The sequence below is a fragment of the Mastigoproctus giganteus genome, chromosome 10 (assembly GCF_048544385.1).
Source record: "Mastigoproctus giganteus isolate SK-2022 chromosome 10, ASM4854438v1, whole genome shotgun sequence".
In the NCBI taxonomy this organism is placed as follows: domain Eukaryota; kingdom Metazoa; phylum Arthropoda; class Arachnida; order Uropygi; family Thelyphonidae; genus Mastigoproctus; species Mastigoproctus giganteus.
The window spans coordinates 18,972,208-19,260,565 of record NC_143584.1 but is presented as its reverse complement, the minus strand read 5'-3'; the positions used below and the strand labels follow the sequence as shown (position 1 = coordinate 19,260,565).

Genomic DNA, 288,358 nt, shown 5'->3' with positions numbered 1-288,358 from the left:
CTATCTATCTTGTGAACTCCTCTGACCGTTTGGTCGTCCCGGAGTATAAACAGAAAATTTATATTTTATTTATATAGTTAAGGAGTGTCTCAAGAGGTGGCGCTGCCAAACGATATCTACTGAAGCAAACAGTTTAGTTCTTCCTGTTTGTTTTCGAATGCCGTTTAATGATGAGGAAAGCTAATGGAGCATTTAATGATTGGAGTCATTCCGGTGACTAATCTTAGTTTTGTTTTTTATTAGAGCATTAAACTTGGTAGTTTGTATGATTTCGCTTAAAGTTGGAATCGTTTCTTTAGTGTTGTTCTGCTTAAAGAATTCCAATTGTTTAACGTCTATGGCTTTTAAAAGAAAAAAAAGGAAACTTCAAATGACATCTTTCAGTCAGATGCCTGACCTTCCCCCATCCATTCCTCCGACACTCGTCTGCTGTTTGGATGAAAGTGGTGATGGTTAATCGAACAGTTTGGATGAACCTCGGGATCCCCCTAAGTTCATCCGAACTGTTCGATTAACTCTCGCCACTTTCCGAATTTATACTTCGCTCGAAGGTGGCGCTATGCACGTTGGAAAACGAATTTTAATTACTGATTATTGGTATTGAGATCTGATATTAGACCAAAAGATGTCAAGTTATTGGGATCAAAAGCAGGGCTGAATCTTGCAGGAGGATGGGAGAAATCAAGTGACCGTTTCCTCTTCCTCGCATATTGCGTCATATTCACAAATTAATATTATTTAAACCTATTCTACCTGTTTTAAAACTAAATTTCCCTCCTCATCGAAGGAATTCGAACCCAGAACTTGAAAAGTGCGGATTCGAATCCAGTCGACGATGAAAGAAATGTATACAGAATTTTTGAAGCTGAAATGACCAACCGTTTATAATTGGAAGAGTGTTTTCCAGGATATTTAAATCTGCAAATAAACTAGGCTTAGAACAATCTCGAAATTTTCTTTGGACGTTGTTGGTAATGAGATTTGACCAGTAACAAGAGAATTAATAAGATTGTCCTCTGTACCTGTAATGGGTGGCAAGTTCTACTTACTAGTTACGTTCTTCCTGCTCTGTAATTCAAAGTTATGGACTGAGATGGACTCCTGTACTCAGGGCCGCTGCGACCCTATGAGCCGCCAGTAAGCGAAATCAAATTTGTCGCCCCAAAATATTTGGATTAAAAAATAAAATGAGGCGTAAATAATTATTATTAATTTATTAAAAAAGAAAAGAATTACAACATATCTCACATATAATATAATGAAACAACAAACAAAAATAACAAAATCATTCTGAAATTCTGAAAACAAACTTTAAATTCTAAATCATAATAATCGTACCCACAATAATAAAATAAAAGGAAAATTATAATGTTAAAAAAGTATACAAATTTATGTTTTCTTGCTTTAAGATGTGCGAATTTATTAATTATTTCATTTATGATTATTTGTTCCAAAAGATCATTTTCTATTGAAGTTATTGCCAAATTAGAGAGTCGTTATTGAGACATTGTCGATCGTAAATAATTTTTATTAATTTTAAAAAACTCCGTTCACCTGAGGCAACTGAAACTGGTAAAGTTAGAAAATTTTTTAATACGCTACATTTGGAAAAGTATCTGTAAAATAGATTTTAAAAATATATTGTAAAACTTCAAATGGAATATATATATATTGTCTTTAATATAAATTTGAAGTACTGTTAAGTTCTTCAGATAATGCTAAAACATCAATATCGGATTCATTTAGGATCAATGTTAATTAACTTAATATGTAAATGATTTATTAAATCGTCATCTGACCATTTTTTTAATTCAGAAATATAAAACATTTTAAATATTTCTACATGTTCTTTCATATTTGTAAACCTTTCCGTTAACGAGAAAATTGTGTCCATAATTTCAAATAAAAAAAATAATTTTGAAATTTTGTTACGGATCCTGAATGTCGAAGTTTGCAGATGATACAAAGGTTGGCAGGGTTGTTAATGACAGTATGCTACTGTCATTAACAACCCTGCCAGCCCTGCATAGTCTAAAAATATCAGAGAGGTTTTGTGGGGCACCATCCTAGACGTGGGAACAATATTTCATGGATCTAGAAAAGTTAGGCAGATGGGCTGAGAAGTGGCAACTGAAGTTTAACATTGACAAATGCAAAGTACTGCATATGGATAGAAGTAACCCCTGAGGTGCGTACCAATTGTGTGGTACTACATTCAGGGTGGTAGAGAATGAAAAACAGCTGGAGGTAATTGTGCAGTTAGATACGAAGTTTTCTGAACAGTGCAGACAGACTGCCAGAGCAGCTCATTGGGTTTTGTCAATGATATACAGGAATTTTGTTAGTAGGGAGAAGAAGCTGATTATTACTTTGTATAAGGCAACGGTCAGGCCATGCCTTGAGTACTGGGTAAAGGTCTGGAGGCCTCATTTTAGGAAGGATGTAGTGCTGCTAGAAGGAGTACAGAGAAGGGTAACAAGATTGGTGAGGAGAACGAAGGGGCGCTCTTTCCAAGAAAGGCTTAAATTCTGTAAATTGCAGTGTCTGGAGACTAGGCACCTGCTAAGTGATCTGATTGAGGTGTATAATGCCTTGAATGGGTTGAGCAGCTTCAATATTGCTGTTGGAATTCGTCCTGCTCTGATTACAAACCTGATTGGGCATAAATTCATATTGAGGAAGGACAGTTGTAGAATGGATACAGTACTCGGAAATTTGCTTTTAGCCCAGCGGGTGGTTGATTGCTGGAACAAATTTCCATCTGTCGTTGTGGAAGTTGATAGCTCAAATCAATTAAGCCATTGCTATATTACTGATTTGAGTAATTAATACGATACTTTAAGGTTTACTATAAATTTTGCATTGGAAGTTTATAGCTTAAATAAATTCAAGGAAGAACTGGACAAGCTTTTAGAGGACAAACATTTCGCACAACATGGTTATGCGAAATGTAATTTATTTTATTTTATTTTATTTTATTTATGTATTTATTATTATTATTATTTGGTTGATGCTGTATAAGCTTGCTTTCTTGCATTTCTCTACTAATGCAAATGCTTTATCTCTACTTTCACAATTGAAATGACGTTTTTGTCAATCTTTTCCTTACAGTGCTTAAAACGAAGCTTCAGTTCCAATGATAATAGCCATATTATTATCCGAATCGAGAATTTTTTGGACTGCTTTTTCTGTTCTCCTTTCTTTAACATATTTTGTAGACATTCAAGAGCTTCGTGTATATCAGAATCCTATTTTTTTTTTTGGAGCATTTTATTTAAAATATTAATTTTATTTTCGTCTTCAGTGATTATAGCAAAATATTTAGCTTCTTTAGTCATTTCTAGTATTTAATCTGTAATATTTTGTGAAATTATTTCAATAATTTCATTTGGATTTGATCACCCAAATAATGCACGATATTTTTCGATTCAGATTTCTGAATACAGCGAATGTGTTCTGCCATTTTTTTTCTGCCACAGCTGAATCAAATTTAGCAATTGTTTCAGTAAGTTTTAAAAAGTTAACATTTTTATTTTCATATAAATTTTTTGAAGATCCCCTGAACACTACATTGCCTTGCTAGAAATACAAATTTGTAGTATCGTATACTGTATATTATTCTGGCTGAATTTCAAGACATGGATATCTCTATTGCGAGCGCGGCCCGAAGATCGGAGTGATGGTTTGGTCGAGTTCTGGGATTGACTGATTATTGGGAATGCGTAAGTTATCTCATTTTGCGTTTCTGAATGTTTGATTGGATGCAAATTCGCTTCTAATATTAGCGGGAAATACGAAATTATCGTGTTGTTGTTTAGTCGTCGTCGTGCTGCTCTGCTGCCCTTTGTTATTGTTATTCCGTTTACAGAAGGATGGATTAATATAAGACTGCAATTGAATGATGTATGAGTGTGAATTTAATTAGCTTCGGAATACAAGTGTTTTCAGCGATGAATGTTTGATGAAGTGCACCAGCCGGCATGCGGGGACTGATGAGGTGATTTTTTTTTTCCAAATCGTTTCTTGACAATTTGATGTTTTTCGCATTAATTGTGTGAGTTTTTAGTATCAGGTTCTCTTTATATTAGCGGGGGTGTTGGAGCAGCAGCCCCCAGAACGAAAAAAAAAAGAAGCGTGTTGAGGCGCATGAGCAACTCTTATTGTTTATGCAAGTGAAATCGCCTAGTAATGTACGGGTGAGAAGAATCAGTGGTTGTATGTGGTGTTAATTTTTGTTAGCTATTTAAAAAAAAAAAAAAAAAAAAAAAATTGCCATTTTGCTGTTTTTACTTCATTTCAGCTCCGACATATTGTGGTGTCCCGTGACATTCACCAGTAATATGCAGGAGAGGGGAAAAACAGTGAGTGGGAGGTGCCTTCACGTCCTATCACTGCCTTCTTCCTCTCGTTCCAGCTGAAGTACGGCGTTGTACCCATTTTCTGGATATAATCCTGCGAAATATAAATATGAAACACAGATCCAGATAATAAGCAAATTAACGTAAGTCTTCATTTCGTGTACTGTATTTATTTAAAATGAATTATTTGCTTGCCGTGTTGAATACTGGTAAACCAATTAGATGACCAGCGCGACTTCTGGGTATGTGGGACAGGCGGTTGCATAGGTTTTACGAATACCACTAAGTTTCAGGATGGTAAAACCTTTGGCTCTTAATTCGTGCTTAGTAGCAGCACTAATTTCCTCAACTGCCTGAAGGCCAGAGGTGTGAAAAATGCATTCCCAATGAAGTCTCTCGTAATCCATTCGTTATATGGAAATTTTCTTCGATCTACGGAAACTATTTTAAATATAATTACCAAGGGGAATTCAAAATATATTGCTAAATAGAAAATTTCATTTCGCTATAAAAAAGTTTGTTAAACAGAGGTCCGACTTGTATATGTCAAAAAGTTTTTTGGCGCCCTCCTGAACTGCCGCCCGTAAGCGACGCTTACCTCGCCTACTTGCGGCAGCCCTGCCTGTACTTATTGGGCATTAACATAAAGGGCCATATTGTTCTGAAAAATGAAGGTATATGAAGCCCTCCCCGCCAAGAGTTAATCTGTACTATTACAGTATATTAAAATCTTTGAATCTCTTCGGACCAATTGCAACAAAGAAAATGGACACATTGTATACAACATCCAGGATTACTGCAACAAACGAAATAATAATGGAAACTCAATGTATCACTTCAAGCATATGGGTTCGTAATATTTCTGAGTGATTTGCCTCAGTCAAGTACAGTTTTCGTGTACTTACAAAACCTTAAATATTAACGTTATATGAATGTACTTGGTGTCAAAGCAACTACAACATTAGCATATTGTGCCTGTAATTGCGTGAATCTTTGGTCGATTTTTCGTCAGGCAAACCATGTTTCGTCAGTTGAAAACCACGGCTTTTTCGCCGTGGTTTTCAACTGAATGCAATTGAATGATGACTGTCAGTCGCCTGAGAACGACTGACAGTCATTTCGTGGAAAAGCCCATAAAAAAATCTTCGCGTCATCGACGGGATTCGTACTGAGGTCTTTTCCACGCAATGTGGGAGGTTGGCGTTTTTTTTTTTTTTTTTTTTAATTTAATGAAAGTCCCAAACATGAAAGGTATTAAAACCTATAGTACTTGGTACGATGCATGAGTTGAAGGCTGACAACACAGAAGATACTTGTTGACGTCACTTGAATTTCTGTAGATTATAATTTTCGGGAAATGCGTGAGGGTTGTTCCAGAAAACAGAAGTTGAAGGGATAAATGGAGAATAAGAAAAGTTGGTATCGCAAGCAGTCAACAGCGAATGGCTACTGATACTTTTTTTTTCTAAACAACTACTCACTCTGTATAAATCCCAAATCCGCCCTACCATGAAATATTGTTCCCACGTCTAGGGTGGTGCCCCACAAAACCTCTCTGATATTTTTAGACTATTCAATAGAGGGCAGCCAATAATCCACCAACGGCATATATCTTATGAATTCTCTCGAGTCTCTGTCCAGAGAGTATGGGAATTATAGATACCATTTCAGAAGATTAGTGCTCATGGAAGTATCTGTAGAAAAGGCATGAGGCAGAAACTGAACTTCTATGAGACAGAGACTGGAGAGAATTCGTAATGGATAGGACGTTGGTGGATTATTGGCTGCCCTCTCTTGAATAGTCTAAAAGTATCAGAGAGGTTTTGAGGGGCGCCACCCTAGATGTGGGAACAATATTTCATAGTAGGGGGGATTTGGGATTTATACAGAGTGAGTAGTTGTTTAGAAAAAAAAAATATATCGTCCAGTGAGAAAAATAAAACCCAGTTTTTTTTATGCAGAGGAGGCAATCTTAGAAGAAGCATTAGAAGTCACCATAATCCCTTATAGAAATATGCGATCTTGTGTCACTGATGATGAGCATGGAAGCAGTACACTGTTTTTTGCGAGAAATAAGACGGGACTGAGTTTTAGCAGCATTGAATTTCACTAAGTTTTTCGCTCCTTTGGAGAATTACGTGAAGATCGGCATTTATGAAATTGGTGGTGGATATTCCAGAACTTAAAGCTGTGCAGGGCAAGGTTTCTCAAACTAGAAGGTGAAATGCAAAGTGCTGTCATCAGCAAAACTATGGATGGAATTTTCCGTCTGTGGAAGAAGGAAAATTCCATCCTCACCTTGAGGAATACCAGCATATGGGGAGAAGTTAGAAGACAGAGCGCAGTATTTAGAAAGAAAACTGGATACTAATTGCAATAAACAGTAGGCAGGCCATAAGATAGGAGCTTGTTTAGATCTTTATGCCAAACACGTCATATGTTTTAGTATTGCTAAGGGCAACTGGTTGAGTTTCACCAAATTTTACCATCGAAATTGTCCAAGGACGAGTAACATAAGCCAGTATATCACCAATGGATCGACAATGACGAAATCCTTATTTGGCGATCATTGATCAAATGGGAGGTTTCGAGATAGCTTAAGAGTTGACGGTTGATATATTTCTCCATTACTCCTGGAAGGAGAGAAGTACAATGGAGGAGATAATTAGAAGGGAGAGATTTGTCACCCTTTTTAGGAACTGGCTGAATATGAGAAAATTTACAAGCTGAAGGAAAAACATCGATGGAATAAGAAAGTATGAAAGGGACTCGTAAAAGTAGCAAGCTCAGGAGCATAGATTTTGAGTACAAATGGAGAAATGTCATCGGCACTGGAACTTTCTTGGTATCAAGTTGCTTGGTGTTCTTCTAAAATCCTTTTGTCGGAAGACCTCGGGGGCATTGAGTGTAGTGCGTTGAGTATGACAAGAGGTGGTTTACCAAAATCGTCGATACAAGAGTTAGAAGTAAATTAGTATGCTAGTAAGTCAGTTTTGTCTTTAGCTGAGAATGAAAAACAACCATTAATTTGTTTAACCTGGTCAACTGACCAGGTTATGCATTTCTGACTATTCTAAATTACGGAAAGCGAAACAGAAAATCAAATGAACAAATATTCTTACACATCCTTATCAATAGCCTGGGTGGAAACCATTGTAATTTCGGCTAACTGCACAAATATATTAAATATAGAGGGTGGGATGGGGAGGAAAACAAATTTTGTTTCCGTATTTTAAGATAATAATCAGAAATTCATATCCTGGCCTGTCGATATACCTGTTTTACTGGACGAAAAACCCGAGTTTTCGGAGGAGAGTTACTTCTAGTAATATAGCATGAAACCAGACAATAAGGCGGTCTGCCGAACTTAACTTTAAATTTCAAACAATGAGTAAAAACGTATTAGGGTTACTTGGAAAGTTACTTCGTTTACCCATGCATATTGTGTCTGTAAATTGCGTGTGTTTTCTGGTCAATTTTCTCTCTTTGCTGGACGAAAAAAACCCCAGTTTCTGCGGGAGGAACCTTGCTATCTACGCTTGAGACCGACTAACTCAGCTACAGAGTGAAAAATTCCCATAAACGTTCCTCGCGTCATCGACGGGATTCGAACCCGGGCCTTTTCCACCCAGTGTGGGGAGGACGGTGGCGATACCACTCTGCTTTCTCTCAGACTCAAACAATGAGTAATCAAACAGCTCACCTCACCTACACTGCTGGACAAAATTAACAGAAAATGTTTTTCAGGAATATTTTATTGGGCTACGTCTACCGGAACAGACCGCTATCTGGCTCTAACAGCAAGACGGAACCCTACGACGTATTATCATCAACGGTCTCTTGAGATTGCTGCGGCAACAGCTGAAAACATTTCCAACCGGATTGTGCTAAGAAGGCTCAATTGGAGTGGACTCTACGCAAGGAAGCCAGTAACTCCGTCTGCGCGCGTAGGTAGCACAGTGGTATCGTCACTGTCCTCCCCACACCAGGTGGAAAAGCCCGGGGTTCGAATCCCGTCGATGACGCGAGGAATTTAATGGGCTTTTTTCACTCCGTGGCTGAGTTAGTCGGTCTCAGGCGTAGATAGCAAGGTTTCACCCCCAGAAACTGGGGTTTTTCGTCCAGCAAAACAGGCAAATCGACCAGAGAACACACGCAATTTACAGACAAAATACATATATGGGTATATATTAGAAATAATGGGTGGCCCTAATATAATAATTTGATTTTATTTGATCCCATTAACTCCAAACCACCGCAGAACTCGTCGAAACTGGTGCCATGTATATGTGACTTGGAGTTCTGACAAATGGGGTACAGTTCTGTTCCCTGATGTTAGCCTACAAACATATTCTGCACGTTATTTCATCTGGAGACAACGAAGAATGCGGTACCATCCCTCCAACATCAGAGAAAGGGACATTTACGTTGGAAGCAGTGTTCTCGTGGGATACTGAATAATTCTCAATGACCGCACTCCTCTTCCTGTTTTTAATAGGCATAACACAACTGACCAGAGGTATCGAGAGCAGGTGCTCGAACCTATGCGGTTGGCCCAGATTTTCTTTTCATGCACGACAACGTTACTGCATATAGAGCTCAAGTGGTGGAGGAATATCTTGAACTTGAAGATATCCAACGACTGTCTTGGCCAGCACGATCACAGACTAAAAAAACTAAACTATTATTTTTAGGCCACCTGAATAATGAAATTTATCTGCCGTGCTGTGTATCTTATGTCTGTTAATTGCGTGTGTTCTATGGTCGATTTGTCTGTTTTGCTGGAAAAAATTCCAGTTTCTGGAGGAAAAAACCTTGCTATCTACGCCTGAGACTGACTAACTCAGCCACAGAGTGAAAAAAAGCCCATTAAAGTTCTTCGCGTCATCGACGGGATTCGAACCTGGGCGTTTTTAACCCTGGATGGGGAGGACGATGACGATACCACTGTGCTACATACGCAGACACGATCACCAGACTTAAATCCTAAAGTTTGTGCTGGTGGAAGAATGGGATTTGCTGCCACAGATTCTTATAGACACCAGTATATCTAGCATGGTTCACCGCTGTCAGGCCTGTTAGCTGTTGGAGGGGATCATAAGCCGTACTGATGTCATGTGACCATACTTTCGAGCATCTTATATTGACTTCTGTAATGTGACCTTTTTGGTAAATGACATGTAGACATGTATAGTATTTTATGTAGGACAGCGCCTGAATGAAAGCCAACTCCGTCTTCTTACACTGTGATGGATACAGAACTCTGTAAAACGCCATGTTATGTTTGTGCAGTATGTGTGATGTTTCTGGCCATTTTGTCACCAAGAAGGCGATCACTTGGAAACCCTGCCCAGTGTCCGTCTACACCACGAGGAGGTAGGCCAAAACTGTGCATGTACCATGGCCAGCCTCAACAGTCATGCACTGAATGTCCAAAGACAGTTTGGAACAATTCAAAAGAACTCCATGCCGGCAACAACAACAACACGCACATGCGCGCACCCCATGCCATTATAAAAGATCAACAACACACACACACACACACCAGCAGAAGACGAAGAAATAAAAAAGAAAATAGTATATAAGGGAAAAAAATGTCATTATCCATGTCTTTATCCAGTGCTACCCAAAGTAGTACACAAAGAGAAAAGGTCTTCAGTCAATCGGCAGCAGTAAAGTAATTCAAAAACAAGATCAGCAAGGCAGGAACAAGTTCTACATGTAAATTCATTAATCTGAAGTGGTGTCAGAAGTCACTAGTTGATGACTGAAGTTTATGAAGTTCTGGCTGAACTGTTTTGCTCTTAACTGTATTGCTGAGTCACATTATGTTCTATAGTTATTTTTGAGGCAGTGCTTTTTATGTTTTCGGGCTAAGTTCCTTTTCAGTTTCTGGCGGTCTCTTTTACTCAGCTTCGATTTGCCACAATGTGGCCTATCAGATTTTGATTTTTCCATATTTGATGAATCTAGACATCACTTTGATACAGTTGCTCTGTCTGCGCAGGTAGCACAGTGGTATCGTCACCGTCCTCCCCACATCAGGTAGAAAAGGTCCGTGTTCAAATCCCGGCAATGACTCGAGCAACTTTAGTGGGTTTTTTTCACTCCGTGGCTGAGTTAGTCGGTCTCGGGCGTGGACAGCAAGGTTTTTTCCCTCCCAGAAACCGGGGTGGTTTTTTCTTTCAGCAAAACAGGCAAATCGACCAGAGAACACACGCAATTTACAGACAGAATACAAGTTTATGTAATGAATTACTGGTGACCCTAATATAATAATTTGATTTTTTTAAAAATTTGATACAGTTGCTCCGGATACATTAAACAAATTAGCAGTTTTAGTCACCGATGCCCCGCTGTACTTGTACTAATAGTTTGACCTCTTTAGAATCAGACAGGGCGGTCATTTTCTTCAAGTACATTTTTTATATCATTTCTAAATACACATAAGCTTTTACATCTTTCATTCACAGTACTACTTGCAAGAAACAAACAAACAAACAAACAAACAAACAAAAATAGATACTCATACAGTTCATAAATACTCATACAGCCATTACAAAATTACTACTTTCATATCTGGTGTTTCCATTATTTTGTCCACCATCTGTATGTTGAAGAAGTGAGATATCGCAGTGGAGAGAAATCATCCCTTTCTTATGGACATGAGTAATGTAGCCACTCATTTTCTGAAACTTATGGTCTGCTCTGGTCTATATCTTAATTTTGATTTTCTGTTTCAAATGTGACATCGGGTGTCATTTTTCTTTCTCCAAGGATTTATTGTGTTTAATATTTTATTCATATTATTCTTTGCCATCACATTGATATACTAAAAAGAAAATTTAACATTCTACCCATTCAATGTTTTATTGAAAAATGAACGCGAATAGCTGAGATTACTTAAGCTGAGGGATTAATAACTTACATAAATTAATAATGAAGACTTCTTGGAACATTCTGCTCCAAGTTTTCTTTGAAAACATCTATAAAAAGAATCGAAGGAACTATTGAAAAAAACGGGGGGGGGGGGAAGGTTATTCGGGTGCCTCACTTTACGTAACCAATCAACACTTCTTGTTGTTGTTTAGTATCGATTAGGTGCAATTTTTAATTGAGATGGTTGTTCTTGGTTTTCCTCCTTTCAAGGTTTCCTAGACAGCTCCTAGTCGATTGGTTGTATCTGAAATGCCCAGGTCATAAACTTGGTCGTCTCAAAAATTCTTAGACCCTGATTGCTGGCGCGCGGTCGTTGGCACTGCCTACTAGGTTTGATTTCGAAGAACAGGGTTTGATCAGTCAGTTTTATAATGCGCCCATAGGCCGACAGAATGAACCAGTGATTCGTTTCTTAGTACACGACTCGAACCCGAGACGTGTAGACTTCATATCTGCTTGCTTATTTTTGTCTAGCTCCGACCAGACTGATATTAGGCACAAGACTAGTGCCAAATGTTATCTCAATCTGAACTTTATAATTAAAAATTGTAAATTAAATAAATATGTATTATTAAAAGAGATGGATGGGCTACGCGACTTAAATTGAAGGACTGGGCAGATTTTTTTTTTTTTTTTTTTTTGTAGCAGGATCTACCTCCAATTTTGTCTGAACTTCGCGATCCATTTATTTATTTCCACTGAATGACTAATATTCATATTTACTTCTGATCCGTTTCTATAACAATGCTATGATTTGGAAATCCGTCCCAAATCGTTCCGCGGTCCACCTGGAGACGGGGATCGATGTCTTTCACTTCCCCTCAGGTTAGATCATAATTACTATATAAGTGTTGGAGGAACAGCAAAGCTTTTCTTAAAATGTCTTGCGTTAAGAATATTCACTAAGAATAGTTAATCATAATTAAGCTGTGAAAAACTAGTCCAGAAATCACATTCACCAAGAGATCATTAATTATTGATCACGCACTATCATAAATATTACATTCACACATAATGTGAAACCAATTTTCCTTGGCTCCACAAAAACACAATTCAATATTTGTTAATCCTAGAGCAAATAGTTTCTCATTCATTGAGCCATGGCCTGTTATTATATATAGCAACTCCAATCCAGGCATAAACCATTCAGCTACCCTTTTATCTAGGAGAAACATCAGCTTGGGATGTTTAGGTGGACATGTGTATATGCATAGGGCGGCTCCTAGAACGTCTGTTCAACTCCGCCTCGTATCTCTGTTAAGAACAGTATCACTACAAATGGCCCAGATATGTGTGTGACGTAGGTTTGTGTGTATTCTGTTGTTATGTTCTGACCACTTGGCTACCCAGAAGCATCACTCACCTGGACAGATGATTCTGGATACTCTGGGTCCACCACGGGAAGGTGGGCCAGTTCCGGTAGAGCACCTAATGTCTCAAAAGAGACTCTGACCCACCTAACGTTGCCAAAAGGTGAGCCAGATTCCTCTGGGGGCTCATTCAAGAGGAAAAGAAAGGAGAGAGAGCAGGAAAAGAAAAATAAATAAATAAATAAACACAACCCGTGGTGCTGGTTGCAATGAAATAAAATAAAATATAAAAAAAAGACACGTTGGAATAAAAAAAATAATAATAAATAAATAAAAAAATTAATAAAATAAAAAAGGAATAATAATAATAAGCAAATAGTAAAAAAAAGAAAAAGAAAAAATTCTGGTGCTGGTAAAAAAAAAAAAATTAAAAAAATAACAGACTGGTGCTGGTAAAAAAAATACCTCGGAGGTAAAGAAAAGCAAACACCTCGGAGGCAAAGTTCTGAAGAGATGAGAGATGGTTCTTATTCTGCAGAAGCATTTCCTCCCACCCTGGAAAGAGATCTGGAACGTCAGTTCGGAGCTTCACCGTTGATCGTCGTAGATTGCACAGTTAAAGAGCAGGTGACTCCAATCTTCATTCCCGCAGCTCTGCGCAGAGATCGGTGTGATGCAAGCGAAACTGATAAGAGTTTTTGATTGAGAGAGCCATGTCCAGTTGCCAGAAAGGAAGTTTCCATAGTTAAGCAGCACCAGGTTTTAATCGATTTAGAGAGTAAGCAGGTCACATCAGACAGGAATTTTCTTGTCGCTGCTCTAAGTGCGGTGGTGTTCCATCTGGTCTGCTAGATAATAATAATAATAAGATTCTTTATTAACATAAATTTTATACACTAGTGATTCCTTACACAGAAAGCCAGAGGAATCGTACAATTAGTTGTTTATGCAAGTGATTTTGATTTATAAAAAAAAAATAATAATAATAATAAAAAAATAAATAAAATAATAATAAAAAAATAAATAAAATAATAATAAAAAAATAAATAAAATAATAATAAAAAAATAAATAAAATAATAATAATAACTAAATAATAATTAATAGATCAAAGCAAAGATAATAGTCAAAATGTAAAAATGAATGAAGTAGTAATTACAGCGAAAAAGGAATACAAGTTGAGCAGAAACAAATTACATAAGTTAACTAAGATCGGCACTTACACAAATGTCCTTTACAAACAGCAAGATAGGACAAGGTGCCATCTCGGTATGCCTTGTCTATCGTCCACAGGTCGATGTCGATGTTGAGCGAGTTGAGAGTGTCCAGAGTCACATTAGGGAAGTGTCTCTTGAAATTCTGTAACCGCTGGAGCCTTGAGCATAAGGAGGGAGTACTACGGAGATGTCTGCCTGGCAAACGCCAAACAACCGTGTTCCAGATGTTGATGTGATCCAGCTTAGCTGAGCAAAGATGAAGGAATGACTTTATTTTTAGCACATGGGCTCTGTGGACTATGGGCGTATATTGCAGGTTGCAGCAGAGAGTAGATTTAGATGTTGTGTAGTTCTGGTGCGACCACAAGTTGGCCCACTTCACCACCCAGAATTCGAGGCCCCATAGTTTCCTGAGCCTGGTGGGTGGTGCCGCCGACCAAACTTCCACGGCATAGGAGAGTACACTACAGAAGTAAGTTGCAAGGTACTTCTTGATTATTTTCTTCTTGTGCGTTTTGCACAGATCAATTTTCATTCCCCAGAACGCTCTTAGGGCTTTGGAATACTGTGTTTGGATTTGTTTTTTATAGGTGAGGTTGGCATCCAGGATTACTCCTAGGAATTTGACACTGTCTGTGGGAATCAGAACATTTCCTGCCAATTCCGGAAGTAGAGAAGATGCAGTATCAGTAGAAGTGATCCGACTTGGCGTAAAGATGAGATAGTTTGACTTCTCTGGATTGACTGACAGGCCGAAAATAGCATACTTATAGAATGTATTTAGGTAGCTGTTTAATGATTCACAGGCGGTTTGTCTTTCTTGTGAAGGACCAACATTGCGTTTGCATGGCAAGTAGCAAACAATATCATCAGCATACGATAGGAACGCTGGAATTTGATCCATTAGTGGAACGAATATTGCTGCAAATAACAAGGCTGAGAGACAACCACCTTGTGGGATCCCTACTTCGACGCTTTTAGTGACTTTAACGCCATCGCCTTTGAAGTGAAGCATTCTCCTAGATAGCAAATTATTGAGGATCTCGAGCATATTTCCGGATATCCCGTAGAATCTCTCAAGTAAGGCAAGAAGGGGTGTTATTTGGACTGAGTCGAAAGCAGATTTCATGTCCAGAAAAATGGTGTGAAGATCTTCGTTGTCATTCCAGGCGTGAAGTATTTTCTGTGATAATGACTGTAGGCAGGTTACCGTAGATTTATTAGGCATGGCATAATGGGTGTGTTCTGGCCTATGCGCAAAGATTGCGAGTGCTACATCATTATAGATGCACTTCTCGAAGCATTTCAGGAAGGGAGAGGCAATTGATATTGGTCTGAAGTCAGCCGGTCTTTTCGCATGAGGCTTTTTCGGAACTGCCACAACTCTGTATGATAACCAGCTTGAAGGCACCTGTGCAAATTTGAGTACTTTGTTGTAGAGTTGAGTGAGCTCTTTGCTGATGAAATGAGAAGCAATTTTTAGACTAAACAGAGGTATTGCGTCAATTCCTATGGTGGACTTGTCAGGTAGTGAATTTATTATTTTTATTAGTTGTTCTTCGGAAATTTCTGTATTACTAGTAGGTGAAGAAATGTTAAGCGCTTCGTTCCAAGGATATGCTTCGGACACACGGTGATCTCGCTTAAAACGCAGCACATGCTCACACCATTCCAGGACATCTAAAGATAGAGGGGCGCAAGTATGGCTAGTGGACCACACACGTTTTCCCCTGGATAGCCGGCCGTTCATGAAATTGTCAATAGAAAATTGTTTCCTCTTCTGGAAATCCATCCTTGCCTTGGAAAATCTGGCGTATGACTCTTGTGAAGGCGACTTCTTGTAAGAGGCATGGGCTGCCTGTTTTTCCCTAAAGGCCTTGGTCAGGAGGTCATTCCACCATGGCTTTGAGTGGGGACTAAGGATGCAAGTTTTGGACATTGCAGACCTTGCAATGAATTCCATCCATCTCGAAAGCCAGTAGGCAGCCTCATCTATGTTAAGCTCAGCCAGTATGTTCCATGGGTAAAGTTGGAAAAGGGTAGTAACTTTTCCAGTGTTGATGTATTTTGGATTGTATAATCTCCTAACAGTGTTCGTAGTTTGTACTTGTGTACGTTCATCCTTAGGTGCCTGCAGAGATATCATCGCAGCAATCGGAACATGATCGGATGGGAGGAAGTTCTCAGTTATGGTCAGGGTTTCCTCTACTAAACAGTTTGAGAAGATGCGCTGCAGGGTGGCATCGCCGTGTGAGGGAGGAACATGAATAAGACCAATGCCCATTTCCGACATGTTCAATGACAGAGTATCTAGGATCTTCTTTGTGGCTGGCAGTGGAAGGTTAAAGATGCTAATTAGCTCATTAAAGCATCTGGATTTCTCTTTTTAGGACCTTCATTTAAATTTAGCTGGATGTTTAGGTAAGTGTAAAGTGTGAAGTAAAGTGTATTGGTGTCCAACGGCACCAGGGATTTCCCCCATCTCCGCATTGCTTTCATTGTTGGAGTACCAGTTCACTGGGAAGGCCAGAGATTTAAAAGTGTGTGGATTTTGTATATGTGTAGGGTTGTGTATCGTTGTTCATCTGGCCGTTTAGTTGATGGACCCCTACTGAGGCCCAACGTTGCCTACACTTGGCCTCGTGGAGGCAGACAACGTACACAGAATGAAATTTTATTCTGGCAGGCAGGCCTTGCCACCTAGTTTCCTGAGATTTCAATGACTAGGGCCTAAAAAAAAAAAAAAAAAAAAAAAAACCTCGGTAGGGTGAGCACTGGAATTAGAAAAGCCAATTGACGTTTATGCTGTTTAATTTGTACGAAGTTAAGTTTTTGCAGTTTGTGTGGGGTTATACGCTGACGGAAGTGGGTAATACTGACACGCGTTTATCTGATAATATTGGTCAATGTAACTCTTGCACATACCTTAAGAGTTCTTATCTATTACCCCAACTGGACGTATTATCTAGATGTTCTGGGGCCAAAGACGTTTCACGTGAGCGGGTAGCTAATATCAGGGAAGAGAGCCTAAAAAACTTCAAGGGTTGTGTTAGGGTTGTTAAATATACAAGAACAGTAAATCTTAATTGTTTATACAGTAACGTTAGAAGTGTCGTCAATAAAATGAGCGAATTCGAACTGCTGGTTAAAACAAGTAACGCGGACATAATAGGGCTTACAGAGACGTGGTGCCACCCGGAAATTGGGGATGATGAGTTTCAGTACGGCTTGTATAATGTATTTAGGAAGGATAGAGTAGATAGAAGGGGTGGTGGGGTAATGCTTCTTATCAGAAGCAGCCTGAGTGCGACGATAGCTTTCCCGGATTCAGACATTTCACATGCTAGTATAGAGTCTGTATGGTGTGAGATAGTTGGAAACAAAGGTACAATGCGAGTAGGAGTAATCTATAGACCAGGTGATTGTGAAGACTATGACAAAAGCCTCTACATGCAAATGGAATGGGCAAGTAAGCGTCAATGTCTTATTATGGGTGATTTCAATTTGCCTCTAATTGATTGGAGTAAATGGGAAGGAAATTCGACATGGGGAACAAAATTTTTAAATCAACTAGATGACTGTTATTTGTATCAACATGTCAGGGAAAGTACTAGAGAAAAGAATATCCTAGACCTCATCATCACACATGAATCAGATGACATAACACGGCTGACAGTAGAGGAACCAGTAGCAGGAAGTGATCATGGAGTTCTACGGTGGATGATGACGAGAGAGGTAGCAGAAGTAAAAGGCAAAGGAATGGGTTTTAATTTCAGAAAAGGAAATTATGATGCCTTAAGGTACTACATGGCCTCTATTAACTGGATAGATATCGCGCAGAGAATGAATACAATTGAACTGTGGTACGCTTTTAAAACATTAATCACAGATGCCTTGAATGCGTATATACCATTAAAAAAATACTCCACGAGAAGGGTTCCAAGTTGGATGAATAGTGAAGTTGCTACATTACTTGAGCAGAAAAAGGTGGCATGGAAAAGTTACAGAGCAATAAAAAGTACTGAAGCCTATAACAGCTACAAGGTGATGTGTAATAGAGCCACAGAAAAGGTTCGACAGGCAAAGGCAGTTTATGAGAAATCACTAGCAAACAGAGCAAAGATGGGGGGGATAAAGAATTCTTCACATATATAAATGCCAAGAAGAGCAGGACAAACCAGATCGGACCTTTACGTAAGGGAAAGGGGATAGTAATAAATACACCAGCTGCCGTTGCAGATGAACTCAACAGTTATTTTGCATCGATATTTACAAATGAAAAGCCTTTTGTGGCAATGGGAAATTGTGGGAGCGAAGTTAAAAAATATGTAATTAATGATATTGAAATTTCGCAAGATTATTTAATGAAAAAACTTTCAAGCCTACAGACCAGTAAGGCTCCTGGAGTTGATGGAATATACCCTATAATCTTGAGAGAGGCGGCAAGCGAGTGCATTGAACCACTGAGGCTGGTTATGCGAGCATCACTAGACTCTGGGGAGATTCCCTTGGATTTGAAAAGTGCAAATGTATCTCCCATACATAAGGGTGGCTCTAAAAGTGAAGTGGGAAATTATCGACCTGTCAGTCTGACTTCAGTAGTAGGGAAAATCATGGAGGCAATGATCAAGGGTGGAATTCAGGATCATTTGGATCGAATTGAAATTCTCAAGGATACTCAGCATGGTTTTGTAAAGGGAAAATCATGTTTAACAAATCTGGTTCGCTATTTCGAAAGGGTCACTCACGAGCTGGATTTAGGGAATAATTTCGACATTGTTTATTTAGATTTCAGCAAAGCTTTTGACTCAGTCCCACATGAGCGGTTGCTTTATAAGCTAGAACAGGTTGGAATCACTGGGAAAATCCTTAGATGGATAGAAGGATGGCTTCAGGGCAGGAGGCAGAGGGTTGTGATAAATGGCTATTCCTCAGATTGCGTTGATGTAAGAAGTGGGGTTCCCCAAGGATCAGTATTAGGACCACTGTTGTTTTTAATTTTCATAAACGACATTGATGAAGGGATAGAGGGCATGATGTCTAAATTTGCAGATGATGTTAAAATTGGTAGAGTAGTTAATGATCACTGTCAAGCTGAGCTTCTTCAGAGAGACCTAGATAGACTTCAAGAATGGTCAGAAAAATGGCAGCTGTGCTTTAATCCAACAAAGTGTAAGGTATTACACCTGGGAAACAGTAATCCCAAAATAACTTATTCACTTGGTGGAGTTCAACTAAACCCAGTACTGGAGGAAAGGGACTTGGGTGTTACGATACGGTTAGACATGAAATTCTCTGAGCATTGTAAACAGGTTGCAAGGAAGGCCCATGGTGTCCTATCGATAATCTATCGAACTTTTGTAAGTAGAGATAGCGACGTGATAATCCCATTATATAAGGCTTATGTTAGACCACACTTGGAATACTGTGTTCAAGTATGGAGACCGCACCTAAAGAAAGACATCGAGCTTCTTGAAAGGGTGCAAAGAAGGGTAACTCGCCTGGTGAGATCGGCAAAAGGGCGTCCTTATGAAGAAAGACTTCGAATATGTGGGTTGCAGAGTTTGGAAACTAGACACCTTAGAGGAGATTTGATTGAGGTGTTTAAGGCTCTGAGAGGCATCAGTAAAATGAATGAGGACAAACTTTTCAAGATTATAAATGATGCTAGAACTAGGGGACATAAATTCAAGTTACGGGGGGAAATGTTTAGATTGGACTGCAGGAAGTTTTATTTTAGACAGCGAGTTATAAATTATTGGAATAAGTTGCCTTCATGGGTGGTAGAGGCCGACAGTTTGGGGAAATTCAAAGGTCATCTGGATAGTACTTTCGGGTAAGGGAAGCGCATAGGATGATAGGATTAATTTCCTTTTTATTTATTTTTAATTTCATTTTATTATTTTTATTTATTTATTAATTATTATTATTTATTTATTTATTTAATTTTTGTTTATATCACTGTTTTGTTCGGATTTTTTTTTTTTTTTTTGCCTGGTGCAGCATAAGCCATAGGCTTTCTTGCACCATACGGCCGTTACTAATACTAATACTAATACTAGTATTAGGCAGAGTGGGGGGGGACTGAAGGCTGAGGGAAAAGACAGAAGTATGGGGACGATAGAGAAGGCGACTCCAGGATGTTCAGTTAGGCACGCCCGTGCCCCCCCAGGAGAAGAATAACGGTTGGCAGGGGAGGAGAGGTGACAAGACTGGCTCCTCCTCCTCCCCGCCAGAGGAAAGGGAGTAAAGGTACCAGGCAAGGGAGCACGGTTCAGATCGCCATCAGGCATTGGCAGTTGAGAGCAGGTGAAGAGTCCAAGCGATCTGAACCGGATCTTCTTTAGTGATCTTTTTCAATGTAGGAGTCAAATTCAGTCGCAAGGTCATACATGAGGCAGTCTCATCCTATGGTTGATCATGTAACCTGTTCAGGTCTTCCAATGTGCATGTTATGAGAATGCAGCCTAGGGTCCTGGTGATATCATTCTCTTAGTTCGTGCGTTGGTCATTTGGTTTAGTCATCCAGCTAGTGGTCCAGTGCGAATAATTTGTATCCAGTTCATGTCAAGTCCTGTGTCAGTTTGTCTCTGGTTCAGACGTAAGTGTTCCTGGTTGTCAGTTCCCTCGTGAACAAGGCTAAATGATGATCATGTTCGTGGTTGTAGGTTATTTGGTACAGTTTTCTTGTGTATTCCTGTTTTCTCCAGTCCTAGTTTTGAGGTTCATGATCAGCTTCCGGGTGCTGTGCATGGTAGTTTGCTATAAGTGCTCGCCTTATAGCAAAGAGTTTCTGTGCAAAGATGGTAAGGGCTTTGTATTCATGTTCCGAGTCGAGAAGATGCTGTTCCACGTTCTGCGGGAAGTAGGTGATAGCAGTGGTGAGCATAGATCGCAGGTCCTCATAGTGGTCACAGTCATATATGAGATGTTGCCATGTCTCCTTGCGGCCACAGAGGCAACGGGGATCCTTAATGATTCGGAAGCTAGATAGTTTTGCATTAAATGGCCCGTGCCCCTGTGAGCAGAAAGTGACGTGGAGCCCTGGTTGGAACCAACTCGGGGGTTTTGGAAAGACTCTGTTTACGCTCGGGAGGAACTTCTTGGTGATTTCCCCTTTAGTAGATTCTGTCTACCGATCCTGCCATTCCTGTTGGAGGTGGTCGAGCAGTCTGGTTTTTTCAAGCTTCCTGTTGTTGACGAGATCCAACGTGTAGTTCAGGATAGTACACGGTATTTCCTTTGCCATATTATATGTCAGGGCGCATCTAATGATTTCCAAGTCCAGCGGGAGGACTCCCGCCAGAACCTGGAGTGCGTGCGTTCTGACTGTGGAGACAGCTCGTGTAATTGTCAGAGTTATTTACCGCTGGATACTGTCCAAGGTTCTTCTATTTACCACTGTGGTTACCTTTTTGTACCAAACTGGTGAAGCATATGTGATGACCGGGATGAAGGTAGATTTGTAGTACAGGGACAGGGTCCGCTTGTTTAGCTCCCAGTCCCTCCTGGTCACTCTTGCGACAATGCAGAATATTTCTGTATCTTTTGTTTAATGTACTTTGATGGGGCTGGAAAGACAGATTTTTGTCAGTGATTCCGAGATATTTGAATTCTGTAGCAAGTTTTATTGTGGTGCCTTGGATTTTCACTTGCGGTGGTCTGGCAAGGTCGAGTCTGCCCTTCAGGAGTACCGAGCAGGTCTTACTTGGCGAAATCCGCAGGCAATGGATTGTAGCTCAGTTTTGCAAAATTCCTATCCCGTGGTTGGCTTTTTCTTCGATCTGCGCTCGTGAGTGAGCAACAACAGTTAGTATCAAATCATCGGCGAAGGCCTGGGCGCCGACTTCGCCAATATCAAGGGCCAGGAATTCATCTAAAATCATATTCCATAACCGGGGTCCTAGGACAGAGCCCTGCTGGTACCCACTGTGGATTTTTCTGGTTAGCTTCCTATACGGTGCATGTATGTCGAGTCGATCGTTCTCTGTGTTAGATAACTCCTGATTGTGTTATACAGGTTTAGAGGCACTCCAGCCCGCCTAAGTCTCGCGAGGACGCTCGGTCACCAGATGACGTCAAACGCCCCCGCGAAGTCAATACTGATAACAAGAAAATATTTGGTAGTTCAGGCTTCTACTTTATCCAGCATTGTCTTGAGAGCTTCGATCGTGGATAGGCCTGGTTTGAATCCAAATTGCATTGTGTTTGTTAGGTTTGCTCCTTCGTAATAGTGGAGGAGCCTCTTGTGCAGCATTCTCTCGAATTGTTTGCCTACAACTGGGAGTAAGGCGATCGGACGGTAAAACTCTGGTTTTTCTGGCTGCTTTGATGGATTTTTCAATTTAAGTTTGATGTTGGCAATTTTCTAGTTATTATGAAAGGTTCCTTCTTGAAGGCAGGTGTTATATAGCGTGAGAACAGATCCGGGGTATATTCCACCGTTTTCTTCACAATTTCCGGTTCAATTAGGTCTGGGCCAGGGCATTTTTTGCTTCTGATTTGCATGGCGGCCGCATGCAGCTCATCCACAGTGAAGGGTGTTTCTTGTTGGTCAGTGAAGTATGAGTCATTTTCTTGACAAATCCGCAGTTGTTCCGAGAGGATAGGAGTTACCTGTTTCAGGAAGATGGTGTTTAGGATATTGTTCACCGAGTCATCCCACGTAGTGGTTAGGGAACCCAGCGGGGTCATTGTTGCTTCTGCGACTTCTCTTCTGGAGTGTTTGTTAGTGGCTACTTTACAAACCACTCCCGAGGGGTCAGCGTTCTCTGCTGTGGAAACGAGATTTTCCCAAGTTTTGTGCTTGGTGTCCTTTATTAATTTGGTGTATCGATTCCTTGCGTCTTTATACCTGTCCCTCATGGCCGCGACCTCAGCGGCCGGCCAAGATCGTCGGGCCCGTTGGAAGTTCTTTCGTCGTCTCATTACTTCTCTTCTCAGGTTTTCAATGTTGGGGGGTCCACCAGGGCATGGCGCCTGGCTTTGGGATTTTCCTTTTCATTGCCCGTTCGCTAGCTTTTGTGATGATTTCAGTTACTTTTCTTTGCAGGTCATTTGCCTCTCTGGGTTGGCTCGCAGTCTGGTAGTGCTCCCCAACCTCAGCAGTCAGTTTTTCCTTGAAAGTTTCCCAATTTACCTTATTAACTGCGAAGCGGTTTAGTGATGTTTTTGTCATCGTGGTTCTACTGAGTTGGTTCTGTATCTGGTATGTAATCACTCTGTGGTCGGTCGTGGTCCAGGAGTCTTGGACCGTCCTGTGTTTACTATATCGGGCGACGTTCGCAGTTGCGAGTGATACATCTATTGTGGCCTCCCACAGAGTGTTACAGAAAGTTGGCAGTCGGTCTGGCAAGTTGAGGATCTCAAATGTAGTGTTGCCAAGTGATCTTCCAGGATCTGGCCATTTCTCGTGGCTCTCCTATCTGGGGTCATGCTGTGCCAGGCCGGGGAGCGGCAGTTTACATTTGTTCCTATGATGATTCTCTGATTAGGCAATGTGTCCAAGAAGGTCTGGAGATATCTAGTTGCGAAGGTTATATCCTCCCCTGGCCTGCAGTACAGGGACATCACAAAGAAAGCGCCCAATGGTAAGATAATATGGGCACAAGCAGCCCACGCCGTGCTTAGTTGAGATATTCGCGTTACTGTAATGGCTGGGTTTCGGATAATGATGGCCACCTAGGGGGTGTCTTCGTCAGTTTGGATGATCTTGTAATTGGCTGGATAACCTCGTACTTTTTTAACGTGCGTGTATGGTTCCTGAAGGATCAGTATGTCTGTGTTTTCCTCGTCGGCTTTCTTTCGAAGTTTCTCGACCACTGCTCGAGCTCGTTGTACCTTGACCTGCACGATTTTTAGCAGGGCTGTATTGTAGTGTTTAGGCCTAGTCCCCATAATTTATTTCTTGGAAAAGACTTTGTTTTGAGGTAGATAGGGCGTTTGGGGTCTCTGATTGAGTGGTTATGCTCCAGCTTGAGTGCTTTGCAGTTTACGCAAGTCGGTGGTTTAGCCCTGTTCGGACAGTGTTATGTTCATGCCCTTTTTCTGAGCAGTGGCCACAGGTGGCAGCAACCTGGGTGCATGTAGGGGAGGTGTGGCCATACCGACAGCACCTATAGCATTTGGGCACGGCCACGTGCTCCCGGCAGCTATGACTTCCCCATTCTATGTAGATCTTGGATTGATGATTCAGTGTCTGTCAGGCGCAATCTCGACAACCCACTTTTTGTTAGTCCCGGTCTTCGATTTTGTTGAGTATGTCGGCTGTACCACAGTCTGAGGTTTCTGGTCTGGCAATGCTCCTGACAGGTTCCTGGTATATATTTCCTGTATTAGGATTTGTGGGGTGACTTCTTTGTCTGCATTAAAGATAATAATTGATGGTCCTTTCCGCTTTGGTGGCTCTGCAGTCAGACCCATGGTAGTTATCTTGGTGTTGGTCAGGATATTCTCCATGTCTTTCTCTGTCTCCGTTTCTATGACAATACCTATGTTACTTGTCTTTCTTATTGCCCGTAATCTTGGTGGTTTTGAAGTCATCTCTGAGGTTCGACCTAACTTTGTTTTTCAGCTCTTCGCTGGTCTCTGTAGGTCTTATCACTACCACATTTGGGGTTTTTATCAGTGGGGGGGTTTCCTTGGTTGGGCACTCATGGTTGTGGTATTTGCAGTATTTAAATTCCTCAGCGCTTGTGCGTATGTGGGAGCACGCTGTAGCATTTGGTTTGCCCCACATTCTAGGTATGCCTCCAGTTTTGCCAAAGCTTTTTCCCTTGCCTTGTCAGTCTGGAGGAGCATAGTCTCCAGTTTTTTCCAGAGGGACACTATCAGCCCCCTGACGCCAGTTGTGACCCTGTTCGATTGGTCCTTGAAAATATCTTCCAGGGCAGTTTTAAGTATCAGGGTTTTTTCCAGGATAGTGCCCTCAGGGAGAGTCGGATCCAGGGGTTTGTTCTGTTGCTTTGGGTACTCGCTTTGGAGAGGTTGCACGCTGTTTCCACCCTGCATATCCCTGAGCTCAGTTTGGCTCCTAGTCTCTCTACTGAACTTCGGCACCGTTTTCTTGTTCTTTTTCTGGATAATTGGTGTATCTACCACGTTGTTCGTATCATTCTCCTGATCGGGCTCCCTTCGCTCATTCGGCTCGGCTGTGATTTCGATTTGTTTTCCACTCATTGTCAATATAGATGGTAGTTTCCACGAAGTTCGCAGAATTCCGGATTATCTAGGTGAAACGGTTAATCGATGCTTTCAACCCAGTGGGTTAGGACCGGTGATGCCGACCGGGCTAGCCAGGTGGGTAAAGTGCCTGCCTGGCAACCCACAGGTCGCGGGTTCGAATCCCGCCTCGGGCTTGGATCAGAGTAAAATGCAAAAAACTTTGGGAGTTGCATTATGAAGGTGCCACAGAAGCCGATGCACCAACAATTAACAAAAAAAAAAAAAAAAAAGGAGCGGTGAAATTTGGCGCTGAAAGACGCCAACCACAAGCTGTGGTGTAATTTGGTGCCTATCAGCAGGCTGGCAAAGTTTTGGGCTTAACCGCTTAGTCACGTCAGGGGGGACGGACGCCCAAGTGGAAAAATGCTCGTAGGAAGGTGGGGCTACTTCCCCTTAGGTTTTCAGGGGTGCTGGATTCGATGGTTAATTTGTAGTTGTTTAAGAAATTGCAGGAAGATGTATTGGAGAAAGGTTTGTATCTTAGCATGTAAAGTCTATGGTGGAGGGGGGGGAGAGCACGTGGAACATAGTTTATCACTAGATGCAGGAAAAATGTTACTCGTTTGAGAATAGTGGGACAATGGAATGCGGTGAGAAGCAGGTGGTCGCGAGAGGGGGCAGTTAGTACCTGAGGCGGTATATTGCGACAGAACAGCGTTCAATAAGGGAGGCTTAAGCGGCAAATGACCTTTAGCTATAATTGTACTCACACAAGGGGTTACCCTCCCCAGTCAATAGTGCAGTTCAGCCGTGGTAGCAACAGAAATACGTGTTTGCCACACTCTCCAATTCTAGAACAATGCTGCCAACGTAGGCCGATACATTGTAACTAGCGTTGAGTACAGACGAGTTGAAATGCACAAAAAAGGGCCCAGAAAAACAAGAAACTGATCTCACCACTGTGTTCTTCTTCCTTAAAAACCCTTGTATGGCAATAATCCGAAAGCTGGCACTATTTTAAACTGATGAAAACTATCGATATTCACGGAGCGATTTGGAGCACGTGTTATCAAGAAGGCAGCGATTACTAATCTCCAGATGTTTAGGTAAGTGTAAAGTGTGTTGATGTCTAGCGGCATAAGGGGTTTCCCCCATCTCCACGTTGCTTGCTTACATTGTGGGTGTTCCAGTTTGCTGGGAAAGCCAGAGATTCATCTGGTCATTTAGCCGTTAGACCCCCCTGCTGAGGCCCAACGTTGCCCCATTTACGCCCCGTGGAGGCAGACCAGGAACCTTGGAGACTATTTTTACTCTGGCAGGTCCTGCCACCTAATTTCCTGAGATTTCAGCGTCTAGGACCTAAAAAAAAAATTATATATATATAAAATATATACATATACACACGCACAAATAAAATATATATGCCTGTGTAATATGTACATATGTGCGTGTCTTCAATTGCGTGGAAAAATATCGCTTAGATGTAAAAAGGCCAAAAGTGGGCGTAATTAATTTGTAGTTGTTTAAGGTTTTGGTGTGGGGCATACGCTTGCGTAAAGATAGAGGGGGAGGAGACTGAAGACTGGGGGGAGTAAGGCTGAAGTATGGGGACAATAGAGTAGGCGACCCCAGTAGATCAGTGAGGCATGCACATGCCTCACCAGAAGAAAAGGAGGGGGTGGGGGCCCTCCCACCCCAGGATTTAAAGAGAGTTGGGCTAGGTTGCCCGGCTCAGATCGCTATATGGCATCGACAGCTGGGCTGCCTGTCACACACGACAACTCCGTCCGAGTTGTAGGTCCGGTATTTGTCCTGGAACAGGAGCAAGGATCCCTTTGTTCCAGCTATGTGGATGTCCTCAGGTTCTGCTTGTGGTTGTAGGCGACTAGTTGTGTACCTCGTGGGTGTTCATTATTAAGTTCACTTCTTATTCCTCCTTCGATGTCATCGATGTACCTATGGTTCAGTCCGGTTTGTTTTTAGTCGGGGTCTCATCCTTGCGGGCAATCCCCGAGTGTTTATCTCTTCTTTTGTTGTGTTTATAGTAGTAGGCTGTTCGCCTGCTTTTTTGAATTGACATTTGTCCTCAGTCGGGGTCTCGTCTGTAATAGGACACTGGGGTTTCCTTTTCATTTCACCTGATTAGTTCTTTTCTCGTTGGTTACTGTTCATATTTTTAAACAGTGCCTTGGGACTTTGATTTATCCTGATCCAGTTGCTTTAGTCAGGATTGAATTTATTCTGGGAGTGTTCTAAGTTGTGGGCGATTGCGTAGTTGGCTCATCGTCTTGTAAACAGTTTCTGGGCAAAATCAGTGAATGCTAGGTACTCGTCTTTGGTGTCCAGGAGGTGTTATTCAAATCCTCTTGGTAGGTATCTGATCTTGGTGATTAGGATGCTGCATAGATCGCCATAGAGCTGGCAATCATACATGAGGTGCTGCCAGCTCTCTAATCCTCGGCAAATACAGGTGGGGTCGTCTTGGATCCAAAGGAGTGATAACTTTGCATTAATGGCCCCATGGCCTGTGAATAGATATGTTGATTGTAAGCCAGGGGAGAACCAGTTGGGTGACGTGGGGTATACCCGAGTCACAGGTATGAATTTTCTCGTGATGTCCCCAGTACTGGAGTTTTGCCATCTCTCCTGCCACACCTGTATTAGGTGCGCATTAAGTCTCTTCTTCTCTGTTTTCTGATTAGCGTCCAGTTCTGTTGTGAAGTCCAGGCAGGTTTTTGAGATGCCCTTGGTATGGTGATATAGAAGTCCTTGTCTGACTATTTCCAGGTCCAGTGGGATTACTTCTGCAATGACTTGGAGAGTGTGGATACTGACAGTACAGCACGCACGGGTGATGGGCAGTAGTATTGTTCTTTGGGTGGAGTCTATTAGTCGCTTGTTGGAAGCGAGTGTGGCCTTTTGGAACCACACTCCTGCGGCATACATTATGATGGGCATATACACAGCCTTGTAGAAAAGATGGAGTGTGCGCTAGGTGAGGCCCCAATCCTTTCGGGTGACTCTCGCAATCATGGCTGAGTAGGATCTGATTTTTTTGCGGATGTATTTTATATGCTCCGTGAAGGTTAGTTTGGTGTCTACGATCACACCCAAATATTTGATCTAGGCAGAGAATTTAATGGTTGTATTGTTTATCTTTATTTGTGGGGGCCGTCTGATTTTTAAGGTGCCTTTGAGAAACATTGAGTTGGTCTTTGCTGGGGAGATGTGCAGCTGATTGTGTCGAGCCCATTGCTGCAGTTTGTCCAGGGAGGTAAAGTGTGTATTTAGGGTCATACGGCACCAGGGGTTTCCCCCATCTCCGCGTTGTTTACATTGTGATGGGTGTGCCAGTTTGCTGGAAATGCCAGAGATTTAAAAGTGTATGGATATTGTTCATATGTAGTGTCGTATACCGTTGTTCATCTGGTCATTTAGCCGCTGGACCCCTACTGAGGCCCAACGTTGCCCCACTTTTGCCCCGTGGAGGCAGACCAGGTACACCAGTATTATAATTAATTTACTCTGTCCAGGGAGGTGTTGGCCATGCTTTTCAGTTCTGCTCGTGAATTTGCCGTAACGGTAATAATGAGGTCATTGGCGAAAGCCTGAGTTTTGACCTCGCCATGATTCTGGGTAAGGAAGCCGGTCAGTACGATGTTCCACAGTAGGGGGGCCCAGGACCGAGCCCTGCGGGCAGCCGCTGTAAATGTTCCTAGTCAGTGTCTGGAAGGGGGAGTTTTCACTGTCATTTCTCTGTCTCAGAAGTAGCTTTTGACGAGATTGTAGAGGTTTCCCGGAATACTAGCGGTCCTGTTTACGTAAAGTGTATCTAGGGTCAAACGGCACCAGGGGTTTCCACCATCTCCGCGTAGTTTACTTTGTGTGGTGATACAGTTGACTGTGAAGGCCAGAGATTTAAAAGTGTATGGATCTTGAAATGTGTGGTGGCGTGTACCGTTGTTCTTCTGGCCATTTAGCCGCCAGGCCCCTGCTGAGGCCCGACGTTGCCCCACTTTTTCTCCGTGGAGGCAGACCAGGTACCTAGTAATTTGCATTTACTCTGGCAGGTCCTGCCACCTATTTTCCTAAGATTTCAGTGGCGAGAACCTAAAAAAGAAAAAAAGAAAAATAAATAAAATAGTTTTTGCACGTTGTATGTTGATCACATACATGTTTCCCGGTTTGAAAGGGTTGCGTTTGAGAATTTAATTGCCGAGGAGCGGGCGAAATAATTTAAAGAAGCTAGAATTTTGGTGTGGGTCTTGCGCTGGCCTACAGATAGAGAGGGGAGGAGACTGAAGACTGGGGAGGAAATAGCTAGAAAGACTGGGGTCAATAGAGTAGACGACCCCAGCATGTGCCAGTGGGGCATGCCCATGCCCCACCAGAGAGAAATATTTAGGTAAAGTGTATTGATGTCTAACGGCACCAGGGTTTCCCCCATCTCCGCGTTGCTTTCATTGTAAGTGTACCAGTTCACTGGGAAGGCCAGAGATTTAAAAGTGTGTGGATTTTGTATATGTGTAGTGTTGTGTATCGTTGTTCATTTGGCCGTTTAGTTGATGGACCCCTACTGAGGCCCAACGTTGCCCACACTTGGCCTCATGGAGGCAGGCCAGGTGCACAGAATGAAATTTTACTCTGGCAGGCCCTGCCACCTAGTTTCCTGAGATTTCAGTGACTAGGGCCTAAGACCTAGGACCCATGGTATCCCAGCAGAACATCGCCCAAAGCATAACACTGCTGCCGCCGGCTTGTTTTCGTCCTACGGTGCATCCAGGCGCCATCACTTCCCCAGGTAAACGACGCACGCGTACCCGACCATCCACATGGTGAAAAAAACAAACAAAAAACTATTATATTTAGGCCACACGAATAATTAAATTAATCTGCTGTGCTGTGTCTTATGTCTGTTAATTGCGTGTTTTCTATGGTCGATTTGTCTGCTTGCTGGACGAAAAACCCCAGTTTCTGGACAAAAAAACCTTGCTATCTATGCCTGAGACGGACTAACTTAGCCATGGAATGAAAAAAGCCCATTAAAGTTCCTCATATCATCGAATAATGCCACGAGGATTAGAAACCCGGGTTCGAACCCAGGTCTTTTCCACCCAGTGTGGGAAGGACCGTGACGATACCACTGTGCTACACGTGCAGACTGTCCACATGGTGCAACAGGAAACGAGATTCATCCGACCAGATGGCCTTCTTCCATTCAGTCAAGGTCCAGGTTTCGATGCTCGTGTGCCCATTGAAGGCACCGTCGCCGGTGAACGGCTGTTAGCATGGGCCTGCGGCTATGCAGCCCCATTTTCAGCAGAGTTCGAGGCACTGTGTGTTGTGACACATTACTCCATCACCAGCATTCCAATTACTGGCGAGTTGCGCCACAGTCGTCCTTCTGTTGCTGCGTACCAATTGGGAGAACCTTCGCTCACCCCGAGCGTCAATGAGCCGTGGTCGTCCAACACCTTGCAGGCGGTTCTTGGGTTTTCCCTCCTTGGACCACTTTCGGTAGGTACTAACCATGGCTGACTGTGAGCATCCCACCAGCCATGCCGTTTCGGATATGCTCTGACCCATTACAGTTTGTCCTTTGTCAAATTCGCCTAAGTTCTCCTCCTTTCCCATCTGAAGAACAAGAGTAACACTGATTAACGGATCTCTGTATCAGGTGTTTTTTATACCGTGTCCCGACCCGCGCACTCGCCGTACTTACCTGCAGTTGCTTCTATTTGCATGACGACTCGCGGGTCATAATGTTTTGGCTCATCGGTGTACACTCTATGAAATTGAAATTATAGCACCTGAAGGAACAGGAATAGAGTGGATACTTAAAGTATGAAAGCTAATGTTAAAGAATACAGGTTAAAAGTTGTAGAGGCTAATATGTGTTTGAACGCATTTATTGACACAAAATGATGCCTACGAGTACAATGGACATATTAATATGATGTAAACTACCGCGGTTGCGGATACAATGAGATAAGCTTCATTGAGTAGTATAGGTGTCGAATAGCCTTCTGTAGTATTTCCCCACTAAGCCTCTTGCACCTGGTTCTGCAGTACATCCATGGTCTGTGTTGGCTGTGGGTGACTCTGTAGATGGCGTCCACTCATGGCCCGCACGTAGTCGATGTGGAAGAAATCGCGGATCTGGCTGGCCAAGACAGTATGTTCAAACCGTCTGGGCGGGTAGCACAAGTGGTACCGTTACCGTCCTCCCCACACCGGGTGGAAAAGGTCCGGTTTCGAATCCTATCAATGACATGAGGAACTTAATGGACATTTTTCACTCCGTGGCTGCGTTTGTCGGTCTCAGGCATCGATAGGAAGGTTTTTTCTCACAGAAACTGGGGCTTGTTCGTCCCGCAAAACAGGAAACAGGATAATACATATAAGGGCTTATATAAGAAATTATGGGTGGCTCTAATATAATAGTTTGAGTTTTTTTGAGTATGTTCATACCATGAAGACATTCAGAGTATCTGTTCAGAGTATCCCCGCAGTATCTGTTCGGGGGTTTCCCGCTGAAAAATAGCATCAGGTACCCAAGTAAGAAAGGGGAGAGCGACAGGTTCAGAATCTTGACAACATAGCGATCAGCAGTCAAATTGCCGTTAACTTACACCAACGACGACCAATTATCAAAATGATCAATCCCCACAACATTACACCAGCAGGGTGCGCAGTATGGTGTTCATCAATAGTTCTAGGATCATTATTTCCATCACGTCTTCGCCACACGTGTATACGGCGATCATCAAGCCCCAATCAGAAGCGAGATTCATCGCTGAAGACTACTTGACGCCATTCACTGTCCCAGATAACCGGTGCGCTGCACCATTCCAGACGCTGCTGACGATGGACAGCGGTCAGGGGAAATCGACGCAATGGCCGGTATGCACGGCGAACCCCTTATTCCAGTCGGCGTGCAACGGTTCGACGGGTGATGGGGATATAGCCAACTGATGTTACATCTCGTTGGATGATAGCCAGCGTAGGTGGGTGTAAATCTGTCGATGGATAAGACGATCCTCTCGTTTTGAAGTCAGTCGTGCTCCACTACCTATTCGACCAATAGTCGTATCTTCTCGTATCCACTATTGCCAACATCTGTGCACTGGTATTTGCAAGGTCCACACGTTCTGTTACAAGGCGAAGCGACCATCGCTGTGTAACAGATGGAAGGCCGATAATCCACCCTCTGCCGAAGTCCCTGAATTGCTATCTGTGTCGAACGTGACGTCACGGCATTCTCTACAATCTCCTTGAACTCTGAAGTTGGTTTCTGCGAGATAGAAGCCTGTTAACAGCGTCACTTACGCGTTGCTTTGAACATTTCGTCCTCTACGTTTCTCTTTATATATCAGCTGAAGCTTCCGTCCAGTTGGTCCCATATCTCGGCGCAAGATCAGTCAATTGTAGATCTCAACTTCATTATTTATTCCATGATTATTTTACAGGCAAATAGATCTATGTTAAATGCAAGCATTATTCTATTCCAAGATCAGTATATAAAGGCTGTCCTCAAAGCTACATTTTGGGACATCTAGTTTAGAATTTAGTTCTAAACGAATGAAATAACATACACACCTATAAGTTATAAATCCAGTTTAATGAAAAAATACAAATATATACTAATACATTAAACTGGATTTATAACTTATAGGTGTATATTATTTCAACCATGGACCCCAGTACACCAGGCCCATTCGTTACTCTAAACGAATGGTTAAATAGGAATTTTCCAAACATATCATTGCTTATGCTGATGGTATTTCTATAATTATATGAGAAAAATTCAGGCCTGATTTAGAGTCTAATGCTAAAACTGTTTTACAGAATCTTTTTGAATGGATGATTCGGAACAAGTTGAAAATCAATCCTCTCAAATAAAATGCTGCTTTTAAAAGGAAAACTTGATCACAACAGATCTCCACAAATCAAGGTTAATAATCAGCAACTACCTCTTGTTAATGAAACCAACCAAATATTTAGGCGTTATTTTGTATGAAAAACGTAATTTCGATGCTTACTTAAATCACTTAGCGAATAACGTTAAAAACTTTTCTAGGGCCTTCATTAGAGTCTCCTGTGAGGAATGGGTCATTCAGTGAAGACCTTAGATATATACTACTCCGCTGTGTTTATTTCCATTATAACCTTCAGTGCCAGAGCATGGTTTCACAGAACTGAAAATAAAATATTCCAAAGTAAATTGATATACCTTCAAGGAAGTATGTTGCTGGTTCTTGTTTCGGACATGTCGCGCTTTTGCTAGAGGGTTTTTATAAGTTTTGGCTGAAACTGTCCCCTTAAACCTTCATGTAATTTATCGTGGATTTTGCTATTGTCTTCGTAAAAATATTCCCACTGTGAATTCCTGGACATTTTAAATAATCTTAACAACAACATCAAAAAAGCAAAACGTGTTATTAGGAACTTGTAAATATCTGGCAGACACTTTGGGATACATCCTCTACTGGATAAGTAACCAGGAAATTTTTTCCTGAAGTGTCATTCCTAATGAATAAACATAACCGAAACTAATGTTCTGTCTCCATTGGCGCCTCCGTAGCCAGGTGGGCAGGAGCAGCAGTGCGTAGCACACGCTTCTTGATTAGACCGGGGTTCCAGCCCGTGCCCACCAAATACGGAGGATGCGGAAAGGTCAGGGAATGACCACCGCATATCCCCGGAGCAATATGGCCTTAGTTGCTAATGCTCCTAAAAACCAAATAACAAACAAACAACTGTCTCCATTCAAACATCCTGTTTAATTACAGGCCAGGGTTCGTTAAACTTTAAATTGTTAACCTTAGGTCCTCATCACACAGACCTCTCTGTTCATGCGGATCGAGAAAGATTGGCAGCACATATACTATATGACTGTAATTTATACGAAGATCTTAGAATACATTTAAGGAACAGTGTTTTGGGCCTCCAACGTGGCCGTAAAGCATCACTTGTGAATAACCAGACTATCTGTTCCACGAGCGGGTCAAACCATGAACGTGAATTTACAGGGTTATATCATACAAAAAAAAAAAAAAAAAAAAACTGTCATTATAACGGTACTGGAGCTTGTCGCTCATATCAGTACTGTTTTATTATTTACAGAAGTGTATTCATAGGCCGATGCGCATTTTGCATGGTCTGAAAAACCTGGACTACTTCATACGGGTAACCCGTCTTCGGTCTGAGATCGAATAACTATAGCCTCGATTAAAGAAGACTTTTCCCGTCATCGACTGGAAGAATTTCCAGTCGATGACTAAATCGAATCCAGAACTCTCCAAATGAGTGACAGATGGTGATGTGCCTTGCCAACTAAGTTGCCACGGAGGCTAGATCATGCAGCTTACTCGCTAGATATTGCGCTATCATTTTTTCTTTCCCTTGTCTAGGGTGAAACAGTTGCTGAATGGTTGCCCTTTCAAAGCCATTGACGAATTGCAAGCTATTGTTAAGAGTACAATGATATAAAATTACAATTACAATTTTTTTTTTTAGTAGTTGTTGGCGCATCGGCTTCTGTGGCCATAATGCACCTCCCAAGGTTTTTGCAGTACTTTGATCCAAGCCCGAGGCGGGATTCGAACCCGCGACCTTTGGGTTGCCAGGTAGGCACTTTACTCACCTGGCTAGCCCGGTCGGCACAATTACAATTACAGTGTGCATTAGATACAATGGCTAATCGTATTGGTTCTGACAACTTTGCAGTCACCGATAAAATGTATTACTGCATTGTTCAAGGTTACTGCTTGAAAGGAAACGTTTTAAGGTATTCATCAATTTTCTGGAAGAAAAAATCATTTCAGGAACTTTTTGAATGTTTTCTATCTGGTATAGAAAATACCATCGCTAATATATTTTGGACTAATCTTTTGTTTTTCTAAATTCCTATACTGTTTGCCAAAAGTTGTGGGACACCCCTCTGATTGCTGTAAATTGTGTGTGAATACGAAATATGCAAATATTTGAGTCTGAAAAACGTGATTCGCTGTTATCCCGAAACTCATTTCAAATACGTATGGCACTAAACATACGAACAAAGCAGAGTTCAGTTTCAGAAGTTCTGATAGCCGGATGTCTCGTGTGTGGGTGGCTTAGGAATTAAACATTCCCAAGTCGATAGTCGCAATGTCCTGAAGAAACGGATATCCAAAGGTGACAGCGAGCTCAAGAAACGACCAGGTTTAATACAGTGACTGAGAGATACCGATGCGAGAATCTTTGGAGGTGCCAACATTTGTACATGTGTTATTTGTTAAGTGCGGCTCCTAGAACAAATCCACCTCGTATCATTGTAATTTTACAGACTAAAAATGGGCGAAACATGTAGTGGGAGGTGCGAACAGCCACAGCCAGGCCGGAGTGTTTCCGAGATAAGTAGCGAGAGCTGCCATAAATTTTTAAGAAAGAGCTGCAGGTCACAAGCCGCCGATAATAAAAACAAATGCATACCGCCAATTGGCATGGTGGAAGGCACACATAACCTGGACTTGAGATAAATTGAATTGGTGCTGTGGAGAAAACAAGTCACGCTCTTCCAGCTTGATGGACGCTTTTGGGTGTAAAAGATGCCAGGAGAATATTTGCCACCCGAGTGTGTTGTCCTAACTGCAAAGCTGGGAGGAAGAGATGTCATGGTTTGAGGATGTTTCTCGTGGAATGGACTAGGTCCACAGGTCACCGTAAATGGAACCATGAGTACCGTACCATTAGTATATCGTTGTTCTGGACAATTCTGTGCCCCTTACATTGTGGTGGTAATTTCGTGGAAGCGGCTTCTACACCTTCCAACAAGACAACGCTCTTTGTCACAAAAGTAATTGTCACCTCGTATTTTGAAGAGAGTAACATTGGAACATTGCAGTGGTCGGCTTAGATCGCCGACCTCAGCTCATTTGAACGTGTTTGTGATAAATTGGAAGTTATGGCTGGGGCAAAGGTGGTCGTCTTCTTTAATAGAGCACAAGAATTCTTTAAAAGGAGAAGTGAAACACAATAGCATTCGGTTCAAAATTTCTAGCAGAAATTTTGAACGTGGTATAGACGATGTGGTATAGTCAGGTTCAAAATTTCTAGCAGAAATTTTGAACCTGACTATACCACATCGTCTATACCACGTTCAAAATTTCTGGTTCAAAATTTCTAGCAGAAATTTTGGACCTGACTATACCACATCGTCTTCCACAACCTGATGAAGTAGTTGTTACGGTCTCAGGCAGGCCAACACGCTCCTAGTTTCTTTGAATAAATACGATTTGTTCATAGCTACAAGTGTTCCAGTGATGCTTGGTATAGCCTATGTGTGTAAATAAAAACTATCTCTCCTTTAGATTTTAATACAAGTATCATATCTTTGTGTTTATTTTAGATAGCGATATTATAATAATATTTCAAAAACATATAACATAAATATACGAAGTTGAAAATGTTTCTGCGTGTTTTTTAAGCTTGTCTTATGTTTTTCAGAACTTTTTTTTTTTTTTAATTTACTAATTATGGCTTTATATGAGCTGTTACCTTCCCTTCATGGTTTCTTCTTCTTCTATTAAGAGATAACTAAAATTTAAATCACTGTTTTAATCTAAAAATAAATGCGACGAAGTCTGCACAAATGGTCTTCTCATTAAAACACAACAATTCACAACTGAATCTCTCCCTGGTAGGAACTATAATTCCGAATGTGCAAGTCTACACCAACCTCGTCATGGTCTTTGATGCCAAAATGACGTTCAACAGCCACATTGACATGATAACCACTAAGCTGTCTCGGCTTAGGTGGGCTGCCAATCAGCAACTGATCCACGTTCGAGACCCTTCCATCCTCACAAAATTCCTAGTAACTACATGTAACCAGCAATCTTGTACAGTTCCAAAATTTGGGCCTGAGCTACTCCCACTAACATGGAGAGAATTTACACAGGAGAGTACTGGTTTCTGAAGTGGGCTAATGCCAAACTCTATCAGAATTCGGGCATCACTGCTACTGAACTGGCAGCCGCCTTGCCAATCAGAAGAATGTCTTCATATATTAATGAAAGGAGGATCATATTCACAGCCAGAATACTAATAGGATCGATTTCTCAATCTGCCATTTGGGACTCGTGCTTCTGGAAAATCCAACCTCGTTTCAGATCCATCCTAATGCTCGTCAGTCATACTAACGTATTTGCCCTGGCGGACAGATTCCTTCCCATCCAAACGTTCTACAGACTCAGCAAAATAGACGGCGACATGAACAAATTGGAGAAAGAGAAAAAGTACAGACAGAGCATTCTTTTTTTTTTAATTCTTACTCGCACGAGTGTTTCTCTCCCTCCCCCTCTCTCGCAGGCATTGGTAAATATTGCTGATGCGAGATATTGATCTTGCGGGTTTGTTAAACACTTTTTTTTCCCTTTTTTTTTTGCTGGCTCCTTAGGTGTGGGCAGCCTGGGAGCAGGATTGCTGGCACCCATCAGTCGCACTACTACTGATGGGTGCGGGATTGTGTGCTTACAGCATAGTAAGTTTAGTAGACCCAGGCCGGGCTCCGCGTGCCAGGGAAGGGCACCAGGTAGCAGATATCCTGGTGGTGTCTGCTCCCTGGTAGCTAAGTCGCCTACCAAAAACACGAACATTACACTGACACATTTACACTGGCCTATATATGGAAGTTCCATTCGTATACACAGGATATAAGGTGGAGATGGGCCTTAGCCTAGGTGCCACCGAACACAAGCTCACATACGATTTGAAACAGAGCATTCTAGTCTGCGCGGTAGCACAGTGGTATCGTCACCGTCCTCCCCACACCGGGTGGAAAAAACCCCGGATCAAATCCCGTCGATGATGTGAGGAACTTTAATGGGCTTTTTTCACTCCGTGGCTGAGTTAGTTGGTCTCAGGCGTAGATAGCAAGGTTTCGCTCCCCAGAAACCGGGGTTTTTCGTTCAGCAAAACAGACAAATCGATCATAGAACACATGCAATTAACAGACATGGCCGTGCAACAGACAGCGCAGTGTATGTTGTGATATGCTGAATTTAAATCTGAACTTTCAAATTTTTTATTTTACTGTATCGCGGTCATTCCTGTTGTTTCATATGCTGCACGTTGCTTGGCTGTAAATATTTGTGTTTATGTAAATACGGTGAAACTCCCACTTGTGTCTGTTTAAGCAGAAGGTATGCTTCAATTGTCATGGTATTATGTTTCTTACCAGTTTACGGTAGTACAAGCCTTTGCGGGTAATTAATAACTCAAATATTCTATATTACAGATAATTATAAATCAGATATTATGTATTTCATGTATTTTATAACTGTAACATAGATGTATGTTTTGTAACATAGTTGTATATGTATGTTCACCCTCTAGCCTGTGGCTGTAACCGGGTGTTCTCCTAAGAGAAATAAACTGATGATAATAATAATAAAAAAAAAAAAAAATCTGTCATAACAGTGCAACGTCAATACGTCAGTATTGAAATTCAGCGTATAACAACACACGCTGCCCGGCGCCTCCGTAGCCAGGTGGGAAGGAGCAGCAGTGCCTAGTACACGCTTCTTGATTAGACCGGGGTTCGAACCCGTCACCACCAAATACGGAGGATGCGGAAAGGTCAGGGAATGACCACCACATATCCCGGAGCAATATGGCCTTAGTTGCTAATGCTCCTAAAAACCAAATAACAAACACGCTGCCCGGCCATCTTACTGACACTGACTGAAGCGGTGCGCGTAGGAGTCATTCTGCGCACATCCACGGCGCAGCCAAGGTCATTGTTGAGGTGTGAAATAAAACTTAGTGAGTTACCACAGTTTGCTGCTAGTATCACAGCAATCGATCAGATATTTCCGAAGATAGTTAAAAGTGAAATCACCGACACGTTTTTCGATGAGCCTGTATATATGGCGCACTATGGCCCAGGTCGCTGATGTGCCTACAAACCCAAGAAAATGAGAAGACAGGGTAAGTAGAGAAGAGAGATTACATCACAACAGACCTATTAACTCTTGATTGGTTAACCAGAGAGACTCAGTAACCTATTATCTTGCTCTTTAAAGATCAGCTCTCCTAAATTATGTACATGAATTTTAAACCCCGACTGAAAAAAAAAAAAAAAAAAAAACGAAAAAAGATTCATCTACAATGCATCTACATTCCTCCCCATATTTCTGTTTATTGCCTTATCATTATACGTTCTTATATGTATAGCTTCCTTAACTTTTATTTTGATAAATTCTCCGATAATTTCGAAATTCATAGCATACTCTGTTGTCTCTGATTGAGGGAAATATCAGATAATCAAAGATAGGAGGGCACACCTATGGATGCTCTCACGCTTTTAATGTACTGTATATAAGAAAATTTAAAGATAAGACAATAAACAGAAATATGGGGAGGCATAACTTAAGATACCGGGTCTGTCTGATTGACCCATCCGGAGTAAATCGCTCTCTTATGACGTCATCTGTTTCTCTTCCTTGCATAGGCATCCTGATCACTGGGAGTTGTGCATGGTGATCAAGGGACTGGTATAGTTCCGGAACTGATACTTTTATAAAGGCAATTATCGTGGTGTAACAATGTTGCAAATTTTTTCCCCTATTTCAGTTCACCTGTTGGAGAAAGCGTGTGTCTATATACGTATATTTTTTTTTCCATTCAACTGAAGTTATAGATACATATATATATATATATATTGCCCAACTACAAATAACCTTTATTTACAGGAAAAAGCTAATCACCGTGGTGTGCCAAAACCTTTAGACGTTATGACAGCCACTAGTTTCCGTGAAACACTTTCCATCAGTTTTTTTTTTTTTTTTTTTGTAAATGTCCTCCGATATTTTCCGCCATTCGGCCTTCAAAGCTGCGACTAGTTAAAATCTGTGTTTTGAGCAGCCACTCCTCACACGCACCTAACTATCCAATTCGTCCATAGGTTCCCTATAGGATTGAAGTCAGGACTCTGGGCTGGCCAGTCCAACTTTTCGACGCTCATGTCTTCAAACCAGTCGGTCACAACGCGAGCTGTATGACATCGAGCGTTGTTCTGCTGATACATGTATGGGCCTTCCCCGACGGGTTGCCACAACGTTGGTAACGCATTATTGTCCAGGTAGACCTCAGTATTCATTGTTTTTTTCCAAAACAACCAATAATCCAAGGCCAAACTAAAACAGGCCACAGAGCGTCACGCCGCCTCCACTAAACTTCCCTGTCAGGACGATACTTTGGTCGGCCGTGTACTGTGACTTGTTACTCCAAAACACAGCTTTCCATTGATATACGTTTCAAGGACTTCGCGCTTGGCACCAAGCTATACGAGGTCTTGCATTAGTTGGGGTGATTAGTGGCTTGTCGACTGCTGCACGATCGTGGTAACCCATATCATGCAGCGTTCTTCACACTGTACTGGTGCCGAGAGATTTGTCCCAGTCGTCTCAGTCAGCGCCTGTGGCAATGTCGACCCGTACGCACAGGCCCTTAATGAGACTAGCGAACTTTGCAGGTCACATCGATCACTTTTCAGGGCTCTCCTGTCACATTCCGTCAGCTTTGGATGGTTTTCTGGCTCGTTTCATGACGGTTTCAGACCAGTACGCTTCCATTTGCAGATCACATCACCATTTGTCTGCTTAAGGATATTCTAAGCCGTTGAAATGTCACCTACAGACCGATTGTGGCACTCTATTATCATTCCGCGCTGGAAGTCTGTTAACTCTGTCGATCACTGTATCTTGCATTCACATTCATACTATCTTCTCGAAGGCTTACGAGCAGTTTATAGTCCTGTCTGACATGTAGTTTTTGGGTAGGATGTGACTTACTATCAAAGGCGGTGGTGCTGGATATTAATGATAGGGCAGTTAGAGATTAATGATAGTGCTGGATATTAATGACACACACAACAGAATTGTTATGTGTGGTATTTCATTTTATTCGGTTTTTCAGCTTACATTGGGCACCAGCTTAAATTTATTTATAATTGGTCTAATAAAAATTTCCGCATCGTTTATTAATTAATTATTCTTTTCTGTTGGCAGTTTGTCTTTCGTTGCGGGGCTCTTGGCTGCTATTGTTTTAGTTGTTACTATATAAGGACCACAGCTCTCCAAATCTATTGCATCGACGGCCTGATAGAATATTTGTCAATTGCTCTCTGGTGCATTGAATTCTTGTGAGCTTCGGACGAGATGAGACGCAATGGTCACTTCTATTTTGTTTTAATTTATTTCATATTTTGGTAATGTTCTGATTGTTGTTTTACAGTATAGTTATGTGTGATGTTTCACTTTATTCAGTTTCAGCGCCCACAATGGGCGCTGTTTTAAATTTGTTATATTGGCTTGACAGAACTGCTGTATTCATTGTTAATTGATTATTCAAAATTGTTTGGTACACATTGTTGATTGATTCCTTCTGCAACACCACTGTTTTTCGTTGCATCTCTCTGGACTTATCCACTCTGCTAATATGTTTTTAATTTTATTTAATTTGTATTTGTAATTTTTATTTAACTTCCGTTATACTTTTTTTTTTACTTTAGCATTATTGACTTTTTTTTACTTTAGCATTATTGACCCATATCATGCAGCGTTCTGAAGTTGAATTTGGTTCTCATGTTGTACAGCTTACTATTACTTCAGCTGTTGGGAAGCAGGAAAATAAAAAACTGAGAGTATGGAACGATGAGTAATGAAATACTTTCAATTCATCCCTGTAGTCTGGAAGGCTCACTTCTCGGACCTATCCTATTTGTTCTTTACATTAATGAATTTCTCTGTCATCTTCCATCTTCCCACATAGTAGCGTATGCCGATGACATTTCCATTCTAATCACTGATAAAGACCCTAACCAATTTCAATGCAAGATCTCTGCCCTGCTCTCTGAAATGCATAGTTGGCTTCAAAAGAATCAGCTAATACTAAACCCAGAAAAATCCAAATATATAGTTGTTTAGGACGAAAAATAAACCATTAAATATTGATTTCGAAATAACATACAAAGGAAAGCAACTCGAAAGGGTGAATGATACAAAGTTTCTAGGAATCCGGCTCGATGATAAGCTAATTTGAGATAAACAGACGCTCACCTTACGAAAGATGACTTCGTCACTAGCGGGAATACCCACCCGATCCTCTGATTCAGCCTCACCTCACCTATGGAATCATCTCATGGGGTACCGCCTGTCAAGAAAACCTTGCAAGAATCAACTGCATTCTCAATCGATGTGGTCGTTTAATTTTAGGCCTTCTCTGGAATGCATCGGTGAGTTCGAGATACAAGGAAGCAAGACTCTTAAGCATCTACCAACTGCTACAGAAAGCTGAGGCGGTCTTTGTCTACAATGCTTTAAAAACTACAAACTTTCCTCCTCTCTTCAGATCCTTTTTCATAATAATAGAAGAAGAAATATCATACAATTTTAGAAATGAAGCAAACCTGAAAGTCCCGCTTTTCAGAAAAGCCATAGGACAGAAAAATGTAAAATACAGAGACGCTAAAACCTGGAATAATCTTCCTGAAAATATCAAAAATGCCACTTCACTAAACCGGTTCAAGGAGCTCCTAATTGAACACATCATCAGAGGTGTCTGATTGGAATCACCTTCCGCTCAACTCCAGAACACTAAAAACTTAACGGAAATGCATTACCAATTTGGAAATTATGTATATAAGTTAAAGGAATAGACGTCAAAAAGCTTGTGAAGAAATTCTATGCAATCATTTCATCATTTTTTCTTTCATAATTATAATTTGTAAAAGTTAAAAGTTGTAAAGTTCATTAGTAATCAATCAGTAATGAACTCTATAATGAAATTTACAAATATGTCTGATTTATTTATGATTTATTCTGTTCAATAATACCTGTAAAATTTCAGAACTGTTTTTATTGTTATCTCATATCTTTTTCAAAGGGAACACCCCCTAAAAAGCCTTTGGCTTATGTGTTCTCTCTCCCTTTTTGCTGTTATCCCCCAACAAGTGTAACATAAAATAGGGATAAATAAATTATCAATAGCAGGCAGGGGTGGGCAACAGCCGGCCCGCGGGCCACATCCGGCCCCCTCGGTAAATGCATAAATATAGAAAATCCATACCTGACTACACTCGCCGTAAACGTTCGGCTTAATTCGGTTCAATTGGGAATCGCGGCCAGTACAACAGTAACCAAGTGATTCTACGCAGCGTCAAAGTGTTATTTCCTAATTATTATTGTAGCATCGATCGAACGAAGTTCCTTTGGGTTTGACTTCTTATTGAAAAAAATAATATTGGTGCGAGATATTTTATGTTTTATGCCTTTTCTAATTATTACAATTTTTAATTTAATATAATTTATAGCCCATAAAATGAGCCAATTAAAAAAAAAAGAAAAATTGATGCCGAATGCCACATTTTCAATGATAATTGGACATTCAGATATTTTTTTTTAAAATACATTAATAATTTGGTAATTCAAGTAATATAACATTTTTTAGGTTCTGATTTTTTTTATTAAATCCTTCAATTTATTCCGGCCCGCATCACGATGCGAAAATTTCATTCGGCCCGCATCATGATACGAAAATTTCATTCGGCCCGCTGACGAAAAAAGTTGCCCACCCCTGATCAATAGTGTACTCGTCATATGCGAGTAAAATGTGAGAAATAATTGATGACATTTATAAATGCAAAATCAACCTCATTTATGCAGTTCTCCTTATAGTGAAATCCACTGTCGTTTGTCTATATTAGTAATGAAACTTCAAATCGAAATACGAGGCACAGATTTCAAAGTATCAATAGCTTTCAGAATTAACATAAAATTCGTTGAATAGGGTATTGTTTCTTCTTTACTCAGCAATTTTTAACGATGCATTCAAATCCTGAAAAGTGATTTCAAAAGAGATAAAGTAGTTCTCAATAAAACTGCATTCTCTAGTCGGTTTGCCTGTTTTGCTGGACGGAAAACGATAGTTTACAGGAGGGAAAAACCTTGCTATCCGCTTGTGGGACAAACTGACTCAGTCACGGAGTAAAAAAGCCCATAAAAGTTCGTCGCGCCGTTGACGGAATTCAAACCCGTGCCTTTTCCAGCAGTGTGGGAAGGACAGTATAACCACTGCTTCCTGCAAGGACCCATCAATTGGACATTCCATTGTAATAGGCTTGATATATATCTAGAACTAATTTGTAAATAACTTCTAAAAGTATTAGTAGGTAAAAGTTAAAAACAAACTCAAAACATAAATGACCAACGGGTCAGCTCAAATTAAACAAAAACAGTGTTATGAGAGCTTGGACTTGCAGCGGGCACATCAGCCTCCTTTGCAAGTTTCTATAACCAACACGAGGAGATAGGCTGCTACTATTAGCTCTCCCCTGAAAAACTGGCGTTACAAATTTGTTAAAGAGACCAAATACCCTCAGATCTCTAAATAACTAATTGAGTATCATTATGCAGTCTCGCTCCAGTTGAGTATGCAATCCCATATAACATGCGCAGTGCAACATGACATGAAAGCCGGTCTCCTGGTTGTTACATTCACATTCTGTCATCAGTTGGACAGTCATATTAAAACACTCCAAAGCAAAATTTAATTGTGGGAAAAAATGCACGAACAGCAACAAATCAGGAAAAATCGTATGGCGGAAAATTATGTTCCACGAATTAAAAATACAGTGACATTTTCCGAGAGTTTGTCAAAAGAAAGAAGTCAGAATATCTTCTCTAGCTGTTTGACCTCTATGGTGTTCTTGATTTCCAAATATAGGAAGATGGAATTGATCAATCAAACTTCAAGGCGTACCTGTGTTAAATAAAAATAAGTAGTTTCATTATTGGAACTCTACAAGCTTCTGTCCAAAGGTAGCCATCAACTACTGGAATTTGTCAGAAAAAAATTTTTTAATTTTTTGGTAGCATTTATAAATGAGAGCAGATATTTTCAAGAATAAAATTGGAGTCAAAAAATGTGGCTAAAAGATTTCCACCTCCAAAACCACTTGATGGTAGCCACACTAAATATCAACACATTTTTGTAAAGAAAACTGGATCACATCACATTTATTATTATTTCCGATTCAAATCACTATTGTATTTTTGTTGAGTATGCTCCAGTAATAAAATTTCAATTTTTATCTTTTAGTTTTTTAATGAATAATATAATAGCGGTAGCTTAGGGTAACAGCTCGCAGGGACCTTGTCAAAATTCCATCAGGCCTTCGGTCTTTGAAAGTTTACTCATGCTATTTATGATCGGTAATAAAATAGAATAAATTTAATTTAATTTATAAAATATTTTTAAAAAATTTAAAAGTCAGCCAACGAAAACTGATTCTGTTGCTGTGTTCATAATCCAGCTTTGATAGCATCGTATAATTTATCTAATAATATACCATCGTGTTCTCTACTGCTTTGCAATTTTGCCACCAAATATTTTCCTCCGTTGATTTATCTCCATCAGATTTCAGTACTTTGGCTCAGTATCCCTGATCATTTTAATATTCCAGAAAGCAAACTACAAACCAGGCTGTGATTATCTAAACTCTGTTTTATTTTAAGAATATTTTTCAGATTATTTTTATGCTGAATACACTGGTGGACAAAAGTTAAGATATGATAAATGTTCAATAGTTTGAAAAATTATTGATACAATGCAATGAAATTTGGCTTGGAAATACCAAATTGTTATGATGCAGGAGTGACATGATGTTCTCATAAGTTCATACACATGAACTTACGAGTACATTATGTCATTGCTGAAATATACAAATTAGCTGCATGTGTACTGAAAATAAGTATCAGCTGGAGAGATTGTAGATATCAGTAGGAAATATGATTACCCTTGACAGCCAGACAGTGTCCAGATTGGATTCTCATGCTGTCAATGAGACTGCTCAAGAATCCTTGTCACTAAAGACCACTCTTTCAGCAGTTTGTAACTCATGAGGTTCTGGAGGAAGAGGATTGACGACTTGAAATTTTAATCACCGACAGCATCCTAGGGATTCAGTAGAATATCCACTTTGGAAAGGTCCTCTCGTTAAAGTCTATTAGTTACCTCCTATCCAGGAAGATCGCTATCGTTCATTAGAAGAAACTAAGGCTTACTGCATCCAATCTGATAAGGCTAAGGTATATACCAGCATTGGACTACCTTCTCTATAGCTACTTCTTAAAGGACCTTTCAATCGAGGCTCTTCTTAGCCTATCTCAGGCGGTGGAAGTAGGGTTTCCCAGTGAGTTATTGCATTTTTCAGGCCGCACAACATGCAAATAGATCGCGAACATGTACTTGTTCAGACATAATACACGACATAAATCACAAATAAATCAGCTCACAGTGACTGAAGCAGTCGATTCGCTAAAGATCCCTCAAACTACCAACTAACTATTGTTCTTGTGTATAATTGACTATTCATGACACCAATTAAAAATGGGCTCTTTTCTGTGATGAGGTGAGAGGAGCACAAATCATGATTGTCTTGCATACAGACCTTACTTCGGCAGCCTACGAGATACAATTCGGCGGGGAATATTCTTCCCTTAGGTTGTCGCAAACTTGGGTTTCAGTGTTGTCATCTTCTGTGTAGTCTGGCAGTTTCTGATATCGGTCATCTATTATTGTAATCTGTGGTCAGATTGTACTGCTCTTTGTAGTACTCTCCTAGCAGTGTCTTTCAGAAACCCTGTTACTTCCACTTGTGATTGATTCACTGTTCTATCCGCTCTTCACCGCATCGAATCACTCATACGATATCTCTGCACAATTGGATCATGAAACATTACCCAGACATGCTTGGTATGCTAGTACAATCGAACTGAGTCACCCAAAGGAGACCGCATTAACTACCCATATTTTCATATCAGAATGCACATGCGCTCGCTTTCATCAGTTATAAATAATTGTGCACACAGATCAACTGTGTGCACAATTATTTCAGTTATATTAACAAAAGGTGTGTATGCAAACTCGACTCTACCTAACTTTTATCCACCAGTTAAGCTTTCCTTAAAATGATAGGCATTCGAGTGAAAGAATCTACTCAAATATTACATAGTTTGGTGCAGCTGTTATGATGAACCAAGATGCGTGTGTGATTGTTATAAATTCTTGTGCTTTAATATTCTTGATTTATATGGACTTTCTTAGTAGGCAGTTTACCATTAAATATACTGATTTAGTATAATTTGTACACATATTGCTGTTTTTAAAACTATTGTAAAATAAATGCAATCTTATGCACGTTATTACATGTACTTGTTCGTGTAAATAAACAGAAAAAAACAACACAAGAAGCCATATTGTCGCCTGTAGTAAAAGAGACGTTTATTTCCAACTTTCGGTATGAAAAAATAGAAAGCTACCTAATCTAAACGCATTTCCCCAAGAGAACTGAATAGTGTAACTGCTGGAATCATATGGAGGCCAAAGGAAAGGGATGTGTTTGAACAAAATCTTACGCTGTTAGTATTCAACAGTGCGAGGGCACAAGATGATTCAAGTTGGTTGTGGTTGGTAAAAGCCTGAGTCCATTGCATAACGGCCATCAAACGAAGCTACAATTGTTACAAAAATAGCAATCTCCTGGGTTTCGGGTGGCCGCAATGCAAGAGACACTAGGGACAATGTAATAATAATAATAAAAAAATCGGTTATTATCACCACTGAAAAAAAAAAAAAAAAAAAAAAATTAACAAAACCAACAAAGAATTAGGCTTAACACCCACCACATTTAAACGCACATTTCCTAAAACATCTTTTTTTTTTTTTTTTTTTTTTTTGTTTGTTTATGTACAGGGACACGACAGGCCTACCCCACAAGACGACGCAAAGCAGGAAAGGAGGGAGCGAGACCTAGGTTTTATTCCCCCGTAAGAGTGGAATGATTCTTGACCCTCTTACAGCCATTTCTTCTCGCTGCAGAGTTTTTTGTTGCCAAGTGCAACTTTATTGTGCTAGAGTAAAGATGAGGAAGAACATATCACAGCTGTCGTATCACCATTGTATCTGTTCCCCCCATATATCCCTACATATCCAATTATAAACTTAGAAGACCTTAAAAGTAGTTCAGTTGAATATACAAACTATAACATTATTTTAATGCACTAAATATGAATTTCAAAAATGAGGAGAGATTTAAAGACTAAATTTTTTACATACTCTGCAAAATATTTGGATTTTGTGTTATAATATGAATGAGACCCAATTGATTACGCAGAATTTTTCATATGCGATATGATTTTGAAATCTGTAGTACAATAAAAACACCCATTCCCTTAATTTTTTACTGTTTATTACAACAGTATCCAACTATCACAATGTACATATATATATATATATATATATATATATATATATATAGATATATATATATATATCCTAATTTGTTCTATCTTTAGGTTAGGACTAATATAAATCATAAGACCAAAATTTTTAAAAAATTCAGATATTTATTTACATTTTTATATAAATTTGTTTTATATAACAGTTATTTAAATGTTTCGACATTAAATCCAAAATTGGATGCAAATTTATGAAACTGAACCGCATTTTATGAAAAATAATCAGTTATTTTTTATAGCTGTTGACTTTTCTAACCATCCAGGCTATGATTATTGGAATAGATTTTTCCCTAATTTCAAATACTTCTTAACTGTTATTTTAAAAATTAATAACTTACTGAATAAAGTATACTTGTGTATAACACATAAGTTGATTAAAATACTTAACGCCGCTAAATTAATATGAATTGTATTTATCAGAAAGCTATTCACATCAATGGTTATTAACAATTGTACACCAGCATTTGTGGTAATTCAGATTTTCCTCTTCTCAGTAAAATTTCTTTTAAATTATTATATCAAATTGGATCAACATTAATTATGAATAATATGCTATGATGATTTAAAACAATATAGTTTGAATGTCAAACTGCTTAAGTAATAGATTCTAAATTCCAGAGGTCATACTGAAATTATTGCAGATGAAACATAAGCGCTAATGTCTTTAAACTATTTGCCTAAGAATAGTTTCTGTATTATTATTCAATTATTTTTTGCTTCTTTTATTTTATTTCGCTAAAATAAATACTGCTATCATTATAACTTATTACGAAACAATAAAAAAGGTAAAAGGAATTTTGGCTGTGTTCGCTCAAGTCCAATATGGACTAATGGCAAGAAACAACTGTTTTCTTAAATGAGCGAAACATTGTAGGCCTAGCAATTTCCCTAGTGTCCGCATCATATCACCATCACAATAAGAGGCAAAAATTACAAGATATGAGTAGTAGGAAACTAGAGTTATTGCATGATTTTTTTTTAAATGAGGTAAGTTAATTTTTTTCCCATAAATGTACAAATTAAATAAAAAACCACGGCGATTTCTTGATAGGTTGAACGATGGAATACTTACACCTTAAAGTTGCCCAACCTAACAAAAATAGTCGCCTATTCTAAAAATATCGAGGTAACAATATACTTTTATGTCACAAAAATGAAAAAAAAAAAAAAAATCTTAAATATAAATCTCGCAATAACAACATTTACCAAACAAAAAACGAGGACTTGAAATGATTGAAAGACAGAAACGGGAAAACAACGAAGGTTAATCGTACCTTCGTTACCAAGGTTCTCGCGAATTACTCTCCTTGCTTTTACGGCAGTGTTGGAAGTAGGCCTGAAAGCCACATACCACAAAATGCTGACACGATTAACTTTAGTACCTGAGAGTACAACACAGCATATAGGAAATTGCATGCATTCAAGAAATATACGAACTGTGGAGTGGCAAATGCGAAAGTTCCTACCTGTCTGCGGCATGTGTATATATATGAGGTAACCGGTTTGCGCCTGAGATGCGTTACGACAATTTTCTTGCAACGTTGGCTCATGCGCAGTACTGTAATTTTTTTTCCTCAATTCAATGTATAAACGCGATTTAAGTATAATTACAAAAAATTATTGTGACGTTTGATGGTATACATTTCAGCGTATAGATCGGTAACTTTGCACTAAACTATGAAGGGAGGTGCTACAAAGCAATTAAAAGAGATAGAGAGAAGGTGGGGGCAAAAAGTACACGCTCTAATGTGTGCCAAGCAGACGGAAGAAAACTTATAAATAAGGATGACTGGTTCTATGTGCTACACGCTACAATGGAATTGTATGAATGCATGTTTTTTTTTTTTGTTTTTTTGCTTTTTTTTTTTTCTCCAAACCAAACAAGCTTTTAGTTGATGGGGCAAACACTCACAAACTAAAATACACAAGAAAAAAAAAATCTCCACTCTTCTGCACAAGATAGCGGCTCTTTACATGTTTGCTATACAGTTGGAGCTAGCCGCTATACGTGTCTCCCTCTATCATTTTGGTTTTTGCATATGCACAACTATAACAATTTTCTAACCATAGTATTTGCCTATTGGGGAAAGGATTAATATACACTGCACATATAGGGAAAAAAAAATAATAATAATAAAATGCACAGTTTTACGTTCATAAATATAAATACTAGTATTATTTTTGTCTTCTTATTTTTTCTTCTGAGAACGTTGCATTTATATATTTAAAATAAACTTTAAAATTTGCTTGTATATAAAACAGAAATAGAGATAAGCACGCCATATTTTGAACTCTGAAAGTAAGATAACAATATAATTAGATATGTGAAATATAGACGAAACTGCTCTGATCCTGCCCGGTCATCCCCAGGGTATACCAATATTTTTATTTGGTATTAATATACTAAGCATGCCAAAGAATAAATATTTTAGAGCAGAAGGGGAAAGTGGCTATATTAATATAGTAATTAATTAACATATCACGAATGTACATGTGAAACTGTGCAACAGTTTGAAAGGTGAAAATCAAATTTGGGGCAAGGGGGGGATTTCCATAAAAAAGGTAAAATGACTAGCATTTATAATAGCTTACTCGATTTTTTCTGAATACATATTAATGCTTATCAGTACTGAACGTTTCCAAATTTTTGTAACCGATTGCCATGCAAAATTTTTAAGCGGATGGGGGCTTAAATGAGATGTCAGATATTTCTTTCGCGTAGTGAATTTATACGTTCTGATAAATGGTAAATACGAATTGAGCAGTGTTATACGATGCTTTCTGAAACTGAAGGAGAGAAATGCATTCGAGAGCCTCCTTTAAAATAACATTTACGTAAAGAGGTGGGGCTAATATAAATTTCTAATTGTTCATTTTATGCGGATACGTTGGCGAGTATGTTTGGTCTGTTTAAATGGGTTACTTTGATATGGCGTGCTTTATTTAAAACATTTAATATAATTGTATTGTATAATGAAAAAATTCATCCTTTCCCCAAAAGAATTTTTGTTTTGTTTCAACTGTCATTCTTTAAACATATATCGCAATGTATAGCACTAAAGTGATAGTCAGCCAGGCTTGAAGTCTGGACCTTTTATACATGATGTGGTACGAGCTAAAACAATTCTAACAAGTTCTATAAATAACGCGTGCGCTCTCCCTTCTATACCAGTCGCCATGCTATCCTTTGACAAGAAATGAGTATATATCGTTTCCTCTTCTCTGTAGTTCTACTGCTGTATGGGGCTGTTTTGTCTGTGCATCGTGTGTGTAAAATGGGACAGGGGCATCCTCAGTATCTGAACACTTCCAGAGAGCTCTCGGCTGTAAACTGGGATCGTCGTTTATACAGATTATAAAGGATAATCCATTGAACTCTAGTTTGTAACTTACACTGTCCTGCAACAGCACATCGCTTTTGACTTTAAAGTCTTTCACAGCAGCCGGACTTGCTTTTTGAGTTCTTGTATTCACCTAACTCAGGAATTCTAGAAGCCAGAACTCTTCATCTTCTAGACTAGTTAACATAGGAACCAATTACCCTAGTCTGATGACTTTCAGACCATTTCAAACGGGCCTTGTGATGATGATGGTAGTGTGGGAGTGCAGAGGGATCTCTGGGATTTGCTTTCACTCCTAGGTATAATCCTGGTTTCTGCTTCTTGAGTTAGTTTTGGGCGATGTCCTCACGAGAGTGGATTACAGTTAAACATAAGACACAGTCAAACCACAATTAGACGCAAACAAGTTCTCGCATTTGGATGTCCTCCCACTCGGAAGAAGAAATTTGCGCACTCTTAAGACGTGATGTGGTCAGCGGGAGGAGGGGAGCAGGCAGACTCTTTTACCTCTGGCGAATAATGACACTTCATATGAGTTTCGAGCTCAACAGAGGATGAACAGATCTTGCTGCAGATGTTGCATGCTATCTTCCACCCCCAGGTTGCATTGCGTTCGGTAGCTGGTGGAGAGAGCACCTGATTTACTGGGGGTGAAAGGCCCGTGCATCGTGGTGGAGATTTCCTATTATCGGCTTCGTCTGCCGACCTTGCAGAACCATCTCCGCAATCGCTCTCTTGGTCACTAGCTGCATTGCCTGTGAATTGTAATGTAGATCCTGAGGTAACCATGGAAGCTGGTGAATTCATGCTCAGGGAACAAGGTGTGGTCACATTACCATTGGACATCCCCGCCGTTTGAATGACAGATATTTCGTTCATCTTTGGCGGCACTGCTGCCATGCCGTTCATGTATGCTGGCGGCAAATAAGGAAAGTAAATATCTGGACGAGGATACTCTCCAGGCTTGCCTGGAGCCATCGGCAAGGTTGGCAAGTCCAGAGACATTCTTCTTCCTCGGCGTGAGGTTCCGTTATTCCACATATGTGTACCCATGTGGACTTTCAAGTTTCCTTTGGTAGTGAAAGCTCGACCGCAGATCGTACACTTAAAAGGCTTGTCTCCAGTGTGAGTTCGCATGTGGATCTGAAGAGCACTTGCGCTCGAAAATGGCTTGTTACAGATGATACAGAGATGTTTGGGTAGTCCAGGCGGCCTCTTTGATACAGGAAGAATAGAGTTCCCTTCGTTGATGGATCTTTTGCTATCGTCTGGTGTTTTCCTTTGTCCATCGAGAGGCAGAAGAGGAACAGAAGTAGGGGGAGGAAAGTTATGGGGTGGAGGAGGTGGGGGAAGAACAGGTTGCTCGTTATGAAGTTCTTCATTCTGAGGAGTGGCAGACACCTTTGGAGACACGCTGGCAGTGGTGGTAGTGGTGGTAGTTGTGGTACTTATTGTGGATGATGTTGGCGATGGCGAAGATGTGATAACTGTGGGGGTACTGGGTGGACTAGTGCTACCAGAAGTGAACAGCTGGGAAGGTAGGTCACGAATCTTATGGGTGAGCATGTGTTGCTTCATGTTGCCTTTGGTAGAAAAGCCACGATCACAGTAGTTGCATCGAAAGGGACGCTCTTTGGTGTGGCTTCTGTAATGGATCTCCAGGGCACTGTTGCATGCAAAGGTCTTGAAACATATCTGACACGTGGTATTAAGTCTTCCCGGTGTTGGAGGAAAAGGCAGACCAACAAGAGGAGACGTGAACATCGTTGCCATGTCACTGGGTGGTGGAGTTGTCAATGTTGTTGATGTCTTTGGAGTTAAATCAAGAGCACCGCTTTCTATATTTGTAGGAATAATTGTCGTAGGTGTCGATGGGACAGAAATGTTCCCTCCATTCACTGACATTGGCGATTCTGCTTTAATTAAGGATCCCGGTGTCGATCTTTCATCTGCAGATCCCTCAGAACCGCCACGACTGGCATTAGATGAAGGAGAATAAGATGGCGGAGGAGCTGGAGATTTATCTCTGCCAATAGTCATGTCTTTGGGCTGTGAGCGATTTATAAACGGCTCTTCAAAGCGAAGGAAACTTCCCATCGCCAGGCCCATTCCAAATGGAGAAAATGGCAATGGCTGCGGGATGTTCGTGTTTATAGCTTTCACATGGTTCTCCAGAGCAACTAACGATGCTGTGTATGTGGGTGGATAAGGAGTCGATGTTACTATTGGCCTGTCCATGCTGGGCGACAGACTTCGTATGGGAAGAACAGAATTCGTACTGACTTGTGGTGTTCCTGTAGCTTCTTCTTTCACAGATGCTGGCCTGGGTGTGATTGGAATTGGTGGTATTTCCTCTTCTTGGCGAGGGGAATCCTTAATAGCTGATTTTATTACACTTTCTGATGGGGTAATTGGAGTAGTATTGCTTTGAACAGGTGAAGAGGTTGAACTTGGAGTTGGAGTGCTGGAACTCTTTGGTGTGGCACAAGATGTAGGCGTGAGGGCAGTCTGTGATATGATTGTGGGAGAGTGGGTAGATGTAACTGCTGGTAATCCTGACCGAGGAAATGCTGTGGGAAGCAGTGGTGTTTGTGTAATCTCATTTCCCATCATTTGATTAGGGAGGAAGGCAACAGAGTCAACTCCTGTATGCATGCGTATGTGCTGTTGAAGAACAAGAGAATTTGTGAATTGTTTGTGGCACACTGGACATTGGTGTAGTATACGAAGCGGTGGCTTGACTCGATGCACACCCATGTGAGTCTTCAAGTTTCCTTTCGTGGTGAAGGCTCGCCCGCATATCTTACATTTGAAGGGTCGTTCCCCAGTATGAGTACGATAATGCATTTGCAGAGCACTTTTGCAGCTCAAGACACGTTGGCATATGACACACTGGTTCGGATCGCTAAGTTTGTGTTCGATGTTGTCCACCAGCTGTTGCAATTTTGATGTTTCTGATGTCTTTGTAACCTCCATCAGACTTTCCCATGAATTATCATTGCTTCCTGGCTTTGGAAGAAGATCTTGATAGTAGTTGGGATCTGTTGTCAGTGCTAAAGGTTCTCCATTTTGATCTGTTTGGGAAATTGGGGTTGGAATGGCAGTTACTGGAGGAAAGCATAAAGGGGAAATGGGAACCGAAGAGAATGAAGAATGGTGAAAAAAGGAAGAAGCAGTGGTACTGATATAAGGTGGACATGAAATAGCAGGGTGCATGGTACTTGCAATTCTCATGTCTGACGGTTTCTGTTCATCGGGGTTGACGTCAGGTTCCTTTATTTCTTCTGCAAAGTGAGAAAGGTGAGGCGGCTTAGGAGAAGGAGACAGGCTGCTGTCTTCGACGTCCATATCTTCTTCACACTTGGGGGGTTCTCCCTCTTTTTCGCAATTTTCTTCGAAAGATCCTTCTGCCGAGCCCTCAGTTGCGTCAGTAAGATTTGACCCCTCGTTTGGGGAAATACTTCTTGTATGAGGAACTACTCCCGGTTCGGCTGTTATTGGTTGATGAGACTCTCGAGGAGAATCGGCAGTGAGATCAAGACCTTGAGTGAGTAAAGAGTGTTGCCTGTTCGCATGCGATACTGGAGATACATATGATACCGCTGCAGGAGTGCTGGAAGTGCTACAGGTAGGTTGTGGTGATTCGGAAGTTCCTGGCTCAGGAGGTTCAAGGGGAGGGTGGAGACTATCAAGGTATTCCGGAATGGGTGTCGTGTTCATTTCTAGATTGGGATACTTCGATTTGTGTCTCTGAAAATGAACTTTCAAATTGCCTTTCGTCGAAAATCGATTACCACATACATTGCACTTGAATGGTCTTTCTCCAGTATGTGACCTGATGTGGATTTGGAGAGCGCTGTCACTGCCAAAAACTTTACCACAGAAGCGACATCTGTGTCTGAATAACGTCTCATCAGATTTTCCATCACTTCCCGCGATTACTGGACTTTTGCTCTTGCAAAACCTAAGCACCTCTGAGTTACCACTAATTCCACTGAGCCCATTGATGAGGAATGATCCCCCAGCCATTGTGTTCTGCAGAGCTTGCTCTGTATGCCTTTGTAATAATTCCAGGGTGTTTGGTTCATGCGGTGGCGGTGGAGGAGGAGCCAAAATATTCTGCTTGTGCATTAGCTGAGGAGCATTATCAGAGAAAGTGGTAGTTGATGTGGATGTAGGCGGCTTATTTGTGGAGGAAGAGGAAATGGATATCGTTCTGGAAGATCCTTCTGATGCCAGAGAAGTTGATGTAGTCAAAGCCAACACACCAGTATTGCTGTCGCTACTTTGTGGGGGTGTGAGAGCAGCTGTGCCCGTGAGAGGTGGTGGGATAGATGCTGTGACTTGTGGCAGGGAATTTGTAGAACTAGATGCACCCACCAACTGAGCCTGCAGCTGTTGGATGGCTTGTAGTTGAATCAGTTGCTGTTGCTGAAGGGTGTACAGAGCCGACTGAACGGCAGCCAAGTTGGGGACTTGATCACTGTTTGCACCATGCTGGGCTACAGCCACCCGCGTGTTCTGTAAAGCTTCTATAGTGACATGAGTGTCCGAGAGGGTATATGGAAAGTGAGGTAGGATGGTGGAAAGAGATACGGCATTGCTGTCACCCGCATTGTTCTTCATCTTATACCCACAGGTGAGGTTCAGCACAGAGTCGGTGTTTCTGTAGACACTGTTCAGGTCTATAGGTTGGTCTTCGGTGTTCACAAAAGTTCGTGCTTTATCAGCCACAAGAATTGGAAAGTCGCCACTGTGTGGCGATTCAGCTTTTTGGTACGACTGTCCGACGAACGGGTGATCGGCTTCCAGGCCATATTTCTGGACGCCCTCGGGTTCGTCGGTGAGTTCAAGTGAGGAGTTGCTTCGGAAGACAGGACTTTCCTTACCCTCGGGTGTGAGTTCATCGCTACTGTCATCGGCCACAAGTAGAACAGGCCTCTTTCTAGTGCACGTTCGTTTGTGATGTACAAAATCTGACAGTTCAGCAAACTCTGCCCTACATTTCCCACATATGTGCTCATCACCTCCGCTGTCATCACCTGAGCTGGCTGCTGGAAAGAGAAATAAGAAATACAGCTGGTAAGAACAGTGATAAGACATATTTTTGAATTCATAAATTACATTCTAGTAATTTTCTGTTAAATAAACTGCAAAAAGAACTGGCAACTTTAAAGTGGGAATAATGGGAAGCATTGTCGTAAAGGAACTTTATATCTTTTTTAAAGTTGATTTACTAGCTTTTTAACTTAAACCAGTGTAGAGAGTGATGGTTTAAGTTAAAAAAGTTGAAAGTTTCAGAAATTGAATTTATTTAAAAACAGGCTAATTATGGACGTTGTTTGATTGGCAGGTGTACTGACCATATTTGCACTTCCGGATTGTATACTTGTCTCTTGAAACGTACCAATGATACATTTAAGCAATAATAATACAGTACACTTTCAGAATAACTGCATCTTCAGGGGTAATAAAAAAATAATAATAAAAAATAAACAAAAAAATTAAAAAAGGTTTTATTTTTAATATTTAATGCAGAAATAAAAACATGTTGACGATCCCTGTTATATTCTGCCATTAATATACTCCTACTTACTCCCCGTTCTATTTTCTTTATTGTATCAAGTTTAGTCAGCGCGGTAGCACAGTGGTATTCTTATCGTCCTCCTCCACACCGGGTGGAAAAGGCCCGGGTTCGAATCCCGTCAATCACGCGAGGAAATTTTATGGGCTTTTTTCACCCGTGACTGAGTTAGTTGGCCTGAAGCGTAGACAACAAGGTTTTTCGTCCAGCAAAACAGGAACACGCAATTTACAGACAAAATACATATGGGTATATGAATTAACTTTCCTGGTGACCATAATGTAAAAGTTTGGATTATATCAAGTTTGTCACTAAGCTTTAACGTTCTTCTTTAATTCTCTGTATGAGATTTATAGGAGCCATGGCGAGAGTTTTTTTTTAATTTATAATAAATGTAAAACAGCGGTATAATCCGCTGTTTTACATTGGATTTGAGCAAACTTGAGCAAATACACTAATCAAATACCTGCGAACTTGAGCAAATACACTAATCACGTGACTTGCCATTTTCTTTCTTTTTTTTGCCACTGCAAGACATCTGCGCTGTATGTAAGCATCCGGTCTCAATGTGCCGTTAGCTCGAATGTTCCGTTACTTGTGGTGTCGTTATTTCGACAGTCTACTGTGTATAGGCACCATACTAACGATACCCGGTATGTTAATCCATTTCACATTTTTTTGTTTCCCCGCACCCCACCAAAAAAGTAAGAATTACAATCATTTCCATCACTGAAAACAAAATTTATGTGCATTTTTTCACAAAGTAACAAAACTTTGTGAAAAAAAAAAAAAAAAAGTAGAGTGTAAAAGGGTGCTAAAAATGCAGTTCCTCTGGATCTGTCCTTTTAAGATTCCCGTCCCTTATTATGCAGAAAAGCTCAGGTATTAAACCGTAACTATTAAAAAAAAAAAAAAAAAAAAAAAAAGGTACAGTATATAATTATGCACTTCAAAAGCACCTTGTCCCACAGGTGCACTTCTGTGAACCTGTTTTTGAAATTGTACTGTAGTGCTAGAGATAGCAGCTTAAACAACGCTGTTAACAAATTTATATTGCTAAAATAGTTCTAACTTTCTGTTTTTATTACTTTTGTAGCAATATTAAAAAGGACACGACTAACCCAATATTGTATTTGTGAAAATTGGTTTCATAATATCAAATAGTAAGAGTAATCCGAATATAATTTCATTTGAAAATCAATAAAATGAAAACAGACATTTAGGCAAACCAGTTTACATACCTTCATTTATTACAAATTTTCATGACACCACGTTGGGCATTTGTTGCAGCATATTAGTTTCCTAATATTCTATATATCCATTAATAGGAAGGAAACTGATATAAGAGCACAAGTTTCCCTTGACGCCATTTTGTTAAAGAACTGCATTCAAACGGAAAACATATACGGTATATTACAGTGGTTTAACATAACTTTAACTTGAAAAACGGGTTTTACTGCAAGTAAAGTTAAATTTATAAATCTGATTGTTTGATATTTTGGTTGCTGTAATTGTATGCTATATTCCACAGAACTGCAAATTACCCAGATATGAGTGCACATTATATGCAATTCATTACAACTTTAAAAACTTGAGGGAAATATAAAATAAAGTAGAAAATGGGGTAGCTGGATTTAGGAGCCTATCTGATATGTTCCTCTGTTGCTGCGCTGTGCTTGCAACAGAGACTTGCTGTTTCAAGACGAATATATAGACGAGGATCACTCAAAAATTTACCTACCTCTGTAAATAAATGAAATTGCCTATTTTTCCCCCTTGAGTTCAATATATATTCTCTGTTTTGAGGGCAAGGAGGAAATACCTAAAAAAGAAATCTTTGTGGTGTCTGAGAAAATCCTTTAGAGCTTACTTGGGATTTGTCATCACTTGAAATCGATGACCACAGGTATTTCTCCAGAGGAAAACAATCACTGGGGTAAGGTCTGAACTATGAGGATGGTTTAACTCGTGGAGTCTTTGTTTATACCCCATGATATTTCCATTACATAGAGACTTGTTTTGTTTTCGGATCCCAGCACTGAATCCACATTTTTCATCACCAATCATAATTCTTGTGGGGAAAAAAAAAAAAAAAATCCTTGTGGGTCTGCATCATGTATGTGTAAATTTTCCTCAAACATTTCAGTCCTGCACTCTTTCTTAAGAGGTGTAAGCATTGTACACTGTATGTTGTAATGTATAGTGGCACCCAGCCAGAACTAACCTTTTAAATGGACAACTCTTCATGACGGATCAGTACCGATCCCTCAGAAATATTACAATCTTGACATACATATCTCTATATATATCAAGATCTTTATCCTTACTCTATTAGGTTAATTGTAGAAATGTTGTAAAAATATCACTGACTTTCGTCTTTTTCTTCTGCAACAAACTTTTGTCATATTCATTCTCACTGAAACCTGGTTACACGCGCAGACTTTTACACACATGCTTGATAGTGAAATTTTATTTCTCACCTGTGCAGTCTGTCTTTCGGATCGAAACTCGAAGGTCGTAGCGTTGTTGTCTTTATTAATCACCTTGTCAAAGTGCTGCAGTTCACTAAACATTCATCCATTGAAGGACTCTTGTTATTACTAAACTATGCAGGAAACTTTCTTGTGCTTATAATTTCTTTAAACTGCACCTCCAGTTTCTCTATCCACCATTTAACGATTAGAAAATATTATAGATGAAGCAATCTTTTCGTCGCCACTAAAATCAGTACCATTCACTTCAGGAGATTTAATGTCCCAACTGCCTTTGACCAAAATCGCTCATCAAATTCACTCGCTAAAGAATTCTGCAGCATTTGGTTTAGCAATGCCCTAACTCCAAATCTGTACCTTTCCGACCAGGAATTCCTTTCTGGATTTAGTTTTCACCCACGAATCAACTCTCTTTACAATTACTAAGGATGATAATTTCATTCGATCATCACTTCCCTTTTGTCATTAATTTCTTTACTTCATTTTCTGATCAAGTTGTAGGAACTCTGTTTGGACTTCCATAATTGCGAAATCTCCGACTTTATAACGGAGACCCCGTACTTTTTGCTCGATTTGATCGTTCTTCGTCTCACTGTCGTAATATAGGGTAAAGGGGAAGGCTTTTGCTTTCGTAAGGGTTACTACAGTGGTTTCAGGCAGTTTTTAAATTCTATGCAGTGGGACGGACTGATGATGTTACCAACAGCAAATTCTAAATTGGATGTATTCAGAAAAGTAATCATAGAAGCTACCAGGCTTTTCATTCCAACGAAGAAATACTGTTCAAGACTTAGACCTAAATGGATGTCCGATGAATTACTGATTAGGTGATTGATATGGTAGATAAAAGTTAGGCTGTAATCAAGTCACAAAGGAGGTTAAGGCAGGCTATGAGAAGTCTCTAGCAAAGAATGCAAAGAAAAATAGCAAAGACTTATATGCTTATATTAAAAGTAGAAGGAAGGGACTGAATCACATTGAGTCATTTGATGTCAATGGGCTAACTGTTGATGACCATGCTAAGGTTGCTGACAAACTGAATAGGTAATTTGCATCTACATTCACACATGAGGAGATGCCAGAAGTTTATCAAAATCCAGTGGGGAGCTAAATGACTGTGTGATAACTGAAAGGAAATTAGAAGAGGAATTGTTGAAGCTGAACATAAAACAAGACACCTGGGGTGGATGTATCCAATTTTATTGAGGAAGATAGCAAAGGAGGTAAGCAAGCCTTTAGCCATAATTATGAGAGTAGCCTTGGTTTCAGGGGAAGTCCCTACGGACTGGAGATGTGTGAATGTATCCCCAATTCATAAAGGGGGATGAAAAGGTGACATGAGTAATTACAGACCTATTAGCTTAATATCTGTTCCAGGGAAAATAATAGAGTAACTGGTACTTAGTTAATTGATAGAACTTCTTAATGTACGTTATTTTGAATTTCAACTTGATAAAATTAATAGCAAAGCCATACAAACAAGCGGTTATTTGAGGTGAGTAGCGTCAGTTTAAGCTTTGCTATTAATTTTATCAAATAGTCACTGGTTTAAAGAAGTAATGCAGGGCCATCTGGGCAGGAATGCAATTATGCTACAGTCACACCATGGATCTGTTAAGGGGTGGTCTTGTCTAATCAATCTGATAGATTATTATGATGCAGTGACCAAGGAACTGGATGCAAAAAAAGGAGCGGTAGTGCAGTAGCACACGCTCTTTGAGTAGACCGGGGTTCAAGCCCCTGACTGCTAAATACGGTCAATCTGTAAATTGGATCAATGGGCCGAGAAATGGCAGTTGAAGCTTAACATTTACTAATGAAAAGTACTGCATGTGGTTTGCTCCTGTTTTCTTGCATTCTTCATTCTGCAACTTCTGCATTCATTCCCATAAAATTCTCTACTGCTAGTCGTGGTGGCTTCTCTGAATGGAAGCCAAACAAGCTAGTGCATCAGATTCGTCCCAAAAATTACCCAAAAGGTATCTAAACTTCAAAACTAACTTTAGCTACTTTTCTTTCTGTCATCTTAGAACGCCCTATTAAGAAACTTATGCATTATCAATATTCTCATTATCTTTACTCAGTAGAAGCTGAACTTGCTCAGAATTTCAGTCCTAGGCGTTTATGGTGCTTTCCAAATAGCCATCGAGATTGCTCAGGATTCCTGTGTTAACTAATGATTCAAATATCTCGATCAACTCTTCTGTTGGCATAGATAATCTTTTTGAAACTTATTTTATATATATATAAAATACAGGGTGATAAAGCTAAGCTAAGCAACTACAACTATCGACCCATCACTATATATATATTTTTGAACTCCTACTCTCTATAAATATTTTAGTTCCTACTGTGACCCTTTTTTTTTTTTTTTTTTTTATCAATAATCATCAATATGCTTTTCTTCCCAGAAAATCCACTATTTTAAATCTCGCTTTGTTTTCTCATTTCCTGCGAACAAATTTGGACAAGGTAAATCGATTTGATTCTGTGTTCCTTGATATTTCGCATGCATTTGACTCTGTTCATATCGATCTTATTTTCAAACTTGCATCTTATGGTCTACGACTCCCTTTACTGGATTTGTTTGCTTCACTCTTTAGCACTCGTTAATAACCTGTAATAACTGAAGATAAATCAAATTTTTTTGTTTACTCTTTCACAAGGTGTCGCTCTTAGGTCCGCTTTTCTTCGTTTATATTAATGATCAATCTACTGCATTTCAGACTGCTAACTTTAAGTGGCTACTTTAAGCAGATGATGTTTTATGTAGATTAACTTTTCAAAGTTATCTAATTTTCAACTGACATCAGTGAATTCCAATCCATTCAAAGACTTAAATGTCTTACTTTTATGTAATCTTCATTCCTCTTGACATATCAATCATAATATCTCAAACTTCAAAATTTGTCGGTTTAATTAAGCGTTCTTCCTCGACTTTTAAGAGTGACAAAATGATAAGTCTTCTCTACAAGCAGCTTCTTGTTTTTGATTACTGTGATATTATTTGGTCATCACAACAGGAATATATTTCTCACTAGACTTCAGTGAATTCAATCAAATTCATTAAATTCCTACGCTTTCGAAATCGCCTTGTTTTTCACCATGAAACTATGAAGCACTTTGCCATCGTTTCAGAATTGTTTCTCTTGCTCCAGATGAAAGTTGCAATGGTTTCCCTTTTTTTTTTTTTTTTTACGTTATCATAAACCCTGTTATTGATTCACCATCTCTTCACGTCACAACACTTATTTTTCGCTGCCTGTCCATCGTATTCAACATTTACTTGCTAGTCCTCTGTTCCGTTTTCTTCAAGTATTTAATAATTGCCACATTGATTATACGATTAACCTATCTGTGGTTAAGTAATTAATGTTTATTGTTTCATTAATTCTAAATTTGTATATATTTTAATACAAACGACTGCTTTGTATTGATCCTCTTATTTTCCTGTAAGGTCTGCTTTCTCACCAAAGTTTAGGGCTTGCCCGTGGATGAGAAGTATATAAATGAATGAATAAATAAATAAAAGTATGACTTTTTCTCAAATCGCATGAAATCAGTGATCTAATAACATTTTCTTTGATAGAAGAGCGCAGAATACCGGACGAGTAAGTCAGCTCTGGAAATTATGCGATTTCTCTTCCAATAAAAACTTTTAGGGTAGGCGACATTTAAATGGGTGCATCTGGTGCCCAAGCTTTTGCGATAAATTTAGTGGTGCTACTTTGATTTCCTGAAATGAATTGTATCCATTAACAGCATAAAATACATTTACTGGTTTGGCCGATTTCAGTTAGCTCCACGACTCAACTGAAATCGGCCAAAAAATACGGCCAAACAATGCCATGCAAAAAAGCTAATAAATTATGATTTATGTTTATGAATGAGAAATTATTCTTGACTTTTATTTTTAAAGAAACGTAACGAAACAAAAAAGGTAAGGCATCCAACTTTAATTTGGAAATAAAAAGTAAGTTCTTTGCTTTTCTTTCATCCTCTGTCATTTTCTCTCTTCCCTTTCCCACACAGTTTTCTGCCAGTTTCAATATGCAGATCCATTACACTTTACTATGATCGATTTGACCATTACAGTCCTCAACATATACGAATAGTCATGCCCTTAATGTGAAAAGATGCACTGTGGGATTTCTGTTGCTCCAACACGGTCTAGGGTCAAAGTATTTCTCCTTTAAAAAAGAGGAGTGAGTCATTTCACAGGAGGTAGTTTTCCCCACATTTCCCCCGGCGTATCCTAATGACAATTAGGATAACCTCTTCGGGAAGTTGGAGTAACCCACATTCTAGTAGGTGCCGGAAAGGGATGGGTACAAGCAGCGTAGAACTATGTTACTGGGATTCTAGTGGCATGATGAACGGGGATGGACTGTGTGGAGCCTCCAGACCTCTGTCTGGAGAGAAACTCCCTAGTCGGCGATCCATCAGAGAAATTGGGCCTCCGGAGACATTGTCGGCGGAGGCACGGGAAGTTCGCTCAGTCCCCGCTAACTGTCGGCAGGCCACCTCTTTTTATCGCGTATTTCGACTTAGCTTCAGCGTTCTGAACGACCTAGTCAATGTTTTAATAAGGTGAGCCAGCTTTTCCCCTCTGCCATACATCTTAAAAGTGGATGGTGGATGGCTTGACATGACTATAAGATCACTTTGAAAGCAACCCTTACAAGAGGGAGGAAAGAGAAAGAACTTATACATTTACTGCTCTAAGGGCGCATATTTTTTCTCCAGAATGCCATGAAAAATGTAGCGAGCTGAAGCAAATATGGAGAAATATTTTATTCTGTAATGGAAGAACTCAGAAGCAAGGCAACAGCTTTTTTTCTCGCTTGTATGTTGTTTTATGTTTCCACGGATGGTTTATGGAGGCTTTTTTTTGAGGAAGGATTTAAAGGATTTATCTGAAAAAGCAATAACTAAATAGAATAACGTCTTATCCATACTTAATCTTCTTTCATTTTTCTTCTTCCTCCACAAGGAAGATGTTTTTTTTTTTACTTGGGCGAGTATATTTTAACAGATTTGTGTTGCGATTGATGTTGGTAGTTCAACAGTATTACAGATAAGGGCACATCAAAAACTATATGCATGCAAACAAACCAAGAAAGCATTATTTTTATTGGGTTTCTCAAAGCAGAGTTCACAAATGGCTGTACTTCGTATACTGAGGTAAACATGCCGTTTCAAGTAGGCATGCCCGTGTGTGTGTTCTTAAGTGATTAAGCTGTAATCGCGAACAGTGAAGAAACGTAATGTAATCTGATAAAGACAGAAGCAGTAAATGATGACTAATTTCACTAAAACCAATCATTCGTACCACATGTAGCTGAGACATTAGTTATCTACTGACCAGGAATTGACTATTGTATCGTAATGATAATTAGAGTATTATATTAAATTCAGTTTAGTATACAGTATAGGTTTGTTTTGTTAAATACTAAGATCAATCGAGATGGGTAAGCACAGAGGCCTCTCAATTGAGCCACTGACCAACGGAAGTATCCTGAAAGCAAGGATCGTGAAATTTAGGCCTGGTTTTTATGTTACCACATTTGGTAGAAACTCAAGAAACTCAAGCCATGGGGTTCCAGGGCTTCATGCCTATAAATCGTGTGTATTCCAAATCCCGTTTGTCTGATTGCAGAATAAGAAAACTGGGAAAACGATGAAAGAATACCTCCACCCGAAACCAACTAACTGAAATTTCTTGGATCAGACCCGGGAGAAGGATGTAGTGATTGCGTTACTCGTCCCTGACACACTTCTGACTATGTGCCTGGGGTATAGGTACAGTATTTCTTTTAAAAAAACACGTTTCTTGGAGGACTCGTTTTTTTTCTTTTTCTTTTCCTTCCGCGCACAACTCTGTTTCGTCGCGCAAAAGTTACAAAATATTGTATTAGTTTCCATGACACTAGTCATATTTGGTACTTGTTCTGCGTTGGCTATTCTAAATATGCTTCATTTATTATTATTTTTTCTTTCAGAGAATTTCTTTTAAGCATAAAAGTCACATAATAACCTTCAAATCGGCTGCGTTAGCATTCGGTTTTTTTTTTTTTTTTTTTTAGTATTTATTATTGTACTGACGCAACGAACTTTATTATCATAAAGTTTCTCGTATTTTATTTCATGTCTTTACCGTAGAAATTGAGTGTTTAACAAGTTAGATTTTCGTGATTTTTCACATCATAACTGATTATCGTCACTGCTGTTCACCGAGTTTGGCCAGTTGCCGCAGGACACTAAAAATTAGAGGGAATATTGGTGGCAAGTAACACTGGCAAGAAATTCAGGGAAAGTGCACGCTCGAACTAGGGGTCGGAACGCTATCTGTTATTCCATGCCTGCCTCCGATTACCAATATGAAGGCAAACTCTTTCACGGGAAATTATTTCATGTGATTAACTTGTGTAGATGCTGTTAATATTGTTTCTTGTATTAAAAGGAACCCGTAAGCCACATAGACCTTTCGATCACATATACTGGCTCTTTTATTACATAAATAGAATTGTATTATTTTAATATCCGTCTTGCAAAGCTAAAAAAAAAAAAAAAACGTTAAAAGTTACAGTAGTTTATACTGCGATTGTTTCAGGGGGAAATCTCTTGCGGTGCGTCGCCGTTTTCAAACCTGGGGTGCATTAGGAAATCACTCTCAGTTCTTTGAAATGCAGTCTTCCACAAAACAATCTTTCATAAAGATTGACAATAAACAGAGCCCGAACGTTTCCCTAAATACAAATGTCTAGCTGTAGATTATATTGAAGCAAATTGATGCATCCTGTTACGGCTTTTTAAGAAATAAGAGGATAGAATTCTGTTAAGTGCATTGCGTATAACAAAAATATACGCGTTCATATTTAGCCAATTCATTTTAGTTTCCAATTGCGAAATTGCTCCAGTTCTAGAAATCCCTATTTTAGATTGCTATTCTAATTTGCTGATGATTGAGACAACAAGTGTGGATCAAATTTCCTCTCTCGAAGAAGCATGCGATTTTAAGGACTAAATAAAATATAAATTTTTTTTTAATGTTTGGACCAGCCATGGAATGATATTTCCCCTGGGAATTCTGTTTTCCGTAAAGCTGGTGTGTTCTGCACACAAGCCTATACCAAGGAGTAGAAGCTGTTTTTTCCTGATTAATGAATACAAATGCTAGCCATATTGGAGTAACTCTTTCAGCTAAATCACTTTTATTCCTTCGATTATGACCATATTTTTCATGTACTGTCATTTACCTTATAATATACACAAAGAGATGTTATTGATATTTCGGTATTCCCCTTCCCCACAGGATATACACGCCCAATCTTCCTTATTTATTCGCCTACGCCTATGGTATTCCAAACATAATCCAAAACCTTAATCGACATAGTCGATAACTCTGTGGATAATCGCGATAGATAGGGGGAATCGCTGGCGAAGAGTCGCAACATAGTTTACATGCATTTGTCTTAGATGAAGTTAAGTCGTGCATCTTTCACATAAAAGCGTGTTTCGCGATGTCTCCTAATAAAACTTCGCAAGGGGTGGAGACAGTTACTTCGAAACGCTTTCCTAGAGGGAGCAACTTGTCACTGAAAATGCCTGTTTGCCGAAGTGGCAATAAGATAGATTGCTGGAACTACTATCTGCAGCTCCATGACAGCTGGTCGGAAAGAATGCTTGCGATTTTTTCTCGTCCTCTTAGAGCTGTGTTTCAACCCCTGTTGTTTGCAGCACAGCAAGGCTTTTGTCTCCTTCATGGGCCGCTAGATGAAGCATTATGTTGTGTGCTACAACTTTATTGAAAACTTGCATATCATTTCTATTTTTTTCTTCTTTTGCTTCTTTTATGGGCAGTTTCTGATACTTGTTATAATCTCTTCTACCCTTCGTCTGTGTTTGCTTAAAAGATAAATCGCAATAAATACTGAACCAATGAGTAATTTTAGAATGTAAGTTATTACAGATGCTGATTCAAAGAATGGCACTTTTCTTTACGAATATCATTACGCTGATGGATACAGAAATATTTGAAATAAAAAAGAGTGACATATTCATCGGAACGGTGTGGGAAGCAGTTTCCGTAACAAATCTAAGCCTATTCATTTCTCTTTTTGGCCTGCTCGACTCAGCTTTGGTTCTCAAAAAGCTTCTTCCAATAATTTTTTTTCTGGTGCTACTTATGTTACCACGCAGTGTTGTCGTTGTTTTAGATTTGCTAATAAACTGTAAATCAGCTAAGGCTGCGAGGCGTGTTATAGTAGCGTATATTCCGTCGTCAATTTGCGTATTTGCTGGCTTAAAAATCGAAATTTTCGGAAGAAAATGCCACGTACCACCACATCCAACACCGACTAACTCGGCCACTGTGTGTGTGTGTGTGTGTGTGTGTGTGTGTGTGTGTGTGTGTGTGTGTGTGTGTGTGTGTGTGTGTGTGTGTGTCGGTGGGTGGAAGGGGAACCTGAAAGTTTCTCCTGCGCAGAAGGGAAAAACCCAAGCTTCTTCCACAGGCTGGAAAGGGGAGCAATTATGACCACTGCGCTTCAACTTCTAAGTATCGAATTTGTAATTTCCATGCACTGTTATACACCTCACATCGCCTGAAGTAACACTGTTGTGTTACGTTACCTTGAAATCGATAATAGTTAATACATCTTATAAAATTAAGGTGTATTAGGTTAGGTGTGTGTATTAAGCACCAAAGGAAATAAGGCTGTGAGGTGTCGATATATTCTGTCTGTAATTATGTTAGTCGATTTTATTTATTAAAAACTCGATTTTTCGGGAGAAAAAGCCATGCAGGCTTCTCGTGAGACCGCCTGACTCACCCACGTTGTGGGGGGGGGGGAATCCTAGCTTCATTGACGAGATTCGAACTCAGCCTTTTCCAGCCGGCAGTTGATGGCTATATCTACTGTGCCACGCGCGAGGGCTTAAATTTTGAGGATATTAGTCTTCAAACTAGTAATCAGTTCATGTTTCATAATATTTGGTACTTTTACTGCTCATCTCGAAAAGCTTATATGAACCTTCAAGAAAATCTAGAATGATCTCTATGTATATACACTACCCCTACCAAAAGTGTTCGGTTACCCCTGCCAACTTTGCATGTGTACCGTTTACGAACGAAATGAATACAAAGCAGAATGAGCCGTGGCAAGAAGCTTACGAAGTTTCGAAGAGGCTTAATGGTTGGTCAGCAGTTTATCCTTGCGTGCGACTGCTACATATTGACAGTTCTGTGCAAAATGGCTCCTCCATATTCCAGCACGACAGTGCTCCATCCCATACAGTGAGCCGTATTAAAATCTGGTTTGTTTGAGGAAAACTAAGTTCAAGAATTCGAATGGCCGGTCTCGAGTCTAGACTTCAATCCAATTGAACCCCTTTTTTCAGTGATCTGAAGCGCCGTATCAGAGCGATGCCAGCACACCCTCTTTCCACAGCCGAACTGGCAATTTCACAAAGGTATCAATAGGCATAGATTCCTGCTGCCTTCTACAAGAAGATGGTCGAAAACTTGATGGTGTCCGAATACTTTTGGTAAGGTAGTTGTTGCCGGCTGATTGCATCCCTAACAAATCGAAAAAATTTAGGCATTCATAAATTTGCTCAGTTAACGCGATAAATATAATACGAGCTATTCGGATAACTCTTTATAAATGCAGTGTTTAACCTGTTCTGACATAGTTCGCGTATATGCTTTTTAACCGTTTTCGTATCTTTTATGGGAGACGGCCTCAGGATTTTTTTGTTCCCCATATTCCTGAGCTGAGAGTGAAATAGAAAAATTTAAGGTGGCGTGTAGAATAAAACATTGTTCGAGGCACCATTATGAACTATTTTAGTAACACAATTGCTTATTATGATTCCCTTTCATTTCGTGACACTTGAACCATGCAACTAAAAACATCTGTTTCCGTTAATGTGGTTTCAATAGTGATATTGTTATGTATACAGTATATGGTTTCCCAAAATCAGTGATTCTGACTTGAAGTTGCTTTTGTTTGTTGCTTTTATAGTTTTGCTTAGCTACTTTAAAACGATATAGAAAAAGCAGTAAGCATGTGAGAAGTGCTTTAGAAATAAAGTTAACTTTTGTTCTGCCTGTACGTTAACGATGGGTTTAAATCAAGTTCTCTTACTTAAGTAGTACGAAGTTAAAACGATTTAGACCTGACATTAAAAGTCCTGTACACAATGAAACTAGTGAAATATGTAGGTTTTAGGCGCGTTCTCATATGCATAAAGTTCGTATTTTTTTTTTTTTTTTTTTTGCACCACGTATATCCGTCTGTCCGCATGTAACAACTCGACTCCCGGTAGACGGATTTTCATGAAATTTTCTATTTAGCTCTTTCAGAAAGATTTGCCCAGCCAAAGCAGTCTTCATTAAAATCGAACAAATATGAAATGAAAATAAGGCAATCTTCATTAAAATCGGACAAATATAAATACGGCAATTATTATTTCTTTTTTCATACATTGCACATAAGCCATGTATGTACTGTATATTGTAGTGAAGCACTGGATATTATATTTATTACCGTACGCTGATTGGAGAAATGAATGGGCAATAAATAAATTGTTTTAATATTTAATAATTGAAATAAACGATGCACGGAAAGTAATGCTCTCCGTTTAAGCAATGTGCATATGAAAGTTCGCTTGAAAAGACCGTTTATTAGTTGTCGACTTACTAAATATTATATAAATCATGAATTTTTACTGTTTGATAAAATTAATCTCAGTAAAAACGTGAAATACGTGCTATCATTGAGTGAATATTACGTTGTGAAGTATGTACAATGAAATGAAAACAATTATTTTTATAATATAGTATTAATAATCAGTTGGTAACAAGATAATTAGATATTTAATTTTCACTTCTGTTAATCACAGAAAAAGAAAAATCGAACGCGCTAGAAATGTAATGTATTGCGTACGTTACCTAACTTCCTTCCAAACTATGCTAACCATGTTTATAACATATTTATCAATTAAAAAAATAAAAAAAAACTGAGTTTACTTGGACAACAATATGTTTTTTTATCTATTTGATAGTATGAACCAGAGCTATAATGGTCAATAGGTTCTATGTTGATATCAGTATTTGTAAAAGAATAAGATAAGTTTATCTCAATATGATACATAGAACACTTCCGTATGATACGAAAACAATTAAAACATCGAAAACCTTACATTACAGTAAGAAATAATTAACAATAATTAAAAGTCAATTTAACGCAATTAAAAATTAAGTAAAAAAGTAATTTAACGAAAAAAATTGCAAAACAACTTTTTGCAGTTTTTTTCTATGTCCTTTCACAGTGCGAAAGGACATAGAAAAAATATGCTTGCAAGGTTATTCCTAATGCCAGGGGAAGGGGGAGCTAACGGTTGTCCCAATAATTACGACATATGAACTGTATCAAGAAATTATAACTTTTTCGCTGTCGAATGAGACTTGGCGCTTAACTCTGATTTCAGCAGAAAGGGAAAAATTTCCTCATGATTCCAATTTGTGTTGTTTCATGGTTTAGAGATTTCTGTGTCCAAACTGGCTCCCAGATTTAACACCGTCTAAATTCTGCTTGAAAAGATAACTGCAGTCACTCTACCAGCCGGGACAAAAGACCATTCAATATTTATATAGCCACAAGGAGCAGGAAATAGTCAATCTTACAGTTGGAATTTTATTGGTTCTAACATATAAATGCATTACAGAAAGTAGAGAACTTATATCAGGCATTGTTTTCAGGTCTAAATCTTCAAATAAGAAACTTTTTTGATGTACGACATTTCTTTCATATGATATGCTAATTATGTTATTTTCGATAACAAAATTATTTCATGTTAAAGCAAAACATACAAAGTATTTGTTGTGCGTGTACAAATTAAATTTTAAAATCCAAATAATATAGGCTAGAGACCACTGCATTAAACACAAATAGTAAGGAACAATTGCATTTCAAAAATTGCTTCCCAGAATTATTAAATACGTAGTAATACAGGAAAAACTCCATTGCTCTCCATATTTAGATATAGTGGACAAACCATTGTGATTGATGGTAGCACCAATTCGTTTAATATTTATTTCTTTAATAGTGTAGAAGGTATTCTTTATTATTTTTCGATTTTCCTTCTGTAAGTTTTCTGCCCGAAAAAGAATGCTCCTTTGTTTCTTCTTCTGGCAAGTCTCTTTAATACGGAAAGTCCATCTTCATATTAAATTTTTATCGTTCACCCCAGGACAAAAAAAAAAAAAAAAAAAAAAAGAAGACAACAAAAGAAAGAGAGACTGGATATCCCTTTTTACGGTTCTTGTTCGTCATAATAACATTCTCAAAGGGCGAAGAATTTAAAGAATTATCTGCTCTCATATTAGCTTACTTGGAGCATTAATTTATTCCAAAAGGTAGATTTCTTCTGAAAATACGAATTTGTACCGATGTGCGTCAGTCAGGAATTTACTGCCCTTATTATACAATTAGTCCTTCACAAATCTGATAATTTTCAACATACATTACATGATGACTTTTTATACACGGTTCATGTGCCTTCTACGAGGCATGGTATAACAGAGATTAACATTAAAGGCTTAACATTAACTTTCAACATTAAAGGCTTTAAAATTCTGTCAAATAAGGTTAAAGCTTTTTATTCGTTTTTGGATGAAATTAGGAATGTGGATATGTGCTGTGTATTTCTTTAATCAGTTGGTTTCGTTATAAACATGTCGTCTGATTTAATGGAAGGATTCAGTTTTTTAACCCATCGTTCACTTCTTGAATAAGTCACCAGTTATAATAGTTAAGACTTTTTTTTCGTCTCTCTCTCTGATCTACATCAACTGCTGCTGGAGTTAGGTCATGTGAACGCACAACTCGATAAACGGACAAAAGAATATCTACCAAGAGCTCCCCTGGGACGCAAGCAGAGAAGTCGCGTTTGTTTTCTATACATCTAATGAAATCTGGAATAGAGCTCCATAATCTACTTAACTCTTCTCTTGTCGGTTGAATTTCCAGAAAATCTTAGGAAAACGGTAGTTCAGATGAAGATATGAGTGCTTTATTGACTTTACCTAGACTCCTTGGTAAAAGATAATAACCAATTGAGTAGGGAAAAATTCAAACCTATTAGGAGTATTATCCCACGTACCGACATTCAGAACAGTAAACTAAAATACTGTAATCTGTTTTCACTTAGAATCAGCACTCTCGGGTCGCGAAGTGAATAGCATCTCTGCTGTTTCACACCCTGTAGAAAATGCTTGAGTTCGAAGCTCCTATTCAGATGGAACTTTTCTGGACTTTCACATCGTGACCGACTGACTTCTCATAATTTTTAAACTGCATTTATCATTATGACGGCAAGCTAGTTGTAGTTAGGCATTTGCGATTATATGCGGATTTTAATCGTCGAGTTAGCACTATAATTATGGTGCAAAGAGAGAGAGAACTTGGCACAGTTTAAATAAATAAAAAAAACAGCAACGTTTTCTTCTCTTTATTAAACATTTGAAAAAAAAAAGGGGGGGGGGGAATTAGGATAATAAATGAGGTGATAGACGCACGAATGAAGTAAGTTTTCCGATTGTAATGAAATTAGATGTTTTTGAATTAATTTATGACCTTGCCCTTTTATCATTAATCCTTAAACTATGTTAATTAGTATACCCAGGTTTTTCTTAATTTAATTACCGAAATACAAATACTTGAACAACTTTTTTTCAGAATCTCTTTATTTAAAGGAATGTTTGTAAGCGTTTTGTTAAATCGAGTAAGAAAAATTTCCAGAAAAAATACTGTGCGAACCTTATTTTTTAACCCTGGGCAGTTTTAAGAACGTTTTTAGGAACCATAACGAGTTGATATGAAAAAAAAAAAAAATCTAGTGTCGACAAAGTAGCAGATTTTCCTACACCTTATAAAGCGATTATTTGATATCTTCAAATATAATAGCTTTCATTAACTGCACAAATTATGATAAAAAAATAATTTAAAAAAAGTTGGCTTTATTTCAGACCACCCTTTCTTAACCGTCTTGTTATCATCTACCACTTTTATTTAATTTTTATGTATTCAACTATTTCATAACTATATATATAAGAACGAGCAACATCTGGCCGCTAACTCCTCCTACACTATTTGAACAATCTCCGTGAAATCTAATGATTCCAGAGGGTTTTCATAACACAAAAGAGATCAAATTCCCATCAGATTTAACACAAAAAAAAAAAGTTTCGATTTTTGTTGTCTTTACAGAGCGGCATTTCATTGCGTTCTATAAGCCTGTATATAAACATTGATCTTAATCATCAATGATTCAGGGAATTATTTTCCCGGTCAACCAAAAAATAACGGGGGAAATGATGAAAGGGATATATTGCGAATAATTAAGAAATGCATTTCAACAATTTACGTTTGTCGAAATATATTCTAAATACAGAAATTGCGGGGGACAGTTCAACGCAGAAGGATTGGTGGTATGTCCAACTTAGAAACAAATACTTTTATCCACGGTTCCGCCTAGGTTGCGATATCTCTTTAAATTGTATAGCATCACTAGAACAGGCGAATCAGTTATGTATTTAATAATCTAAGACTCCGCGACGAGAGTTGTTTCCAGCTTGACGGTGAGATGCCGTCGTGGACTTAAATTGCCCTTCAATAAAGTCGTTGTTTTTCTGAGAGACACTTTCATCTTATGTGAATCGGCCCACTTCTCAACCGTACTCAAGGCTTCCTTTGCATTTTCTTCACCAACAATGCACGATCGTAGCTTATGCAGTTGGAACACTACTACCCCAGTCCTGATTCAGCATCTCATCCATTATCTAATTCCAGGAATAGAAGCAAATTATTGAGTCTTAAGAAGCTCATCTTGTTATCTCCTTTCTTATTGCCGTCTACTTTTTAACCGCTGATCCGTGATGGAAGTAATCTCCACCACTTTATACAAATTAATGGGACAATTCATTTCTCAATCTTCTCAAGAAGCTCTCCCACACCACAGTCTGTCAGATGTCCTCTTAAAGTCAATAAAGACACCCAGGACGTACTTTCTAAGAGTATGCTGCACATTTTCTACTAAAATTTTCATTCCTGTACCGTTTTTTTTTTTAAATTAAGGTTTAAGGTGATACTTGCTTAGGATGAATAATAACTATTTATCATGTCATGAAAATAAAAAACAAATTTAAATAAATTTTGTGTGCGTAATTTTCTGTGAGTATAAACAGAAATTTATTTACATTTATTAAATGTGAATAAATAAAATTCAAAAATTGCTCAAAGCATATATACTTATTCACCCTCGTGCCTGACCACTCCGTTTAGTCGATGTCCCAAAATTTGCTGTTGGTCTCGTCGGCGATCGCCGTCCAGTCACCTGGGCCAGCTTCTCCGACGAATACTAACAAATATTGTACTGACGGTATTTGTTAGTCTTCGTCGGAGGGGCTGGCCCAGGTGACTGGACGAATCACGTTTTGTAAAATACAAAATTACGTTTTTTAAAATAATAGGAGATAGCAGGAGAGATGTATGGCAAATGTAGTTTTATGTAAATATTTAAGGAACCCTGCATAACCCAGTTAGTTAGTCTTATAAGCCCTGGGTGGTTTCGCTAGAACACATAACAATCACGTTGGAAGTAAGAGAACGTTTTATGACCTAAAAAAAAAAAAAAAAAAACCCTCTTCAATTGATACATGAAATTTTTGCGAAATAGTTGAAATGGTTTTTGTAGCGCTGTGGGTACATTCTGTAAATTATTGAAGGCATGTATATTTTTCTACATTAGTTCAGTAAAACTTTGCGATCTAATGACATCCAATGCTCCCATGCATTAAACTGTAGAGACGATTGAAGGCGTTGATGGGTTTTGAACAAATTGGACCAGTTTTTGTGTAATAAAAATATTAGCATTAGCAGTGGCAAATGATGCAAAAAAGAAAGCTTATACAGCATCAGCAAAAAAAAAAAAAAAACACGACACCTCCCATTTCACTTATTCCTTCCTTTCAATAGTGTGTCTAGTTTTTCCTTGAATTTATTTAAACTCTCAACTTTACAGCAACAGATGGAAGTTTGTTCCAGCAATCAACCACCCGCTGGCTAAAAGAAAACTTCCGCACATCTATTTTGCAACCGTCCTTCCTCATGTGTGTGGTCTGAGCAAGAGAAAGAATCCCATCAGCATTGAGCTTGCTCAGTCTATTCAAAGCATTAAACACCTCGCAGATGCCTAGTCTCCTATTTTTTTTAAAAATTGTTTTAAATTAATTTATAATTCATACGGTTCTTCCCATCTCGTTTAGTTAATATCTCATCGTTGTTTGATTTTCTTCAACTTATAGCGTTTCCATGCATGACAGGATAAGGCTTCTTATGTTGAGAACTTCCTTAAACCATGGTGAGTTTACATTTATGTAAATTTCGTATTGCATTCTCAGTGAATGCCGACCCCATATAAAAGTGGGAAGAAGGCGAAGATAAAGAAGAAGAATTGCATTCTCAGTGAATTTTGCGTACTAAAATTGATCATATCAGATTACAGCGCACTGACTGAACGCATTTATTTTCCAAGAAATAGAACAATAAATAAATAAATAAAAAATCTCGGGTATGTACACTATCTGTCCACCTTTTTTTTTTTTACACTCCATGCTCTAACTCTTGACGCTAAGACAGTTAACAATGTGGAGCGTCTGTACGTCATCAAAAAGTCGTCTAGCAAGTAACATTATTGTCAGTAAGGTGGAACTCGAGAAACTTCCCAAATAAAAGAAAACCGTAATTCAATCTGTTTCTAAATCACAGGCTCGCTATTGATGGGCGCGCGTGCCGATGTTCATTTCATCCTGCGCGGACCTCCAAAAGACTAATGGAACAGGGAAGTCACGTGGTTGTTGGTTAACAGCGCGAGCCGCATTAGCGCGGAATGAGTGGGGCGAAGTGATGCAACAATTAAGAGCACACTTCTGAAACACTACTTCTGGCACGTCGCTACGATTTTAGTGAAAGTGACGCCATCTGATTGCAAAGCATTATCTGTATGAAGTCTCCAAGCAGCAAAAAAAAAAAAAAAAAAAAGTATGGTTTGATGTTCTTTCTTCCCCATCTTGACTTCTCCCCTCCTTTTCGAACAATGCCTGGTAGATGTGACAACATAATCAGCATCTCGTCCCAACTTTCCCTCCCCCCACCACCAAGACGAAAGTTGTGATAAAAGTTCTTCAACTATCACCGTCTCCAGGTCTGTCAAAGATTTATGTTTCTCCGCGATGCCCTTATCCAAGGAAAATCCTCTTTGCTGAGGATGTTCAATTTGCCCCCTCGAACAATTTTTCTCGGTCATTTCTTCGATCTCCCGCGATTAACTTTAATTCTAGTAAGCGACCTGCCACATTGTGTTGGCTACGAACTTGCACTAACAGACCTATATATTAATCAGAGACGTTATCAGCAAAAATAATGCTGTCATTTTTCTCATTTTTTTCTTTTCCTTAGCGGTGAAGAAAGAAAAACCAATCTTCCATAGGCCGCCATTTAACTCAATCTCTACCCGGTGTCACTTTGCCTATTTGTTATGTCGCTTAACTCTGTACACTGGATAAAAATAGGTAGAAAGAGCATTAGAATTGCGCGTGGTTGTCTGAATTTCGATTGTTGTCAAGGAATTGCGGCTTACGGTGAAAGATAATAGTAGTGAGAAAATATTAAGCATGCTTTTCAACACTATCATCAGTTGATTGCTCTAGCCCGCTCATCTATATCCTTTCGTGGATATAACAATCAAAAGTTCTTAGGGACCCATCCAATATAAAAGCTATCTCTTGGAACGATTACTTTCCTTCTGTGAAACACTTATTGGTGACGTTCACAAATAAATGTTCACTATTAAAGTTTGAGTAATATAAACTACTTAATTTTTATTTAAATAATTAATATGTGCATGATACAGTATGGTTCCAAAGAAGGTATGAGTGGCTAAAGAATATTAAAAAATACGATACTCACGAAGTACATGGCGAATATGTACACAACACAAAATATGACAAGTTTGTATAAAAAAACATTATGGGACTCTTATCCCGAAATTTGATACTACGACATGTTGGACAGACAACTTAGGTTATTGAGACCCGCTAATATTAGCGGGTCTCCATATAAGTTGTCTATCCAACATGTCGTTAAAGTCTATAATGATTAAAAGTTTCTTTGCCTTTGGGACGCTCACACAGTTAAAGTAGTATTTGGTGAAACAATGACCTTTATTAAAATTTGTTCCTTGGGGGAAAAAGTATTGTTAGTTAACCAAACAAATATTTCCTATCCATTTTCCTATAAAAATTTGGTTTTAATGGCGAATTTCGTTGAGACTTTGGTTAAGGGCGATATTTTCGGCTGTTTCACACAGAAGTTTCAAAGAATTTGTGAAGCTTAGCTGAAAGAAGAGACAAAATAATTGACAGATGCTTCTATGGCAGTCATTTGTAACAGTTGTAGTAGAATACTAAGAAACAGGAAGGAAAGAAAACGGAAAAGTTGGTGGTGATGGTATTGGACGACTACAAAAGTATGTCATGAACTGCTGAATGTGACAATTAAAAGTTCTTAGGGATCCGTCCAGAATAAAAGCCATTTCTTAGAATGATTACTTTGCTTCTGAGACACCTAGACCGTTGAAGATCTACTTTCTTACATACACTGGTGTTCAAAGAAAGTGCATCACCTAGGAATTTCACATTTCTAACCCTTTTTCGCGATGGTATGTTACATTAATGACTAGCATCACAAATAGAAATATAAACAAAAGATATTTATTAATAGTTAAGGCAAAGCTAAGTATTATATGACAGGTGCTCTCAAAATATTCCAAAATAAGCATTTGCAACCTTTATACAACAGCTTTGGTAAACACGACAATTATGGCTGAAATGTTATCAGAAGCCTTCAATTTGCTTCAGTTTATCATTTTAAATGGAAAACAAAAAGAAAAGTTCACCAGGTGCAAACTAATATTTAGTTGAACAGCCTCTAGCTCTGACGACAGCAGCAGCACACCGTCGAGGTATTGACAAGATCAATTTCTGAAGATAATCAACTGATAGTTTGTGGTACCAAACACGAATTATGGCTTCCTGAAATTCACGAAGTGTCTTTGGCAACTGCAGATTCCACACGATGCCAACAGTTCTCTATAGGATTCAGGTCCGGGCTGTTTCCTGACCAGCTAAGAGTTGTAATAGACCGTTCTTCCAACCATTTTTTCAAATGTAAACACATTACTGTCGAACCTCTAATGCAGAAATGAAGCTAAAGTAACTACAGAAGTGCCTACTTACACTTTTCGTCCGATGACAAGGAGTAGAGTCATCCTGAAAGATGCAGTTACTTGGCAGGTTGAAATGGTCTCTAATGGTTGGCAGCAATTTGCCTTCCAATATAGCCAGGTATCCATTGACATTTACTTAGTCTTCTCTTTTAGTGAAGCGTTACTTATTCGAGGTAGTGCAATACATGGCAACTCGTTGTGAAAGAGGTGCACAATATGAGATACAGATAAAATGATGCCCTTTTTACACTACTATCGTAGTTTTTTCGTTTAAGATTTATCTATGGTGTATTTAAACCTATATTATATTGACATTTACGGAACCTTTTATGCAGGTGAGCTACTCCGAGATACGAAATGCACCCTCATATCATTTGGCTGGTAGGGAATTTCACTGTAGACACCATACAGTCTGGATGGTATTCTTCACCACGTCTACGGCGAATCGTTTGTCTCCCATCAAAGCCATGCAGGTTGAATTTCTTCTCATCCGAGAAAATAACTGACTTCCACTGCTCTGGAGTCCATTTGGCATGTTCCTTACACCAAATTAATCGGGCCTTTTTCATTTTTTGTGTGAGGAGGGGGTTCTTCTTAGGACGACGGGCTACAAGTCCATTTTTGAAGAGGCGTCTTCTGACTGTTACTGCATTTGCTACCACTCATGTATATTCTTCCCATTCTCTTTTTAGCTCATTCAAAGAAGCTTTACGGTTTTTAAGGCAAAAGCGCTTCAAAACGCGATCCTGTTTTGGCGTAGAGTCCTGTTTGCGTCCGGTTCCTTTTTTCCTATCAGCAGAACCAGTATTCTTGAGTTTGGAAATAAATCTACTCACTGTCGACTGATTATAAGACACTCTATAAGTAATATGACGGGAAGAACATCCTTCTTCACGTAAAGCAACAATAGAATTCTTTCTTCGTGGCGTCAGCTGCAGTAACTTGCCATCCTGACAAGCAAGGAGTGATTGCAACTCTTGCAGAGCGTGCTTATATAGCTGAAAGTAACAGCTGATACAATATTACGTCATCACCTAGGCGTGTCAGTCTTATCTGATGCAATTTGTAAGAAATTTGCCATATACGGTACTTACGTTATTCGGACGACAATTCAATTTTAAGGGATGGTGCACTTTCTTTGAACATCAGTGTATATGCACAATCTAAAATTGTGCATATAGTATAGAATAGAATAGAACCCTTAATTGCAGCATTAGATACATACAATTAGTCCAGTCACGGCATGGTGGTGCCAGGGGTTTACAATACATATTTACAAAAGAGATACACGAGAAAAACATATATACTATATAAATCCAGATTATTGGAAGGCAACAAGCCCAGTTCTACATTTTCAGTTCGACGAAGATTCCCTTCCTATATTTTTTTATTGTTGACCACTTCTTGGAAGTCGCCGTCGATTGCTTGCAGTGAGAAAGCATTTGCTTTAGCAGGAATCTGCCAGTTAGTACTAGCCGGTTATGGTTTGCTAGCAGCTGTGCTGAAGACCGGAGATAAGGGAAGGAATGCGCCAAGAGCAGTGATCCCAGAAGTTCGGCTCTGTAATTTTACCGGTGGTCATCTTGATGGTATAGGTAAGAAAGATCGTTACAGAAAGATTGTATGCGTCCAGACTTTAATATGGAGAGCGATTCCATGAGAATATTTCCACAAGGGAACAATGTTATCAGAGGAGTGTGAAATTGAGTAGGACTAATTATTTATTTGTTTCGAAGAAAAGTGAAATGGCATACAACGACATATCTGCCTTAAAGGCTGAATCGCTCCCCACTGCGATTTCTCATACTTTCGGGACTCTTAAAAAGTAGCGAAGGATGTCGACTGCAGCAAACTTGCGCAATGTTCATCGCAGCCAAGGAAATTCTACAAGAAAGGTCCCGTGTTTTGTAAAACACCGGCATTTATATTTTAACTCTAAAAGTTAATTGCGTGAATCGGCCTGATAGATCGGAGGCAAGTTTATATATATCCATCCTCGTACCTTGTTTGTTAGAAATGTGCAACAATCCCCATATATCATAATAAATTACCTGGAGATGAGCTAGTGTCAAACACTGTGTTGTTTGGTTATAGGTGCATTATCGACTTAGGCCATATTGTGCCATTGTATATTATGTCTGTACAAGTTTGTTCACGGGCCGATTTGCGCGTTGTGTGGGTTGAAAAACCCGGAATAAATTAAGGGGGAACCTACTCCCTGAGATCAGCTAATTCAGCCTCGATTGAAGAAGACTAGAAATTCCTCTAGCTATCGACGAGAATCGAACCCAGCTCTCTCTCTCTCTAAACGGTGATAAGTGGCGAAGCCTCTGTACTGTCACGGAGGACACCGAAAGCTAACCTTTACCTTTGATAAGTTTAGCTGAAAGTAGTGCACAAGGTCTGGCATGTTTAGAAGTTGAGCAATATCAGTGGTTCAGCAGTATACTAGGGTTAGATTTGTGTGTGAAACACCTTGTGAAAGACTATGTGTATCATTACAGCAAGCACGTGGTGCCGAGTCTGTGAAAAAGACAAGTAACTTAATCAAAGGTCAAGTGATGTTGGAATTTTAGGAGGCCGAATTGCGACTAAAGGGCTGCACGTTGAACTCTTTCGTTCTTTGAGGTGTAATCAAAGGAAAAAGAATAGATACATGGGTTAAAGGTAACTGGATTTGCTGTTTGACAGGGCCCTTGCACACAGTTCCATTTTGATTAAACGATACCTCAAACATGCTTGGAATAACAACTTTCTGGCATCCACCTTACTCCATGTTGTGCAAACCTCGCCCAAGAACTACTGACTCGGCTACAGCTTGAAATCTGTCCATTATCCTCCCATTAGTTAAGAAAATCCATGATCTAAGAGTATATTCTACCTTTCGATCTTTAGAAAGTTTGCCATGTTTTATTTTGGAATACAGTTAACTTTCTGATTTCTAAAAAGATCGAAGTTCTGTACTAAAATAAATGACAAACACATAATAACAGATCCCCAAGAAATACCAGGGGAATTTTCGCTGACATTTAGAAACTCGTATTTCCATTTGATGTAAGAAATGACAAACACATAATAACAGATCCCAAGAAATAGCAGGAATTTTCGCTGACTTTTAGAAACTCGTACTTCCATTTGTTGTAAGAAGTACTTATATTCTAAATAAAGTTATTTCCAAACTGGATTTGAAATTTAACTCTATATCATTTGAAAACAGTCGTGACAATTATCTCAAATTTTGATAAAAAAAAAACAAAAAAAAAACACCAATTTCTTGAAGACGGAGAGTTAGCCTTTCATTATTTAAAGATTTTTGCTAGTTATAAAAAAATTATAAAAACTTTTAGATTCGAAGTTTTTTTGCACAAAACTACAGACCCATTAATCATTCAAACTGCCCTCCAGAAACTGGTACAATCTGTTACAAATTAACTGCATATTTAAATTTAAGAAAAATAAATTTAAATTATACCAGTGCCTCTCCCTCCACCAAACTTTTCAAATTTCTGCCTCCCATTAACCAGTAAAAATGACCACAGGAAAAAGAACAAAAAAAAGCATTTGTCACCAGGTGTTTCTGAACGTTCTTTCAATTAGGACCACTTATATAATTTCCAAAATAGCGAAAATAATAATAATAATAATAATAATATATCTTTAAAGGTTTCTTATAATTATTTCTACATTTTTTTTTAAATATAAAATTTTAAAAATCGAAATAACTTTAAACAAAAAATAGTTGTTTGAGAATTCTTGGTGATTGTAAGAGACAAAAAAATAAAAAAATTTTATCGCTAATGTTGTATTATGTAACTTAATTTATTTTAAATTATTTCCTTCGGTTTTTAAACGAATCAATGAACTAAACAATATTTGATGCTTTTATCTACTAGAAAGTTCGTTATATTAAAAAAGAAAAATTAAGGTGATAGATAAATAAACAAATTTCCTGTTTATAGTAATAGAGGCATGTGATGTACGCCAGCAAGCGCATGAGCTTATGTAGCATCAGCCAACAAAAAAAAAAAAAAAAAAAAATCATACATCCATTTCCTCTAAAAGTTTGTCCAGCTCCTCCTTGAATTTGTTTAAGCTATCAACTTCCACAACGACAGATGGAAGTTTGTTCCAGCAATTAACCGCCCGCTGGCTAAAGACAAATTTGCGCACATCTATTCTAAATTGTCTTTCCTCAATTTGAATTTATGCCCCCTCAGGTTCACAATCTGGGCAAGCGGAGGAATCCCATTAGAATTCAGCGTGATCAACCCATTCAAGGCCATATACACCTCAATCAGATCACCTCGCAGGTGCCTAGTCTCCAGCATCTGCAATACTCTGAAACTGTCGCACATTGGATAATAAGAGTTACAAGAACATTACCGTAATTAGTAGTTGCGTGGGCTATGACCGCTGTTAATTCAAACACGTGTATTACTGTATTTCCGCGTTGACCACGCACAGACGTCATTCGTAATGAAGAATTTGAACAACTGTCGACTTCAATTATATGGCAAATTACAACGCAGATACCTACATATATACATATCCACATACAAGTGAAGCTACTAATGTAATATGAAATCTTAGTATCAGTACAACAGCACTATTAATCTTTCTTCTCCAAGAAGATATTAATAGTCTGCTGTACAATTTCACTGCAGGATGTCTTACATCACCAAATGAGAACTAGATACTGCTACGAATAACCTCAAAATGCGACTCATTACGAGTCGCATTTTGAGCTTTAATAAAAGATCGTTAACTAGTGGAAAAGTTAACAAGATGTTAACTTTTCCGCTAAACATTTATGAAAATCAATGCCAGTTAATGATACTTAACCGGCATTGCGAATACATTAAATACGCAGAAATACAGTGATAGGCATAAAATTGGCTAATTTTAAGGATTTAAAGTGCACAGGTTTGTATTCATAACCTTCGCGTTATGAATAAACCAAACTGCACAATCCTTAACTGTCAGAATTTAAATTTTACTGCAGCGAATGACGAATTGCAGTCGTAATAGATTCAAATATATTTAAAGTCGCTGAAGTTTAGCTCCGGGGCTCTTGTTTCCTCTGATAAAACCAAAAAGAATTCCGATCAAAAACTGCCGGGACTACGACTTACACATAGACAATGAAAAGTGACGTTTCAAAACTACGTTCGTCCTTCGAGTAACACTTGAGCAGTCCATTGCTAAATTCGTTTACGATTCCGAATAAACATTGCCGCCTGTAAAATAGCAAAATGCATGCACACGCTAATTCAAGTTGCAAGTAGAGCGACAGCAAATTTGTCCACCGCCAGAGGTCATTACAACTGTGTGTCAGCATTAAGTTATAAAGAAGCGAACGTTATCTCTTTACTAAGATTACACAACATCTGCTAGAAAAATTCAACAGGAAAGAGGAAAAATCAGCCAACAACGTTGTCAAAACAGTAATGATATGTTTCTCTTGGGTACTTAGCAGAGCAAATTAGAATAAGCAAGAAATTGTGTGTCATTCGACGGAATGTATAGCTGCAATCTAAATTCTCCAAGATAAAAGAGAGCAAAATGTATATTGCAGAAAAATTAACTCTGTGCCATGGATACGGCCGATTTTTACTTAATCTAAGATTCGCTCTTTCTCTCTCTCAAATATTTCTCTTCACTCTCAATAGTTATTAACTTTTCTTGAAGGCAAAAATGTCGACAAATACTGTCTAAAATTGGTTTCTAATTCTTACATACAAATGTAAGATAATGTTTCCTGAAGCAATAGCAACACTTGAGACATGCAATGCAATCAATGTGTGTGTGCGTGTGTGTGTGTGTGTGAGAGAGAGAGAGAGAGAGAGAGAGAGAGAGAGAGAGAGAGAGAGAGAGAGAGAGAGAGAGAACGCGACTAATTTGTAAATTCAGAGTTTGTACACAATATCTGAAAATTCTGACATTTTCGCTGGCAGAATAATTTATGAGATTCCACACGAAAGATAAATAGAAACGAAGGCTCGTTTAAATCGATTAAATATCTTTAATTTAAATGCAAGTTATTCACAGAATGTTCCTCATACAATAATGGTAGTTAGTATAACAGTAATAAAAAATTTCACGGTGTTTTTGTAACTTTATCATTGCCGTTTTCTTTTCTTTTCAGACTTTTATAATACATTTAACGCAATAGATTTTAAATTAGATTTGCCAAACATATACTTAAACCCTTTTATTATAATCCTATTTCAGACAGAGTAAGTAAGATGGATAAAATATTCGCAAATGAATATCAAGAGGTGAAAAAAAAAAAAAAAAAATTATTCGTGCCGAGCACGCATGACGGAAGTTAAGTGAAACTTCTTCAGAATCTTTTGAAACGTTTATTATTCGAATGTTACAGTGGTTTAATATTTTACAATTGTTTTACAAGTTTATAACTGCCCTCCAGAAACTATGGTACAATCTGTTACAAATTAACTGCATATTTAAATTTAAGAAAAATAAATTTAAATTATACCAGTGCCTCTCCTCTCAACAAACTTTTCAAATTTCTGCCTCCCAATGACCAGTAAAAATGACCACGGGTAAAAAAAAAAAAAAAAAACATTTGTCACCAGGTGTTTCTGAATGTTCTTTCAATTAGGACCATTTATATAATTTCTCAAATAACGAAAAAAAAAAAAAAAATCTAATATCTAATAATTATAGCAAGGTACTCAATTTGAGTACCACCTCCATTGAGTACAAACGTTTGTATTCAATGGAGGTGGTTTCGGTGGTCGCATTCTGCGTATACGTGCTCTGTACGCCTTAACAACGCTCACTATTAGTTTTCGGGCATGTTGGATTATAAATTTTGATCCGTCGAAATTTTTTATGAAATACGGTAGAGAATGACGAAAGAAATATTTTGGTTTTAAATTTTTAAAATTGGACTGCTAGAAGCTGAGATATAGCGATATAAAACGTAAACGCGACACGCGTGCGAGTTACACCGTGGCCGTGCTGTAGGGATACGGATTGCGTCATGCGTCGCTGCTACGTATTTCATTTAGTGTCGCATTTTCGTTGCGATTTTTGTAAATCCACGAACGCAAATTTCTCCCATGTGAAAACTATCTGGGATGCGCCTAATGAAGTTTCATTTCAAAAATAGCATGACGCAATCACTAGGGTTATGATGGGGTCATGCGTCGCTCGTTCCTGGTACGGCGTGGTACAGTGTGGGGAGCGATGAATCATTTCGTGTCGCATTTTCTTGGCTATTTTTGTCAATCCACGGACGCATTGCCCCTATACATGCTATATACACCTTACAACGCTCACTACAGTGTACCCCTGCTTTAAGATTGGTTCACTCTACGATCAAATCACTATACAATGGACACTCCATAACAAAATACTGTTCACTTTACGATATGTAGTAAGCGCCGATCATTGTGATCCCGTTTACGAATTGAATTTTAATTCTATTAACGGCGATTCTAATAAGCAAAAACAGGAGGAATATTATCCACACGCAATAAAAGTAAAGATGTAAAGCATAGATTTACACTTTATTACCTTGCCAATTAAAAAGAGAGAAAGGCAAAAAAATCAACTACAACGGGTATTCCCAGTGGTCACCTTCCCAATTATTAATCGGACCTAACTTGCTTAACTTCGGTAATCGGACGAGAACCGGTGTATTCATCCTACTACGATAATTGGCTGTTCAGGGCTCCTGCAATGCGTTTACTTATGGCTTGGTTTACTCCTGTTTGCTGTGTCGCATTTTCGTTGCGATTTTTGTCAATCCACGAACGCAAGTTACTCCTATGTGAAAACTGCCTGGAGCGCTGAAAGAAGTTTCACTTCAATAATCGCTTTTTATTTATTTCATGACGGAGAGCTTCTCGCATAATCATTTCGTATGCCTGAATTTCCAAAGACAGTTGCACAACATTAAATAACTTTCAGCCATGCAACACTGCAGGCAGCATCATGTTGCCCTGCAACTTTTAGTTAATATTTTTCAGAACTATTTGATATTGCTCCTATTATAATGCTCCTGCATGACATGATAGGACAGCGAATCATTGCTATCATCTGATGACCTCATTTATGGCGAAGTAATACATACTTCCAGGAAAATTTATTGAACATAATTCAATCACGATTCGCTAAACATGGCACAATGTTTTGGGAACTAGGGGGTGAAATCAAATACTTTCAAGACAACCCTTTACGACAGTAGTGGAAATCAAACTGACGCCCATCTAAAAAAATCCTGGACAAAATATTGATGAAAAATAAAACTATTTTACACTGTATTTAGAATTTGATATCCATTTTAACGCAACACTTGTGTGCGTCTCTCGAAACAAAGACGATCGAAGTTTGACATTGCGGTCAAGAATATACCGCCATTTTCTGTGATCAGTATTAGAATGGTTAAATGATGTGAGAAAGTGTGCTTTTTTTAGAATCTACCAAAAAAAAAAAAAAAAATCCATACTTTTCCCTATCGTCAAAAGTGACCACTTAATTCCACTTTTAATTTCATCAACCTCTCCACATTAGCTGGTAATTTGTTCCAGTAATCTATAACACGCTAGCCTAAGGTAAATTTCATTAGTCTAGCCTCTGCTGTTGTCTACGATTTGATATTTTTATCCCCTGGTTTTTGCCTGTCTTACCAGTGAGAATATACTTCTCTCGTTCATTTTATTGATCCGCTTCAGGGCCTTACACACCTCATTTGTGTCCACTCTTCTGAGCTTCCATTGCGTAGCTTTGCAATCAGCATCTTCTATGCCGTCTTTTATATGGACATCGAGTAGCACTTCTCACCAATTTGGTCAACCTTCTTTGAACCCTCTTTAGCAGCTCCGTCTTTTTTTAAGGTGTGACCATCAGACCGCACCTAAAGAAAGGCATATGTGGATTCCAGACCTGAATACAATATTCCAAATGTGGTCTCACCATCGTCTTATGTAGCGGGACAACGACATCCCTCTCCCTGTTTACAAAGGACCTATAAAATCGTAGACAGGACAGCATGTGTCTTCCTAGCCTTATGTTTACATTGCATTATAAATGTCATATCCGATTGTATCATAACCCCTAAGTCCTTTTCTTCTTGATCCACTTTTAATTCCACTTCCCCTAATCCTGTAAGTAACGCATGCATTTTTCATCCCTGTTCCAAAATCATACATTTCGAAGCATTAGAAATCAGTTGTCATTTTTCGTAAATAACAAGCAAATGGCCTGGTTCTGATCGTTAACCGGTCTTCCGTACATTCTAGTCATCAGCAACTTTCAGACCTTTCCCTGTACTCTCTCGTTAATGCCATTAAGGAAAGTTAAAAAAGGAGGGACTCCACCTGCAACACTTGTATATCCCAAAGATTGCCCATTTATGACTACCCGCTAGCTACCTTCTGATCCAAAGAAGGATATTAGGACTTGGTGGCTACGAATGAAATGAAACCCAGCATCACACAAAATACAGCTTATCAAAAGGTAGATCGAATTAATGGCACGAACAGGAAAGTTCATTATATTAAATTAAATTAAATTAAATATAAGATTGAGAAATTGAGCATTATACAAGTAGTGTAGGTGTTAGTGATGATGATGTATATTAAATGCTGAAATGTTACTTTCTTCCATTTTACAGACAAAAAAAAAAAAAAAAAAGAAGTTTTGCAAAAGCACATTTCAAAGGTAGTACTAGTGGCTAAAACGTAAATAACAGTTCAATTTGTTAAATGTAAACAAATAACAATAGACATAGTCACAGCAATTCACTAAGAGGAAAAATACTTTCGCATTGGAGAATAATAATAAAAAAAATCAATCAATCAATTTTTCGCACGTAATGACAAAGATTGTTAAGTTTCGTTTTTGTCGTTATAACTATAGCTTTTTTTTTTTTTCTTTGTTAGTTGTTTGCGCATCGGCTTCTGTGGCCATAATGCACCTCCCAAAGTTTTTGCATTTTACTCTGATCCAAGCCTGAAGCAGGATTCGAACCCGCGACCTTTGGGCTTCCAGGCACTTTACCCACCTATAACTATAGCAGAGAGAGAGTGAGAAACGTAAAAATCAGGCGATCAAGTTTCCTTCTCTCTCACAACGTTAGTAAGGAGCGAAAAGTCAAGTGACTTTGAGCTGCCTGTTGTTTATCTTCCTACTTTGGTCATTCACTTAACGAGCTGTTTTGACTAGTTATAATGGAGGGGGGAAAAACCCTTTATTACGTGGAATTAAATCTATTGTTTGTACACATCACTAAGTTTCAATTTATGAAGAGATTAATCGTAGATTTGAAACATGCATTTTTCTATATGTACCCACTTGGTTTTGGTTTGGCTTGGTTTTTTTTAGGAGCATTAGCAGCTAAGGCCATATTGCTCCGGGATATGCAGTGGTCATTCCTTGACCTTTCCGCATCCTCCTTATTTGGTGGTGACGGGCTCGAACCCCGGTGTAATCAAGAGCGTGTGCTACGCACTGCTGCTCCTTCCCACCTGGCTACGGAGGCGCCTGCTGTACCCACACTTGGCATTTTCAAATCAGTCTTTTTCTCTCTCTCTCTCTCTCTCTCTCTCTCTCTCTCCTAAAGTGACTCGAGGTCACCAGTTCCAGTAAGCGCTGTATAACCAGTCACACTGCTGTTCGCACTAAGTTTCGAAGTTTTTGCATTAAGAAATGCTAGAACGAAATTCAAAGTTATAATGTAGCTAAAACTATATGCCCTCAGAAAAATTATAAGATGCTTAACATGACTATCTTGTCCTTTAAACTGCTTTTGCGGCTAGCAAAACTTAAACTGCATAGATAATGGTCTTAACTTCCACGATATAGTAATCTTGCCTTTGCAGTGAGTTGCTCTGGTATTGTACTATTTTCCAGAACATGGCCTTGCCAAAAGGTTAATTGGCCATTTGCTTAAAAGATGAAGCTGCTGTGATAACCTGTTTCAGGACTAACGGTCCCTCTCTTAAGTGGTCTCTTCTTCTTCTTCTTTGGTCCTTAGCTGGCAGCTGGGGGAGGCGGTTGGCCACGCAACCAGTATGCTGCTGTAGGTGCCGCAGGGTTTCGGACTTGCTCTGTGATGTTCTTCCATACCTTACGATCCATGGCTTCAGTCCTGGCCTGGTTAAGGTCGAGACGTCGGCTCTTCAAGTCATCTTCCACTTGCTTGGCCCACGTTTTCCTAGGCGCGGTCCGTTGGATGCTCCATTGGGTGGGTCGTTGTCTCCAAAGGAGTGTGGATGGTATTCTGTTCGTGCCCATTCTACATACGTGGCCAAACCATCTGAGCCTTCGCTTCTGGATTTGGTCGGCAATGGTTGGTTGCTGTTGGCATCTGGCGCGGATGGTATCATTAGTGATGCGGTCGCGAAGAGAGATGCCCAAGATCTGCCGCAGGCATCGCATTTGGAATACCTCAAGTTTGTTCAAATCTAACTTGAGACAAATCCATGTTTCCGATCCGTAAAGAAGAATGGGCAGGATCAAAGTCCGGAAGAGTCGGATTTTAGTCTTTGTGGAAATGTTGGTCCTCTTCCACAGACACCATTTGAGCGAGGCGAACGCAGTGGCCGCCTGTCCAATTCTGCTGTGAATTTCCATGGTGGATGCAACTTTCTTCTCCTGGACCAGCGACCCAAGGTATTTAAAGTCCTGCACTTGCTCGATCTGGACGCCTTCGAGATAGATGGTGGCTTGCGACCCATCTGTCGTCAGGGCCTTTGTCTTACCAGCATTGATCTTCAAACCGTATGGCCGGGCAATGCGGGCAATGTCGTAGAGGATTTCCGTGGCTTCAGCGTCGTTACCGGCAAGGATAGCACTATCATCAGCAAACATCAGGTCAGTCACATAGTGATCCTTGTCATATTGTATGCCCTGTCTGTTTCTGAATGCTTGCCTCATAATGGCGTCGACCACGATGTTGAAAAGCAACGGGGAGGCTACATCCCCTTGGCGGACTCCAGTTTGGATGGTAAATTCCTCAGATAAATCGTTCTGGATGCGCACCTGGCTGGTTAAACCGTTGTATGCAGTTTGGAGGAGTGTGATGACTTTTCGAGGTACATGTTCAACCTCTAGTAGTTTCCATAAGGCAAGCCGGTGGACACAGTCGAAAGCAGACTTAAAGTCAATGAAAACAATGACGGTTCGCTGTCCACACCGGATCCTCTCCTCCATCAGCTGACGAATGGCAAAGATTTGATCACAGCATCCTCGCCCGGGTCTAAATCCTGCCTGTTCTTCTCGACTGGTTTGCTCGCGATGTTTTTGCAGTCTTGACTGGATAATCTTCATAAAGACCTTTCCAATGATGGAAAGGAGGCTGATGCCACGGTAGTTCTTGCAGTCCCGGTTATCACCTTTCTTGTGGATTGGTACGATAATGGCTTTCCTCCATGTTAACGGAATTTGTTCAGTGCACCAGATGGTTTTGAGGAGTGAGTGTAGTCGGCGAAGCAGTACATCTCCCCCGGCTTTGATCGCTTCTGTGGTGACTTGGTCCACTCCTGGTGCCTTGCCATTCTTCAGGGATTGTATGGCTGCTTTCACTTCTTCTACTGTAGGCTCAACATCAACCATGGAGACCTCAGGGGGGTCGATCGAGAGTGCTGTTGCTGGCGGTCCCTGAGGTGGGTCGTGATTATACAGAGCTTTGAAGAATTCACTCCACCGTTGCAGGCGTTCGGATGGTGATCGCACGAAGGTCCCATCAGCATTCTTGATGTTGTCACTAGTCAATTTAGTCTTTCCACTCAGACATCTGAGGGTGCGGTAGAGAGTGCGGTACTCGTTTTTGGATGCCGCCACTTCAAGATCGTCTGCCACTTGGTTCCAGTATGCTTCTCTTTCTGCTGTCATTCTTTGTCGGACTTCTCGGTTTAGCTGCCGGTACCGTTCAAAGTCGACCAACTTTGCCTGTTTCCGTTTGTCCACGAGGTCGAGGCACTCATCTGATATCCATGGTTGCGTTCGACGTCGGGCAGGTGGACATAGGGGCTTGGCACATTCCAGGATGGCATCAGAGATCTGCTTTTCTTCTTCATTTATATCCTCGGGCACAGCCAGCATCTCGAAGCGGTTGGATAGGGCGATCTGATATGCCTGTTTGTTGGCAGCATTCATTAGCTGCCTCCAGTCCAGCTTGGCTGACCGAGATGATCTTTTTGCATGCCGTAATTTGAGCTGCACCTTAGCCCGGATGAGGTAATGATCAGATCCGCAATCAGGTCCCCTCATGGCACGAACATCCATGAGTGATGAGCGAAATCTGGCACTGATCAAAATGTAGTCCAGGATTGCTGAGTCCTTACCAGATGGATTTCGCCATGTAAGTTGATGTTTTTGAGGGTGCTGGAAATGGCTGTTTCCAATGATCAGGTTGTTAGATGCGGCAAAGGACAACAAACGTAGTCCGTTGTCATTGATCTTCCCATGGCCAAACTTGCCCATTGTTGTTTCCCAACCAGATCTGTCCACGCCAATATGGGCATTAAAGTCCCCTGCGAGGGTGATCACTTCTGTCTGCGGAATTGAATCCAGCGTATGTTGGAGCTGGTTGTAGAAGTCATTCTTGGTCGGGTCCAGGCTAGTCTCAGTTGGCGCATAGGCGGAGATAATATGGGTCTTGATGGTGCCCTTGACAGTAAGGACTGCCAGGCGGTCCGATATTGGTTGGAAAGCGATCACACTACTGGTGGCCTGAGCATCGACCATAAAGCCCACTCCTGCTTCTCGTTTCTCGCCACCAGAGTAGAATAGCATAACCGCTTCGTTAGGTGCTGGTGGTTGGATGATCATCGTTCCAGACCCGGTGAGCCTTAATTCAGATAATGCTGCGATTGATATCTTGCACCTAAGTAGTTCTTGGGCAATGATTTCCTTTTGTCCAACGTGGTGCCCCGTTCGAACATTCCATTCGCCAATGTTAATTGTCCTTTTCGGCGTAGTAAGCTTTATTGCTGTGGCCAGTGATCCACTTCACACCAGCACCCTGGGTCCCCAGTGCTGGCGCATCGGCTACCCCGGATGCGGTAACAGTGGTCTCTAGTGACAGTACTCAGAAAAATTAATAGCTTTAGCTATATTACAACTTTGAAAACTTCGAGTTCGTCTACCGCATGGCATCTTACATCAAACAACTTCTTTACAACTGCTTTGCCTCCGTATTTCCACTAGGAAACCACCTATTATCCAATAAAGGGGTCAGTTATTTCTGAAACAGTCTGTCACATAGTCTAATTTTTAAGCAAATAGCTTAGCTGATTAACCTTTTGGCAAGGCCATCTATTTGAAACTAGTGCGATACCAGGGCAACTAGTTGCAAAGACAAGTCTATTTTATTGTGAAAATTAACGCTGTTGTATTAGCTATGCAGTTTAAATCTTGCTGGCCGGAAAAGCAGCTTAGAAGACAAGATAGCCTACAAGTATCTTGTAAAGGGAGAAAAATCGCCCTTTTTTCTCATAGATTCTTAGACAGATGAGATCACTAATACAAGTGCCGGATTCACTTGTGTTGTCTCTCAGAATGGATAACTTAAAAAAAAAAAAATTCTCGAACCACTTTGCGAGCCTGAGTTAGGAAGCGCTGCTTTAAGGGCATATCTCGCAGTTCGAATACATTTACTGAAAATACTCACAGACCAGTAAGTTTGACATATGCTTGCTATAAAATGTTGCGTAAAACTTCCTTCCTGCTCCTTACTACCGAACAAAGTGTACAGCTGATCATAATAAAAGTATGAACATAAAAAACAATAGCGAAAAAAAAAAAAAAAAAACCTGTGTGTAATGCCGTTAGCTGTGTTCCCAACTGGCTTGGTACAACAGTAAAATAGCACCTGGTTAAAAGTAATATTCTGAGAATTTAGTTTACAGTTATCGAATCATAATTCTTTGACATGCGTTGATTCACCTGTTTTGCTAGTAATGATTTACACCACCGCCACCCTTTTGAATGAATGCTTACAAATAAAGTCCCCTAGTGTTATTCATCACGCACCAATGTTGGAGAAGGGCTCTTCGATAAGGACACATCAGGTTTTTCAGGAAATAGATCATAACGACTATGAGTCATACTAATGACTGGGTATGGGACGGTGAGCTACAAATGGAGTGGCAGAGTGCCAAGAGCGCGCGCTAGCTGACAACCCCCGTCGAAAGAAATTGACGTAGCCTCCGCCCAGTTCATGTTTAGGGAGACTGCTCAGTTACAGATAAACACACTCCGTTATCAGCAACTATGAAAAAATAAAATAAAAAATACAGACATCCGGATGTATAATAAAAGCAAGGGAAAAAATAAACAAACTGATTGTTCTCTGTCATTTCAGATACATTTTGGAAGACGCCTGGATGGTGAATCTCAACGTTCAGCAGGGAAAAAAATAATAATAAAATAAACAAATAAGTAGGTGGAAACAGCATTTTAAGCACTTATTTGAGAATCTGTGGGGTGGGGGGGGGGAGTATTCTAATTGTAAGAATTTGAAAAGTTTGGAACTGAGCCATTATTCCATATGTGGCACACCAGATCATGTGGTTAGATGGAAATGTCGTCGGCATGGTAGCCAGCCAAATTAGTCCTGATAACAGATAGTTCTAAACTGGTTATTAAATTTTTTATGCAACTTTCGCAAATTTTATGCATTCGTGGACAGATGGTCATCCCATTAATGTAAACAAACTTTGGACGAAAATTTAAGGTCATGACGCATTATCCAAATGATCGTTAAAAATGGGCGGAAAATTCCCCGTCGTAAAGGCTACGTAGACGGCATTTGACAGAAGATGACAGTTCCCTAATCTTATTATGCACGCGTATTTCGAGTACCGCAACAATGATAACAAAAGATAACCCATTGTTGCGCAAGAGAACACACGCGAATTTAGCAGCACGAGTGGGCTCGCAACCTCCCTCCGCTGCACGTGCAAAGATGTACGCGTAAAAGTACGTCGTGTCAGTTTCACAGCGCTGTAAAAGAACGAAAAATCGTGAAGAAGCCAATAGCGCATGGCACGCGCACCAAGCACCGGAAGCAATAGACACACCAAATACTTCATTCCACGCGGCACGTGGGCACCAGCAGGCAACAGTGTGAATGGCATTTCACCAACAGAAGCATTGTTGCTTAAAATTCTGAAGTTTCGTTTAGTAATAGCCATCTGGCTGTATGCTTGGAAACATCCGGGCTATTTTATTTATTATTGTTCCAATAAAACCCAGTTATACGACAAAAGTTTCGCTGCATTTTAGCAAAGCAAAAGCTACTCTCAAAAGAAATGTTCAACAAGAACAAGCTTATTAGAGAAGTGAAGCGGGGGTGGGGGAGAATTCTTCAACGAAATAGAGTTCACGAAAAAAAAAAAAATCCCTTTTGTTTCCCCATCCCCCATTTCCGCTTACCAAAGGGGTACAATAATCGATCATTATGGCCCCGCGTTGTTTCTATTAAACTTCCTCCTCCTCCCCTCTTCCATCAAAACTAGTGACATCGGCACCGATTGATTGCTCCGTCTAATGCAATCTTGCTTTGATAGCTCCTTTCTTTTCTTAGAAACTGCCTGCACGATTTTTCTGAATCTGCTTCCATTTTGATAATCCCTTCCTGTCTCCTTGCTTTTGCAGTTTCATTTTATTTGAATACCTCTTCTGTTGAAGGGTTCTTAGTACAACATCCTTGCATGCTAGCAGGAACTAGGTTGGTTAGTGGGTGGCTTTCTTTCTTATTATTTTTTTTATCCTCTTCATAAAGTGATCGTCGTGTTTGTTCAGTGAACATCTGTTTCATTATGTAAACATCCAGAGAAAAATTGTCATTGCCATTAAGTAGCGTTCAAGAGCTCTGTTGGTCTTTTAAAATTACACACTCCCTTCTCTTAGACGTACAGAACGAGACAGATGGAGGAATATAATATGTGCATTGACTTCTTACATCTTAGATACTTGAAGATGTGTTTCTTATTTAAAATGAACTAAGCAGGATTAATGAGAATCTTATGGAAGCAAAAGTGTAAACTCAAGTGATGGCACCTCTTAAAACAGGACTTTCATTTTACTCAAAATTATTATTCTTTTTTTACTATAATAAAGAGTTAAATTCTAAAACCTAATTGTTATTATCATCAAAATCTAATTTTTATGCTTATCTGATATTATGAAAACCTGATTTTCTATTATAAATATTTTTCCCCCAGCTCCCACATTACAATAAAAACAAGAAAAAAATCCCTCCTAGGTAACTTCTGAAATGCTAAGCTATCTTTTTTTTATTGCTTTTTCATCTCTCCCTCCTTCCTACTGATAAACTGATTTCCATTACCGAGATTGACATCATCATGATAATTTTTTGCCCCTTTGGTCAATGCCTACCCTGTCTTTTACCAAAGATGGCGGTTGTTCATTTGTCAAGAAAAGAATATTTTAAACAATCCGTTGTTTCTGGCTGAGCGCTAGGCTATAGAGGACCCTAGATTAGAAGCATCTGAACCGTAAGGTCATATCATTGCACATCGATAGTTTAAGTGAAGGCTTCACTTTATCACGGCACGAGAGCGCGGGCGCTCTCGCTCTCCATCCCCCTCCCCCGATTCTCGTTCACAAGCAGTGCGCGGTATGGTAGACGAGTGCCAGACGACACGTTTTCCCGCCATTTGCTCGCTGACAGACTTCCCCCCTTCAAGTTGCCAATGACAAATTCTGGCACACACTTGATACATTCTTGGAATAGTGGACGGTGACCTTCCCCAGCATGGTCCGTTGAGTGCTGACGATGGGGAGAAGCAACGGCGCGTGTTGCTGAGTATTTGCCGCTGGGTCTTCGTCTTTGAATTTCAGTTTTCCTCGGATATCCACCGAAAAACGATATAGTAGAAATATTGTGGAGAAATATCAAAGGGAATTGATCTCGACTCTTTTGCCTTTTTCTATTCCTCTTCTTGAACCGTTCATTCTATGAGTGCATTCGATATATCCTCAAAATCCCTTAGGAGTACACATTTCTGAAATCAAACTTTGCAAAGTAATAAATACACTTTGGGAAAGGTACCTTCTAAAATTACAAAACGTGCATTTTTTAACAGCTTACGTAAAAGATGTGAACAGGGTAGGAAAACAGGCTAAACCGAAACCGTAAGCCACTAGACCAGATTTGCAGATTTCTAATCCACTCAAGGGAATATTTTGTTGGCCAACTGAGAAAAACTGATTTTTATTATAGCTTGTATTAATGAAACAAAAAATTTATGGAATAAAATTAAAAATTAATACTTTTTCAGTTTTTGGAGGGAGTATTCCGTGACTTTTTGCTGTAAGAAATATTGTATTCCATTTCTTCACTTTCAAGGAAGCGCTTATTGGAGATGAGCAACGAACTAAACACATCGTTAGGGACACGCTACATAATAGTCTAAGACGATCCAGGAAGGGAGAGATGTAAACCTGTATTTTTCTCGTGTCTACGTACCTAATCGGCAACCACTGGTAGAGTTTAAATATATGTGGGACAAATGTTTACCGAGGTCATTGGAATATCTGTCGCGTTTAATCAGATCGAGAGTATGCAGACCAAATGCTGAATATAAATGATGCGATTAGCGATTTACTTTTATCGTCTACAAGTTTATTGACCGTGTGAGACTGAAGTAGATAACTTACAGTATGAATGAAGATAATAGTTTCAGACGTAGAATATATGTTTCTGTGAGAAATAGTATTGGGTGTTAACCTTAATACTTTTGACACATTAGGGCATAAGATAGGGAATGCTGAAGGCATTGTGATTCTGTTATAAAGCTATAATTATAGCTGAAGATTAATTTCGTTTTATTTACGCTGAAATGACTTCTTTAATCAGTTATTGATCACCAGGAAGATACTCCCCGAATTATTTTCTATCAAATTTTATTGATCTCGACTGTTCACTTTTTTGAGATATCTTGTCGCCAGCCAGTCGGACGACATACAGAAGGGGAAAAACGCAAGGGGGAAGTCATTGCAAGTCGTCAAAAACAATACTTCTGACGTATTTGGCTATTTTTATAGGCGTTATCGTGATGTTCCAATTGATACCCTTTCAGCCAAATTGCAGAAAACTGTCAGTTTTAGCTCTTTAAACTTTTTTTTTTTTTTTTTAAATATCTGCACCAGTAGCGACACCTATAAGACGGTTACGAATACTGTACAGTGGGTGTTAAGTAACAAGCAAAGCAAAACAAGTTTAGGCTGAGGATTTCAAGGCAGTGTATTAAGTTAGCTTGCTTGAAATTTCGTCGAGTATTGGGAAGGAGAAAAGAGGAACTTGAAATTCTATCATAACATATGGTTCCTGTCACTGTCGGTGCACACATCTGTCCGGAGGTTACAACGTCCGGTGTTTACATGGTGGGTTCGTCTCCGTAAACATTTCTGATGACATACAAAATGTGAACTTTGTGTTGTGTCATATTCGGGACGCTTCGTCCGAACCGTGCGGTGTGCGTTGAGGAGGGGCGGGTGGCTAGTCTTCATTGATGAATGTTATGGTTTGCAGTATATACAAATAGAGGGTGTGGGCAAAATTTGAGAAGGTAAAATAACTACCTATGTTTTATTTTCTATTTAATAATTTACGTTTATGATTTGGTAAGCGGGGTTTTATGATTATGATTTGGTAAGCGGTTACAAGATAATACTAACCCCTGGTCTTTTTGGCCATGAAGGGAAAGTTGCAATACTTAACCTTGTAACCAGTTACAATCAAATGTTACAATAAAGATTTTCTTTCTCTCTAATTCTTCAGACGCCATTCAACTTTATGAGTTGAGCATCATCCCGCGAAAAGGTCAGAGACAGGCTGTTTTAATCCTCTTTGGAAAATGCTGCCGTTGAGGATAACAAGGGACAGATGCCTCTTATCGTGAGGATGATTTCCTCCCCTCCCCATATCTTCGTAACTAGAAGCAAGGCAAAAAAAGTTGCCTACCAAATAAAGTGCCTGTATTTGTGGGGGTCACCAGCAGCACACGGGGGAAAGAAAAGGTCGTCGCCTAACTGACTGCAGTAATCCGGGGTGTCTAGCAACCCAAGGGACGCTACTGTTGAGTGACTGAATCTTCTATTCAATGTTTCATGGTCATTTTGAGCCAATACGGCAATGTCTGAGGGCGTCTCCTGAAATATTTCCTCCGCTGCGGAGCCCCTACGTGCCCATTTATAACTTCATCTTCCCAATGGCTCTGGGTGAGAAATGGTTATGGGATGTTGGGAAGACGGGCAAAGAGAGAAAGGCGGAAGACCGGATGAGAGAGGGGGAGGAACTGAGGATTCAGTGGGTGGGTAGGATGAACTCCCATCCTCCTAGAAACGGCGGCACAGTGTTAGGAAAACGCACGAGCTGTTTGACAGGCGGCGGAAAACAATCGCCGGTCTCCCTCACACCTATTACTACTCCTACAACTACGTAAAGATGGTGGCGGTGCTTGCTTCTTGCATCCCGTTACCAAGGTTACGGACAGCTAACTATAGCGACGGTTATCTGTTTCCCAAGTGAGGTTGACCAGTCGCACACAGTTGCGACGCTTACCCTTTGCTTCGAAAGGGTAGTTTTCGGATGCAGGTAGCAGATTAAAGAGACAAGCATGGGGGAGTTGAAATTAAAAGTTCCTGATTTACATATTTTGCGAATGCATTTGCATAGCTCAGAATTAGAAGATGGGACCTTTTCGTGTACTGTACTAGTAATGCTCCACATTTTTATTTCTCTATTCGCAATTGTCACGAAATCAACGACTTGTAACGCCTCAATGGGTAATAACATTTTCGATCGATGGATAGCAGAAAGGTTATTTGTTGAAAATATTATACAACAAAATTTCGGTAATTAACATGATTAAGTACAACTAGTCGATTGAGAAAGTAGGTTTGAACACTTACCCAGAATCAATTCTGGTAAACTGATTAACCTTACCAAGGTCGCTACACAGCATTAGAGGTAAAGGGCTGTTTCCAAGAACTGGTTAGACTACTCAGGTGTTTTCAGGAGCCACTCTAAATAACTTTTTTTAATGATCTTGTCCTTGTAATATCTCCCTTAATGATAACATTACACCCATTACATAAAAGTGTTTAAACTTGTACAATTACAACTTTCCGGAAAGTTGAAGTTAATTAGGCGTTCTCTAGACAGAAGCGACGTAGTTTGTAACTACTCCCAAATCGGATTCGTGTTTAACAAGTATTCCATCCTATACACTAACGGTGGCGACTTCTAGATTATGAACCATGTAATGGGTCGATCATTTGAAAATGATAGCGTGCCGCCACTAAAATCGTGAAGTAGTTGTAGTCCCTTTTGTTTAGATTGACAATAGTTCCAGACAAGCCCAATCGAGGACATTGACATAAGGAATCGGTTCTGCAACTGTCAAGGTCCGCTTGCATAATGCTAACTTAATCTTTATATTTGCATGTCATCTGATAACAAATTCGAAAGGATGTATGAAGATGTAAGACTTGATGCTTAACACATTTATGCATAGTTACGCCTTAATGAAGGGTCAGGTTAAGTTGACTCTTTTTCCTCCTTCTCCAAGTTAGATAACTTCTGATAGCCGACCGGGCTAGCCGAGTGGGTAAAGTACCTGCCCGGCAACCCAAAGGTCGCGGGTTCGATTCCCGCCTCGGGCTTGGATCACTGTACTGCAAAAACCTTTGGAGGTGCAATATGGCCACAGAAGCCGATGCGCCAACAACTACCAAATCAAAAAAAAAAAAAAAAAAAAATAACTTCTGATGCTTCTTTCTTAGAGTTGAAAATAGAATTTGGTGAGGAAAAACAATTAAATTATCAACACAGAATCTATTGAATACGTTACAGTTATACACATTTTCTCTACAGTGCAATAGTATTTAAATACCTTGCCTACAAACAGTCAGTAACTTGAGCACAGAAGAGAAATAGGAAAAGAAAAATTAGTGTAGCAAAGAAAGCTGAAAGTCAGAAGTATTCGATGGTAGAGTAAAGTCCTGGAGAAAACTGTAAAATGGAATGCAACAAATAAAACCGACACTGCCGAAATGGCTCCAAGCTTAATGACAAGGGCTACACAATCTGTCTTCTCTAACAATGCTCTCTTCGCCTATTGTCACGGCAGCATTCGCAAGGGGAGGGGAGGAAGAAGGAGTAGGCGGAGAGGATGGAATGGTGATTGTTTTTTATCTAGACACATTCGAGCGAGCATTTGGTACGGAATGGTGTTGGTCATTTTGCCGTTACTTGGGCGACTGTGACCAGTATAGGGGGGCTGCAATATAACTGTCAGTCGGACGTTCATGTCACAGGAACGCTGAGCCATTATTCGGAGCTGCTCGATCGCTAGCAATTGTCGTCCCAGAGACGACATGTCTTTCGTTTTATTGGTAATGGGTCAGGCACGATACCTGGCAAGAACACTGATGAAATGATCCGGCCTCTGTTGATGGAGGCAGCGATGTGAGGGGACGACACCGGGGGAAAGCGCAACGATCAACTTGCTACTCAACTGTTCTTGTTCATAGCTAAAACTAACCAATAACATTGGCTGTTATTGGTAACACAAGAAAGCAGTAAATACCATTACTACCAACTATGTGTCTTGAAATAAACAATAATGAAAAGAAACTCATAAATAGCGCGCACAATGTTAAAATACGTGCGACACATCGCGGCTCCAATTAAATCTATTGTAAACAAACAAAAATTATCATTTGCTCTAAACAGGCCATCGACTGTTTTGTTCAGCTAGATAGAATTCATTTGAGCTAAAATTGAATTCGAATAAATCATGCATATATGCTTAACGAGAGGTGAATAGGAATTTCCCAATGTAAAATGCTGAAAACCATTTCCTTTCCGAAATCAATGCTGATGATCACAGAAAGTCCCGGATGCACTCAGGGATGCTAAAATTTCCAGCGATCTCCTGGCCGATCCATAACAGACACTGTGCTACACTATATACGCCTAAATAATACACCGAGTGCGGTCACCACACATTACCTACTTTCAGATACATCTAGTCTCCCTCTCTGACCCCCAAGAGACAAATAAGGGGAAACTGGGGAGACCTCATTCACAAGATTCATATCCCTTCTAACATATGACCGCTGCCTCTTGGCCATAGCGGCGTTCTTCTGTAAATCCTCGCTTCTGAGTTGACAACTTGCTACTCTCAGAACAGTTGGTGCTGCGCGCGCGGATTAATATGGCTTACCGTGGCGTCCCTGTTGTGTACACAAGGGCAGATCCGTCGCCAATAACTGCCGGTGGCAGGAGGACGGTCGAGCAATCCGAGCTTAGTGTTCATAATCGACACCCATCCCCCTCACCCTTTTAAAAGAATGTTCATCCGTTTCTGAGGGAGCTTCTTTATCTCAATCTGCAGTTTACTCCCCCCTCCCAGTCTTTTTCCTTCTTCCGAAACTATCCAGAGTTCAAAGGTCTTGTGGTATAATTACCGACAGTAATACAAAGAAGACTAACCCCAAACAACCCCTCCGTAGACCAATTTGACCTGACAATGGCCGATCGGTAGGTTTCCACAGGGATAATCTGCGAGGGCAAATTTCATGCCATCTTGCAGATGAATCTAATTCTTCAGCAAGGATGATTTTGAAAACGTCGACGCGACATTTTTGCCACACGCGGCGCGGGAAAACAGATGTTTCCGAGTGAGATTCCGACAACTCTAGGCGTCTCTACCACACCTGGTAGCTGTGTGCTTCCGCGCCTCGAAAATTTATCAAAAAAGAGAGAGAGAGAGAGAGAGAGAGAGAGAGAGGGGGAAAAAAAAAAAAAAAGAGAAGGAAAAAAAAAGAACCACGGCGTTCAAGCTCCTGCCTGACGGATGAAGCTTAAAGTTGAGGGATTAACTTTAGCGGGGATTTGTTGCCCTTGTTGGTAGCTGTGGAACATATGGAGTCTCTTACACCAAGCCAGGAATTGTATATGGTCTTTGTGCTGCGGTGAATAGTCCTTTGCTGTCCCGTGCTGTGGGTTTATAATATGGCTAGTAGTCGCCAGGCGAAGTGAAAAAAAGGGGAGAAAAAACAACTCGAGCGATATAAGTAGACGTTGAGAGGGTCGCGATCCCTGTAGGTAGAAGCGTGGAGAGGGTAGCAGTGGTTGGAAAGCGCTTTTACATCAGCGGTGAGCAAAGAACGAAGTCAAAGAATTCTTGAAATATATCGCCATCCACCCTCGACACTTTGATCTGTGAAGGTGAAATATGGAATTAGTAGGAATTCGGGTGGAAGGGATGGAGAGTTATGTACATTACCCCTGTCATATATTGTTTAAAAAGGAGAACCTTTAGGTCATTCATTTTAGATGGTCCAATTGTTAATTCGCACTGATAGAAATATTTTTATCTGATTACATATTAATTCACGTTAGTGTGGTGATAGGGACCTTTTCCGATCACGAAAAGAAATTAGAAGTGCTTCTTCGCTTTCTCAATGTACTGCTAAAAATGATATATAGACGCCTTTTTCATACTTGAATAACTTACACCACTTTCTAGAATGGCATACTTGTATAATAACGATGATTAATTTCTCGAAAATAATGCTTTGGAGAATGTTCTGAGAATGTTTTCATTTAAGATAATATTCTCTACCGATTAGCCTATAGATTTTAAAATTAATAAGGTAAGAATAATTTATTTTGTTTATTAAAAGTTGCGTAGCACTACACTTCTGTGTTGCATTATGTACCATAGCTGAGTAGTCTGGGTAGAAGCAATCGGCAAGTTCGAATTCACGTGATTCCAAGAAATACGATAATTTTCTTATTATCTCTATCGTGCGAATTCCTCTGACCCATTATTGCCGTATGGAATATAAGCCGAAATTTTATTTTATTTATTTAAAATGATTGTATAAATACACATAAAACCCTTCTAAAATCAAGTCCCATAAAAGTTCCTCCTATCTAGAGAACAAAAAGAATATCTTAAAGTAGGATTTGGTTTTTATCTGGTGCGGAGTTACGTCTTAAATAGAAATTTGACTCCAGAAAACGACTGCTTTGTACCATCCAGAACAGTCAAGCCAGTTCTAACGATGCGCCCACAATCGAAGAATTAACTGCTTATTGCGCAAATTTAACAAGCAACAGTAAAACACACATCAGTGTCGTAATATTCTTTTCCCCCTTTAGAGAAAAGTGGGGAGAGAGGAGATTAAAGTTCTCACTAAATTCTACGCATGTTTTGCTATCGTTCATATATGTATCATAAAACATATGCCTCATATAATGAAAGCGATGCTTGTGTGTTGATTATATTATCACAAACAGCTGGGTCCAGGATGCATCTTATGCATACCGTTAAGTTGCGAGTATTCTAAATTTTTAATTTAAAAAAAAATGGAGTTCCCTGATTATCATCCCCGCCGCTTTACTCAATAAATGAAAAAATAAAATGAATGATTATCTCAACCCCTCCCTCCTTCTTCCGATTAAACCTTGCTACTTTCACCTGAAGCGGAGACTAACTCAGTATCGAATAAAGGGCAACGAAGGTTCAAATCGCGGCTATTCATTAGTACTAGTGTATAGTTACTCAGCTGGAATATTGAAAGATGAACCTGAGCCATCAACAGGCGGATGTATTTTGCGAATAAGAGCAATTTATATCAGTCCCTTTCATAAAGTCTGCTACAAATACTACAAAAACGGCCCTGTTTATTACAACTGATGGCCGTCCATTGAAACTTCTTTGATAGAATAGCTATCGCAATGAAACAGAAATCCATCGGAAAATATTGTAAAACATATTCCCTCAGTAGCTTTTTAATAATTAAATAAAATTAAATAGGATTTTAAAAAAAAATTACGTCATTTCATCATGTCGTGCGAACAGATTCGAAATGATTAATACCAGTTTTCCACAACTAAACACTTTGTTTTAACATGAGAGAGAGAGAGAGGCGCGAGAAAAGTGACAAATGGGTAGATGGAACGAATTTGAAAAATGGTGTCCAAATTTTCCTGAAAACTTTCAACCCACTAGATTCTTTTGCCCCGGCCTCCCCTCTTCAGTTCCACAGGAAACTGGAATCGATCTGTGAATTGCTGTAAAATGTTGAGATGTACTAGGAAAGTTGGTTTATTGATTATTGGCTTCTCCTGTTTGTTGTTTCTTGTATTCAGCTTTAAAGAATAAACGGCAAGTCTGAGGGCTTTTTCGGTAAAGGGAAGGAGAGGAGGGAAGCAAACGCAGTTTCGCTGCATGAGTACATGTGAAAGAAAATACCACTGAGGGAAAAAGCAATACCAAAGTGACAAGGGAGGAATAGCAATTGTTAAAATAAATACCGTATTAGTGTTTTTCTATTCAAATCGAGCCACAGATGGTTAGCAGTTGAAATATATTCAACAGTTCCGAGTAGTTTCACTGGAACTATTGCACGGGCTTTTAATAGGGGATGGGACCGTTGTGTCAGCCATGAATTGTATCAGTGGCCATTTGTATATGGTAATGTGTACTTTTACTTTCTCATGATTGTGCTGTTTTTAATTCTTTGTATAAATATTTAGTATTTGTATCCGTAATATTGTAGTGTAACGCTCTTACACGGTGTTACTGGGTTTGTGCCTTAAAACCTATGTACTTTTTAAAAATATTTTTAAATAAATAAATATCACGAACAGTCTGCTCGTCAATATTTATTGTTGATACGATCAGGAGCGGATCTTGGAATAGGCAGAGTAACGTGTTTTCGTATTTTTAAATATTATTGCGAAAGTTGTGTGGTGGGGAAGCTTTCGGCCAGCTCTCCACTTGTAAGGACGATATCCCGGAGGTATAAATCTATCCAGGGGTATATTCAGGAGTGGGAAATTCAGAGGGAGCATATGCCATCCCTTAACCAAGGTCTATCTAAAAAAAAATCAAAAATCTGGTCGCCATTCCCCCGCTTACGATAATGCCTGGATTCAGTACATTTCAAAAATCTAGTTTTTGTTTGACGTCGACGATACAAATTGTTTACGATTCAAGGATCCATAAACACACATGCACGTAAGACTAAAAACAAATGATAAAATACTAACTAAAATAATAATAATAATAACGAAAGATAATATATATGAGTGAAATGAACGGCGAACTAAAAAGCTATTCAAATAGCTTTTTATTGGTTTCTCGTACATTTTTTAACAGCTGCTGTTTCTCGGGTTGTTGAATCATGAAACGATTAATCCTTAAAACGTTTGTTTAACGTTGGTTAAAAACGATGGTTTGATAACATGGCTAAGCATCACTATTCGTTCGACTGATGTTGATGAACCATTCTGTCACACCAACAACATCGCCATTAGTTCTGCTGAACAGAATCACCATTTCAGTGGGAATTTTATAGAGCACAGATACCGGAAACTAGTCTCGAACCTCTTTGCCCATTTTATTGGTCTAGCTTCATTTTAATGGTTTGTCTGAGGGCATTATTTCATATAACTTTTATCAATGGCATGGGGAATATTATTAAACGCTCCGATATTTTTATGCATTTTCGCCACAAAATTGAAAGTTTTTCACAGTATCTTCATTGCGCTAATTTATAAAAGCTCTTGATTCGCTCATTGACAAGAATCATACTTTTTATTGGGATATGCCAATTTTTATAATTTGATCACTTCGCCAATAATAATATCCCTAAGTATAATTCAGCGTTCAAAAATTCGATCGTTACATTTTCTTTATACAGAAATACGAATATACGTAAATTTCATAGGTAATTTTAATTATCTGCGCAACACTTTAGGTTTCTTATATCGCATGTTAGAGTTTCCCATAGTTATTTTCAAGAACATACACTGCCCTGCCATTAATATCCGGACACCCCTCCGTGGATGGGGAAACAGGTCCTATGCATGCAACACCTCACAGAACCTTCTATAAATATGCACACTGGGCTTCGAACAGACAATTGCAAAAGTGGGCAGGCAAGATGGCACATTCAACAGAATTAACAGACTTCCAACGTGGAATGATAGTAGGATGGCACACAAGCAAGCGTTCCATCGCAGTCACTCTGGGGATCCCTAGGTCAACGGTTAGTGACGTCATATGCAAATGGCAGAGGAATGGGCCTGAATATACCAACAAACGGCCTGGTAAATCCCGAAAACTAGCAGAACGGGTCAAGAGAATTCTGCGAAGAACTGTGCGCGCAAATCGTAATTTGCCATGGTCTCAAGTCACACTAACCCTCTGTGAGAGTATTGGAATTAAAGCCAGCACTAGTACAATACGAGGGCCGCTCCATGATTTGCGTTACAATGGTCGTGCAGCTGTTCACAAGCCATTGATCACCTCAACAAATGCTAGATGCCGATTAACATGCTGTAAGGAGCGCGAATCCTGGACTTAGAGCAGGGGAAAAGTGTCCTATGGACAGACGAATCAAGGTTCGCAATCTACCAGTCTGATTGCCGTTCCTGGGTTTGGCGAAGGCCAAGGGAACAGTTCCTTCCTGATTGTATCCTCCCAACTATGAAGTTTGCCGGAGGCAGTGTCATGGCATGGGGCTCCTTTCATGGTTTGGCTTGGGCCCATTAGTCGTTATCGACAAAACCATGCATGCTGTGCAATACCAGGACATGCTGGACAATTATGCACTTCCAACATTATAGAAGAACTCTTTATTGCATACAAAACGCACATGCCGTACACAATACCCTTCACGGCTACAAGCCAGGGGTTTACAGTAAAGGCTAATACAAGGTTACAAAGTCTGTTGTTAGCTGTTATTTGGTTTTTTAGGAGCATTAGCAACTAAGGCCATATTGCTCCGGGATATGCGGTGGTCATTCCCTGACCTTTCCGCATCCTCCGTATTTGGTGGTGACGGGCTCAAACCCCGGTCTAATCAAGAAGCGTGTGCTACGCACTGCTGCTCCTTCCCACCTGGCTACGGAGGCGCCACGTTACAAAGTCTAATACAATATTACAGTAAAGGCTAATACAATGTAATAAACAAGGATGAAATAGGAGAAAAAAAATAATATTATTACTAATTATACAAGTGTACGAAAGCAAATGAAAAATTTACATATGAACATATATACACAACAGCATGTTATCATGTTAAATTATTCTCCAGGGAGCAGTCTTTTTACAGTGCTCGAGTCATCTAAGCAGGAGCAGAAAGTTGGAACAATGTAGTGAGGGATCCATGGGAGTGATGGACCTTGGGAGCAGGTTCTAATGTGCTGTGACGTGGTCCTGAGAAGGAAGTGGATGGAGTAAGTTCCGCCTGTATTTTTTATCCAATCCGAACTTGTAGAGGTCGCCATTCAAGGAATATATGTACTGCAGCATTTGCACGGGTAAGAACCGATCGGATAGCTTTAACCAGTTGATATTTGGTGAGTTGAACTGAATTTAAGGGGTCGGTTGAAATCGGATTGATTGGTAATTCCATTGGTGTAGTGGATTCTGGCTGAGCCGCAAACCTAGTTATGTGGTCGAGCCAACTGCTCAGATTGAGTGAGTGGATGGCGTCCTCTGATTTGCTTCTATGGAAGGGCTTCCCTTTATTTATGGTAGCCTCTAGATGAAGTTTTATTGCCTCCCTCTAGTTTCTAATAAAAAGAGCCCTAGCTCGGGAGAATGCAGTTCTGTCCGAGGGTGAGCCGGAGTTTTTCCACCGCTTGTGCATGTTCTGTTTGACGTGGAAGCTTTCAGAGACTTTTGGACTCCACCAGGCCCTTGAATGCTCTGTAATGGTTAGCTTCTTTGTTGCAGCATTGAGAGAGACAGTGGCTATCCATCTTGTCATTAGGTCAATTCCGAGTTCGGGGTCGCATTCCTCAAGGACATCCCATGGAATTGCCTGGGCTGCATAAACACACCTTTCAGGATCGAGGTATTTAGGCGCGGTAATAGTTTTGGCTGTGACTTTCCTCCTGCCAGAAGTGATGGGCATTTCTGTTTGCACAGGGAGAATGATGGGGTTATGATCAGACTGTATGTTGCTTGTCGGGTTTTGATTAGCTACACAATTTGCTGACGCGAACGCGAGGTCCAGTGTGCTTTCACCCCTCGTGGGTGGTGTGCTCACCAGTTTAAGACCTAATATGTCTAAATGCTGACTCAGTCTTGTCTTGAGGCTCCCCAAGGTATTTGGGGAATTGAAATCCCCACACACGATATGCTTCAGTGATGAATGGAGATGGTTAATCAACCAATTTTTTTTTTTTTTTTTTTTTTGTAGTTGTTGGCGCATAGGCTTCTGTGGTCATAATGCACCTCCCAAGGTTTTTGCAGTACATTGATCCAAGCCCGAGGCGGGAATCGAACCCGCAACCTTTGGGTTACCAGGCAGGCACTTTACCCACCTGGCTAGCCCGGTCGGCAGTCAGCCAATTGAGGAGTTCATCAACTACTTGTGCGTCTGGAACTGGTGGGATATACACTGCGACAGTGTCGAGAGAAACGTTCTGGCTGTTGTTGTTTTTAGGTTTTAGTGTGACTAGAACTGCCTCGAAAGAATCGGACTGGCTCGATACTGAGTGGAGGATAGAAAATACCTGCTCATTGAACAAAATTGCTACTCCTCCTCCTCCCCTGCGGTTTTCTCTAGACGTACACACCATCTGATATCTTGCAGACCAAGTAGAAGAAAGTGTTTCTTCACTGGGATCAAGCCATGTTTCTGCGAAGCAAACCACGTCCATTGAACTGGATAGCAAGAGCTCCTCAACTTCATTCAATTTGTTCCTCATGGATCGCACATTTTGAAATAGGAGTTGGAATGAAGCTATTCTTTTGACCTTGACAAGGGATGTACACTGTCTGGTCCGTCTGTGATGCGTTGCTGGTTTTCGATATGTTGAAACCATGACAGGGATCGTAAAATTCGGAGATAGAGATGACGGAGATTTTGAGTAGTTTTCAATCACCGTTGAGAGTCCCTTTTCCGTAGGTATGTTAAGGGCGAAATATGGAATTACCTTTTTGCTATGGCCAATCCCATGTAGAGCAGTTCGGTTGTTGTTTGGGAATAGAAATACATCGTCTAGTCAGAGTCTGGACTGTTGTGGACACCTCTCAGGGGTATTTGAGGGTATCGCTTCTTTTCTGTTTCGTGTTTCATAAAATGGCCTGATGATGGTGCCGAGGGGCCATTTGGTACACGTTCCAATCCTTTCAAACTGGCTTCTGTCATAATAGATGAGAAAAGAAGCATAAGATGTGCTACGAGTGTTCAGTTTCTGAATCTTTAAATCCAACTGGAGTTCCTCAAACAGTACATCAGTGACGAGTTTTGCTGACGTGTTCGGGGCCAAACGCGATACAAACAAACTGCTTGGGAAGAGTCGGGGTGATGAACCAACCGGTTTGAAAGGCTGAAGCTTCGAAACTAGTGCGGTGCCCATCCAAGTGTTTTTCTTCCTATTCGAACTGGTAGTCTGGGCATTTTCCGGTTTGGCACCCAACACCAAGTTGGTGGCAGACCTGGTAGTGGTCCGGGTTTGTTTAGGACTAAGTGACGAGTGAATTCCTGCGTGCAGTTCAAGGGCGTGTGATGTGGCATTTTGGTTTCTGTACTGATCAGGACTTACTTGGTCGGGTGGCACATGAACACCGTTTGTTTCCTTGGGCAGGTTTAGCTTGAGCACATTTGAATATGATTTAGCTTTCTCAGAGGGGTGTTCAATGCAATATCTTGTTCCTCTATTACGCTCATAGAGTGTAATAGGCGGCGTGTTAGCGACTGCACCTTTTGATCGGTTTTCCGCTTCAACGCCAGAGCTAGTCGTTGGGAAGGATACACTTTCAACATAATCTTTTCCCAATTGAGGAGATACAGTGTCAACATCTCTGCTAGCTAGTTTTGAGGTCTGAGGAACCCGCAGAAATGATCTCAATGCGGATCTCTCAGAAAGCATAACGTTGCGTTTCAGATCTATCATCTCGTTTTTCAATACGCTCATTTCCTTTCTAATTTCCTCGTTCTGTACGCGAAGCTCTTGGTTTATACTGAGTAGAGTGGATAAACATTCATAAATTTTTGGAAATTTCTCCTCTAAATTGTGCATATGCTCTTCAGCAATACTTCGGGGAAGGTCCATACCTGTATGAGCAAAACAACGCGCCATGCCATACTGCTCGGGTTGTAACAGAATGGTTTGAGGACATGAGTGTCGAAAAGTTTAATTGGCCAGCCCAGAGTGCTGATCTGAACCCTATCGAGCATCTTTGGGATGTATTGGATCGTCGGGTACGTGCACGTCGAGATTGCCCAAATTACAGGCCGAACTGGTAGCTGCGTTAAAGGCCGAGTAGAGGAACATATCACCTCACATTTATAAAAGGCTGGTTGAGAGTATGCCGCAAAGTTTGAAGGCCGTCATAAAAGCAAGAAGTTTCAGCACAAAATATTAAATGACACAATAAAAGCTTTTTTTTTTTTTTTTTTTTTTTGTCTAAAGGCAGGTGTACGGATATTAATGGTGGGTCAATGTATACTATATACATTGACCCACCATTATATATATACGGAGGGCCCTCTCTCTCATCTACAGAGTTATCTTCCTTCCCATAGTTTGTTACGGTGCAGCTGTGTGGTGTCACAGAGTTATTCTTGACAGAAATCGCAGAAAACTGTATTTTATCCAACGTTCATTGCTTTTAGCCATCACAAGAGCTTGTTGCACCGTAAGCACCCCTGCTCTCCAGCTCCTGGATGGCTGTATGCCCCTCCACCTTGAAGTCATCAAGGGCGGACTACATCATAAACTCAGAAAAGGGATCCCTTGCCCAGTCGCTGGCTTTGAGCTTGATATGGCAAATGACCCAAAACAAGAAAATAAAAGGATAGATAGCAGGCAAACTGCGTGAAATATAGCAAGATCACTAGGATTCGACAACAAAAGTTGCTGTTACCAAAAAACTTATCCAACTGTATCACTGACGTATCCAAAGCCTCCTCCCTGGTTTGCTTCAAGTCTCCAAGTCACCTTCCTGCTTACAGGGCATGACCCATTTAGACATAAATTAACCACGCTTGGAATTGAAGAAAACCCATTCTGTCTCTGTGACCATGAAGAAAACTGGAAACATGTTATGTACCTCTGTCCCCAGCATGACGACTACTGGACTAGACTATTCACGAAGATAAAGGAATATCCCTGAAATTCTGAGCACCTTTTTCTCACGGAAGAAAACTTCTATATAGCTCTCACTGAGTTCGCCCAAGATGTATTCCAGAGAAGGCGTTCTACCCACTTGAGACACACATTATCAATTCCAGGACAACCCAACTGATGACACTAACTCTTCGCAATTTTTTTTTTTTTTTTTTTTTTTTTTTGCACCTGAATACGTTTGGGTTGGTCGGGTACAGCTGGAATCTGGCTTGCCAGATGTGGTATACCAACATGGCGCTCTCCTTTGCAGACCTCCCTTGTTCTGCAAACTGTCTTCCTTACCCTGGCAATGGGTGGGCTCCCAATGCCAGGGGTGATTCCCATTTCTCCTTCTCACCCCTTCTGGAGAAGGCCTTCTTTCTTCATTCTCCTCCTTGTTCCCACTTTGATTCCAATTCTCGTACATCTTCCCCACCGGGCGCCTCCGTAGCCAGGTGGGAAAGAAGGAGCAGCAGTGCATAGCACACGCTTCTTGATTAGACCGTGGTTCGATCCCGTCACTACCAAATATCGAGGATGCGGAAAGGTCAGGGAATGACCACCGCATATTCCTGGAGCAATATGGCCTTATTTGCTAATGCTCCTAAAAACCAAATAATAACAATAACATCTTCCCCACTCAATCTTAACTTTTTTTTTTTTTTTTTGGGTCTCCGTCAGGAAGCTCAGTCTACCCCTGACGGAGATTAGCCAGAGTATTGTGGAAGCCTGGCTCACCTCCCAGTGGTGGTGGCGGGCAACGTGGAGTCCTACTAGGGGCCCTGCAACTAAGAAGCCAGAACATTACAACAGAACCCAACAAAACTTTTCACATACAACACACTACACTTTTTTCTGACTTTTACAGAGTTCTGTTGTTCATCACAAGAGTACTGATGGCGCAGATGTGGGAAACCACAGGTGGCGCCTTACTCAAACTCTATGTCACTATGCACACATCTGGCTGTGTGCACTGAAGCAGTATCATCTGGGATGAACCCGGTCACTCAGAATATCAAGGTAATCAGTGGCAGTAATTCACCCGCTCGGGGTGACGATAGGACCTAAAGGATACCAAGATATTGCTGCCCAAAACATTGTTGATCCAACTCCTTGTTTCACAGTTGGCACAAGGTAGTCAGGATGATACACTTCGGAGAGGGTTTACGTTTGGCGAATGCCAAACGTAAACGCTCTCTGATGTTGATAAAAAAGCGTGAATGATGATTTGTCTGAAAATATGACATGTTTCCGATCATCAAGTGTCCACTGTTTTTGCTCCTTACACCATTACATTCTCTTTTTAGCATTGCCATCAATAACGAGTGTTTTGGTTAATAAATGTTCTGCCATAAATCTTAGTTTTATGAATTTCTCGCCGAATTTTTTGCTAGAAACTGGATTGCTAAGGTTCACTTAAATTCTGTAGTTATTTTTGAGACAGGTTTTATGTTTTCGGGCTACAATCCTTTTAAATTTCCGGCAATCTCTTTCAGTCAGCTTCGATTTTCTGACAAAATTCAAGGTTTTGTTTTGCTTTCCTTGGTGAATGCAGACATCACTTTCGGTACGGTTGCTTTGGGTACATTAATCAAATCTGCAGTTTTAGTCATCCATGTCCATGTTAAACGTGCATCAAAAATTTGACCTCTTTGGAATTCAGACAGGGTGGTCATTTTCTTCATGTACCTTTTTATATCACCTCTAAATAAACATAAGCTTTTATCATCTTTCTTCCGCAGTACTACTGCAAGAAACAACAACAACAACAAAAAAAAAATATATATATATATCATCATTGCGTATTCAGAAATACATCTTACAGCCATTACAAGAACTACTACTTTTATATCAGGTGTTTCCATTATTTTATCGCCCACCCTCTAAAAGTTCATAACTACTATAAGTTCGACCATTATAAATATAATGGTCATACTGAACCTACTCTGTTATTACTTTTCTTTTCACTTCTAATGCAGTTGTGATTTTGTTAAATTTCTTCACATCCAGCCCTTTTGACTTAACTTTCATTTAATCATTCACTTTAAGGATGAAATAAATCAAAAATGCTTTAAAAATTCACTAAATATGCACTGTACACAGATGCTTAACAATGTTGTGGGAGTAACTGACTTACCGGGTACCATGTATTTCTTTTTGTACAAAACCAGAAGCGAGACTGAGCCACATCATTCCGTAAGTATGGGTAAAACTGTCGTACATATATTTTTAAAAACTTTAAAATTAATATATATATATATATATATAAATTCCGATCCTTGTAATTTAACAAAACTCGCCTTGGTGTAGCCGAGTTGTCAAAGCGCGAATGTAGTTGCGCACACGTTTCAGTTGATTATAGTTCAAGTGCACCGACTGCTTCGTATGGTTAGTGATTCTTATTAAAATGATTAGCTTTAAACTTCTCTGACCTATGTGGTCGTGTTGGAGTATAAATAGAACACATGCACACAAGGGACGGTTTAGAGCAGTGGTTCCCAGTTTGTGGTTAACGGATCAGTAGGGATCCACAAACTATTTTAATAAATACAGTACATTATATAGTTTGCGAATTATCAGTAAATAACTTTTGCAATCCCCCCCCCCCCTTTTTTTTTTCAATTTTCGGTACTTGACGAAATTCAGTGTAGTGAAAAATGGGGAAATTAATTAATTATTAGTTAATAAAAAATTTATGTGGATGGAATGTTTAAATAAAAATAAATGGAGTCCTTGAAGAAAATAATAAAAGGGTTCTTGGTGGTGAAAACGTTAGGAACCACTGGCATAGAGCCTCGGTTGTCTCATAACTACCAAACATGAAACGATTCTGTGCACGATTTGTTCTCTAAGATTGACATCTTATATATATCAAGTACAATTCCTTCATTCTGCCATGTATCTTTCGCAAAGTTAATATCGCTCTAGAACAATGCCTGAGCACGATGAATATCTATCTCCAAGATACCTGTGGTATCTCTTGATAACATTTCTTGGACAGAGGTGATGCCGAGATGATGTGTATGAAGGCTTCCGAATAGAAGATAGCTTTCTGAACACCATAGTAACCGATGCGAGAACCAATATTACAGTACTGTGGTCAGACTATGGACGAAAGATGTTTTCCAACACCCCGGCAACGGATGGTAATACAAGTTCCGTAACAGCCATTGCCGCTATGACCAATATTGACTGGAAATAGGTACAGTAAGCTCTTTTAAATTGCATTTAAAACCTATTTCGTTTCAGAAGGCTAAAAGTGCTGCAATATTAAAATTATACCTTGTGTTTTTAAATAAAAATTATAATAATTAGCCAGTTTAGAACCATCATGTTCTGCTGTCTGTCAAGTGGTAGCACAAGACAGTTCTCGCTTTACTAATTTATTTTATAGGCCTTTGTAACTTTTACTGCATTAAATAAAATAATCGAAAGAATTATAATTTTTATTGAAATAGTGTAACGGAAATCTTTCGTTACAGTTATCCCAAGGATGACTTGCCTTCTTTTCCTCCAAGTAGATGGCGCTAGTTGTGCATACTGGTCAACCTATTGGCTATTAACGGTCTTTTTACGTATACAGTACTCTTGGAAAGATCTAAAAAAAATTAGAACAGTTTAAAATACGCACGCGTTTTGGGTTTAGAAATGAATCATGGGTAGACGCGTCTCCTCTCTGCGAAGCGATTTATAGAAACAGCAAGCGAGGTAAATATAAACTTGCAGTTTTCTTAGAACACAAAGGCAGGCTTTCTTGATTGTTTACGCTAAGCATAACCTAGTACACAAAGTTTACATTATGGAACGCCAACTCTTCTCTGTCTACCCTACTCCTGTATTACTTAAAAGTAACATTACCAGATCTAGAAAAATTATTGCTTGCTGTCTGTATACGAACTGTTTCAAATGCACCTGCCTGACCACTGGCATCCCGATATTCTCATAAAATGATAGCACTTCTCTTTTACCGCGCTCCAAAACCCTCCTCCATTCCCTATCTTAAGTAACTAAATGTATCCGGGCGATGGAAATAAGACAGAAACTTAAAAATTAAAGGGTCTTAAGGCCTTCAAGACTCGGACTTTATAGTAAATAAAACTTGGTCAGTAGCAGCCCTAATGTCTATGATGGCAGGGTTTGAACGTCAGTTTACGAATTAAGATTGCTTTGTTTGCTGTGGCTCTCCCCATGTTCGTTCTTTTGATTGCTATTTTGAGGATGATAACCCTAGCGGAATTCTAAAGCTGACTGACATCTCACTACGCATTTCCTGACAGAGTGATGGAAGTTAGAGTCGCTCCATATACTTTGGATGTTTTGCTTCTTAAAGCATTTCTTTCTCATTTGATTCTTTGGTTAACTTATTCATCACTCCCTCCTACAACTGCATTCCATAATAAAGGGTGGGTAAATATTAGAATTAGAACGGTTAAATAATACGAGGACGCGATTTCGGTAATAATGTTTTGCTTGATTTTGATAAAGCTTGTTTTTAGATTTCCGATGGTGTGCCGAGATCGTTAAGACAATTAGTCAATGAGTGATAAGCATTTGGTCTCAGAGCCCCCTGTTAATTTTCTTCCGACGTTCAAAATATCGATCTCGTACTCATTTGAATGTTAGAAAAAAAATGAATAAGTCCCTCTTCGCTGTTGTGATTTTAATATATATGTAGTCCTTATACATTTTTTTCACTTCTTCATAGAGCGCCTTTCTTACGACTCTGTAAGCCTAGCGTTACGACTCAGCTTACCATGGGCTATATAGAAGAATGAATATTTATCATGACATGGTCTATTTTATATTCCTCATGTGGAGGTGTCTTCGCATAATCGTCTGTGCAGATGCAAACTGCAGGTCACCAGCCTGGCACAGTACAACTCCTGATCGACGAGGAACTGCCAATGGACAGCGCCTGGAAGAATTCCTGACCAACAGCAGCTTCACAGTATTGAATCAGCCAAATAATCTACCGACCTTCTCAAGTACACTTTGGGAGGCAACAATAGACATAAGCCTAGCCACTCGCTCCACAGCAGGATACATATCCTCATGGAAGGTCAGAGAGGACTGGACAACCTCTGACCATAGAGTAATAACTTTCCAGATGCACCGTGCCCTCAATAGACCACCCACACCCAGAACAATCCTCAACAGATTTGCTATAGCCAAGGCAAACTGGGAACAATTTCGGGAGGCACTGACATACTCTGTTGAAGCATTCGATAGCACAAACCTCACCCCAGACCAGCACCAGCGTGCTATAGTAAGTCTAATCACAGAGGCTTCAAACATAGCTATAAAAAGAAAGAAACCATCTGCAGGTTCAGTCCCATGGTGGTGCCCTGAGCTTCAGAGACTGCGGAATGAAGTAAATACACGCCGTAAAAGCTTCCAGCGAGCAAGAAGATCCTGGCCGGCGGCAGAGGTAGAAGTCCTCAGACAACAATACCGTGAGGTCAGAAACAAATACACAGCCCTAATAAGAACCCGGAAAAAAAGTTCATGGGAGACACTAGTCTCAACAACAGGGAATAAGGACCCCTGGGGGGTTGTATACAAAGTGGCAACTAATAAATTACCAAAAGGAGAAGTAATATCTTCAACAAAGACACCCGATGGCCACTATACCACATCCTGGCACCAATCTATAGACAATATTCTGAATACTATCTTCCAGAAACTGCCCTCAGACCACACTCCTGAGCAACTTCTGCTCTGTGAGGAAAATACTAACTACTGCCCAGCACATCGGGAGGACCCGTTCACACTTGAAGACCTCCATCTGGCAACAGCAAAAATAAGAAATAAGCGAACACCCGGCGAAGACTACCTGGAGCCAGAAATTGTAAAAAAGACCGTGGAATATATCCCAACAACTATATTAAACTTATATAACCACTGCCTATCTGCAGGATATTTTCCCCATGATTGGAGAGCAGCACGAATTAGACTAATACTGAAGAACCCGAAGAAACCACAGGAACTCCCGGAGTCATACAGACCCATAGCCCTACTGCCAGTACTAAGTAAATTGTATGAACACCTACTACACAGCAGGATACAAGCTCACTACCAAGAAGCAGGCCTCCCCTCTCCCAAGCAATTTGGCTTTCGACGAGGATGTTCCACCGTGGATGCCCTGGAACGTATAATAAATGCAGCTACACACAGCAATAGTAAATACTTCCTTATTATCTCCATTGACTTTGCCGGGGCATTTGACTCACTTTGGTGGCCAAGTGTCCTCGGCAGACTCCGGGAGGCAAACATTCCCAGCAACTTATACCAATGCATCAAAACCTATCTTTCGGACAGAAGGATCTCAGTATCTACACCCTATAGCCAACTCACCCGGCCGGTGTTCCGGGGATGCCCACAGGGATCAGTCCTGGGGCCTCTCTTCTGGAACTTGGTGTTGGACGGCTTCCTCAACCAGGATCTAAACGGAGCAGATGCTCAAGCCTTCGCAGATGACCTGGTCCTGATGCTGGAGGCGGACAATCGTGCACAACTTGAGGCTATTGCAAACAGGGCCATAGATACCCTCCAAGAATGGTCAAAAAATCATCACTTAAGAATATCACCTTATAAGACATCCTCAATACTTTTAAAAGGCTCCCTTGATATCAGGAGGCCACCTCAGATAAAAATAGAAGGAAAAACCATAAAACTGACCACGGAATTAAAATACCTAGGAATCATCCTTGACAAAAATCTTTCATTCACCCCACACCTCGTATATCTACAAAAAAAGATCAAAAACTACTCAGCCCTCATAGCAAGAGTCTCGCGAAAGGATTGGGGCTTAAGGAAAAGAACCCTGATCCTCTTTTACAAGGCTTTCTTCATTCCAGCCATCAGCTATGCAGCAGGGATCTGGTTTAAAAAAGCAACCACCGCAGTCAATAAAAGAAAGCTAGAAACGATACAGCGCAGCATCTTACTCACTGTCTCCAGAGCATGCTGCACGGTCAGCTCACACGCACTGCAGGCCCTTGTAGGGCTCCTACCCTTGGACCTGGAGATTGTCCGCTGTGGCATGCTATATCAACTATCAAGAGGGAACAGTGTAACTTGCATTGGCTTCACCACAGACCCGACCAACAACAGCAACGCAGAAAAGAAACGACTAACCAAATATCTTCAACAAACCTGGCAGTCCCGATGGGCGGACTCAACTAAAGGTGAGATAACCCGGAAGTTCATCCCGGACATTACCCAAGTGTATCCCGAACAGCCAAACTGGTTCTCACCGGGGCTCTACACCACCTTTCTTCTAACAGGGCATGGCTCTTTTAATGCCAAGCTGTCAACCTTCGGCATCAGGGATTCCCCATTATGCCACTGCGGAGAAAACCAAACATGGTCACACCTAATGCACGATTGTCCCCTCTTTGAGGACATCAGATGTCATTTCATCACAAAGATACGCTTTAATCCGAAGGAACGGGAGCACCTTATATTACATGAGGAGGAGCACTACAAGGCCCTCTCGTGCTTTGCACATGAGCTGTTTACCCGGCTAAGGGCAATGACCCAACCTCCCCAGGCTTGATGCAGGACCTGACTACAACTACAACTCATCGGACGGGACTCTGCTCTCATGAGTGCCATTACTTTGTCAACTGTACCAGAAAGATCAAAGTACCACGAAATCGGACGGGACTTTGCTCCCACGAACATCACAATCAAACACGGACACCCTGTCAACTGGACCGACAGCGCATGTAATTTACCCAACGAACTACCCTAGAATGTGACAATCACCATATGCAGGAGTGACAACACTGCATCGACGCCCAGATAACAGAACAAACAGTGAAAGTGACCACATACCAAGAATGACCACCCAAAATGGAAATAGAAGGACCATGACCACGACCAAACTGGATGAGACCTTGATCCCATGACCAACGCCGGCATTCAACCGATCTCTGAACAAGTCGGTAGGGACCTTGTCCCTGTATGTACCTCCTGGTGGGGCCAGTGTTATGATGCTGTCCTGAACCTGCTGGCCTAGCCACCACTCTGCAGCCAGGCTGCACACACGCCATATTGGCGACCTGTGCCGGCTCCCTTGTCCGGCCCTTTCTATCCCATCCCGGCAGGGGGGAGGAGACGGTCATACTGTTTCCTCTCCTCCACGCCACCCCCATTCTTCCTTCTGGCAGGGCATGGGCATGCCCTGCTGACACCAAATTGAGGCCTCCTACTCTATTGGCCTTATCCTTCCTCCTTTAACCCCCCAGTCTTCATTCTCTCCCCCTTCTCTATCTTTACACAAGCGAATTCCCCCACACACATAAATTCAATGAATCCAAATTAACTGACGCCCATATTTCGGTCTATCCCTATTCAAGCGACATCACCCTACGCAATCGAGAGATATCACACATATATCTATACATATATGTGTAAAAAAAAAAAAATTTTTTTTTTTTTTTTTTTTTTTTTTTTAAGGTCCTAGCCACTGAAATCTCAGGAAATTAGGTGGCAGGACCTGCCAGAGTGAACTAAAGACTATCGGGTACCTGGTCTGCCTCCACGGGGCGTAAGTGGGACAACGTTGGGCCTCAGAAGAGGTCCAGCGGCTAAATGGCCAGAGGAACAACGGTACAAAACACCACACTTCCATAATCCATACACTTTTAAATCTCTGGCCTTCCCAGTGAACTGGTACACCCACAATAAAAGCAACGCGGAGATGGGGGAAACCCCTGGTGCCGTTTGACACTGAAAACACTTACACTTACACTGTTGCCGCTTCAGATCGCAGATACTTTACCAGGTCAATCTTGGCGCATTATAGCCTTAGATGCTAATGCGCCAATAAAACCAAACCAAACCAAACCAGGTCAACACTGATTGTTGTCTATCTCTCTTCTGATGCGATGGCAGTATCGTTGAAACAGCTGTCAAGGGTGGCGGCACGCTAAATAAAGGCAGTAATAACAATTTTATTTTCCAGTCGAGTTATAAATATTTTAATTAGTTGACTGGATTTCTTAAGGTTTATTAATTATTTGGACATTAATTCTCCGCTCTTGTTTCTTAAAAAAAAATTTTCATTTCCTGAAAATCATCCAAATTCTTCAGACTTAATTTCCGAAACATTTTTTTTTAGTTCATCATTTTTAGTGTATTTTTTATGTTAAATTTCTTTTGTTATTATTGCTCACTAAGATATTTTGATATATATTTTTTAAAAATAAGTTAATAAGTATGTACATACATCGATTCGGTATTTTTTCTTGTCTAATTTAGTGAAGTTTTAGCGTATATTTATGATGCTTCCAGTGTATTGCAGTGTCAGAATTAGTTGATTTTAAACTTATGACGTTAAAACATGGCTATAAACTGCTCGGTATTATCTTAGATTATAAGTAATACAGAGGTAATACTTCTCACTGCAAGGCACGCGGCCCTCGGACTGAAAAGGACCCCAGATACCAAGGGGGGGATAAATCCAGCGGTACTTACGTACTACCGTTCCGGTGTCGGTAAGTTAAGTACGAGGCGGTACAGCATTGAGACAACTCATTGCGTAATTGAAGAAGGGTTCGTGCGAGAGATACAACTATGTTACGAAACGCATTTGTTTTGGTTCTAAAACTGTAGGGCGCAGGAGACAAAAAAAAAAAACTAATTTTCTAGAAACTGTAGGTATTCTCACTCACGTGATAGTTCACTTAGGATTTTGTTATAACGACACTTGAAGATGACACAAAATTGATTCGCGACAGTCTTCACATCTAATCATTAAGTGTATGAGTGAGAGCATCAGTTGAAATGTCCAAATTGGGGGTGAGTTAAGGTTTGAGAAACACTGCTTTATAATACAATCCTTGGTTTGTAAGCCTAGAGGAGTGAAATAATGCGGCACTGTCGAGCTATTATCGAAATTTACGTTCAATCAGTGGCGGTCCCAGGTAGGAGCTAAAGGGGCTGTAGTCCCCCTCTCCCTTATTTTTTTTATTTTTTTACTGTGCATGATGATTCAAGCTTGATGATTCCCCGGAATACTGCCTCTCCTCCCCTCTCCCAGGAAATCCTGAGACTGCCACTGCACTCAGTTATTATCTGTTTATTTCTCTTTCGAGACACCCATTAACAGCATGTAGCTAGAGGGTGTGGTTACATGATTTCAATATTTACAAGCATATTTACATGAACTTATTTACAAAATTTGAAGATGAAAAAACACAGAACATGTGGTTAATAAATTAATTTAAGTAGTTTTAATTAATTACTAAGTAATTGTTAAGAAGTAAATATTAATTATTAACTGAGCGTTTTTGTTATATTTGTACCTGCCGGTACACATCACCAAAGATTTCTGTCATACATTTTGTCTGTACTGTATATAGTTTCTCTGGATCTATGTTTAAATTATTAAAATACTTCACAGTATTTGCTGGGAATTATGTAGACGCTCTTGAATAGATTCATTAACTCGAAGTTAATTCCCCCCCCCCCCAGTTTCTATCTAATTAAATAAAATGGTGACGTTTTTCATATGGTTTTAAGTGGCTGATCACCCCACAGTGCAGATGCACCGAGGCGGAGAAGGAGAGTCCAAAAGGAAACGTGAAAAAGTTACATAAAAAAAAAAAATATATATATATATATATATTGCACCAGGGCTCCTGCTCGTGATGATACATCTCTGCATTATATAATATTTGCCCCAAGCACAGCACTGAAAACATTTTCAGGTTTTACTTTTACGCTTAGCTGTATGCTTCATCTGTGAAAACTGTCACAATAATAAAAATTAAAATACGAACCATAAAATGTAATTTGCTTGTTTTTTTTCTTTCTTTTTTTTTTTGTGCCAATCTTAATACAGTACTTATTTGCAAGCTTAAATATAGTTTTCTGACAGATGTAAAAAAAAAAAAAAATAAACAAAGTGTCTTCTTTAACTAATATAGTTAAATATAAATTTTTAAAAGCAATAATGAGCACGTTACTAGAAGATACCAATTGCTTATAATTTTTGCGTGTAAGACGAATAAGAATAAAGCAACTAGAGCATCAAACTAGTCCAAAATAAATTTGCATTTCCTTCATAATGCATTTCCACCCCTTTTGTTTCCCCGCCCCTTAGGAATATTACAATCATTTCTTGCGAAGACACCACAGGCGAACTGTCTATGAGCCGAAATAAAACTAAAGACGGTATTCTAAAGCAAGGCCAGCGAATATTTCATACTGGGAGCGCTCTTCTCTCTAATTACATGCCTCTTTGTCTTGCCTTAATCAACGTCAGAAGTTTGGCCGATACTTGTGTGTGTGCAGGCGGGTGGCTGGCCTGCACGCGCGGGCGTCAATTTCTCATTCGCGAATTAAATATGTTTAGAAATTGCAGTTGCTAGAGTACTTGACTCACTCCCATATTGTTATTAGTTGAACCTATAAACTGGTATGAATCCCAAGACAACAGCTACCCGCGTAGCTCACACGTAATGGGTCCAGTTTAACCGAGTCGATCTCGTTAACAGTCAATATTTCACAGGAACGAGCAACAATGGTCCGTCTCCTGGCAACTAAAGCGCGCGTGGATCGTGTCGATATGATGTATGCTACCCATCTCCGACACATTATATAAAATTAAACGATGTCATTAAGGCGAGAAATGCAATATAGTGGGGCTGAGCCGCAATCGTGGCAGATGTGCCGCTCTTCTAGAGATGCTATTGGCTGCTTGGGGCCGGTCGACCGCGGGGATATTGAAATTATTTTTGTAAACGCTGTTAATCTAACGTGTTCGGACAATCGCACAATAAATCTCTGTTGAACTGCGTAGAAATGATATTTAATTTTCGTACCCTTCGCAGACTTAATGACTAAACACTTCCATATGCGACGAATTCGTTACAGCCATGCACATTTATTATTCTTCGTGTTTTGTCCAACAATAATTAAAAGCGCAGAGAAAGAGAACCTTGTGTTGAAACCAACACGAATACGGCGCTGTTGATAAGTTTAGTTTGACTCGTTCAATAAGTTCTCTCCTTTCGTGCTGACTGTTTGGAGATTTATGATTGGCATTTCTTAAGAACAATCTGTACAGCATTCCTCTTTCGAAACGGAATTGGGTTGGTTAAAGGAGTTTCTGAGTGAAAGCGCTAATTTTCTTTTGGTCCAAAAAATTATGGTCTAAAATATTACTTACTGTTTAGAAATGACATTTTTTTAAAACCACAGTTTAGTTGTGAAAAAAAAGAGTACTTTTTTTTTAATATACTACACATTTACAAAACACAACAATACCTTCACTGTTACTAATTCGAATTAAGCGTGCAAGCTGGTATGCAGATACGATTTTAGGTTGGATAGGTGCAGACGTGATAATTTTATTCTTTAATCGATATGCTTTCCTCACGTGAATAAAATCTCTTCTAATGGATTGAAAGTGTGAGAAATTTTGTATTTACTACCATTTATTTATCTATAACTTTTATGCTTTACCGGTGTTAGTAGAATCCATGTTACCTCACATGTAGAATCTATCTTCCTCACCCATCCTATTCAGTAGGCGCCATTATAATGATGATACTATCTGTGAATTTTTCTATATGTCCTGGCCTGCAGTGTTCTAGCTAACTGAAAATTTTACTATTTGAAATCATAATTGTTTGCTTTCCCAGACCCTTACCCATCGGCCATCATTTTCTAGTCAAAAGAGTATATAGTCATCTTTTAGTAAGCAAGTAATGCGAATAATTGTAAATCAACATCCTCCCCCCCCCCCACCAAACTTCTGCATTTCCGCAGGAGTGAAATACTAACTCTTCAGTTAGTACTGACTTCATGAGGACTTTAACTCGTATATAGAGAAGTATTGAGGTAAAGAAAAGAAAAGAAAAGGAATTGACGAAGATAATTTCTGAGGGCAGTTAAGAATAAAACTTGTCAGAAGTTCTACTAGTGATAAAACTACTTATAGTGAGCCTATCATCAGTAAGAACAAATGATGTAAGGAAGCGGACTTTTTCTGCATCAACAAAAAATAAATAAAATAAAACAGAATATCCATACTATTCCCATTTCTACAAGGTAACCGTCTAATTCTGCTTTGAATTTAGCCAGACTCGCTGCCTCTGCCACTTCGGCAGGCAATTATTCCAGTGTTCGACAATCCGCTATCCATAGGTGAACTTCATGAGAGCCAAGGACGTATTCAGGGGTGGGCAGAGGGAGCATATGCCCCCTTAACCAAAAATTTTAAATTAAGAAAACGGAACGCAGGAGGCGTTCTAAGAAAAAAAAAAAAAAAACTCAAAAGCCTGGTCACCCCCTTCCCCCACGATGATACCTGGAGAAACTACTGATGAGAGCCGATCTTTTTAGCAAATAGAAAAACTCTAGGATTTACTTCAGATGTAAAAAACTATTCTTATAATGATTATGTTTTTAATATGATTATGAAACTGAAAATTTCATCCTTTACTTGCAAATTTTTAAAAGTACATTGCTCAGTCCTGAAACAGTACTTTAAAACTGATTTCTATAGTTAAGCAGTCTGCCTCAATAGCCGATATTCTATATGCGATTGGATAGAAAAATACAACTGTAGAGTGGATAGTATTAGAAAAATCGTCATTATATTATTTATTTTTTTTGAGCACCTTACCTTTTGTTATAACTACATAACAATTTTATAAACGTTCGGGAGCTCTTTCTCTGACTAGACCGGGTACTTATTCCCATTGCACTTCCTTTTTGCACGGTTCCGTATGCCACAACCTTTTCTGCACATGATATTCATAAATGGGATACTTTAAAGCTCATTCTCCATCGATAAAAGTTTGCTAATAGGTGAGAGCGTTTAGTCATCTTAAATTGTTGCGCCTAAGGCATTGACAACCCTATTGCAATTTGTTCTGTTTTCAGGGTGAAAAACAGTTCTGAGTAGAGTTACTCCTATTACTGCTATCTCTGGAGACATGCTAATCAGTATAAGGCGAAACTAAAAAATATTAGAAAAAAGTTGTTCTTTGGTTCTACACTTGATGATCCCCTGTCTTGTAATGGAATCGTGAATGGCTTTTAAGTTACTGATAAAAAGGAAACAAAAATGCCTGGAGCTTCATAGAGTGCCATAAGAATTACTGAAATATGGCCGAATTTTTCTCAAAGAACCAAAACTGCTTGCTTCACATGTGGATTGAGCGCCTCCGTAGCCAGGTGGGAAGGAGCAGCAGTGCGTAACACACGCTTCTTGATTAGACCGGGGTTCGAGCCCGTCACCACCAAATACGGAGGATGCGGAAAGGTCAAGGGAATGACTACCGCATATTCCCGGAGCAATATGGCCTTAGTTACTAATGCTCCTAAAAACCGAAACAACAACAAGTGGATTTTAAAAAGATGCTCATGCAATTACCGATTTGTTTATCTTATTCTTCAGGGTTTAAAACAGGAGTTCTTGGTAGAGAACTCCGGCTACCTCTGGAGACGGACGTGCTAATCAGTATAAGACGAAACGAAAAAACATCAGATAACACAAACGTTTGGAGACATATTTTATGTTGCTAATTGCGAAGTACAGAAGGAAAGGAGGAAATATGGGCTGTGTGATGCCAAACAAGGAGTGGAAGGATAAGGAACAATACTCGAATTAAATAATTTTAACAACCGGAATGCATTTCCTGTCCGGTTTAACGACTGGTCTTGGCTTAGAGCTTCCAAATATGCTTATGTTTATGAAAAGCTGTTGATCAGTGTTCAGAAAAACAAAGCGGTTAGTGACTTATCAAATTACTAGCTGGAGGGGAAAATATAAGGAGCGATATTTATGCACAGGCCTTCTTTATGGACCTCACCACACATTCCATTTATACAAGCTTGCAAATTCGATTGTGTATAGGTACAGGTCAATATATAATAATAATATTCCTGGTTAAAAAGTTTAACGGTATTTCGTAAAGCACTGGTTTTGGTGTTTTGTGCATTTTCTTTTGTCCGATAGCTAAATAAGAAGATTTTAGAATATTTTAACAAACTGAATTCTTTGAGCCTAATTTATAATAATTGGAGCGGCGTTTCGACTCAAGTCAGCCACAGGTGAGAAAGTGAAAGGGGTGAAGATAACAAAAATCAATGATTTTTAAGATGCGAATGTATCAGACACTTGTGGCCCACCATCTGTTGGTTGACATAACACATGAGTTGTTTATGTAGAGTCCGCATTAGGAATGTTCCCCGTTACGATCCCCCCCCCCAGCACTCTCCCTTCGATGGCGGCAACAAGACGATTGGTGGTGTAGCGCATTGCGTTTATGAGTGACGGCGTCCGAAGATGCCCAGCTAGGCAATCATCCAGCGAGGGTCGGAACATCTCACACCCTGGGGAAGACGAACGCCGGTCCATTTATCAAAATGTATGGTTGGATGAAAACTGCGCGTGTCAGGCCGCCACTTGTGGCCCGTCGTACGGGAGAAGGCACAGCCCAGTCGACCATGAGGCAGCGAGGAGCCTCGAAGGAGGATTTAGCCGCGTCATGAAGCAATCGCTTCTCTCCGGTTCGCTCTCTCTTTCCCCTTCCCGTCACTGTAAGATAACCGTCGGCCATTTTAGCCTCAAGGGTTTAGGCATCGAAGAAGTAGATCATCTAAGACAACAGACGGGAGAGAACGCATGTGTTCGCTTTCCTTGTAAACTGTCTTCAGTTGCGGCATCGTTCTGTCCCGCGAACTAAGGCTGTTTCACGATGCACGTACAATAAGATTTTTCATGATCTTCTTTTGCTAAAAAGAAATCGATACTCTTGAAAAAAGTACTTTCTGATAGCAAACGTTTTCATTTTGTATACCACGTGGGGATATTTTGGTTGTCAGGTACTCAGTTGGAGTAAATCCCTCTAAACTGTTGGAAGATTTGTGTAGGAAACAACAGTTTGCTCCGTTTTAAGTGTGCTTCACAGACTATATTTTGAACTGCGATATTTTTGTGAAGTACAATATTGTATTATTGAAAACAGTTTTTGATCTGGAATTAGTATTCGCATAAGTTTCTGTACTTTCAAGACTGCTGTACCCTCAAAATGATCATTGTGGAACATTAAAGAGATTTTTTTTTTTAACTTTACAGTATATTAGTAACGGCATAATCGAAAATGTGGCTAATGCGGGTTGGGGGGGAGGGAGAACAGACATACACCAAGGTGGAGAGATAGAGTGCAAAACTTAATTTTTTTAGTTTTGATAACATTAGTTCGATTTCGTTCATTGGCATTTCTCTCTTTTTTGTGTTTAATTCATAATCAGCTATTTTAATAATCGAAAATGAATCATTCGATTATTGAAATAGTCGACGATTAAGCCTATCACTAATATTTATGCACATTGTTCTGTTCTACTAAAGTACGAATATTATTTTAATATTCCACTGAAGCGCTAAAAGAGGTTTCAGAGGATACTCCATGCCTGGCTTTAAAAGATTTAGTGGTATATATAAACTCTCCATTTTAAGGACTAATAGGGGGGAAAGTGTGCCCATTATTGTAGAACGTCTGTTAAATGAAAAGTGTTCTCCGAGACCTATTTATATCCCACATAACTGAAAATTTTAACAGTTACTATGTATGTATTAGAATCACTAAAATAAAGTTAAACCAAGCTTTTATTTACCTTGACTTTTTTGGCTGATACATAGTAAGTAGAAGATAATTTACCGTGACCGTACACTGGTGCCTGGAAAAACTTTATTCACAGTCGGAGCTTAGAAGCCGAAGTTGAGATAGTGTTGAATGAATCTTCAGAGTCCGATTCCTTAATTAAAAACTCCTTAATCTTTAGTCTTGCTTTTACAGTATCTGACAGTGTTTTTCAGAGACTCGAGAAACAGACACATCGAAGTCTAAATTTCTCTAACAGCTTTAATTTCTGTGCAACATTCAGGTGCATACCTTTTCTCTTTTCATCGGTTTTCTTAGGCGCCATGCTGATACACTATAAGTGAGATTATAATAAACAGAGCACAGACGAACACTTAACGATATGATAGCGACTTGCAGTCGGCTGCGGTGACTCTTGAGTTCCCGGTTTTGTCTATCGCACGAGCACACTCAAAATACATTCTGGTGCCAATAATTTTTTTTTTTTCCCCTCCGTTAAATCCGAAGTCTGTAAAATCGTTATAAATTGACTGTAAATGACTAGTATGATAACTATTATTACATAGTTTACAAATTCGGATGAAATTTATAGCAGAGTTCTTGATCAGTTTTGATTGTAGCAGCGTGAACATAGGATAACGATGATCCCCTTCCCTAATGAAGTTTCAAACCGAATTGAAACACTTGTAGAGCAATAGGATGACCCCGAGTTAATCGCATGTTTAGACAATCTTGAGTGCTCAAATAACATTAACCCTTCCCTAGTGGAGCGCATTGGGGGGTTAAATTAACGTTCATTGTGATGTCTGTTCCTCGTTGTCTATAGGCTGAATCTTTTTTTTTTTTTTTAATTATAATGAAATACTTCAAAAGGATTTACTACCTGGTAACAGAACATTTACCTATATCGGCATCATGAAATTTTTCGTGAAAGCTAAGAAATCATTTTTAAGAACTTGAACAAGAATACAGATGAGTCGATGAAGACGTGTCAAAAACAATAACACTTTAGATATGCTTATAATTGCGTATTGATTAGCGCAAATGCCTGTGATTTATATTACAAAAGATGATGCAAACTTTTCTGTTGGAAGACCAAGAAGAAGGATTTAAAATGATCAAATCCCAACTAATGTTAATGGCTGTAGCCCGTTGTCCACGCATTATTAAAAAGGTAAAAGCACATGTAAATACAGGTTAAAACAGCACATTTCCTAGATAATGAAACCTTAAAAGTTTCATTATCTAGGAAAGTTTAAATATCTTAATAATAATAGAATAAACGTAATTTTGGTATACTAAACTAGCAAACTGAAGTTTACATAGGAAACATCCCCCCACTCCCCAGAATAGCATTGATCTCTTATGATCGACGCTGTCACCACGATTTCTTTAGTATTGCATTGAAAATAAAATGAAATTCGTGGCTATAGTGTCACATGAAAGGTTAATGCGGTTATGTAAAAAATTAATTAAAATTTAGCTTAGTAAAGACGTGTTATACAAGTCTTGTTGTTATTAAGATATGTAGTTGTTGGAATAACCACTGTACAATGAAGAACGGAACTGGATGGAAATTTTTGGAATTCAAACTGTAGAAATAGTGAAAATTAGCTTATTCGTTACACGCAAAACTTGCGAATTCAATTCAAAAATTTAAACCGCGATATAATTAAAATAATGATTGCAACTAACAGAATTAAAAGATATACATCAATTAGAAAAATAATATTTGAGGTATCCATATTCGTCAGATGTTAAAGATTACCCAACAGACAGTTAAAAGGAACAAATATAATTCTTACAGCAAGCCGAAGTTAATGATGTGAATATGCAAATAACAGAGAAACCCATTATATTTATAATCATGAGAATATTTTTTTTCTCCTATTTTCACAATTCATATACAACTACTTATAGCGGGGGGGGGGAGTATTAAAATACGTGCCAGGGGCTTAACGTCAGCACCATGAACTTTGAACGAGGAAGAGAGAAGCACTGAAAAGCGGAAGATGCGTTCTGACACATTCGCCAATAAACCCTCCCGTCAGTTGACCTTATCGTGTGAAAGAAAACATACAAAAACTTTTTTTTCTTCTTCTTGTTGCTTAAAACGGCATCTCAGATTTCTGCTACTTTCATCAAGGGCAAGTTCAGCCAAGTTTCTCACCCCCCCACCCCCACAACGAAGTCAGCTTCCAGTAACGGAGGCCCAGGTGAAAAAGGTCAGCTCTGAATGTAGAGAAACACATGCAGAAGCGTGGCGAGTGCTTCGGTCAACAATTATCGTTTAAAGTCGCGTGCCATCTGTTAACCCTTTATTGACGACAGATGTATGGATTTTCGTCAGCTGCCTTTCCCATACAGCTACACAAACCTACAATATGTCACTTAGGTAATTTATTTCTTCCGAACCGTCAAAACCTCTTACAATAAGAAATTCCATTTGAAACCTCGCCTTCTTTTATACGCACGCATGCGCTCTTTGTTTAAAATACGTGGGCCAGGTGATTATTTTATTTATTTATTTATTTTATTCATTTATTTATTAACAGATCTACAGAACAGGGGCAAAATGTAGTAGATAAGGAGAACTGATACAAAAGTTCATTTGTATTAATGCAAATAAATTGAAAAGAATTTAAAAACATTAAAAATAAGTTTAGAAAACGCTTTCTTTTTCAAACAGGGTACGCGAAAACATCTAGATCATAGTTATTAATTAAAGCCAGGTATTGCACCGGGGGACTTGAAAGAAATCAGTTTTAAATTGAAGGATGACAATGTGGAGTGAGTTCTGGAATTTATTCTGGGGATTTCGAAATCAATTTGCGCAGGCACATTACTTATTTTGATGGAGAATTTAATTATTTTAAAAATAAATAAAACTCCATGGGGATCTTGTCAAGTTTTTAGAAGCATCGGGCTGTAATGCTTGCAGAGCACTAGATAATCATGTCTGTGGAAATCAGTTCAATGTTTGAAGTATTTTTTTTTTTTTTTTTCCGTTGGAAAAATGTATCCCGGAGTCAACTAGAAATAATTGCTGACTTGGTTAGCTTTTTCACAATGTTTGAAAAGACCCTGCGTCTCCAATTGAAACATTTGTCGCTGTTTTAGTTCATGAATTGTTTTTAATTGCGTGTAACACTTTGCATGAACCAGCGGTATGAAAACTTGAAACATCACATCAGACTCCAATTTTCGAAGTATATAGTGTTTTTTCTATTTTCGGCACTTCCTAATTTGATTTTCTGGTTATTTGTATCCATTCAGATGAAATTAGGCCTCGTCTATGTGTGTGCGAGCGCAATTGTATAATTCACCGGCCAATTTGCATGTTTTGAGGATTGAAATAACTCGGAAACACTCACAGGGAAAACGCTACTCCCTCTTCCTGAGAACTGCCTACTGCTGCCGGACTGAAGAGACCTTTAAGAATTCTTCCAGTTTCTTAGGGGACTGGAACCTAAACCTCTTCAAATGAGTGACAAGTAGCGATACCATTATACTGTCACGGAGGATAACTGTCGATCCCTATTGCTGGGAAAGCTGTCTCAGCATTCCCTCGGATATTGTAATAAACTTTAAATAATACTCGAATTCGGAATGTTTCTTATTACTGACGTTGGTGGGAGTCTGCTCTGCTTTATCTTCCTCAACTCCCAATATCTTATATTCACCAAGTTGAATCTTCTCTGTTGAGTTATGTGCTGTCAGGAGTTTCAGCTTGGACTATATTCTATATTAGTGATCTTGATGGACTTGATGGACTGCTGATGATGGATAGACTTAATTTGGTTTTTATCTCACTTGCTGCTAACCGTGTTTACAGTCCGACAAAATGTACCTCATGTGGAGAGCACATCTTTGGTGAACCCGTGGATTCTTCTTTCTGGTGGCATCTTCGTTGAGTCTGAACTTCATCAATGTGCACTTTTTATAATTTAAGGCAGCTTCCTATCCAATGGGGTTGTAATTCCTGAGCGTCTTTTACTGAACTGGGCTAACTGGGTCTGCGTTTTAAATATATGCATTTATGTATCGAAAGTGATGTCTGCATTCACCAAGTAAGGAAAAACGAAATCTTGAATTTTGTGATTGTTGTTGTTGTTTGTTTGGTTTTTAGGAGCATTAGCAACTAAGGCCATATTGCTCCGGGATATGCGGTGGTCATTCCCTGACCTTTCCGCATCCTCTGTATTTGGTGGTGATGGGCTCGAACCCCAAGTCTAATCAAGAAGCGTGTGCTATGCACTGCTGCTCCTTCCCACCTGGCTACGGAGGCGCCCGAATTTTGTGAGAAAATCGAAGCTGAGTGAAAGAGATTGCCGGAAACTGAAAAGGATTGTAGCTCGAATTGTAGCTTTCTAATGCTAGAAAGAGAATGCAGTGGTGTAAGGAGCAAAAAAAGTGTACACTTCATGATTGGAACCATGTCATTTTCAGACAAATCATCATTCACACTTTTTCCAACATCAGAATGTTTACATTTGGTGAATGCCAAAGGAAGAGTATCATCCTGACTGTCTTGTGCCAACTGTGAAACAAGGAGGTGGATCAACAATGTTTTGGGCAGCAGTATCTTGGTATTCTTGAGGTCCTATTCCGGGCGATGAATTACTGCCACCTTGATATGCTGAGTAACCAGGTTCATCACACGATGAAAACATGTGTCACAAACGATGCTATGTTTTAAGATGATACTGCTCCGGTGTACACAGCCAGGTATGTCCGTCTTGGTTTGCTATTGTGGGCATATTTAGAGAGGAGAGTAAGAAGCATATTTCATCCACCTTCCTCGCTCAAGGAGCTTGAAACGTTCTTCCATGAAGAACGTTTCAAGCCCAGTATTCATCTTAAGACAGTTCAAGATTTATTTCTCACCCCCACAGTTCTTTACATTGAGGCAGGTGCACTGATGTCTCACTATATTCAAACCGTAACTACTTTTCAGCCTCCTGAACCTATAAACTCTAAAAATTCTTAAACTAATACAGCGGCACACACGCGCGCGCACGCACGCAGTGTGTGTGTGTGTGTGTGTGTGTGAGAGAGAGAGAGAGAGAGAGAGAGAGAGAGGGAAAAATTTTGTTCAACGAGTTTGTAGTTGAGCTGAACTGCGAGTGGATGTTGACCATTGAAGGAATGTTTTTGGAATAGGTAGGAAAAAAATTAGTGGTATTACAGATGCCAATTCTAGAAGAGTGTCCGTGGAAATGTCTCTGGAAAAGACACAGCTAGCTGCTTTCATTCGGATAGAGGCTGAGTGTTAGGAAGATTTTGGGATGAGGGCACTATCCCTTTAGTGGGTAAAATTTTTCATAATAGGGAAGATTAGAGATAGCATAAAGTTGTCAGAAGAAATATAATAGGGTGCGAAAGGGGAAACATTTTTTTTTTTTTTTTTTTTAGGAAGTAAAACAAGACTTGGTTGAAAAGAATTATATTAATAATACGAAAGAACAAAATACTGAAATACTTCAACGCTGTTTGAGAAGTTAGACGACAGACAGCGATGTAGTGTGATCCGAAAGGGAACTGGTTACCTATTTTCAAAAGTTATAAAGTCGATGAATGTTTACAGATTACTGGATAAAATGCGAATTATTTTTTCCTTCATCAAAGTACGGTTATGATCCTGAAACCAATTAATATAGAAATAACGCTGAGAAAGGTACCCCTATGAAAAACGAGAAAATAGCTCGTTACACAAGCTGTTATGATATGCATTTTTAATTATAGGATTTCTTTTGAACTAGGCAATGGTGAAATTCTGCAATATTAATTGACTACTGTCCTGTATTTATACAGGACAGCAGCCGTTACATCGAAACCGTTATCGAGTTGCTTCGACTTCAAGGTGCAACATGTCAGAAATTGGTTTACTATGTCGCCACAAGCATTCCAAAGTTTATTACATCACTATTTATTTTAAAATTACAGCTTGGTAAATGTATGATCAGTTAAGTTGCTTAAATTGTAAATGCGAAGGTTAAAACATTTTCACTTATAATCTCCCAGAAATCGCCCTGAATTATTCGAGTTCTTTAATTCCAGCTCATGCTGCTATCTAAAAGACTGTCAAATCGCACAGCATGGCAATGGATCTACCAGAAAGTTTCTTCCATCAGGGGAATCTGAATAAAAGTTCTTTAGGGCACGCCAAGTCTGCTATCCTCCTATTGTGTGTGTATTTAATAATCTCTGTGGGAGAAAGGCTTAAGTTTTATCAACACTTCTATCAAAGTTTCGAAGAAAGTAAATAAGAAAGTTAAATTATGTGGAAGTCTTTGCCGAAGGCAGCTCTACGGTTGCTTATAGTTAAGCGACTGACTTATAGAAAAATGATTTATGGTGAAAGTGGTAGAGCTTACTTCAATATCGGCTCTCTACAGGCTCGGAGAAGATCACAGGTTTTCTCTGTGGAAAATCAGCTCTCGTCACTTTACGTCTGATCGATAAGGACCCCATCAACGCCTACTACCATGAAATAACGTCAAGAAAAAAAAAAAAAAAAAAGTTAAATACACTCTTTTAAAAAATCGTGAATAAAAGACTCCTTCAATACGGCAACACCAGATGGCATTCTTTTCAATACGGGCTCGCTTGGTAGGCGCCCTTTTTTTATTCTTTATGATAAATGAGCTTCTTACGATAAGCAGCGGTTGACTTTGATGGGTTAATCAATAAATTATGGTGCTGATTAATATAATTAAGACGTTTTATTGTTGACAGTTATACAATGAGCGAAAAGTGTGTGGAGGAATTGAAACAGTGTACGTCAAATCCACAAGAACAGAGAAACAGTGGTTACAGAGATGGCAAGTGCTAGTTTCAACGCAAGGCATTATGGGTCAGTTATACGCTGATATAAACTTAGAGGTCAGGCATTTGCCACCGACGCGTTATCAGACAAGCAGTCAAGAGAGGTGCATATTTTTTTTTTTTATAATTTGTTTTAAACGATGCCTTTGGGATCAGTCGACATTTTATGCACTTTTGCTATTTGTGTTTGATGTGCCTTATAAAAATCTATATAAAAAAAGACTAGCCCAGCTATAAGCGACTTAATTTTTTCTCCTTAAGTACTGCCTGGTCGCCCGAGACTTTTCACAGTGATCGTTAGCGAATCTGTGTCTAGCAGGTAACATTAGGGTCGTTTTATTACTGAGCTTGTTTTTTTTTTTTTTTTTTGTTTTTTTTATACCGTTCGTGGTGACTTAGAATTATTCATTGTAGCCCTGCCTTTGCTAATGTGGCTATTATTTTAGAAGTTGTGAGGAAGGGGAGGATGGAAGTTCTACGGCTGTAAAGGCGCTCGTTTAATTGCTGCCTCCAGTCAATGAATCAAACTTTTGTTCGGTGTGTTGCCTTCGTCTCAAAGCTCTAGAAGTTACCAGCCCTCTTTTCATCATCACCAACTAATTAAACGCATACTTTAAATTCCGAGCACTGAGCGATGCCCATTGAACTTTCATTTTTAATGACTCTTCTCTCATCTGCGTGTTTGGTGAAAAGACTTTTCGTATTCCTTGCGTAAAGAATGTTTTTTTTCTTCTCCTATTTTAAAATGACATCTCGAGGTATCACGTATTTGAAAACCTTCAAAACCTAATTAAAAAAAATAATAAAAATAAAAAAAATTAAATGAGATGCTTGGAGAAATCTTTACATATATTATCTGGAGTATGTTATTTATGCAGCCTGCAAAAAAGACAACTTTTTTCCTCCTCCCCTTCATGCATTTACGCGCAGATTTTAATAGGATGGGGTACTCAACATTATTTATTGAAAATAAGTAGCATTTAAAGAAAACTATATACACCGGCCTGAATGTTAGAAATTTTCCCAGTTTCGGACAGGAGACTAGAAGCGTTGCAGCATTGGTTTCGTCGTCGTCTAGAAATTTAATCGAAATATGTGTCACACCATTCTTTCTGCAATACAGAGGCTAGTCCTGCAGCGATCGAAGGCAGGTCCGTGCAGTGACACCTGAACGTCGGGTGCATGGTTGGTTTCGGGAGTCCTTTCTTTTGTTTAAGTGATTATAACTGTTTTTAAATAATTGGCAGGATCTTTTGTTAAATGGTTATAACATAACCATTTAAGAAAGACTTGGGCCCTCCTTCTGTGTTGCAGCCAGAGTGCGTCGCATCCAGTGAATCCTTCCCATTCCCTTGAACAATCCTCGTTGAATGAAAAAGATTCTACAACGGGATACAGCCTTCATGACTTTCCATAAATTCTCTGTGGAGTTGAGATCCAGTAACTGTGGAGGGTATTGAAAGTGCCACATCTTGCTATCACGTTTTTTGAACGGTTTTGTGAACATATTCGAAAGCAGTGGACAGCGATAGTGTGTTAAAAGTGGACATCATTGTCTGAGGAGGGAATGCGTGACGTATTGTTCTTGATCTTTGCAACAACTTTATTTTTTCCCCTCTGTTTATTGCTCTGATGAGGTTTGCAGGTGGAGCACCGACACAAACTGCAATTTCCTTCGCATGTTTCATGAAGTGTTCTGTAGTCCCGTTGCTGAAACAGTCGGGATTTGCTAGAGTTTTTTACCTTCTTCGATCCTTTTTTTGCTGATCTTCCAGGCATTATTAAACTTTTGAGATAAAAGGGGATGGGTCTTGTATATTTCAATAACTATCATGTTCTGAACACGCTCCTTGAGTGGGCCCTTGTTCAAGCCCTCGTGACTGATAAATATGTTTAACGATTGTATTCATGATTTATAGTAAACTCTTCTGGCCTGGTAGTCATGCCGGAGTAATAAATAAGAATATACGTACATATCTGCATTCCATGCTCTTTTTTTTTTTTTTTTTTTTCCAAGCAATATGCGAGATACACGTACTGACACCATATGGCATTTTACGTCTCTTCCTTTTTTTTTTTTTTTTTTTTTATACATTACCGCAATGCATGCTATAACAGAGGTTTCTAATGGATCGACCTGAGTTTTATATGAACTAGAAACATTCATATTTTAAAAAGGGAAGTTGGTATTGTATCATTGCTTGCTGTTGAATTTTAGCTGGAGGTATCAGAGATCATGTTCGATTGCTAAACGGCACCATGAAACGAAGTCATGAATGAAAAGAATATTGGTAGAAACCAATTTGCTATCACAAGCTGATAAAGTGGTTACAGTTATGTATTTACTGTGTATTACTCTTAGGATTTAATATCATAAAAGTTTTAAGAGGACTACTTTTCTTTGGACATTTTAAATGTTTATGAAGTAACACAGTTTGCAATTGTTCCGAGATGAGTTTTTGAAAACCTATACAGGAAGTGAACTAGGATCTTTGCTCCATAGAGAGTTGGTTAACTTTTTTTGCAATTCACACATGCGTTCCAGTACCGTGATTATGACATATCTGAGCAGTGAAAATTTCCAGTCATGTTGTAATAAGAAATAAAATACTAAGTATTATGGTACACGGACTAGAACGTTTTTGTCAACGGAATTAAGTGAAATATAAAAAACATCGTTAGGTGGTTGGCCGTGTTTGTTTCGATGTTTATTGACGGGTAATCATGCAGAAACGTGTCAGTATGGGAGAACAGTAATTTGCATGTCAAACACAGGACAAATCTTTGTACCATAATCGACATTTTCACACCTCAGCCACCCCTGCCAAGTTGTATAGACAAGTTTTGTGTAGTTTCTTCTTTTATTTTTTCTTCTAAGAATTTTTGTACAAGAATTCATGCAAAGCATGGTTCGCTAAGGTTGTTGCACATTTGGCTGGTTCGTAAACTTCCAGAAAACGCTTTATCCGAAATGTAGAGGAATAGGAGGGGAAGTTTTCGATAATGAGATGTGTAAACTACAGCCCTGTTGAAGTAAGCGAAGTGTGTGAAAGAACTTTTTTTCTTACCTTGAAAGCCAATGCATAGCAACACTTAATAAGCCTTACTGGTGATCTTTAAACTGGCGAAATGGATATAAGTGGACGAGTAGGAGGGATAAGTCACATCCTGAAGGTTAGAAAATATAGACATTTCGGGAAGCTGGAACAGTGATAGACACCGAGTATTGATAATGTTTTAGGTTAATAAGAGCGAAAGAAGTACATATGCCATTTTATATTACAAAACATGCAAACAAGCACACTGTGAAGAAGGGTTATAGCTTTATACACCTTGAAAAGGACAATTAGATTTGCATCCCTATGTTACTGGGCAACAGTACATTAAATTGAGAGCTCGACTTTAGAATTTTGTACTCTTTCAAGTCTAGTTACCTCCATTGGATTGAACATGATCAAATTCATATTTAGTTATCCCATAACGTCTAAATAATAATCTTACAGTTATGTATTTCAGGGCGGAGACTGAGTGGATGAGAGGAGAGAAAGAAAAAAAAGGCACATATGTAAATCTGCATTCTCAAGCTGATTTGGGGGGTGTGTATATCAGTAGCGTAGCAAACTCCTGTGGGGCTCCAGTGCAAAATTCGATTTGGGGCCCAGATTTTATGACCTTTTGTTAGTCTGCCAACGGAAACTGTTGCATACCCTATGGGCCGATCTCGAAGAAAGCTATATTTTCAACTTTGTAGTTCAGGAAAAAGTCACAAATTTTTGAAAATGCGATTGTAAGGAACACTAGCAGCAATATAATATTGGAGAAAACTTCTTGCGGGCCCTCTGAAAGCCCGTAAAACAGTGCATTTTGTACTTTTGTCTGCGTCCTTTCATGGGTTAAATAAGAATGCCATGGATATTTAGGGGTAACCCGGTGCGTTGCTCCAGTTCGCTACGTCGTTCGCTTCTGTAGCGATTTCCAAAAAAAAAAAAAAAAAAACTTTCGGCTTACCTGACAGTCTCTTTCTCTCTCGTGTCAATTCCCTGAATTTGGGAGCGGGATAAATAAATATATCTTTATTGCAATCGGCGAATAGTTTTTTTTTTACATGGATGCCTGATGCAATACCCATAACAGCAACAATGCTATGGGTTTAATATAAAGCGGTACCAAAACAGAATAAAAACAAAAAAACCGGATCAGAAAAGAGATGACTTTTTTTTCTCCTTTTTTTTTTTTTTTTTTTTTTTACAATGAGCAACACATAGCACAAAGGAGTACAAGGCAGTCACTCAGCTGAAGACAAGAGCTGCTCCCTAATGATACGTCTTCTGTAGGATTTGTCCTCTGTGACCCATATGATCCATATCCTTCTGTGCAATTTTTCCTGTTAACGATTACTAATATGTCCCTAATCGCGATTAGCTATACGTTTAACTAGTTTCCAAACTGGAATATGCAAGATCGAAAGCAAAATCTACAAAGACTAACGTATATAAACGCCTCCGTAGCCAGGTGGGCAGGAACAGCAGTGCGTAGCACACGCTTCTTGATTAGACCGGGGTTCGAGCCCGTCACCACCAAATACGGAGGATGCGGAAAGGTCAGGGAATGACCACCGCATATCCCCGGAGCAATATGGCCTTAGTTGCTAATGTTCCTAAAAACCAAAATAACAACAATAACAACTAACGTATTCTTCATCTTCGCCTTCTTCCCACGTTTATATGGGGTCGGCATTTCCGTCCTTAATTCGCTTCCTCCCTATCCTGAGCTTCCTCTCTCTCCTCTCTCTTTTAACTCCTCTGCCACCTTGTCCTTCCATCTCAGCTTAGGTCTCTTCCTCTTCCCTATCACCTCCAACTTTTCACACCTCTTCCCCACATACCACTCATTTCTTCGTTCCACATGTCCAAGCCACCTCAACCTAGATTCCTGCATTTTTTTACTCAGAGGCCTCACCTTAACCGTACCTCTGATGTAGTCATTTCTTATCCTGTCCTTCCTCGTCACACCACACATCCATCTTAGCATCCTCGTCTCCGCCACTTCCATCTTCTTCTCCTGGGCCCTTGTAATCGCCCATGTCTCAGCACCGTACATCAATGCGGGTCTAACCACAGTTTTATACACTCTTCTCTTCATTCTACAATTTACTTTCTTATCACACAGCACCCCACTCATCTTTCTCCAGTTCAACCATCCACATTGCACTCTATGCTGTATTTCTTCACTCAATCCTCCATCCCTCTCAACGTTCGATCCCAGATACTTAACAATATTGTTATATTGATATTTAACAATATAGATACTTAACAATATAACAATAAAAACTAACGTACATATATATAAAACAACCCATAGCTGAAGAAAGGACGCCCATCTGGTATATCTTCTTTGTAAATTGCGAGGGATGACCTCACGCTTCTCTGGATGACTACAGCCCCACGTCAAAAAGCCTCCTATATAATAATAATAATAATAATAATAATAATAATAAAAGTTGTTTGTATTTCAGAATGGCCATATAGGGTCAGGAGTTTATAAGCACATGTGATGATTTACGAGAATTTTTTGATATTCGAACACGCATGGGTAACTTTGTACTTTTAATGAACTATCTCAGCCGTGGATCTCCTGCCAGAATTCTGCTTGTCTATAACCGAAATCAAACCTCAGATCCCTTTCAAGTGGGTGACGTGTGGAAGCCACTAATACCATCACGAAGGACTTCAATTTCATTTGAACTGTAATACCACTTTTGGTATATAATTTGTACTATTGAATCATACTAATTCCTGTAAAAAAAAAGTCTTCTTTCTTTCAAATTTCACTTGCCATTGCTATATAAAATTCTATTTGAAAATCGCTTCTTTTTGCATATAGCTTCCACTTTAATTAACAGTCACAGATGTCACCTGACATCTTAAACTTTATTAGTAACGTGATAATGCTATTTGTGTGATTTTGCAGGGTATTTTTTTCTTTTTGTCTTAAATCAGCGCTTCTTAAAAAACGTTTTTTTTTCTCACAACCTGCTAATTATATGAATGCACCATTATACGAGCGCACCGATACCATTTCTAATTAAATAATAATACTTTGGCCACCACAATTTCTAAATTAACAGATTGAAAATGTCCCATTAAATAATTTGGAATCACTTGTTTCCTCTTGATATAGTGTACTTTGAGTGTTAGGAATGCATGAAAGTGACGCGAAGACTTCTTTACCCATCCAGTCTCCAAATTGGAGATGGGATGGGTAAAGAAGATTAGAGCATTTGATGAATCCCCTGACTGAGCCAAACACGAGGGCCTCCCTTATCTATAATACATCGTGAAAACCGCTCTTTAAAAATGCTTTTCACGATATTGGTATATCATGAAAAGCAATGATATAGACATTGAAAAAGTCTCAACCAGCAATCAAATTTATGATGTTAACCAGAATTTAATGATTAATTTTTAAATACGAAATTTAGGAAGTGAACTAGGTACAGGAATTGATGCGTTGTCACAGATGATTAACTGACATTGTAAATCATATGTGTATCGATAATAGTTTAACCAGTAGTGTAATGGATAAGAGTTTACGTATTTTTATTTTTTTTATATTTTTTTTGATCACCTCGGGTACAGTGATGAATTTCCAGAAATAGCGATTCCTCTCCTCCGACTATCCTTTTGACAGAAAAATTGAACGCCGCGGCACAGTTATAAAAAAAGAGAGAGAGCACGTCACAGGGAAAGGAATTTACTGAATAAATAACCTAACCACCAAACGTTTAATTAGAACTTTGTTTTTGACCTTTATAACCAACCTTCATGGCATTCTTTGATTACAAGAATCTGGCAAGCCTCCCGGTAAAGTAAAACGTCTATTTTGCATTTGCGTTGTAGTTCGAACACATCACATGTTCTAAATCATAGTTTTTAAAAATAATGATATTCCGCGTTGTTCAGTCGACGTGATGATACTCTTATCCGTCCAGTGTACGACAGCGCTTGAGTTAAGTCTCTTTAGAAACTCTGACATGGCGCAATATAACCTTGTCGTTTTTGCGCCAAAAAAAAACCAAAAACCAACCAATCATCTTTAGAAACTACCTCATTTTTCATGTCAACTTAAAAGTAACTAATATCCTTTTAACCGAATAACATTAATTAGGTGAATCCGTTGTCCATTAAAAACTCGAAGCTGGCACTGCTGCGACTGGTTTCGAAAAAATATAATAATTCAATTTAGAAAGGATTTCAATTTTTGTAATAACCTCAGTTGAAATAGCACCTCGCTTCTTTATTATATTGTAGGATTGGACTCGCACAGCCTACATAATGGGGGTTTAATATATACTTGACTTTGATTATTTTTTCAAATGGAACTTTTCTTCCGAACTGGTTGCTCGTTTCGATTCAGTACATCCGTTCACCCATCAACACAAAGTTGCTAATTAGTCGTTAGAAAGAGTCTAAGCCCAAGCGCTGTAACTGTATCGGGAACAGTGTCCCTAGACGGTCGACTTAAAAACAAAGAAAGTTAGCGTTATATTAAGAAACCATTTTAATTTTATGCAATAACTGCGTTCATATAGCACCCCGTTTGTTTATTATAAATCAAAGTACTAATTCTTAACATTCATAACACGCATTTCTCAAATATCTTTGAATATAATGGACTTTTCAAAAGCTTTTGTTATCAAACTAAGTCATCACAAGGCAGTACTTTTACTCGGCCTTACGCTAGACTGAGTCATATTGTATCTTATATTAGGAGTGGGAGGGGATCTGTAATAGCCATCTTGTTAATTTTTGCCACTGTCTATAAAACTAGTGAAGTAAATCGAAAATGATGATAGAAGCTGTGTGCAAAAGGTGCTAATATTTTGTAGTATTACATACATTTAAATTGACTTTTCTCTAAACTGTTCCATTATCTCTTAGTCAGTGGCTATTGAGAGGATGTAGTGGAAAATATCAAGCTATAACTTAAGATATGACTATTACGATGAAAAAAAAAAAAAAAAAGGCCAAGTCTTTGTTAAGATATGTAGGACTTGAAAAAAGAAAGTAAACGAGCCAATCAGAAAGGCTTAGAAATGAAGGAGAGGAAGGACTAAAACAGCGAAAAAGATCCTGTGTACGATAGGGTAAAAGACTGGTTGGTCCTGGTGTACATCTCTAAGCAGTCAAGCGATACACTGCGAGGAAAAAAAAAAAAAAAAAGTTTATTTCATTTTTAGAAAAGTGAATTTAAACTGCCAGAATCTTTTATACTGTTATCCGTTCAAAGAGTCAAATACTGTTCCTTTAGAAATCTTTTCGAACATTATCTTTACGTAAATGGTTTCTTTACTTTGCATACTACTGTTCCACATCTGCTTACGTTAGTGGAATGACTTCAATAGCTATAGAGAAAGTAAACAAACAACTAAACATTGCTCACATTTTGCACACCAGTCTCCCGCTCTTGCTGTGAACAATTCCTTTGTGGTCGCTTAAATTTTAAACCAACCTTTTCTTACTTCGGAAGCGCAATTTTCGAAGGCAAACCAAACAAACATAACCGAATTATGCGCTTCAAATTTACGTAGCTCAGCTCTTCCAAGAAAACGCTCAGAACGTAATGCAGAGTAGCGGAAACGAAACATTATTTGTCACAATTCAATTATAAAGAAAGCATTGGAGAGCAATGCACTGTATTAGTTTTAATTCTGTAAGCCAGCTTCTGCCAATCGTTGCAACCGGAAGTTATCCTAACCACATTAGGACGCAGATTTGGACCCGGAAGCTGAATTAGCACAGGCGGCTGTGGATATTCTCCACATTTAACGAGCAGGCCTTTAAGACGAACGAAAACATGCATTACAAGTCTTCAAGTAGAATTAAATTTGGTGGTCAGTATACATCTGTCATTGCTGGAGTGTTTTGTCATACAAACCCCCCCAGCCTCTTGTATTTCTTATGGAATCATTGGCCTCTCATCTTAAAGTGTTTTTTTTTTTTTTTTTTCTTTCTCTTCTTTCCGTGGCTTGTTCTTTCATCTGAAAATTGTAGAAAGAGAAAAAAAAGCTTCGTGGTTTGCCCACAATCCGGTTAGAGAGAAGACCCGCCATTTACTGTGATCCCCACACGACGCCGCTAAGAATCAATCACTCTACACTTGCTAAACCTTAGCCACTGACCCGGTCCCCCCCCCACCTCTGTTCCTTTCCCTTTATGGATGAAATCGGGAGCCAATTCCATCCATGTGTTAGCCGCTCACGTTGGCTTGTGATTTTATTAATAATCATAACGCTTCGGACGTTAACGGCCGGCCATTACAATCGAATTTCTGACCCCACTTTACCGTTAAAGAATCAATAGATGCACGGAGAAACACGAGGGAGGGTCAGAGAAAGAGATAAGAGCAAATATCAGCACTATCTTCGACAAGCACTCCCCTCTCTATTCTCCCCCACCCTCTCAAGCCATCACCTTTCTCTGATGGAAACATGACAAGCTAGTGATTTAGACTCTAGTGAGGGCAGAGGGCAAATGGGGCCGTATAACTTTCGTAGTATGGAGTAACGGTCGAGATGGCTACCCTCACATGACATGTTGTTATTAATCCTGTTATAGGTGCATTAGCCGAGTTGCACAAGGACGGGAGAAATGTTCTAGGGGTGCCTGAGCGTATCATTCACCGAGGTTCAAATAGTAGATCTCCTCCGTTTTTCTGACCTCTCCTCCCTCAGCTCCGTCTAGAGTCCTCTCGCCTCAGACATCGGCCATCAACAGCGGACACCCAAACTTATCCTGCAATCTCGTAAATGAACGCTATTCGATATTGTTAAAAGTGATGCTGCTGTTCTATCCATGTCTACTCTTGTGCTTCTTTTCTATAATAATTTCTACAGTGAACTTTACTAGAAAGTGGTCCATACGGCACTTGTGTTCTCTGACCACTCTTGCGAAATTTTAGTCACTAGTAGAACCATTTCAAAGACGCGTGCTCTCCAACATGCCACAGGATCGGTTATTCCAGCGCCCCCCCCCCCAGACTTTTTTTTTTTTTTTTTTTTTTTGTGGTTTGAAAAGGTGCGTATAAAATACGCACACACGTATTCATACACCAACAAAATAGGAAAGGCTCGAAATTAGTTTTACCATCCTAACGCCTACTGAAACCTCGGATCTTGGAATTAAATTGAAAAAGGAGATGTGATTAAGAAAAATAAATACTTCTGGTCTCTCAAAAGCAAAACAGGATAAAAAAAAGTAAAGGCACGATCATCAAACTGCTCATTCTTAACGCTTTTAGACCTTCTGAGAGCTTTCTTTGCTTGTAATCGCTGGATACTTATATAATGAGTGGTTGTTTAATAATCATAAAGTTGCAACACATCCATGTGCAGTGACCTACAAGAAATATATATTCTGAATTTCGTTCGACTTCGTGATTGCAGTTGCTATACTGTCAGGAGATAATGGTGTACTGACTCGTTGATTTTTCCGAATTATTTGTCACAGTCGACGATTATTCTCGATGTAACATAAGCGTAACCTCTTGTTGTCATTGAGTTACTGTCACTTTAATTATGGAAAACAATTATACCTATAAAAATTATACAATTTGAGTACTATACACTTAATACTATTAATGACTGAGTGATTGATTTTCAACAAAATTAAGTACAGTATTATGTAAGATCAAATGTAACTGTAATTTTCTTGGTGAAACTGTGACGTCGTCTATGGAAAATGCTCCGCTTGACATGTGCACCATCAATTCGAACGCATCATCTGTCATCACCGGAACATTGTTCTTTGTGTATCGAGCTAGTATTTTTTATCTAATTCCATTGATTAGATGCATTATTATAACTTTTTTCCCACATCTCTTTGGATTGTTTTTAGTTGCTTTTAACACAAAAACTTCACTATCATCCCACAGGAAGAAATCGGCTGCAGTCAAGATGATCTAGTGGGGAAGGAAACCGGACCTTTCTTGAATATTAACTTTTCAGCAAACGTTTCACGCAATATTTTCATTACATCGCTCTGTATTTGCATCATTTTCATCAAAAAAAAAAAAAAAAAAAAAAAAAAAAAAATCAGTGATTCGGTCAGCACGGTATAATAAAAAGGCGATTTGGACGAATGTCTTTTCTGAATAATCTGAATATTTTTTTCGCACTATATACAGTGGAGTATCACCAGAAGCTTGGACCCAAGTGCAACGTAATTTATTTATTTATTTTTTAAAATGTAGCTTTCTCATTTTCTTTGTTTCTTTTGGGTTCCCCCAAATTTAGGGGACTAGGACAGCCATAGGATGACACGCCATTGAACCCATGCATTGCCGCTGAGATGAGCCTTAGACTTGAGGTGTGATGACATGGTATTTTGGTTGACTACAAAGATGTTTACCATACTTTAATTGTTACATAATTCATCAAGTTAAGTTCTGAAGGAGTTTATTTAGAAATTGGAGACCTTGGTGCCAGATTCTTCTTACACTTATCAGACCAAATTTTAACTCTGCTAACAATTTTATTGTAGTTTTTAGAACTTTGTTGTATTGCAGCACCCATTGCTGCAAATTGTTTTCAGTATTTTAATTTGAGGCTGATGATGGTAACTTTTTTTGTATCTTCTTTCTGTGCGGAACTTCATGTTGCTGTGTAATCTCTACCATGCAGTCCTCTCTCAAATTCACATTGAGTAGATGTAATGAAACCATCTTTGAAATGAAGCTCCGAAATTTAAATTTTTATTGCAATTAATACAGTGGTAATTTATTTAAAAAAATTCTTGCAATGTAAATTTATTTACCATTGTGTAGTCGAATAGTTAAACGCGCGTTTCAGCTGACCGTGATTCAAGCTCGCTCGATTGCTAAATACAATACCGTAATGCTCTTATGACCTCCTCTGACCTTATATGGCCGTCCATAAGTATAAACCGAAATTTTTTTTCTAATTTCTAATATCCCAACATTTCATAATTGCCTATTAAAGTTATGAGAATACTGATGGCCGGCCTGTGTGATAAGATGCATTTTTCGAGGTTATGCGCGTTGAGTTTGAATCGACAGATGGGGCAAAAATAAGCTTCTCGTAAAATGATGAAGTTGTTCACACTCCTTTTGCCTTATGTTATCCAGTAATATAAACACAGTTCGTTTTTTTTTAAATTATTATCATAAATTTACAAATTCCTTTTTAAATTTATTTGAAAATCTGTAGATTGCGCACAAGTTACAGTTGCCACCTATTCAGGTTTGACCTCGAGTCTGATTTAAGTATGCTATGTTTAGGCTCCTGGTTTTTGTTATTTTTACAGATGAGGGAACTATAGAGGAAAAAATAACGTGATATTTACTGTATATTATCATATACTTTCTGAGAATGTATGTAACTTAACATACATGTTGCAACTTTACCTATATTGTATAGATCTAGTTGCAATAAAGATTCTCTCTCTCTCTCTCTCTCTCTCTCTCTCTCTCTCTCTCTCTCTCTCTCTCTCTCTATTTAAAACAAGTAAATAGTTATCACAAATGAGATTCTTGTAGTAATTAATTTTTCTATTAAATCACATTTAACAAAAATTTTTTTAGTTACAAAATAATCCAAGAAGTATGCATTTCATGAAAGAATTTTTTTCAGATTAACTTCACCGCCCCACCCCCGAAATAACATTCGTGTCAAAGATTTTGCAAAGATGACAACCAGAGTGCAAAATCTGCGAATTGTCCAGGTACAGTACCAGAGCTGGACAGTTCGGGCACCTCTGCAAATGGATGCACCAAGCTGTTTCTATATACAGTTTATGATGTATTTTTGTAGCTAAAGCACAATAAAAATTGTCACAATCATACTCCTTGTATAATTCGCTTTCTCTGTGTGTAGGTTAAACTGAAAAAGGGCGCTATGATCGCTAAGAAAATTTAAGTCCGCAAAACTAAAAAAATACATAAATAAAATAAATAAATAAATAAAAATTAATTTTAGACAAAAATCCTCAAAATGTTCAGTTACCTATTTCACATGTTACAAAAAATTAGATTCAACAAAATGTTATATGAAAAACGTTTTTGAAATAATTGGGTGTAAATAGAGGAAATTTTTGCGCTGATTAGCAGACTTTTGAAATTGGTCATGTGGGGGATTTGATGAGGCCCTCGTTACCGCGAATTGGTAACAACAGTCTTCCCTAATGGGAAAGCGTTGCGTATTCGGGGGATTTATGAGTGGTTTAGTTCAGTGAGTAGGTGCCTCCGTGCCAGGTGGGCAGGAGCAGCAGTGCGTAGCACACGCTTCTTAATTAGACCGGGGTTCGAGCCCGTGCCCACCAAATACGGAGGATGCGGAAAGGTCAGGGAATGACCGCCGCATATCCTCGGAGCAATATGGCCTTAGTTGCTAATGCTCCTAAAAACCAAATAACAAACAAACAAACAATTCAGTGAGTAAGTGTGAGGAGTAACTGTATATTATCATATATACGGCATTTTTACTTCTTCCTCTCCTGTTATCACTTTCCTACACCTTTTTGCTTTCCTAAGTCTAATAGGGACAGTACGTGGATAACACACCGTTTTATCCTATACCATTTTTCAAACGGTGCCGTCTGGGTGGTGGTGCCCACCGAGAATAAGTAACAATAGTCATCTCTTTTAGTGAAGCGTTACTTATTCGAGGTAGTGCAATACATGGTAACTCGTTGTGAAGGATGAGCACAATATGAGATACAGATGAAATGATGCCCTTTACACTACTATCGTAGTTTTTTTCTTTAGGAGTTGTCTGTGGTGTATCTACACCGAGATTATATAGTATACCTGCTCTATACGCCTTACAACGCTCACTACAGTGGACCCCCGCTTTACGATTGGTTCACTGTATGATCAAATCACTTTACGATGGACACTCAATAACACAATACCGTTCACTATACGATATATAGCAAGCGCTGGTCATTGTGATCCCATTCACGAATTGAATTTTAATTCTATTAACAGCGATTCTAATAAGCGAAAATAGGAGGAATATTATTCAGAGGCTATGAAATTAAAGATATAAAGCAAAAATCAACTACACCGGGTATTCTCAGGTGGTTACCCTCCCAGTTACTAACCAGCCTAACGCTGCCTAATTTCGGTGATCGGACGAGAACCAGGGCATTCAGCCTAGTATGATAGTTGACTACTCAGAGCGCCTGTAATGCATTTACTTATGGCTTAGTTTTCTGTGTCGCATTTTCGTTGCGATTTTTGTTAATCCACGAGCGCAAGTTACTCCCACGTGAAAACTGCCTGGAGCGCGCCTAAAGAAGTTTCACTTCAAAAAACAGTATTAATGAAGTTCATCGTTGTACCTACCATGCGGTATGAAAGTTAGAACTTTCGAAATTTTATAATTTAAGTTAGAACTTTCGAAGTTCCCACTTCAATCTGTTACAACCTTCGTAAACGTCACCAGAATCCACCTGCTATATGAGGAGGAAGGAAAGTCCCCCATATAGGCTGTCACAGTGGTGTCTTATCAATTTAAATATATGGCAAATTTGGCAATGAGAAATGGCATCTTTTGCGTTGCCAGTTGTTTAAAAGTAATGCAATAATTCCAAGAGGCAACTTGTGATAAAGGCGAAGTTCGTTCTGTTGTGAAAGTTAAAAGTGTACTTACAAGAAAGCTTAAATTCTGCTGGCCACAAAAATACAAGGGGGCAACAAAAACTCCCTACTTTTGAAAGGCCAAAATAGCATTAATTGTTTTATAATTTGGAAGTTTTAAATATAAAGATTCATTAGTTATCATCCATCACAAATATCAAATTCGTCATAATATCGGTTTTCCGTTTCAGTGACAAGCTTTTGTTGTTCCATACGTACTCCTCATTTCAGGTACCGATTTACTTTCGTCGACAACACTACATAATTATAATAAAGCTAAATTAACATCGTGTCATAGAGATTATGTCAGGCATTTCGTCCATTTTATAATATATATATATATATATATATATATATATATATTTTTTTTTTTTTTACTTTTGAGTATCACTGAAGAATGAAGGTTGGGCCACAGATCATGACCTCAGAATTTCGTGGTTTGATGAAGATGCAGATTAGGATGCAAAAAGTTCCTGCGCAGATGCCGATGGGGGAAGGCGGAAATGCTGGTGGGCATGTACATTACAGCAGTGCCCGGCAAGTTTTTTTTTGTGTGTGTATGTGTGTGTTTCCTTAAAAAATAGTTACCGCATGAGGCGGTGACCTCCGCCGCATTAAATCATGCTCAGACAGGCTGTAGTTATAGGCGATATGCGGTTTACGTAAGATGTGGTGAAACTTTTCGATCAGCCAGCCGCAGACGTTGTTCATATAGTGGGTGTGGTGATGAGGAGGTTGGGTCTGGCGAGTGTTATCCACGTGAATGGATTCTGGCAAACTGTTGCGGTTTTTCTCCACCCGCACCTGAAAAAGCGCCGATCTCCCATCTGCCAGAATCCGGAATAGACCCCTCCTTGGAGAAAAAGGGGTGTGGAGAGTGTGAGAGAGATGTGTAGTGTTAGTAGTATACGGAATTCAGGTTGACAAGCCTTCGAAGAGTAAAAAAAAAAAAAAAAAAACGAAAAAAAAAAAAAAAAGTCGAATGTTGTTCCTTTCGCCGTCTCGGACAGTACACCATAACCATCCTTCAAAAAGTGGCAAGTTTGCGAATCGAGCAAGGAATATTAATTATGAACTCTCTCTCTCTCGTTAAACATTTGCTACGCATCTCACGGAATAGGAGCTCCAGACATCGCTGGAAGAAAGCCAAGAATGGCAACCGCACGTCATGGTCCTTATCTGCGGACAAAACAGGCTGACAGCGCAAATAAACCGATATTTCATATTGATTTGTTACGATAACGACTTGACGTTCTCCAACATCGTCAATGTAAATTTCAATTAAGAGATAAATCCCCTTTACCATTGGCTAAGTTCTTGTCCAATAGAAAGGGTTAATCTCCAAAGTCACTACTTTTATAGAATTGTTCAAGCTTAAGTTTCCATTTTTGCTTTATGAAATATTTGGAAGGAAGATCTCCAGATTATTTATTTCAGCGGAATTTCCTTTTATTATTTACAATGTTACCACAAGTGGGTTTTATACCTTTTTTTTCTGCGAAGTTTAAATATTATTTAGTAATGGTCTTACTGATAATGGAAAACTACCTCCGCTTTTAACTAAGAAATATTTTAAATGGAAGAGCGCTATACTGGGTATACAAACTGGAGCACTTTCACTTCCCGTAGGTTTTTGAGCTTCCTTAAATTTTTGGATTTTTCACGGTCATGGAAATATGTCGTTTTAAGCTTCACGAATTATACTTAGTTAAGACTTCTGTTATGTTAAGAAACTTATGTTAAACTTAACTTATGTTAAGAAATGTTTTATCGAGCTTTCTCCCTGATACAAATAATATAATAAAGCCTATTTGAATAAATTTTCATTATTTATCCACTTAGTCAAGTGGACTAAGTGGACAAGTTAGCAGGTGTTCCACATGTACGAAATTGTCGAGTGTGCGTTATTGAAAATAAAATGCTCCGCGGGAAGTAATATGCAATTTCTGAATTTAAATAAAGTTGAAGTTTTTTTTCTTCTTAACGAACTAACCCCTGGCAGCTATACTCCCGCATTACCTCTTTTGAAGATGGTTTATCACTAGTTAATTCATGATGAGTACATGTTCATTTTACAAATTTGCAGTGGCCAAACTTCAAGGAAATAAAGTTTTTAATTCTACGCATGTTATGTTAGATAATCATTTAGTAAACTCGAAATAGGAGAAATTTTAAAGTACAGCCAGAAATTAACTGAAAAAAAAAAAAAAAAAAAAAACAGAAATCAAACTGGCATTGCTGCGAAGTCCTAAAAGGCAGACGCACGGAACGTTTTTCCAGTTCAAATTTAAAGCAAAGTTTACTTAAAATCCCCTCATAATTGTGTGTGTGCATCCATTTTGAAAAATTAATAATTTTCTTACTTAAAGACCCCCCCCCCCCCGTTTCAAAAATACACCTCTAGCGGCAGAGTGAACCCAACAGCCAAGTTCCTATGCCAGAGGGTACGTTGTACACTACCCTGAATAATTGCTGACCCCGCTGCTTTAACCTATTTCAAAATGGTCCATTTCGAAGTTATAAATTTCAGAATTTTAAATCTATTAAAATGACAAAAAAAAAAGTGTGTAGAATTATCTGAAATTAAAAAAAGGAACCAAATGTTTAAAAAAATATATTTGTAATAATGAAAATGAAGATATACACAGAAAAAATTTCATAATCGAAGTTTATAAAGGATATGGAGAGGAAGTCAAGCCTCGCAACTACGTGAACATTGAATGGGAATTTTTAAATAATTGTCAATTGAATAAAAATGATGATTTTCCATTTGTCACTATGTAGTGGTAAGCGGAAAAAGTAAATAGCATTTATGCATTACAAAAAAATTTAAAACAACTTTTATTAAATAAGATAAAGATATATTTAACTTTTATTAAATAAAAGACCTCCGTATATTTACTTTTAAAACTATTATTCTGGTGAATTTAACAATTATTTGTTAAACAATTGTTAATTAAAAAATGCAAATTTATTACTGTTTCACACGTGACTATGTTCCGTATAGTAATATTCAGCGTGCCCTTGCTTTCAGGATTTGACAGTCTGATTTTTTTTTTTTTGGTAGTTGTTGGCGCATAGGCTTCTGCGGCCATAATTCACCTCCCAAGGTTTTTGAAGTACTTTCGTCCAAGCCCGAGGCGGGAATCGAACCCGCGACCTTTGGGTTGCCAGGCAGGCACTTTACCCACCCGGCTATCCCGGTCGGCAAGACAGTCTGATCGTCAGTGCATTATAGAGCGGACATAGGGAAAACCTTGGAAACCGCCAGTAACATACAAATTACTTTGCAGTGCATTACAGCTGATGCACCAACAAATCCAACAATAACAGTTTGATCGTCCATCATGCACTCTAGTGATGGGCATAATCGAATGATCCATTATCGATTATAAAAATGAATAAATAAAAATAAATAAATGCCCGTGATGTTAACAAAACTAAAGCTTAAGTTATTGCTTTATACCACACGACTAACCTCCCTCTTCCCCCCTCTCTCCCCCACATCAGTCATATTTCCGATTATACCGTTCTATTCGATTATTAAAAATCCATAATCGATTTATGTCTGTCCCCGCTCAAGTGCTATTTCTGATATGAAAAAGTTACTTGAGGAGATGGGCATTGATGAGGAGTCAGTTTGTTGCTCGAAATACAGTATAAAATTGCTCTCGTCTGCCCCTTTCTATATGAATTATTAAATGTAATTATTAGCAATTAACAAATATTAATACAAAGGAAATTCTGTCCTTGTTTATATAAATATTAATTCATTAATAAATATAATTTTTTTAGAATGTTCCTTAGGCATTAGTACCCAAAGGAATGACAATTGTTTGCCAGAATAAAAAAATTAAATTTACAGAAGAGTTTTATAATATTGCACAAATAATTTAAATTACATTTATCAAAATTTTTGCATACCTGAAACTCGAATAATAAACGTTTCTTTAAATTGAGAGAGCAGTTTATTTTATTAATTAATTTTTTTTAGGTAGTTAGCCCTCCTCGGGAAAGACTGGCATCCCTGCAGTAGTGTCGCAAGTCGCTTTGTTCTTAACATTTATACAGACATGATTAACAGCACCATGGTCAAATCGCCATAATGTTTTATTACCACTTTAGAAATCGCCCATTTAATATCTCAAGTTTCAAGATCTTCCGGTATGCCGTGTGGTGTGTAAAGCACTTATTAAAGCACTTCGGGCCTTAATCACACTGAAACGAACTGCTGTTTTTATTTGCTCTGTACAGAATAAAAATACGATGCAAATTATTAATGGTTGTCTTTCTCTCCTGGCCCTTTTAAAGTGCAATATTTCCTTTTTATTGTGACTATTTTTTAAGCTCATATTCAACAATATAAAAACATGGCTCGGTTCATGAATGAATTATCATACCACCTTTTAATGCGTTCTGAAACACGATAAGCGTATGTAGTACCTTGGGAACAAAATAATCTTTTTTTATGAAAATGCCTGAGGGGACTCGTCATGACTTAGTTCACTGTATTCCTTGACAAGGATTGATCCTTGACACGGGTGTGTGGGATAACAAACAAAAAAAGAAAGAAAGAGTAGGGTCTTTCGCGGGTCTTAGAAAACGATGTTTGAAATTAGGTGCTCGCAGATTTTGTACTGAGCGAAATGTTATTAATAGTTTCCAACAAAAACGGTTAATAGGATTCACATGGAAAGGCAAGTAGGGGTTGGAAGATAAAGAGACAGTTTTAAATTCTAAAAGATTTTTTTTTTTTAGATATAAGTAAAAGTATAATAAACTTTGATGGGTGTGCGTTAAATTGCTTTCAATAAAATTCGGAAAGTAGAATATGATAATCAAAATTATGTTGTGCGTTATATGAAATTATGCGAACGCCATAATCGTAAAATATAAATTAAGAATTATGTAAAATTCTAAAAATAATTCTTAATCATATTTCATATTAAAGTTTGCAAACAGACTTGCTCCAGCTGATGATTTTTCTACCGCACAAATTACACCCATTTTGCACTAAAATATTCAAACGGGTTTATTTGCACACTTATTATCTTCAAAAGTAAAGTTCGGGCCACTTTCAGTACAGTAGCTCTCGCTTGCACAGAAGGCAGGGGATGAAAACAAGACGGGTCTAAAAACTAATAAAAGTGACACCTGTGTTTATCCGAACAAAGGGCTAGAGCAGGGATGTCGCGGAGGTAAAGGCCATTACAACAAGATATTACTGCGGGCTCACAGCTGTCAACCTTTAAATTTTCAAACCTCCCTCTCTTCCCATCTTGCGTCAGTAGTCATTAAACTTATTTCTTTCTCACCGACCCCAGATTGGGACTCGTGAAAACGTGTACATAAGCCAAGCAGTATACTTAACAAGAATTTTATGCCGTTTCCGCCCATTTGGGTTTCCGACGGGAAAAAAAACTGGTTGGAGCAAATAGCTTCAAAAGAACCGGATAGTTTTCCAGACCAGCTCCTCCCCTTCCCCAGATAAGCCCCCTGGGCTATATCCCCTGTGACATATGAAACTTTTGACAAATTTATAATCTGACAGAATTTATTGAAACGTTAGGTTTCAATGAATTTACTCAGTAAACACAAATTTCCCCTTTCTCGGAAACGATAACTTAGAGCGTAATTCAGTTTGCTTAGAGGTTAATTTTTGGCAATAAATTACACTAGTGCGTTAAAGCATAACAAATCTAGATTCAAAATCTCAAATTCATAACTATACTTTTATAAAATTTGCTTATAAACTTACGCTTGCAAAATATGTCTTTCAACGCTTGCAAAATGGAACTCATGCTGCAAACTTCCGTTCAAAAGTCTCACGTAATGATAAGCAGCCACCAGACGGCACTTTAACCATTCACTTTTAATTAAATATCAAAAACACGATTTTTTAGAGTAAGCTGATAATTTTAGGAATTGATCCAAGTTTTGCATCTTAATATAAAAGGAGGGAAGGTTACTATTAAAGATATGATCAAGTGTTTATATAACACTCCATTAATAAGCCTGTACTGTTTTCTGGATTTTTCGCCTTAAAAGCCGAGTGAAATCAAAATTTAAAAAATAATAAATATTGAGTTTTTGTTTTTAATATTTTGCTTCTCCTAGACTCTAAAGTCAAGATCCACAAGTTGCTGGTCGGTTTGTGATTGAGCATAAGTGCCGAGGAAGCCTGGAATTGTGTTTGTAAATTTTTTGTCCTAAAATCGGTTTACTTGTTTCCGGGTGTAAAAGTTGAATTTCTGTTAGGAAGAACTATGCAACCCACATCCAATACCGAATAATTTGGCTACACGATGGAAGAACAGCAGTCAAGACATTGTTGGCACGCGAGTGCCCACAAGTGGCATGTGGTTTTTAATGGTATGTTCAGCATTTTTCATTTATGGGACGGTATCAGCAACTTTCGAAGACTAAATTGCATATAAAAATTTTACGCACAGATTAAGTGTTCAATATGCTTAACGCAATTTTAATGCTTAGTGAACTTAAGCGAAAATACAGGTATGCTTTGGGTTGACAGCTCACCCCGTCTGCTCATTGGTGGCGAAGCCTATAACCAGGGCTGTAGTGGAGGTATACGCTGTATACCCTCTGGATGTTTTTTTAGAGGAATAGCCTACACCTTCTGGTTTTTGAAAGACTTGAAAAAATAAATATTAAAATATTTACTGAAAATTAAAAAATAAATTGATTAGAATTTTATACTTAGGCAATACTTATAGTTTTGTTATTTTTAATATACATATACGGGTATACGCCGCATACCCTCTGGAATTTACAGAATATACCTTCCGCATACCCTATTAATAAGCTTAGTATACTCTCTGCATATGTAACATTCACAGAATATACCTTCTGCTAATTTTACGACTACAGCACTGCCTATAACTGCACTTTAAAAGCACATTTCTCACATTTATGACCTTTTTACACTTTAATAGAATGAAAATATAGCATTCTTCTGCAAAGGAGAATCTTTCCTATTTCATTAATAAATCTTCGCGTATCTCTAACAGTGCCTAGAAACAAAACATTGGAATTTCTTGTATAAAGACTACAAAAGGTTTACTGTTGAGAATAGTGGTCTGTTTCTTAGAAATGATTGGTTGGTGGTAGTAGATTTGTGTACTGTACATGCTAAAAACAAGCGTTTACAGCTCTCTCTCTCTCACTCACTCACCACAGCTAAATTAGTCGATCGTAGTTTGAGGCTATATGGTTCCTCTCCCAGAACCGGGTTTTTCATACCGGAAAGCAGGAAACCGACAGTAGAATATATCTCATTTACAGACACAAATACACTTAACACCTCGTGCCCAGTACTGTAGTCGTATTAATCGAATTCCAGAGGGTACACGGCGTATACCCGTTGTGTGTATATATATATATATATATTCAGAAGGTATACGCTATTCACTTAAAAAAAATCCAGAGGATATACACGGCGTATACTGTACCCTCCACTACAGCCCTGGCTGTATCCCATAAGAATTCCAATTCACATGTGGCGCCTTACTCGCAATAACCCTCTTAACCGGTTGGATCAACTCTGTTGCAGAATTTGCGGCTTCCAAAGTTGTAAGGATCTCTTCTAGATCGAAAGTCTAGTGGAATTCTAGCTTAACTGTTTTGTTTAAACAAAAGCAAACCCTGCACAGAAAATGGAAACTGTCAAATGATGAATAATATTTAATAGGGAAAATCGGGAAAATCTATTAAATACCGGCAATATTTAATAGGGAAAATCTACAGCAATTAACCGCTATATGAAGTATACACTTGACAGAAGTAAGCTACCGCGATACTGGCATAAATCTGACACATATCAGGAACTGGACATGGAAGCTTGGATGAACCACATCAGCAGATTCTCCAACATACATCAGGGGTCACAAGTCATGGAGTTTGTTACTATCACTAAGGAAGCGCTAATACGGAGAATTAACTCCTTTAGGACCACTAGAGGCTCCTCCGTAGCCAGGTGGGAAGGAGCAGCAGTGCGTAGCACACGCTTCTTGATTAGACCGGGGTTCGAGCCCGTCACCACCAAATACAGAGGATGCGGAAAGGTCAGGGAATGACCACCGCATATCCCGGAGCAATATGGCCTTAGTTGCTAATGCTCCTAAAAACCAAATAATAAACAGGACCACTAGGACAGCCGTTGTCGATCGCAAATTATTCATGCCTATAAAAACACGGGTTGCGACCACATCACTTCATTCTCGTTTTTTTTTTTTTTTTTTTTTTGTTCATTGGGATAGCCGCATGTCGAATACTCAAGATAGCAGATCGTCGTTCAGATGATTCTTTGAGATGGCGGACCGTTGGACGGCTTGAAGTCGGGCAGTCGCAGGCGGAGATAGCGCGTTTCCTTAATGTGTCATGCAGTGTCGTCTTGGCACTATGGGAACAGTTTCAGGAGACAGGAACCATTACAAGAAGAGCTGGCCAAGGTGGCCGAAAGCTACATCAACCAGCATAGACTATCTGGCTCTAACAGCAACGTCACCACCAAATACGGAGGATGCGGAAAGGTCAGGGAATGACCACCGCATATTCCCGGAGCAATATGGCCTTAGTTGCTAATGCTCCTAAAAACAAAGTAACAAACAAACAAACAAACATCTAACAGCAAGACGGAACTCTATGATGTGCTGTCATGAACTGTCTCTTGAGGTTGCTGCGGCCACAGGTGAAAACATTTCCAACTGACTTGTGTTAAGTAGGTCCGATTCAATTGGACTATACGCAAGGAAGCCTGTGGTTTGTATCCCATTAACCCCACACCACTGCAGAACTCGCCGAAACTAGTGCCATGAACATTGACTTGGAGCCCTGATAAACTGAGTGCAGTTCCGTTGTCTAATGAGTCCCGTTTTAGCCACCAAACGGATTATAGAATTTATTTCATCTGGAGACAAGGAGAAATGTGGCACCATCCCTCCAACATCAGAAGAAAGAGACGCTTACGATGGGGACGGTGTCTATGTAGAGCGGAATAATGATCTATGGCCGCACCCCTCTTCATGATTTTGATAGGGGTACCGTAACTGCGTAGAGGTACTGAAAACAAATCCTCGAATCTTGTGTGCAACATTTTAGGGGTGCTGTCGGCCCAGATTTTCTTTTCATACACTACAACGCCACTGCACATATAGCTCACGTAGTGGAGGATGTATTTTGAAACTGAAGGTATCCAATGACTGCCGTCACCAGCACAACTACAGATCTTATCCGATCGAACATGTGTGGGACACCGTTGGGCGTCGCATTGACGCCGACAGCCAATTCTTTAATTACTTTGTGAGCTAAGATCTGCGCTGTTGGAAGAATGGGATTTGTTGCCACAATCTTATAGACACCCTTATATCGAGCATGGTTCACTGCTGTCAGGCCTGTTTAGCCATTGGAGATCATACGCCGTACTGATGCCATGTGACCATATTTTCGTGCATCTTGTATCGACGTCTGTAATGTGACCTTTTTGGTATACAACCCCTATAAAAGTCCTTATACCTCTCCGAAGTTTCTCTCTGTCTCCTCATTTCATCGTATTCTATGGTACATCACCATGCCAAATTTTGTCCCGCTTCATTGCAAGCTGCACGAGTTACACCACCTTTTCTACGTGTTCTGTTAATTTTGTTGAGCAGTGTATTATAGACTGTGGCATATTCATCCTTCAAAAAATTTCTCTACATCTATGTAACTTCGTATCACCTCTGGCTTCATCCACAAGGATTCTTATCCAGATGAAGCTCTTTTGCGGAGTTCAATAAGCCTCGATAGACAAGGTCACTTTGATGATATCAAAAGTGTGTTTTCCAAAATAAATCGGTTTTCTTTTGTAAAGTCGAACAGCCATATAGGACAGGGGGGAAGGAAGTGTAGAATTATTGTGATTTACAGCAGCAAATACAGCTGCCAACCGCATATTTTGTCGATTCCTGCACTTGTATTCAACCACTCGGTCACTGCTGGCTGACATTTTTATTCTCAATGAATTATCAGTCTTTTTTGTTTTGTTTTTTACTAAAGATGTTCATTAAAATTCTATTATAACTAATACTAAAAATTTTACTATAATAAAAATATTTCTTGATCCGACCGACTTTCCTTACGATGAGTGCTTTGCAAATCATGTTTGAACGAAATAAGATTCATTGTCATGCCTTTTACTGTGTTTTTCAACTTTTTTTGCCTGCTTTTTTAAATTTTTTTTAAGGCCCTGCGATACCCAAATTTTTGTTTGTACAAGTTGAATTTTCGTATTAATGCGAGGGGGGGGGGGAATTAAATACAGTATTAAAAACAAAACTGAGGAATTTGTATGTTAAAAGTAACAATAATTATGCTGTAAATCAAATGTTTTCAAAATGACACTCAAAAAATATTTTTACTTTTGTAGTACGTATTGGTCATCTTATTGATTTTAATAAAAGATTACATTTAAGTAAAATTAATCCCAAATTACTACTTATATATTTTGGGAAAAGTGCAGCAGAATTTATTTATACAAATAATGAAGTAAGTTTTTGCGATATTCATTAGAAAGAAATTTCGATACAACGAAATTGCACGTGCACAACTCCCGAGTAGTTCGGTTGTAACGGAATTTTACAGTATTACAAAGCTACTTAGGATACCCGCAAACTTTCGATTTAAATATACAGGGTGTCTCAAAAATACACGGCATAACTTCAGGAATGAGTTCCTCATATGTAGACAATAAAAATATTTTATATCAACATAGTTCCGGAAGTGCTTGGTTCCCGAGTTATTAACCGGAATGTCTTATCTCCCTCAGGTGATTTCCTTCATCACAAGTTATTGACAGAATCTGGTGGGTTTCCATTCCGACCATGTACTCAAATCAGGAGCAAGCGGATATGCACTTTTATGTACGGTTTTGCGGACGGCAATGCTCTGGAGGCTTGTCGTTTGTACCACAAAAGGTTCCCAGAACGAAGATGTCCAGACAGGAAAACGTTTGAAGGTATCCATTGCCGCCTTTGTGAACATGGGACCTTTACACCTCGTGCTGCCGACAGAGGACGACCAAGATCTACGACTTCTGAAGTAGAGGAGGAGATTTTGGATGTTGTGCATGCCACTCCTGGACTCAGCACATACAGAATAACAATGCAACTGGCTGTTCAATGTTCGACTATTTGAAGGGTGTTGCGAGAACACCAAATGTATCCGTACCATCTGTAATGGGTACAGGCCTTGTCACCAGCAGATTACCCTGCGTACATAAAGTGCATATCCGCTTGCTCCTGATTTGAGTACATGGTCGAAATGGAAAACCACCAGATTCTGTCAGTACCTTGTGATGAAGGAAATCACCTGCGGGAGATAAGACATTTCGGTTAATAACTCGGGAATCAAGCATTTCCGGAACTATGTTGATATAAAATATTTTTATTGTCTACATATGAGGAACTCATTCCTGAATTTATGCCGTGTATTTTTGAGACACCAAGTATATATATATATATATATATATATACAGGGTGTCTCAAAAATATTGGTACAAACGTTTAGAGGAGGTAGGTAACATCTAAAGGAATGTGAATCTAATAGGAACCCATAACCGGAAACGTTACGGGAAAGTAGTAGCAGAGGCACAAGAAGCAGAAACGACACAAGACAGTAATTAGTGGCAAACATTTATTTGACATAATATTAACAATGGAGTACGAGATGGATGCATTTCATGATGTTACAACAGATGCTCGAAGGTTCCACCATAAGACGCGACGCATGCGTGACACCGACGCAGCATGGATTGGCGGACACGGTCGAACACACCTGGAGTTTCTTTGACAGTAGCACCAGCGCAGACGAGTCTCGCCACGAGATCCATTTCTGTCTCCACAGGCGATTAATACACGATAGATTTGAGGGCCTCCCACAGAAAGAAATCAAGGCTCGATAAATCAGGTGAGCATGGGGGCCAGGTAAGGTGTCAACCACGGCCAATCCATCGACGCCCAAAACGCCTGTTCAAATGGTCACGAACACACCTTCCATAATGGGCAGGTGCCCCGTCATGTTGAAACCAAATGTTGCATCTCACATTTGCTGGAACATCGTCAAGTAACTCTGGTAGAACTTGTTCAAGAAAGATCCGATATTTAGCGGAGTTCATGCGGGATGGTAACAGGTATGGGCCGCTTAAGCAGTCACCGACCATACCTGCCCACACATTTATCGCGAAGCGATGTTGTGCCGCATGGGGGCACGCCGTGTGGGCCCTCTACTAATCCATACACTAGATGCATGTGTGCCAGCTCACAGTTCGTATATCGATGCATGCTCTTCGTACGGCGACTACTGCTTGAATGAGTAAACCAGAAATTTTCCCTCTTGCGCACTGATAAACAGCGCCGTGTACCGACTTACGGTGACGTTTCCGGTTATGGGTTCCTATGCGATTCACATTCCTTTAGATGTTACCTACCTCCCCTAAACGTTTGTACCAATATTTTTGCGACACCCTGTATATATATATATATATATATATATATATATATATATATATCGAAAGATTGCGGGTAACCTAAGTAGCTTTTTAATACAGTAAAATCCCGTTATAGTTGCTTCTGTGCAAAGGACAATTATTATCAGAATTCCAAAAGGATCAATTTTGTAGAGCCGCTGTTCTTCTTGTAGTGTTTTAGGCGCATCAGTGACTCAGACCAGTTGCGTGTAAATCGCGTGTTCTGTGATCGATTTGCCTGTTTGCTGGACAAAAACCAATTTCCGAAGGAAAAAAGCTATGCAACCCTCGCCTAAGACCGACTAACTTAGCCACTTTGTAAAAAAAAAAGCCCATAAAATTCCTCATATCATTGTCGGGATTCGAACTAGTGCCTTTTCCACCTGATCTAAGAAGGGCAAAATTTACATGTACTGTACTGTGCTACCCTTAGGGCAAAGTCGTTGGGAATTTAACATTAAAAGTGACCACTACTGAGAGACTTACACATTCCGAAAGTTAAACAAGAAACGGGTACTTAAACTACGCTCATTGTAGTTCAGTACATACTTAAGAAGATATATGGTTAAATATGAAACAAACATACAGACTTTGCATTAAAATTCGCCAATGATTTACTGATTAAAAAAGCACGAATAGCATAATAATGATGATGGTGAGTATTCTGTCCGAAGGCAGGGCTTTAATCCTTGGAATTTTATAAAGATCGCTGCGGTTTTCAATTGCTTACCGTTCCTGTGTGTAGGATCTGTAGCCAAGTGTGTTCTGAGGCGGTTTCAGGGAGTAGAAAACTCAGAATAACTGAGTCCTAACGCAAAACTAAGTGAAAAAGCTGTTAGGAATTCCTCCGATCCAAGATGGCACTTGCACCAAGATATTTACAAACGGGTGCCACGTCACTAGCCCACTAAGCTGGCATGAAGGTTGAATACCATGAATGAAATTTAAAGTCCAATCGAAGAATAATATTAATATCGTGTATTATTGCACTTTCCACAACGTCTCTGCAGGCTGAGAATGTGTATATTAATTAATGATTAATTAATAATTGCCAACACAGGTAGAAGGACAGTACTCAGCTCTTGGGAATTTCTGAGAAGTTGTTGTTGTTGTTATTTGGTTTTTAGGAGCATTAGCAACTGAGGCCATAGTGCTCCGGGAATATGCGGTGGTCATTCCCTGACCTTTCCGCATCCTCCGTATTTGGTGGTGATGGGCTCGAACCCCGATCTAATCAAGAGCGTATGCTACGCACTGCTGCTCCTTCCCACCTGGCTACGGAGGCGCCTCTGAGAAGTTGATGCTAACCGAATACTTTGACATTACTGGTGCATCAACTGCCCAGTGTGCTATGGCATTATCGTTCATTAAAATGAACGTTGAACGAGTAGCACTTGCAACGCCTACTTCATATTTGTACCATTCTATGAAGACATTAATTCTATGAATGGCTTACTTATTTTCAATTAAAAATCAGTTGAGAACCAGTTTGTAAGCTTAATATTGAACAATCTGAAAAGTAAACGTCTCTTCCATCTGTTGTCATCTTTGGGACACTGGCTCTCACTGAAGTTAATTTGATGTATATTTTTGATAATTATGAATTCTTTTGTTCTTTTTTAAGATTTGCTAAGCTGGCTTATAGTCGCTGCCGGGCGATGCCCGGATGGTAGTAGTGACCTACCTCCTCGTGGTGGGGACGGTAACTTGTGGTGAGAGGTGTGATTGCCCATCCCCACCACAAGGCTGAATGGTCGATTAATGTTATTTTGTTTGTTTGATTTGAGTTGACCATTTGGTCTTTATATATTGGTTTTTACAACTAAGGTTGAGACTGATATACTAAATGAGAATTGGTTGCATATGGATGAAAATCCGGGTGGCAACTGAGATGGAAGCTCACTCAAATGAAAAAATGAAATGTTGTCATCTAAGGTCAGGTGTTATCATTGCAGTTAAGAGTTCTGTTGTTTATTATAGATCAATTTAGGGAATCTCTATAAAGACCCTGTAGAGTTCCCCCTTCTCGAATCCAGGAAATAGTCACTTTTGTTAAGGCAAGTTCCACACGAAGGAGTTTTGCTATTATGGTATATTAGTAGTAACTGATATACCGTTTATTGCTATAACGGCAAAAGACTATCTGACAGTCTTTTGCCGTTATAGCATGTACTGTGCTACGCGTGAAAGATCCAGAGGGTATGCGCGAGTATACGCCGCATACCCTCTGGAGTTTTTTTAGGTGAATAGCGTATACTATCTGGTTTTGAAAGACTTTTGTCAGTAAATATTATTAAAATATTTACTGATAATTAAAAAATAAATTTAAGAAAATTTGATTCTTAGCAATACTTGTAGTTTTATTATTTTTAATATATATTCCCTATATATAAGTAAGTAAATAGGCCATGTGTGTGTGTGTGTGTACAGGGTCATTAAAATTAAAGTATCCCTATGTAGAGGGCTCTGGAGCGAGTTCTAAGGCTCGTACTGAAGAGTAATTTGGACAACAGGTACAATAAAGAATGCGCTCGCCATTTTATTGGGGAAAAAAAATTGTTACAAAATTTGTCACTATATGGCGCTGTGGCAATACAAATCACTTGAACAGCGCTACAGTTGTTCAATGTGTCCTCCATTTTGGTCAACAACAGCTTTTATTTTCTACAGCAGAACGTAACATGTCAACTAGAATAGCCAGCACATGACGTCTAATGCTGTCCTTTAGATCTGCCAGAGTTTGAAATCCTTCCCGATACACCTGGTTCTTCAAAAAAACACACAACCAGAAGTCGCATAGGGTGAGGTCTGGTGATCGGGGTGGCCAAGATGTCTGAAAACAACGGCTGATGACCGACCCGTTCGTCTGTAAAGTGTTGGCTTAGCAATCTTTGGACACAACGGTGGATGTGGGGTGGCGCACCATCTTGCATGAATATGGTATCCTGAAGGCACCCGCCTCGTTGCAGCTCTGGTATTGCGAAATTTGCCAACATTTCATAATATCGCTGTCCAGTGAGGGAACAGGTGCGGGGTCCAGTCGGTGTTCCTGTTCAAAAAAAATATGGCCCAATCATGAATATGGCCATAAATTCACACCACAATGTCACTTTTGGAGAATGCAACGGGACCTCTTGGATAACTCGAGCGTTTTCTGTTGCCCAAATGCGACAGTTGTGCGTATTCACTTGTCCATTTAAATAGAAGTGGGCTTCATCACTCCAAAGGATGTTCCATGGCCAAGTGATATCCACTGTCATTCGCGCCAGAAACTGAAGTGCGTATGTGAATATCTGCATCATCATGCTTTAGCTGCTGTAGCATGTGCATCTTGTAAGGATAGTACCGCAACACCTGACGCATTACTAGCCTTACAGTTGAATACATCATGTCCACTTCACGAGAAACAACTGGACGCTTGCGCTACCACATGGAGATTTACTTGATAAATCCACGACAGCCATAGCCACACGAGAGGAGTCCACTCGTTTTTGACCTCTACCTGGTTGAATACGAAGATGTCCTGTCACTTCAAATTTCGCAATCATTTTTCGGAGAGCACAAATCATAGGTCCACGCCTTATGCGCTTCTGACGTCGGAATTCTCTGGTAGCCGCAGTTGCATTGTTGCTGCTTCACTAACAGCGCCTTTTCCTGCAACGTTGTTGGCATTGCTGCTGTAGTGCAGGCAAACATCTATTGTATGATTTTGAAGAGACTGCTTTGCTTTTATACAGTACAGTAGAGCTGAGTAGTTGCGCTATGGCAATAACTTACGATTATGCAAATAACGTAAGTTATTTGCATAATCGTAAGCTATTGCTTAATTAAATAACGTAAGTTATTTGCATAATCTTAACTAAGATAGTTACGCGCCATACAGTGACAAATTTTGTAAATATATATATATTTTTTTCATATAAATGGCGAGCGCGTTCTTTATTGTACCTGTTGTCCAAGTTTCTCTTCAGTATGAGCCTTAGAAATCGCTCCAGAGCCCTCTACATAGGGATACTTTAATTTTAACAACCCTGTATATATATATGTATTTGTAAATTACAGATATACGCAATAAAATATTTCTATCCCAAAATTTTCTATCTAAAACGTGGTTGGGGGCATCTTATCGTCTATAAAATACGGCAATTCACACACAACGTTCACAGAGTATATCTACTGCTAATTTTACGAATACAGCACTGGATGTGACTGTTGAAATAGCCTTGGATATGTCTTTGTTTTGTTTTATAGAATCGTATCCATAATTTGTGTACTGCACTCGATGTTTTGCCATCTATCTACCATTACTTGGGTTTGGCCCCTCTTCAATTTGTCTGCCCTATTCATCTACCTAACTACTACACGGAATTGTCTCCTTAACAAATTGTCTCCTCTGCACGTCTGAAAGAATTTAGGTGTTTATGTTAATTTTTTCTCATATTTGACCTATAATTTCCTGATTGCATTTTAAGTTAAGATTCTGAATTTTACGTACAGAAGTAGAATATTTGGTTTATAAATGGATTATTAAAAATCATGCTTATATATTTTTATGTTGTAAGAGAGAGATGTCAGGTAATGTAACACATTGCAATTGGAATTATCGCCTGCAATGTGTTTATATGAAAAAGTAAATACACTGAGTGATCACTGAATTATGACCACCCCTATGAAAACTGAATGCGACCCGTTGACCACCTGAGGTACGAGAATGCGGAGTTAGTCGACCTACGTAGCATAGATAAGGTGTCAGTGGTTCAGTATGTAGTAAAATTCCTAGCGTGATGGGTAAAAGGAAAGATTTATCGGACTTTGATAAAGGACAGATTGTGGGTGCTCGACGAGCTGGTGCCTCGATTTCCCAAACGGATGAACTGGTGGGGTGTTCGAGAACCGCCGTGGTTAAAGTGTACCAGGACTGGTGTCAAAATGGTCAAACAACGACCCGACGGCAAAACTGCAAAGGTCAGCGAAAGGTTGGTCAGAGATGAGCGCCGGGTCAGACGATTCGTACAGGCGAACAGGCAGAGCACTATTCAAGAGTTGACTACCCAATACAACATGGACCAATCGGAACAATATCTGGCATGACCATGCGTCGCACGCTCGTACGTATGGGCTATACCAGCAGACAACTCCTACGGCATCCTCTCCTAACCAAGGTTCATCGGCGCCTCCGTAGCCAGGTGGGCAGGAGCAGCAGTGCGTAGCACACGCTTCTTGATTAGACCGGAGTTCGAGCCTGTGACCACCAAATACGGAGGATGCGGAAAGGTCAGGGCATGACCACCGCATATCCCCGGAGCAATATGGCCTTAGTTGCTAATGCTCCTAAAAACCAAATAACAACAACAACAAGATTCATCGGCGTAAAAGACTCGCCTGGTGCAAAGAGTATGCAAGTTGGACGTTAGAAGACTGGAAGAAGGTGTGCTGGTCGGATGAGTCACGTTATTTACTCCACACCATAGATGGTCCCGAACGGATTTGGCGTCAACAACACGAGGCTTGTATGGAGTAGGGCATGTTTCACTGGCAGGAACTTGGACCCCTGGTGCACGTGGAACAACGTATCACTGGTCTCCGCTATCGTCAACTGCTTGCTGACTGTGTACACCCCGCTATGTTACACTTTTTCCCGAATTGCGAGTGTCTTCCAAGATGACAATGCGCCGAGCCATCGGGCACTTGTTGTGCAGCAATGGTTTGAGGAACACAGTTCTGACTTCCAGCATATCGATTGGCCTCCGAACTTCCCCCGATATCAATCCGATAGAGCACTTGTGTGATACTATGGAAAGGCATATCAGGCGTCTGGATACTCTAATCACCTCCATACTTGCATTGCTGTCCTCATTACACATAGCTTTTTTTGGCCATACCTCCCGAACGCTTCTGACATCTTGTTCAATCATTGCCACGTTGGATAGCTGCTGTGCTGAGGGCAAAAGGATCTACGAAATATTAGGTAGGTCGTCATAATTCAGTGATCACTCAGTGTAAATCCTTAGAGCTACGCGATTTGTATTTTATGAACCTTTTTCGAAATTTCGACGCACTTCCAATTAATGCGAATCTGTAGACAAGCTAGAACTGTTTTTTAAAAAGAAGTTTGACACTTCTTTGCTCAAACTATTATTATACATTATTGCGCAAAGTATTATTGTACATATTCAAATAAAACGTATGGTACTCCACAAATATTTTTAGAACTAAACATTTGTGCAAAACTGAATCTAAAAAAAATTGCCCCCCCGGGATAAGACAGCTTGATTTGATTACCCTCGCATCCCCAGGATAGCCTGCATTTGCACATGTTCAGGCATCGGTCGAGTTTTTCCGATTGTGGGGAGCGCACGCACATGCATGATTACTTTTTTCATTCTGTATTTTATGTTCATGTATTTTTTATTTTGTGCGGCATCCTTTCTTTTATGAAGTCTTATGGTGTGTTTTAAGTGTCAAAGTAACTAAAGCTATGAGGCTTCAATATATTGTGTCTGGAATTATGCACAGGATTTATTCGCACGACGGAAGACCCTACCATGGATATAGTTATTATCCAGATCATCATCAAAACCAAGAGAAGACAACCACCTATATTTTGGGAATCAATGCAGAGGCCTACCAGCAAATGAGACTACACCACCACCACCAAATCGGAGAAGATCCAGTATAGGACAACCACAGCTGCATTCCTATTTATATCCCTACTGACTTACAGATCACCGGTAGGATATTGACCACCAAACTAGACATCTCTTTTTTTTTTTTTTTTTTTTTTTTTTGTTGGCGCATCGGCTTCTGTGGCCATATTGCACCTCCCAAGGTTTTTGCATTTTCTACTCTGATCCAAGCCCGAGGCGGGATTCGAACCCGCGACCTTTGGGTTGCCAGGCAGGCACTTTACTCACCCGGCTAACCCGGTCGGCAAACTAGACATCACCACTGAAACTGACATCACTGCCGGACCTGAGTGAGAAGAGTAAGAAGATTGTGCCAAATGGCGATCACGCTTGTGCTCCCTTGCACGGCAACTTTTCTCCCACTCCCATCCCCTATTTTCGCCTGGTGGATGTATTTCATTGTACCAGGGGGTGCCTTCTTCTTCATCCCCATACTTCTACCTGTTTCCCTTCCCCTTTCTTGACTTTAATGCCCACCCACTCTAACTCTTTTTTTTTTTTTTTTACATTGATCTCTGTCAGGAAGCTTAGGCGACCCTGGCAGAGACTAGCCAGAGAATAATGGGCAGCCTGGCTACCTCCTAGCGGTGTGTGCGGGCAACGTGGGGTCCCACCAGGGACCCCACGTTGGGTTCTGTTGGGTGTCCTGGCATTTGGCCGCAGGGGCCCTGCGGCCAAATGCCAGGACACCCAACAGAACCCAACACAATACTACGTATTCAACACAGAACACTTTTTTGGCATTTACAGTAGTTCTGTATTTCTTCACAGTTTACATATGGCGCAGATGTTATTTATTTGTTATTTTTTGGAGCATTAGCAACTAAGGCCATATTGCTCCGGGATATGCGGTGGTCATTCCCTGACCTTTCCGCATCCTCCGTATTTGGTGGTGATGGGCTCGAACCCCGGTCTAATCAAGAAGCGTGTGCTACACACTGCTGCTTCTTCCCACCTGGCTACGGAGGCGCCTTGGCGCAGATGTAGGAAACCACAGGCGGCGTTTGACCCTAATGTTACGCACACTATGTGTCTGGAATCGCTTGTATTGGTCGGTTTTCTGAAAGAAAAAAATCGCAGTTGACGGGAGAAGAAAAAGAAAATTTCTAGGGGAAAAAAAAAACACGTAACCCTCGTCTGAGACTGACAATCTTAGCCATGTTGTCTAAAAAAGGCCCTAAAAATTCCCCGCATCATTGGCTGGATTCGAATTAGCCCGGTGTGGGAAGACAATGAAAAAGTATTATTTTTTTGTATGACCAGTGATTATTGTATTTAATATATTCATAACAAATATTAAATGGTTTTATCTAATCATATTCTGATTAGATAAAACCATAATGTGAAGATGCATACATCTATGGGTGGGGGAATAATGCAATCCAGAACGTAACGCAGCTTTATTACGTTATTTTCTATGGGTAGTGATTTCCGAGATAATGTATTAATCGCGTAACTCGTGGGATACCTGTACACACTTATGAGCGCCATTAATACCAATATTTATTTTTTATTTATTTTGTACATGGGTCAGTTGTTCATTTTTGATGCTTCTTGATGTAAATCATGCCTTTACTGTTACGGTATCGTTGTAATTTTTTTATCTGGAATATTGCGTGTTCCAGTCCACATAATATTACAAATTTCTGTAGTATACTTGTTTTTCTGTTTTGTAAATTACTGTAACTCTCTGTAGCCATCCCACAATATAAAAAAAGGAAAAAAAAAATAGTTTACTTAGAACGCATGTAGTTTACAGGCATGAAACATCGACGCTTCATGGCTCGAGTTGCCTTAACACTAAAACAAAATCGCCAAAGCTAACTTTGCGTGCCCTGACCATACGTGGCCTGCTTTGAAAAGCTCCTTTATACAGTGATGCATTTGCTAAGATTTTGTGTTAATATTTAACTTCCAAGCATTTCAAATGCCTTTTAACACACTTCCGGTTTACTGTATTTTTTCTTGCTTCCCCCTTTAAATTGTTAAATTGCGTCGTATGAAGGCTTAAGCAGGATGCAACTACTGAAGGACGAAAATCTTGTCTCAGAAGATTCTATAGGTATTCCTGTTTCCTTGACGATAAAAAAAAAAAGAAAAGAAAAAAAGAGGAGTTGGGAATCTTTTATTGGTTGGGAATCAATATTTGCATCCACTTCAGGGTCATCTTGTCTTTTAATGCACTCCAGTTCGGGCAGACTACAAAGAACGCAATAAAAGACGACGCACCTACTTTTGACCAAGTGTTTAGATAGAATATTAGCAAAAACTATATCTTCAGTTTGCTCTCCCTTTTAAGGGAATGCTTAAGGGGCAGGTGGAAGCCACACCTGCGTCTGTTTCTGAATAACTAGCGGATCACGTTTTAAATGCCATTAGCCGCCTCGCCAGGGTTTTGTTCACCTGTACTCCATATGGAGTGTCATTGTCTACACACTGGCAACCGTGGTGTTTGTTGGAAACTTACTTGAAAGGACAGACAACGAAGTCAAGGTCATTGTTCAGCCACCTTCTAAAAAGCACAAGCGACATATGGACCCCTGTTGGAAGACGTTCTTTTGTTAGAAAAAGAATTGTCGGAAGCAATAAACGACAGTGTAGAGCCTAAAATTGTAGTTACCTGCACACCCATCAGTTCTTCTTCCCCTAAGTCTTACCCCACTTGGGATTCTGAGGCGTTAGTGAAGCGCACAGTAAACAAGGTGTCTTGAAGATAAGGAACAATTGCACTTATGAAGTTATCTGTGTCAACAATTGTGCAGAAACAGAGAAGAGGAAAAGGCCTTTTAAAAAGGCAGGGGATGACAGAAATAAAGGGCTCGACCCTTTGAGTACTATTTTAGACAGCCACTAGGCCTATTCTTGTACAAACATCATATCCTTTTTACAGGTTTCTTATCTACCAACCGATGAGTCTGTTTTATGCTTTCTCCCTCTCTGTTTTATTATTTATTTTTACTTATTGTTCTTCTGGCTTTTCACTGTTTGTCTTTCTTGATAACCGCCAGTCTCCTGTCCCCTCCCATTAGTAAAGTGCCCTACTATACTGTACTAGTTTCATACAGCAATAGATTACGCTACATATCATTAGTTGCTTTGGCGAAAAAATAAACAATACCTAGTTTACATGTCACTAAACTCCTTTGTTTGGAGACTTGTATACGAGTGCCACTACACAAGTTATCGAACTGCATACTACTGGGTAGAGTTAGGGAATTGACCAAGATTTGCCTATGCACTCCTAAAACTCATTGGAACTATGCATTGGGTGAGTGGAGGTAGAATTAATGATATTATTCATTAATTCATAAGATAGAATTAATGAAATTTAAACAGAAATTGAAAAGTAATCAGATGTGACAAGGCAATTTATGTATTCCCTTCGCAATATTTAATTTTTTTCTCTCTGCGTTCTAAGAGAATGTCATGATTCTCTCTTTTTTTTTTTTTTTTTGTTGGTAATGTAATCATCTGGATTTTTGAAACTTTTCTCTTTCATATTTCCTTCTTACTAAGTGTCGTTCCGATTTCTTATTACTATTAACATCTATTCCTTTAAGAAATTGCTTGTTGTACTTTTTTGGGTGTGGATAAATGGAATAATTCCAAAATAGTTCATGTGAGATATCCTGTTTGTTTTCAGAACGCCGATTTTAGAGAATTAATTTCATTTTTGGTAACAGGTCGAAGTATCAAGGACGCTTGACAGGAAAGATTCTCAATCTTCACTCTCAGCCACGCAGGAAACTTTACAATCTAGGGCGTTTTAATGCTGCTAAATGCAAGATCTTACACTTGAGGAATAGCAACCTCCAAATAAATTATACCCTTGGTTGGGTTGAATTGAAATCAGTGGAGGAGGTAAGGGATCTGGGAATTACGATACGGGCAGATATGAAGTCTTTTGACTGGTGTAAACGGGCATCCAGGAAAGCCCATGGTGTCCTATCGATGATTTATCGAAAGTTATCCTGTAGATAGGAGGCCATGATTTCACTGTATAAGGCAATTGTAAGACCACATTTGGAATACTGTGTCCAAGTATGGAGACCTCATCGGAAAAAAGACATTGAGCTTCTTGAAAGGGTTCAAAGATGGGCAACTCGAATCGCGAGATCGGCAGAAAGACAACCATACGAGTAAAGACCCCGCGTGTCGCTACAGAGCTTGCCAAACACCTCAAAGGTGACCTAATTGAGGTTTATAAGGCTGTGAGAGGGACTAATAAATAAATAAATTTTCTGTTTATACTCCGGCACGACAACCAAGTCAGTGGAGTTTACAATAAATCGTCAATACAATATATTTATCGTATTTAGTAGTCACGGGCTTGAACCCCGGTCCTCTCAAGGAACGCGTGCTATGCACTCTCGCTCCTTACTCGGCTACGTCAGGGATTAAAATGAATGAAGGTGGAATTCTCACTGTTATAAAGAATTCCAGAACTAGGGAACATAAATTTAAATTACAAGGGGTTTAGATTAGATTATAGGAAGTTTTTTTCAGCCAGCGATTCGTTGATTGCTAGAACAAGTTGTCCTCTCAGGTAGTTGAGGCTAATACTTGGAATAAATTCAGAGATCAACTGGATAGTTATCTGTGTGAGGAGGGAAGCATATAATGTGTATTTTCTTATCTACTTTTTCTTTTTTTTTGCAGTGAAGCAAACGCTTGGCTTCCTTGCACTATATGGTTAGTAATAGCAAAAGTATTAACCTTTGCTATTACTAACCATCTAGGTTATGTTTCCTGCGAATACAATCGACATCTGCTGCACCTTAGATCACAAACTAGAAATGTTCTGTGAAGTCCACTTCATTCGAAGAGGACTTCACAGAAGATAATAAAAAGAAAATAATTACTGACATATTTTCAACGCCTTACTCTCTAATTAAAATAAATAAAATAAATTTTCGTTTATACTCCGGGACGACCACACAGTCAGAGGAGGGCGCAAGATAGAGAAAATACAAGAAACAGCACAGTATTTAGCAGATCACGGGCTTGAACCCTGGTCACTCAAAGCACGTGTACTTAATCGATGAGTACCACCAATACTTTGCCAACCTCCTTCCGGCCGAACTCTGAACATATCGTGACAGACCTTCACCTTCATTTTTTTTTTTGTTTGTTGTTTTGTTTTTAAGCCACATTCTCTCATTTTATGTATTGATTATTTTGTTTAAACATTGTTTTTACTCCACCTTATGTATCTTTTGAGTACACCGATGAGCCAAAACAATATGACCAGCGAGTCTTATGCAAGTCGAAGCAACTGCAGGTGAACTACGGTGCGTGCGCGGGTCGAGACACGCTATAAAAAAAAATACCTGATACTGAGCTCCATTAATCAGTGTTACTCTTGTTCTTCAGATGGGAAAGGCAGCGAACTTAAGCGAGTTTGACAAAGGCCAAATTGTAATGGCCGGACGACTGAGTCAGAGCATATCCGAAACGGCACGGCTGGTGGGATGCTCACGGTCATACGTGGTTTGTACCACCGAAAGTGGTCCGAGGAGGGGAACCCACGAACCGCCGGCGAGGTGTTGGACGACCACGCCTCATCGATGCTCGAGGTGAGCAAAGGTTCTCCCGGATGGTACGTGGCAACAGAAGGGCGACTGTGCAGCAGCACGCTGGTAATTGTAATGCTGGTGATGGGAGTAATGTGTTACAGCACACAGTACATCCAACCCTGCTGAAAATGGGGCTGCATAGCCGCAGGCTGCTCAGAGTGCCCATGCTAACCACGGTTCACTGGCGTCAGCGCCTACAATGGGCACACGGGAATCGAAACCTGGAACTTGTGTGATTGGAAGAAGGTCGTCTGGTCCGATGAATCACGTTTCCTATTGCACCATGTGGACGGACGGGCACGTGTGCATCGTTTACCTGGGGAAGTGATGGTGCCTGGATGCACTGCGGGATGAAAACAAGCCAGTGGACTCGGTGCCATGCTTTGGGCGATGTTCTGCTGGTCCGAGGAGGGGAAACTACTACCCTGGGTCCAGTCATCCATGAGCCAGGCATTCTGACATCCATCATCTACCTAAACATCACTGCTGACCTGGTACACCCTTTCATGGCAACGGTCTTCTCTTCTTGCGGTGCCGTCTTTCAGGAGGATAATGCGCCATGCCATACCACCCGGATTGTTCGAGACTAGTTTGCGGAACATGAGGAAGACTTCCAGGTATTGCCCTGGTCTCCAAATTCCCCAGACATCAATCCCATCGAGCATCTGTGGTTTGTGTTGGAACACCAACTCCGATCTGCGGTGTCTCAACCACGGATCTTACAGAAGTTAAAGGATCTACTGGTTACGTGTTGGTACCAGATACCACAAGACACATTTAGAAATCTTGTAGCGTCCATGCCTCGTCGGGTACGAGCTGTTTTGGCTGCACGTGGAGGATCAACATCATATTAGGTAGGTGGTCATAATGTTTTGGCTCATCAGTGTATATTGAAGCACTGTTTTATTTTGTTTTTTTCCTTCAAAATTGTAAATAATGGAGCCTGTTTCAATAGTGTTTGAAGGATCGAAATAAAACTACTCCTGTTGGGGGTAGTTAACCCCCTCCCCCAACATCGCCTGATGCAGGTTGTTGAGGGGGGAAGTAGGAACACAAACATAGTAAGCTCTCGTCGCTTTCTTTCCTTTCAGAAAATTGGCTAAAAAATCCAGCATTATATATTTTACTTTACGTCCACCTCACAGGCACCTCTTGTACACTGGGTGTAGTGCGTGAGTTACAGGGAAGAATTCGATATACTGTGCATATTCTAGAAAGATAACCCCCGCCAAAATATCGCCTTGCCATAATGCAGGGTATTTTTAACTTTATCGAACCCATACAATTGCATACCTCTCTGTTTGTTCTTGCAGGAACAACGTATAATTTGATGCGTTGATCAGAAGCATGACGACAGATGGCAACGTACATCGTGCGCATGCGAAATCGTTAAAACAGTAAAAAGAAATAAATTTTCTGTCTATACTCCAGGATGACCACACAGTCAGAGGAGGTCACAAGATAAAGAGAATACAAAAAATAGCACAGCATATAGCAGTCATGGGGTTGAACCCGACACTCAAATCATGTGCTTTTATCCACCCTTGTGCATGACTTGGCTACGGTAACTTACTTAACTCCATTCAGTTTCTTCCCGATTCCCTACCGAAAAGCTGCTGAGTTAAAAGTTTTCTCCGTATAGGGTTTTTTTTGTTCAAGTACTTGAAGTACCAGATAAAGAAAAAACGAAAGAATGGGTTCTGGCTGCTAAAATCACGAGACCTTGCCCCTGCTGATTTTTTTAAAAGTAATTAATTAATATATATATATATATATATATATATATATATATATTTTTTTTTTTTTTACCTGTGGGAAGCCGGACATTCGCCAACAGTCCACAGACAATTGTATAACTAAAGGATACCATCGTCGAGCTATTCGCCGACATTCCCCAGGACATGCTTCTATTCGTTACCGAAAACGTGTCGTCGGGTTCGAGCGTGTTTAACGCGGAATAGCGGACATTTCCAACATTCTTTTAACACATCGTGACTTTTTACAAATGGTCTACACGGTGTCCTTATTTTATGTTGTTCCCGCAAGTGTAACCTGAGATATATATATGCAATTGTATGGATTTGGAGACTTTAAAAACATCCGGTATAACTTAGGGTTATTTCTCAATTGACTGTTTTAATTTTATTCCACATATTCTAATGCACAGTGCTAAAAATTAGTTAAGAAAATGAGGAATTATCTCCATCATGTCTTGTAGAACACTTCTGTGCTCATACTCTCCGTTGTTGAATCAACTATGTACATAGCAACAACGGAAAGTATCAGCACATAAGTGTTCTACAAGATATCATTGAAATAATTCCTCCTGTTCTTAACTAATTGATATATAACGTAGAACGTATTGAGCCATTGCAACTCTGTCATCTATTAATTACAGTGCTAAAAATATATAAATTACTGACGAATTTTTATATAAATCTGTTCACATTTGCGTCATAGTAAACTGTAATATAAAAATAAATATCTTAATATTAAAATACGAAAATTTAATAAAAATGCAAGGGACATACACTCATTTACAAAACTAAGCTTATAAACTGAAGTTATTTTCTGAATGCAGAAAATCACTCTCTGTAATGGCATTAATCTGTATACAGGTTGCGAGACATTTCGTGAAAGTTCGACTTCGCCAACTGGTGATTTTTTGGGTAGATAGTAATTTATACAGAAAGGTATTGGCCAATAAGGTTTAATCAGAATTGCTATATAATAAAGGTAAATGTTATATATTTTCCCCTTGATATAAAACACATTAACACATTTGAGAGAGTCTGCTTCATCTGCTTGAAATCCGATCTATGAAATTCCAACAAAATGTGAACCTATTTTCTTAGCTTCTTCGCTGTAATAGTTTGAATTAATTAACTTGTAAGGCCTTATTATATCTTCTTACGATTTTAAAAAATTTCTGTGGTAAAACTAACTCATTCCGAGTCCACATTACTGAAATTTGTAATCTGTGTGGTTGAGTCACATGAAGACAATCAACTTCAGGGACGTTTCTTGAAAGACTCTTGGCCTGCCAGAACCCTTGTGTTTACGCAAACTACTGCTTCCAATGATTTTTTGAGAGTTTACAGTTTTTTCACTTGTTGCGACAAGAACATTGGAGAGGCTTGGCTGATTTAGTTTCACTAAATCAGGTAACACATTTCAGGTTTTCCACCTGCTTACCATGCGTTTTACACTTGTGCTGGAAGCTCCTGCATAAGATGACTTGATTTAACTCTAGAATCATAAGAATTAAAAAGGCCGCCGTAGCCTAGGTCAGGCGTGCGGGTGCATAAGTACATGTGCCTTGAGTGACCGGGGTTCAAGCCCGTGACTGCTGAATACGGTACTGTTTCTTGTATTCTGTCTATTTTATGAACTCCTCTTATATATAAACAGAAAAAATTTATTTTTATTTTATAACTACGGGTATTAAACTGCATTTACCAAAGTGAGTAATTTTTAACGTAAACAATGTTTACATTAAATATGAATCCTGGGAACATAGGCCTATTTTCTCTTGAGTAATTTTTACTCAATTTGGTAATGCAGTTGTAATTTTCGGCATTTTTTCCATTAATTGATTGCGCTGTGACATTTGCAGATGGTTTATTTATTTATTTATTTATTTTGATTACTTGTAATGGTAGTGGACAGCTGCCTACTTTGACTCCGGGCAAGTTAAGCTCATCACCTAGGCTAGTAATTTTTACTTCTTGTTTATGAAAAAGCATTTTTTGACTACCTTGACTGAACATTCTTTAAATTTCAGTGTTAAAATTCGGTACATTTATTTATTCAAAAGAAATTTGCTATCATTTTTGACTTCGAAGAATGATGACTGCCAGTTAAACTGACGAACAAATTAGACTAATGTTGATTTGGGGTGGGTGAATGCAATTTTGACCTAGAGTTCAAAGTGTTTGAAACTTTATCGGAAATTAAGAGGATAAAAATGAAAAGGTACTGTTCTTAGATCATACTAATCCACTACCTACTGGTTATAATTCGAACGTCCTTGCAACGCTTCCAAGTAGTGCACTTGGTGTGCCCTTATTCAGGGAATTGCTGATTTTGAACGCATCACTGCACCTCTACGTGCTACAGGTGTCGTTCCTGTAGTGACTTCTATGTAGGGGAAAGAAAGGGGCAAGTTATCATAAGTGGGGCTGAACTAGTAGTAGTAGCGCACACATAACGCACGCACACTTCTCAGATCACGCTAGTGTAAACAATCCTCCATTTTGTGGGCTATCAGGAAAGTTGCAAAATGTAGAACGTAAATGATGAGGCAGCACCCCCGTAACAATGGTTCAGGGCAGACGAGTTTTTGTGTGTCTGGGAAAGCGAGTAAGAGGTTGATGGAGGAGGTTGAAAAAAAAATTTTAAAAAGAAACAAAAAAAAAAAAAAAAAAAAAACGCGCCACTACAAATGACCCTTGTAGCACGCTTCACTGACAGTCAACGGGTAGTCGACGCGTGGGGAAATGACAGTTGATGGCATCTTGGCTATAGACGCTTACGTGGTGTCCGGGATCTTTAAGACCTTCAAAATTCGTTGAAAACCTCGGGGAACCTGCGTTTTTAACTAATTGAGGCAATCTGGGTAATGGAAAAATTGCTATTATTTGGGAGGCTTAAATTTAAGTCTCTTCTCTTTCCTTCCCCCATTCCTTTAAGTATGTTCGTTTCACCTTTGAAAATCGATCGTCACACAGTTTAGGTGAACCAGAGTGACACGATTTAGCGGCCGTGGCTCGAGATTCATTAGCATGGAATAGCGATTCTCATTGAATGATAGGTATTTTTGATCAGTGGGCCTGTACCGTTTCAAAGAACATCGAAATTCTTTATATAGGGGAATGAATGATTTCAGAAAGGATTAAAAATGAATGATGAAATATAAACAGTACCGTTTCATAGTCTGTAGAAATCTGCACAGATTTAATCATTATTTTAAAAAGATGAATAAACTTTCTGCTTATACGCGTCTTTTCTATTCATTGTTGTTCTGTGAATGACGTCGTGAAAGTGAATTTACTGCACAATATAAGGCATATCACATACGGCCACACACTATGAGGTAAAAGTGATGCTTTTAATATGTGGGCAACTCGTTGTGTTGACATCTTACTGCAGTCCTGAGAATAAGCATAAAAAAAAAAAAAAAAAAAAAAAAAAGACACGTGGCACGGTGGTTCTGTTTTTCTGAGTGGGATTATTCTCTGTTCGATTTGGGGATAAATAAATTTCTCTTTAAATTTTACAAGCGAAAAGAGTTTACAAAATAGAGAATACTAGTGTATTGCCGTATTTTTGTGGTAAAAAAAAAAAAAAAAAAAAAGGTAAAGTGCAGCCATTATCAACCCACTGCAGGATGGAAGCTTCCTCAACAATTCGTGCTGAGGGAAATGGACCATAATCTGCCAACGCTGGTCCAGTGCGGGTTGGGAGATCGACCGTATTCAGCAGTCAGGGACTTGAACGCCGGTCTACTCAAAGAGCGTGTGCTACTGCACTGCCGCTCCTGACCACTCGGCTACGGAGGCCGTATTACCTCCAATTTGAACAAACATCATGTGTTCTAATTCAAGTTAGAACCACTCGGCTACTGTTGTACCTCAAAAAATTCCTTTCTCATCGACTACTTTTGTTATTATACACGAGTTTATAAGTTATGCCATTTTATTTGGTTTATTATATATCATGTCTGCACAAGAGTGTGTTCGTCGGTCGATTTGCATGCTGTTAGAATAATAATAATAATAACTATGGGCTGCGCTCGCTTCTTTTGATAAAATAAAATAAAATACAATACTTAAAGAAGCTTTCGACACCATGTGTGTCTCTTCCTCAGCTATGAATACATAAATACTTTACGGAAATCAAGAATGGTGCCGCGTGGTCATGCTGGATAAACAAAGCCCGTACACGAGGTTTATATAGCATGACCACGCTAAAACAGAAGCTTGTTTTACTACAGTAAAACAAGCTTCTGTAACACGCATCCCTCTTCTCCGATTGGCTGATTAAATATCACTAGGGGGAAATTATTTTACTGTATAGAAATATAATAAAACGCACAAGGCAAAAACCTTACTCTTCCAAAAACTTTTCCATTAACTCTAACCCGGATTGAAGAGCCCTTGAGGAATTTTTACATTTTCCGACTGAATTCGAATTCTCCATACAAGTGACGCCGTTGGTTTCCAAACTAGTGACAATACAGTGTTTTACTCCTTGTCACTCATTTAGAGACGTTTCGATTCCCATCTATGACTGGAGAAATTTCTAAAGAGTCTTCTATCACGGGTGCAGTTAGTCGATCCCAGATGGAGTAAGTGAGGTTTCCCTGGTTTTTCAACCCGCGTAACAAATTGGTCGCTGATAGATTATGAACAGACACAATGGCGCAATGTGGCCTAAGTCTCTAATGCGCCTATAACCCAACAACAAATTTGGGTTACAGATATTGCATGATTCAAAGAAATATGTAACAGAAACTAGGGGAAGTATTATTTTATTTAATATAGTTAGGGAAGGACGTTACGTGGTTGTTTTCCATTAAGATTATTACTAAATATAATACCACTCTTATACTATGTGAAATTAATAATATATTTTATTAAGCTATTCGCCTAAACTACTATACATTAAGGTAACGTTTCAGGTATCTTACCGATACCCATCATCAGACGGTGCTGTTGGGGAAACAAACCCTTTATTTTTTTTCTATTTGTAGCCCTTTCTATTTTTGTTCCTCCAACCGAATAAAAGGCCGCCGTAGCCTAGTGGTCAGGCGCGCCGGTGCATAAGTACACGTGTCTTGAGTGACCGGAGTTCAAGCCCGTGACTGCTGTATACGGTGCTGTTTCTTGTATTCTGTCTATCTTATGAACTCCTCTGACCGTTTGGTCGTCCCGGAGTATAAACAGGCAATTTATTTATTTATTTAAAATGGGTATCGGTAAGATACCTGAAACGTTACCTTAATGTATAGTAGTTTAGGCGAATAGCTTAATAAAGTATATATTATTAATTTCACGTGGTATAAGAGTGGTATTATATTTAGTAATAATCGTAATATTATTTTATTTTTATAAGTTCTGGCTGTTGGAAGATCTCCTCCTTTCCTCGTTTATCCTTTTTTCAGTGCAATATTGTATTATCGTCTTTAAAGAGATTGAGCAGGGATCGGAAAGTGCCGAAAAAATTCCCGCCACGTGATACTGAAATGAAGCCAAATTCTATATTCAGCAAACAGCGATATACCCGTCACTTCTGTACCGTGACACTTTTCAAATGCCGTCATGCCTTACAGCAGGGGTGGGCAACCTTCATGAATGGCGGGCCAAATAAAATGTCCATGAGGTACACGCGGGCCATTTTTTTTTTTTTTTTTTAAGATTTATACAATTTTTAGGATTATTAAAATGGTGTATAATGAAAAAAATGTCATAAAAAATTTTATGTTATTTATTGTAATATTTATACATACGCGTACAAAAAATAAGAAAAACGAAATACAAATTTGAGATAAAATTACAAAAATACAATTATAGTTACAAAATACAAATACAATTCCAGTAACAAAAATTGTAATATTTTATTTTTATAATATTTAATGAGATTTGATACTGTTTATTTTTATCAGTGAATCGATATCTGGATCGATATCTGTCTTAGCAATGCGAAGAGTATTTTCGAAACTTTACGTCGAACGTTCCATTAATTCAAATATATATATATATATATATATATATTTTTTTTTTAAACGACCACGGGCCCGATTACGCACATTCGCGAGCCGGAGATTGCCCACCCCTGCTAAGGTAATCTTGACAATCACGGAAATATCTATTAACAAATCACCTCGCTCCTGGGGCTATTACTGGCCAAACATAGGCGTTCAGCTGTCCGTTCTCATCCCCTATGGGGAAATCGTCAGTTTCACTTGAATTTAATGTACCTGTCACAGTGGAAGCTGTTTATTCTCTTCTGCTGTGGAAATATTTGTACTAATTTGACCATACCGATCATGCTTAATTTGATCATTTCATCATGCTTAATGGAAGGAGGAAAATTAAAAAAATATTTTTAACATAATATAAAACTGGAAAACTTCAATTTCAGTTCCTACCGTGCGTTAATTTTATATTGTGCTGTATATAATACGTAGTAGTAGTAATGGAGGCATGTGATGCAAGAAAGCAAGCGTATGAGCAAAAGTAGCATCAGCCAAAAAAAACAACCTAATTTCACACATCCATTCCCTCTACAAGTTTGTCCAGTTCCTCCTTGAATTTATTTAAGCTATCAACTTCTACAACCACAAATGGAAGTTTGTTCCAGCAATTAACCACCCGCTGGATAAAGGCAAATTTCCCCACAATCTACTCTACAACTGTCTTTCCTCAATTTGAATTTATGTCCCCTCAGGTTCGTAATCTTAGCAAGCAGAAGAATCTCATCAGAATTCAGCGTGCTCAACCCATTCAAGGCCCTATACACCTCAATCAGATTGCCTCGCAGGTGCCTAATCTCCAGCCGCTGCAAGTTGCAGAACTGCCTTTCTTGGTAAGAGAACCCTTTCGTTCCCCCTCACCAATCTTGTTGCCCTTCTCTCTCTCTTACACGCTCAAACTACTCAACATCCTTCCTAAAATGAAGTTTCCAGACCTGTACGCAGTACTCAAGTCGTGTCCTGACCATTGCCTTATACAAAGGGATAATCACCTCCTTTTCCCTACTAGAAAAATTCCTGTATATCATTGACAATACCCCATGACCTGCTTTGGCATCCTGCTAAATTGCTCAGAAAACTTCATATCTGACTGCACAATTACCCTCAGATCTTTTTCATTTTCTACCACCCTAAGTGTGGTACCACACAGTTGGCTCGTTTCTCTGGGATTACTTACCCCATAGGCAGTATTTTTGATTTGTCAATGTTAAACTTCAGTTGCCAGCCCATCTGCCCAAATTTTCTAGATCCTGTTGCAGTAGCACACTGCCATTACTGTCATTAACAACACTGCCAACCTTTGTGTATCATCTGAAAACTTCGACATTCAGCCTGATATACCTTCATCAATATCATTGATAAATATACTAAACAACAGTGGACCCAACACCGAACCCTGACTCCACTAATAGCATTAGTCCACGAAAAGCAGCATCCATTGATTACCACTCTATGTCTTCTCGCACTCAACCACCCTTTTATCCATTGTAGCAACTTACCCTTAATTCCATACTGCTCCAATTTGTACAGTAGTCTTCCATACGCAACAGTGTCAAAAGCTTTCCGGAAATCCAAATATATGATATCAAAATTATTTTTTGCATCCAGTTTCTTTGTAACCACGTCATTGTCAGACAAGACTTTCCCCTCCACTTTTTGGCCTCCTTAGCTGAGTGGTCAGGAGGGGGAGTGTAGTAGCACAAGCTCTTTGAGTAGACCGGGGTTCAAGCCCCTGACTGCTGAATACGGTCGATCTGCCAACCCGCACTGGACCAGCGTGGCAGATTATGGTCCATTTCCCTCAGCATGAATTGTTGAGGAGGCTTCCATCCTGCAGTGGGTTGATAATGGCTGCAGTTTACCCTTTTTTTTTTTTTTTTTTGGCTCTCAGTTATTACAAAATCATTAATTTTCTAATAATAACTGAGAGCTTGATACTGTTTGATAAACTTTTTTTATCCTACCAACTTGCTACCCACGAGGGCTGGGACGGATGGAATCTAGTTATACTGAGAGTTGATATTACGACTGTCAGTATAGGCGTCCACTATTTAATTTTAGGAGGGGGATGAAAAACAATGCGAAAAAATTTATTTAGAACTTGCAGGGAAGCCCAAATAGTACTTTCATCCAAGTGATCAAACAGTAGGAGATACTGTTACTGTGTTGGTGATTCTGATGTTACCCGACTGTTTTTGTCCATCCATTGCATTCGGTGACTTGGTTGCGTAGTAATTTTGCTACTGTTTGTACGACTATCTTACTGATATTAATGGTAATATATGCAAATAGTGTAGGTAGTATAGCAAATAGTGTGTATGCTATGATTGGTTGACCTGTTCCTGTGTGATGGAAAACCCGAATCCTCAGGGGAGATGGAGGAATTCAACCCCTTGAGAAAAAAGCCCTTAAAATGACTGTGATAATAGAATATTAATAAGAAATCAATGACTGTTAGATAGAATATTAATCTCACAGTTAACTATTTTAAATGCCATCTCTTCTAATAAACTGATTTCCTGCATGAAACGTTTTCGTTAAAATGTAACATAACGTACATGTTCAAGTAGGAAAAGCTTTTATGAATTCTTTCGAAGCAATTAAGTTATATTAAAATGATTGCCAACTAATCTACAGAAACAGAGAACGAGAGAGGAAACATATTTCCTACTTACCAAAAAAAGTCGATATTTGTGGTTCCTAATTTGTCTCCCCTCCATTTCCCAACTTTAAATGGAGTAGTCATGTAAGTGAAACGGTATGCCTTGATTTTTAACAACTTCTCCAATAGAAAACATCTCTCTTTTTTTATCATCCTTCGTGTGATGTTTTTAGTAGTTGGGAGGAGATTAGCAGGTGGGTGATGAAATGGGGGGACGGGACCTCTGGAAGAATTTTGGTTTTACCGCTGTTATAGAAGAAAGCTTCATAACCAGGGCGTGAGAACTTTCACTGATGTTGGTATCCTCCGAGATTAACAGCCCGGAAAATCATAGTAATCACCACCTGTTCTTTGCTATGGCGATGCTACAAACAGAAGTTAGCCTCGCTCCCAGAGCAGACAGAGAGAGGGGAAAAAAAAGTCAGTAGACTATGGATAACTCGCGTCAGTAGACAACGGGCGTCAACAAAATTTTTTTCTTTCCTTCTGTACGACCCAACACCGATCCCCGAGTACACGGGGAAACTACCTAAACCTTCTCCCTACAGTCAGATAGAGGGCGTTGGCCACCAACTGCTGAAAACACATAATTTTGACGTCACCCCCTAGTCGCTTTGCTTCGTCACGTCTTTTGTACTATAGAGGATTCAGGGTATAGAAGTACTTGCTGCCTCCACCCCTTACCGATTCTTTTATCCTTCCTCCCTCTTTTCCATTTTAAACTCAGTTTATATTAGTATACTACAAAACCCACAAGCAAATCTCAAATAAAATCCTGCATGGTATGACAAGCAGCAGTTATAATATCATCAATCTGAAACGGCTTTGAATGTAGCCTTCCCTTTTGTGTCTTTATTAGATTCTGATAATTTGTATGTAATCAACAGTTTAGTTGGCTCGGGGAGATGAAGGAGGGAGTTTCTCTTTTCTGTTTTTTTTTTTTTTTTGTTGGTTTGTTTATTTTGTTTATTTGTTGTTGTAATTGAATAAAACTTTTGATCCTTGAACACATGCTGTGATGCTACGTGGCATTTAATTTGAAATACAGTATTGCAACCTTGAAAAATGGCCACTGTCATGTTTAAGGAAAAATAGTTTAAAGAGAATGGAAAGTCGTGGCAATACACACCTTTCAAATTCAGTATTTATTTCGCAGCTTTCTTCCCTTCCTCTTCTACTTAAAAAAAAAAAAAATGCGCAGCGCTTCCGGTCATTGAACCCGCATTAATTTTCATTTTACTGTCACTTTACACTGAGAAAGTTAAGCAGATCTGTTTAATGAGAGGAAGCCCTTGTGGCTAGCGCAGCGATCATGATCGCCATACAGTATGGAGAAGCATCGGCTCGAATCCTTTCGAGATGGCCGGGATTCTTATGGACTTTTTCATTTTGTGGCCGAGTTATCAGTCTTGAACAAGGGATGAACGCTGGGCCAGCACTACGCACTTGGAAACCAGTCGATTGCTTACAGCAACATCTGTGGGCTTCACAAATTCTGAACAAACTTAGATAAAATTATTTAATTTTAGTAAAATACGAAAACTAAAGGGAGGAACAGCTAGGAATACAGTTATGTTAAAAAAACAAACGCTTTGTTGAGGATGAGTGTTTTTTTTTAAAAACAAAATTTCGCCTTTACATGAACCTATCAGACTTACTAGGGATACACGTCTAATGGTTGCTCAGTACCCCCTTGTGCCCACCCTAGGCGCACAGTTTTTCTTCCCGAAACTCTGGTTTTTGAAGCGGTCAACCGATCAAAGAGTACTGTACACACAATACATTGATGCACACGGCCTTAGTTGCCTCGACACCAATACTAATACAACTGGCAAACGTCAGATGAGAGTATAAATAATGAATTATTGATGACTTCGGCTATACGATGGGATAGATGAATTCATCAATTTTATTACCCTTTAATTAAGAGTAATGGTTATCATCTGCAATGTGAACACCGTTAACTGTTTTGCTTGTGCGTTTTTGCGCTAAAAGAAATTTGATTTCCATTTCTGTTTTTTAATCTGCAAAATGGTCACACAATGTTGTCGCATACAAGACACGCTTTAGGAAGGGGAAGATGGATTCTGTGAATGCAGAAGACATGCAGAACGCAAATAATCAAAAATACACCTCCCTACTCCGGAGATGATGTTCCCTTAACAGAAGACGCCGGCGATGTCTGAAGTGATGAATAGCATGGGAAAAGTCTGCAGAATATGACTCAACTACTTGGGTACTCGCCAGGTAGTTTAATGGTGATGGCTGAGAATCGTTAGCCCTAATATGGCTCGTGCTATGTTTTTTTTTTTCTTTTCTCGTCTCTCTCTCTCTCTCTCTCTCTCTCTCTCGTCAGACATCATGCCTAGCAACAGAAGAACCCGGATGTATCATCAGCGAGCTCCCACAGCTCAGCAACAAGTCACATTTGGAAAATAAACAAACAGGAAATTCCGCAGTTCAACAACTCACGTTCTGTTGTAGAATGTTAAATGTTACAGACGTTTTAATACAAATTTTTTTGGCCTTGTCAATGAGGTGGATCGCTTACTAACGCGAGTCCAGAACTTTAGTAGTTCCTTCACTGCGTACAGTGCAGTATGAATCCCCGCCAGAGGGAACCAGTATACAACCCAAGAAGAGAAGAGGAGAGAGAGAGAGAGAGAGAGAGAGACTCAGATTTAAAACTCACTTTCTCTTTCCCTATGTAAATAGAGAAACAGAGTCGCTCTCTTCATGTACGGGAAAAGAGTGAGATGCATAGACTGAAGTATATTACAGGCGATCATATGGGGGGTGCGTTTTTTTTTTTTTTTTTTTTAAAGTTATATATCTAATTAAGATTTTGAAGTAACTGAAAATGTACGTATAAAAATATTTAATGTATTAAAATTCATTACAAGTTGTCAAAACTATCTGAAATCAATAATATATTCTTATGTCATTTTCTATGGAAGGGGAAAAAAAAAAAAGAAAGAAAAAGTGCATTCTCCCAATGTAATCACCCTAGAGTTCCTCAACTAGCAGTTCGCAGATATGAGGGATCCGCATTTTTTTGTTTAAATGCATCTCATATGCGGTTATCACAGTTTTCTGTGCAACTGCTAATAGGTGCTTGAACTACAAATGTTATACAAATACTGTACTTCATCCATTTTTGGAATAATTTATTTCCAGGTTATTTTCTCAGAATTTTTAAATCATTCGCTGGGGCAGGCGGACGGGGAACTGTAAAAATAGTATTGGTTGTGTTGTATTGAGGAGAAGGCTGCATTACCCCCCAAAAAATGTTGAGGAATCCTGCTTAAATATCACATTTGTAGCACTGCGTAGATGCGATTTTTCTTAGATGAATTTAGTTCAGAAAATGGAAAACACTAATTTTCCAATTAGGAACCATCAATTGATGAACTAAAAAAAAGTCAGGTTTTAGTTAACTATAATCGATTACTTACTTTCAACTGAAACGCATTATATCGAAGTATGGAAATAGAGATTGTTTACCTTATAAATTAATAACCATACATATAGACTCAAAAATGATAGCCATCATGATTTAACCGCGCTCAGAAAAAGACAATGGACTTCTTCATCAATTAAATTTTCACTTGACACTATAGGTCAATAAGCGTAATACAGTATTTCTTTCCACGTTTCCAACAGCTACATATGTTTTCACTACAAACTCCATGTTAATAGCGGTAGGCCTGACAATTGAAAATTCTTTATTTCTCTTTCCAAGTTTCCTTTAACATCGTCCTCTGCAAAAAGTCCGCTATAGGTTAATCAGGGCCTCGAATTTTGAAACATGACTAATTCGCTATAAATAGACGTTGATGCATGACAAGTCTTGAGAAGACGGGAGAGTATGGATGCAGACGTTGCCCGGAGACACGTGGTATATTGCAAAAAATAATAATTAGAAAAAAAAAAAACATTATTGTTACTGCATTGGTTCCTCGCTCTGTTGACTCAGGTGTAAATTTTCGTAGATTTGCTACGCAACGCTCATTGCGTAACTGGGAGTTTAAAACCTGGGCCACCAGGCTCAGTAAACGTCACACAAGGCTCTTGGCCTGCTCAATTACTGAGACGCTGATTCTACTGTCACCTGTGGAGTTGAAAAACAATTTACTGAGGACGCTGGAAGGATGAACGCTCTTGTGAATTGTACACGGACACCGATAGGTACACGATATCCGTTTCAACTCCCCTCCCCTTCGCTCTTTTATATCTTAAAAAAGAAGAATAGGGGAAAAATATGTACACACATTCATATCGTTTGGATGGTCTGTTATAGTGACACCAATTTTACAAGTCTTTTAGTTAATTTTAGCCTAATTACAAGTAAACCTCGTCCTCTTCGGGCGAGATTAAGTGAAAGGGTTGGGAAGAGAAACTTGGCCAGAATATACGTTTATATAATGACTGCCACTTTGACGTCATCGAAACGCACGTGCAAAAGGCGTTGACTCGGACTACTCTTTATTTATGTGAAGTTTAATGTTTCTGCGCAGAAGTAAAGAAATTTTGTTCTCTACACATGCTAAATGTAATTGAATAAAATAAATTATAATCTCATTTTAGCCATTTATAGCAATTCGGAGAACTGCAGCAAGTTTTTTAGAGCTGATTTATTTATAACGTAGGCAATTATTCTAATTAATTGGTCAAGGATTAAAATTATGGCAATATTGAGATTTTTAGAGCATTTTAAGCTCATACTTGGAAAGAAAAGATTTTTATTCACCTTCTCAGAACTGCGTTTATTTTGATGTTTTCAACGAATACCTCAAGGCAACAACTTAAATAAATAAAAAATAAACTCTATCGTACACAGAAAAGTTGTACCGATACTCACTGCAGTTAGTTCCAGGAGTTTTACAATATTGTGAAAAAATAATTTACTAAAAATGTTGTGGGATTAATTAGGCACACATGAATGATGATAAAATTTATTGTTATCCCTTCAGCAAAATTGGAAGCTATATCTCTTAGTTTGCAATATAGGCAGAGAAAAGTACTGGAAATACTCAGTATTTAATTTCTTGTGATTCATACTATGATGGAAAGTATTATATATCATTCTTTGTCATATTCGGAGCTACGTATGGCCATTTATAATGTTATCATAGCTGAGATGAGCCTGTATAGTGTCAAAAAAACTGCTGTCCGCTCCAACGTTAAATAAACCAGACTTGGTATTAGGAAATAACGCAGTTAGTCCCCAGCATGACGATGACCGGGCTTCACACATTCTGAACCTCCCATTTTCTATTAAGTTCTTGTTTTTGACGCGAATGGTAAACAAAGTCGCTTAGGTTAATGATAGATTTCTTGTAATGATGCGAGTATGTTTAAAATAAGCAAACACTGGTAATTCTCTTTTCTTTCTTTTGTATGAATAAAAAAAGGGGAGGCGGAGATGAATCATGTGAACAAAATAAAATCCAGGAAGTGTTCATGTCGAAGATGTTAATGGTAATAGTTTATGCATTTTTTTTCTCTCCCGGCAATCATGTAGTATAATTATATCAATGAATACAAATGAAATAGATATCTCAGTATTTGCTGATTTCAGTTTATTTAATAATGAATCAAATTGTGTTACGCTTTATAGTTAATTTATCATGGCGTTTGATTGATTCTTATTGTAAATAAACTTGTATACTTTTAATATTTGTATGTGTGATATTTTTTATAATGAGGTGTTTTTTTTATCAGCTGTCTCATTCTCGATGAAAGCATAGTAGTTTCGTCACTTGTTCGGAGAGGTTTAGAGTGGAGAAATTCTTAACTGCCATTCACTTGGAGGCTGCAGTTTAACTTATGAAACAGATGGAAAGAGTTTTTTTTTTTTTTTTTTTTTTTGATTTGGTAGTTGTTGGCGCATCGGCTTCTATGGCCATATTGCACCTCCCAAGGTTTTTGCAGTACTTTGATCCAAGCCCGAGGCGGGAATCGAACCCGCGACCTTGGGTTGCCGGGCAGGTACTTTACCCACTCGGCTAGCCCGGTCAGCGATGGAAAGAGTGGGATTTTTACTCCTGAATTATTATTCCAGGTTTAATTTAAAGTTACTTGAAAATTAATTACCATAAGAATAATTTAAAGTTACTTTAAAATAATCCTGTGGTCGAGTTGGACCCAGCGATTTCTTTGAATTGATTTAATGTTACTACTTCCTGCATTAGCCGATTTACCAATAAATTAGTCAGATAACAATAACAATATTAAAATAAAATCTCGAGTTAAATGAACCCCTAGCATTGCTGCTGTTATGTGCATTGCATCAGGCATACATGTGAAAATTTTCACAGATTTTCACTGATTGCAATAAAGATATAGATATATTTTGTATGTTTGGACATTGCTGGATATGGAAAAGTCAGATTGGCACCAAATTTGAAGCGTACACATGTTATTTTCCTGAGAAAATTTAAGATCAATTCTGATTCCATACCCACACAAACATCTATATATAGTTTAGGATGTTTGTGCATTACTCGAGAAGGAAGACATATTGACAACAAATTTTGAGGGCTTAATTATTGTCTCGTTTCGGATGTAATTATCATTTTGTACCGTATTTAGAATCGTTTTAGGGACTATTTTTTTTTTTTTTAATTAAATTTCATCGATAGATCAATTCAGTTTTTCTGAAACTGTGAGTTACGACTCCTCCCTTGGAGTGGGTCGCGTTTCCTTGGGGACAGAGGTCACAATCAACTTAGAGGGGGAAGCGCGAATTTTTTTTTTTTTAAATTCTGCCTTATTGTTTTAAATGTGAATGATTTTTGTTATTTTATTTTATACTGTTTTGCTTTATATGGTTGTAAGATTCCATTACTTTTATTTGATATATAGATTAAATTAATTTGATCATTAAAAGTGAGTGATATTTATTTCTTGTTAAACTCTAACCAAAATGAAATCAGTAGTATTATTTATGGGTGGTCGCACAAATTCATTTATCAATTTAGAGGGTCGCAGTATCACAGTTTGAGAACCTCTGAAAAAATTCATTTTCCCTGTGAACTATCTTTCCTAGGAGAGCACTGATACAAAAATTCAACTTCACAGTTACTCATCACATTGTAAAATTTTGATAATGGAACGTGCCTGAAACCTAATGCAATGTATACATTACTTGCTTATTTTATTTTATTTATTTATTGATTTTTTTTGTTATGATTTTTGAAACTAAATTAAACTAATGACATAAGTATGTGTTTGGAAACGGTTTTCGTCATGCTCCGTAACTTTCAGACTAATCAACAGAAATTTCTTATTAACTTTTCCAGAAATACCCTGTGTGCTTATTCGAAGTGAATATTATGATTATTTTTAACTCAATCAACGCTACCTATTCAAGTCACCTTGAAAAGTGTCTTAGGGTAACAGAGCGCAATCTGCATTGTCTTGCTTATTTCATAAAGAGCGCACCTCAGATAAGTTTGTATTTTTAATAATGCCAAAACCATTTCTTTATGTTTCACATTTCGATTCTATGTGTGCATGAAACCGTGCCGGGCACTCCTAGCTGCGTCTTAAAAGAAACACAGAGTTGAATTGAGACCTGCTCACCAAGAGGGATTTATAAATCTCCTGAAGGGAAAAGAAGTATAAGTCACCTGTGGAGATCAAGCAGTTTCTTCTAATATGTAGGTTTGTTACCTAATGTCAAGAGTAATACCCTCTGATGATGGCATGTTACTAACATGAGGCCACGTGACATTGGTATATCACATTTATAAATTGTTTATTTTCTGAGGCAGCTTATAGGCTATGGCAGTGGTTTTCGACCTTTTTTAAATAACGGCACCCCTAAGTAATTTATTTTATTTTGTGGTACCCCTACTCAATTTTCTGCCGATTCGCTCTCTGTGTATATATATATATAATTTTATTCTTTATATAGAGGTACTAAATTAACAGCAATCGTACACCTTTTTATAATAAAATAAATATATAAATTTAAAAAAATGATAAGTTTTAGTAACTTAAACCCAAATTACGTGGCACCCCTGGAATGTTGTTGCGGCACCCCGGTTTAAAACCGCTGGGCTTTGGACTGAAAACGAAAATCCAGAAATTTTGAAAGAATAAACTATAACTCCACTGAGACTAGCTACTACAACCTAAAGTGTGTGTATGTGTGGGTGGGGGGGGGGGGAGTCTTTATAGAGTTCTGGTCTGTGATGGGAATCGAACCTCAAACCGTTTCCAAGCTGATAGTAGATGCCGAAACTAGATGAAACGAGTCAGCATGTATCAAAATAGACAAATAAAAGATTATTCAAAAACATATAGCATCAGAATTTTGATTAGCAATAAACAGTAATGTTTATTTCTAATGAAAAATGCAAAAATGTATAGTAGCAGACTTTTCATTAGTAATAAATAGTAATTTTTATTACTGCTGTAATGGACGCTACCGTTTATGCGTGATCGGTCAACATTTATGCACATAAAATATAAGTGAAAATGTGTGTCCCAAGAAAATATTACGGATATGCCACTCATTTGTAACACTTCATGTTAGTAAGTACAGTGAGTGAACAGATTATAGAATCACTATGAAAAATTCACTTTTCAGCAAGAAAGTGGACATAATTTTTCCTCTTAAATAAAAAAGCTTTTTTTATACAGTGTTGCTAATAATTTTACCACTAATTCTATTTATTAATTTGGAACAATGCAGTAAAATATTATTAACCCGAATTCAGTGAATTTTGCTTATATTATGTCACCGCACTACTGTATCTTGGAGTTTTGTTAATTTTTGGGTTCTCTTCCTGTTGTAGCCTACAGATGACAACCTGTAACCGTCATCAGGTCGTAGCGATTGAAGGCAAAATAAAACGGGTGCCCTTAGGCGCAGAATTACCTTTTGCAGTAAATTACAACTGAACAATGATGTATTTGTAAACTTCAGTGAGCCAAAATCCATTCTGCAGTTTGCGCCTGTTGGCATCAAGGAAGTTTTTTGATAAAACTGTTTTTTTAATGAAATAATAGATAATTATATTAAATAAGTAAATACCATGTGTTATACTATATGAATTAATCAATCATATCAATTGATGCATGTTAAATAAGGGATGTCTCCCAATAATATTATACTTAGTTAATAAAACCAACTGGCAGACTCTAAATCTACTTTTGGATTTTGTCGTCAAGCCGGGGAAAAAAAAAAAAAAAAAAAAACAATTTGATTAAACGCGATCATGTCTGATAGAAACTCCATGGGAAATATCCATCAGAGAAAGTAGCACTTAAACAATATGCATTTTTTCGGCCGAATGACAAAAACCGAAACTGGATTTAGAAACTTAGTCTGCAAAGACTGCTTTGGTTAATCAAGTTAATCTATTTTTGGCCTTTTAAGACTGATGAAAATAGCTATTAGCTATTTTATAATTTCGAAGTTCTAACTTCATATATGTATCAGAGATCACATCAAATAATTTTTTTACCATTGTTTTGTTAGACGCAAAAACACGCTGTCATAGAATGTCTGTTTTTTTTTTTTTAAATAAATGGTAGATCAACGTGTTTGACGATACATTTTTTTTTAAAGTAGTGCAATATCAAGGATAAGGCAAAGTTGGCTCTGCAGAGATTATTAAAACAATTGCATAAATAGGCAGTTTAAATTCTGCCGGTGACAAAAAAAAAAAAAAAAAGTATGAAGGGATAAAGATAAAATAGCCCTACTTTCAGTCATTTCCTTTTTTTAGTATTCAATAAACTGTAGTAATTTAATAATAAATGCTGTGTAATAGTGTTTAATATAAATAAGAAAGTAAATGGTACAGAAAAGTTTCAACGTAAAACGGTTATAGAGGTCAGGTGTTCACAAAAATATAAAAAAAATAATTAAACAATTATTTACATGGCTCTCTGGGACAGCCAGCAGTATTAGGACGGCGCACAGATTTATAAGGGTTCAATTATTATACTACCAACGAGGAAATAAAGGGCAAAAAATATAGAAGACAGCACTTATAACTCATAAGAGCCCTGATTATAACTCACAAGCTGAGTGGCGAAGTGTGAGAGTGCAGAAGCATATGCATTTGAGTGGACCGTGGTTCAAACGTGCGTGACTGCTAAATGCGGTTGACGATTGTATTCGTCGTCGAAATGATTTAACTATCAATTCTGACCAGTTTGTGGTGCCGGAGCGTAAAGAGAACATTTTTGATGACCGCCGCAGGCGAGTGGTTAAGCGTGAGGATACATAAGTACACGTGCTTGAATGACCGTGATTCAAGCTCGCAATACTGCTACATACGACGATGTCTAGTATTAATTTATATATTGTGCACTCCTCTGACCTCTTGTAGTCGTCCGGGAGTATAAGCCGAAGATTTATTTATTTATAATATTTTCTTATAATGATTTGCATGGTCGTGGTTCGAGCCGCCGAGACTACTAAATACGATGATGTTCTTATATTCTTTCTAAATCTTCTGATTTTATAATCCTCTGATTTTATGAGTTCATCCCGAGGTATAAACGATAATTTATTTATTCATAACATTTTCCTATACTTACATGAAACGAAAGCATGGTGCAGTTCTGGTGCCGACCGGGTAAAGTGCCTGCCTGGCAACCCAAAGGTCGCGGGTTCGAATCCCGCCTCGGGCTTGGATCAAAGTACTGCAAAAACCTTGGGAGGTGCATTATGGCCACAGAAGCCGATGCTCCAACAATTACCAAAAAAAAAAAAAAAGCAGTTCTGGTGAGACAGCTACAGGTGATTTCAGCACTGTATATGCAGAGTCTGTTGCATAGTCTTATAATATCAGGAGGATGACGCTGTAGGATATCCCTGATTAGTATATTACATTATCAATCTCATTCATTCTGAAGAGAGAGAACAATCAAGAAGAATGAATTGATTTCGAATTCGGATTCGGATTAGTTATCTTCAGAAAACGGAATGTGAGGACAGCCTTTCTGTATGATCTAACATCAATGAATCGTTAGTAGTTGGCGTTCAGTTGGTAAGCGTTTGCCTCCGAGACACTGGAAAATTAGATGAAAGGGCTCTCAACGGGTTAGGAGGAATCCTCTACTGCCAGACATCCCAAAAAGCTGGTGTGTTGATGGCCCTGTAAATATTTTTGCTGTGTAGTTATACGAAGATTTGGACGTAATTTTGACTCTCAATTTGCGAGGGTGGGAGTAGCGTATGCTTATATGAGCATTATTCAGCGAAGGAGCCACTATTCGTTGGACTGGGCGCTTTTTTTCAGCCGTCTTCGCTGTTGAGGCGTAAAACTTTTTTCCTGTTGGTTATTGCAGGATGAATTAAATGATCGCGTATTTTAGTGTGACATTGCTGAATCACTGATCTGTAGCAGGTATTGATGCAGGGCGTGAAGTCGTAGATGGAAATTTAGTGTTTTATCAAAGTGTACACAAACAGAGGATAAAGACTCCCCGTCTTTGTGAGCTGCAGGTATTTCGTTTCTTGGATGGCCAGTTGAACTGTTTTAGGACATTTCTTTAGTGTTAAGACTAGCTGATTTTGAAGGTCTTCTTCGTTTATACGGGCTGAACTTTACTGTAATGCGCGTATTTACCTGTCAGTGGTGAACTGAATATCAAGATAAGGACAGACTCTTCCTTCTTTTGAACGCTTCTAGGATGGCACTTGTAGCAAGATTTGTTTCTGTCGAACTCTGCTGCTATAGCAGTGGATCTGGATGAGTTGTCTTTGTTAAGTATTGGCATTAAGCGTTTCTCAGTAACTTTTCTGTTGTATGCTGTTTTTCCAGTAGGCCTGTAGTGTGAGACGCTAGTAGAAATAACAGATATCTTTTCAGTTGCTGAAGGAAGAGAAATACTCATTCATAGCAATCAGATAACACTGAAGATTGTAACAAAAATTATATTACTGCTAGCTGCCTTGTTTAAGAGCAGTTTCTATAGTTTTAAGTGCGTATTACTGTAGTATCAATCTATCGTTATATGCACATATTCAAATAATACCCCATAGCTCAATAGCAACCCATTTATAGAGATCCTTTCAAAAATATTGTGTCATCACACGCCACATACTCCTCAACAGAGAAACTGCGGTGTCAATAAGTTGTAAGACGTGTCTGAGACCAGGTGATCTGTGAGGGGTTAAAAATGGTGGTTTATCAGATCGCACTACGTTCAAATATAAACCACGTGATGTTCTCTGTGCAGAAGAATATTATCCATTAGATAATTATCACAGGATTCCGTCAGCATATTGCAAGTATTAAATAAATACATTTGTGTTTATACTCTGGGACGGTCACATGGAGTCAGGACAAGCTCGAGACTATAAGAATACAGTAGATTCACGATTATCAGAGGTGAATGGATGGGATATAAATTTTCCCAGATAATCGAAACTGTGATAATCCGCAAAATGAAAGAAAAATTTGCAAATGCGACAAAACGTACATTCATGTCCGCACATATTCATAATGGTATATTACCGGGTGAGAACATTTGACATAAATTTAATACAAACATGCCATTTTTTGAAAAGGAATGCAACGAAGTTCGCTTCTTTCCTTGGTTTGCCTTCATGCGATTGGTACTACCAGAGCGGCGTTTCCTTGTTGGAGAAGAAGGAAAAAAAAAAAAAAAAAAAGAACAGTTGGAGAATAATGTTAAAATTAACTGAAGGATTAATTAACTGAATGTGACTAGAGTGAGCTGGTAGAGAAAAATGAAAGATGGGGATGAGTTTCTAAGAAAACAAAGGCCCTGTCTATAAGGAACATTATAAAATGTAAACAAATTACATCCTGCAACAGATACCACAGGTTTCGTTTTGTTATTTAACTTAGACTAACTTAGATTTTCACGTGCCGTAGAGATCCCTGGTTTATCGAAAATCAAGTATATTATATTTTGTTGTATCATGTGAATTTGAATACGCGACATTCGTAACCCTGTCAGTTCATCTTTCGGCTGTGGTCTGACCAAAAAAAAAAAAAAAAAATTAAAACTATAATTAAAAAAAAAAAAAAAAGTTCACAGCTGGTTTTAAAACCATTACAAAAAATAACGACCAACAACTTTACTATTGAGCGCCTCCAAAACAGCAGTAATGAACTACCGTAGGTAGTTCCTCAACGGTCGACAATCAGCTGTCGCTCCTCACCGAGTAAGGGCAGCAGCATCCACTCTTCTGACACACATTGTCCTGAGTTCAATCAAAACTGTGTTACGTAGCCTAAGGTCTTTTTTTGTGGATATACTGAGCCGATATGTGAGCTCCTCGCGACACACTCAGGGTTCAGAAAGAAGTCGTGGCTATGTAACGCATGTCAATTTAATGACGTAGTTTTCCATAGCTTTTCATGGATAACTATAATGCATGAAATTGCTTTTACCAATAACTATGTATGTGGTGCTTCATGGGAAATCCCAGACAGCAGAAAAGCAAGGAAATATCTTTGTTTTACAACAGACCAAAAACCACGAGACACCGGCCTTCTGGTTGTTGATAATGGGAACCAGCAACTTGTTGGTCCAATTTACTTTCTTTATTTTTATTATTATCTATTTATTTATCGCTTCAATTTATTTCTCAGAAATTCTGAAACTTTATGGCACACCTAAGCACTCAAATGAGATTGAGTGCTTAGGTGTGTGAGATTGAGTGCTCAGATGCATTGGAAAAGGTTCCAGTTCGTTTTTGGGTGAAAATACGATGCACACTACGATCGTAAGCACATTACGATCTGCAATGAATTCTAATATGTACAAATTATAAGGGTTGTTGACGAAAAGCTGGCCAATTATGCATGAATTTACTGTATCGAGTAGCGGATGGAAAAAGCTTCGGGGAAAAGTCTTTTCAGTTTTTCTTCTTTCTTAATAACCTTGACCACCCTGCCCAATGGTCTAAGTGAGAAATAACTCCAGCAATAAATTTCTTATTGGAGTAATTACGCCATTAAGAAATTTATTTATGGCATTTCTTTTCAGGTTTTTGTCTTAGTTTCTTTCGTTAAATAGTTTTATCAAGTAATATCATCCCCAAAACCTAAATTCACTTTTATTCATTTAGCCCATACTTATTTTAGTAGTGGAAATAGCGCTTAAAAGAAGTGAATATTTACCACAATCGTATCAAATTTAAATCGAGACTCAGTAAGTAATAATAAATAAATAAAAATACGGTTTATTCTTCAACGGGGGAAATTTGCTTCATGCTTCCTGTGCTGGCGTTTCGTATTGAGTTTATTTCTCCATGGCAACATTAACCTCGACGGTACACTGCAAATTGTTGTTGGTTTAATCTGAAAACAGAAAAGCTATACGAGATCGGATTCAAGTTTAACGACTTGTTTATTTGTTACTGTCATTTTGGGAAGCTGTTTGGGATCGAAAGAAAAATTGTGAAGGGATGGGCAAAAGAGAGAAAGAGATAACCGCAATGCCTTTCGGTATGTTAATGGAAACTGATGAAGTTCTCGTATTGAGTGGTGATCCAATTTGATAGGTTCAAGGTGGAATTGTGTCTTTAGTTAAGTTAGTTATTCTTGTATATAACCATAGACTTCATTATGGAGTTGTGCCAGAACCGAATTCTCAAACGTACTCAAGTTTGCGTGCATTACGCAATCATAGTTAGGCTAGTTTATATATATATATATATTTCTTATCCATCACTTCACACTTTCTCTGCTGCTTCCTCCGTTGTGTACGAATTAAGCCTGTTGTTTTGAAAATAATTTTTTAATAATATAGTCGCACGAAATCTGTACAATTTATTATTTTTTTTTATGTGTGTGTAGTGTACCTTAGGAAAGCACTGCTTTCGAAGTTCAACAACAATCAATAGCCCTTGTCTGCGACTTTCTCTCGTTGAGTGCTACATTTGTTTCCTTCAAAATTAAAGCCCCCTGGTGGTCACCTCAGTCCGATTGTCAAATTATCCACATGCCACTTCAGCCGACAGCTAAATTCATCCCCAGGCCGACTGTAAGCGGTGACACAAACATACATGCACAGATATGTACAATCCCCGTAATTGGCATCGCTTCCAGTCGGTTGGGTAGACTATTTTTGTCGGGGCTCGCGACAAGAATGTACCTTCTCTGTCTTGGCGGCCTACGCAAGACAATTCGCAGGAGAAGATGAGGAGGAGAGACAAGGCTTTGATATACTCAGCTTGCTATCGTTATTATAGTAAACAACTGTTGCCCGGACGTACTGATGACGTAGCGAAGAGAATGTTGGGATAGCAATGGCAGTGGCCTCATTTTTAACTACACATACACTGCATATACCGATTTTCATTGTGTTTTCGGAGAAAGGAAGCAGGCGTACTTGTTTTAGTGTTATTATAGTAACCGTTATTTGGACTTTTGTCCTGTTTTAAATATAGATGCGTTTTTTGTGATGCCATCCAGTCTATTTCTAGCATTGCCCATATTTAATGGTATGCCATCCATATATCTTCTATTTCTAGTACATTTGTCATATTTTTTGGAATGTCTTCAGGTTTCTATTTCCAGTACATTCCTCATATTTAGCGACTTCATTTTTTAATAGTAACAGTCGATAATTTTAAAATTTAGTTATAACTTTTGTATGTTAATGATTTTCTTTCTCTAAAACTAAAAACATTCTATTTTTAGCTATTTATCTTTGTCTACTCAACTTCCGGGAACAAATAGTTGACAATGTAGTCAGTAGAGTGCCAACAGCCAAAAATTAATCTCGAGCGAAAGTTATTTTGGACAAAGCGTTAAGTCAGCAGTTAAATGCAAGCATCTATCATAGCTGTACATTGTTTCTACACTTACATAGACGACATGCATTGTTTCGTGCAATCCATACTTTAATTTATGCCCATAATTTGTGTAATGTTCATTCTATATTTTTTCTGAATATTTTTATAAATATTCTTTCTGTTAGTTTCAAATCGACTTTTTTTTTTTCTTTGCTTGAAGACCTTGGTGTGTGTGTGTGTGTGTGTGTGTTTTCCCTGCATTGTTTATCTGTGTTCCATGTGGGGTAAGAATATCCACACTTCACTGCTTCTTGGCACCATAACACGCATTTTGAGTTCGGCCATTTCGAGTTTGTGTTTTAGTATTAGAATTAAAATGGTATAATGATGCAAGAAGCGAACTTATTCTGCATCTGCCGGAGGGGGGAAAAAACCTCACTTTATTTCCATTGTGAAAAAAAGTGCTTATCCAATTCTTCCTTCAATTTTGTCAAACTCTCCACCTCAGCTTGCAAGCAACTTAATCCAACTTTCCACAACATTACCCGAAGGTAAACCTCATAGGTCTAGCGGCTAGATTGTAGCCTACTGTTCTCAAACTTCTTCTCCCACTCACCAGTGAGAATATTTCTTCCTCATTCATTTTACTAATCCTTTTCAGGGCCTTATATACTTTAATCAAATACACCCATAAGGTGTTTCGTTACTACGCTCTGTAAACCACATCTTCTAAGTCATTCCTTATAGGGATAATGCTTCGCACTCTTCACCAATCCAGTCGCTCTTGTTTGCACCTTCTCTAGAAAATCTGTCTTTAGACGTGGCTTCTAGACTTTGATACAATATTCTGAGTGTGGCCGCACTATCTTCTTATAGAAAAGAATAATGACCGCCGTTCTCTCTACTTGCAAAACTCAGATAAATCATGCATAGAATGCCATGTACCCTTCTTGCCATCTGCTTACATTGCATGTTGAACCCTGTCTTTCTGCATCGTAATCCCGGGGTCTTCCTTACTCAGTACATCCCTTAATTCCTCTCTCCCTAATCTATCAACTGCACCTGGGTTCCTGTTTTCTAAGTGCAATACTTTTCATTTGGCAGCATTAAATGTTAGGTGGCATTTTTCAGATCGTGCTTGCAGTCGGTCCATATTCATTTGAAACAGCATAGCCTGGTTTCGATCGTTAACTCTCCCAAAGTTTAAGTTGCTAACAAACTTCGAGCTTCCTTGATATTCCATCATCAATATAATTTAGAAATCAATATAATTTAGAAAGCTAAGAAATAAAAGTTTCTGTGTGCTAATCCCTGAGAGATCCAACTTGCAACTCCAGTGCACTCTGAAGAATACCATTTATGACCACGCTTTGTCTTCTGTACTTCAGCTACATTCGAATCCACTGATGGATCTAGCAGCAGCAGCAGTAGTAATAGTAATCGAGGCATGTGATGCAAGAAAGCAAGCTTATGTAGCATCATCCAAAAAAAAAAAAAAAAAAAAATAAAAAAAAAAAAAAATAAAAAAAAATTTAAAAAAAAATTTCACACATCCATTCCCTCTAACCGTTTGTCCAGTTCCTCCTTGAATTTATTTAAGCTATCAACTTCCACAACGACAGATGGAAGTTTGTTCCAGCAATCAATTACCCGCTGACTAAGTGCAAATTTCCGCACGTCTATTCTATAACTGTCTTTCTTCAATTTGAATTTATGCCTCCTCAGGTTCGTAATCTGAGCAAGAGGAAGAATCCCATCAGAATTGACCATTATCAACCAATTTAAGGTCTTATACCTAAATCAGATTACCTCGCAGGTGCTTAGTCACCAGACACTGTAATTTGCAGAACTTAAGCCTTTCTTGGTAAGACTACCATTTAGTTCCCCTCACCAATCCTTGTTATTGACTTGCTCTAATTTATTCGATTACATTCTCATGAGGAACTGTATCAGAAGCCTTATTAAAATTCATATATACTCCTATAATGTCAAAGTTAGTTCCCACATTCAACTGCTTTATCACTCCCGTAATTTACCAAATTAGTAAGGTAAGATCTCTCCTTCATGAAACCATGCTGAAACACATTTAGGATATCATTCTTGTTGAGATGGTCCTATATTGCGTCTTTAACTATAGATTCCATAACCTTACCAACCATAAAAATCAAAATCACTGAGAAGCATTAGCACTTCACCAGTCCATGGGAATAATCCCTGAATCTAATGATGATCTCTATTATTAATTGTTGGATGCACTCACCTGCTGCCTTTTTTAATATAATTGGGCGTACACCATTTGGCCCTGGGACTTTGCGCTCTCTCTCTCTCTCTCTCTCGCATCACCCTCAAAAGCTTTCCAGATAGGCGATTCTCTGTCATTATTATGTCACTTACTCTACAACGGTTCATCTCGACTTCACTGTTCCCCCTCGGCACTAATGTAATTTCAGTATTAAACCTAGTTTCAAAATACTTGTTCAACTCGGCCGCCATTTCGTTTGGATTGTCGATTATATCACCACTTTGATATCATGAGGGTAGCTATCGAATTTACCTTTGCATTCATATATGAATAGAACTCCTTTATCCCGTCCTTAAATTGTCTCGTTTTACTCATCCTTGTTTTCCTTTTGCTAATCTAATGATATTTAACGCTCAGCTTTTGCAAGTCAATCAATAAAATCACCTGTCAGCGATTTTATTAGATATTTGCTTATAGTTATCATATGGACAGCGTCACATGATAGCTTTTAATCATCGCTTGCATTTTCTTTCTTTTTCCTGATTAAGCTTTGCAGCTCTTTTGCCATTCATTTTGGTATATTTCCTTTGCAATAAACTCCGCTTAACTGAGCTCAAGAAATACCGGAGTCCATCGTAGTCGCTTTTCTTGTAATTCAAGTCTTGACTTTTTCCTCTGACCACTGAAATTTTTTTGAATAATGTCTATTTTATGACATTATGGCGACTCCCCGCTATTGATTCCTGAATTGTCATATTTTTGATACTGTTGGGATCCTTGGTGAAAACTAGATCAAGAATTTTTGACTCCACTTGTGCTTTCTTTAATATATTGAAATAATTGTAGTTATTTAGATGATTCAATAAAGTACTATTTCTCTCTGTACTGCATGTTCCCGATTTCCAATCTGTAAGAGGGAAATTAAAGTCGCCTATAATGATGCGCTTGCTCTTGCTTGCCCACACAAGTTGCCCATAAGCCTTGCAGAGTCAAGTCTCGAGATAAACCACAAGGCTTTTATCATATAGCCCCTCCTGACAGAACTACAGACAATAACATTTTGACCTATTATTTGCTTTTTTTCCAATTACAATCTTATATTTCTTGACCAAGTCTTCAGTTCAGTTTTGCCCATATGCCTTTTGGTCCCCTTAAAATCCGGCGACTGGTTAGTAATACCTTCAATTTTGGTAGACAACCAAAATTGTTCACCTGGTAGACAACCCTGAGTTTATTCCATTCTTCTCAATTATAGTAATACGTTCCCAATTTCCTAACAATCATTCAGTGACACTACCTCACTTGGAATCAGACTACGCTCCATCTGATGATCCATGCCTAATCCTTCGGGAAAGCATCCTTGGTTTAGTGTTGGACATTCCATTTAAGATACTTGGTCATACTATTGATCTCAATCAAGAGTTTCGTCCCTGTCACTAGGAGGCGGGCTTCTACTATCTAGAATTAAGCTATTTCTTTTCTTAAATACATCACCTACATAGTTGTTAAAATAAGTAAAGAGTCGCCGATCAGTGAACAGGACTCAGAATCTCTCCTTATCCAAAAAACCAACAGATCTCTCAAGTTTAGAACTTAAATCAGTATAATTATTATTATATTCCGGCATAATATGCTCAGACGTCTCCTGTGCAGCACACATGATCGGTAATCAGAAAAAGAATCATTTAATCGAAACTGTATCCATGGTTTTTTCTTTGTATTAACAATATTCACTTTACGGCGAAACATATACATCATTCTTCCTTTGTCAGACTCTTGCCAACTTGCTTGCCACATTATCTGAATAAGGTCATAAATTCTCAACTTTTCTGCCTTAACATGGACCTTGGAATATGTCTTAGTGTCGTCTGGACATGATATTATGCCCAGTACTGTTTCTCTAATGTTATTTTTAGTATAATATGACATCCTGGCCATTACACCAGATATTGTACCGGAAGTCTATCAGAAAGCACCTGTAAAGCGTCCGAAGAAACGTGCAGCATTCTCGAGTTGTACTGAGAAGAACAAATCTTAGCCTGCGTTAAATATTTTTGAATTACTGAACTATTTATTCTATGTACCCAAGCTCCTGGGGCATAGGTCACTATTGAGACAAATAAGCATTCATATAATAAATTCAATGAGCGTCCTTTTATGCCCCAATCAATAATTACCCTTCGGAGTTGGGCATATGACAATCTCACCTTAGTGTTGGACAGTTGAGTGCCTATTATTCTGCAATATTTGTTACTTTCCTGGACAACCACTCGCTGTCTCAGAGACTCATTCTCATCTAAGTAAGCCAAGTTTTGATTTAAGATCGTCGCATTCTCTACACCTTGAGTACAGAAATTTATCACAGTCAGCTAGCAACAGTTCGGCATACATACGAAGTTTACGCATACAAACAGACCGAAACTTATAGGTAAATCATTGACGGGAATTCCCTTAAGGAACACACTGTCCCAACACGTTATGCTTATTGTTTCTAGTTCAAACAATATCTAAACAATGACTTGGAAATTTGAAATCACAAAACTGTCACCATATTATCCGTAAAACACTGCAATGCTTATAATAACACATCTATATTCTTTCTGAAATGTTTTACATTACATTATGATATCCTACTTTAAAATTTTCGATCAAACAGCCTAAAACTTCATTACAAATGTTCTGGAGTTTTCAATGTCAATCGAAATCAACCGCTACTGATTATCGTAAGATAATGCTAAAATAGTGCGGAAATTTGCCTTTAGCCAGCGGGTAGTTGATTGCTGGAACAAACTGCCATCTCTCGTTGTGAAAGTTGATAGCTTAAATAAATTCAAGGAAGAACTAGACAAACTTTTAGAGCAAATGGATGTGTGAAATGAGATATTTTTCCCCTCTCTTAGCTGATGCTGTATAAGCTTGCTTCCTTGCATCATATTGCCTCTGCTAATGCTATTCTGATTTGACGCTTTCAATTACTATTGAAATACTACTAAACTACCCGTCACCCCATTATTATTATTTTTATTCCATTCCTTTCCATAGGCCATCTTCTGATATTTAAGCGCATTAATTTATTTTATTCTGTTCTGTAAGCAGTACTGATTCGCGAAAGTCAACTTTTATAAGCCATGTTCTACATCTGTTATATCATTTTTACATTAAAGCTTCGCAGTCCATTGGAATTCAGACCAAAAATGGAGCGATACTCTACATTACATTGACGCCAGGTGTGTGTCTGTGTGTTTAGCTCTCCCCAGGTCTTATGTCTGTGGATGACTACATCAACAAACATGACCTGATATTTCTCTCTACCTTCCCCATCTTTAACCTTACTTTAAACTTGCCAATGCGTTAGGAGAAATTTGATTTGAAACGGCCCGCAAATCACCACCGATTTAGACACCGAGAGAGAGAGACACGTTTGGGAGGAGATTTTTTAAGTGTTTGTGACCACCCACGACACGAAGGTATGAGTGGAGCTAACCATCCTCTCGACGGGTAATAGAACTCGAGCAAACTGTCCCCGTAACACGCCGAACTTTTAGTGTTCGAGAGAAAGAGAGAGGATGGGGGAGTTAAGTGCTGTAAAAGTGATTAGAGAGGGAGTAACAAGAAAGGAAAACCTGTACCAAGTTTTTAAAGAACTTCGTCTAATTTTAATTCCACCTTCCTAGCTAAGACAGTTAAAAAGAATGGTTAATCTCTAAATACATGGCCAGGATAACAGATGAAAATGATCACTGAAATATGATAAATCCAAAAGAATTTTTTTTTCTGAAGAAACATGCTACCGTATAACTACTGTAATAATTGGCATAAATAATTAGTTAGCATAGTTAGCATAAATAATAGCATAATTAGCATACATAAAGAATAAATAATTATTGCTTAGCAATTTTGTCTCTTTTAGCAAAGTTCTTCTTCCTAATCTTTATATTTTTATTGATTTGTTCACCGAAGTCAGGTTCATTGAGATCGAATGCTTTTAGTTGTCGGCCTACGACTTCAAGACTTGAAAACGTTTCTTGTTATTTTATAGTTCGAGATTTTTATTGAAACACCAAATAAATGGTTATGGCGAACAAATTCAATTTTCTGATTCTAGCGTTTTTCATGGAAAGCTATCATATCAATGAAAAAAATTTCTCAATCTTTGGTAATACTACTGGCAACATCAGCGCCTGTTAATGTGTATTTTTTTAACCCACACTCTTTCTCTTTTTTTCCCCCCGTTGCGTTGCTCGAATCAGATGATAAAAAACTACATAAAAGCTTCCGAATGCAAATTATATCAGCCTGGGTAGTATCTAAACGTTTTCGCTAATTAACATCGCTTCAATTAGCTAATTTGATCATTTTATTCGTTACAGTATAAGAAGTCATAGTTTTTTTTTTTTAATTGCATAGATAGAGAATTCGTATTTTCCAATTCCTTTATATACTAAAAGAGAAAACCGGTTACTCATAAATAAAAAAGCTCTTTTTTTTTTCCTTTTTTTTTTTTTTTGTGCTCTGAAATGATATAAAATGGAGAGCCGACAGGTGGCGCTGGTCTTAAAGCCCGTGCTGCAGCGCCGACGTCACAAAATTGACATTCGAGTATAAACATTCAGTATTTTCCCAGTTAACAGGCTTTAGGGAAATTAATTCAAATAGAGAGAGAGAGAGAGAGAGAGAGAGAGAGAGAGAATAACAGAAAGTGAGAGCAGGAAGGAAGGGGAAAAAAATGTATTCTAATTAAATGCTTTCTATGACACTGTAAAATAGGTTTACATTACGTAAAGGGATGAAGAGAGAACTTTTCGTATTGCGAAGATTAACTAAACAAAAGTTTTATGCTGTTACGATCAAATATGTTTAAGTAGCAAATATATCGTACAGATTTTTTGTTTCTTTAACAGCTATCATAGAGCAGTGCCAGAAAATAAGATTCACAATTATTTAACATTTTCACTGGTTTATTAATATTTTGTAAAATGGTTCTTTTCAGCAGACTGATTTAAAAAAAAAAAAAAAAAAAATCGCGCAATTAACTATTTACCTGAACTGCAAACTGTGCATCTACCAATCTACTAATCTTCTTTAAAAAAGTGATCTTTTTTTAATTTAATGAAATTCGAAATGGTTTCTGTATAATTGATGAAGAACAAAAAGAAGTCTCATGTTTATTAGATCTAGAAAGCGTTACGATAAAAAAAAAATGCAAAGCATGTGTTATTGTACGTTAAAATAAGAATGGCATTATCAAACTGAGCAAGTGCAAAGCGAAAGGTTTACGCATGCGCGCGCACGCACACACACACAGGATTGTAAAGTCTAGAATTAATAAAAAAAAATTAAGAAAACTAAAATCCACACTTTACGTGAACATATAATTACATTTATCACATAATTTAACATCATTATTTTTACCTTATTTATTATAACACCCTTAAAGCTTCCTAATTCAAAAGATAGACCATTTTGCCATATGCAGCTCATTTATCAGCACATTTGAAAAATGTGCTTGGATTGTTATCTTTTCGTAATGCAGTAGACAGAGAAGCTATTCCTAAACAGGTTATTAACGTTTTCGCAAGAAAATAACTGAGGCCAATAGTTTAGCTACCTGCATCATTAAGTTGATAATACCAAATTCGTCTTCCTTTAATGTGCAACCATCGTCGTACCGCGTAATTCCATCCGGTGGTAGGGGGTCAGCTTGGAAACTGACATGCGTATTTACGTAGGATGGGTAATTGTATTCTGAAGTTGGTATGGGAGGTCACAGAGATCCTCTTAACTTCGTATCCTGTCTATGTTTTTTTTTCTTCTTTCCCCTTCTCCAGCTTCTTACAATAATCAAGTCATAGTGAGTGGCTCACAGAGAAGAAGACAACACAGTGGCTATCTCTGTATGGGATTGTTTTCCAGAATTCGGTTCAGATGTCACCGTAATAGCGTGCGCTGCAGTCCCCTGTATTCATACCCTAGAGAGGAGAGGCAGGGAGGGGAGGGAGTATCCCACATACACACAAACACACGTGCTTGAAACGAACACTGGTTCCCAAAGCCAACTATTTTTTATGGCAGTAGATTGGCCATATTTTGTTCGAAACGTGACAGACCCTTAAGCCTTGAGGGAGCATCTTACAGGGGTTGTCAGGTGACAGGTACTGTGCGCTTCGCGCCACCACCCACACTCCTCCGTCGCCCTTCAATTAGACTTAACCGTCAACTAGTGTTTCTTAAAGTTTTAAAAGTTTATTTCCTCATCGCCATTTCTATCCCCCCCACACCAACTAGAACGACTGTGTTTGACGGAAGGTCATATCGGTAATGGTCTTGTTCATGTGTGAGGATAGTTTGGAGGAAAATACAGCGATTTTCGGGCCTCCGATCTTCCCTGAGACATATCGCAGATGCTCCTGTCAATGAGGTTGGTGCCCTTCGGTGAGGACTGCGAAAAAGCTGAAATGGCCTGGCTATTTTTAGCCACCCTAATGTATGCTGTGTGTCGAAGCGTTCACATATAGCAGAATGACTTTGTGTCTTCTCATCTACTAGAGCTTAGGAAATGAAAACTAGATTTTTCTGCCTACTTACCAAAATCAATAATAATAATAATAATAATAATAATGATAATAATAATTGATTTTGCCTTGAGCACAGATGGATCACAGACTTTAAGAAACATAATTATTCATTTTTCGTCAACAGTTGTCTTAATGCAATGCCTTCCCCCGCCTTTTTAGAGATTATTTGTCGATTTTTTTAAGTAATGTTATATGAATAAATACGACTAATCATCGACAATATCTAATTCTTAAAATAACGATAACGTTTTTGTTTATGTTAAGTCGACTTATCTGTTGTGCAATACATCCTGAATGCTCGGCTCACGTTATCCTAGCATCAGAGTCGCTATTTATCTTGTCTCGCAAGGTAGTTGCCTGCTCTTATCAATATCTGCTTCGAGCCGGCGAAAGCAGCCCAAAATTCGCCCATCCAGATGCGACTACCTTTGCTTGAAAGAGAGAAAGAAAAAAAAAAATCTGATAATTACCTTGACCATCATTACTGATTCAAACAAATCCTTAAGTTTTAGGGGTATCTTCTTTGTCTTTCTTTTAACATCCTGAATGTGCCATTTCGTCTGGCACTAGAGGAAGGAAAATTTATTTACCAATCGCAGCTCGTCGGGCCTTTTGCTATCCGTGCATGCATGCAAAAGAAAAATAGGTCGAAATCAGATGCAAATTAAAGGCCCAAGCAGAGATTGCTTCTATCGCCAGTGTGTAATTTCAAACTACGAAGAAGAAAAGAGATAAAAAAAAAAATAAATAAATAAACAGAAAGGCATTTTCCATTGCAATCCAACCTGCAGCCGTGATTACAAAATTGCCAAACTAAAGAACTCCGGGGGAGAAGGCAGAAGGGGAAGAGGGGAATTTTCAGACACAATGCGATTTACCGGAACGGATAGACATTGATTATTTATAGAGGAGGAGGACTGGTCCCTATATCAGTAGAAAGAGTAAAGACGGGCATAGGTTGAAAATAATTAACGAAAATGGCTACTGTTTCTTTGTGTTCTCCACCTTCTTTATGATATCCAAAGGATGCATAATAGGTTACGGACATGCGGTCACACGACATGGCATAAGTGGATTGAATATCACGATGGTAGACAGAGCATGCGGCTCGTGTTTGGATTAGAAATTAACACGCCGTTTACCTATGGGAGGATCAGACCCACTAAACAATGGACCCACGTGCGTCGCCATAGCAACGGAGACTACTGGACCACACAGAGAGAGAGCGCGTTATTTCCAGGAAATCTTAGAGTTCCTTATGTTTTCTCTGCGGACTCTTGGCGCCCATTTCTTCCACACCCCCACTATACTATGCCCTCATATTCTTGCCCCCCCCCACTCTTTTTGCTAGCGTCTCTACCGCCTCTAAGTGAGGGCGATCGTCCATTTGCCCAACCGTATAATTTGCAGAGGAAGTTAGGATGTCCCGAGGCTATCATTGCAACTGTATATTCAGTTCACCCGCTACTTTTAAAATGAAGAAAAGTCCAAGAATTTTCTTTCCGAACCCTTTGATTTGGAGACTACTTAAAAAGATGCACAACCAACGTTTCTTTGGGCGAACATTCTTCAACTACCGCCTGAAATTAAGATTTATGATTCCTTCCGAAATACATACATTCGTGGTCTAATTAAGTTTAATATCAGGCTTAGCTTTATGTCCCAATATTAGCCTTGTAGACCTAATATTAAAGGTAGTCGTGGTACTCATGTCCAGAGGACAACAATAGAAGCCGCGCACTAAATGTTCCTTCTGATAACTACCAGTGCTGACCGAAATGGTTTAGAAGAGACAAACTCACATAGACGCACGCTTTGCCATGATTTACAGGTCTTCGAAATTTGAGACCCAAGGCGAAATGAACAGCCAGTAATCTTCAGTGATCTGTGTACAACACACTACCATGGCCGTCATCCGAAATGCAAAGTGACAAGTTGGGACGTCTACCCAATATAGTGGGTGCTTGTGCTTGCAACGAAAACCGGTTTTTTTTTTTTTTTTTATCCCCTGTCGGTCATTATGTCAGGAGAGTATAGATAATTATTTTTGAGTTACCAGTGTCTAATTCAGAACCTGGTAACTTGTTAAGGCATAATAGAGAGAGATTCGTTTCGGTCATCCTTTTTTTTCTCTCTCTCTCTCTCTCTCTCTCTCTTTCTCTTTTCTCCTTTATTTAATCTTCCTCTTTTTTTTTTTTGTTTTGGTTTTATTTAACTCTCAACTACGTTGAGTGACGGCAAGTGCGTGAAACTGATACCAAAGGAATGGGGAGGGGAGGAAGTATACCTGGGTTGAAGGAAGAGAGCTCAGGGGTGGGGGAAGTATTATTAAATGGGAAGTGCAGTCGTGAATCCTTAAGAAGTGTGCCATTTAAAAGCGATACCCACACAGGAAATTTGTTGCATCCTTCTAAATCCATTTTATTAATTATTCATTAATCGCAGAGCATTGTCGAACTGCTTCCTCACTTTAAAAAAGAATGTGAATAAGTCGATTTAATTTATTCCTTTTTTGAATCCGACCCCATATTGTGATATCTTGATAACTCCGAACAGTGGAAAAACAGCATGGCGAAGAACTGTAGGCAAAAGAAAGGATTCTGTGACAATCCACTGAATTCCTTATCTTAAAACTGAACTCGAACTGCCTATCAGTATCCATGCTTAAAGGCGCGACTCTGATGAGCACACCATAAAACGAGAACTGTGTTAGAAATGTTTGATCACTAAAAATAATAATTATTTGAGTAGTTAAAAGTAATATCACAATGAAAAGTTTCCAAAGGGCATTCCACTCGGTGAATAAATAAAGTTGACATTACTTGAAGGTCTGGAGAAATCCATCTTAGGAGGCATGTGTGTAAGCTATAGGGTTCTAATAGCAGATTTAAAAGTCATTTCCTTTGGAAGGTAGCATAGGAAATGTAGCTCACGCAGACGATAATACACAAGATGACTGCGTTCTGGTGGTAATTACCAGGCAGACTAAATATTTATGAAACGTGATCCACTTGGATAATGATCCTGCGCAAACTCACAAAAACACGAATGAGAAATCCTAAAGAGGATTCTCTCCTATCACCTATTTATTGAAATAAGTAATGACTATTGAAAATACACTGATCTTGTGTACCGAGTTGAATACATTGTGGTTTAGCAAGCTTGGATTCTAGGCTGAATGTCCCAGGGTAGTTTGCATGTAAAATCATTAATTTCTCTACAGATCACAATGGAAAAGTTTGTTGTTTGAATTGAATTACATAATGTCGGATGCACTTCGGTGTTTTCTGTTATTCACCCCAACACTATTTCTCAAAAAACAAGTCAAACTTTACTGGTACATCGAAATAATAAGGGTTCTTAATGAGGGTTAATGTAGAGCCCCACTAATCACTGGCGTCCAAAATTTAAGAAAAAATTAAAATTTGCATGTATAATAATAATAAATAATAATAATAAAAAAAAATCATGATTCACATAAAAGAAAATAGGCGGAATATAACAGACTGAGTCAATTTCCATAAAATCTCTTTCACAGATGCAAAACAGGTGGCTGCATAAAACACTTCCAGATCAACTATCTTTGTTTCATTTTTGGAGTGTAACTGTCACTTTATCACACAAACATTTTAAAATGTCAGAGTAACACCACTTAGGTGATTCTCTGAGTGGGGGGGGGGGGGCTAGGAGAAATGGAAGCAAGCCAAACACAAACAAATCTAAGAGATGAAAATGTCTGTCGAATTGTGGTAAACAGAAAACGTGCCTTGGCAGACCTGTTCAAAGAAAACTTTCATAGGACGACTAATTTATATTTTCAAAATTGCAAAACGTCATAGACTCTCTTCAATCAATTTGGATTGTTTCCAGGTAGACTGTTTACACTGGAATATTTAAGAAAGGGGTCTTTATTCGAGGCGAACCGCAGTCTGTATACCCTGTTTCTCAGTGGAAACAAGAGCATGCTTGAACTGAAGGCGGCATCATTTGACCCCATGAATACAAATGGAGTCACGTGGCAACGAATGGATTCACTTCACCTACAAACTAATTTTTGACGGATCTTCGTCTGTAGTGAAGGGTGGGGTTATAATAATTGGCTTAAGTTCATGGGAAATATTCGGAAGATTGTTCAATGGTAGGCATACCCTATGGAATGGGTGTAGGACTTCTTCCTTAACAATATAGAAGGTTTTGCTATATCTCACTCTTTTGAAAAAAATCTGGATTTGAATTCCGTCGGAGAATTGAGGAAATCTTCAATTGCGGCTATAGTTATTCGATTTCAGGCGGAGAGAGTAGGGTTTCCCAGTGAGTTATTCCGGTATTTTCAGCCTGCACTTAACATTTTATATCAATATTGGTATTAACGGACCCCAAGCGTACGCTCATAAACATGTGTATATTATGTCTATAGAAGCAGGTGTTCGAAAGCTGATTTCTATATTACGCAGACTGAAAAACCCGGAATAACTCTGGGGGGGGGACCCTACTCTTTGTGCCCTGAGATTGGCTATCCACAATCTCGACTGAAGTGAACTTTAGAAATTCCTCCAGTCGTCGACGGGAATCGAACCTAGATCTTTCCAAACGAATGGCAGAGTGATGTATCGTGCTGATTAAGTTTCTATGGAGGACTTTTCATGCCGCACAACGTGTGAACACGATTTTATACACATAATACATAATAAAACCTCGTGAGCTAGAATACCATAACGTTTGGTACACTAATACGCTAAAAATCCCCAGGACAAGGTGCGACCCAAGGCTCTGTGATCTTGATTCCATAGAGCGGTGTTTCCTAGCCCGTGGTCTGTGGATTTGCGCCCGTCGTGGTCTGCTTATTAAAGTTCACAAGAACCGAACAATTCAAAACTTATGGCCTGAAAGTATGAAAAGGTTGGAACCATTGTCAAAGCATGTCTGGAAAGTTATATTACAACATTTCCACCTCCCAGCCATTCTCTGTGAACCTGGATCAGCGCGACATTTCTCTCTGATCCAGGAATAGGGGATGTAGATTACCTTCAGAAATTTATATACCTCGTACTATTCATGAAAAGATATGAAATAATACATTATAGTTATGCACTATAATGCTGTATTCTAGTCATAAGATACTTGGATGGTTTCCGAATTTTCCATATGCCATATAGCTTAGTGAAATCCTACCCATTTTGATAGAGATCCAATTAACACGATGAGCAAGATGTTCTGCTACCCTGAAATACAATATAACTTTCATTTATAAAAAAAGTTGAAGTACGCGCTCTTACATCCCTAACTATATAAATAATTAATTGCTATCACAATTGGGTGAGTCGTTCCGAGTTTTTCATTCGGCCCAACATAAAAATCGTATCACAAACATATAATACAAGATAAAAACCATATGAATTTGCGCACTATGATCAAAGTTGTGGATGCGCAAAAAACAATCAAGAAGCTAAACTAAGCCACCACTGAAAGAAATAAATCGTTGAGAGTCAATTCTGGTAGGCAAAGTTTTCTCTTTTTATTCAGAGGGAGCAGTCAACACTAAAAAACTTTCTAATACATACCATATATTAAGATACGAATATCAAATGCATTCTGTATTATGATTATCTTTAACATTCACATTCTAATATAGTTTGGAAATTTTTAATCTTTGGTTTTGAGAATAAACAAAAATTATTATTTTTTTGTTTTGTTTAAAAATTTTTTCCTTAAAAAGTAATATCTATTACAGTGGATGCCTCTAGTTACTATCGCTGGTTATTTTTGTCGACCGCTTATACGGAACTCTAGAACAAAACAAAACACCATATAAAAACATTCAGTTTTTCACATAATATGGTAATTTGATGCTGATAATGAACAAAATTTTATAAAATCTTGGGGAAATTAGAGGTGTTGCATATTCATTAGGCTTTCAAGGAGAAGTTGGCGACGACTGGATTTTTTTTTTAAGTTCTTGCGCATCACATATACAACTTTATTGTTGTAGATTTAAAAGAAGAAAAACTGGACATTGTTTAATAGTAAATAATTTGTCCTTTTGGACATACTGTATTTTTAATGAATTAATTTATACTGTGTTCATCAAAAAGTTATGATCCGTTTCCGAGCAGTATATACGTTAATGAGCATGATAAGATTTTGAAATGAATGCTTATTATCAGCCACCTAATTTTATCACTTAGAACTAAGTGTTATCAGATTACATGGTATCTGCTGTACCCGAATGGTCAGTGGCACAAGGATACAGGAGTACACTTGCTTCGAGTGATTGTGGTTTAAGTCCACCTGACTTTTAAATGTGGTAATGTCCTTACATTTCTATCTTGTGAACTCCTCTGTGGTCCTTCCGGAATATGAACAGAAAAATTATTTATTTTAATAAAGACTGGCACGTATATTATTTTTATTTTCTTACTACTTAACTATTAATATATAATTCTATTTCCACGAACTAGGATAGTCGAAGCTCCAAAAGTCACTTATCATCAATGTCTACTTAAGAATTAGCGTATTGTTAACGTGTACCTTGCTATATAGATACCGGTTGGGAAATCATTAGATTCATGCAGGCATTGTCAGACCGGAAATAGGAAAACCCTGTCTCCTGCTTTGACCTGTCTAGTTAAGTCTCAATGAAACTGCATGCTAATACCCCCCAGAACTGAAAAAGGTTGAGGGAATGGCCTCTATCTGGAACGTATCCTCCCCAAAATAAGGACAGTGCTTTATGATTCTCTTAGTCGTTAGCGTTGCAGCGTCTCTGGATGTTTCCCCTTCCCCCATCCCACAAAGCCAGCTACCGGAAGACTTGTGTGTTATTACCATGTGTATTATTCTCTGCCTAATCACAGTCATTGAGTGGTCAGCTTCCTCCAGATGAGCTTTATCCACACCAGTAGGTAGCCATACCAGTGGGGGAGTTTAGGGGGGAAAAATACATATTTGTTTCATTCCATTCGTACCCCCGCGACCTCGCCGAATAACAGCTAGCCAAGAGGTCCTCACGATGTGACTTTAAAATTTTTGAAATAATTTAGATTTGACCACTTGGATCGATTTCTTAGCTGGAACGTGTGGTAAAGGTAGCATACACATCCGTAACAGCTAAATAAACATTTATTGACAAGTAAGAGAAACAGTTACACAAACCGTGAAATTCTGAAAGAATTAATCCCCCTGCAAGGAAATGTACAGCCCTCAAAGTTAATCATTATGCTACTCTATATATTTTTATGTTTCAGAGCGACCAGAAAATCTTCCAGTAATTAAAATGTAGTTTCCAGATTATACTCCGGAATGATTTCAGAGGCGACGGAGGATTTATCAGATAAAGAATACAAGAGCCATTACCTTATTTAGCGGTCATGTGGGCTCTAACCACGGTTAACTCAAACCTCTACGCTGCTACACTTCCTCGTTAGCCACTACGCCAAGACACTAAAACAAGCAGGTGGGCAGGAGCAGCAGTGCGTAGCACACGCTTCTTGATTAGACTTGGGTCCGAGCCCGTGACCACCAAATACGGAGGATGCGGAAAGGTCAAGGAATGACCACCGCATATCCCCGGAGCAATATGGCCTTAGTTGCTAATGCTCCTAAAAACCAAATAACAACAACTAAAACAAGAGTCAAGAATCTCTCTCTCTCTTTCGTTCACTTCAGCTCTGGAATAGCGAAGCACCACGAATGTTCTGTACTTATGCCATCTTGGTCAAAAGGGAATTTTGACGATGCTTTTCATTGTTCATGAAAATTCTGTAAACTTTTAAGGTTTGTTATACTGGTGAATTAAAATTTATCAATTTCAAGACTGAAGATACAAAACTGAGGTAAATCTCAACTATTAAAGCGGAAAAGGTGAAAAGCAATCACTTTTCATATTTTTCCCTTCAAAGCTGCACAGGTTGGAACAGTAACGATCTGAATAACTATCAAAAGAGGAAACACTTGGACTGATCAACGATATGTATTCAACACATCAGACATATTCAGAGCCTGTTGTGATATAAACACTTTGAAAACATACGAGATATAGCTAGAAAGTTCCAAGAATGGCTAAGGTAAGGTGCTTGTTTCGCGACCTACAAGCAATGATAACCATATCTTCATCTATCGTTAGAGCGGTAGTAAGTGCTTGTTTACTGTGTCTTACAATATTAAGTTAAATTACAGTGATTTTTGCGACAAAAACGTAAAAATGTCTGAAAAATTTATGGACAGTTCGCTAATTTAAAATTGCTAGTTAAATTTAAAAAAAAAAAGAAAAGAAAAGAAAAAGAACTCCCACTGAAAGTTACGAATTACTACAAGATGTTTATGGGGAGTTTGCAGTGTTCAATGGATGTTTCTTCGACTGGCACAAAAACGATTGTCTGAAGGAAAGAAAAACGTCCATGACGATTTTTGATCCGACGAAATCGAAAACTGAGGGAAATGTCCATGCGGGAACGTTTTCAAACCGATCAGCATTATCGGTGAGAGCAAAACAGTTGGGGATAGATAAAAAGTGTTCGTTAAATTTAAACTGATTTCTGGCGGAAAATCGGGATATTTGATGGAGCATCTTCCCTGCTCAACCGATTTGACTCCACTGATTTCTTTCTGTTCTCAGTTATCTAAACTTTTCTGAAAGGGACACATTTTGAATCTGTGTAGGAAGTCCGTCAGCATACATCATTAAGTTCATGTAGAGTTGATCACGGGAACTAATTTAAAGGCGACAACATCAAATAATTGGTAAGCTCAATTTTGACGTTATAAAGTTATCCTGAGGCTTTCTAACTAGACCTCGTATAAGGGTTGTTTTAGAATACCTAAGCCTCATTTTTACATGTGATGTATGACGTTTTAAATAATAATAATATGACATTTGATAGTAGCATATTAGTCGTCATCTCCAGGTCATCCCACGATGGCTGGATATGATGATCAATGCACATGACGATGGTGACACCACAGTAAGTATTGTATTCTCTTCACTGCAGACAGTAATATGAATGGCTGGCGGTGGTGTTTAGATTTATTTCATTTCTCTTCCTGATGCAATGCAGAATAGATACTTATGAAGAGTTTAAAAATAGTTACTACAGTTTAAACCTTAATGTGATTAGCCATCACATTATGGTTCCGAAGTAAAACAAGAAATTTTTTTGGATGTACAGACTGTCTCCACTTCCCTCCAAAAACCAAAGAAATCAATTCATCTGTTGATGAGTTATGCTGATTATTTTCTTTGACGTAAAAGGAATTGTTTATCAGCGACTGTTCTCGGGGAACTAGTTGTCGGTACTCAGTACTGCAAGTTCCAGAAAAACTTCGAGAATACATACACCTGAGAAGTGCTCTTTATAACTCAGGATAATATCTATACTTTTCCCTTTCAACGAGAATTTACATCACGAATGTTGAGATTTACGCTTCCTATCATGCGTCTAGTATTATTTGGGAACTGTATTTCTGATAAAAGTGGATTGCTTGTAGAAACATTTCGCAGACACTATAATTCTAAATGAACTATGTACCCGATTTCAGCTAGTTACTAATAACCTGTGAACCTTTTGAGTAAATTCGTTACCGCTTTCTAACAAATACACTCTGATTATTTCCTATATCGTAAACAACAATATAAAAGTTAACGCTTCATAAAGAAAAAAAAAATTAAAAGCGACATAAATTGGTATTCAGATAAAGAATCAAAACAACACATAAAAAGCCAGTTAGTAAACCGATTGATCTATACGATTTAATATCACGTGATCTCTGACCGGACCGAACTGCTGCCATTTGCTTATCCTAAAGAGCGCTGCAATATAGGGATTCTGAAATGCACGTGATCTGATGCTATTACGATCTGATGTTATTAGAAAAGCGCAAAGGCTGTCGGAATCGTATAGGGCACATAAAACGTACATAGACGTAGTTTTGAATACTGCCAAAAGAGCAGAGTATGAAAACTGACCATCACTCCCCCTCTCTCCTCTTCACATCTATTCACGGGTATCTCCTGCCCCAACCCCCCCTTCCCCATCTTCGTCTGACGAAGGACGATGGCCAAGTCTACAACCATAAACTAAACGGGCTTTTGGTAATCACTGGAAAGGTCTACATGCTGTTGGTCCAAGTCCCCAGAGAAAAGTGGGGGTCTTGGTAGGGTCATAGCATTGCTCGAGGGGTAGCTACAGGGATAAGCCGTCGGCGCAGATGGACTCTGGGTAGGCGACGGGAAAAATATTACACATCATCCTCCATGGATTGCCGCAGTAAATCCTGATCTGGTGTAGCCTCTGTGACAGACCTCAGAATTCCATACGTAACCTGGACACTAAACACAGATTTACGGGGATGAGGTGGCTTTACTTCTTCGGGACCTGCCGGCCAGCGGTCTCTCTAGGGACGACGTAGACACTAGCGAGGCCCAGTTTCATAACTGCGAGCTCGCGCGTCCCCTGACTCCGGGAATGAAATTGTTTCTCATAAACAGTGGCCCTGCCTCGTATTCGGAGGCCAATATTTGGATTACCGGTTTTTCGCTGTGGTTTATCCAACGTGCTTGCTACTACAGGTAGATGACACAAGAGACTGTTGTATTTACGGGGGCTAATGGCAGGGGAAGAAAGGGAACTGTTAAAGTTACAGAGGAATTGTAGAAAGGAAATTGCTAACAGGTTTTCGTTGTTATGTGGAGAGCTTTGGTAAAGATGGTTTCACTCCTAATAGAAATCGAGTTTTTTTCCGTTTTTTTTTATAAAAATATAGCGCTTGAAGGCACAAATTTATGAAATGAGCGCATGATTTGCGTATTATGTCACTTCGCATATTTCAGGAAGCAAAGTGGGAGACAAGGAATGATGAATTTCACATTACTGAACGTTGAACTTCTCAAGAAGAACAAGTTCCAAAAAAATAAGGTTATGTGTGCGCGTAAAATACAAAAGAATACGACAAACTTATGCCACTATTAAAGAGAAAAAAAATTACCCGAATGTAGGCACTTTCAAAGATAATTAAATCCAACCGTTTGCGTGTTAATGCATATAAAATAACACTCCGTTACGGGCGGTTTAACTAGTGACTTATGGCGGAGAGAACAAGATCTTTCGGAACTTTTTCTTCCCCCTGCCCCCCGTACCGACCAGACCCAAGTTGACACAGGTCGAAAGAGGATATGTAAGAGCAGTCAAAAGGTATTTATGAGACGTGTACCTTATGTTCACGGGATGTAGCAAGCTTCTACTTTGGGGTGGGATGTGGCCATACTTTATACAAAATGTATCTGTGGTCAGTACAACCCACGTCAAGGATTCGGGAAGGATGGAGGATGTTTAAACTGCCGTAAGGGAAAGGGCAAACTACGCAGTCGCGGAATGTGGTCATGTTGACCTTTGTGACCTCTTGTTGCACAACATTAAACCCCGCTGACTGCCCCATTATCAAAAACCGGGGAGGCGAGTAGGTTGAAGGGATGGGAGGAGAATGGGCTTTGGGAAAGGTGATGGAGAATGTCGCACAGGGGAAAGAGAAGGAGATGTAGTGTTCGGTTGGCCTGCACGTGCTCGATTGTATACGAACGCGTGTGGAGTGAGCGTCGCTGTGAAGCGGGACAACGTAGTGAATGGAACTAGGGTTGTATGATTCTTTCAGCTCTGCCTTTGTTCCAGCATTGCAGTGCTGCGACACTTCAACTGGTGCTCCAACCAGCACTGGTATAATACACAATAGGCAGACCTTTGCCCCATCCCGCTGAGAGAGGTCACGACCCCTGCACACGTCCGTTGCAGCCAAAAGTGGCCTGTATGAGCAGTAATTGAGATGGAGCGGCGCTTCGTACTATAACTCTCGCGTTAGAGCTGCTCGGAAAAATGGGAGGAGGGCTCACGGTACTCTAGACAAAGAGCCCAAACATTGTCATCTTGCCCTGCAGATGACAAACGCCGAAGGGGCAGCGCGGTGACAAATTTCGTCAACACAACTGCAACCATCAACAGATATAATGTATGAGCTGAAGTGAGGAGTGCGCTTCTGTTGCTGTTCAGCTACATGGGGGTATCGTGTGGTGATGGGGGGTTGCAATTACAGCTTTTATTAGAGACTGGAAACTGCATTTCGTATTTGCAGTTCTAGTATATATATATATATATATGTAACACTGCCAGCTGTTGATTGCTGTCCAACTAGTTGTCATTTGCAATAGCACTTCATCTTGTTAATGTCAGGAATTAGAATATCTGGATTATGTGTGTGTTTGAGCTAGACATTTTATTGATATGTATGGTGTTCTACCAAGAGAACTAATTATTTTGTTCTAATCTCATTGAAAATCTTTCAACGATTTTTCATAAGTGTCTTGGAGAACCACAAAAATGGTTGTTTCCTGAGACAATTCAGTTAACTTATACCAGACAAGATGGCTTCTAGTTAGAAGCTAGAAGCCAAGCAGTGGAATCCATGCGCCGAACTGTTACCATTAGCCTAAAGGTATGATCTCCGCAGATCATATTCCCGCCACTAGTGTATAGCTGAGTTCCTCCCCTTAGTGAATCTGGATCTTGTAAATTCGCGACCGTCTTTCTATTGCTTACCATCTGCCATTCGTTAACGACCAAGCGACGAAAGACGAGCTATTTATGGATATCTGACAACATGGAGTGTCCACTGTTTAGAGGGGTGCGTCACTAGATTCATGGGTGGGGGAGGAGGGGGGACTTAATGTATGTGCTAACAGGCAGATGCCAATAGGTTCGTGAGGAAGGAAGTGAGTGCCCTAGAATATAAGGAAATCTCGGTATTAGTAATTGGTCACTTTCGTTTTTGCTGACCAACTGTGGCTACTACTATAATAGAATGTTTAATAAATATCTGCAACAGCTTAGAAATTTTCACATATTAAATAAATAAATCGCACTAGCTGTACTTTAACAATAAAACTTAACTTCTGTAACTTATTTGTTCCATACTAAGGCGCAGAAATACATACTATACATTTCGATCTGAACGCTTGCCATTCCTCTTCAGTGTGAGTAACAACTAAATGAAGGAATATGTTTAATTTTGTTAGTTGATAACATTGTTTTAAAGTCTAAAATTCTGTAGTATTTGTTCCCGTATATGATTGTATTATTATTATTATTATTATTACTTTTCCTTGGGATTTTCCCATCCCGACACCGGTACCAGGTGCGTGGTAGTTATTGTTATTCTTATTCGAGGAACTCTGACTATTCTACATTATTATTATTATTATTATAAACTTTTATTGTAAACAAATTCTTTCGATAAAAGAAAATTGTATTGCACTGTATTGTATTATTATTATTATTATTATTATTCATAAACATGGATGCCTTCATGATCAGAACATCCGGAATTGCGAATATCAAACTGTGGAAGAAATTTCAAACCATTGTTACCTTGGGTTGTGGATTGACTACAGTCTAAGTTGGGCAATTCATATAACCAATTTATATATATATATGAAAAAAAAAAAAAAAAAAAAAAAGAGAGAGAGAGATTTTATGTATACTTTTTTATTATATTAAGAATAAGTTAAATCTGAGAACAAAAGTTACGTCATATTATGCATTAGTGGACTCCCAACTCAATTATTTAGTCAATGTATGGGCACAAGCAAACCTATCCGAAGTAAGGGTAATAAACAATTTAACAGGATTTTGAGACTTATAATGGGGAAAAAAATATTTGGAATGACTTGAATAATAGATGGCAATTTTTGTTAAAATATAAAATCCTTTATCCAGTCCAAAAACTGAAATTGCATTAAAAAATCTGAACATTATTTTTGAAGAGTTGAATGAGCAAAGCAATCTCTCATAATTTAAGGAATCCAAAAGCGATTGTTTTGCCTCACCCTAGGGTAGATAGATTTGGAGAAAGGCATACAATGAATATAATTAACAGTTTGTTAGCTAGTGTTGATTTCAGACTTAGGAGAAGTTATCCCATTTTCAAATTAAAATTTTAATAAGAAAATTTTTGATACTTAATGACTCAGTAGATTAGAGTTGCTATGCATATAAACAGAACTCTCTGTTTACTTTATTTTTCTGTTAAATAATAAATTGGTATGGAAAACAGTTTTATATGTGATGATTTATAACTTGTTGTCAAGAAATTTAACTTTCTTAACAAGTTTATATATTGTAAACAAATTTTTTTGATGAATAAATTGTATTGTATTGTTGTTAATATTATTATTATACATCTATTGTCAAGCATAGGTAGTTTTGTATTTTTTATATTGCTAGAAATGCACTCCAGGTTTATCTGCGTAACATCAGCGGAAACTGATAAGTTCAATGAAAAACTTAACTGCAAATGATAAACTTTTAGACTTACTTTAGTATAAGATGTCTTAGTGATATACCAGAAAAGATGAATGGAAATAAGACATTTGCACATCCAAACTCCTATTGTAAAATAGGAGTTTGGATGTGCAAATCAGAAGTTGGAACGAGGTATTTCTTCCCACGAAGCAGTTACTGAAAAGTGTTTTCCCCTGCTCTTCACTATGTATATCATATGAAGTTACGCCCTTAACCCTTTGGCGTGAGGCAGATGCCTCGGTAGCGATACCCTTGTGCGTGTTCTGTGTTCAATACTGAAATGGCTGCTATTTATAATCAAAATAGTAAGACTTTCATCCTTTATCGTCCCTAAACAAAGTTTGCGGAAGGTTCTTTCCAAGATTTTGATCTTTCACATTGTGGCATTTTTACTACGAGTTGCCTTGATATTGCAGTACTAATAATTTACAGTAATAGCCTACTTTTGTAAAAGAGGGTAGTCTTTCTTCTTAGTACAATATGCATGAAAGTAGGCTAGAGGTCCCACTACGTCTATGTGTTATGCAAAATAAGCCCAATGTCTTATCGTAATTCGTTTGCAATTATAAACAAAGCTTTGAAGCCTGGAACCTTATGCATTAGTTCCCATGACCAAAAATAATGTTTATTTCCCCTTTATGTGTGGGGAAAAAATTTACAAATAATGAGTTTCATCAAAGACTATAAAATTATTATCATCTAGATCCGCTTTGGCCGGTACTTTGTAAGAAAACCGGAAGCCGCCTTCTTATTGTTCTTATAGTAGTAAAATTAATGGATGCAAAAATAAAATCAAACAATGTGCAACATGGCTGACACAACATGAGAGCATTCGAAACAACACAGACGTGGTCATATACCCTATCTGATGCTCATACTACAGCAACAGTATCACAATATCTAACAGCAGGTTCCCACACATTCTCAGAAGAAAAGTATCAAGTATTATAACGTCAGATAAATCCTTATCTTTCTTGGCCGTTTTCATTCCCTTCATACTTCTACGTAGGCCTAGTTTACGATCTCATAAAACTGCTTTCCTTTGCCTTCCATAAAAAGCCTGAGGTGAAGTTTGGAGGATAAAAGATGTCTGCTTATATTATGATCGGCTGGACCCACTGTACCTGAGGATCTGTAATTAATTAACTTTAACGAAACGATCGTCTCATTATAGACGACCTTATAAACATTTAATTATCTAACATAAGCGTCTGTTAACTACAAGGATTTAATTGAGACACTAGTCAAAAAAAAAAAAAAAAAAAAAAACTTGTTTCGTCGAGTAGTCTCTAAAACCTGCTATCAATTTTAGAATGCATTATTTTTAGAGCACAACATTTCAAAAGCTTTATTATACCCCTTTAACAAATGTAAAGGTGACTAGGAAAAATATCTACCTGAACATGAATAAGCTGGAACTAAACAAAATATCTTTAATTATTTTTCCTTATAACTCCCCCCAACACTCCTAATTTAATGCACTCATGCTACTTGAAATTTAATGGCTGTTAACTCAGCTACATAAAATTCTAACGTCTGGTTTTCAAGCCATTCACCCAAAGAAAGTTTACAAATTACTATCGTTTGAGAAATGATAACTACACAGATGTTCCTTCAAACATTAAAACAAGTAGAAATCATTTATAACCCTTAGAGGAGTAGGAGTGGTTTTATTCCTGAAAACATCATTTCTGAATAGCAATTTGAACTTGGTTTGCGTCATGGAATGGACCATGGAGAAGTAAAATCCAGCTCATGTTATTTTCGTTCATGTTTTTCTTTGATAGCTTCATGCATAGCTCTTATTGTGAAACTGTCTGCATTTCTTAGGGTTGGTTTTATGAGACATAAATTATGAGAACACCTTTGCTGTCTTAAAAACCAATGACTTAAAAACCGATTTTAGAAGCAAATTGTTGACCTTGGATTTTTTTTTTTTTTTTTTTTTTTAACGGGATGAATCCTTGTTTCACTACACGGATTCTTGCTTTGTATTTTAAGTTTTTAGTAGTGATACTGGTTGTCAAATTGTTCTGGACGGGGCGTTTGTTGTTTGCCATTTGGAGCATTAGCAACTAAGGCCATATTGCTCCGGGGACATGCGGTGGCATTCCCTGACCTTTCCGCATCCTCCGTATTTGGTGGTCACGGGCTCGAACCCCGGTCTGGACGGGGAATGCCTTAGGATTTCTTTCGAACATGTTCATATTTTTCTGGAAATTTTTTCAAGTGTAGCGTCCTTTCGTATGTTTACATAGAGTGACTTGACTCATGCCAAGTTTTTCCCGAAAAATGACCGACACCAAGTCAGTGTTTCTCAACCTTTTGGCGCTTATTGCACACTTGAGATATTACCTTTTTTTTTTTTGCGTCGCTCTGAAATTAGAATAAAGAACTAAAATTTACAATAAAGGTATATTACTTAATAATATCATTTATTGTACAAGAATAACGTCTTTGAACAGATTATGAAGTTCTGTTAAAATTATCAATTTAAAAAGCTTGTGACAGCTTACCATTTCTTGTGAAATCTGTTTATCACGTATCCTTGATAAACAAGATTCTCGTTTCATCTTCAAAACGGCCGAGCTTTTGGTTTTCTCTCTTTTGTTTTTCCAGTTAACAGCTATCTTACTTCGGTGTTACTAACCTCTGTAGAAAACTATATCAAGACTGCTAAAGCTTTTTTTTTCGCAATTTCAGAATATTCTTCTCAAACAAAAATTCAAAGCATGTCCATAGATAAATCTGCCTGTTTGATTTTAAAGAGAGCAGTCAGTAAAAATATCGTGACCAAAAACGATTCTGTGATTTTTCCGAGGTTAAAATTTAGACAAAAAATTTGAGGGAAGCAATTGAAGATACGATTATCCGTTGAAGCACTTCCCAAGTATAAGTGATATTGAGTCAGTTGATGTCTAGCAAGCGTGAAGTGCGGTTCGATGAAACAGTGGAAAGTGAACGAAGAAATCAGGGACGACAGACCGCCACTGATGACGACGAACTGAAGACTTGAATCGGATTAAAGCCAGAGATAGCAGGTGCTTGAAGAAAGATTCAGTGTGAACGAGATACAATTCGTTTGCGTTTACATGGACTGGGAAAGGTGTATAAACTGAGCATCTAGGTTCCACGTAAACTCACAGCCAACAACAAACTCCAGAAATTATCAATTTACTTGTCGCTGCAATAATGAGCCATTTTGAATTTGTTGTTGACAATGGCTTATTCCAGCAACACCAAATGATCACATCATTTATTATCATCCTATGAACCTGCGCTACACACATCGAAGTTTACGCTTCACCAACAGATTTTGCTGTGTGTCTAGAAGAATACGGTTGGTATCGTATATTACGGACTTCTATCCTTTAGCAAAAAAATCACAGACGATATAATGTTTTTGTGTATTTTTTCCCGTGTGTTTTAATGTTATTCTGAAAATCCGCTCGAACTTCTTTGATCACCTGATAGAATCTAATTCTTCTTCGTGGGAATAAAATCACCTGACCCAGAGTTCACTGGTATGAATGGACTCCTTACCCAGTGATATTTCTCTGCACTCAGACGGAAGGTAATATATTGTAATAAAGTATTGTGCTCCAGAATCGCCAAATTTTTCACCACGAGAGCAACAGTTTCTTTCATATATGTTTTAGGAATCAATAAAAACATGTCAAGATTACCTTCTCCAGCTCTGTTTTCCAGATGACTACTTTTCTTTTTAATTTCAGTAGCTTATCTGTAGAACTCAGGACGTTTTCATCTCGTCCTTGCAGAGCGGTGTTTACTATTCAGATACCTAAATATATCTGCCAGATATGCTATGGCGCACCAGAGTTCACAGTTAAGATATTCACAAAAGTTACCAAAAAGGAAAAAAAAAAGGGGGGGGGGGAAGTAAGGGGTCATTTCTCCTTGTATTCGTAAGTTCATATGTACGAAACGAACCCAAAATTGTGGATTTCTCGAATTAGATTGCCTGTTTGACTAGAATACCTAGGGCGTCTCTAATTGGACTAAATTTCTTGATTTATCAAGGCATCTTGGATGCCACTTTATGAATTAAACTGGATTGGGACGACTTGATTAGACTTCTTTCTATATGTGGACTCTTCAATTTAGATTTCTCGGATTTGATTGCCTGTTTGACCAGAACTTCTTGTACTCTTCTTAGCTCCTGTTTTGACCGGAATAGAACTTCTATCTGAATGTGGAATTTACCTCCTCGAATTAGACTATTTGAATGACTAAGGTATATTGAGCCATCTTCTGATTTGACTACTTATTTTGATCACTGATCGTGACTTTATGACTGTAAGAAACTGACTTCGGATTAAGAACTCTTTTGGGCGTTGGCTTTACTAGAGGATTTTCTTCTCTTGTATCCTTTACTTCGCCTTATTTCCGCCCCCTCTTTGCTAGTACCGTTGGTCGGGCTCCAGTGGTACGGGATTGCTGGAATCCGTAATGTCGCGATACCTACTATGGATGCGGGATTTAGCCTTATCCTTCGAATAATACTGTACAAGTACAAATTGCCGTTCAAATACAGTTGTGACCTGCCTCGTCTTGGCATAGATACCGGGAAGCAGCTTTCCTGGTGATCGCTACTTCCTGGCAGTAAAGTGGCCAGAAACCACGCTTTCAGTATAACAACACAGACACGTACCCACACAGACGCATTGCAATGTGCATACTTCTGGCCTTTTACAGAGCTTTATATCAACACAGAGATTGAACTAACGTTCAGAAGCGGCCCTACACAAATAAAACGCATGTCATGTCTACATACCTGTCTGTTTGTGTGTGTGTTAAGTGCTAAATCAACTAAACCTGTCAGGTGTCAGTATATTTTGTCTGTAATTCGCATGTATCCTGTAGTCCATTTGCTTGTTTATGGGACGAAAAACTCAAGAGCCTGAGACCCTCTAATTTAGGCCTCCAACAGCCATCTTCGATGTGCAAAACTAAACATTCGTATTCTGACTCTGAAGCCTCGAAGCTTTTTGAAGAAGCGATATGGAGATCTTTATTTCGCAAAATTAAATATTTCAACAACTTGGTCCAGTATAGACTTCAGGTCGACCCAATGTCTTTCCAACAAGGGCTTTCCTCCAAGAATGCAGTCGGCAGATATTGTATCCACATTATGTGGGTATACAAATGAGGTGAGGCCTTTGGCTGGTACCAATATGGATGGTGCACTGTCGGTGCAAAATCCCACACATGACGCCTATAACGTTCTAAATATTCTAAGTGGGAAGTCACAGTACTGAACAGTGTAATTGATAGTTTTCTACAGCTGAAAAAGTTGACTAATTATTTCATCTTCGTTGATGAAGCGAACGAACCACTGAAAGTGCTTATTTGTGTACTAGCGATGGAACTTAGAAACCTTTTGTCCTACTCGTATTAAGTTTTTTTTTTTTTTTTTTAATATTGTTTTCACATTTTTTACTATGAAGTTTCCTTGAAATAAACTTTCCATTTTTAAGAAACTTGTAATAAGCACCACACATAACGGTTGTACAAGAATTGAATGACATAAATTCTTACGTACACAAAAGTGGATACGTTCATAGAAAGTTCTATCAACAACGTAGTCCGGAAGACTATTTGCGACAAAGACTTTGATAAGGTACCTTCATCACCATTCTTGCAACCCACCGGCAACAGATAACAAGATATACTCAATTACGGATAATAAAGCATGTGGTGATATTGAAAAGTAATGATTTTTTATTTGCATATTTGGTTTTGTATAAATATTCTTCTCTTCAAAGCTTCGTGATGTAGTTGACAAAAGCTCGCAGCAAATCAGTATGTTGCAAGGTTGAAAAGCACTGCACTAGTTAATCCATATTTTCTGTTAATTGTAAACACTTCATTTCATTCCTCTTTTTTGAAAGATCAACTGCTCGGTTTTATCACAATATCTGGAATTGGCTCACTCATAAGCCGTCCTGAACAAAGGAGGTCCTGCGTTGATTCTCATGTTTCCATCGGAACTGCTTGGTCAAATATTTTACATATAAATACCAAGGAGGCAAACTAACTTACCATCCTATTTCAATTTACATATACATTTTTGTCCTCATTAATTTTCTTAGATGCGTTCCCTTCGCTTTTTGCAAAAATTTGATCACCGAAAAATATTTCAATATCATTAATTCCACCTTAATCACAGCCTCACTCATTTTAACGCTTGATTCCATTGAATTTTAATAGTAGTGACTGGGAATTCCACTCAGTATGTTCACACATGCGCACTCCCTAACCTAACTTCCCTGCATTCAGGTAGATAATTTTTTCAGTGGCTCTCCTACAGTTCAGAAAGGGGAGAGACGGAGTGGCAGAGCACTTGATAAATAAGGCCAGTAGGATATCCAGGGCTTATTCTGTATACCCTATTGGCCTTCGGTTTTATTGATCTAAGTCTCACGTGGTAGTAGAGGCCAGTGAGAACTTTTTAATATAATTTTCTTAGCTCATCGATTGCTTTATGGTGGTGATACAGGTAGCTTCCGCAACAGAACAATTTCCCCTCTCCCTTCCAGCTGGTTGGAGATTTTAGCGGTCGTGATAGGCAGGAGTAGATCGGGTGTCATTTGTTTTTATGCACTCCCTCAAAACAATACAGGTAAGCGCGCCGATAGGTGTGGAAAACCGGAAGGGGAAACGTCAAGGAGATCACTGTGAGAAAATATCTCGCAGGCAAAAAAACTCATTCGATTACGCCAAAGTAGACAGCGGGAGACGGGGAGGACACCCCTGGCAAAATTTTTTTCCTTATCCCTCGATCTGTCCAACTTCCATGACGCCTTCTAGTCTGATGGTGGAGCTTCAATTGTCTCGACTTAGGGGCTATGAAAACGGCAGTCCTCTATTCTAAAGAAAGTTCATTTAGCCTCTCTAAACTTTAATAATCATAACGTATTCATTAAATTTTAATATTCATCAGAAAACCTTAAATTATCGGAGTGAGCCAACCATGCCAAGTTAATTGTCACATGGAGGGTTGTTGTATGCCCTTTTCTCCCATATATTCTTATTTTTCATCGAGCAAAACACGCAAGCCGTCCATAGAACACATGCAATTTGCAGACAATATACCGACATCTTAGCTTCCTATGCACTTAATCTAAAACAACTCAACAGGAAGATGCAACTACTTCACGATATAAACGCGAATAAAATTGTCATTTACATTTATCAGCTTCGAAAGCCTTCGACTCCATCAAATACCAGTATTACACGTTCTTTATAAATCATGCAGTCGAAGTTAACATGTCTAGCAATGCTACGACGATGACGCCTCCGTAGCCAGGAGCAGCAGTGCGTAGCACACGCTTCTTGATTAGACCAGGGTTCGAGCCCGTGACTACCAAATACGGAGGATGCGGAAAGGTCAGGGAATGATCACCGCATATCCCCGGAGCAATATGGCCTTAGTTGCCAATGCTCCTAAACATCTTGAGGTTGGACATCTTGAGATCAGTGTGAATGGTAAGAATTTTAACCATTTTGAGAATTAGCAACATATGGTATGCACTAGATTGCGATGTCAGAAACTTTTAATAGATGATGAAAAACCTTGCAAGCGAAACTGAATTTGTTCGAACCTTCAAAGTACATATTGAAGATGAAAATATTCTTTTTCTATAGTGTGATGAGTTCTAGCTGGATGGTGACGTATTGAATGAAACAAGTGTTACAGAAAAAGTGCCTGCAGCACTCGATGTGAGAATTAAAGAAGAAAGAACGAGATATAGCTGTTCGCAGATAATTTCATTGTTATGTAAGGTAAGCTATACAAGGTAAGAATACAATCAAGAAGTGAAGGATTTATGCAATGTTAGGGGTTTTTGAAAGAGTTTAGAGACTAGTACTTGAGCTGCAGATGGTGGGAATGTTTCGGATAACTCCGAAACAGCTCTGACTGCGAGCTCACGGTCTCGTGTATTTTATCTGTTAAATTGTGCATTTAAGCAGAATCATGCAAAGTTATACTGGAGATCGGATGGATGGTCGGTTTAGGATACGTAAGCAGACGCTGGTTACATTGCGAGATCACTCTATCGCAAAAAAGTGCATGGCCTATTGTTAGCTCTGTGGCATATCACTGCAATGAAGCAAGGCTCAGAGATCTCTATGACAGCATGGTAATTCCACCGCTTATCACTCATTGGGAGAGGTCCAGGTTCTAATCCCTTCGAAGACTAGAGGAATTTTAAAGGGACTTAGCCGATGTCAGAAGGAAGTAAAATTCATCCCTGTGTTTCCCCACAGCTTGCGTATCAGCACGTGAACCCATATGTATACAGACACAATGCACTGGAGCAATATGAGTTAAGATGTTGATGTATTGAAAAACAATAAAATTAAGCAACCTTACTTAGAAATTAGAATAAAAGGAAGTTGATGGGAGCGAAGCGTTTAAGTGAACAGTGGGAGATGGAACATTGTAATGAGCGATCAGAATGACCATGGAAGGTCGAGATTAAGTTCCACTCCTTGGCCATAAGAAATGGGAGAAACCACACATCAGTATATACAGGAGGTTGACGTTGAGGTAAGAGATGTCTGGCCGAAACGTTGAATGGAAACATGGAACTATCTAGAAGAGGGACTGCAAACTGACAAGCTGAAAACACAATGTAAATGCTACGAAAAAAACTTAAATTACCTAAGTGAAAGGGAGTAAATAGCACACTGGTGCCGGGCAAGTCCAAACGATCACAAAGGGATGTGTACTTTCAAATAAGGATAAATGTGATAGTTGCCAATGGTACCACAAGAAAGAATACTAAACCTAATGCACTATGATACATTTTCGTGTCTAAGAAAAAACTAAGCCTAATATCCATAATATTGTAACGGAGGTCACACCACATTTATTCTCAAGTCGATATTCTTGACTGAAAGCACTCAGATGGCGTCATAACGATATAAAGGACAAATTCGAGAAAAGATTTTAACTTTTTCTACTGCTTTCACCCGAGGCTTAAAAGGGAGAGGGTGAAATGACGCAGAAAACAGGAAATGATCAGGACGAGTTCGGTCAAAGGTCAAGTGGCGACACGGCCCATGACACTAGAACTCTTTTCTACTGCACGTTTCGGTGGGCAGAGAAGATAAGAGAGTCTGTCATGACAAACCCTAGGGTTGAAAAATAGAACATTTAGGGTTGCGGTGAAACGACATTTGAACATTTTTCTTGAGTCAAAGAAATGATAACTTTACAACTATTCACGAAGCATTCAAAAACCCACTAAATATTTTGCTGTTGAAACTTACTAGTAAGAGCCAGTAATATTTTGCCCTGGTTATGAAGTAGACTATCAGTCCAAAACTTCCTTAAAGATTTTTTAAACAGTTTTTAGTACTGTTTATTAATACATTAAAGTCTGTTTACTTGACGAAGAAACTACCTTTATATGATAAGATGTGTTAAAAACCTCCAGGGCTTAATCGGCACCTCCGCCCCCAGGTGGAGACACCGAGTAAGTGATACTAAACTATGAGTTATCCGTCGTCTGGGGAGGAAAGTCTTGTCTTCCCTCCTCTAGGACTCGCCATTAGAAGTTTATTAAGATCATGTTTGGTTTTATTTCATTTGAGGGGTTGGTAAAGGGGGTGCGAGAAAGCAGTTCTTCAGTGAGCATCGCACGGAAGCACGCAAGATAGTTTCGGCTGTAAATTGTCGCTTTCTCCTTGATAGGACTGACAGAAGACAAGAAGATGTCGCCAAAAGTGTAAGACATTCATTTTGGCATGGGACATGCACTTCTTTTTGAACGTGTTTTGATTGCCTGAAATGTACTGGGAAAAACTGGATATTGGCTCGGGATTGGTGTGTAAGGTAAAAGTAAAATTGTGCAATTCAAAAGAGAATTTATCTCCTTGAAGGCTCTCTAAAGAAGTGAACTGAGAAAGACGGTTTCTAGGAATTTTGGGAAGGAAGACTTTAAACTTGAAAATTAAGATTATCTTACTTTTTACTAAACTTTCTCCTAATTTATAACTACGAACGTTTTCCCACATTAGAAAAAAAAAAAAAAAAAATGCTGCAATTAGAAAAAATGCGATTCCGAAGTTTTCAATAAACACGTGGATAAATGAAGTTGACAGTACTGTTTACATCTAAGACAAAGCTAACTTTCTTGGTAGCTTGCAATGACTTCGCGGTGCATTAAAACTTAGAAATATATTTTTTTCTATTTGTCTGTTTACCTTTGAGCAGTAGACAAACACTGATGACGATTTATAATTAAATTCGAAATGAAATTAGTGTAGGGAGTAAATTTAAAAGAAAACATCAAGCTCTAAGTACATCTAAAGATTTCTAATGCTTCAAAAGTAAAGCATAAAGTCCCAGAGGAGGTTAAAGCATCTTTCTATATATTATTCATCTCAAAAAGACAGGGAGGGATGAAGGCAAGGGAAAAAGAAGAAAGAATGCGAAAGCGTAATCTAGAAAGGACCTCTACAAATAAATAAATTTAATAACGGAGACACTATTGCAGAAACTGGCTCTGTGATTGCACGCGCAGGTTTTGCAAAGCTTCTTTAGTAATGAGCAAACGCTTCGAGAACTCAGGATGCTAAAATGATTATGTTTACCGACTAATAAGACTAATGGGTTATGTGTGTGTGCGTGCGACGTGCATGCGTGTCTGGGCGAAGAGCGGGAATCGGTAGAGGCGAAAACAGAATTAATACAAAGATGAAAAGGGCAAGTTCCATAGAACTGTCACTTTAGGAAGCTAAGACATTAATGGGGACAGAAAAGAGCCAAATCCTAGCTTATTAGATACAAAGCTTAATTAGGTATGGGGTCCCCTTTGCTTTTAGTTTTCCTTCTTTGGTCGCAATGAACTCAGAATGACAACTAATATGTTTTAATGTTATATCTTGCTGTCTTCAGTAGCATTAGAAAAAGATTTTTTTTTCACAGCCAAGCGACAACTGAATACTGAAAACAAACACTAATTTGCACAAAGACTTCGGCAATATGAGCTTCTTTGAAGTAGTTCAGGCAATGCGTATTGTACAATAGGGTCGTTCTTGCTATAATCGAGGTGGTATTTCAAAGGTAACAGTGGTCATACAGTTGCAGTTCTGGAAGTATTCTTTATGTGAACCACTGTTAGATTTTTTCAATAAATCAAAAAGTAGCAGATTCAACCACAATATTTTCTCTGTTCATCAATTCCTTCAATTTTTCCCTCTACCTGGGATTGCAAATGACGTAAGCATCTGGTTATCTCGGTTAAATTTACGCTTACATTTGTATCGTCTTGAGGTAAATGACTTTAATCTGTTTGGCATTGCTTTACGAAATACAAGGTTGACATTTCGAACGGTCTGTTCTGCTCTGCGTCACGATCACCAACAGGTATTACGTAATAACTTTATATAACGTTTGAGATGACACTACGATGTTACTTCACTGTTTTTTTTTTTTTACTTCTCACTTTAAATAATTAATATAATTTTCTGTTTATACACCAGGGCTTCCACTAGTATCAGAACAGTTTAAAAGAATATTAACGCATTTTGTAGTATTACGTGGATTCGAACATACGTCACGCGTAACTCTGTACTCTAAAATTGACTAGTCGGTTACAATCATGCTAGTTAGTCCAGATTGATTATGGGTTGCTAATTAGTCTGCATCTCTAACTTTTGTTACGTTTATTGTTTAGTTGTGATTCTAAACACGAAAGTTCGTTGAAGTGTACAGGAGAGAAGACCAGAGTGAACTAGAACTTCTTTTTTATTTATGTAAAAATTGCATTGTGCAGATGCAGTTCATTTGCATAATAAAATAATGAAAATTTACATACAAGAAAAGTTTTCTTTCGTGATTTTAAAGAACTGTAAGTAAACATTACAGGAAGAACCGTAATGTTTACTTACAATCACTATATATTCAGCGTTGAATATGGTGATTGTACGGTATAATCTATGAAAAGTTAATTTTCAAGAATCATTGTATACCGCTATCCCTTTACCAGTTGTCATTGATACGATTTTCTTTCTGAAAATCTACTCCCAATTTTGCCGAACTGTTACTTCGGCGGGAGTAAAGAACACAATCACATGCAGTAGATATATCATAATTCTTGATATATCTAATGCATTTGATTCATCATCAGTTATCCTTGACGGCGATACTTCATTTCTTTTTAATCCTTTTAAGTCCCGCAAGACTCTCCTTTAGGCCCTCTTTTTTATAGTTTAGTTATTATCACTATCTAAACGATTTGCCAGGCCGTGTTTTATTCTGCCAACATCGACTGGCAACTGTTCGCTGGTGATTGGAAGAACTTAACAAAGTTATTAATTTATTCCCTGAAAGTGCAAAATCTCTCTCTATCTCGTAGCATAAGAACAACATGTTTCTAAATCCTTCGAAGTTTTCCCCTAAATTAAGGGGAAAATCTGTAACCGTATTGGCCTGTGCACTATAAACATTGCAGGAATCAGTTAATATGCTACAGACATTCTCATTTAAAACGTTGGAACTGTCCATACTAAGTGCCCTTGCGGTAGCACAGTTGATATAATCACCGTCCTCTCCACACCATGTAGCAAAGACGTGGGTTCGTATCCTGTCACTGATGCTAGGAATTTTTATGGGGTTGGCTTTTTTACAACCTGGCTGAATTACTTTATCTCAAGAGAGGGTAACAAGGGTTTTCTCTTGAAAACTAGCTTTTTCGCCCAGCAAACAGGAAAATCGACCACCGAAGACACAATTTACAGATGTAATTCGTACGGTGCAATATGATCTTGGTGGCTGATGCTCTTAAAACCATACCACTACGACGACAACCATACTAAGCCATTACTAATCAAATATTTGGCTTTGTTAAAATTGCAAAATAAAATAATAAAAATGGAACAAATAAAGTCCAACAGAATTTTACAGTATCGTTGGGAAAAAAAAGTTATATAACCTGAAGCGCATAACTGCTCTCAAATGAAAGAAAATCCTTCCACTCAATAGCTCACAATATGATAGTCCAGTGGTTTGCAACCGAGGTGCCACGTAATTTGGGTTTAAATTACTTCAACTTATTTTTTTTATTTATATATTTATTTCATTATAAAAAGGTGTACGGTATCTTTTTAATTTTGTGGTGATCTATAATTGATGTTTATTTAGTACCACTATATAAAGAATAAAATTATTTTATATATAGATATATATATAGAGAGAGAGAGATCGAGATCACTTGGATCTAACAGGCAGAAAATTGAGTAGGGGTGCCACAAAATAAAATAAATTACTTAGGGGTGCCGTTATTAAAAAAAGGTCGAAAACAACTGTGATAATCCATCGCAGGCACATCTCTTGACCGCTAGAACAACTACAAGTTTTGCAATTGACCCATGCTAAGTTTTATCCCGATTTCCTCTATTCTCATGCTGTAGATGAATTGAGAATCCCGAAAAAACTTGTTAACATTGGACTTCCCTAAACTATATACATGCTGTCTAACCTTTTTTGATCCTTAGAATTTCTAAAAGGGCTAGGGGCGTCATTATGCTGGCTTTTGGCCGTTCTGATATAATCTGTATTAATACAGACCCTTATTATTGTGTATGACTTTCCCTGTGCCTCTCTTTTATACAGGCATTTGGGTGAAGGATGTCAGTAGAGGAGCCCGGATTCACCCGGGCTCCTTTACTGACATCATGTTGAAAGAAGAACAGAAGAGGACTTTTCATCGTTGTTTATCATTATGGGTTAAACATAGCTGGTTAATTCTGTTCTTCTGTCGATCTTTTCAGCGCCTAGTGCTCTTCTGTTCATAGTATTTGCGCAATAAGGCCTTTACAAAATAAAAGTATAATGAGAAAAATTATGAAATTATTTGTATCAAACCTAAAATTTAAAATCAGTATCCTAATCCTTAGTAATCAAATTACACCTTTTTCGCTTACTATCATAGGTTGTAATTTTTATGAAACACATATGGGGGAAGGGTTTTTTTTTTTTTTTTTTTTTTTTTCGCAGAAGAGAAGTAGAGAGAATAAATGAAGAAAATTGGTTCCATGAGTTGGGGGTTGAACCATGACTGGTACTTGCCAGTTGATGTAATGATCAGACTGTTTTGGAAGAAAGTTGGAATTACATCACACTTCTGTTTGCCTACTCCGGACTGAAAATCAAGATTCAGCACAAATACTAAATTAATCTTGTAGTGTATTTCTAACTGTTCCATAATTACATTATAAGCGTTTATGATCTTAATAACGTAAAACCGTGTGTGTGTGTAAGTGCCAAAGCAACTAAGGCTATGAGGCTTGATATATTGAGTGTGTTCTGTGGCCACTTTGCCTGTTTGCTGGATGATAGTGATAGTATTCGCTGTATAGTGCAAGGAAGCCACAGACTTTTGCTGCACTAACAAAAAAAAAAAAAAAGCCCCAAGTAGATAAGAAAATATAATTTATATACAGCCCTCCTCGGCCTCAACCACTTGCGAAGGCAACTTGTTCCTGCAATCAACGACTCGCTGGCTGAAAGAAAACTCCCTACAATCTAATCTAATCAATCCCTTTAATTTGAAATTATGTCCCCTAGTTCTGGAACTCTTTATAACTGAAAATTCCACCTTCATTCATTTTTCCAAACCCTCTTAGAGCCTTATAAACCTCAATCAGGTCACCTCTGAGGTGCCTGATTGCCAAACTCTGTAGCTCAAGATGATGTGTATTTAGAAATGATATAAAAGGTACATGAAAAAAAAATGACTGATTTCCCTGAATTCTAAAGAAGTCAAATTGCTGGTGCACGTTTATCAGAGGCATCGCTGACTAAAACTGTTGATTTGTTTAACGTAACCAGAGCAGCTGTATTCACGTAAAATCAACACCAAACTATTATACAAAGGGTCACTCGGTAATTTCTTTCATATACCCATTATGTATTATGTCTGTAAATTGCGTTTCACTGGTCGATTTGCCTGTTTTGGTGTTCTTTAAAAGAACCGTAATGTTCACTTACAATCACTATATTCAGCGTTGAATATGGTGATTGTACGGTATAATCTATGAAAAGTTAATTTTCAAGAATCATTGTATACCGCTATCCCTTTACCAGTTGTTATTGATACGATTTTCTTTCTGAAAAACTACTCCCAATTTCGCTGGACGAAACAAAACCTTGCTATCTACGCCTGAGAACGACTAACTCAGCCACAGAATGAAAAAAGCCCGTTAAAGTTCTTCGCGTCATCGACGGAATTCGAACCGGACATTTTTCACCCGGTGACATTTCCAATGTGCTACACGCGTAGACTGTATGCACGTAAAATAAAGTTTGCATTCACCAAGTATGGAAAAATATATCTGATAGGAGGAATTGTGGCAGAAAATCGAAGCTGACTGAAAGAGACCGCTGGAAACTGAAAAGGATTATATCCCGAAAACATAAAACTGCTGCCTCAAAATAACTGCAGAACTTAATGTGAGTCTCACCATTCCAGTTTCTAGCAAAACAGTTCGGCGAGAACTTCGTAAAGCTGAAATTTATGATAGAGTCGCTATTTCCAAGCCACACATTACTGATGGTATTGCTAGAAAGAGAATGCAGTGGTGTAGGGAGCAAAAAAAATGGACATTTGATGATTGGAAACGTCATATTTTCAGACGAATTATCATTCATACTTTTCCTAACATCAGGATAGGTTTACGTTTGGTGAAAGTACTGACTGTCTTTCAGATATGGAGGAGGATCAACAATGTTTCGGCAGCAATGTCTTTGTTATTCTTTAGGTCCTATCGTCACTCTGAACGGGCGAATTACTGCCACTGATTACTTTGATATTCTGGGTGATCAGGTTCGTACCATAGTAAAAACATTGTTTCCCACAAGCAATGCCATGGTTTAAGATGAAAATGTTCCAACACGCAGAACCAGATGTGTCCAATTTTGGTTTGAAGAGCATGAAATTGAGGCTAAGCATCTCCCATGGTCTGCGCAATCACCAGACTTAAATGTTATTGAGCCAGTGTGGACATATTTGGAGAGAAGAGTGAGGAGCAGATTTCCTCCACTTTCATCACTTAAGACGCTTGAAACATTCCTCCATGAAGATTCCAATATCCCTCTTAAGACAGTTCAAGATTTATTTCAAACTATTCCACGCAAAATGCAAGCTGTTTTAAAAGCCAACACCATATTAGTGCATACCTGTAACTCTTATCCCAGGTGTTTCCATTATTTTATGCACTCCATGTATATACTCTTAATATATACTACTGAGGAGAATATTCATTTATCTCGGAAGTGAAAAGGAAATGAAAATTTTACATAAATCTCTCTTGGTTTTATACACCTTTTCTCTACATAAACGTGCTTCTCAGATTTGCTACTGATCCCAAACGAGATCGATTAATTCTTTCTTAACTAAATTTAGGTTATCACCTTCTTGATTTAAATTATCAATGCCAATTAATTTGACTGACTTTAAGGTTTTTTAAGTATTTTCTCTAACTTCTTATAAAACTTTAATTCATTTTCCTTCCATACTTTTCTTACCTTTATCTTTCTAGCATCTATGTCTCTCGTCCCTCCTTCCTCCAAAAAGGCAATACGATCGTAATCCGAGAAGTTTCAAACGAAAGTGTATGCAAAATTTTCACGTTTTTAATGAAATTAATCTTAATCCATACAAATCAGTATGGACTATTGCGAAACAACAGTTTGACTGTATCGAATGAGAAAAATCAATAGTTGTAGAGATTATCAATACGCAATTTTTATTTGTATGAATAAGTTTTCATATTTGTTTTCATATTTGCATGCCATCCCTTTCTTTACATTATGCAATCATATACTACGAGTGGTTTTCAATGAAAAAAAATCCCTCTCCGAGGACATTTTGAAATCCTTCCCGGCTGCTCATGGCATTAATCAAAGCTCATATTTCTTATCATTAATTCCTATTAAGGAATGATGTAATCGTTGGGCTTCGCGATCGAGGGTTTAAGCAGTCAAATATTATGAATAGGTCGTTTGACATAGCTAACTATTAGATATTGTTCAGAAAGGGGAGAGAGTCAAAACTTACGCAGCTTGATGCCGTTTGAAAAGTACTGCAACTATTCAGACAGTTGCCTACTCAGCTGTCTCCCATAGTAGTGTTGTTATCTAACAGCGAGTGCTGTGGGTATTTTGCTTGTTCTTTTAAAACCAGCGGGACCAGAGTCAGCAGGTGTGAACAAACTTTCACATTCTCAAGAAGAAAGTCCCTCACATTCTACTTGAGAATGTGGAGCACTTTCTTTAACAACGCAACAGATTTAGAATTTAATTGGTACTAAGTACCGGGTAATTGTTCGTTCAAATTTTATTTTAACTAATGACGGAGCGCGTATACTGCAGTCAAATCTGTAAATCTATCAAATTTTCCAGGAGGATTTCAAATAAAATCCGTGCATGCGCACGTTTACATTACTGGACAGCGAAATACTTCTTGTACAAATTAAGCAGGATTTGATGAGTGTATAAAAATAGATGTTATAGTAATTTTTGGATAGAAATCAAATGATCCCTATTTATTTAGAGAACTTTCTCAGCATGAGCGATCAATAGAATTTATATAGATAAAGCGGAATGGGAACGATACTTTTATATCTGTAAAAGTAGTTGCTGTAGAGAATCGAATTATTTACGTCTAACAATTTCATTCCCAAGGTGAAGAAAAATACCGAAAAAAGATGAAAAATAAATAATTGGTACAGTTAAAGAGGAATACCATATTTGCCTATTCACCGGAGAATTAAATAGCCTTATTGATGTTCTTCCGGTTCTCTGATTTTTCAGACGTTAAAAAGCGCTCATCTGTCTCTGCTCTTTCAAAAGCATACAACCTCAAAGGAAACTTTTTATATATAGTATTAATTTCAGCTTTCGAGCTAGTGAAAAGTTGGTGTCTTATGCAATCACAACTGCAGAATGATAACAGTTAAAATATCGCATCCATATCCTGCTCATGTAAATAACCAGATCGACGCAATTCCTCTCTTGATTTCGATCAATAGCAGAAGGCTAAATTCCGGCCGGGGTGGGGGCGGAGAGAGAGCAGTGATAACTGCGGATAAACACTTCACTTTTTACTCACTCCCTTTCTAAGAAGAAAAGAGTTGTCAAAGAAAGAAAATATGAAAGGTATGTGCACACGCGTTGGCTGAAAAATAATGTTACGCATCCTTTCAGGTAATTTTTCGAAGCAATTTAATTAATTCTGAATTGCTACCATTTTTGCCTTTCCTGGTTGTTTAAATCGCATTATGTAATATAATTGTACTTCCAGTTTTTTTTTTCTTAATACTATAAACTTATTATTACTTTATGTTATGAAATATTGTGAAAAACAACTTTAAACACGAAAGAAGCATGAATATATGGTCCAGATAAAAATTTCCAAAAGATTTTCACAGATTGCATAAGAAGCAGCTAAATTCAAGAACAAATTTTTTTAGACTGCTTGAAATGGCATGTTAAAGTTAAGAGCAAGGAATTTAGAATATTTGTAAGAAAAATATAGGACGAAATAAATATCAGGGATATTTTTGGACCAGTGAGAAAATGATATAATAGAAAATAAGAAAATGACTTACGGGAACTTTGATTAATCCAAGAAATGATGAACAACCAGGATTCCGGACGGATAAAAATGGGCTGTAGAAGAGAAGACACTTAATTGAAAAATTTATTTCTAGGATTTGTTGAAGATAAAACAAGGGAAGAATCTGAGAAGAAGAGATTTGTGTCAAACTTGTGTGAAATTATCAACAGAAAAGACAAACTTCAAATAAGAACTGATAAAAACAACGAGTAAAATATGGATAATTCAAATACAGATTCTAATACGATTTTCCCAGAACATTATGTAGAGCAGGAATAACAGAGAAACACTATATGCATCGATATTCGCCCTCGTGGGAAGCACAGTTGGTAGGAGCGCCGTCTTCCCTACACCCGGTGGAAAAGACCTGAGTTCGAGTCCCGTCGATGATGTGAGCAATTGTTATGGGCCCTTTTCACAACATGGCTGAGTAAGTCAGTCTCAGGCGAGGGCAGCATGGTTTCCCCCCTCCGGAAACTCGGGTTTTTTATCCAGCAAAACAGAAAATACAGATTCTAATACGATTTTCCCAGAACATTATGTAGAGCATAATCACTGAACACACGCAATTTACAGACAGTATACACGGAGCAAATATGGCCTTAGTTGATTATGCTCCTAAAACCCAACAACAATACATTGATATTATGTTATTACTAAATACTTTATTACACAGATCATTTTGAAAATAACGAAAACATTTTCAGTGTCTGGGAAAATATCACACTGGTAATGGAAAGTATGTCAATTATAACTTGGAAACGTTTATTACATTTATACTCTAGACAACCCAGACCAAAACCATTTGCATTCACTATATATTGAATTATTAAAGGCAAAAACTATCATAACAGGGGGCCCCCGAGAATCAACTCATCGACCTATGTGAATTATGTCCATAAATTGCGTGTCTTTGGTCGATTTGCTTGTTTTTTGGACGAAAAACCAGAGTTTCCCAAGGGGGCGGCGAACTTTCCTACCCACGCCTGAGTCTGACTAACTCAGTCACGGTGTGAAAAAAGCCCATTAAAGTTCCTAGCGTCATTGACGGGATTCGAACCCGGGCCTTTTCAACCGGTATGGAGAGGACTGTGATTATAACCACTGCGTTACCTGCGCGGACAATTATTAAGGACACCCGGATTTTCAGCGCCAGAGTCACACTGGATCATACATTTTTTGTAGCAGCGTACAGTCTCGAATCTGTCAGCCTCCTTAGTTTGGCTGCGCATGCTAACCATTAGATCACGACCGGCCTTCAGTGATAAATTATTTTTAAACACAGTATATATTGTTGTATGGTTAGAGAAACATTACAAGTATACTTTAATTAAAAAAGCATGAAACTATCATTTTAAAAATATACTGAATTAATTAAGGGTAGCCAGGTTTTCTACACCACAATTCACAATGAGCTGTGCAGCTTGGGAGGTAGCGTATGGTCTGGAACCCCCTCCCCCTTACTTGAGGCTACGCACGCTAATCACTGGGGTTTTTCAACTCAGTATTTGAAATTAAATAAAATTTCATATGCTTTACTGCGTCCAAATTTCGATCAGGGAGAAACTTTCTGCTCTCGCTGCAAAGAGAGCGCCAAGTACTCAGACCTAAGGCTGGGGCTTCTGCTTGTCTTAGAGACAAATGCTGTTATCCATGATTCTGCCTAAATTGCTGATATAATTTTAAATTGTATAGCAGAACCTGAATAGGTCAATCTGCTACACTTTTCTGACACACACACACACACACACACACACACACACACACACACACACACACACACACACACACACAGCGATTTTATGCTTTATTTTTAATTTGTATTTCATCCCTCATATTAATCACTAGCTAAGGTATCTTGCCTTTTCACAGGATATAATGAAATTCAAATATTCATATGAAATAAACATTTCTGTCATTTGTTAACCGGTAACTGTTCTTTCTTACAGAATGTTTAAAAAATAACTCTGAGCTACACAATTCCCTTAGTATACTTATAAAGTATAATTCTATGGTTAAATTCTTACACAATTTTTACTCACTTGGTTATCATTATATTTAATACATGCAGTATACATACCGTAGCCTATAGATAGATATTAATTAACACCTGTAGTCGTATTCTGATTAAAAATGCTTATAAGGCGAATATGAGGTTAATATGAAGAGCCTATGGACTGAAAAAAGAAATAGTGTGATCCAGTAACTCGGCGTTTTTACGTTTCTTCCTGTGGTATTGAAAAAAAAAAAAAAAAAAAAAAAAAAAAATCTAGATACTGATATGTAGCCACTTTGGGACCTACAAAAACCAGTAGATAGATTGTAAGAACGTGTATTTAAAAACCCACTGGCATCCGTACTGCGAGAGAGAGAGAGAGAGAGAGAGAGATTCTTTTCTTACCAGTTTAGAAGATATGGAAATTATAATCACTGCAGAACAGGAAAATAACTCGTTCTTAGAGGTGATACCGGTTAGAGGAAGAATGAAAAACACAAACAACTTTTTAGAGAATAAATTCTGTATAGGACTAAACATATGTCTTAAATTATATCAAAATGTTTTACAAAAGGTTAATGAAATTAACTGTAAAATCAAATAAATAAATGAACATATAATAAAACATGCAAAAGGCTACCAGAGCACAATATCGAAGGTTGAAAGCTTATTCTAAATAATAACCTAAAGATTCAATATAAGTGGTATTCCTCTCTTTGGCCAATGAAGCAAACAAAAGAGCTTGCCCTCCATTTATAGAGAACTGCAATTTGTTCTCAGCTGCACTGATAGGCCGTAAGGTGATTTAAGGATTACGCTAGACGGCAAAAACAACGCTTTGATTAATCGGATTAAATTTTAATCTGAGCCTCGTATATTATTTTAATACCTTAGAATTTCCTTCAAGTGTTAATAACATGTTTTTAGATGGATAAACAAAATTCTCAGAGTAGCCGAGAGCTTAATATTGTAATTTTATAATTTGAGCTTCAGTTCAAAATTTATTATTTTTTTAACGTAAGATCACTAATTATCATTGGTTAAAGTAAGATCACTGATTATTATCATATTTCAGAACAGAATGAAATCATTAACTGAATATTGAACTTTCGTTATTACAGCCTCAATTCATTTACTAAAATTGAATTTTATTTCTTTTTGTGGGTTCACAAAATTCAGTTACTGTACTTTGCCTTGCAGTCCCATTGGAGACAAACAGTACAATCTCTAGTGTGTTTCTGAAATTTTTTCCTTTTTTTCTTTTCCACACGAAAATATATATTGCGTCACTAAATCAGCATAAGTTTCTAATTTTAGTTTGATATTTATATTAACACTGTTACTATAAATAATAACGAAATAACAACGCTCATCATTTGTCGTTAACTAGAGGTAGTCTGCGATAAAGAACCTAGTTTTTAACAATTATTTCAGGTTAAAAAAACCAAAAAAACTATTATTTCTAATCTACAAGTTGAACCCACACGTACATAAGAGTTCCAGCCAGCGATTCGTATTTCATGATGGAATTGACCATTTTTTTCTGTTTTTTTTCTCCTTTCGTGTTTCTTCTCCAGCATCATCAATTTTTATGAAGCAATGATCGTGACGAGGTAGGCCTAACAATGCTGTGTTGACACAGCCTGTATCCCTGATAGGACTGGGTTTGGTCTATGTGCAGAGTATACAGAGACCACAACGCTACCAGTCTCCGCTGTGTTTAGACTGTGTGCATCCCAGACATTACTGGGCGATTATTTTTAGCTCTGGTGTAAATGATTTAAGATACCTGGTTAAGAAAACAGAAGCTCAAATATATTGCGGAGAGAAAAAGGGGCGGAACCCTTAAACATAGACTCTGAAAAAAAGACAGAGGGGGGGATTAAAAAAAAAAACCTATGCAGCTTCTTTTCAGATACTGATTTAACTCTCGGATCTTAATATAGAAATTAATGATGCTGATATATGTTTTAATTAGACTGGTTATCACATTAGTAGTATAATACTGTTTGCGTGGATTGTAGCGATGTTTGGTCATTCCGACAATTATGCGCAGAACGAATCCGAAACACTCCCGTTCGTTTCCACAGGTGCTGTTGCAAGCAAAGTAGTGATGATGGAGGGGGGGGGGGCTAATTACTTACTACTTAAGCGTTCACATAAACATCTATTTGAACAGATTGACCCTATTCTAAACCTTACACTATCCATTACTAAAAATTGCACCTCTAACACGCGTCCTAAATAAAGGTAGTTATAATTAATGAGTCCATAATAGATTTTTATGTACGCCTTGTAAATAAACCATTTGTGATTAATGGGCTAGTCTATTACATGAACAGATAGAACCAGGTGCCAACACACTGGTGTGTATCCTAATGGGATCCATCCAACGTTGTCTACCTGATGATTTGTGTTGCTGCTGTCACTTAAACTATAGGTTTGTGTTTGTGGCGAACAGGTTTAATGCTGTGTCTCTCTCTAGCCTTCGCAGTTATTTATATGCCAAGTCTATCATTCCTTTGCTTAGAATGTGTGTAATCAGCTTATGTGTCTCCCCCATACGTCTAAAATAAGAATTACACACAGAAGTTCAAATTTCTACTTTTATTGTACAGTCCCAGGAGAAGTAATTTCTGTCTATACTGCTGTACAGATTCATGGATAGTCAAGTGTTCTATAATTCAAATTCCATTCTAAAAATTTATGTTGACCTCCTGTTCATATTGCTACAATGGCAGTCTCTATTTTGAGGCACAACTAGTACCATCTTTTTCGTGTTTTTTTACTAGTAAGTACATGACCGAATAAAATCGAGGTGATTATTCAAAGAGAGCGCAGTAACCTGAGAATTGTACATTTGTCAGCCAAAATTTCCCCTCAGTTGAACTAAGCAGTATCATGCTGTCACATTGGAAGTTAGTACGTCAAACAGTTTTGTCGACAGCGTTTGTTTACTGAACCAAGAAGTGTTTATCACTACTTTATGGCTTCACAGAGCGTGTTAAGTTTCGTGGTTATATCGTGATGATTTTATTTTGTAAGTGATTTGTTAACATAGCTACATCAAGCGGAAAAATTCCGGACTTATCATAGAACAGGTAATGTACAGAAAAGTATCATGGATTTAATTAAATTCAATAGAAATTCGAATTTATTTATATTTCGCATTCTTAAGAGAAATAATAAATAGAATATAAGCAGCTGAGCGCGATTTAAAGCTCAGTTAAGATGCACGGTAATGTTAAAACAAAATTGTCAATAATTGGTTGCTCATATCGAAAAATAAATAGTGTTTATCTTAACTTGCGTTGAGATTTCTCCAGCGAAACTGCAGTGCGATACAGTAATCTCGAACTAGGACTTATTGTGCAATTTAAATAAAATAACAGAAAGGAAGAAGAATCACCAAATCAATTTAGACAAAACATGCCAAAACTGACTGCAAAACCAGTGCAAGAACCAATAACAAACACTATTAAAAACGATTTGCTGTGATGCAAGTTTAAGCCGTCAGTTCTGTCCCCAGGAGTTTACAACGAATCATGTTTCGAAATCGTGACATGGGGCTATTACGCAACGCTCAATTTGACGGTCCAAGTGTCAACCTTTAAGGTCAGGTTCACCAGAGAACACACAATCTTCTGTGGACTTAGGGATTTAAACATAGCTGAAGACTGACATCCAGCGGCTCAGGGTTGAGGTTTAGTACATCATTCCCACTTTCCTGATCTCTGGTTGCCATGGATGCAAGGCATGAGTATTCCGCCGCCCTTCTCCAAGCAATGGAATGCCAAAGGTTGGACTGATGAGTATCATTGTTAAGCCTATAAGAATGGACCGACTTGCTGAGCTTCCATGCAAAAAAATAAAATAAATAAAATAAAATAAGATACAGAGGAGGAAGTTTTGGCAGGGAATTGATTGTTTTGTTTGAAAAATGCTATCTGTATTCTTAGAGTAGAATGGGGTTGCCGTACTTTCGTTTTCTCAAAAATAAAATGCTTAAAGCAGACACTTCGAACACATTCAACAAATAAAAACGTGGTCTAGCCATTGAAAATTGATTTTTAAAACAACGTTTGAAAGGAGTGGAATTCAACGAAATACTAAATATTTCACTTGTAAAATAGTTAATTAACGTCTCAAAAATAAATTTGTATCACATTAATCCGAATACTTGGAGTAAATTGTGATTTCGATAAAAGAAGTTGTACATTTCAACAATGAAACAATTTAATAGGTTAATAATTGTAGATTTTCAATAAAAATTGTTAGTTCAACAATGAAAATTTTAGCAATTTGAATGATTGTAAAATTCTAAAAAAAAAAAAAAAAACTGGTTTACTTGCAAACACTAAAGTTTCTAGGGAAAAAGTCACTTATGGTCTGTTAAGAAATCAGATCAAGTTATATTATTTCACAGGAATTTCATATGAAAATCCAGGCTGTCTTGCCCCATGCTAATTGAAGAAGACAAGGCTAGTAATTGTAAATTCTTTAAAAAAAAAAATGATGTTCTAGGTTTCGCCTCTTTTAGCCAGAATACCCTTAATTTGGGAGATATTCATCTCAACTAACTATTTTGTTGGGTTGATTATTTCCAGATATACAGATATCTCTGGATAAAAGGGCGAAAACCTCAAACATTTGCAACAGTAGTATTATATTCAATGTTAGCATCATTCATCAGTATTGTTCAACACAGCAAAGAAGATAATTTCGGCTTTTCTTTAGAATCGAAATGCAGGCATAAATATTAATGACCTAAAATGAGAAATTGGGTTAACTCATAGTACAGTGTTTTGATCTAGTTTAAAATTCGAAATTGATGTTCTTTTGTGGAACAATATGGAAGTATAATGTTTATACTATGTAGTATTGCATGCTTCTAGCAGGGCCGGATTAAGGATTTTATTATTTTAATTAAATATATATATATATATATAGAGAGAGAGAGAGCACATACATATAAATACAAATACTCTACTACATAGGTTTTTATATTTATATTGTAAATAATAATTCCTTGATAAAAATGTAAAATAAGAAGTCAAAAATGTTTTTTGTTTTTTGACTTGAAAAATAAAGTAATAATAAAAACAATTTTAATAGAAACTTTTAACTTATTTATTGTACAATAAAAAGGTATAAGAATTTAAGTATGCTTTTATATTACACGTTTTCTTGGTTCATTATTATCATTAAAAAATTTTATCTCTACTTTAGAAAATATTTACATTGAAAATGAGGCCCCCTCTTCGGGTGATGCCACCGGCCATAACGCTACGGTATGGCTGTAGCGTTAACGCGGCCCTGCTTCTAGTAAATTAAAATAGAATTATTGAGATTCAAATTTTCATCTGAATAATCTGGGATAGAGAAGGACTCATCTTTATAATAATTTCACAGTGGCACGAACTCCATATCTCAACACTTTTTAAGTATTGTTAACCCCAAATCGCAGTATCTGTCTATAAATCAGTTTAACCAGCTGACTCCAAATTATTGATATTAAGCTAAACTAGAAAGGGATTTCTTATCTCCCCCACCAGGTATCACGTACAGCAGTCGGTACAACACAGGTCGCATTTTAAACTCGAAACGCTTCAATCGTGACTGATTTATACGAAAATGGGCACAACCACCAGCTCACAAGCTGGAATGGGGGATGGACGAGGGGAGCGAGAGATAGAGAGGAAGTTTCCTGGGAGAAAGTTAAGGGAAGGGCAGCCGGAACGGAAGGCGGTCAGCCAAACGTTGGATGCCGCACTTTCGGAAAAGACTAACATTTGAAGAAAAATGTAGGGTGGGGCTAGAGGTGTACTGTGGCCGGGGACTGGTCCAAGAAACGTGAGCGGGACTTTCCAGGCGGAGGAGCTATTAAACATGACAGATGTTTCAGAGGCTCGGTTGGCTACGGTTAAGGGGGGCGGGAGTCTCAGAACGTTCTCATGTAGGACGTTCGTTACTATAGCAGAGTAGGGAAGAGAAGTATGGCTAGTTTAATTAGACTAGTAGTGTTTTAATTGTTAAAAAAAACTGTTAAGAAAATTCCCATTTTTGAATCTTTCTACATCCATGCTGAAATGGAGGAAGTAAAATTAAAATTTTCTGTAAGTTTACTTCGTGAATAAATATATTTTAAAACGTAAATATAAAGATTATAGTTCGTGTAAAATACGAAAACGTGACAAGGTTACAATGCTTTCGTCAGTTCTAATTGTTTCCCTTCCGATTCATTTTTCTTTATCAAGCAAAAAAAAATTTCTATGCCCCCCGCCACCATTCGTGGTGAAATATTAGGTCCCATTCAGATACCAAACAACTACAATGCGCTCTAATAGCAGCGTTTCCAAATTCTTTTGTGACTATTCCAAATGATTATAATGCAGTGGTGGTTTTTTTTTTTTTTTTTGTTTTCCCCCCATAATATATAGTTATTATGTAGGATACAGCTTGTTGCTTTGATTGATTACCGCTTCGTGGGTCTTGATGGCTCATTTTCTTTTGCAGACATGTATTTCATCAGGGACTCTGCTGAAGGCTTCCAGTAGATAGATCTATATTTGTGTTTTGAACGTATGAAGCGTGCTATGAATTTTCTCCTGTTCGTTCCCCGTAGCTGATTTATAGACTAATAATCCTAAGACCTTGAGGGGAAAATATTCCTTTTTTATAATTAAAATTAATTTACGCTGTCTGTTCAGTTGTCGTGGATATGTATTTTAGGAACCACGTATTGTCTGAGTGCAGATAATTGTGGGGGGGGGGGAGACATGCGGTTTTCATTGGTACCCACATAGCTGGAATGAGGTACAATTGATGGCTTTAGTATCAATGCACGTACACGTTTCTTTTCTTCTTCTTCTTCCTTTTTTTTTTTTGTTTAAAGAATTATTCGATAATTCAAAAGGTACAAAAAAAGTGGAAATTTCAGTTATGAATGCCCTACTGAGAAAGAAATAAATCTTCACTTAAAAAGTTTCTAAACAAGTGGTCGACTAAGGGTCACTAGGTAGGAATAAAGGTGACAGCAACATTTATCAGATAGCCCTGATAGTGAAAGTGATGAATTTGAGTAGTCACCAAAAACGGCTAAAAAGTTAACAATCTCGTAGTTATGTTGAGTAACAGGACTAGTCTGACGAGTTTTATTGTTGCTATGGGTACGACTAACCTGCGTCCGATATCACTATTTGGTTTGGGAAACCAGGTTGTAGATCCAACTTCTTCGTTAGTGATTGGCTGTGGTTAGTGTCATTACACTTTTCCTATAAACACAACAGGAGAAGTCGATTGGCTGCGAAGAGCAGACACTGAATGCTTGGCGGGGGATAATAGCGACTTTTATCTCTTTTCGCAATAAGCAGTGTGTTCTTATCTTTGACCTTCTAACCATTGGCTTAGGAACTAAGACGGTGTTTATATAATACGGCACAATGCTTGCAATCCGATTCGTTGTTGCTTTCTTTCGTTTGGTGCTTTCTCATCCAAACTGTATTCATTATGTTCAATGAAGAGTCGCAATTATGGCGAAACGCCACTAGGAAGTTGCCGATATCTGATGTGTGATTTGGCTAATATTTCTTGTTTTTTTAGTCATGATTCAAATATAAATTGAATATCAGAGAGAGAAAAATAAGAAGAAAGAAAACTGCTTACCTATTTGAGAAATATAACTCTTCTCCCATGGTAAATAAAATATGAATTCAAAATCACGGCGATATTAAGGTGTGGGATATTTCAATTAATTTTTTTTTTTTTTTTTTTGCAACTTTGAATATTTAATGGCCCACGACATTTATACGTCAATGGTATTGGCCGGATGCTAAAAAAAAAAAAAAAAAAAATCGGATTGCTCCACCGAATGTAGACCAGACATAGCCGAGTGGTCAAAGTAAGATCGCAGAACCATTAGCGTTTTAGTTTATTGTGATTCAAGCTCGCGTGACTGCAAAATACAATTAACGATTATATTTATTGTCGAAATGATTAACTGTAAAGTGCTCTGATATCGAAGAATAAACAGAACTTTTTTTTTCTTTTCTTTTTATAATCACCCTGCCGTGAGTAAAATATTTCTAACCTTAAACTAATACGGTCCCTAATAACTATTTACAATATTGTTATTATGAAACTATTATTAATAGTGTTAGAATTTTACATGGTCTGATAAGCCGGTTTAAAGAGAAAGCCCAAGTTTCTAGAAAAATTCTGACGACTCATCGAAATTAATGTTAATTAAAAAAAACTTTATAAAAAATTCACTGAACTCGTGAATTAAAGTCAGTCCTTTTATTTAGTAGAGCCTACAGATCCTAACAGCAGAATCGTATGTTAGTCATCATGCTGAAAATGCATTTGACGAAAACATTTTTATCACTTCTTCTTCGGTCAGATTTATTGTGGCATGCATGGAGAGTCTGTACTACGGCAACCTCATGACTTTAAAATTGACGGTGACCCAAATCATTTTATCTCTTAACCTTCAGCGATCGTGTGGGCTCGGATGTGAACTTCTGTCAAAATCAATTACTCATCCCCTAGAGCGATGTAATTTGACCCCGACTCCGCTTGTCTTCTGGTCTTGTTAGTGGTCCATTCTCCCCTCTAATTTTATCAAAATAATAATGAAAACTAATACTCCACTAACACTAGCTAGGGGGTATAAATGCATGGACTGTGTTCGAGCAGAAACATCACAGAATGCTTGCAGTAAAGGGGGGGATTGAATGGGGGCGGCGGCCTCCAGTCTCACCTCGAAAACTACTTCTTGTTCGAATCATGCAGGCAAATAAAAAAAAAGAAAAGAAAAGAAAAACCTGTCTTAAACGTCTGTGTACAACATCCCCATTTATAGTGCGACTTCTGCTTATGTTGGGTAGCAAGGCGAGGGTCGTCATCAGGACCAACGCAAAGCCAAACGTACAAGCTCTAGGAACCATAACGTGCAGTCCGGGCGGTCTATTGTTAGGACAAAATTTATCTGCTCCATACTGCTGCATATGACACCTCCCGGACTTTGTAGGGGGGAGGGGGAGGAAGACAGAGGAGGGAAACCATCACGATTATGAATCTTCCCCGCTGTGCCCTCTCCTACCGATTCATTCTATGAAGTTTTGAAATATGGATCGTCAGCTATGCTGCACGGGCATAAAAAAGTTGACCCCGCGTGCAGTATATGGTCGCAGCGTTCCTACTGCGGCCGGCCGACCGACCCGTTAACAAAGGGGATCCTGTTGCTTACTCTCTCGCTCTCAAGGCCGAGTGTCGAACGTAGAGAACCTTCACTGGGGGACACCATCGCTGAAGCGAGCAAAGCCCTGTAGTTGACGTCTTTTGTTTTCGTTCGAGGCCGCAAACGTGTGTCGCTTGTACCGCAGAAGTGACCGGATTCCTTCCGACGCGAGTTTAGCACTGGCGGTGGCCACCAAACCTCTCTCTCTCGATGTAGCGGTTGGATTAAAGTTGAGCATGCGTATCGGCGTGTGTGCTTGAGCTTGGTCATTTTTAGACTGCATGTTATACCTTTATGAAATATGACTTCGAGTTCTATTTAGAAGGACAAAATATACAAAATGAACAGTTGTCTGCAGCTTGAACTTTGCACCTGGTGTGTGATGTCAACAATGCCTGCACGCAGAAGTGAAAAGTACACAAAATGTATATTGTGCCTCGTCAGTATTATTTTACAAGAACAAATCGCAATAATGCATTTGCTTTATGGAATAATTGCAGTTGTTAGGCATGTTTATCAGGGAATAAGATCGCAAAGGTTTCAAAATTTTGTACGCATACGCCGATAAACCATAATTTTTAATTGTTTATTCAGTTATAATTAAATGAACAATTAACTGCAATTGTTCAACAAATAATTACAGTTGAATGAATACTTTTTTTCATAGGTGAAATAATCATTTCACCTATGAAATAAGTGTTACCTGGCGATACATATAACAATATTTGTAGTTTCATCACTAACCTTGGAAAGGTGTTGGTTCTAATCCCGACTGGATAAATCTATTTATTAAGGGCATTTTTACCTGCCATTTGTAACTAGTTGGTCTGTACAACCCCCTCCCTATGAACACCCACTTCTAAGCATGATACACGCCGATCTATACTGAAACTTACATTGCTGTTTTTGCGTAATAAATGATAAACAGTAAGAGTTTTCGTCAAGTGTCTTAAATCGCCTCATGCCCCTAGACATAGGGCTATTTAGCTTCCTTTACTTCTCCAGCAGTAATTCTTTTCCAGGAATACAAATTACTTTGGTATTTGGGAGCTGGTTATACTTAGGCCTAACTAAATCTTGGCATGTGTGGATAAAAGTGTAATATTTATAAACACGAGAATAACGTGAGGATGACCTACAGATATCTCCATTAAAATGTAGAGAAAATCTACTATTTAAAGACATTATTAATATGTTTAAATTTTCAATCTGAAATCGCGAAGTGAGAGTGATTCAAAAACTGTAAAGAATTAAAACTATATAGAGCGAAGTGGGGCCGTATGTTTATAACCGTTTGCTACAAAATAGGCAAGCAAACACAGAGACGTTATCTAAGAAATGTGCAATTTAAACGCTCCAGACGTTCCTTGTACAGTATGTATGCTATGTGGTATTCCATGCGCGTAGCGAAGTCACAGTACGTAATATGCCATCCTTGTCTTCACCTCTCAGAGAGCGTATAGATGATCACGTGACTTTGTTATTGGCTGAAGGCGGGTTAGATGATGTTTTTTCCTCTCTCTCTGTTTTTTTTTTTTTTTTTTTTTTCCTCGCTTACCTTTCCCGCCCGCACGCAGATAAGTTTATCGCGCTGGCCTCCCTCGTGAGAATGGTAGAGGAAACGATGGCAGAAGGTAGTCACGATGTAGAAGGGGGGAGGTGCAGAGAGAGATGACCTGTTCTGCTGATGATCGTGCACTTAGAGAGGATAATGGACCAGTTAGGTGGTGTTGATAAAAGTCCACCATGGATGGTGCCATGTTGTTAACAGAAATGAAGGAAAATTAAACTAAATAGATCCCAAACTGTTACCTGTAATCATGCGAGCTGTTAGAGTTCACCAAACATAATGTTCTCATCAGAAAGCCTTTTACTATCTATTTTGAGTTCAAATAATGACGATACTTAATCGTATTCAAATAATGATTGATACTCAAAAAGTTACATCAAATACCGCGCGTCCTGTCAGAATGAGGTCAGTAAGTCGAAAATGTTATTATAATAAACTCTGTAAAATCCGGCACTTTACAAAATAAATCAACTTTTAAAATCGCAAAATATTAATAAAGCAATCCGACACATATTAATGATCGAATTTGTCTTTAATCCATGTTAAAAAACAGTGACATTTCTCTCTTTATAAGATAATTGCAGTATTGTTTTTGTCCTTTTATCTGCATAGACAATGCCATGGTCAATTTTCATGATAGAACAACTACTTACTCGCCCATTTGCTTAAAAGTTGAGGCTGCTATGACAGCCAGTTTTAGGACCAACTGGTGTTATGGGTGGAAAGACACAGACAAAACAGTTATAAAGAAGTTTTTCGATATGAGCCGCCTTGCAGTATACGAAATCGGAGTTTTCAAAGTTCTAAAATAGCTAAAGCTTTTTGCTATTTTTTTTTTTTTTTTTGGTTAATATTTAAACTTTTATCAAGGCCATCTGTTTGAAAGTAGTTCAATACGAGAGCAACTTGTTACGACGAAAGTTTGTTCTGCTATGAGAATTAAGACTGCAGTTTAAATCCCATTGGACGCAAAAGCATACGAAAGGAAAATGTAGTCCTGCAAACATCTTATAATTTATCTGCGGCCATATAAAGTTTTAGCTATATTATATAAAAGCTATATTATAACTGAATTTCTCTCTCTCTCGCTCGCAGTGCTTTCTCCTATTCAGTAAACTTTATAACTCAGTGCAAACTGCCCTTGCAAATTACAGTTATGAGCCTGGTCATACAATACTTTTGGGAGCTAGTGACTTTCATGTCACTTTAGAGCAGTCCAGAGCAAAGAGAAATTTAAACTTCTCAATATGATTACAGCTGGAAAAAATCCGTGCTTCATTAAATAAACAGCGATAAACAGCGACCTACTTCCACCTACCAAGGTTTTTTTTTTCGTTTTTAATTAAGAGCAGTAAACATAAAAATATATGTTATTACGTGCAAGAAACTGATTGAATTTCTCCACAGTACATTATTGTAAAGTAATATGTAGCTCGTTATAATAATTACTCAAGAAGAATAGTTAACTTTTAAGCGTGTTCGCATATATATATATATATATATATATATATATATATAAATATATACACACACACACACACACACTCCATTATGAAAGTATTTTATCATTCATTGTTATGACTGTTTATTGTAATTTCTTCACATTTAGCAAGTTCGTTTAATATTCAATGAAATATTGGATAGCCCTAAGGCTAAAATGGTCATTCTAATAGTTTTGAAATAATACTATTAGATCGGATCAGAATTGTGCGAACTTTACAACTGAAGGCATCCATCATATTTGGGCAACCCTTGGAAGGGGTAGTCTAATTAAGGCCACTTGTGACTTCGTTATTCCTGGCATCGTTATTCACCACTAGCTACTCCTCAGTTATGTGCAGTACCCTCCAGTTTCAATAAGAGAGATGCGCCCCACACGCAAACACCAAGAAGCGCCTACGTATGATATAGTGGACGTATTCGGGGCTCTAATGTGCTTTCCCCTAAGTCGCCACGTGCAATCACGTCTGTAGCGGCCCGTCTGAATGACAGCCACATCGGTAAAAAGGGGACCTGACCCCATTTAGCATCTCCGCTAGCGAGAATGCCGCTATGAAAAGCCGAGCCGTTTTTCCTTCAGCCGGTGAGAATTTCCTACTTCCACAGAGCTGTAAAATTCCCCAGGCCATGTCCAGGGAGACTTGCGAGGAGGGGGGGGGGGGCTTGCAGGAGAAATGCAATAAAAAACTATAAAACATATTACCCGTTCTCTTTGCCTCGCCAAAATATGATTCCGACACTGATTTTAGGCTTCATTGAATTGAGAAAGAAAAGTTTGATACGTTGATACATCGCCTTTCCAGAATGCAGTCATAAAAAGGACATATTACATCTAATATATATATATATATTATATTAAGTTCGGAGAAGAACGCATTTAAAAGTAATCAAGGTAGAAAAAAAGTCGTGCAACCTATAAAAACACATATGGGCTTCAAAAAAGTTAGTACTAAAAAAAGGATCGGAGCAACAGCAAGGAAATTATCCAAATAGAAAACTATGAATTATGATTATAGCATCAAACAACATTTTTCTTATCACCTGATACAGATACTAGCTGTAATTGCAATTGTCATTCGCAATCTAATTGTTGCTTGGCAACAGTAAAAATCATTATATTTTATTGCACACTGATTTCTAATAGCATTCTATGTCATTTTCAGAATAATTGTTGCTTAGCAACAATATTTGAATTGTTATTTCATTATCACTGTTGCTTAGCAACAATATCATTCATTAAACTGTTTCATGCTATCTAATAAAAATTCCCAAAGATCTTCGCCAGCATAAGGTTAAATCAGAAAGAAGAACTGAATGATAAAGCAGTGAGAGATAGACAGAAAAGTCATTCTATCTAATCGCTGTTTAGTAAAATCCTTGACACCCATCCGCGTGGGGCTTCTACTGTATTTAGCAAATCTATGACAGAAGTTGTGAACAGCTCCTAAAGTGGTTTACTTTTCTTTTTTTTTTCGGTCATGGGTGACAGCTGAGCACCCCTATCCATCACCGCACAGGAGTGCTTTCTTGTCAGATGAAGAGAAACAAAGATGCTATTTGAGGTGACATCCTGAAATGTTTATATCCAGCAATGGAAATTCATCTTAGTTATTTTCCCTCATTTTGAGGGAGATGGTGGGACACATCTTTAGTCATTTGGAGGGGGATAAAGGCATGATTTATCTTCGTTTTTCAATAGTTAAAAAATGAAATGCTTTGGTGCCCGTTTAACGTGCTTAGAATTTCTCTTGATTTATTTTGATATTTATCAGCTGCAGAGGCTTTTAGGTTAATTCTTCCTTATACACGTGGGTACTGGAAATGTAATATTGGTTACATGGAAACCGGAGTAGCCGGAGGGTATTTAGGTTTTTATGTAATTCATTTTTTCTTCACGGGTTGAAACTGAATAGTAGCTTAAAGTGAAAATTTCTCCCTCTCATTGATAGTAATTATTATGCTCTGAACATCATGAACGCCAAAAATAGAAAAAATTTAAAGATTTCACAAGTCTATTCTACTTACATACGAAAACAGATTATCAACTTGGCTTTCAATATAAAGCACATATAGTTTCATCAGCATAAAAGAAAGCGATTTTTCCGAGTTTTTTTGTACTTACTGAACACTACAAATATTGCTTACTGCAGTCAGTAATGAAACGCTAAACTAATACAGCATCTCGCTGGAATATAGCCTTATTTAAATCTCCGATTGCCCGAAAGTGAAACATCATTAATTGCAAAGTCTGTTCTTCCATGCCAGGAACATGGTGAACGTTTGACAGGCTACAAGTTAAGAAAAGTTTAAAGAAATTGTCGCCGATATTCAGGTGATCAATATTGGACCTGTTTCGTTAAGAAGTTTTCTATTGCTTGAGTGATAAACCTTATGACATATCGTGCATCCAGGCAATAGAAAGCCAATAATGAAGTTTTAAGAACTATGGACAAGGTGCTGGGGATTGTTATTGAAAGCGTAGTCAGATGTGTTAGTTCAATCAATACCCTACAAGGAACTTCCAGTGATATGTCTTGTTTAAAATAATGACTTGCTCTTTGCTGATTCTTCTGTGATGTTGTTAATAAGCGATTTTCTGTACAGTAAACATTACTGGATTTTTCCGGTTGAAGTAATCTAATTTCTTATCACTGCATTCAAATCTGAGGCACGTTGGGGAAAAAAAAAAAAAAAAAAAAAAACTTATTAAAGATTACAGGTGGCATTGTTTTACATTAATTCCAAACCAATACTTTAGTTTTCATTAATTTTGATATCTATAATTCATTATTCAGCTGAAAATAAATAATTCTGATTACGCTTTCTTAGGTATCATTCAACGAATAAAATAGCTCTTTCAGCACAATCCCCCCCCCCCCTACTTTTGTTTGCTCATTTCGCAAGAGAGTACTAATGAGGTTTATTGACATCTCTGTACACCCCTTTTCTTTCCCCTACTAACAAATATAAAACGTGCCGGCTCTGATGCAACGAATATCGAATCTGTTCTGCTGATTTCACTTCACGCATGCGCACTTTTGTTAATGTTGGCGCTGTAGCCTTTGATTAATTACCTGATGGTTTATCATTAAATATTCAGACTTCTTAATTATGGTTGTACTTAGTTTCTTCATACAAAAAGAAAAAAAATTCGCTATCGATTGTGCCTCGCTTTTAATGTCGTTTGGGACGAAGGCAGAAGTTAAGTATGAATCTTTCGGAAAATTGTGCATAAAATATGTCCTCAGCTTTTTATAGGAGCAAATCTCCTAATTGAGAGGATTCTATCTTGAAACAAGAGCCGCATTTGATCATATCATTGCATGATATTCCCTTTGCTTTGATGGGAACCTGGAGATTTTTAATTTCCACACGATCTGTTTTGTTAATACTAACAGTTCAACCACACCGAATCCTCCTGTTCACCGGAGTTCTCTAGGAACTATCGAACTAGTATACCTTTCCGTTAAGGAAATAAATATATTAAAGTTCTCTTCTAACTTTACGAAATCTCACTTTCAGACACTACATGCCATTCGTCGAACCGTTGTGTAAGATGTGGGTCTTCATACTTGGTCCTCTAACGGTTTGATAAGCAGCTTTTGTCCCGCATGTAATTTGTGTTAATTGCTGCTTCACTTAGAACTGTTTATTGTTTCCAGTGTTCGGAAACTTTGAATCAACACGACACTGAAAATCCTATCACAAAAAAGAAAATGTCATTGTTGTTTCCTGTAATCCAAAGGAAATATAAACTATTAGATTAACAGTTGAATCTATTTTAAATAGGTGTATAAACTTTAGCAACACTTTGCGAAGACAAATACGAATATACTTTTATGAACACAAATCCCATGGTTTCCTTATATCATTGTCAACTTTGATCTGCCAGAATATAAAAAGAAACTTAATTATGGGCCCTCCATATATTTTTCATCCGCTTATTAGAAGGGGCGGGGACAGGAAATAGGTCGATGTCTATGATATTTTGCGATTTCTGACATGGACAGTTTCGGGAAACTATGTTATGACAGTTCAAATTGAAAATTAGATACCGTATTTGAATAACATTTGATTGTAGATCACTTTTATTGAGACAGCATCGACGTCGCCATTATATTATGAACAGGGCCAGCGTTTATGGGTGACAATCGCCAGGGGCGCAGACGTATCTGGGCGATATTTAGGATCACCTGAGGCACTTGTGCCACACAAGGAACCTTCTGGTCTGGAGTGCCCTTCAGTCTAGTGCTGGTCCTGATTATGATCGAACCTAGTCACGATAGGTTTTGATCCTTTAACACGCATATATATTCACAAACGAATAGGATTTTTATTATTTTATAGTAATTAGTATTTAATAAAGCAACTGGATAAATAGTAATTACTAAAATTTTATATTTTTCTAATTTCTCACAGAAAATTCAAATGTGAGATGCAGCTTCTCCCAATATTACCTAGGAAACTTGTGAACGTAAACTCAGATGATTTTTTATATAGTTAAGAATAAAAATTCTTTCAGAGTAGAGTCCAGTCTGCAAGATATATCACGTATCTTACACGATGTAATGTATTCTACCTTGCAGTAACTTTGAACTGCGTGTAAATGCCAATCGCATGCTTCATACAGATTATCCATCGCTCCCTTCCTATTCATCTCTAAAATTAGTTGTAATTTCCTTTTGATTTTTAAGAACTATCCTAATAGAGAATGGAGGATTTTTCCTGTCACTTCTGACTTTCCTGGACACACCCCTTTCTCGAAACTTGATTACTAAACGGGAAATTATAGCATAATGACATTTAATATTAAGACAGTTAACCTTTTGGGATGGCCTCATTATAAAGAGATTACTATGCACTTTTGTCAATGACTAACACGCTCATTAGCCTTTTAAACGCCAAACTTTAATCATTTATTTTCCAAAATATTAAGACTTGCATGAAATTATTTCCCTTATATAACAATATCATTATCACGTTGTCAGAAACGTTTTTGAGCACGTATTCCTAAACGGGAAATCTTTTTCCTTTAGTTGTTAGATTGAAGAGAAAAAATACCAACTATACAATAGTTAAAAACAATTTGTGGAGCTTTTTTGGGATTTACATCGCCTGCATTCAGAATGATCAGATGTTGTAATCCAGTCCACTGTAGTCGTATGGTGTGTTTAAAATCCTTCCAGTATAGAGTAAAGGAAGTTTCATCCTTAAACATCCAGTTGGATTGAGGGTGTATATTAAACAGGCAAATTAATTACAAAATTTACACAGCTCTTGAATGCCTTGTTACTAAACAGTAAATTAATAAAGGGGAAACAACATAACTACTTTAAAGTTGAATCTCAATAAATATTAGATAAATAAATCAATAAAAATAATAACAATGGCGAATGCATACGTTTCAGCCAGCGTGTGCTTCCTATATGGCTTATCTGCGCAAAACTTATCAGGGACGGATACAAGCTGGTTTGTATATGCTGGGATGAAGAAAGCGAACATATTTTCAGAAATTGTTGTGATGAAACCGTCTACCTAAAATTCCCAACCCTTGTACGTATCACATACAAAATTGAAATGAAATAACTGAAATGTTGTCAGGTATTGTCAACTTTGGTTCACCAAAATGAAGCAAACTCTTTAGCATTACCAAGTACTTGGCTTTTTTATATACATACAGGGCATTTCGAAGACATGTGCAAAAATTCTTCCCCCACCAAAGAGTCAAAACATGCGTCCGATTCGGAACGGTAACAGAATTTGAATTTTAAAAAATTGCTATGGAGTATAATAAAAAATAAATATGAATAATCAGACACGTACCTAGTAAAATGGTTATTCATACTAAATATATACCTTTTTATTATTTATTTATTTATTATTTTTTACCATTCAGAATTCTATAGTTATTTTTGAAATTTTCAAACCACCATAACTGTTCAGAATCGGACACATATGACTTGTTTTATTTCTTATTTTGAACCTTACAATACGCCCAAGAAGCTTTTACGTATATTTTTTAAACGCCTTATATAAGATTTCCTAATTTGAGCAAAACAGCCAAACCGACCGTAGAGTATTTAGAGACTGGGTATCTTTTTGTTAAACTTAATACGTAGGTCTTAACTAATTATGAACTTTTTGGGACAACAGTTGGGCAAAAAAAAAAAAAAAAAAAAAAGTTAGCTTTGGTTCTTTAACTCTGGTTATGAGGAATTACATATCCTTTACTTTAGATGAACAAAGGTTGTTGTGTTACTTTTTTTTAACGTTTTTTAAGATCCGGGTGTGGAAAAATATCAAGCTCTGACTGTATTAGCGTTTAATCATATTTATATCATCAGCATGGATTAGATATTGCACATTGGTGTCTTTTTGAACATAAAAGAAAATTATTTGATATACTTGTATACACTGAAGAGGATAGGTCTAAGGATGAACCTTAAGAACAGCGTCCAAAGCGATCACCTTGGACCGGTTATAGCTTCTTCATCCAGATTTCTAGGTCTCCATGACGGTGTGATTTTGTCTCTTGTCACATGTTCGGAAAGGTCTGGCTCCTCCGGAGGAAAAAACGAAAAGAAATGCGGTATTCCTATGCATATCTATTATAAATTCTTATTCCCCCATTCTTTTTTGAGATGATATGATACATTAAAATAATATATTTTTTTATGTACATCAAGTAGAAGTGCACATTCCTACGGTAGGATTTCCAGGGGGTAAGAATCGTCAGATTTCAGTTGAGTAAAACTGACTTGATAAAGAATGTGATACCCGTAATAAGTTTAATTGTATTTAGACTAAGGCGCATTTAGGGCTAGAGCCTCAAGCTGCGAACAAATTTAGACTATGTATATAAAGTGCTTAGCATCATAATACACAGCCATTTCTGAATAAACAGAAAATTTTTAAGGTTTATTCAGAAATGGCTGTGTATTATGATGCTAAGCACTTTATATACATAGTCTAAGTTTAATTGTATAATTATAGTTTGAGGTCAACAAATTTCGTAATTGTATTATATGTTATTATTCAGATTTAAAAACTTATTTTCCTATTGTTAAAACTTGTTTTCCTTCTCGTTGCTATTACCGTACTAATAGAAACTAAGACGATAACAGAAGCTAAAGAACGCAGAGTACGGTAGTAGGATTTCTGGAACAATCTATAACACAGTGAAAAATCGCTGTCCTCTGACTATCGCAAAAACTTGGTCTACTTGTAGCTGACCGCACTTGTCCGTATTGGAGAGGTTTTCGAAGGGTGCTGGAGCAAGTAAAGACATCAGGACGTATGATTTACGAACACGTACAGGATGTTGGGCGCTTAAAGTATGCGTGTATGCAAGAATGCAGCATGTAACGCCCCCAAGCATTGTTCTAGACCCCAGAGACCCGGTATTACATTCCAGGCTGCATCACGCGAGGTCCAAGCACGCTTCTGTCGTTGCATAAGTTGCGAATGGAGTGGGGTGGGGTGGGGTGGGATTGGGGTTTGAAGCCACATGAGGTAGGTTACCTTATTTCGTTTATATGTAACATTTTATGTTTGATAGTTTTAGACATCTGGGAATATTTAAGGGTATATTCAATTATGTTATCAACGTTCATTTCTCATCTTTGTCGCTTTTTCGATCGTCAGAATCCAGTTAAAATTGTTCTTTTCTTATTTTTTTCAGCCTTGCGCTTGTAGTCGACTTACTGGTTAAATCAGATTTGTCATCTGCTGGGGAGAATATATACGCTCTCCTTTCTCGTATAACGTCATAGGCAGCACGATTTGCTTAAAGTTCTTAATTCTAAACGCTGCTCTATTGCAGTATAAATCATCCTATAGGCCAGCAGACATTTACTTAGCTTCCGTGGCTAAAAGTAACTGACGATGCTACGTCTGGTGTCTCCAAGGCCTACTTTATCTCGGTGACGTCATGTACACACAGAGAAAGGAGAGTTTGCGTGATAAGTGTTACTATTAGGCGTGTTGCAGTGTCATGCTTTCGGCCCGTGACAGGTTAATCTTGAAAAGGTACTGACCTTTCAGATCTGTTTTAACTCTGCCACGTGTTGAGAAGAAAAAAGGTCTGAAACTAGAATAAATGATTAATAAGCTTCATATAACGCCTTCCTTATAAGGTAATACATGTAGATATAAGCATGACATGATGCTTTATAACCTATTGACATTAATCTTTCTATTAATTCACCTTGCACAAATGCAACCAGAAATAAGCTAATCGAGTGACTTGCAACTTCCGAAATGAAATCAGATATGAATTTCTCCGTCTCGTTGAGCAAAACAAAATTATTGCTGCTTTTTATGTTTATTTATTTCAATGTGGGACATCGTGACGTGATTACTATTTTTATCGAGTTAAGAAATGATGAACCGATTGAGCGACTGACGAAATGTCACGAAACGTTGAAAGCTCCAAATCGGAGAGGAGAATTGGGATTATGACGCGTTTGAATAAAGTGAGCATAAGTGTACGGAGTGATTACGCGAAAAATAAATAATAATATTGATTGTTTAGTACAAAAGTTATTTCCTACTTTTTCTCCTCTATATTCCTGTGCATTTTGATAAAGGTTATTTCCTACTTTTTCTCCTCTATATTCCTGTGCATTTTGGTACAAAATTCACATTTACAAGATGAAACCAAAGGTGATTGTTACTAACGCTTAGCAATATATTAACTCTGTGAGAGGTTCTAGATATCGACTGATGGTACTGTATTGTATTCTTGAGTAAGCAGACATAGTGACAGTGTTTTTTATAGTGGCATAACTTGAGTAAGTAGAATGTTCGTTAGTTTTAAATGTATGTCCATTGCGAAGTTTGAAGTCTTGAAATTTCAAGAATTTCAAGACTTCAAATTGTGAATTTCAAGAATTTGATGAGAATGATGTGTACGAATTGCTGGTGGTACAGTTAAAAGACCTATATAAAATGAGAAGTTGGTGCAGAGATGCAGAAAAAACGAACAGCACAAGAGGATGCTGAAGAAGCAATATTACCACTTGCTTAGGAACTGTCCACTAGAACGCGTCAGATTTTCCCCCCTCTTTTCTCAGTGAGGCCAAAGAAACCGTACTCTGACGCCGAACGCAGTTCTGCATTTACATGGAGATTAGGAAACCTCGCTCACTGCTACAAGGAACGCTATGGAGTGAAATATAATAAAATAAATAATTGAAAAAATGAAGAAGAGCATCGTTACCAACCTTCTTTAAAACAACAGCTCCAATTTCAGCTTCTTCCAGAAAGAACCCAAGACTGAGCTTTTACTTCAAGATATGGTTTATACTTTATAGTGTTGCAGGTCAAGCGGCATCGGGGGTATCCCCCAACTCCGGGTTGTATACACTGAGACGCAATACAAACTCTGTAAAGGCCAGATAGTGTACGTAATTGTGTGGTCTGCGTCTTGTGGTGTTAGGTTCTGTTGTTCAGCTGGCTACTTAGCCTAGGGGCCCATGGAGCACCACAATTCCCTAGTTGACGTCCACGAACACGGGGAGGTGGGCCAGGAAGTAGGGTACAAGGTCTCTGGCCCGGCGAACCCTGGCTTGCGCCCTTATTTAGGAAAACGGAGAGAGTTCTGATCTCACGTCCGATTAAACCATATATTCACCACCAGGAAAACAGTAAAGACCATCTCCGGCAAATACCGTACTGTGAAAAACAGTTTTGCTATTGCAGTAATTATGTATATGATATGAATGTAAGAACTTTTAAGTCCTATAATAGTGCACTGAATTTTAATTAAAAATATCTTGAATGAAAGGAGTACATCATCTTATAATATGTGTACAGTGTATATGAAACTCTATAGGAAAATGGATTCGATTTACACATATAAACGATGGGTTTCGTGAATACGCATGTCACGTAAATCGCAGACTGCCCATATTTCGTCCTCTCATCCCTGGTACATTAAACAAAACAGAAATAGATATAGGAGAGCCAATTGTTCAATTATGTCCCTTTGTTAGTTGTGTCCCATATCTGGGTGCCGGCCGCATTGACCTTGAGCAGCTCTAGATGAAACTGCATCGGTTTCAGATGACTTATGGTTACATTTTAAGCCTATATCCTTCGAAGTGAAGTGAATTGAAAAGCCCGATCAATGATGTACTACTATGCTTTGAGTTTTAAGCGAGGGGATGAATGTTGTTGCTAAAGCTGTACTTTTTGAAATAGTCTTGGGTGAAAAAGATTGTAATATAAAGTTAACTTTTTATTTATTACTGGCATCCATATGCATAATTAATTTGAACACACTGGCATAACGAAACTGCATCGGCTGGTCAAGAAACGCTTCTGGTGGACCTCAAAATAACATCTCTAGCATCATCTTTGGGATGCGAATGATTTTACTGGCTTTCTGGTCCTATTTCATTGCGTTAACATTTTTTTTTTTTTTTATCATATGTGATCAAAATCATTGCCAAATCGAGTTAGAAGTTTCAAAAGATAAACAGCAGGGTCCGTCTTAGCCGATACCTGGGCACAACACTTAAAGCAATAAAGATGTACAAATATATGTATAATTATGAAATTTGTTGGAGAACCAAAGCCAAAATACCTTCACTTTCACATGAAAATGAGAGCAATATGTTGCCAATAAATGTGCTACTTTCACAAACAAACAAATCCAGTTCTAGGGATGTCATCGAACTTCTCGCCTGTGCCAAAACACTGGCCATCCTGATAAACAGATACCAGATTGGCGTCAACTTGCTCAAAATGTGGTGATAGAAAACTGCAATATGAGAACGAAGGACGGGCAGGCAGGAACAATTCCATCCCGTTCCGCAGTAAAATGACGGCTCTATCAAAGAATTTTTTGGCTGATGGTGCTTTTTTATAATAAAAAAACCAAACTAAACCAAACTTATTTTTAGGCCACCTGAATAATTAAATTCATCTGCCGTGCTGTGTCTTATGGCTGTTAATTTCGTGTGTTCTATGGTCGATTTGTCTGTTTTGCTGGACGAAAAACCCCAGTTTCTGGGGGGGGGGGAACCTTGCTATCTACGCCTGAGACCGACTAACTCAGCCACGGAGTGAAAGAGCCCATTAAAGTTCCTTGCGTCATTGACGGGATTCGAACCCGGGCCTTTTCCACCCGGTGTGGGAAGGGTTCGTTCTGCTGTTATTCATATACTGTATTTATACTTTTCCTAGACATGGAAGTAATATTCGTGGGGCATTCTAATGAACTCGTCACCTTGTTTGGAAGAGATCTGAGGTTCATTACCCATCGCAGACCAAAAACTTCTTTAAAATTACTTTGCACATGTGGCTGCAGTTAGCTAGTATCAGAATTGGGTGTCGGATTTTTTCTCCCGAAAACAGAGGGGAAAAGTTGTGGATACTCAAACTGTTCTAGAATAGCAATTGTTTCCGTTCACGATACACTGATGTGTCATGGCCTTTGCCTGTTTGCTTCTGTTCAAACAGCCTAAGTGTTTAAGACTGTTAGAAGGCATAAACAGAAGGATGAGGGAGATATCTCCACATTGGCAGGTGAAACAAGAAAAAGGAGACAAAAATATATAATTTGAGAAGCAATAGAAGACTAAATTTCATGAAGTTCACCTTCCGATAGTGTCGTTGATCGCTGGAATAAGTTGCTTCCCAAAGTAATTAAGGTAGAGTCTGAAAAGATTCAAGGCGGAATTGAATTGTTACTTTTATAGAAATGGACAAATTGTGAATGACGCAGTTTATCCTTTTTTTTTTTTCTTTTCTTTTTTTTTTTTTTTGCTGATGCAGAATAAGTTCGCAGCCATGCATCACTTTGCCAGCTTCATACTAATACTAACCCAATCATGACACGTAATAGTTTAGGCTCTTTTATTTTATTTTATTTTATTTTAAAGTTAAAAAATTCAGTGCTTGTTAATTAAGTGTAGCAAACTTGGCATCACGAAAGAACTAAAACAATCTTGAGTTGAAAATTTGGCCTGAGCATCTGGACAGATTACTGCTACGAATAGGAAGAGGTCAGAAAGTATCTAACAGACCAACCAGTTTAACTTTGTGAAAAGATGATGACATACTTTGTTCTGTTTTAGATTCCCCCCCTCCCCTCCCCTCCCCAAACTGAACGAACCCCTTATACAATTATGCTGAGCAATTACGATCCCCTTCTACCCACAGAGTTGGCATTTATTGACCCGGTCTGGTGCGAACTCTATCAGCGCCTTGCTCACTACGCATTTACTTAACCCTTTTTACCCCCTCTCCCTCCAAGCTCTACCAGACCATGGTGGTTAAGCCTTCCCTCACAGGGGGGTTTAGAACAATGTGTACCGTTAGTGGCCATTTGTCGCTTGTCCATTGTCCACTACCGGGACGCAGTGGGATGAACGTGGCGATCATTAGCCTTTGTCCTAGGGGTCGTGACCCTTACAAAAGATTAGGGTCACATCAGATGTAGATGATAGAACCTCCCTATTCAGATGCATCACGTGCCTACAGCCAACCCCCTTCTGTGCAGCTAAGGGGTAGTCGTGTGAAGACGCAAATCTCAAACTGACCAGCTGCCAGTCGTCATTGGTTGGATGCCAGAAATCCAATATTGTCTTTATTAGTGACGGAAGGGTGTTTGTACGATATGTTCTCGAATGTTGACGAGTGTGTGAATCTCTTGTTCCGGTGTGATTATATGACCCCATCTTTCACACCAGTGAAGAAAATAAATATATTTTTAGTGAATCGTTGAGAGAAATTGGTGCGAATAATTCTTATCCTCTCTGCTGAATTGGGAGGAGGAGGTGGGGTGAATTTTATCTACATTATAAACGTAGGCTAATTTAAACTAAAATAATTATTTACTTTAATAATTTGGTTGAAAATAGGCTGATCATTAGATTTTCAAGTAGATTTTGTTATATTATAATAGTATTTCGATATGGTTATGGATTGGAGATGCTGCATGGCTATCAACATTTAGATAGTGACATGGACAAATAATTCTCATTTCATACAGAGAAGTATAAGTCAGGCTCAGAAGGTATAAGAGAACAGTCGAATTGGCTTTAGAAGACATGCTCTTCACAGATATGATTCCAGTTGCCTTATCAGTAATTGAAAACAATCCAGATCTCGATAACAACCCAGATAACATCTTGATGCCAATTTAGTAAACATTGTATGCATTATTAGGCTAATTACAAATATGGGGATTTATATATGCAGTGCTGTAGTCGTAAAATTAGCAGAAGGTATACTCTATGAATGTTACGAAAAGCAGAGAGTATACTGTGCATATTAATCGAATTCCAGAGGGTATACGCTATTCACCTTAAAAATCCAGAGGGTATACCCTCCACTGCAGCCCTGTATATATGTACACATGTTTGTTTGTATCGATATACTCTGTGTGGTATTTTAACCTTCAAAGGAACCATTTGAATTAGGCCCAGTGGCGTTTTTTTTTTTGTTTTTTTTTTTTTTTTTTTATAAATAGTTAAACAACACCTACATTCAACCACTGAATTTCAGATTTTTTTTTTTTTTTTTTTTTTAAGTGGGAGAAAGGGGTATTTTTACTGATTGGATTGCGTGCTAGTGGAGGTTGTTGATTTCGTTGAGTTGCATTCTCTGTTCTGATCTACAGTGAATTTTCACTAAAGTTATGGATCGAATATAAGTTACCGAGACATTATCCCTTATTCATGATATAATGATATTCATGATAAGGTATATTACCATACCTTCATACTCACTATTGGCCAGTGAAGTCTTCCGTTTCTTATGTGGAGACAGTTACTTTCTTGCAGCATATATACGAATATATATATATTTGATCTCTCTGATTGATCCGTTAGCTGCAAGCATCTGATTATATGCAGTTGTATGTGCGAAAAGGTCATCCTTTCAAAGAAAAAGGATGAGCCAAGTGATACTTTGGATAGAAATAATTTTTTTTTTATTCTCTTGGCTATCCAGAGGAGATTTACAAGAATATCACTGTATTTTGTAGTGTCACGTGTATTCGAACACGTGGCTTAATACTGTACTTTTACTCTAATAATTTTCTACTGTCGTGGGTTGCAGAAACGCAGATATGAAAACTCTGTATTCGGTATACTCTGTGGGGTAGACTATGGATTACAGTAAAATGGTTTTGGAGATAAGCCGTCTTTCTGAAATAATCTTAACCGATTCTTGGTATTTTCTGAAACATCTGTGCATCTTATCCTCATGCAACTATTTCCAGATATATACAGTATATATAATACAATAATGTATTAAAACGTGAAGTGGCAATGGAGAGATAAAGAATAAGAATATCAGGCCTATTTATTCCAACACACACACACGCACGAACAGAGTGTATGTAAGTTGGAACTGATAAAAGTGCGAATCATATATATATAAAGACAAGTGAAATATCATAACACCAGTCTTCCTATTAAAGAAGGCATATTTCGATTTTAATGGCCAGGTCAACAACAAAGAGAGTTGTCATAATTGCAATGAATATAAACATTAAGAATTTAGAACGATCGTTCGTTCCTCAACAGCGAAATGGAGGATCATGCCATCGTTAGAAAATAATGTATTTTTAACAATGACTCATCTATTTAAATTTAAAAATTCTTAGGTCATGAAACTGGCCCACCTTTTATAATTATGATAAAATCAGTGAGAGGGTCACAGAAAATTAACTGGCGGGCCGAACGTGGCCCGCTACTTTCACCCTGAATTACAGAATCCTTGAATACGATATCCATCAATATGATAAACATAAAAAGAGATATAATCTCAAGGGCCTCTTTGCAACCCACGAGAATATGCCACTACAGTAATTTCCTCTACTTCGGGACGGTCACGCAAAGTCACAGGAACTTATAAGAATACTGTATTACCGTATTGGGCCTTAATTATTGTTTGAACACGTTAGAAAGTTTAAAATTTTTATAGTAAAAAATATATCAGTAAGTAAGAGAGAGAGAGAGAGAGAGCCAATCTTCGTATTCAAAAAGTGCTCTCGTTGACTCGAAATGATTAGAACTTATGAAATTGCATTTAACATTAGCATTATTGTTATGCAGTAAATATAATACTGCTGTCTGTTACGGCTCGATTAGTTAATCATTTTTCAGTGACTCACTGATATGGTGGGGAGGAGAATGCCTTCTTAGTCCTTGTGCGAAAGCATACGCTCCTGATCTCTAGGAGACTCGAAGCTCATAAATATCGCTGCATCGGAAGAAAGTAATCTTTCTCTTTTGTTCCCCTGGGTTACTTCTAAATAGCCTCTAACTCTGTACAGATCATAATTCCATCCTACCATGCAGTATTGTTTCCACATTCGGGTCGATGGTGTCCTAAACCGGATGTGGTTGGTGGCACCACATAGATCTAGATTCTATCCAAAAAGAGAACAGTCAGGTAGTGAATGATCCCCATCTTACAAACTATCTCCACTCCCTGTCACGCAGAACTCAAGCTTCTGCTACGTACTTTTCTATAGATATTTCCATAGACACTAATCTTCTGAATTGGCATCTGTAATTCCACCGCTTCCTTCCAAACCAGCTCGAACACATGCATGATCTAGTCAACAATTCATTCACAATTCAATTCGGTGAGTTTGAAATTTCAGGCTCACCGAACTAATTTCCCTCCATTTATTCCTTCTGCTTCTATTCTTCGGAACAGCCTTCCTGGTTGTGTATTCTTGAAAATTGCAACATACAGAAATTAAAGTTTAATATCAATAAGTTTAAAAGTTTCTTTTATATTCTTAGGCAGTCACTAAGAAAAATGAGTTTTACTACGTGGCTACGGTAGCTAATAAAACAGCGGTCAGTTTAACAATGGGCCTTACAACGGTGTGGTCTCGCTGTAACTTTTTTCCCCCCCTCACAATCAGGAGTTCACAAGATAGAGAGAATACAAGAAACAGCGCCTTATTTAGTAATCACGCGGGCTTCAACCGTGATCACTCAAAGCTCGTATACTTAAACGCCTGGCGATCACCACTCGGCTACTGCGGCTTCCGATATAACAACGCTAATACAGCGTTGCATTTTTAGTGATAGCCCAGGGTTCTATCGTTCAACATGTATACCAGTCATACGCTATGCTAGATCTTCTGGCTTCTAAATCCCCAATTCATTCAGAATTATTTTACCAGCAGAAACTAATCCTTTTACTCAGACACTCTGCGACCCCTGGCTGTGTTGCTGGCAAGGGAACTCTGACGGAGATAATTTTAGTTTGATTCGTCATTTTGAAAAAAAGATTGAAATATACTCCATTACTCACCATGTTGAAATGAACCGAAAGGTTCTATTTAACATTAAAAAAAAAATAATAATAATTTAGCGAAAGCTATATAGCCTACAAAATAAATTAGTAAAATATTTATGGCAATTGAAATCTTGCTGACCGGTTAATAAATTTTTCTGTATATGAAAAATACTCCTGAAAAGACACAAATTCGGAGAAATTTACAATATAGCGCCTACAAAAATATTAATGTACTTTATATTATCGAATAGGTTCGAATTTAGCTACAGTCGTCCCTTATATCCGCTACTCGTTCTTCACCAGGAAAAGGGAGCTTACTTGAAGCATTAAAAAGCAGGCCACAAGCCGTTTAAATACTTTATTGGTAATGTGGAATAGGAATGGAAGTAAAGGATGCGGCCCAGTGGCGTAATGGATAAGACGCCTTCCTACGAATCAGGAGGTCCCAGATTCGAATCCTGACAAGTTTGCGAAAGAAATGTTTTGTTTTCTTATGGCCCCCTGGCGGTAAAGCCGTGACGGTTAAATTTGCTATATACTATGTGTATTTCAGTATACAAGCAATAAAGATTCTCTTTCTGGAACAAAGCGTTCTTGTTGGAGTGGTATTTTTTGTTTTTTACATTTTCATCAAGGCCTGCATTTGAATCCCTCGACATTTGTGTACGGAAGTAGAATCTTGTATACAAAGTAGATAACGAAATGTCCGAAATCTAGCTATAAACAATAAGGAAGCAAGACGAATTCATCTACAAGGCTTGTGGGTGAAATTTAGTTTGAGAAAGGTGAAAAATTTGAAACCGACCAGTTGCAGTACACAACACATGAACCGCTCTGATATCATCACATCGGTGATGAATAGGTTTAGCAGTTAAACTATCAACCGGTGTGTCAGGTTGTAGTCAACGTCTCTGCCATTATGTAAGTCCCAAAGGATAGAATATGGCATGTCAAAGGGGATCAGAAATACTGCCCCCACCCATAGATATAAAATAGTTGCCGTACAACTCCATAAAACAGAGGTGACAAGTCTCCTTCAAATGTAAATAAATTAAAGGAAAACAAGCAGAGGGGAGGGGGGGGGGCTATTTGCTCTCTCTACTTCTTACTGGAGATGACAGAGAAGAATTTTGTCATATTTTACCACCCTTTCCTGCATCCCTGTCATTTAGAACCTGAAAAGGTATTTATTGTTTTTTTTTTTTTTTTCTCTCTCTCTTGTAATCTGTTAGTCTTAGATCTCTGGCCATTAAAGGTGTGTTATTCGTTTCCGATGTCTAGATCAAAACACCATTTACAGCAAATGCAGCCCACACCCATTCATCATTTTAAAGAGGGTCAGCTAACTGAATATGCAGACGTTTCGAGTGTTTAGAGGCAACCTTTTATGAGCAATTTACATCAAAAACCTAGAAAGCAATCTTTTGCCACCCTTTCATCTTTTATGCCTAAAGCAATATTGTTCTTTAACAATGGCTTGAACTGAGCCATAATGGATAAAAATACCAACCCCACACCCTTTTCGGATAGTTCAAGTAAGTATCAGCATTAAAAACCACGCAAATACCCGAAATTCTTCATTCCCAAAATTTTACAGCATCATCATCATCGCCTCTCCCTTCTTTCAACAACTTTTCCCTCCCCCCGTTCCCTCCATTTCTTGAAAATACTAGAGTAAACCAAGGTGTTTATGGATCCCTTAAGGCGTGGCATCTCTTGCGTTCCCCTTCCAGTAATAAAACATCTCGAGGGACAAAACATGGCTGTAAAAGACCATTTGTGTTATAAGCAAGGCATTGTTTACAGTTTTCCCGATGTTTGAATCCCTGTTTGTCCCGACTCTGAAACAGATGTCAGTACAGGCTTTTATAACCACAGTAAAACTGTAGGGGTAAATTCGAAAGAACGCGCCAACACCAGCCCTGTATACCCACAGGAGTTAAAGGGAGGATACTAAGAACATCGCAGGGCTTCAGGAAGTTAAGGATGTTTATCACTCGGCTTCTCCTACCTTCGCAAGTAAAGCCGGTGTTTTTTCCCTTATAGCGTGACGTTGCAGAACAAAATTCTCTAAATTCTTGTGTTATAGAAGCATGCTATATGCACAGAAACATTTTACATTTAGATTTAAAGGAAACATATCATTACATTACATTACATTGAATTTTAAAGATTACAGTCACAAAAAAGTGTCTCCACAATTTAATAAAAACAACTTGAAATTATTGTTAAAAATGCGCATGCGTTCGGACTACTGTTTTGTTTGATATTGTTCAGACCTTGAATAATAGGCTAAACTTTTTTATACGTACAGCAATTAATTTGAACAATTGCCAATTTTTAACTATGTATAAGTCATTATTTCACACAATTATCCGTTTTTATTATTAAAATGCATTAAACCAGTGGTTCTCACCCCGCGTGCCCCCCGCGAACAAAGCAAATAACTTCTCTTGGGGTGGAGTTGGGCAAAAAATAAATATACCACTTTTAATAATTAAATTTTAGTCTATGTATCAAATAAAACAATGATTGAACCTTACAACTTTATATAATAAAACCATTTCAGTTAAAATTAACAAAAAATAATCAAAATTTAAAAAAAAAATGTGATGGAATTTTAAATAACCTTGCGATCCTCTAAGTTTCTGGCGACCTTGCAGGGAGTGGGGGGAGTATGTTCTCAAATTCACACAATTTGTGAACCACTACATTAAACTGAAATATTTAATAAAATATATATATTATCTTCTCCCCACAGATAACAAGACTTGGTGGTACATGCAATACAAAATCAACTTATGTGTTTCATGTTAAAAGGTTTACGTAAAGACCCAAGTGTCATAATTTTTAAGAACCCGGATTCCAAAGTCAGTTTACATGTGGAGGCTAGGAAAGGAGCTGCCTACTTTTCATTTGCTACTTAAGAAAATGTATTACTAAAATTTGTCCTTTCGGAGGCTATGTAATTAGGTTATAGAAGCAATTTATGTTCTCGGATACACAATATTCTTAAAACGTTGCTGAACGGACGGTAATGACTATGAGAGAGAGAGAGAGAGAGAGAAGCCATAAAGTACCGTGTTTATTTCGGATGTTAATGGTGAGCGAACAGCTTTGGTGCATAGTGCGGACAAGTGTATTGATTTCAACTTTATGAGCATAAAAGGTTGCAAATATGCGGCACAAACGGACGCACCTTCACATCCCTTGTTACTTGCGTTACAGAATAGTTTGAAGATTTAAGCTTACTTTTAGTATTGAAATCTAAATATCGTTACTCACTGCTGGAGCTAGAAATGTTTTAATAATAAATGTCCAAGCAAATATAAGTGGAAAACTAGAAAAGTTCTGCCAAATGCATATTTCATTTGGAAAGTAAAACTAGAAGTCTAACGACTAAAATTAGCTATTCACTTTGATCAATTTTATTAAAGTATGTTTTCGATTATTAGATCTATAAAAGTAAGGCACATTTCAAAGTTCCGATACAATGTGTTCCAAGACAGACGCTATACATACTTGTTAACTCTAAAATTAAATGCAAACTTTCTGATGACGAGAATATGTAATTATTCTTGAAACGTCAGTTGTAATTAATAGTTTAATTTTAATAATAGCGTATACTGTTACCTCATTTCATTGAAGTTCGAATAAACAGAATATGCCTTTCAATTTATATACAAAAGGAATCTTGTTGCTGATTTGGGACTATATGTTGTTGTTATTGTTGTTATTTGGTTTTTAGGAGCATTAGCAACTAAGGCCGTATTGCTCCGGGGATATGCGGTGGTCATTCCTTGACCTTTTGGAACTATATATGAACGAAATTCTCAGCATGAACGATGCTCAAAATTTGGTTTATATTGTCCTCATTAACACTGAAAGAACTACACAAGCCATAGACAGTGCCGGTAATAAATTGAAAATTTCAAAGTCATCATTCTCGCGCACGTACGTTAGAGAGAGAGAGAGACTGATTTAAAGCTAAATGTGTAAAATACAGCCCTGCTATTTGGGGCACGTACCCAGGATTTTTCTTTTTTGGGGGGGGGTATGTTAGGACTTAGGATCAAAGCTGCTGCTTTTTTTTTTTTTTAATTTTCGATAAACTTTCTGGGAAGGGAAGTGGGACCAAAACCCTGCAGTCCTTCCTTCTGAGCGCATCCATATGCTATTTTCAACTTAGTTACATCAAGTGGCTATTTCCTCAGTTTTCCCTCAGGCCATCGCCAAACGGGAGAAGAGAGCAGTTACTCCCACCCCAAATTAGAATTTTACTCATAGGCAATCCAGTTTTTATTATGGATTAAAACTAAGTTAAAGTAGATTTTACCCTTACTCTACGTACATGTTTTCTTCACCCAGCTATTCTCATGCATTTGTAATAACCTTTTCCCTCCCACCCTCTCTCTCTCCAAACTAGAAGTCCTAGTTATGCCACTACAGTACTGTCTTCAAATAAGTTAATTGTAAAATGTTCTGATTTAAATGTTGGGATTCTTATTTTGCAATCTACAGACAGCATAATAATGAGAAGAAAAGAATACGGATATCTCATTAAGCTCTCTTTTTTCTTCTTTTAATCATTAAAATACCCGCTATGATATTTTAGACTCAGGTCTTAAATGCTTAAGGTCATGGGCGTCTCATGTTATGCACAACAAAAAGCCCTCTAGCACAATAGCAAGCATCAAAAATGTTATGTTTTAAAGCACTGAAATCAAACTATAACGCTGTCCAATAGATTTAGGTTTCGGCTATCGTCTTGATTACTTTCCCAAAAGATTGCAGTTTTAATTTTGATTAGAATCAGTATGAAGTTAGAATCAGTTTGATTAGAATCAGTATGTAATATTTAAACTAAAATTTCATTTTGGAGGGGGGGGAAGTCTTTTTACACTCATTCGAATTACATAGTTTAACAATTTAAAACTTCATTCAACTGTTAAGATTTCAAGTCCTTTATTTGTCGGTTCTCTACTCCTTTATTGCCACTCCGAATTTCTGTGCTTTTGATTCTTCAACAACGTAAAAACATTGGGCAGACTTGTCAAAATCTACGAACACAGCGTTCGCCGCCCGCACGTCAAAAGTCACCTGGTCGTTAGAACTGTGATGGCTGCCTTCAGCGGGAATAGGCGACAAGTCCCATGAAATTACGCGAACGCAGGCAGAAACTGAACGGCTAAGTGGGATTAAGATTTTGGGCTGGTGGAGAATTGTCTGTGATCGGGGTACAACAGGGACATTGAGAACAGGTAGTTGCCGACTGACAAATGGTGCTCATACGCCCGCCACTTGTGCTACCTACTCTCTCTCGGCAGCGAGTTAAGGTGGTAATCAGAGGGTTGCCAAGTAGACGGGCCTCAGTTTGATTACTGTGATTCGCTATTTCAGCCACACCTTGGAAACCTGTGGCCACCTCTAGTACAGAAAACTGTGCGTCACTTGGACGTAGCTATTTTTAGACTTTAACGCCGGCATGAAAAAAGGAGCATCAAATATCTTCGCATAATTCCTAGGGGATTAAAAGATATTCTAGTTAGAATGGTCTGTCCGCTCTAAACTATTTTCTGTGATTATGTTGTAAATTATCATGTTTTAAAGCAGGTATTTAATATAAAATTCAAGGTAAATACATTTTTAGTAAGTTTTCTGTGGCACTGTCACATTTATCTACAAGCCATGGAGGTGGCATTACTGCATCTTTCATGCAACTTCCGATAACATAAACACATCTTTAAATTATATTGATTGGGCTGACCACACTTTCTTATGCATCCATCATATACGGTCTCCTAAAATTTTGTTTTAGAGTGCTCTAGTAGCGATCACGATCTTCAGAATATTTGATTTCAATACTAGTTCCCAAAGGATAGTGTTACATTCAAAAAATTAGAGACTCCAGCAACTTCTTTGCTGTAGGTAGCTTCGTGAATAATGGAATCTTCATTTAAAGGAAAATATATATTTACAATATCGAATAAGGTGAATTATTACAAAATAATAATAATAATATACAACATTACTCCTATAATATCAACAGCTGTATATGCCTTCGCCATTATATATGTGTGTGTATGCATATGTAGTAAACTCTTTAAAATCTGGAACTCCCGGGGATTGAAAGGCGCCATATTTTAGAAACGTATACATAATGGTTGAGCAGTTTTGGAGAAGCACATTTCATTTAATATTAAGCACTAACGGCTGAACTTATTTTCATCTGTAAACATGTATAATGACTTAAAAATGAAAATAACATTAAATTTGTTAAATGTAAGCAAGTGATAAACAAAATCGCAGCAAATTTTGTCGTGTACTGTAATGTCAATTTAAATGGCTTGGCCTAGTACAGTATCAGAGAATATCATCAATAAATGGTCTTCAGAGAAAAAGACTTTTGCATTGAAAGATTAAAAAAAATCTTCTCTAGGAATTGTTATATCCAGGCATGTGCAGTCTTTACCAATTTGCGTAATATTTTGATTTTAATAATGTACTGTAGAGAAATTCAATCAGTTTCTTGCTCGTAACAGCAAAGATAGCTAAGATACTTTGCAGCTATTATAATTTGTTATGCAGCTGACGAGCTGTATAACTAGTTCAGGATTCAGAACGGACCGTAGCGTACCGGAACGCCCTTCAGGTTCGTCACACATATCGGCAATATCACGCACATACTCGATTATTAAAAATAAGATAGTTTGTTAAGAGCGTACCGTTTCGTAAAGCTTTCCATTTCGACCCCAATTTATATTGGCCACAAGAACCTTAAGTATAAGTATGGAATTAAATTCTTTGTGCTCTTCAGTAAGTCACGGTTTATGGAACAGATAGATAAGAATTGCATCCTGAGATTCATATTGGAAGGAGGGATGCAGGTGTATATCTGCTATATTAATTTATTTATTATTGCACAAAAAAAAAATCAACTTCTATTTTAATTTAGAAAATTAAATCTAGTTTCTTGTTATTTTGATGGTATCTTAAAGCGTATAGTAATAAAAATAACAGTAAGACGTCTGTAATAATTTGAACTGATAACGGTAAAATATATGAATTTCTTGAAGATACAAATACATTATTGCAACCCTCGCCACCTCGATTGCAACACTATTAAGAAGGAATTGCATATTGTAAAGCGCTGAATTTTAAAGTTTCCAATGAGCGCGCGTATTTCAATCATAAGTGAAATATGGAACACCTGCATTATTTTCTTACCTTGCCGAAATACAGTTATAGTCATATGACATAAAATTATAGCTTAAGTTAACATCACTTCTTAAGTCAAAATACGCCAACAACTGAATAAGTAATTACACCAAAACATTGATTATTAAAAATAATATAGTTTATTAACGTTCGTTAATAAACATAAGGACACAATATTTTGATATGAAGATCAGTGCTTTGATTTATTAAAGCTTTATATACAGTTTCTCGCTATATGACTGTTTTTGTTGGTGTTATAAATGCAGTTTGAAATAGTTTATGAAGAAGTTTAAGATTAATTAGAATTAATAATATGATTAATTGAAATAGTATAAGAATAAGTTTAGAACAGTTTAGGATTTTATTTTCCAGAATTCTGATTTTTCTCCTTCTCGATGTCTTCTTAACGATATTGTATATCTTTATTATATGTACCGTAATAACCAGTCACTAGAAGGCCGCCGTAGCCGAGTGGTCAAGCGCGCGGGCGCATAGGTACACGTGCTTTGAGTGATCCGGGTTCAAGCCCGTGACTGCTGAATACGGTGCTGTTTCTTGTTATCTCTACTTGTGAACTCCTCTGACCGTGTGGTCGCCCCGGAGTATAAACAGAAAATTTATTACTTTTTATGAAACGAATTATTAATTCATCCTCATATTATATTTTCCTGCTCTTCCAATATGCCTATTCGATAAATTATCTTGTAAGTTAAAGATGGTACTGCAAAAGCAGTAAAAAGCTAAAGATGGTAATGCGAAAGCAGTACCATCTTTAGCTTTTTTACATCTTTCAATATAGTTTTGGATGGAAAGAGCGACGAGACGCTCTTTTCTAAAACCGTTCTCAGTCGGGTACAAAAACTACTACATCAGGGAATGGATCAATATTCTAAACGACCCAGTTGTGTTAGCAAGTGGAGATAGAATAAGACTTTACATTGATCATCGGTGCGTTTGAAACAATTCCAAAATTATCAGTCCCCCCACAAACCGTAAGTTACCAAACGACAGGAAGAGGGTGTTCTGCCCGTTTTCTTAATCCCGGAGATTAGTTTACCCAGGGATTAAACGTGGCAGTGTCTATTGAAAATTAGAGAGTCTATTCTACCACCACACCTTTACTTAGTTGAGGACGTTGTGATTTGCCGACCATGTTTGTACAAGACGGACGTCGGTTAAGAAGGGAATTGGGGAGCCAAGCAAGGACATCGAAGGTGTGGTGCTTAAAAACCATTAGTTTGAAGAAGATAATGGAAATTAAATCCTACATAGATTTCAAGTTGGTTACCCGAGAGAAACAAGGAGTTGACGGACACCCACTTATCCCCAAGAATAATTAGGGACATACCAAAGTGTTAATACGATTCGCACATACTTGTATGAAATGTCCATGTTGTGAGATCAATTTTGAAATGTAGCACATTTGGTGATTTTCCGAGTTCGTCATGCCAAATGATTTATTATTATTATTTTTTTTATTTTAGATTTATAATTTAATAGCTTAACTTGCATCTTTATACATGCTTTTTTTTATCTTAACGAGGAAGGATATTCCTCTGCATATTTATTACAAACTTACAATCTAGAGGCGCTATGTTGCCTCATGCTAAAACATAATATTTATTAGATTATTAAATAAAATTTAATTTTCATCGGATTCCTCATTTAGCAGTTACTACAGTGAAGGTTGCTTTGAGGAGAAAAATTTTATCATTTTGTCTGATTTTAAGATTGCGTACGAACACGTGTGATATTTAAAATTACGGATTTGCTTCCTTCGCATAGCATACGAATACAAAGCCTAATAAAAATATCTTTTTGATTTTCTGAAGATGAAGTTAGGAAAATCTAAGCAAGTACAATTAGTACTGTAATTTGAGCTTTGACTAATACTGCCTTCGTTCGTTTAATTCGATTCTTTCATTAACACAGATCTTTTGCAAAAGCTGTAATAAAAGTTGATATATATTAAACGAGGGAAATTTTCTAAGACGATTATCACGTAATACCAAAGACATACCATTTATTCTCATTGATAATAATAATAATAATAATAATAATAATAATAATAAACGAAGTTAATATTGCTTTAAAAGCACCTCCTTGAACTCACTGTGTTCGAGAACTTTGCTCTTTCAGTCAAGTTATATCCGCAAGGAACATAGATCACGATAGTCATATAGGGTGGGGAGAAAATTCTCCTATATATATCTCAGGCAATATTTTAGGCAAGGGGATTAAATTAAACTAAAAGTATAATTAACAAATGTATGCATTGATTTCATAGCTTCAAGAAACTGGTATAATAACCCAATGTTACTCTAAAAAGAGGTCGCTTTCTAGAGCACCAAGAACAGTCAACAGAAGTTTTCTGTACTTCCTAGAAATTGTCTGGTTTTTCTCTTCGGGGGTTTTGGTGTATTATACCCTGGGAGCTTCATATTTTCAAACTTTTGAACCCAACTCCATCATGTTCAGAATTGCCCGCTATGATGAGAACTGATTAAATTATCGATTTAATGTTTTTAAGCTACAGAAATTCATAATTTTTAGTAGAAATGATTGTATGTTGAATCATCATGGCTATTATGCGTCAAGTTTAATTTAGACAAGTAATCCTTTATGTGTATCTTTTTCGTATGAACTGCATACGAAAATTGCGAATGTTATAATCTTTATAGACTATATTGTTTTACAGTAAAGTGAAAACTTCGCGCTATATTATAAATAAATTTGTCTGGGATCTAGAAATCCAAATCAATTTGATTTCTTCTAGTTGGAGAGGGAAAATGATTGCTAAAAGTAACAGGATGGTAGTATAGTAAAATCCCTCAATGACTTCATTCACTGGAAGATACCCAGAAAAGTAAATATCTTAACATAGTTCCTAAGTTAATGTCAGGAGAATTATGCATTCACTTCACAATATAAACTTGGATTTTCTATTAATAATCCTTCTATTGTCTGCTGCACTATTTCCTGGGAAGAGAAAATAATTGAATAATAAGAGGGTATTGCCAATCATTTAAAAAAAAAAAAATGAAGTTAGCAGTGGCTGTGTAATAAAATAATTTTTCCCTCTACGAAGAAACTGTTGCAAAAATGCCTAAAATAGCGCTTAAAATTTTTAAATCGCGGATAAAACTTCTTAAATAATAACAATAAAAATATTTTTTCTCTTTGTAACTGTTCCTCATCGGTAGTACAAAAAATGTCAACCGCCGGACGCATTCTGACCGACGCACAACATCGTACGATTACCGGCGAATAACCCCGTCTACTGTCACCACGAGCCTTGCGCCAGACCGCCGATAAAGAACTGCGGTCAGCTACCGACCGCTGCCGACGACACAGCCGAGGGTTAGACTAACCGCCGATCGGCTGACGGCAGAACGACAAGCGGGGACCTGTGTGGAGATGCATCGGCCAAAAGACTTCAGGCTACCGCTGACAGATCTCTAATAACACGGAGTTTGAAACAGGACAGATGCACTGGCTATATGAAATCAAACTGAAAGTTTGGTTCGTACATTTGTGAGTTCAAAGGTCATTACGTTTTAGACTGTAATTTATTTAAAAAATGCTTAATACACATCAAATTAATGACGTATATTTTTTATGTTAATTAATTATTAATATTTATATCGATTATGTTTATATTTTTGAGGAGTGCGAGTGGTTATTGCGTTATATGATGTGCTGTCATTGCGATTCCAAAAATGAAATCCTTCAATTCCCTCTTTCCTCCCCCAGAATTGATTCCCCATCTTAATTGAAGAAAGACTTAAGGATTATAATCGTCTCTCTAGTTATCTCAAAATAAGTTTGCAATAGATGAAGTCCCAGCGTATACCTTCACATATGCATACCTAGATGCATCTTCTATGACATCATCCACCCACCCTTAATTAACCCCCACCCCCCGAAAAACAGCAGTAACCCTAAAGTATGCAGGTGTAAGTTAAGCATTCTTATAAGTAAAAGTATTTTACTTACATTTAAGAGTGAGCTAAGTATGCTTGTAAGTTAGAGTCATCTGTATTGAATAGCACTACACTACTGAACATCTTAACCCTAAACTTTTTTTTTAAAGTGAAAGAATGCGGGGCCACTTACCGTTATCCAGGAGACTTGTCAATTGCTCAACGGTGTCGATGTGCAATGGGTGGGCTTGCTTCCGACGTGCCATTCCAGCGAACCCTTGGCGGCTACAATGACAAAGACTAAAGTTGCTAAACTCTACTAGATACACTTCTGGCAACTGCGCATGACACAATTATGATTATCAATAATGTATTGTGATTATCATAATCAAATTGAGGGCACGCGCGCTATTGGAGCTCAGCTTCGATTATGCCCTCTCCATTTCTTCCCAACCGATAAATTTTCCAGCGTCCCGGAACTGAGTACGAGGGTAAGCGATGGGAGCGAAGCAGCGGACAGTCCGCGAGGTCAAAGAGTAGCGGTCACAATCAGAGGGGTTATTTTCCGGCGCCGAGTTACATTTTCGCCGGTGGACGCAAGCGTCCATCGAATGTATCATCACTCCACTGAAGCGGTACCAAAAAGGGGGAGGAGGTCGGGGGAGGTCGTTTCTTAAGTTTCTCTACTCACACACACACACGTGGGCTACCCGAGATCGACTGGCAAGCAGGCAGACAGCCGTCAAACAAGTTGGCTACATAAATAAGAACGCAACTCCCTCTCTCCCCCCTTCCACCTCCCCCCTTCTCTCGCTCTCCCCCTTCCTTTCAGTAGCGATCTTCCTGCGCTGTGTGCCCGTTGGTGGTGTCACTCTCTCTCTTGGGTGGTGGAGGAAATCACAACTAGAGATAGCGTCGGCGGAACGCGGATGGGCCTAGCGTCACCTAACTTCGTCAAGGAAGGGATGGCAGAGTTAGAGTGGTCGACCTGAAGGAGGAGGTGGAGGCGTTTTCTGCTCCGAGTGTGACAACATTACTTCCAGTCTTCATCTCCACAACTGATTCTCAGCATCCAAAGAAAAGAGATCAAACCTTTGACCCGGGGGTGGGGTGCTCTTCTCTTTCTTTTCTCCCTCATCATTCTGCGATCGTTTTTAGGCCTCACTACATCGTCCCCTTACGTTTTTCACGAAACAATTCAAGACACACAATAGACGCGCAAGATCCTACACCATCCAGAAAAGTTAAAAATAGAGAAGTTAAATTAAGAATGGTGACTAATCAGCGCTCTGCTTCCCCCACTCCATTTTCCCCTCTGTCATCATCGTAGTCTCTAATAATGAGGACCGGAGAGGGAAAACTCGCGAGTGTTATTTGTAAGTTTCTTCAAAGGGGTAAATTTAGTCATTTTATTACATTCGCTAAAATCTTATAGAGATCTTTATGATACCTGATTACTAATTGTACTTACTGGGGGGAAGGGGGTCGACATAGTGGGGGATGCATGCTTTCCTAGACAAGCTAATAATATAAACAGCTCTTGATCTATATACAGCATCAGCTGGGATGTAGAAAAGAAGAAGGCATTTTCGAAATAGCTCGGAGAAAAGGAGGGGGGGAATAAAAAAGATTGAGGTGAGGGATAAAGATGCAATCACAATCGAGGGATCAGAGGTTCCACTCACTTTGGGGGCCAGTCTGAGCGGCATGAATACGCTGTAGATGCTGTCGGCAGGTTGTACTGGTTACGCAAGCATCACAGACCCGCCTTGCAGTCGGCCGCTGACCAAGATAGGTTCCGCGGATTCGGCGTGCGCACCGCTTCGTACATGTGACGTCTCGTTGTGCCAGCGGAACTCTGGGCCTGGAGGCGCTGTGAGCTGGCTACCGTGTGATTGGGTGAGTGGGCCGGCTTTGTTGATGACGTCGTTGGCCGTGCTATGGAAGAATGGTGATTTATGAACATGCATGGACCATCATGTTGAATATGTGAGCGATGTCTTACAGTTCTGACACCCACCCAGTGATGGGGGGAAAGGGGGCTTATCAGGTTTACTCGCAGATGAGGCATGTAGCCTCTACACCGGGGTTTAGCTGTTACTCTAGGGGCCAATCATAATCAGGAATGCTCTGGTAGTTGAGCGCTCATTATTTGCTTGCTTTAATATCGTCACTTGGGGTGAAGGGATTGTCCTGTCTAGGTATTTGTGGCTAGTGATCATGTCATTCCACGGGAAACAGTCTAAAATTAATGCCCTCCAAACATATTTCCAAACATTAGGTATTTTCTAAAAATAAATCTTGAGATAACATTTAAAAAATTTCTTTCTTTAATAAGATGATATCAAATATTTGCGTAATTAATGATCAATTTATTTATTTATTAATATGCGAAGTAGAAACACATTCTATTAAAAATGAATATGAAAATAATATTTAATATGAATATGAGCACAGAAAAAATTTAACAATTGGAAATTATGAAATTTATAAACTTAACTGCAACATTTTGAATTACTTTTTAAATTTCAAAGCTTTCAAATATTCTGGCAAATCATAACACTGATTGAACATGCGCTTAGTTGTTAACAAGAGATCTTGCGCGGAGATCTCTGCCCATGATTTCTTAATTTAATTTTTTTTTTTTTTTTTTTTACTTTTTTTTTTACACGAAAGAAGTCAATATTTGCGCTCACAAAATTCAGGAACATACGAATTTCAGTTCATCATATTTTGGTGCTCGTTTACTAGAATTTTGAAGAATCTTATAACATTTTAATTTGATGAATAAAAATTTTAAATTAAGTTTTTAATATAGCCGTACAAACAGATAATTCAACTAATTATCGAATTAGTAATTAATTTCAATAATCTTTATAATACTGTTTATATATAGAATTTATTATAATGCAATTAAAAACGTTGATTGAATGAAAAAAAATGTTTCGAACATCGAACAAAACTGGTGTTTTCATGACCGACTCAGTTTGTGCAACTTTCGGTTCCAAATGAATACATTTCAGACTTTTTATTTTATTATTATTATTTATTTTATTTTATTTTTCTTATCGAATGGTTTGAATCCTCGGTTCAGTGGGTCCATTCTTTAAAAAAAACAAAAAAACATGATCTATAAGCGTTACATTGTTAATCAAAGGAACTTTTTTTACCTATATATAGAAATTTGTTTGTATATATAGACTTTTCCATGTCGCTGCACATAGCTTTATAATAAGAAACAGGTGGCTTTTATTTTTGTTTTAAAACAGGAATGGAAAAGTATTGATTATAACTCTATGAATAAAAAGAAATCTATGACACTTTGCTATAATAATTAATAATCTCATATTAATTTTAATTGACATGAGATTATTTGCATATCATGTGTTATTAACTAAACTTAGCATTAATATCAAAGTGTTATCTATTGCAATGGTTTCCAAACGTTTTCGGTTGCGCACCCTTATTTTACTTAAAAGGACTAGCGTGCACCACGGAATAAAAAAT

At 38.4% G+C, this 288,358-nt stretch overlaps 1 protein-coding gene across 3 annotated transcripts; it reads right to left on the bottom strand.

Moving 5' to 3' along the window:
* Nucleotides 1-50,871: 50,871 nt before the first annotated feature.
* LOC150078822 (sal-like protein 1) lies at nt 50,872-286,666 on the bottom strand. 3 transcript variants are annotated; one of them, XM_090382677.1, is made up of 3 exons: nt 286,537-286,666; nt 285,045-285,136; nt 50,872-56,722 (listed from the first exon to the last, which is right to left on the bottom strand). In XM_090382677.1, the coding sequence occupies exons 2-3, from the start codon at nt 285,115-285,117 to the stop codon at nt 52,125-52,127; spliced, it is 4,671 nt and encodes a 1,556-aa protein (XP_090238803.1). In that variant the 5' UTR covers nt 285,118-285,136; nt 286,537-286,666; the 3' UTR covers nt 50,872-52,124. The 3 variants fall into 3 exon arrangements, with proteins under 3 accessions (XP_090238803.1, XP_090238804.1, XP_090238802.1); XM_090382678.1 differs by having other exon boundaries at nt 50,872-56,719; XM_090382676.1 differs by lacking the exon at nt 286,537-286,666 and having other exon boundaries at nt 285,045-285,997.
* Nucleotides 286,667-288,358: the final 1,692 nt, after the last annotated feature.

What these genes read in the sequence shown, in the direction of transcription:
- LOC150078822 (XM_090382677.1), bottom strand. Translation starts at nt 285,117, where the DNA reads ATGGCACGTCGGAAGCAAGCCCACCCATTGCACATCGACACCGTTGAG. An exon ending in GACAAGTCTCCTGGATAACG is followed by an intron (nt 56,723 to 285,044) that starts GTAAGTGGCCCC and finishes TTCTCTTTCCAG; the next exon opens with CAGCCAGCTCAGGTGATGAC.